Genomic DNA, 288,358 nt, shown 5'->3' on the forward strand with positions numbered 1-288,358 from the left:
AATTTCCCCACAATCACACGTTCATAAATGGTAGATCCAGGATTCAGCCAAATGTGCCTGACCCAGATGGTGGTATCCATGAGTGAGTCCTGATTGCATTGAAACTATCAAATTATGTATACTAGATAAAAAAAAAAACTCTTATCTCCTCAGCAACACTTTAATGAAGGTCTGGTCCTCATTTTCAGAAAACTGAGGATCCGACAATAAAATGCTATTCCCAGGGTTTCGCATGAGAAAGAGGATGAGCCAATTTTCAAACTTGCCAGGTCCCTGTTTTTCTTCCTGAACTCACCCTCTGTTGTGGGAGCTGTAGCAAGCAAGTCTGAGAAATGTCATTTCAACTTGAGTCCAAAGCAGAGGATCTGAACTAATAAAGAAACAGATAATGAATATTTTACATTTCTCAGACCATCCGGGTTTTGTGCAACTATTCAACCACTTGAAATCTTTACCGGAAATGACATGGGTGTGTTCTAATAAAATCTAAAAACAGACAGTGGGACATGTTTGTATTTTAGGCCCTGCCTATTAACTCCTGGTATAAAACATCTCAAGAAAAAAAATCAGACTTTCCTGCCCAGTTATAACTTTCAGTCAAGTCCTTAATTATTTTTATAGCTGATGTTATTAGAGTTGTATGTTTAGCTATTTTTAATAATAATTTTTATTTTGACCAAATGGCATTACATATCTTTCACAGTAATATTTTAGGTATATATTTACATTGAATCACCAAAGTTGTCCTCCCTCCAACTCGTTCACATCTTATATCCCATATCTCTCACCCTCACCTCTAGGGTGATCCCCTCTGTGTCTAGCTTACTACTTAGTGACCAATGTTTAGCTATTTTATTGACTTTTTCTTCTTGGTTGTGGCTTTATTCTGAGATAATAGTGCTACTATAAAATGCATGTATTTTTTATTTTTATACCCCTTTTTGAGGATTGTATTTGAGGCAAAGAACAACAGGTAAGATGCTTGACTTGAACATTGTACACCCAGGTTTGATCAACTGAGCTTTGGAGTCATCAGGCCTTAAAAATGTCATTGAGAGAGCTGTTAAATCTTTATAAAGTAAGACAAAAGAGTTCTGTAAAAAAAAAAAAGTCTTGTGTTGATGTACAACATATCTATTGTTACTCCTCTTGATGGGGCTTTAAATTATTTGTTGGCAATGACCTTTCTGATACAAACATTCAACCTCTTCCCCTGACTTCAAAAATTTCATAAGCAATGAACAATTCAATATGTCTGCAGAATAAATAAAATAGACCCTGAACTGCAAACTTTTCAAGATACATTGATGATTGGGGTGAAGAACTAATTAGGAGATAAAGACTTAAGAGTTTGTTTTGGTTTCTTGAGCAAGCTCTACTCTACATCTGTCCAATGATCTGAGCTTCCTTCAAACTAACTTTTTCAGAGCACACATAATATTTTCTGTGCCTAGTTAGCACCTCTTTTATCATTGGTGAATTGAAAGGTTATTCAATATTTTATGTAAATCAAGGTTTTTTATTTGTCATGAAACTATCACCCTGTCATTAAAATAAAGCAGGAGAGATTCTACAAAATCCAAATATAAAAATAAAGGGCTGGAGAGATGGTACAGCAGGTGAGGTGTTTATTTTTAATGAAGCATACTAGAATTAGATCCCTAGCACCTTGAACCCTGTCAGTAGTGATCCTTAAGCATAATAACCCCTGAGTACAAGGTGTGGTTTTCAAATTAAGCAAAAGCAAGCAAACAAACAAACAAAAAAAAATGAAAAAAGAGAATGAGAAGAAGATGAAAAATAAAGTACAATGTACAATGTAGGTATAAATTGGAAGTTCTATGTCTCAGAACTTTCATAATATTTGGGTATTTATCACATTAGAATTGTTTTATTATTAGCCTTTATCTTTCACATGAATCTGTGCTTTCATAAGTACAAACCTGTAATAAATAGTACACTGGGAGACCGAACAATATAAAATAATCCTCGCAGTTTTACAAGCTGAAAACTCATGATTTAGTTAGATACTCTATTGGCAGAATCAGGTGAAAGCTTTTGCTAAGTTGAAGACTGCCATCTCTTCTTGTATCCTGATATGTTTGAAAGTAAAGAGATATTTCATGTCTGTTTTTTAGTAAGCATTAACCTCTCTAACCTAATCACTCCCTCAATACTCCATGATCTAATACCTTTACATTGGGAACTAAAATTTCAATATATGAACCTTGAGAGATAATAGATACTTAGAAGTCCCTTGCTGTCTGCTTAAGTTTTTTGAATTACATGTTTTATTAAAAATCCCTTCCTTACACTGATATTTATTGCAGCACTATTTACCATAGCAAGACTCTGAAAACACCCAAGATACCCTGTAACAGATGAATGGCTAAAGAAACTGTGGTACATATACACAGTGGAATATTATGCAGCTGTCAGGAGAGATGAAGTCATGAAATTCTCCTATACATGGATGTACATGGAATCTATTATGCTGAGTGAAATAAGTCAGAGAGAGAGAGAGAGAGAGAGAAAGACGCAGAATGGTCTCACTCATTTATGGGTTTTAAGAAAAGTGAAAGACATTCTTGCAATAATAACTTTCAGACACAAAAGAGAAAAGAGCTGGAAGTTACAGCTCACCTCATGAAGTTCAAAACAAATAGGGATGAGTTTAGTTAGAGAAATAACTAAGTTTTGAACTATCCTAATAATGAGAATGTACGAGGGAAATAGAAAGCCTGTCTAGAGTACAGGTGGGGGTTGGGTGGGGAGGAGGGAGATTTGGGACATTGGTGATGGGAATGTTGCACTGGTGATGGGGGGGTGTTCTTTACATGACTGAAACCCAAACACAATCATGTATATAATAAATTTGTTTAAATAAAAAATTAAAAAAAATTTATTCCCTGAAGAGATTATCAAATTTTCTTCTTGGGAAATTACTTAGCCTTATATTGTCACAGTATATATAAAATAAGCATCATAATAAAACATCTTCTAAGGTAGCTGTAAAGCTTTAAAGTATTTTGAAAATTTCTGTGCATTTGATAGTATGTCACTATAACTCTTAATCATATCATTCAGAATTGTTGCAATGGTATAAGCAATACATCTTAATTTTTATATGTTAATAATTATAGTTTGCCATGTTGCTACAGATTATTATTTATGGTTTTAATGTACAGATTTACCACACTTTATAATCACTCAGATGCCCAAGAACTTTCTCCAATGTCCTCATGACATATTTTAACCAAAAAGCATTTTAAATTTTGTTTATAATATGCTTCCATCTGTTTTTATTCTTTATTTCTTTCATTCTTTTAGAAATGTTAGAGTATAATAAGTAGCTGTTATTTCTCTGGTGAATTTAAAAAGGAAAGTAGATTAAATTGATTACATTGGCATTTTCTAGCATTACTAATAAGAATGTATATTTACCTTTTCAGCCTCAATAAATGTTTTTAGAGACAAATTTATAATCATTCGCCATTAAAAATCTAATTTTGCATTCTTTAAGTCATGTTGTCTTTGGAACATTATTTCCACTATTTTGGAGATGAAGAAATTGAATCTCAGAGAATCAAAGACTCACAAAATACTTAATTGTGTGTATATGCATATGCATATCCAAATATAACAATATTTTTATAATAGAATTAAAATCTTGCTCCAGTCTTTTGATAAACTTCAAAGGCTGTTAACTCTCTAGTATAGTATAGTATAGTATAGTATAGTATAGTATAGTATAGTATAGTATAGTATAGTATAGTATAGTATAGTATAGTATAGCATAGCATAGCATAGCATAGCATAGCATAGCATAGTATAGTATAGTATAGTATAGTATAGTATAGTATAGTATAGTATAGTATAGTATAGTATAGTATGTCTTTAACAAGGGTCTGATGATTACAGCTGTGTATGTGTTTATGTATACACCAAAAATGTCAAAGATCTAACTATAGATCATTCATCAGTACACAGTGCCATCTGTAAGACTGTCTCGGTGAGCAATGCTCAGTTCCAGTTGAGAATTTACCATTTTTTTTAATTTTTATTTTTAATTATGAAAACAAAGATGCAAAGAAAGAGGACAAGGTAAAGTTACAGTGGAAGGACAATCACCCATAAACAGAATTCTTAGTAGTCCCATTGCTGATATCTTAACTTTGAACTTTCAGCCAAAGAACATTAAGAAAAATAAAACAGAACCCATGTACCATTACTTTGTCCCTCAAGCACCCAGATTGTAATACATAATATTTCTTAACAGCACACAAAGCTATCTAAAGCCATAAAACTTATGTAACTCCTAATACATTGAAGGCAAAGTACTTTTTTACATTTCCATGCACATGCATATTAGTTTAAGTTAACCTCAAAAATTTAAGTGGGTTGTTTTTCTTAAGAATTAGAGTCAAAGGAGCACAGTAAAAACGGTGTTAGAGTGGCAATTATTGTTTGCATAGGCCCACCAAAATATGAGGGACATGGAAAGGAAAAGGCTTGGCCTAAATGCACAGAGACCCTACCCCTGAAGTTTCCTGGCATAAGACCAACTCTAGGCTCCAAGCAAACTAGTTTGTTCAATCCAGGTCATTGTCTGTAGTGCCAATACACTTTTATTACAATCATATTTCTAATCAAAGTGTTTAAATAAAGATATTTTCAAAAAGTTATTTCTTGTTCATACTGAAATTTTCTGCAGGTGAGTGGCATCCCAAAAATCTTTGTTCTCAAGATATCCAAGGCTTTTTATGTGACTGATATATTAAGATGTTTTTTTTTCATGCAAATAGATAAAAAATATAAATTGAGGATCTTGAACACATTTTTTAAGCTCTGATGTAAAAGTGGTATCATAGATATAAGGTTTTCTAGGAAACATGTTTGCCCATTGTTCTTAGGGAAAAAGGGAGATTGATAATATCTTGCTTCCATACTTCAAATGCATGTGTTTTTAGCCTAGATTTTACTTTGTTAAAAATAGATATTAAACAAAAACTAAGTTGATATGCCACTTTAGCCTGAAAGGTGCTTCCACATATATTACATTATTTGATCCTTAAAGCTTCCTTGTGTGATCATTGTCTGTAGTGCCAATATACTTTTATTTTTCACACAGTCTCTGTTGTTGGTATCTTTTTTCTGTATTAAAGATCCAGGAATCTGCATATCCTACATTGCAGTCAGGATGTTGCAGAGCATCCTCTCATTTCACCTCACAATTAAAGGGCAATGCAGAGAACCCTGTCCTGTAAGCAGGTCGTTGTTGTCAAATCTTCCTAGTGTTAAGGGATGTCTCTTTTTAGCAGGTCGATGTCAGAGCAGTGGTAGAGTCTTCCCTGGTAGAGGATTGCTTCCAGGTGTTATTATAAAAAATACTTGGATGTTTCATAGATAGCTTCCCTGGTTCAGGGATGAATGGAGGATGCCCATTCTTCTGAGGCCTGTGCCAGGTCATTATATCAATGTTCAGGGTTTGAGTCTCATTGCACTACAAGATTTGTGTATTCCCATTTCTATTAGATAAGAACTTATTTGTATGTATAGTATTTTCCCATTTTTATGTACCTATGCAAACAAGGAACAATACCACGTGGCGTTATCGGCGCATATGGGGGCCATAAGAACAAGTCCAACAATCCCCATGACATGGTTCAATCATAAGCATTAAACTGAGGGACTCTTCCACCAAAATTCCTTATTGAACAGCTCACAAAGAGAAGACAAGATAAACAATGGGTAGAATCGCCACAGTAAAAGATTATTTAGAAAGAGTTATAGCTGTTAAAGAAAATACACATAAAATATTCAAAAGACATATGTGTCCATTTTATGTCTTTTTAAATAGTTGGGGGTTGTTAAATCCAATACACGACTTTGTTTTGTGATTAGGACTGTGTAGTACTGAACTTAAAAAGGGTAATGTGGATTACTGATGGTTTGGGGTGAGAGAGTTAAGGAGTAATAATGAGCTTTGTAGGGGTGTGTGAAAGGGCAGAATCTGTTGGGGCAGGAGGTCTGTCTTGGTGCCTAACAAATTAAAGAACTGAGGGTAAAGAGGGTTAATTAAGGGGAAGATAACAAATCCGGATTGGGAGATGAGGGAGTAGAAGGGGCTCTGGTGTGAGGAGGGGAAATATATCAGAGGGGCTATATACATTGTATAGATGAATTGTTTATGGATTAGGCTTGGCAGTCAGAGAGGACCACTGTATAGGAAGTCATATCTACATATACACTGATTTTAGAGACCTATTTGAATATGATCCTCCAAATCTAGGGAATTCCATTTTTTTCCTAGAAACAGTCAAGAATTAAGAATATTTTTGGGTGCTGTTAAAAAGTATATATGTCTGCGTGCTTTTGAAAATGAATACTAGTAAAAAAAGAACTCCTGAATGGGGTCCAGTATATATAGGGGAGGAATTTCTCTCCCTCCCCCTCCCCCCAGGGCCCAATTTACCAGGTGTGGCCCTGAAGACCAGCCTGGCATTGGGGGGATCTCAGTCCCCTGGACTAAGTGGTCAGCCCAGGGGGCCTATGGCTAGCTGACCTTCCCAGAGCCTCTAACATACCAGCTGAAGAGAAACAGAAGAACTGGCATGTAGAGTCTTCTGGGGAGAAATTTCCATTTTTAAAACTCATTAATTCCTCCCCTCTAATCCTCTATTCACTAAAATGATTTTCATAAAGGTACATCTAGTCTTCTAAGGCATAGTCAGTAAGTAGGGGTTTAAGTAAGTTGTACTTCAAGACAGAAGTCAGGCTATCTTGGTCAAGTCTTTCTTAATCTGTCTTCCAGAAAACACCTTCTACTAAATGGTATCATGGAGAATAGACAGACTAGGGAAAGAATGGGTGTGACAGTTACTTTTGATGAACCAAAATTTCTACTGCCAAATTAATGTGTCACTGATTAACAAAACATACATATTATGACCCAAAAAGTCTCTCTTTTTTTCACCATATTATCATTATTTAATTTTTGGAGCAGCCACACCCAGCAGAGAAGTATTGCTGGGGTTATCAAAGCCAATACAGCAAATGTTTAGCCTCTTAGGTGTAGGACTATCATGTATTCGGAGCCAGTAATGAAGTACTGCTCAAGCATGGCCTGACAGTGCTTCAAAGTTACCAGAGCTATAAGTGGCTATGTGTGATGGGTCATACATGCTTTGTCAGAAAATTAACTCACAATGTCATCCCGGTGCTCTAAAACTTGATCAGCTTCTTAAGCACATTTTTTATATTTTTTTAAAAAAATAGTTATTTAAGCACCATTGTTACAAAACTGCTCATAATTGAGCATTCCTCATAGACTGTCAAACACCCTTTTTATATTTGCTTTCACTTGTTTGGACAGATCCTCATTAAAGATGCCTTTTGTTTCAGTGTCTTGGCATGTTTTGCATACATTTTCCTTTATGTATCTAGTGGTTTCAGCAGATATCAAACTCTTTCATTTATTTTTATTTGATCTTTGTGCATGGTGTTAAAGAGAAATTTGATTTTACTTTTTTTCATGTATTTTACTAGTTATCTCAACACACTTGTTAAAGAGGGCTTTTTTGACCCAATTTGTATTTCTTGATCCTTATCAAAGATTAATTGATTATATACATGGTGGTTAATTTCAAAATATTCTAGTTTATTTCATCAGTCTAAAGCTCTATTTTTATTCCAATACCACACTGTTTAAATGACTACTGCTTTATAGGACAGTTTAAGGTTGCAGAAATTTATGCTTCCCAACTTCTTTTTCTCAAGGATTTCTTTAGCTGTTCATGAAAATTTACTTTTGTAAGTGAATCTCTGGAGAAATTGACCCACTTCTTTCAAGTGTTCTGTATATCCTTATAAAAATGCATTAAATCTATACCATGCTTTGGGAAATATTGCTATTTTAATAATGTCAATCTCCCCCAGTCATGAGCAGCTTATATGTCTCCATTTATTTGTCTCCCCTTGTATTTAACAGTGTTTTCATAGCTTTATTTGTATAGGACTTTCACCTCTTTAGTAAAGTTTACTCCAAGGTATTTGCTTTTCTGAGGCAACATCGGAAATAGGATTTTTTTAAGTATCTTTTCTCTTCATTTTTTAAAAGAAAAACCATGGATTGTAGTATACAATCTTAAGCTCAAACCCTGTTTTAACACACAGAACACACAACCTGAGTTCCCTAGATTCTATTCCCTGCATTTCCTAAACAGAGAAGAAAATACTCTATTTTAATCCCCTCTCTCACCCTACAAAATTGGCTAACATAAAATTCACATTCTACTTTCCCCCAATATAAATATCCCCTTCCCACCTAAAATAAAGGGAGTTATTCTCTCCAAGTGGCTAGTAGATACTTCTTTATGAGTGTTCTACATGCCCAAGATCTGATCTCACCAGTAATTTTTATATCTCAGGATCTGATTTCACCAGACACATTTATAATAGATTTAGCATGTTATTTTAAAATGTGCCACTTTACTCTACAAATCTGTTGTTTCTAGAAGCTTTGTGGCAGTCTTTAGGATTTTCTAAGTATAGAATCATATCATCTGAAACAGTGAGGGAGTGTTTTCTTCCTTTCCTATCTGGAAGCCCTTGATATATTTTTCTTGCTATTTTGATTGCTATGGCAAGTACTTCCAATACTAGATTGAATGTGGTGAGTATTTTTTTGTTTTGTTTTGTTTTTCATTTTTATTGTGAACAAAATGAATTACAAGTCTTTTACAGTAATATTTAAGGTCCATAGTGACAATGAATCAGGGGCATTCCCATCACCAGTGTTGTCCTCCTTCCTCTCCTGTTCCCAGCATGCATCTTATATCTCCTACCTTTGCATAGCAATGGAACAAGTGAAAAAATTATTATTAATATGTAACAAATTGAATTCAATGATACATGAAATTATTAAAATTATATAACACTAAAAATGAGAACTTAAAGTGTAGCACATCTGTGTCACAGATAAAATTTTAGTGATAAAATTAGTGTACTGTGATTAGAGATGTAGTTTAGAAGTAGGTCATAACCTTGGAAGTATAAGGCTTGGGTTCAATACCTGGGACTTCATAAAAAAAGCTTAACAATAAAATTATGAATATGCATCAATGATACATTTTTCTTCTGTTTCTCTGTTTTTGTGTGCTATAACTGATGGTGTTCACGATCTACACTCAGTCTTCATGGACCCCTACCAGCAATGCTTGGAAGACCATGTGTGCCAAAAATTGAACCAGCTCTAGTGAATGCAAAGCCTGTTCTCCATCCTATGATATATCTGTGTTGGCAACAGTGTATATTTCTAAGTGAAAGAAATATATCTGAGAAACCAATGTAGGATAGAATTTTCTGAAGTAAGAACTAGGATAGATATTATGAATTCTTCATTACAGGATGACCTCAGACTTGTGTTTAGTCACTCTTGTATTGGGTGCATTACAAAAAAAATTATGATATCTATATAATCATATGAGTAAACCCTAAAGGCACCAAGATTTTCAGTGCTAAAGATTTTGAAAGTCAGGGATCTTCATCTGTCATGTGAACTTATGCTCATTTTCATTTTTACTATGATCTCACCTCTACCACCTGCATTCTCAGTTTGAAAACCTGCCATTCACATTGGCACTGTTAGATACACTTATAATAGTAGCATAATTATTTTAAATCGGAGTTACAAAAGAGATAACAGCATTTTCTCAATGATATACTTATGTTTTTAACTCCTACAATTCTTATTTGGTCAATAAAATAAATTTTTCTGTTAGCTGATAGATTCTGCAATGTTATCTAAAAAATCAATTCTATACATCCTTCTGTTCAAACTTTCTGAGTGCTTCTTTGATACTTTGACATATTTATTACTTTATTTTTATAGATCACTATCATCATCACCCACACCAGTTTCAAAGAACTATTCTATCAAAGTATTAACATTTCAAATATCACTACCAAAAATATAATTAAAATATATTATTCATAAAAAGTTCTCTTCTGCATAAATTCTCACATGTAAGACTTTTCCGTTTTAGAATCGATTGCCAAACATGTAGCCCTGATTTTTGCTAATATATAGAAATGTTTTACAAATGTCTATCAATAATGTATTATAAATGTCTATTAGAATAAGAAAATATTGAATATAGGCAAGATAAGATGTCATTTTTGGTCTGCAAGAAGCAGAGAGGAAAGAGGAGGTATATCTTTAGAAAGACAAACATCATTCCTAGGGTTTTTTTTTTTACCTAAGGGATTATCTTTGGATCATATAATAGTAAAAAGAGACTTATTTTCTCTAGAACTGGTGTTGGGGACACTCATGTTATTCAGTAATTTGGAAGTGTATAGAGATATAAATTTCTAATTACATTTTTCAGATATCCCAACCTTAAGCTCATGGGCACATTTCTTCAATCATATACATAAAATTTAAAGTAGAGAACTTACTATGGCTTTGAAAAAAGAATTATTGATAATTATTATGTTTTTACCATCATATTTTGATTTTAATTATAATTTCCTTCATATTACTGAGGAAAGTCTATTTAAATACTGCCATAATACATTTATTAATTCCTCTCAAAATCATTGTCCCCTAGAACATTACTTATATTGTGTTGTTAATGATAAAATTAAAAAATCTCATAAGAATATCATACTGGATTTAGAGTGAGCCCAAATCTGATAGGTGACCAGTCAAGAACAGAGACGCACTCAGAGACACCTAGAAGTCCCTATGAAGACTGAAAATGAGAATGGAGTTATGCTGCCATAAAATAAGGTCACGAGAAATCTCTAGAGGAAGGAGTAATTCTCTCTTAACATCAATATTGTCACATACTCTTATCTTTGGACTATTTACATTTAGATTTTAGATTTTGGGCTTCCAAAAGGCTGTGATGTAGACAATTAAATATAATACTCATTAAAATAATAAATAAAATGATATCATATTAGCTTGAATAACTACCATTAATCAAATAAATTTTAAATATTAAGTATATAGGGCACTGTATATTCTTCATTTTTACTAATTTTTACTATATCTGGACATACTTCGATGATAATATTTCTTTATTTTTTGGGGGGATTGAATCTTTATTTACCAATAATATCAATTCCATAGAGACAATAAATTCAGAACAATGATTTTTACACTGCTATAAAAAATAGAACAAATAATCCCACTCTCAATGTTTAAGTTATGTTGTTATATTTTTTTTATCCAGTCCTTTGGATGAACCAAATAGTAATAACTTTGTCTAATCAACAAAGCAATGAAATTTTTTCTTACTCAAAATGTAACACGTAGGTACTCCTGAATTTCTTTCCATTCACAAGGAACTAAGATATTAGCTCAAGCCGCTTCTCTGGTTGAGCAGTGCACTTTGCTCTTTGCTAATATTTCTTATAACATTACAGGATAACAGAGATCATCATCAGCCCACTTACTATAAATACTCAGGTCCTTGATGTCATGTGACCAATAAATGATTAGCTATTGATCCTATCTGGAATATATTTTTTATGATCCATATTGATTCTAGGATTATTAATTACACCAATTGTTTTAATTTAGATCCACACATTTTAAATTTATATCTAAATATGAGAGGCTTCCATGTCTCATGACATTAAGAAATTCTGGTAAGGGAGAACAAAAAAGGGCAAATGTCATAGAGTTATTCCAGAAAAATGAGTAATCCTGGTATCTATATTATTCTCAGAGTCAAGACTAGTCAGGGGTGGTGATTATTCCATATTTGTTGCAGTATGACACTTCTGTGTACAGAGAAACTTGTATGCAAAGACTAACTGGAGCTGGTGCTGGAAATTTAGAACAGATTGTAAAGTAATCTAATCTAGAAAAATTAAGAGACTAAGAGAGTGTAGACTACCAAAAATTTACAAATGAACTGAAATACTGGTGTAGACAGGCCAGATGGAAGAAAACATTATTATCCAAAGTTAAAGAGGTTAGATAAAGTAAACAGGCAAGAAAACCAGATGGACAAATGGCTAGTGATTAATGTAGAGTGTAAATGAATGCAAAGTCACCTAATTTTAATTTTAGAGGGAAATCTCAAACATTTGTGAGCTCAGGAGGAAAAGTGATATACGGAAGTGTTTCTAAAGAGAAATAAAATATAGACAAGAGCAGACCTATGAGATTTTCTGGCCATGCTATTTAAATTTGAACTAGTTTGTATTGTTAGTAGCTAGTATTCTAATGTGCTTGTATAAATGAAAGAAATAGGTATGAAACATTTTTAAATATGAAGGATTTCCACAGATACAATATTAAGAACTACTTAGGGAAGCATAAAGTAGACAAGTGTAAATATTTAATTGTCAATTTACAAATGAAATTAACATATGTAAATCAGTCCATTTCATTTGGGACAGCTCTGATTGTCAAAAAGTAATACTTTTGAGACAAATCTGTGGTATGTGTTGTTTCACCTTAGGTTTTCAATTTTCTCCTCAAATATAAATAGCAAGTAGTCTAATGATTTTCTACAATAAAATGGCATGAGACTTTGTAGCATTAAAGGCTTTAGAAACTTGAACCATTATATATATTTCTCTGTACCCCAATCTCTTTATTTGCAAATTGATATGAAGAAAGTTCTTTTTCTATTGTCATTAAGAACATTATATCAATATGTAACTTCATTGTATATACCCTCATGCATCCTATTTTCATTCCTCTGATGTCAGTGAAAAGCTGTGTATCGAGGACTACTTAGAGATATCAATTTCAATATCTACCCAGATGTAGGCTCTTGTTTTTACATTTTGGCAAATAATTTCTAGAGAAAACAAATAATGATGCTTGGGCAAGAAAGATAGCACAGCGGTAGGGCATGCAGCCGACCTAGAACAGACAATGGTTCGAATCCCGGCATCCCATGTGGTCCCCTGTGCCTGCTAGGAGCGATTTCTGAGCACAGAGCCAGGAATAATTCCTGAGCGCCACCGGGTGTGACCCAAAAAACAAAACAAACAAAAAAAATGATGCATGATAGTTTTATTGAGAGAGTGAGGGAAGAGAGAGAGAGGCTTTAAAGAGAAAGAAATAGAGAGCAAGAGTGTGTTGTGAGAGAATGTGAGAGAGTGAGAGATAAAGAGAAAGACAGAGAGGCAACAGAGAAGCACACAGAATAAAAGAAGAGAATGTAACTACTACTCAGTCCAAAAGTCAAAGGTGGGATTCCGGTATTTATAAAATAAATGCACGTAATATCTCTTCCTTTTCTTGCAACTTGGGTCTTTTGTTGTTACTTATATTTTTAGGGAATGAAGATTTAAAATACTGTTAATGGGGGTTTCATGCGTGCAAAACCACACCGTCCAGAGTGTTTTGAGTCCAATTTCCTCAATCATTGTCTCAGTTGAGATTTGGGTGTATGTAGCAAACCCAGTTTGATAGGCCAAACTTGCCAGAATTTCTGTGTATATTAAAATGCTTTTGTAGGCCTTTGTCAAGGATTATGAACCCTAGTAATTGGCATTGAATATCTTATTTTGAACTCTATGATTTGCATTTAAAATCTTATTGTATCCTGTTGGTATTGGACCTTTGACTTTGGGGCAGGCCTATATCACCTTGAATTGGATCAAATTCATACTCTTAAATCTGGGCTGAGTCTATTTGAATTTGGATGGAATCTTGGGATTCATCTTGATTTTATTCTGTTAAGAAAATTCAAGGGCAGGGTAGCGGGGTAGGATGGAGGATTAGATAGTTGTCTTACATATGATTCCCCAAGAACCAAAAGGTGTAACTCCAGAACAGCACAGAGAAATTAAGTCCGATGCACCACAGGGTGTGACCCCCAAACCAAAAACCAACAAACAGCAACAAAGGTCTCTCAATGCTGGAACCCTATCAGATTAACTGCATGCCTCACTAATATACATAATTTCACATTCCTCTCAAATCCATGTCTATTTTAATAAAAAACATTTAAAAGAATAATCAAAATAGTGGTTTTGTTTAATGGGGAAGAGGAGAGAAAGAGAAAGAGAATAATAGAAAACTACTCACTGGATTTAACTGGAAAGGGTTGAGAAAGGCAAAAACCACACTGAGGTTTTCTGCATTGAAAAAATTGGGAAGATGATAATTTTAAGTACAATCAGACAGATGTTATTGTAAATGGGATTTTGCCAATATATGTCAAAGTATATATTAAAATTTTTCCCCCTTTTTTTTTCCTTAAAAACATAGACTAACCTCCAGGGATTTAAGAAATGTTAGACTAGGTTGACATATGCCAGCAGCAAGCTCTGAGCACTGCTGGAGATGACCCAACTGAAAAGAAATATTCTGAGACGTCTGAGCAGAGAATGTCAGTCAATGAAAACTAGCAGCATTCCCCAATCTCCACTTCATTGAAACACTGTGGAACTTAGCCCTGGTGTTTTTCTCCCATTCTTTGCATATACAATGCATAATTTATCATATGTTCTTTAGTTGTGCATGTTCTATTCCTTCATATACTGGTACGCTTCCTGAAAAACTACTAAACTAGGTATAAATTATTATGTCACCTTGGTTATGCTGCTCATAAACCCTTAGCCCCACATTTTCTATTCAGAGAGTATTCTCCAGTCTGAGCTCATATTTATCCTTCCCAACTGAAGTTGGTTTCACTCAAATGAAGTCTCCCTTTTGTTCCAGTTGTACCTGTACTTTTTGGGAGGCAAATATAGATAAATACTTATTTGTTTATATATACATTATTTGTTTATATCTATATGTTACATTTGTCAATAATTGTTTAGTTATGTAATCTGAAGTCTCATGTTACATGATTTTCCTAAATTCATCGATTGTACTCAAAATTGTAAAGATTGAGTTTTTAACTTGAACATGTTTTCCAATTTCCAATTCATAATTATAACTGTTCGTGAAATGCTTCTTAAACCTCTGTTTGCTCAAATACAATGATTTATCACTATAGGATTTTGAATGATGGGTTAATAAAGTGGTTTTTCTAAGTGAAACTTTTCAAAGTGTCAAGAAGTTTGAATAAAACTGTGGACCAAAGTCTGTCATCTCACAGCTTTACTTGTACTGAACATTCACTTTTAAACTCGTGGTTGTTATTAGTAGGTCTCAATTCTTTATGGTCTGATAGAATGATAGCCTCAGTCTCTTTCCAGATGAAATTTCTACAGACTTTACCAAAGTTAGTGATGCATTTATGAAAGAGAGCATGCGAAAGCAACAGCCAAAAATAAGAATTTAGAAAAACTGGAGAGAAAGAGAGGAAACAATTTTCAATTAATACTTGTGCCACACTGAAGAGATCAGTAATTATAGCTCAAATTACATATGATTCATAAACTACTAAGAAAACGAATCTTTGTTAACTATCTAAAAGACTATCATATTTTAATGGTATATATTTTATGCCTATTTAATATAATTTGTTTTTGTCTTAGAAACAATCTTCTGTAGATTGTTTCTAATAAAATTTCAGAATTTAACCCATTCTGAGTCTCTTGTCCTTTCATTGCAGTATATATTTTTGTAACATTTGAAATAAGATAATAGATAAATTTTGTTATAATTGCTACTGTTCTTTTGGATTATTTATTTTATAACTGATTATAAATATATTTTAACTTTATTAGTGTGATTTATGTAGGGCTTATCATGAGTCATTATTTACTATTAATCAATGCTTGGTATCATTACATATACATGTGTCATATCAAATAACACTATAATCTTATTGGTATAGGCCTAAATATATGTGAAAAGTTTAAGTCTTGCATTTTCCTTAAATATTTTCTAATTCCAAGTACTTAATTCTATTTTGAAGTATTAAGTGTGCCTATGTTTTTATCATATTTTGGTCTACAGGCATTCTTTCAGTATTTCTTTCAGTGAAAGTTTACTAAAGATAAATTACTTTATGTAAATTTTTTTGCTATTGGTGTTGTGTAGACACCATGATTTATAGTAGCAAAATATTAAATATTTTATGAGTGTAAGTGATTGCGTCATGCCCAAAACCAGAGTGTCCATTTCAGTGACTAGATTTCATCTCATTCTCTCATAGAAGACTGATCTCTAGGCAAATTCTCATTGTCTGTTTACATTTGTCAATTTTTTAATTTCATAACTATGTTTCTTTATTTTCCACATATGAGTCAAATCATTCAGCGTGTGGTCATTTTACATTTACTTTCACTCTGTGATTTTCTACACTCATTCCAAATTGTGACTAGCTTATCTTTTCATATAGTTGAATGGTATTCCACCGTGTTATTGCCCACAATGAAACTATTTTTGTTTCACTTTATTTTGTTTTATTTTGTTTGTTTGGGTTTTTTTTGTTTGTTTGTTTGTTTTTGGGTCACACCCAGCAGCACTCAGAGGATACTCCTGGCCCTATGCTCAGAAATCACTTCTGGCAGGCTCAGGGGATGCCAGGATTCGAACCACCTACCTTCTGCATGCAAGGTAAACTCCGTACCTCCATTCTATCTCTCTGGTCCCTATTTCACTTTATTTTGACATCCACATTTCTGTTATGTATTTATTCAAATCATGAATTTCCAGGATGCCGTGCTTCATTGGCCACCTGAAAGTTCCATCTTTATAAGTGGTTTTCAGATATTTGACTATTATATACCTAGGCACAACTAGCCATAATGGATAAGTAGAAACTAAAGGCAAAATATACCACTTTATATATAAAAATTAATGTATATTATATATACCACTTAATGTTAATGTAGATGCAAACTACTGAGGTGGGATGAGGGTTTAATTTGGATTGCAGAGTGAGCCAGCCTAATACATTTGGGAGCATACACAACACCTAATTCGTTGTGTAGATGTGACATATATGCAAACCTCAAGATAAGAATTTCTCCCAAAACTTTGGGTTTTCATTTCAAAGTGAAGTTACATTTAATATAAGATATATAAAAGAGTGATATCTTCAAAATGATAAGTTAGAAATTGGGACATCATTCCAGCTCTAATACCCATTAACATGACAAACCATACTCCATCACGTATTGCCAATGTCTATATATAAATCTTGGAACTTTTAATAAATAACTACAATGGGCTCTTTTTATTCTGTGTATGAGATTCTTTAAGACTGTAAGTACTCATATAGAAAACAACTGAGTATATTTTGCCAACATCTCTTATAAACCCACATTTCTGCATTGTGCTCCTTAGCTGATGAAGAAAAGTGGGGATTTTCATTATTAAACCAACTATAATCTTAACCTTGACCATGTTACTCTTTAAATGAAAGGGTCTAGCATTTTTAGTCACCCCAGATATATTTGTGAGTTTCTTTTCCTTAGTAGAGTGTAGTCTGTCCCTATGTCTTATTTTAAACTTATTTATAGTTAAAGATGTGGTTCTTTTGTAAACACACTCTTACTGTCTTAGTACAAGAAAAGGAGACCCAGGCAAGAATGAGTTTGAACCAGGAGATATTTTTTTGTATTTTTTTTGTTTTGTTTTGTTTTTCATTTGAAGAGTGAGTTCATTTATTGTGACTCCAAGAAACAATGAGCAATCCAAATAGTGAGCATCTCTACAGGGAACAGTCCTTAGAAATAGACAATATGACTATCAACACCAAGACTGGCCAGAGATTATGATGTCTGTCCTGTGTCTAGGATTTGGAACCAGGCTCCCACATTTGTAGAGGAAACTGGAAACATAGGAAGCCAGACCAGAAATCCAGTTTAAAGGGAAAATTTCAAGCTTGCAAATTAAGCACTGGGGAAATAAAGATTAATAGTTTGAAATCAACCTATGGTAGAGTAATAGTACCAGATCTTTTAAATCTGACTGTATCTATACTTTCACTGTTTAGGTTACATTTAATTATTGTAGGCAATGTTGCTTAATGTTTGAAAAACATAGATTTAGAGACTTATGGATGAATTGTTATTTTATTTACACTTACTTAAATGTAAATAAATGAAAAAGTCTGTGCTTACCCCTGAGATCACTTTCCTTATTTACTTAGTAAATTGAAATTATTGATACAAAATAGTATGCCAAGTGACAATAATTGTTTTAAAACAAAGTAGTATTCATGACTTTTTGAATGCCACTCTCTATAATGTGCTAATATTTTTGATCAGACAACATTGTAGGGAAAATTTTAGTTTTGCTGGTACTTTCCACATAAAATTAAGACTCTGGTTAGTAACTTATTGAATATTATTTAGAAAATTTTATAAACTATTGTATATAGTTTATGAGATCTGAAAACAGCAGTCAAATCCAGATGACTGTGACTCCACGTTCATATTTTTTTCTTTTACTGGAGTTACAATCCCTTTTAAATCACTTTATGTTTTTTATTTTGTTCAGACAAATGCTAGGATGTGAGACTTTTTATTCCAAGACAAGTGTGATCTATAAATTGTCATTTCCATTCTTAAACTCTTAAAAAGAGCAATTTTTTCCCAAAGTCCATAGATAAAAGGAAAGAAAGACACTAATGACCATTCTCTACCTTCTGACAACAAAATGACTTTTAGTTGGAACAGTGAGAGGGTAGTAAACCATTAATGAAAACCATTTAAAAAATTATGAGGGGATTTGGAGCCAGACCTAAAAGTGGTCAAATAATACTCCTGGTTCTACACCCAGAAATCTTTCCTGGTGGAGTTCAAAAACTGTATGAGATGCAGAATATTAAACTTGGGTGGGCTGCATGTAAGACAAGCACCCTACTTTCTGCACTCTCTTGCTCCACCAGGGCCATTTTTATTGGTGGATTGAAACAAAGCTTTTGATAGTTTTATTATACAGATATCAAATTATAGGCTCCTATAGCTGAAACATATACATCTATAGGTGAAAATCAGTGTTACTCAAACCAAAAATTAAATATATTAAAAGGAAAACAAAACCTAAAACATCAATTTTGAAAGGTAAGCTGGTTCACACCAGATAATACATAGGATATGCTCTCAATTTTGTGCTTAAGGGCCACTTCCTATGGCGCTCTACAAACCATGTGGTCTGGGATTAAACCTGGGCCATATGACTTTCTTCATGAAAAAAATATGAACTTAATTTGAGTGATTGCTCCATCCCAAAGTATCATTTATAATAATAATATTACATATTTAGAATAATGTTAGAATCTAGATTATTGTATATGTTCTTCAAATTAATCCATCTGTTCTCATATGAATATTCTTTTCCATGGATGTGAAGTTGAAATTTAGGGAAAATCCTTTGCTAAAAATTCAGTTATTTAATATGATTCATAATTTCAAATCTGGGTTTAACCAAACTTAGGAATGTGTGTGCGTCTCTATCTACCATAACACACTAAAAGTAAATGAATAGAACTTAATTGCTTTGCTAGACAAATGTTTACACTAGTGTAATTAGTAAAGATAAGGAACAATTTTACTCCCTAGAATGCTCCATTATTCCAATGCATAGTTGAAAAGGACTAATGGACTAATTTAAGATTCAGGAATGTGGTTTAGTTCTTTAAACTGATTGTCTGATGTCTTAATCCAACCCACAGTATTGCTCTACATTGCCAAATGTGATTCTCATTTTCATATATGCAATTCCCCAAACCATTACAATGCAACATGAGAATTTCAAGTAAGTGCGTGACCCGTGGCACCTCAACTATATTTATTATACCGACACAAAGAAAAGGAAACATTTATGATGTTTTTAACAGACTCTTACCTTTTAAAAATTTCATAGAAATGAATTCATCCTATAAATACACTTATGTGTGGTTACATAAAATTAAATGTTCAACAGAATCTTGAGATTATTATTTATATTTATGGATAAGAACTTCATTCCTAATCTATAATCTGAATATACTAAAATTTTTTAACATATGCTTCTGTTGATAGAAATATTTGACTATTGGGCTGGAGAGATAGCACAGCTGCTAAAGGTAGTTACTTTACATGAGGCAGATCCACGATTGATGGCTGGCACTTCTTGTGGTCCCTGGAGTCAACAGGATTGACCCCTAATCGCAGAACCAGGAGTCAAAGCCCAGAGCACTGCCAAGTATGTTCCCAAAACAAAAACAAACAAACAAAAAGTATGGCTATTAATAAAACTTCTGTGCATACTCTTACAAATGTGTTTTAGTAATTTATTTTGTCTTGAAATATAACATTTCTGAAGTGGTTTTTTTAACACTTTACACATCTTCTAACAATGTCAGAGAGTTTATAAGGCACACTAATTTGCCAATATTTTTTAGTTTAATGATTTTAGTGGGCATAAAGCAATATCTCAATGTGCTTTTTGTTTTTATTTCCCAGAAGAAAAATAAAATAGAGCTCTTTACTTGCACTCTTGAAAAAGTGAATATTTGTTTTTTAAGAAATGTGTGTTCAAATATTTTGCTTATTTTCACTGAATTATTTCAGTTTTATTTTTTATATCAACGTGTGCTTAATATAAGTTGAACTCAAGGTGTTTGCAAGATATATATATATATATATATATATATATATATATATATATGTGTGTGTGTGTTATGAATATTTTCCTTGACCCTACATTTTCTTGCAGGCCAATCTGATGAACATAAGTTCAATGGAAGTTAACGAAGCCCAATTTTTTTTTCATGTTTATAAGTAGCACTTATTATTTATGTCTGTCCATGCCAGTTTTCCTATTATATTCTATTGTTTCTTAACAAAAGCTTTCTGATTTTATATTTACACTAAGAAAATGATCTAACTTCAATGAACTATTTTGCATAGTAGGAAGTTTTATCCTAAAACAGTTCTTTTCTCAGTAAATTGCATTCATAATTGTTTGGAATTAAGTGATTCAATGTTTTTCTTAAATACCACTTATTTAGTTCCATTGATCTATTTGTCTAACATCCTACTAACACTGAACTATCTTAACTTCTGTACCTTATGAAAAAAATCTTAAGTTTAATAGCATACATTATCCAAACACTTTTTTTACAAGATCATTTTTATCTTTGAAAAACTTTATGTGATATTAATATTATGATAAAAGAATCTTCAAAAATTGTTCCAAATTAATAAAAAATATTTAACATATAAATAAGCATTATTTCCCAGACTATAAACATAAATATATCTCAATTTATGTATTACTTTGTAATAATTTTTGTATATGAGAATTGTATATGAAAATTACAGTTTATTTTACTTTTGATCATTTCTTGGGGTGAGTACTTTCAGACATCAAACATGAAAGATGTTACATTTAATATGAAGAATTAATGAATTGGAAAAATTTCTGTTTTTAAGTGCCCAATTAAAAGCCTGGGCAAAGAGAAGACCTAGAACATCCAATGTATTCGTGAATGATATATATGACTAAACTTTCATTTTTTTTCTTTTAAATATCATTATTTAAGCACCATGATGACAACCAGGTTTGTAGTTGAGTTTCAGTCATAAAAAGAACAACCCCTTTACCAATACAACATTCCCAACACCAATGCTCCCCATCTCCCTTTTCTCCCACTCCTTTTCTATTTTTGAGACAGTATTCTATTTCTCTCACTCACTACTATTGTCATGATAGTTTTCTTTGTCTTCAAATTGACAAGATCTTCTCTGCAAATATGTCTTAGATGTGACCATAGCATATTCTTACTGTTTTTGGTCTTAGGTCTCTTGTATGCTATTTATTTTATCTTCAATGACATTTACCTACAGGTGATCAACCATAGTCTAACTAAGACATGAGTTTAAGCTCAAATGCCACTTGCTTGCATAATCTTTCCCTGGCTATTTACTGTGAAAGAGGTCTTTTCAGATGTTATTTTTCATGTCCCTATTCATTTTCTTCACAAACAGCATAATTTGAAATGATATATTTGTTAATGTATTTATTTGTTCAATGAGGTTTCCAAATTAGCGTGACAGCTCTCAGAAACACAAATCAGTTCTTTAGACTCTGTTCCACAGTACAATATTTAGATGATCAATAAATATTTAATGACTTCAAATTTTTCTATTTTGTATTCTTTGTAATCATTCATTTAGTTACAGAACCATATTTTGAATAACAAAATTCACCAATTTTGTGGTATTTAAGAAAAACATTGAATCACTTAATTCCAAACAATTATGAATGCAATGTACTGAGAAAAGAACTGTTTTAGGATAAACCTTCCTACTATGCAATTTCATACTACTTAATATTCATTCAATGTCATAGAGTTAAATAAAAGAATACCCTTACATTATCATGATATGAGATGCTTTTGATGTTCTGTTGAATTTGATTTGCTAGTATTTTTTCTGAGGATTTATACACCTGTATAATCATAGACATGTTAACCTATAACTATTTTATTGTCCTCTTCTGATTTTTGTATTGGGGCTATCTGGCCACATAAAAAGAAATTTAAAAACTTTTTTCAAATTTTTTGGTGAATGTTTAAAAAATAATTGGCATTGACTCTTTAGGTGTTTACAGAATTTTCCAAGTAAGCAGTCTAGTCCTAGGTTGGGTTAATGGTTTCAATATGCAGACTGGTTATAATGTCTGTCTTAATTTATAATTTCTTCATTATAAAATATTGGCAGATTTTATGTTTCCAAGAATGTATCTAATTCTTTAATATTATACCATTTGTTGATGCAAAAATTGCTCATAGAAGTATCTTAGAGTCTTTAATTTCTAAAGGAAATCCCTTCTAGAATCTCTGCTTTTGATGAGGTTTTGAGTATTCTTTTTCATGAGTCTTGCTAAAGTTTTATGAATTTAGTTGATCTTTCCATGAAACTCATGCTTTGTTTAATTAATGTTTAAAATTTAATTATTTTTGAGATCTAATCGTTCCCAATATTGTTATGTTTAAGTTTTGGCAAATAGTTATTACAGTTGTATCACTACCCAAATGTAAAAAATATCTTTCCCACTATTCTTATATTATTTCTAGTTCACCCCATTTCTTCCACAAATAGCCCCTCCCAATTTGGTTACCACAGTTTGGTTGTCCACACATTTTTTCCTCATTGGTCATTGTCTATTCTTTTCTTTGTTTCTTTTTGAACCACATATAAGAAAGATAATTTGGTATCCAAATTTGATCCAGTTATAGATAAGATATGACAAAAGGTGAGACTTTATATTTTCTTATATATGAGTAGTATTCCATTGTATATGTACTCTATAATTTTTTATCTATCATTTATCACTGAAAATTTGGGTTGTTTCCAGATCTTGAATAAATAGTACTGTGATAAATAGAGGTGTGCAAAAATCCTGAAAAATTAAAGTTGCTTTTATTTTGTCTATGATAGTTTTCCAAGTTGCAGATACTTTTTTAGTTATTTATTTCGGTTTGGGAGCCACACCCAGCAATGCTCAGGGGTTACTCCTAGCTCTGTACTCAGTTAGCACTCCTAACAAACTTGGGCACAATATGAGATTCTGGGAATAGAACCTGGGTCGGGAGCCTTCAAGGAAAATGCCCTCCCTACCTGCTGTGCCATCACTACAGCTCCAAGAGAGTTCTTTTCTTTTTTCTTTTTAAAAGGTCTCCTGTAAGCAGAAGACATTATCACACTTTTCTTTTCGTCTTCTTCAGCAGTGCTTGTTCTGGTCTTTTTTATATAGGCCATACTCACTGTTAAGAGGTGATTTGCATCTTCCTGATAATCAATGATGATAAATACATTTCATATGGGATATCTTCGTGTCTGGAAATTTTTCATGTCTTCTTTGAGGAAGACATAAAAAAGACATTCAGTTCCACTCCTCCATTTTATGATTATGAAGTGGGGTGTGAACTTAAATTTGTATTGTTTTTATGTACCTTTGCAGAAATTTACTCTAGTTCAGTATTTTATTTTCACTGTCATTTCTTTTATGATGTAAAAACTTTCAAGCTTGATGTAGTTCCATTTATTTAATTTTCTTTGATGATAGAATCAAATAATTAAAAATCATCCTTGATAACAATAGAGTAAAACTTATGTTTTTCTTAATTCATTTTATCTATTCAGGTCTAATATCAAGATCTTTATCCTTTTGAATTGACTTTATGTGGTGTGAGAAAGTGGCCCAAATTAATATTCTTTGTGTGACTAGCCAATTTTTCCAACACCATTTGTTGATGAAGCTTTCTTTCCTCCACTTAATATACTTAGTTCACTGTCATAAATATTAATGTCTATGTATTGGAGGGTTTACTTATATGTTTTCAATTCTATACCATTGGTCAGAAAGTCTAATTTTATTCAAAAAACAGAATCAATACAATTTTATAGTATAATTTAAGATCAGGAAATGCAATTTCTTATTTTTTTCTTTACAAGTGTTTTGACTCTTGGGGGAGTTTCATGGTTCCTTAAACATTTTAGTAGTATCTGTTCTCTGTTCTTGAAGGGATGACAATTAAATTTTGATAAAGATTGAATTGAATATATATGATGCTTTGAATTGGATGAGCATTCTCAAAATGTGCTCAATTTCTTTTAGTAGACCTTTCCATGTGAGTTTCTTCCCTCTTTTATTACATTGATTCCTACTTTGATGTTTTGGAATACCAAGGTAAAGTGTGTATGTGTGTGTGTGTGTGTGTGTGTGTGTGTGTGTGTGTGTGTGTGTCTAAATTTTTCTTTAGTTAATTATTTTCAAATAAATGCAACAGATTTCATTTTTGATTTTGTAGTCTGCTACTCAAACGTATTGGTTTGTTGTTTCTAAAAATTCTGTGGAGCTTTTAGGATATTTATATATTCTTATTAAAATTTAAAAGACTATTTAGCATCATGATTTACACCTATAATAGAGTTCCAGATAGTCAGTGTTCCAACACCAATCACACTATCAGTGTTAACTTCCCTCTACAATGCTTCAGCTGTTTCCCTTCCACACTCCAGTCAGAATCCTGAAGATTTCTTTAAGATTTTCTATGTATATTATAGTGTAACTTAAAACCAGTAATATTTCAACTTATTCTTTGCAGTAAAAGTTTCTTTCTTTCTTCCCTGTTGTTTGTCTAATACTTCTAATACTTGTGTTGAATTATAATAGTCAAAGTAATATATTTGCCATCCTTGTGCTAGAGTTTAGAGGGAATACTCAATTTTCTCATTGAGTATGAGATTTGCTTATTAATCTAAAATGTGCATTCTTACTCTTCATTTTATGTACTTGAAATAAATAAGATAATGAATAAGATAATAATGAATAAGATAACCTCTTATCTTTATTCTTTTAATTTTTCTTTTAACATTAGATTAGCTCATTTATTTTTAATTTTTTATTGTAGGAATTTATTCAAGAGACAAAATTGATTAACATATTGAGGTAAACTGACATAACATAATATAATAACATAAAATAACATATAATTAATATAATATAATAATACATGTAAGTCAAAGAACATTTCTAAATAAAACACAATTTTTTAACATAATGATTTACATATCTTTCACAGTAGTATTTTAGGTACATATTCACATTGAATTGGGGGAATATCCATTACTCCCAGTGTTGTCCTCCCTTCATCCCTGTTCCCAAGCATATATCCCTTTTTTCCTCCTTTATCTCCCAGAATGCTAGTTTAACTAAAAGCATATATGTTAACACTAATATAAACTTTTTTTTTTTTTTTGCAGTTTCAGATATTTTTACTAGTGGTTTCTTAAAGGTTTGGAGTCAAAGGAGCACTGTATAAACAATGTTAGAGTGGCAATTATCGTTTGCATGGGCCCACCAAAGTATAGGGGTCATGGAAAGAAAAAACTTTTGGCTTAAGTACAAGGAGACCCTACCCCTGACGTTTCCTGACATAAGACCATTTCTAGGCTCCGGCTAAACTAGTTTGTCCAATCTGGTCATTGTCTGTAGTGCCCATACAGTTATATTTTTCACAGTCTCTGTTGTTGGTATCCTGTTTCTGTATTGAAGGTCCTGGAACCTGTATATCCTACATTGAAGTCAGGATGGTGCTGAGCGGCGTCTAATTTCAACTCAGAATTAAAGGGCAATGCAGAAAGCCCTGTCCAGCCTGAGAGTCCATCCTCTCATTTTTATTTTGAAAATATATGGTACCCCCACCCAAAATGGTCTCTTCCCAAACTAAAAGTCCATCCTCTCATGTTGTTTTAAATATATATGGTACAGTGCCCCCGCACAGTTTTTGAAATGAAGACCAATGAGAAAAAAATAACAGTTAATGTCATACATCAGTGCTGCAACAGCCCGCCATCCACCCCATGTGTCCCTCACTTAGTGTCTGGAGAGAAACGGGGAAAGCCTGAGGACCACAATAGAGTCCACCTGGGCTGACAACCAGGGAAGACCTGGAGTAGGGGAGGAAATAGGGGAGTGGCTGGAGGCCTGCCAAGCCTCCCAGCACCCCCCAAGCTAGGGAAAAATGCCTGCGGTCTTGGGTGTCCCCTAACCCCAAACCTGGGAAGAGCCAGCCTCCAGGATCAAAGCACTAGAAGCCAGCTATCTGCATGACTCCTCTCTCTGCTCCTCCTCCCTAGAGTAGGGGCGGGGAAGCCTGGAGACCCCTAATAGAGTCCACCTGGAACCCACAGCAAGCCACCTGAGGTGGCACTCAGGCCAGGCCTAGAGTCCAGGAAGAAATAGGGAAAGGCTGGAGGCCTGCCAAACCTCCCAGCACCCCCCAAGCCAGGGAAAAGACCTGTGTTCTGGGGTGTTCCCTAACCCCATACCTGGGAAGAGCCGGCCTCTAGGATCAAAGCACCAGAAGCCAGCTATCTCCCTAAAGTAGGGAGGGGGGAAACCTGGAGACCCCTAATAGAGTCCACCTGGAACCCACAGCAGGCCACCCAAGGTGGCACTCAGGCCGGGCCTAGAGTCCAGGGGGAAAAAGGGGAACGGCTGGAGGCCTGCCAAGCCACCCAGCACCCCCCAAGATTAGCTCATTTTTATAACTTTATTTTGAAGTTTGATATTTAGTCTTTTGAGATATATTTTAAGCCCCTCCCCTTTTGAGCAGAAAGAAAACCATTGGGATGTATTAGTTTAAGGTACATAGGTTCATTTCTTGATCTTGTATTTTTAACCATGAGAACTTTGGTGTACTATTTTTTTGGTAACTGGCAGCTATCAGTTCTGTGCTCGGAGATTCCTTCCGTTGGTGCTCTGTGAAAGATACCTCAGCCTTTTTTTAAAGGACTTTAACTCCTGTACTATCTCTCCAGCCCACAAAATATTTTGTTTGTTAGTTTATTTAAAGCATACTATTTATAGTAATTTGGCATAGCAACCCAAAGAGACTAGGAACATAAAAATTTAAAACTTGTTTTGTGGGGCCAGAGAGATAGCACAGTGGTAGAGCATTGGCTTTGCACGCAGCTCATCCAGAATGGATGGTGGTTCAAATCCGGCATCTCATATGGTCCCCCGAGCCAGCCAGGAGCTCTTAGTACCACCACCAGGTGTGACCCCAAACAAACCAAAAAAAAAAAAAAACTTGTTTGTGACCTGACATTACTTATACTGGATAATATTTTGCTGTATGTCTGAAATGAATGGTTGTTCTTTAACTGTTGAACAGAGCAGCAGTTGGATACTGTATCCTAAGCTTTATCCGGGCTTTATCCGGATTTATCAAGGACCTATTAAGATTCCAAACAGGTAAAATAGAAGCCAATTTTTGTATGATTTCATGAAAACAGCTACAGTATTTAGTTATGATCCATTCTCCTCTTCATGCCCTGGCACAAACCAGCAGCTAGGAACTTCCTTCTGTTAGAGTGATATTATCTGAAGGAAAGACACTATAATTAAAATATGTTATCAGCTTTGCTACCAGCTTCACGGCAGATGAATTTACTTTTACTTAGAGTGTCAAAGCTTCTTAACTGGCTTCTGGATTTCTCACACAGAGTATTTGTTTCATATGTTGTTGATTCAGTGTCTCTATTAGAGAATGGATGACACTTTATTTCTATTTCACCATCTTGCTCCAATATGCATTATTAACAAATGGAAAGCTTCATTAATGAAACATAGAAATGCTACTTTCTGGGGCCGGAGCAATGGTGCAAGCCATAATGCTAGCCTAGGACGAACTGTGGTTCGATACCCAGCATCCCACATGGTTTCCCAAGCCAGGAGTGATTTCTGAGCGCAGAGCCAGGAGTAACCCTTGAGCATCACTGGTTGTGGGCCAAAAATTAAAAAAAAATGCTACTTTCTTGGTAACTGAAAGTGTCTATTAAAGACACTAATAAAATAACTGATAAGCCAGTCAGAATTGGAGTTGACTTTTGTTGAAGATTGCATTTTAAGGAAGCATTACAAATAATTGTCACAGAGAATTTGCCTAAAAAAAAGATTGAGTAAAATAAATCATTCCTAATTCAAAGCTAGATAAAAATGTTGAGGTACCTTCAGTTTACAACAGTGTAAATGTTTTTCTGTTTTAAGAGTAAAATGTTAGCACATCACCCTCCAAAATACTGATATCCCTGAATCACTGATCTAGATTTTTCCAAAACACTCTAGACCCCTTCAAATGATTAATATTACTTCTGATATCAGTTTAAGTCATAGTTTTCATTAGACATTGTCTATTCTCTTACTTTGTACCTTTATATTACATAGCGAGATAATCCAAACTTACGTTTCTCCTCTGGCTTAGATTTTTTAGCTTAACACCTGTTAGTCCCAACCATATTGTAGCAAAAGGCAAGATTTCATATTTTTTAGCACTGAGTATATTATTGTGTATAATATATGATAGGCTCTTTGTCCACTCACCTATTGTTAAACGAGTGACTTATTTACACATTCTGACTATTGTATGTAGCATACAACTAATCTAATATGTCTACTTGTGTATGCATATATATATGTATATATTTGTAAAAAAAAGTTTTATTTGGTGGTACTGAGAAAGGAGAAGAAGAGAATAAGAAAGTGTCAGAGAGAAATGTGCTCAAGAACAGGCTTCTCCAAACAGAGAAAGCCCCAGTACATAGCCCAACATGAACACTGGAAAGTCCACATAGCAAGAGAGGAGACACTGGTGACATGCATGTGGGCACCATGTTCATGGGCCTAAGGAGCACATGCGTGTCTTCATTTTATATTTTTGACTTAGTAATTTGGGGGGGGGGTTAAGCAAGTAGAATGGAAATATAGATAATATGGTTGCTCTCTTTTTAGCTGTTATATTTTAACCCCCATACTATTTTCCATAGACACCAAATTATTTTTAACTCTCACCAAGTGTGATGACTGCTCCACTTCCGTTATATCCCCACCATAACTTGTTGCTTTCAACTATTATGATATGCGCCATAATACTCATAGATGTACAATAGTAACTGGTCGCTTTGCTTTGCATTTTCCTAATAACTGTGTGATAAGAACATTTAATGTGCCTGTTGACCACCATGTGTCTTTATTTGTGAATTAGGTGGTCAATATTTTTACCTCAATTTATTCTTAGTTCTGTGTGTTCTTTATATATCTTGGATATGTAAAGTTCTCTGTCATATGTTTGTAAATATTTTTACATTAAATAGTATGCCTTTTTATTTTGATAAGTCTCTTCAGCAGTGAAAGAGCTGTACATTTGATATAATTCAACTTTATTTTTCTTTTGTTTAGTTGTCAATTAACTGAACGCCAATATTCTGTGTTCTCTGGTTTCTTTGGAAAGTGTCTTAAGAATTTTTAATATATAAATATTTTGCTAGGTTTATATCTAGGTACTTAGTTCTTTCTCAATAAAAATAAATGAAATTATTATCTTTAACTTCTAGTTTGTTGCTTGCATATTAAGGTCTAATATTTTTGTATTTTTATCATATATCCTGTAGTTCATTATTTGTAATTTATAAATATTTTGTGCAGTTATTATATTTTTCTGTGTATATAATAAAATATGTAAATAGTGATAGAGCAAATTATTTTCCAATTTAGATGTTTTTTATTTCTTTTTCATTAAATAAATATTGTGACTAGGAAATCTAATATTATGTGGAACAATAGGCATGAGAATGGGCATATTTGTCTTGTCATTGAAATTAGAGGAAAACTTCAAGTTTTTGGTTTTGATTATGCTAGGTATAAGCTAGTTGGGAGGCTGTTTCTGTTTCAAGAAATATTAATTTAATTCCTGGTTTATCCTGAAAGTTAAACATAAAACAATATTGAATCATTTCTAAATATTTTTGTATCCATTGATATGATCATGTTATTTCCTTCTGACTTGTAATTTCAGGTGAGAACTCTGAGGTATTTTTTGCAGAATTCCACTTAAATGTATTTTTTTTCTCTTGCTACTTTTAGAATTCATTAACCTTGATTCTTGCCACTTCAACACAATATATTATGTGCAAATTTTTCCCCGATTTAACTTGTTCTTATACTATACTCATTAAAAAACATTTTGTCTTCTTTGTTGATAGTTTCATTAACTCTACCTTATATTTTAAGTGACTGATCTTATACTGGGATTTTCTTCATTCTTCTTTTGAATCTTTAAATTGCATTCAAGTTAGTTGCTATTCTTAGAATCTATTGTCTGAAATTTTCTCATACTCCCTTGTTCTTGTTAAAGTTTTCTTACATTGATTTCCTTATTTCAATACAAATCATTATCACTATCGTTTAAGGTATTAATCAGGATATTGGATAGCTCTGGTGTGCTTGCAGTTCTTCCTAGGCTTTTGTCTTCATCCATTAATACAGCTGAATCCCTTGCTTTCTTTATATGTCTAGTGCCATCCAGGTATCATTGCTGTTCAATCAAATCAAAGTGATTATTATGGGTTTACAATCACAATTCCAGACACTGACTTTGGTCCTGAGTTTGTATGGACCTTGAGAATTGTATTTAGAGTGTGTTTTAGCAGCATCAGAAAAAAAGGTCAAGTGAGCCTGGATTCATAGGGTTCAGTGTATTTAGTGGCCAGCAACAGCTATGGTGTTGAAGTCCAGCACATCTTAGTAGTAGCTGAAGATTAACATGTATTTGATAGCATCTAAGCGGACTCTCTCCATATATATATATATATATATATATATATATATATATATATATATATATATATATATATATATATATATGGATTTGTGTGCACTGTCATCTGACTTCAAATATATTGCCAGGATAAAGCAAACACTAGTAGTGTTCTGTGAATGAGGTGGCTGTGTTGACAAGCCCATGGCCCCACGATTAAGCTATTGCAACATCTGTAACCATATTTCAACCATGTTTTACATTATAGTATTTCATGGTAGCTAAAACCTGGAAATAAGAGCTAAAATTCAGAGTTCTTGGAGTACTTGCCCAAAAGTTTGACCAAGCGTTAGGAGGCTCCTCTAAGGCTTAAATATTTCCAAAGCCTATATAAACCTGTGCACCAACTTTGAGCAGGCCTGAATAGTATTCAGAATTTCACAGTCACAATCTCCATGCTAAGTTCTAGCAGTCGTGTAAGGTCACTGGGGAGTACAATATTATGAGTGCTTGAAGGGCATTTGTTCAGCAAGTTCCAAGGTTCAGAATGTCAGCAACTAGAATTCTGAGGTGGTGTTTAGTTGAGGTAAGCTATATGATAACTATGGAGAGACCCAGAGAACACCTGCGGTTCAGTCTCAAGTACCACAAAGCACTCATTAACCAAGACCAAAAGTACCTAAATGGCAAGTAGGTTTGAGGCCAGCAATGCCTATAGCAGTGCTGTTGCTATAACCACAGGCCTGTGAGTGACTGGAGCATTACAGGGGCAGGCAGTATTAACAACAAAATGGAGTCTCCTTCATGCATATGTCCTCAAGGGTTGAATGAGAATAGAGGAGACAAAAGGATCCTCATTTTTAACTGTCTCCGCTTTGGAAGGTCAATAAGGTGCTTTCTGACTGCAGAAATGTGTGATGGCTAGTAATCAGAATTGGTCTCTAGAAACAGAGTTTAGCTCATCTTAAGTGCCTTTTGCTAGCTGCTAGCATAAATATTAGCTGGAACAGGGGAGAGGAAGAAGGGAGGTTAGAATTCTCTTCACACAAAGACCTTAACATCCATTACAAAGAAAAGAGATCCAATAAAGTCTTTGCTCGAGATCATCAAAATACAAATGACACTTTTTGGTAATTCTGCATCTTGTTTCTATCCAAGAGTTACTTGCCATCTATCTGCTTGAGTGCTGTAGGGTTAGAATTGTATAATTGAGTGTCCCGAGAAGGAGTTGGCCTAACTCAATTCTATTCCTTAAAATAATGTTCTGCACCTTAAAAGTCTCTTCCAGTCTACAATTTATTAGATGCCAGGAGTTTCTTTCTCAGTCAGAATGTCTCTCTCCAATCCTTCTGGGAGCTCTCCTACACCTCTATTGTTTAGAATTGGGGCATTTCTTTGTTCATCAGAATTTGGGTCTAGAGCTCACAGTGAATGAATGGATGATGAAGGATGAAGAAAACTCAAGTTATTTTGTATTCACCCATCCTCAAACGCAATGACTACATTCTGAGAGCATAGACATATATAGAAAAGTGACAAAGAAAGGGCACTGGAGGAATCAATAGATAGTATGTTTATTAAAGAACATGTCTGGCAGGCACCTGACCTCAGTTTAATCCCCAGAACCACATGGCATCCTAAGAATCTGAATGATAATCTGGACGCTCAGAGTGTTAGTGCATGTGGCCCCGGAGTTCTTAAATACTAACAGGATGGACCTGATAACTCCTTATCCAACAAGTTTAAAAAATGCATTATAACCTGAGGCCCTAGAATTTATCCCTTTTGCTTGAGCATTACTGAGACTGGTTATTGGAGTTCCTGAGTTTTTTTTTTTTTTTAGGAAGTCTCCTTGCCACTACCACAACCCCCCCCCCATTTTTTTGAGTACCATGAATCTAGTCAAGAGATATATTACTATTTCTCTACTTAGTTCTGATATGGAAATCTGCCTGGGACCCAAGCAATTGCATAATGGTTAGGATGTTTGCCTTGGATGTGGCCAACCCGGATTCTATCTCCAGTATCCCATATGATCCCCAAGCTTGCCTGGAGCAATTTCTGGTACAGTCGAGGAGTAACCTGATTTGCTACAGAATGTAAAGCAAAAACCAAAAAGAAAGAAAAAGAGAAGGAAGGAAGGAAGGAAGGAAGGAAGGAAGGAAGGAAGGAAGGAAGGAAGGAAGGAAGGAAGAAGGCAGGAAGGATGGAAGACAGGAAAGGAAAGGAAGGAAGGAAGAAAGGAAAGGAAACGAAGGAAAAGAAAGGAAAGAAAGAAAGAAAGAAAGAAATAAAGAAAGAAAGAAAGAAAGAAAGAAAGAAAGAAAGAAAGAAAGAAAGAAAGAAAGAAAGAAAAGAGAAAGAAGAAAGAAAGAAAGAAAGAAAGAAAGAAAGAAAGAAAGAAAGAAAGAAAGAAAGAAAAGAGAGAGAGAAGAAAGAGAAAGAAAAGAGAGAAAGAGAAAGAAGAGAAAAGAGAAGAAAGAAAGAAAAGGAAAGAAAGAAAGAAAGAAGAAAGAAAGAAAGAAAGAAAGAAAGAAAGAAAGAAAGAAAGAAAGAAAGAAAGAAAGAGAAGAAGGAAGGAAGGGAAGGAAGGAAGAAGGAAGGAAGGAAAAGGGAGGGGAGGAAGGAAGAAAGGAAGGAAGGAAGGAAGGAAAGAGGGAGGGAGGGAGGAAGGAAGGAAAGAAAGAAAAAGGGGAGGGAGGGAGGAAGGAAGGAAGAAAGAAAGAAAGAAAGAAAGAAAGAAAGAAAGAAAGAAAGAAAGAAAGAAAGAAAGAAAGAAAGAAAGAAAAGAAAGAAAGAAAGAAAGAAAGAAAGAAAGAAAGGAAAGAAAGAAAGAAAGAAAGAAAGAAAAAGGGAGGAAGGAAGGAAGGAAGGAAGAAAAAGGGAGGGATGGAGGAAGGAAAGGAAGGAAGAAGAAAGGAAGAAAGAAGAAGATAGAAAGAAAGAAAGAAAGAAAGAAATAAGAAAGAAAGAAAGAAAGAAAGAAAGAAAGAAAGAAGGAAGGAAGGAAGGAAGGAAGGAAGGAAGGAAGGAAGGAAGGAAGGAAGGAAGGAAGGAAGGAGAAAGGAAGGAAGGAAGGAAGGAAGAAGGAAGGAAGGAAGGAAGAAAAGGGAGGTAAGGAAGGAAGGAAGGGAAGAAAAAGGGAAGGAGGGAGGAAGAAAGGAAGGAAGGAAGAAAAGAAAGAAAGAAAGAAAGAAAGGAAAGGAAAGAAAGAAAGAAAGAAAGAAAGAAAGAAAGGAAAGAAAGAAAGAAAGAAAGAAAGAAAGAAAGAAAGAAAGAAAGAAGGAAGAAAGAAAGGAAAGAAAGAAGGAAGGAAGGAAGAAGGAAGGAAAAGGAAGGAAGAAGAAAGAAAAAAGAAAGAAAGAAAGGAGAGAAAGAAGGAAAGAAGGAAGAAAGAATAAAGGAAAGGAAGAGAAAAAAAGAAGAAAGGAAAGAAAAAGGAAGGAAGGAAAAGACAAAGATCACTGCATCTGTCTGCTCAATTTCTGTACCATGATACAACTCCTGCTACACTTTCATACAATGATTGTTTACTATTTACTTGGTGAGCAGATGGGCAAAATACATTCACAAATAAAACATAATGATGTATCATATAATTACACAATACATTTTACGTGGAAAGCTCATTTGCAGGCATTGTTTCATGGTGTTTCTGAGACTTGATATATATATGTAGTATTAGTATGATATAAATTATAGTATATTCCATATTATATAAACTATAATATCTATAGAATTAGTGATATTCATGTGCCTGTATCTAATTTATTCTGTTAACTCACTAGAAAGACACTTAACAAGCTTTAGCTAACAAATCAGGTTGTCTTGTTTCTATCTAAGAGAACATTTGAAGGTCAATGAAAATTGTGTTTCTCTGAAACTCTCCAGTGTCTGTGCACCCAGTGGCAATGTTTTCCTTAGCATCAAAAACACCAGAAGCTGTCATGACACCCTCCCTGCTGATTACCTAGCTTACTTAAATTTGACCAGCGTACTATGATCCGGTAGGTACAAACAGCCTGGCAGAGTTGGAAAAATGATGTGATAGAGCTCTCATCCCCTTCCTGAAAGCTGTGCTCTGCTCCTCTTTTCTTGCCTCACATCATGCTGGAAAAGACTATTTATCCTTGGTCGGTTGCTATGGCAACCAATTCTCCCTGGGTCCTCTCTTTTTATTATAGAAATTGCTAAAGGAATAAAAATACATGAAAAATAATTAAGAGTTTGCATTCCATGTGTTCTCTAAAGTGTGGCAAATCTGGGAAGTGTTTCATTCAAAATCTATAAGACAGTAGCAGGGGATTACAGCAATGTGGGCAATTATATTAACACAAAAAATGTACTCTTACAATAGAATATAATTTTCTGCCTGTGTAGCAAGAGTGAGCATTCTTATGTTTTCTTATGGAAGCTTTGAGAATCAGGTGAAGAGATATTGCATTTGCTATCTTCATCCTGTTCTGATTAATAATATTACAGTATGCAAAGTTAATCAAAAGCTGTTGAATCAATAAAGGACTCTGTTCCTTGCTTGTTGATGATCAATAAGGCTCTTCCTCATTTGGGAAATTTAACTGTTATGCAGTCAAAGCTTCTTTAAGAACCTTTGGGGATAAGATAAAAATTATAACTGAATTAGGTGTCTGGACATCTATTTTGTATCTAAAAGCCAGACCCCATTCAATGAGTATGTTTTTGAAAATTACTATACTCATTTTTATGTTTTTATTTTCTCTCTTCTTTCTCACTTCAAGCTGTTACTAGTATATCATAAAGCCCCAGCTGGCAGTTTTCTTTTAGGAAAGGAACTTCAAGGCACAGAAATATACCACTTAGGTTAGACCCTATTACAGTGCTCATTACAATATTGTTAGTACTCTAGATGTGAAAATTATGTTTATCCTAAAATATTCAATGTGCAATCTAATCCTGAAAGCATCAGTTAGCAAAATTCACACACACCATTGATAAAGGGACTAAAAATTGTTGAACCTTTTCCCTTCAATGTGCTGGCCCATTTTTTAAGTGTTCTGACTCATCCCATAAGGGTCAGACTGCCACAAACAACCTATGAATAGATCTCTAATGTCTCTATATAAGTGGGTATGGTGGACTCCTCTATTTTGTTTGTTTGTCTAATCTGAATTGTATATAATCCCTGCCTATATTGTATATAGCGCCTGTTATACATTATCCCTCCTTCCCCCCACAATCACTCCCTCAACCCTGATCCATTATCTCTCCCTATTTAACCCTTTATACCCTCAGTTTTTAACTCCTCAGGATCTGGGACTTTACCACTGCTCCAGTAAGCTGACATCTGGTTCCCAAAACTAAAGGACATCCTTTCAGTCCCCCATTTATCACTCCAGTCAGAAGCTGCAACCATCACTCTCACAGACTTATTCTATATGTCCCTCTTTCTACCACGTCCCCTCAATGTGGACTCATACCTGCTACCAGATTCAGCTCCAGAGGAACCTCCAGCTTGAGGAAACTACTTGAGGACCCTGACTGCTGCAAATCATTTTTCAGACTCCACAAGGGCATGGTGTGAGATGAAAATATATCCTGGACCTTAACCTTCCCTCAGACTATCTCAAAAGACTCAATGAAGAGATCTATATTTTCTTTTGTATGTTTAATTACTTAATAGTTAAAACTCCATCCTTTTCTTTCTTTCTTTTCTGGGGGGGCCCATTTTGGTTCTGCTTAGCAGGGAGTTATGGTAGAAATTCTTGCTTGGGTCCTTGCTTCGACAGTACATATACTAAAATTGAAACAATACAGAGAAGATTAGCATGGCCCCTGCGCAAGGATGACACGCAAATTCGTGAAGTGTTTCATATTTAAAAAAAAAAAAAGAAAAGAAATTTTTGCTTGGGATAGGAACTCAGGTTAAAATCACAGATTTTTGACACAGGTCAAGATCACAGAGATTGCATATCTTGTTATTTTTTTTCCACAAATGCACAAATAATAAAATAAAATATGGCATCTTTTTTTTTCCTGCATAAGCACACTAAAATGGGGAAATCTTATCATAGAAAGAAATTCTTATCTAATAGGGGTAAGAACTCATTGATTTTATAATGCAGGGTGTCTTCTACTTTGAACAATTGTCATGGAGACTTGACTTAGACCTCATGTGATTGGACATCAACCATCCAAAACCGATCCTTGGATCCCAATCATAGAACTGACACATCTTTCCTCCTTTTTTTTTTCTATTTTCTTTTCCTTTCTTTCTTTTTTTTTAATTTTATTTATTTTATACTTCTAGAGAGGGTATTGCCTTTTTTATGCATAACCATAGAACATGAACCAATTGGTTCTGTCTCACATTTAAATTTCCCTACAAACTGAGAAAAGGAAGAAGATAAAAATGGATGAGACCCAGGGGCCAAATGGTTCCTGGAGCATAGAGTGGAAATAAAAAATGGTCAGTCCTAACTACCCATACTAATGTCAACAACAATAGAATAAAGAGCCCAAACTATATCAAGCTATACACAAAATGGTCCTGTAATGCTAGAAATCTATGGGGCTAAAGGTGGAGGTATGCGATACGTGCTAGGAACAATGGTAGAGCGAGGGCAATGGTGCTGCTGAAATGGCCCTAATTCACTCCCACTGTGTAAATGAAATACAACTGTGAAAGACTTGTAAAAAAACTAGCATAACAATGTTAATGAGTAGAGAAGTAGAATGCCTGTCTCAAGTACAGCAGGGGTGAGGGAGGAGGAAGGGGTCATTGGTGGTGGGAAGGTTGCACAGGTGAAGGAGGGTGGTCTCTTTATGACTGAAACCCAACTACAATCATGCTTTTAATTATAGTGCTTGAATAAAGATTTTATAAAAATAAATAAATAAATTAGTAATTTAAATAGTGTGGTAATCAAGAACAGAGCATCCCAACTTCCTACTAATTTCCTGTTCCTACCTACAAAGTCAGAAGTTTGGATTTGATGGTTCCAGCAATTTTAGAAGTATTGTAGCCTAATTATTTGTGAGTTCTGTACATCTTTGTCAGAGTGCCTAGAAAAGCAAAAAATAACAGAAGCTGTCTAAAAATGATAATAGTGGCTGAAAGAAAAATATCATGTTCTATTGAGAAGTTTGATACATTTTTAATGTGCACAATATCATTACATTTTCAGGATAACATCCTGATGAAATAATTACCTTTTCATTTCCATAGAAGTCAAGAAATAGAGAGATAGGCCATAGAGTTGGTGTGTAATATAACCAGTTTTCAAATACAAGTTTGAACCTAAAAAGATCATTGTGCTCTAGTTACTATAGAAATGGGAGGAAAGGTGGTAATGTTGCACTGGTGAATGAGCGTGTTCTTTATATGACTGAAACCCAACTACAAATGTGTTTGTAATCATGGTACTGAAGATATTATTTTTTAAAGTAAAATAAAAAGATTAAATAGGAGGATAAGGCATTATAGAATATCTTTAGGTATTCGTGACAAAAAGAATAATTACAACCTCACTCTAGCACAAATACATGATTTTGTTTTAGTATGGAGCTAAAAAATATTATTGATGCCCCAAAGAATTTAAGTAACATATACATGTATGTCTCAATAAAATGACATAAAATAAAACTGCAAAAAAGAGAGCAGGCAGAAGAAAAAAATTGGGGGTCCACACCCAGTGATGTTCAGGGGTTTTTCTTGGCTATGTACTCAGAAATTGCTCCTGGCTTGGAAAACCATATGGAACATCAGGGGATCAAACCACAGTCCACCTTAGGCTAGCGCCAGTAAGGCAGAAGCTTTATTGCTCTGCACCACCGCTCTGGCCCAGAAGAAATATTTTTTTGCATCATATCTGTATTCAGTAAATAAGTGCCTATGTAGATGAATCTGTGTGGGTATAAATGGAATTCAAGGGGCTCAAGTTCAAGTTCAGATCTATTGTACCTCTATTAACTTTCATAATAAGAAAACAAAGATTCTTGTCTTCTCTGAAGTGAGAGTGAAATTTCTCTAGTATAAATTTTCTCTGACCTTCATATCAAGAACAGAGGCAGGCACAAATACCTGAATAAAGGATTAAGAGTCTATTACTGATGGTATTTTATTACAAAATACTAATATTAATTCAGTCTCTAGTTTATGACAACAGAATTCTGTCTGGTATTAAAAAAATAAAACCATTTTAATACTGCTAATGAGTCATAAGTTTTATAAACATTCCATTTCCCAGAAGAGCATAGATTGCTGTATCAATGTAATTGTAGTTCTATTTCTACTTTCAAGATTGTCCAGGTTTGTTCAATTATATGAGCACTCTCTATTCTAGCAGAACTTCACATTATCATTGAAAACATATAAGGGAAAGAAAGAATCTGGGTTCCTGGGATTAGGGATGTTTCTCTGTGACTGAGCACTTTTGCTTTGCATGTTTCATGTCCTGGAATCAAACCCTAGCACAACCTAAAAACAGTAATAAAAAAAGTTTGTGCTGATAAATTTTTAAACGTTTTAGCATCAAGGCTTAAATTATATTTTTCTAAAAATATTTTGAGTGCTGAAGTGATAACACACAAGTAGGACATTTGCCTTGCATGTGGCCAATCCAGGTTCAATACCTGGCATCCCATATGGCCCTCTGAGTCTGCCAAGAGTAATTTCTGAGCTCAGAGCCATGAGTGTGGTCCAAAAAACAATTTCTTTTATAAAACTATACACAGAGGGGAACAATTGCACTGGCATTCCGGAGGGCAAATGAGGGAGATGTGGGACACATGCTGGGAAAAGGGGTGGAGGAAGGACAACCCTGGTGGTACGAATGGCCCAATTCATTGTCACTGTATACCTTAAATATTACTGTGGAAGATTTTTTATTCACTTTTTGGTCAGAATAAAATTATTATAAAAAAGATCTGAAAAAAATTAATATGCATATCATCAATCTCATTAAAACTCTGATTTCTTTGAATGAAATAGAGATAGGAGTGGAGTAGAACATACCACAATAAAGGTTCAGTAGTTCTAACAGAGAGGAATGCACAAAGAAGTGAAGGGTGGTTAATAGATTGTTTCTAGCAGGTGGAATGTTGACGGTGGTAAAAATAAAAAAAAAAAAAACCAGAATTGTCTAGTTCTCACGCACCTGGTGTTTAAATCAAACTGAAGAAAATTTAAACTGAAATGAATAAAATAGATAAGAAGATAGTGGAGATAATGAATACACCCTATATTTTTCATATTCATTCAAGTTTCCAGATTCAGATAACTGCATTTTAAGGTAGCAAAATAATCTTGTGACATAAATATGGAAGAATTAAAAATCAATTTCTCCAGTCACATAGAAGAAAATATATCAAATTACAGAAAGTGGAGGTGTTGCCATTACTCTGAAAAGGAAAAAAGACCATAAAAACAATAAACATATGAAGTTCTTGATCACTTTCAAGAAAGATTATTCTGGTACAGATTATGTAAAATAGCTACCATATAGCATACAATCAAGTCCAGACTGCCAAAGGAATCACCTATGCTTCTATGAAAAATTTAAGCTCTGATTACCCAATTGGATTAAATCATGAAAAGACATAAACTAGAAGAAATACATGACATATGTGTTCCTTTCATGTTAGCAATATATGTGACAATGTTTCTCCCTTAGGCTAATGAAAACATTAAGAAATCCTATACTTTATAAAGTAGAACATACCTGTTATTCTATCTTCAGAAAAATCTTATTTTCTTCTTTCTGAAAAAAAAAAAGAACTAAATTGTGGTCCAATATAAGACAGGAAAAAGTGAAATTTATTACAAACTAAAACAGAGTTTTCTGGTACAATACTAATATAACTTGATCAGATCGTTCTCTCCATTCACATCATCCACTTCCTCTTAATATCTCAGAAATAGTCATGACAATTTGAGTTGTCTCCTGTTTTCTAATTCAGAATACACATTGCTTCTCTGAATGCATCATGCTTTACTCTTTTTTTGATCAGGCATTTTAGGTTCATTCTTATCAATACCAGTTGTGCCTTTTCCCTCTTACCTTCCTCATCCCCACCGAGAACTTTATAAAACAACTTGGTGAAATGACCATTAGTCAAGGTCAACATTTTTCAAGTTAATCACCTGTGTGAAAATCTGACACTTATTTTTATAACTACATGACCATATAATATATTTTAACATCATTTTTTAAAATAAGAATGTGCCCAGATCTATCATTGGTTTGACAATCCAACGTGATTTTATGTTAAGGATCAATCCAGAAAAATAAATGGATCAATCCAGCATTGATGCAGGTAGGAATTAGGAATCAAATGTTATTGTTTAATTGCAGTAAATTGATTTGAAGACTATGATTTAAGTAAAGACAAGATCAAATATATTTAATATAATTATTGGAGTGATAACTTAGTGTTCAGGGAATGCAGATGCTACTCCAGGAGAACATGGTTCAACAATTCAATAATTGGTGTAGCAACAATTAACTGCTTCATTAAAGCAGGCTGGGGCACTCATGGGGAGAAAAAAGTACTCAGAAACTCAGGAACCTACATGAGTACCTAGTTATATTAAGCTCCTCCAGAAGTACAACCATAGATGCTGCTGCCACCAAATAGTACATGCAATGAATAAATTGGGGGCCTTAATGTATAAATTGCATATAATCCATCCCTGTGAGCTATATTCCCAGACCTGACTAATATTATTCCTTAGATATCTTTGTGAAGGTATCTTACCACTAATCCCAATATAATATGGAGAGCTGAACACTATATTAATAACAATTGCAGGATAATCTATAGGTTAGAAGAGAAAAACAAAAAATGCATTTTAGTAAATGGTCCATTTCATAAGCCCTTTAAACACTCATTGTCTAGGAGATTGAGAGATAGTCCAACAGTTAAGGCATTTGCCTTATATGTGGTCAGTCTGTGTTTATTACTTGGCCCCACATATGATTCTGCAAACTTGCCATGTATGATACCTGAGCACAGGATAAAGAGTAAGCCCTGAGCACTTTTAAAAAATAAAAAATATAATATATATATATATACATATATATAAAACACCTTGTTTCATGTGATGTGTAAAGGAATAAAAATTCTACACCACTCAAGAGATATCAATTCAGAGCCAACTTAATGCACTTAGGCAAGAATTCAGGAAGAAAAAAAAGGTTATAAATAGAACATCAGATAGGAGATGTTATTATATAAGAAGATGACACAGAGAGCTTTGCTGGAGGATAAAATCTTTGGGAGAAAAGAAGAGGCTGTCATGATCAATATTTTATGAAAAAAACATAATCATAAAGTTCAGTTAGACTAGGCCCTGGTAATACAAACAGCAAATGCTCTGGTTGTCACTATGGTTTATGAACAATCATGTTATTGAAGAATAGAGGAAATATGAATAGTAAAGTTTTTTTTAATTACAATCCAAAATTTCTATTTATGACCCCACCCCAATCCCACTGGTGGCAGTTATTGTATTGACTACCATTCTGTTGTATTTTGTGTGTCTGTGTATGTGTGTGTGTGTGTGTGTGTGCGCGCGCGCGCTTCGCCAAGAGGTAAATGCATCAAATCTGAGAAATCTTATTTACCTAATAGTTTTGCTATAAAACAATCTGTCAAAAGGCATTATTGAGTGCAAAACATTCAAAAAGATTCATTGTTGTAACATACTTAGCATTATAACTTCAGATACCACCAAACATATTATTATGTAACATGATTACCCCTATGTTTTTGCATTAAATAACATTTTGCCACAGTTAGCTTTTGATATTTGTTGTTTGAGGTTATAATAGCATATAGTAGCTTCTAAAGACAAAATTATATCAATTTTCACTGCAAAAATCACCTTAGTGTTATCCCAGTTGACTGCTTTACTAGAGATAAGTTTTCAAAATTTGGCATTTCTGATTCAAATCGATGATTTCCAAATCAATGCACCAGCAATATTTTATATATCTTATTAGGAAGAAACGCTTGCCTTGTATTTTTAGCAATACAAAATTCAATCCTCATATATGTACTGATATTTCCCTACTATGAAATTGTCTATATCTCTCCTTCTTTCAAAATTTTGCTTCCAAGTCTGTGTGTGGTAGAGTTCTATGGAATGGATATGTGTGTGGAGGGGGATTGAGGGCAATATGTATGCATTTTTTTTCCCCTAAACTTAGTTTTAAAGTTAGGCATCTTGGATTAATACCCAGAAACAAAGGGTAAAACATCCTAGTCCTCATCCAAGCAAGGAGGAACTTTTCTCCTTGAGATGTCTCCAAACTGCTCTGGTTAGTAACATTTCCTCAAACAGAAGGTATTTTCTTGACTTTTACTGGTGGGAGAAACTAGAAGCTGACAGCTTGATAGAAAATATTAAATGCTTTTGCTTAAAATGTATTTTCTGATACCAATGTCCATCACTTTATCAGGTCACGTGGGGAACATAAGCATTCAATAAGAACACAATCAACTAGTAATGCATATGGATAGTATCAGTATATGGCTCGTAGACAATTTAGTGAGAAGTCCACCTAGATTGACTCTTTTAGAGAAGGGTGCTGACTATTGATGAGGATGACTTACTTAAAGTGGGAATCAATAAGTGTGGGACATGATCAAATAGCAATACATCGTTTATTCTAGAGAATTTGAGACTAGAACTGAATCTTTGTGATTACTTCATTAAATTATTTTATTTTTATTTTTTCTATTTTTAAATATCTTTATTTTAGCAGCATGATTACAAACATGTTTGTAGTTGGGTTTAAGTCATAAAATGTGTATCCCCTTCACCAGTGCAACCTTCCCACCACCAATGTTCCCCATTTGTTTCCTCCCCCAACTCCTTCCTGTCTCCAGGACGGGCATTCTATTTCTCTCACTAATTAGCAATTTTTTCATAATAATTATATTTGATTACAAATATGTTTGTAGTTGGGTTTCAACTATAGAAAAGAACACTCCCGGGGCCGGGTAGGTGGCGCTGGAGGTAAGGTGTCTGCCTTGCAAGCACTAGCCAAGGAAGGACCACGGTTCGATCCCCCGGCGTCCCATATGGTCCCCCCAAGTCAGGGGCGATTTCTGAGCACATAGCCAGGAGTAACCCCTGAGCATCAAACGGGTGTGGCCCAAAAACCAAAAAAAAAAAAAAAAAAGAAAAGAAAAGAACACTCCCCTTCTACCAGTGTAGCCTTCCCACCACCAATGCCCTCCATTTGTCTTTAAGACAGGCATTCTATTTCTCAAACTCATTAGCATTATCATGACAATTCTTGGTGTAGTTATTCTCTAACTGTGCTCACAACTCTTTGTGGTAAGCTTGATATTATGGGCTGATCCTTCAAATCTTATCTCTATGGGTATTTATTGTTCCAAATGAATTTCAGGAGTGTTTGATCCACTTCTTTGAAGAATGTCATGGGTATCTTTAGAGGAATTGCACTAAATGTGTACAATATTTTGGGGAGTATTGCCATTTTAATGATATTAATTCTTCCAATTCATGAACAGGGTATGTATCTCCATTTCCTTATGTCCTCTTTTATTTCTTGAAACACTGTTTTGTAGTTTTCTTTGTATAGGTCTTTCACCTCTTTAGTTAAGTTGAATACAATGTTATTTGAGTTTGGGTGGCACTAAAATGAATGGAATTGTTTTATTATTGTCCATTTATTCTAAATCATTATTTGTGTATAAAAAGGCCATTGATTTGTGCGTGTTAATTTTGTAGACTGCTACTTTGCATATTATATGAACCTATTATTTCTAAAAGCTTTTCTGTAGTCTTTAGGGTTTTCTAAATATACATCATGTCATCTATAAACAGAGAGGTTGACTTTTTCCTTTCCTAGATATATTTGATATATTATATATATTATATTATATATATATAGCCTTTGATATATTTTGTTTGCCTAATTGCCATGGCAAGTATTTCCACTCATATGTTAAATAGCAGTGGCCAGAGGGAGAAGTCTTGTACCAGATTTTAAAGGGAAGGCTTTTCATTTGTCTCCATTGAGTATATTTGCCATGAGTTTGTGGTAAATGAGCCTTGACTATATTGAGAGTCATTCTTTCCATCCCTATCTTGTTGATAGTTTTTATTATAAAAGGATGTTGACCCTATCAAATTCTTTCTCTGCATCTATTGATATAGTCATATGTTTTTTTCTTTTTTTTTCCCTCTGGTTGATTTGGTGTACTATGTTCATTGATTTACATAGGTTTAACTATCTTTGCTTATCTGGAATGAAACCTACTTAGTCATGATATGAAGTCTTTTTTTTTTATATTTCCAGGAAAAGGATCTTTTTAATTTTTTTAAATAAAATATTTATTTAAGCATCATGATTACAAGCATGTTTGTAGTTGGGTTTCAGTCATAAAAAGAATACCACCCTTCACTAATGCAACATTCCCACTACCAATGACCCCCCTCCTTTCCCACCAGTGCCTGTATTCAAGACAGGCATTCTATTTCTCTCATTCTTTAACATTGTCATGCTAGTTGTTAGTGTATTTATTTCCCTAACAGCATGCACCACTCTTTGTGTTGAGCTTCAAATTGGGAGCTGGTCCTTCCAGCCCTTAACTCTATTGACTCTGGGCCTTATTACAATAATGTCTACCCCTTGTACCACTACTCTAGCCCCAATGTCTTTCATTTTTCTTAAAACCCATAGATGAGTGAGACTATTCTGTGTCTATATCTCTCTCCCTCTGACTTATTTCACTCAACATATTAGATTTCTTGTACATCCATGTATAGGGAAATTTCATGTCTTCATTCTCCTGATGGCTGAATAATATTCCATTTTATTCCATTGTATCACAGTTTCTTTAGTCATTCATCAGTTAAGAGGTATCTTGGTTGTTTCCAGGTTTGGCTATTTTAATAGTGCTGCAATAAATATTGGTGTGAGGAAGAGATTTTTGAATTGTATTTTTGTGTTCCTAGGGCAGTGGTTGGCAAGCCATGGCTCGCGAGCTACATGCAACTCTTTACACTTTTAATGTGGCTCTTCTGTGTGCTGGGCGGCTGCTTCAGGAGTCAGGACTCTGCTCCTAGCCTCTGTCAGTGTGAGCCCTTGTGCAGCCCTGCAGGCTCCAAGAGTGTAAGAAGAGGTTGATACCCAGTATCAACCCTAAACAAAGGTGTTCCCCCAATGTTATCCTTGCTTAAGCCTCTTCCTTTGATATGTAAAAGCCCTCTTAATATGTAGTTTTGTCTCTCTCTTTCTTGACCTGAAGCCTCCTGGTATTGGGAATTGGTTTTAATAAAGAAAGAGGTGTTCTAGTTTTTTGGGCTGGAGGCAGAGAGTACAAGGTAAAAGGCCATGGAGTCCATGATCATCCTTTCTTGACTAGCTTGGTTTATTATTTCTTTCCTGCTACCCTGCTTCTTCAGACCAGGTTGGGTGGCATTTAGAAATACACTGCCTGGAGTGATCTTAAAACACATATTTTATTTTGCACAAGAGTGAGCATCTTCCATGAAGGGATTCTGAACCCAGAGTTTTCTTTTTCATGGATTCCCATGTTCAAAGTACTCATGATTAAAGTTGTGAAATAATGCCCTTAAATACTGTTTTTTATATTGATTATGAATTTCTGCATAATATAAGTGGTAATCAGAAATTTTTAGCAAGAGTGGAAATATTTCAATATCTCCTTCTCAGACACAGCTATCCCAGAATTAGATTCTTTTTTGAACACATCCATCTTATGTCTCACTATAAAAAGTACTTGTGAAACTCCCCTGCAGAGAAATATTAAGTTCATAGATAAGCTTAGCTACCCATTCCTTGTCCAACTGGGGCTGTACAAAGTCTGAGTTCCGCTCTTACAGGAACTGCTCTACTTCTTCCCTCTTGCCAACAAGGCGAGAGAGCACCCTTCCCCTGAACAGCCACTTCACTTCTTCATGGAGAAGATGCTAGTAATGGGCTTCCAGACTCTCACCCAGAGTGGTGAATAGCCTGGATTTGATCACAATTGTAAATTTTACAAATTATCTTTACTGTGTCATCAATCACAGAGTTTAGTTCATCACGGAGTTTTTTTTGAATCCAGTCTATCATATAATGAGTGGATACAATCTACGGGTGTGCAACTTCTGTTTCTTGTGATTACACAAAAACACTGAGCCATGCGCAGTGCATCATCTATACATACATCTACACATCAGATTATTATTCTGAGTAAAATGAGTCAGAAGAAGAGGTGTAGACAAAGAATAATCATTTGTGGCATATAAGAATAATAAATGGCAACACAGTAATAATATCTAGAGAAAATAGGAATGAGGGACAGGAGGACTAGTTCATGATAGGAAGTTTGCCATAAAAAGTGGTAAGTTTAGTTAGAATAGAGAAAGGTACATTATGACATCAATAGTTGGAACTTATCACTCTGGACAAGAACTGGATGCTGAAAATGGATAAGTGACATACATGGTACCCTTTAATTAACAATATTGCAAACCACGGTGTCATAAAGGAAATTTTGCAAACCTCTGTGTCATAAAGAAAAAGAGAGATAGAGAGAAAAAGCAAAATGCCTGCCCCTGACATAGGCAGAGGAGGGTGAAGGGGAAGGAAACAAGGGAAACTGGTGGTGGGAAATTGCACTGGTGAAGGGTGGTATACATTCTATGATTGAAACGCAAGTATGAATAAATTTGTAATAAATATGCTTAAATAAAAAATTATTTAAAATGTTTCAGGTTCTCTATCATAATTCCTTTATGATAAGATATCATATGCCTTTAACAAAGTGCCATTTTTGATTTTGTGTGTAATTTAGTTTGGTTTCTTGCAGCACACATTAAAGTGTCAATAGATATTTTTCTCCTTTCAGTGAAATCACTACTTTTCTCTGGAACACTGTTCTTGCTTTTAAAGATTCTTAAAAGGTTTTTCTCTTTTACCTGTTTCATCTCCACATTGTAAGGTTTCAAATTTTCAGCACATTTTGGTTATAAAGAGGAAATGTTTTGAAACGTTTTGCTTCCTCAAGAAGGGTGTTCACTATACAGAATTAACAAACTATCAGTGGATTCAAAAACTGTGTTTCATGGTGGATGTTACTTTACATCTAAATCAGCTTAATCACAAAGTACAGGGAAAAGGAAACACAATTTTTTTGATGTTTGAAGAAGTTATTTCGTTTGAAAACAAATTATCTGTTTTTGCTCAAGAATTTGACAGAGAAACTTTGATTCACTTCCCAAGCCTGTTGAAACATCGCCAAGAAAATAATTCTGATATCGACATTACCTATTTTAAAACAGCACTTTTAAATATGAGGGAAGCTTTGCTCAAGAGGTTTCAGGATTTCAGAAACAGCAAAGCGACGTTGGCCTTTGTTAAAAAAAAAAAAAACCTCTGGATGCCACTGTAATGGAATTAAATTTTTCTCTCTCTAAAACTGACATTGGAGACTTTGAAATGCAATTGCTGGGTTTAAAAAAACAAAGAACTGTGGGGCTCGAAATTTAAATGTCTTTGTGCTAATTTAGAAAGATTGGAGAAACACAAATGTGTACTTAGTTCACAGCACAAGTGGTCTGCTTTGAAAGACCTGGAGAAGAAGATAAGTTGATTTTTAACACCTGGAATAGTATTCCTGACTCATGTAATCAACTAAAAAAGCTAGCATTTGCTGTTCTTTCCTTGTTCGGGTCTACATGTTTATGTGAACAATCATTTTCAAGCATGAATCTTATCAAGAGTAAATTGAGAAATCTTCTCATCGATGAGAACCTGGAATCGTGCCTAAATTTAAAAACAACAACATACAAACCTGACTTACTCAAACAATCCAAGGAAATGCAAGGCCAATGTTCACATTAGTGTTTTTGACTTTGTCAGTCATTGTCAGGATGTACTTTTCTCTACATTGTCAGGCAAATTTTATGGAATTTAACGTTATCAATAAATAATATCGTTCTAAAGTTTTTGTTTTATTAGTTATGTTATTTGTTTCCTCCCTACCTATGTGGGTACTTGCATGCAGAATATTCTCAATAAAAACTTATTAAAACTAAAAACAGTGTACCATTGTATGTATTTTCGGTTTTAAAAATGTGGCTCTCAAAATAAATTTTAATCGTGGTTTTGGTGAGATTTGGCTCAGTTGAAAAAAAAGGTTGGCCATCACTGTCCTAAGGTATAAACCCTAGGAGTGATATACCTGGATTATATGGAAGTTTAATTTCTAGTGTTTTGAGGAATCTCCATATTGATTTCCATAAAGGCTGGACTAGATGGCATTCCCACCAGCAGTGAAAAGAGTTCCTTTCTTCCTACATCCCTGCCAGTGCTCATTGTTTTGTTCTTTTTGATGTGTGCCAGGTCTGGAAGCAAAGTCAATGCAGAAAATTGTCCATGCCATGAAAGGGGTTAAGAATAGGTTCAGGAATTCCAACACACAAACCAGCAATTCTAACACACAGTTTTTTACTCCTAAGAGACAAGATAGGAAGGTTAGTGTAGAAAGACCAGAGATAGAATGCCTAAAATCATTTTAAGTTAGAATTTTCAATGAGTTTAAAAAATAAGGATGCAAATTAGATAGGTTTTTGAGACTGTCTTTGTTGTAGTTATATAGAAGGCAAACATTTTAGGCACTGAGCTATAAGATCAGACAGACATGGAATGACAATAAGATCTAGTTTAAATTATGCAAGATTCACAGAAGAGAAGCTGAAAAGATAGAAATTATGATTAAAGAATATTAAATTTGTCCTGAGCAATAGGAAGAATGAGGTGTGCAGAGAGCTTGAAGTCAGACACCAGCTAAAATGTTATGGCAGTGTTGTATGTAATAGGAGTGACAGATAGGATGGAGGCTATGGATAGGAATATTGCTTAGGGGAGGGTTTATGCAGCATATTCTGCCCTAGAATTTTATGACAAACTATCCATGAATATTTTAGAATTTTTAGCTTCAACCAGTATGAAAGAAACATCCCTCAAATTTTCATTGAGGTATATATAAATGATAGCAGCCTGACCTTTATTTACTTTGTTATTGTTGTTGTTGTAGTTGCTGTTTTTTGTTATTGTTGTTTTGGGCCACACCTGGCAGGGCTCAGAAATTACTCCTGGATCTGTTCTCAGAATTCACTCCTGACTGGCTCAAGGGACCATATATGATGCCGGAGATAAAAACCTGGGTTGGCCACGTATAAGGCAAATGACCTACCTGCCATGCTATTGCTCAGGCCCCCATGACTTTATTTACTTCGGAGAACAGTATTTTTCCAGTAGCCCATTTGGGAAAAAGGGCTTATAAATAAGCCATTTGCTTCTTCACTGAGCTAGGTTGTCTTGTGGGATGAGGCGCTGGCTCAGGTGAGACTGCGTGAATTGAAATTTAACATGAAGTTCTATGAAGGATAAAGAAATGACACTATTCTTTCCTCCTGAGTCAGGAAATAAAATGGAAGAGCCTGTGGTTTGGGCTCATTAAAGGATCTCTAGGGTATTCCTCAAATACGTCTTCGGAAATTTTACTATCAGCAAAGGGATTCTTTTATATTTAATTGTATATATCTTTGAGCTTAGAAAATTGCCTGTTGTAAAAGTAAATAAAGCACCAGATTCTCCTTTTTCACTGAAAATATAGGACATATTGATTTTTAAGTCAGACTGTTACTTGGAGGTATAAGGGAAGACAACAGCATTCACAGATGTAACTCTTAGATATATAGGAGTACCGACCATTTGTAGATGCATTATAGAACTAATTAGTCAATTCAATTTATGATGCAAATGTGTTTCTTTGTAATGGACCTCAGAAATTTCATGAAGAATAGGAAAATAGGTGTCATCAAAAAAATGCCAACAGCATCTGCTCACAACAAAATTTACACTATACTTTTCCCATGTAACACTCCTAAACATCTGACCAGTGCCTCCTCTCTGAGTTAATAGTTATACACCTGTATACTAATATTATGCATGTGTATATTTCTATATATATGAATATTAATGTGTTTAAAATTATGAGATAAAAACATATAACTTTCTTAATTATACACCATTTTGTGCACTGCTACAAAATTGCAAGCCATTTCAGAAAAGCAAAATTGTCTTTTGCTAATGTTATATTCTTCATGCCCAGAAGATCTGGGGCAGAGTAGGTATTGAAAAATAGTTTTGTGAGATGGAACAGATAAATTATTAGTGCTAAATAAATATTTGATTCATGTTTTCACCTTCTGCAGAGGCACACTTGGTGTTGCTCAGGACATCATATCGTGACAAGGGTTGAACCTGAGAGAAAGCATATACTATAGGCTTCTGAGGCAGCTCACCTGTCTGTCCATCAATAAATATTTGTTTCTTTCTGAGCTTCATCCAACATAGGGAACTTCGTTGCTGTGCCTCAGAAGTGACTTATTAGGGAAAATTTTTATAATCATGGTAATAGACTCCACAACAAATTTTAAAATTTCAGCCTCCAGTAATCTTTGTGTATTTTTTATAATTTTTATTCTATATTTACCCACTTCCATTATTTCTTCAATAAAGCAGCTGTTTTACCCATAAACATTTCCCCTGAGTTCTTCCATTCTCCAATTTATTCTCAGTTCTATCTACGAAGAAAAATGAGTCCTCAGTCTTTGTTATCCTGCCTGCTTTGCAAGGATTAATTTTATGTGCCAACATAAATGTGTTAAGGGATGCCCAGATAGCTGGTAAGAGGTTTTGTTTTTTGTTTTTTTGTTTTTTTATTTTTTGGCTTCTTATGCCTGTTAGAATTATCTGGAAGTGATTAGCATTTCAGTGAGTAGAGTGTGTAAATTCATATTAGTGCAGGTGTGCAACACCTATCCATTGAAGGATGAAAAGTGTAAGAGAAAAAGGGATTTTGCTCTCCTGAAAGCTGAAAGACATTTCTTCTTCTACCCTTGGCCACTGACTATTCTGGGTCTCAGACCATTAAAATGGGACTGAATCATAACACCAACTTTTCAAAATCTCCAATTTATAGATGGTATTACACCCCAACATGCTGCCATTTTCTTTTTTACCTTTCAGTGTCAATGAGAATGTCTTAGACTAATCTCACATGCAATTTTTCAAGAATTTTAGCTTCCATCAGCAGTACATGTATTCAGGGAATCAAAGAGGAACTCTAAAGGCAGGCCAATGGCAATATTTAAGGATTAATTAATATAGAATATTTAAAAAACAATAATAGCAGTTGCTCACTGTACCAGTCCAGCCTCCATTGTAACACATAACTTCTGACTATTGAAAGAAGAAATAGGAGGAAATAAGGTACTTGTCTTGCATGTAGTTGACTCGGGTTTGATCTCTGACATGCCATATAGGTCCAGGAACATCACGATGAGTGATCCTTGAGCTCAGAATTAAGAGTAATCTCTGAGCATAGCAAGAGGCACCCCCAAACAAACAAACACAAACACAAAAACAGATCTCTCTGAGCTCTGATAATCTTTTTCTATATAGCACAGACTCACTGAAACAATTTTATATTAAATTTTTGTCTTTTTCATAACTGGATAAGACTATGATTATGTTATAAGCAAGGAAGTTATGCTTCCAGAGCCTGCCTAAAATACTCAATAGCTATAGAATATTTGACAATTTATTTTTCAAGCTCTTTCTCTTATATATAATAAAATAATATTATCTTTACATTATATACTTACTAAAAATAAAATAAATTAGTACATATAATGTGCTTAGATTCGTGTGTAACATAATGACAAAATTTCGTAACTGGAAATATTCTTATCTAAATAAATAGATAATGAAATTTTGTTTGTTTTTGGCTAACATTCAGCAGAACTCAGGGATTATTTCAGGCTCTCCACTCAGGAACCATTCCTGAAGGGTTTAGAGAACCATATGGGATTCTGGGAATCGAACCCAAGTCAACATGTGCAAGGCAAACACCCTACCCATTGTGATATTGTTCTGGCACTGAGGTTTTGGGGTTTTTTATTTTTGCCTTCCTGTTTTTTTATGTAACTTCACATTTCACTGAGACAATTTGTTGTCAGAAACTTTTTTTTTTAATTTTTGGGTCACACCCAGAAACGCTCAGGGGTTACTACTGGCTTTATGCTCAGAAATTGCTCCTGGCAGGCTCAGGGGACCATATGGGATGCTGGGATTAGAACCACAGACCTTCTGCATGCAAGGCAAATGCCTTACCTCCATGCTATCTCTCCAGCCCCTGAGAAACATATTTTACAAGATATTACTTTCTTTTTTTTTGTTTTTTTTTTTTGTTTTGTTTTTGTTTTTGGGTCACACCCGGCAGTGCTCAGGGGTTACTCCTGGCTCTATGCTCAGAAATCGCTCCTGGTAGGCACGGGGGACCATATGGGATGCCGGGATCTGAACCACAGACCTTCTGCATGAAAGGCAAATGCCTTACCTCCATGCTATTTCTCCGGCCCCTACTTTCTTTTTTTAATATATATTTTATTTAAACACCTTGATTACATACATGATTGTGTTTGGGTTTCAGTGATGTAAAGAACACCACCCATCACCAGTGCAACATTCCCATCACCAATGTCCCAAATCTCCCTCCTCCCCACCCAACCCCCGCCTGTAATCTAGACAGGCTTTCCATTTCCCTCATACATTCTCATTATTAGGACAGTTCAAAATGTAGTTATTTCTCTAACTAAACTCATCACTTTTTGTGGTGAGCTTCCTGAGGTGAGATGGAACTTCCAGCTCTTTTCTCTTTTGTGTCTGAAAATTATTATTGCAAGAATGTCTTTCATTTTTCTTAAAACCCATAGATGAGTGAGACCATTCTGCGTTTTTCTCTCTCTCTCTGACTTATTTCACTCAGCATAATAGATTCCGTGTACATCCATGTATAGGAAAATTTCATGACTTCATCTCTCCTGACAGCTGCATAATATTCCATTGTGTATATGTACCACAGTTTCTTTAGCCATTCGTCTGTTGAAGGGCATCTTGGTTGTTTCCAGAGTCTTGCTATGGTAAATAGTGCTGCAATGAGTATAGGTGTAAGGAAGGGGTTTTTGTATTGTATTTTTGTGTTCCTAGGGTATATTCCTAGGAATGGTATAGCTGGATCGTATGGGAGCTCCATACAAGATATTACTTTTACCTCATTTCCTCTTTTCTCCTGACCTGTTTTGTCTTGCTTTTATAGTGTTGGTCCAATTCCTCCATTCTGCTTTTGTGAAGTGTGCCTGATTTAGTCTTTTTTTTTCCCACTCCTGTCCTCATTTATGATCCAGGGTAGCACGACAGGAAGAATTCTAGTAACGCCTTCAGGAATTCACGTCCTACCATTCAGAACCTGTCAATTATTCCTGTATTAGGTCATTTGCATAGTTGGTCTTAAAGGTACGTATATTATACCAGAGATTTTTTTTTTGCTTTTGCTTTTTGGGCCACACCCAGTGAAGCTCAGGGGTTACTTCTGGCTATGCACTCAGAAATCACTCCTGGCTTGGGAGACCATATGGGATGCTGGGGATCAAACTCAGGTTTGTTCTGGATCAGCCGCATGCAAGGCAAACTCCTTATTGCTGCGCTGTTGCTCCAGCTTCTATACCAGAGACTTCTAATCATCACATCCTCCACCTTCTCCCTTAAAAGAATGTAACTTCCTTCTGCAGTTGCAATTGCAGAAGAAAGTTATCAGAAAGATATGCATTATATGAAGCATAATAATATTCAGAAAATAAAAAAAGCACTTTTGAATCTGTAAGATGGGACATGAGAATCGATGTGCCTAGGTGATAACAAGAAAATGGGAACCTCCAACCAAGAAATTGAATTCTGCCAATATATGAATAAATTTGAAAATGGATCCTCCTCCAACATTTACATATTGATCTGGTTGAGCTAGGTGGTGTTTAGCAGAGTTCAGAATAACCAACTTGTAACTTGTGTCTTCTAGAGCTACAAGCTAATAAATAATGATTACAATTAAAAGTTTAATCAGACATATCCTTTTACAGCGATAGAAAACAAATATTTTCTCTTTATTCTTTAGAAAAATATTTGTACTTCAGAAAGATAACTTCAACCATGCTTCTTTCCCTCTACCTTAATTTACTGATACTTCTTTTGAGTGATTTTTTAAATTTAATTTTTAGTTTTTTAAAATATATTTAAGTTCCATGATTACAAATATGTGTGTGCTTGGGTTTTAGTTATAAAAAAGAACAACCCCCCCCTTCACCACTGCAACATCCCCACTATAATGCCCCCCGCCTTTCTCCTTCCACACGCTTTGCCTGCTTTTAAGTGATTGTTGAATGAGGAGAAGGAGGAAGGAAAAAGTGAGGCCTGAGACAGAGATCTCAAGACTAAACGTAAAGTTTTATTCCTTGGTGATACTTTGTCTTGTTTGTTTATAATACTAGAGAGATACTTAAAACTTATACATTGGGTGGATTAATTTGTATTGCAACTTAAAAGAGAACCAATATCTTTTGTTACCTCTGACTAGCCTTTCAATATTAGATAAAATCTGTTTGCTTACCATGCCTCATTTTTCATATCTGTGAAGTGAAGAAAGTTGCCACGTCAGATTTAATGGTCTGTTGTGAGGATTAAGAGAAAGTACATGGAACCCTTTTTTCAAAACCGGACACTTATTACAAGCTATGTAAGTGGTAATAATTAAAAGTATTCACACAAAAACTATGTATTAATCATTTGCACTACAAATGATTGCTATGCATTAGAAGAACTTTGCTAAGCAATAAGAACACAAATATGAAGAAGGAATAACCTCGAACCTGAAAACATTTCTCTGCCTAGTGCACTACAAATATCTGTGTTTATTCATGAATGCAAATGTTCACGTGTGTGTGTGTGTGTGTGTGTGTGTGTGTGTGTGTGTGTGTGTGTGTGTGTGTAGAGTTGAGAGGTTGGGGTGGTAGGTATGAATACTGCATTCCCTGAAAACCCTGAAGAACAAAGTGCTACATTCAAGCCTAAGGGCAGGGTTGGGATGCAGGCCCAGTCATCCATCTTTTTCCTCCTCAGAGGTAGGCGTCTGTTTATTCTGGGAACACTGACGAGATGACTATTAAATCATTGCAGAGTGGTAGAGCTGGGAGGTCCCAGAAAACCTTTCCCTCACACCCACCCCATTCTGGCACAAAGAGGGATGTTATGCCTCATACAGCCGACAAGCATGCCACAGGAAAAGGACTTTCCAGGCCAAGTCGTTTCCTCTGTTCTTACTCTTAGACAAGGGAAGCAAAAAAGTTACCCAATGACACAGTTTTGTTGTCTGGTGATCCCTGAGCTTCTCCAAACAAACCCATTAACTGAAAGGATAAATATTTACTCTGGATTCATCTGAATAAGCCAGAAACAAAACTGTTTTTTATCAGTCATAAAAAAACACTCCCACCTCAGCTTGGATTTAAAGCTTTTTGTCTCTAAATCTTCCTGGCCTTGAACCACTCCAACTTCCTGTGAGAGACTAGATTAGGATTTCTTCATGGCCTCAGAGTTAGCCGGGTGGTGGGAGGTGGGGTGTAGACTTAAGTACAAAGGGAAACTCTGACAGGAGGGCAATGTTTTCTTTTTCTGAGAGAAGTAAGTGTGGCCTCAGTCTGGCTCCTCACACACAGGTAACTGAAATATTTGCCCTTGGGAGAGGGGGTACAGAATGTTCTCTTAAAATACTTCAGCTGGTGAAATAAAAGATTTTAGATAAACAGCTTTGGAGGGACCCCATTTCCTAAACTATGCTTTGATCACATGACAACAGCGCCAGTGAAAACACTTTTGTTATCCTTTCCAGGGAGATGTTCGAGAAAGAATACTTGGAGGGGTCACGGAAGTGAGTGTAGGGTTGTATGATGGAGGGAGGAGGGTCTGGATGGAAGACTCAAAGGAGAGAGCAACCTAGTGTGTTTGTGCTTCTCAACTTCCAACCCTTGTTCCTTTTTTTTAACCTCCATCCCCATATTCTTTTGGAAACTAGACTCACTGGAAGAAAAAGCTCTAGTTGTCCCTAAACCCAGACCCAACTCAGGTCCAGGAATATAATAGCTACTTGGAATATGCTCCATAAATGAAAGGTTCCACTAGGAGGGTGTTCTTTGACTATCTGAGTTTCAATTTCTCTCTATTCTTGTGATCGTAGTACATACCACTTAAATTATGGAAAGGCAAATGAGCAAATTAATATGTATCTGTCATACAAATATGGGCACAAATAGGGATTCAATAAGTAGGACCACAGTTCATCCTAAATAAGTAAATGCAATAGAAAAAGTATTAGAAAATACCAATCCAAACTCTTGTATATTCTGTCTATGGTTTATACCTAAGTTTGGATAAACCTGGACCAGGTAGACATAAACCCTTCTTTTTCTTTTTATTTCTTGGCACTAAATCAATGGTCTTTTGGTATAATTATAATTCAGGATATCTAGTTTCATTACATTTCACCGTGGGGGTTCATACAGACCAAGGCAACTTTATAGCTTCTAGACTATAGATAGGAAGGGAAAGTTCTTTGACATTCTAGGTGTATCAATAAAAATATATTTCATATCCTTCATCACAGTAAAGACAGCCATACTGTATTACAATCTCAGCACCTCAGTTAATAAGGTTTTTTATTAAGTTTTCAGTACTGCTAATAAACATAAAGAAAAAAGACTAAATTAAAAATGGCTATCTTTGGGGTATATACTCATTTTCATAGATCACTTAGCTGCCAGTGTTGTAGGGTTACTCTAGGTGCAGAATGAACCCTTAAACTACCATGAAAACTAATAAAAGATTTGCTTGGTCTTAAAACTAAAGAGGTTGGTGGTAAGGTCAGAGCAATAGTACAACTGGAACATTGTCAACCATGGATTCAATCCCCAGCATCCCAAATGGTCCACTAAATATCACCAAGAGTGAATTTTGGGTGTAGAGCAAAGAGTAATACCTAAGCATCAAAGGCTGTACACCCTCCCCTACCCCCCAAAAAATACATTCAAGAGATGTTTAGTGAAGAGAAAGTCCTGGTTCTCTTTGTTAATATTGTCACTGTTTCTTAGTGATTACAGTCTTGTCTATCCCTTTGTGACTTTTGTGACCAGCACCCATATTCCTCCTAAGACTCGAGGAATTGTAATGGTTTCACTTATAGATTCACTGCATGTAACATTGCCATGTCTTCTCTCCCTACCTCTAAATGGTAACTCTTCTAAGAGATTAAAATAAATCTGACCTAGTTTCCTCAAGAGAACATTTGTATCCTCTCTCACTACTGGGCTGTTTGTTTTAATAAGCCTTGAGTTTTCATTCTCCAACCTGCTTTGAATGAAAAGGATATTATTTGCATATATTATGTTTATAATTAATTCATATAGAAAGTATACTTATTAATATATTCTATTTCATATATTTTATATTTTCCTTCATCTCTCATTTCTAACTAAAATAGGTTGTACACAGTTGTAGCAGTATTGTTTTTCAAATATATTTTAGAAAAAAAATGGATAAGGCTCTTGATACTAAGAAATTTATACTCCAAAATGTGTAATGCAGTTAATAAATAAATAAAATTTAAAAAATATATAATTAAGTGTATGTAGGTCGAGTGTTAACTGCATACTGTAATTAACGTTAAAATATCTATATAGGAATAAATTTTGCATAGAAAATTAAAACAAAAAATATGAGATTTCAGATGGCCAATGGGTAGAAGGTAGAAAAAGGGGGATGCTATTACCAAAGTTTCAAAAACAGTGACTTAAACAGTAGTCTGTAGAAGTTCAAAGGAAATATTTTCAAACACTGGAAAATAGTTTCTTTACTTTATGAAGCAGTGACAAACTATCATCCGAGTTAACTCGAGGGAAAAAAAAACACTTCTAATGAATTTACAGATATGTCTGGGGAAATTACCAGTAATAATGTTGAGGCTGCAAAATGACTTCTTGTAGCTGTATATGATAATGTATAAGTAGAGAAAAGAGCTTAAGAAAGCTACTGTAGAAACAGAATTTAGACATACCACAATTTAGAGGTGCTACTCTGTTTCTGAATTTTCAAGAAAAATTATTTTTACAGCTTTAGTTGCCAGATAATACAACTTAAGAATTGTCCAGGCCAGTAAATAGTACCATGGTTAAGAGACATGCTCCTGACCCAAATTTGATCCCTGTCATCATGTGATCTCTGATCACTATGTAGCTTTGGAGGTTCCTAAGCATCCCTGAGACAATTCCGATTGTCCCCAGCACTTCTGGGCCAGAACAGTATTGGTCTTAGGACCACTGTTCTGTTGTCTTATTTGATAGAGAATTGCAAGGAAAACCACTAGACAAAAGACAATAGTTTCTACTTCCCATGCTTTCATCTTTTAAATGAAAATACCCGTATTGATGTTTTTCTGCTGCTTTCTCACTGTTGTATGTTAAATACGTGGAGATATAGAGCTTATATTTTCAGTTATCATATCTTGACACTAATAATTTTATAGTGAAAGAATGGTACTTAGGGATTTTCCTCTGCATCTGAGCATAATGTGGACTTCAGTAGCAGGAACTTTGAGACTATTACCATGATTAAAGGATATTTCAAGATTATTTCTCACAAGTCCCTTACTTAACATACATCTTTTTAATCAGACCTTTGTGTAGTTCCTTCCTATGTTGAATTTAGGCATATGCCTTGCTTTTACCAATGGAACATTAGAAGATACAATGCAAGCAATTAGTTTTTGTGTTTTTTTCTTGCTGCTAAACATGCTGATGCTAGTATAAAAGCCCTAGTTTTCTAAATCACCTAACTCTGCTGAGTTACATATACCAAACAGTGATCTAAAAGTCCTATCTTCAACTAAGCAACTATATATCTTAAACATAGAAGTTATTCAAGGGGCCACGCAGTTCAGTGCTCAACTCTACTCAATGAACATCGTTTATGCACAATTTCATGAGAATAAGAATTGTTTTAAAATACGCACATTTCTTTAAAATGAAATAAAAAAGCAAATTCCATATAATACAGAAATTCTATGCCTGTGACTTATAAAAAGGACAAACACTAACTCAAAGAAAGTTGGCACCTCTGTCTTCATGCATATTATGCTTCACTCTAGTGAAAACATGAAATTAATCTAAATGTCTATCAGCACATGACTGAAATAAGAAACTGATATGCATTTATAAATAGTCCATAAACTATTACTCTGAATTATGTATTTAGAAACAAAAATGGATGGAACTTGAAGTAATCGCGCCAAGTAAGATAGTGAGTAAATAAATTTATTAGATAGCTTCGTTCATCTGTGAATTATGAATAATTAAACCAAATGAAGTGTTAAGGAATAATAAAACTCCTACAATTATGGAAACGGTGGTGATTACCAGAAAGAAAGGAAGACATAGAAGGAATAAGTTCTGAGATCTTTTTGTGGTGGGACGGCACTCAGATTTTGGTGGTGAGACTGGTGACTGTTTTAGATATACAACTAAATCCATGAAATCTCAAACCAAGGATAAATCAATATAAACTAAGCAGTTATTTTAAATTAATATATTTGACCAAATTAGTGCATTACAGAACAAATTTTACAATTACTCTGAGAAAAAGATACGTTAAACTAAATTACCAAATTTTAGTAGAAATTAGACAGTTATGAAATAGGAGAAAAATGAAGATGAAAAAAGACTGAGGAAGAAATATATGGTGAGTTTGAGTGTACAAATGACATGAGCAAAGATGAAAATAAAAAGTGGGCGAATTAGAAGGCATACAAAAGTCATATGATTCATGACATTTTCTGTTAGCTACTGGCGCAATAATCTATGCCATAAACCAACACCAACTCCAGAGGTTCAATACAACTATCACTCATCATACATTAGTTACCAAGTTTAAAATTGACTGCTCTATGGGGCTAGAGAGATGATGCAGCAGATAAGGTACTTTCCTTCCTAAATTCAATCCATGAGCTATGTTTGTCCCCATATCCCCGCTACAGTGATCCTTGAGCAGAAATCCAGAAATGATATCTGAGCACAAACAGGTGTGGTCCCCAAACAAAAAATAAATAAAAATAAAATAAAATAAAAATAAAATATAATACTGCCTTAAATAGCAGCTTTGTTTCAGGTTGCTAAATCTGAGCTTGATTCTTTATTCCAATCATGATTTTAACTGAGAACTTCTTCCTATATCTTTATTCTTAGGTGGAGGTCTGAGTGAGCAGCTTCACTAGATATGCTTTTCATAGTGACACAGAGATGCAAAATAACAATAAAATAATAATGTAAACCTATTCTGAAAGCACCTTTTGCTTATGGTTCAGCTTTTTTTTGTTGTTGTTGTTTTGTTTTTTGTTTTGTTTTTCGGGTCACACCCGTTTGATGCTCAGGGGTTACTCCTGACTAAGCGCTCAGAAATTGCCCCTGGCTTGGGGGGGACCTTATGGGACGCCGGGGGATCGAACCATGGTCCTTCCTTGGCTAGCGCTTGCAAGGCAGACACCTTACCTCTAGCGCCACCTCACCAGCCCCTATGGTTCAGCTTTAAGTATTCACTTGGCCAAGTCATATGTTGATCTAAGGTCAGGTATAGGAAATAATTTGATTGCTATAATATATCAAGAGTATATTCCACCAAAGTCATTGACATTGTTCATTGAATCCCTTTAAAGTGGAAAGAATCCAAATATATATTAACTGGTGACTAGAATTTTTAAAAAAAAATTATACCCATACAAAAGTATGCATCAATCATAAAAACAAACACAATAATGAGACTTACTTCAAAATGGATTACTTTCTAAGCTCAAAATCTTAGACTAAATAAAAGAATCTAGATACAGAGGAGAGCAAATTGAATGTACTTATATAAAATTCCTGAAAAATAAATCAGTTCAACAGAAACATCAAATATAAGTAAGCACAGACATATACCTGATTGCCTGTTGCTGATGATGGGAATAAATACTGCATTATAATATAATGTTGATAAAACATGTACTAAAACTAGTTTAGGTAATGATTGCACAACTGTTTTATTTCATTTTCATTGAAATGTTTACTCTTATATAAATTTTATAGTACAGAAATCAGATCTTAATACTGGCATTGAATGCATAACTAATGAAATGAATGAAATCTTGGCATTATGCTTACAACCTTAAACATCTGAAGTGACATTATAATTGGCTTTATTATAATGTGGGATCATTTGCAAAATTTTATCTTTCTACTGTTTCTTTAAGCAAATTGCTGAGGGTAATACTTTGAGTATTATACTGAATTTTAAACTTATTTATTTATTCAGCTTTCACTTAAATATGTGGTTTTTATTTTGTCCTTTGAGCTATTACATTTTAAGTTCATGTGGTTAAAAATTGGTATGCATAAAAGCAGCTGCAATTAATGAAGCATGCTCTACTTATTGACTTTTCATAGAATATGTACAACAGAAACATGCTCTTATAAAACAGGTCAAGAACTGTAAAATGTTCACTAATTGTTGGAATTTGTTCTTCTGTATTGAATACAAATGGATTTAACAATCAGAATAGCTATTCAAGGGGTAATAAAAACAGGAAGGAGGGACCCTCATTATTAGTTAATCGAGCAATTATCCCAAATCAGAGTTGGTGTTCTACATGAAAATCAGCTACGTTTGTTGAGGAGGTACAGCTGGAGAGGTGAAACAGCTGTCTACTCTATTGCAAAATTCCTTTGGTTAGAGGAACATATTAACAGTAACCCAAGAGCTACAGAATGAACTTAATTCTCTAAGTGGAAAATGCCTCTTTCTATCACAGGCCAACATCAGTTACTCACATTTCCTTTCTAGGCACATTAAGAATGTGCCTACTATGACATCAACTCATTTATGAACTATTCAAAGTTGTTTGCCTGCTAAACATTTGTACTGAAACTGCTAGTTTCTGAGGTCAAGGGTGAGTTTAGGAAATTGTTTCCTCTCTTCTATTTCTTTCAACCAAGAGGTCTTGGAATGAGTTATAAAATGAGAACAGTAATATGCAGTGTCACAATTTATAATATTGCAAATAGTTTGAGGTAGCAGGCAAATCTCACCAAATATTGAGCACCCTTCTCTAGTTTTATGAGTTGTCATATTTCTTTCCTTTTTGATCACAATTTTTATTAATAATTTTTATTTTGACCAAAGTGGATAACAAATCTTTCACTGTAGTATTTTAGGTACATAGTGACATTGAATCAGGGGCATTCCCACCACCAATGTTGTCCTCCCTCCACCTCTGTTCCCAGCATGCATCCCACATCATCCCTCCTTTGCTTTCCGCCCTCCCCAGGCTGCTAGTATAAGTGGTCCTTTCTGTGTCTAGCTCCTTGTAGATTGGGTATCAATTCTGTTGTTGTTGGCTTTGGATTTGGTGTTTAAGTTTTTATTTCTACTCAATGTTCATAAGACCGTTAGGTCTTGGTGCCCTCCATTATTTTCCCCTCCATTTGTGAGGCAGAACAAGATGGTTTCTTTACTTTTTAAAACTTCTGAAATTCCATTAAAAAGAAAAAAAAACAGAAGAAATATGTATTCCTTAAGAGTAAATGAGAAAAAAGCTTCTCTTTACCCCAATTCAACTTCCAAACATGCTCTATCTTCATCTTCTTTAAGAAGAAAATTAATTTCAAAGGTTTAAACATTTAGTTTCCAACTTTTAGATGATGTGATTTTCACCAAATGGTACTCAGGAAGGCCAGTAGTTCCTGGTCAGCAGAATCAGCATTTCAATGCAAGACTGTAGATAAGGAGCTGGTTAGGTTCTACAGTACTGGAGAATATACAGTCTACTTCAGAAAATGTCTAAGCTTCTTGTTCTCTGCTGGAAATGCACAGAGAACCATTTGGTCCTGAGCATGTCAGTCACATACGAACCTTAACTTAAGCATTTTTTCCTAAATCTAAGTTTTTACGTTTTATCTCCATATTTCTCTTGAACATGCTTAATTTGTGCACATATCTCAATAACTCTACATAGAATTCTTGGTGAACAATGAACTTCCATCGATGCATTAGTGGCATCTTTGTTCATTTCCAGCCTTTATACATCTTAAAAATTTCTACATCATATCATGCATCCTCTGTTCAAAACTACCCAATGGATCCCATCTTATACAAAATTAAAAAATGACCTACTCCCTTATTTCTAACCTTATTTTCAAAAACATTTTTTAGGCTCATTCATTTAGATTGACAGCGTCTTATTTCTAAAATTCACCAAGATTCTTTATTCTTCCTTTATAGAGCATTTCATATTTGTTTTCTCTTCCTGAAAAGTTCCGTTCCTTGTAATACAAGTGAATGATGCCACACTTCCTTGTTCAAATGTCAAAATCTCATGGAGGATTTCCCTAAGCATTCTATTTAAGCCTGTAGCCACTATTTACCCCATTATAACACACACACACACACACACACACACACACACACACACACACACACACTAAAGGTTTGAGCAATTAATAGGACATCCTGGGGAGAGGGGACTGGGAAGAAAAGAACATCCTCACTATTATCCTGGTTCCTGTAGTTAGTAACTAAAATGAATTTAAAGCCTCTAAACTATTCACTATAGAAACACTGAGATAAGAGGAAGACAGTGTTTGAGGCTGTGCTTGTTTGTAGATCCTGTGTGAGACCTTGGAAATGCTAGTTTATCTTGTTGAGTCAATATTTCCTTATTTGTAAATGAGGGCCAGAAAAGAATATTTCCCTCTAAGGCCTTTTGCTCTATCAGGTCAGATTTTATTTTTGCATTTAAAATATCTTTGAAAGTTTGCATTACCCTATAAGTACCTAGCGTACCCCCATTATAGTGTCATATCACCTATATTTTTAGCACAGTACTCTGATAAATCAATACAGCTAAGGATCACAGGGAATAAACTACTTATCTACACATTTATGTATCACTAATTTTCTTCTTCAGGGAGAATTGGAGTAGCAGAGCCCTGGAATTGTCTTTAACTCTGTGGTGAGTACTAATTTGAAACCACGGGGAGCTCTTTGAGAAACTGCAGACTTGCATCTGATAACCATTTTATGGGAATGTGCCTGGGCCCTTTAGTTGTGGTTCTCCACAAAATGCCATGTTGAGTGACATGATTCCAGCAGATGAAAGCTCAATGGGGGTCCATGCCAGAGACCTCTGACTACAGCACTTGACATTTGATGGCTTCTGTCTATTTTCTGTATAAATGAATGTCTCTGTGCCACAATCGCGTTTCAATCTTTGGCATTCCAATGAAGTTTACATATAATCACAAGGAAATGCTATATCCAAAATTATATAAAGTAGACTAAGAAATTAACTTCTAGTTTTTATAATCCAGGCAAGTTTCCCAACCTTAGTATTTATTAACTCATTTATTTATTCATCTATGTATTTATCTTTTTAAAATTTTTGCCTTATCTTTTCTTTTCTTTTTTGATATATATATTAATATATAATATATTAATATATTAACATATAATATATATTAAAATCCTTCGCCAGTGCAACATTCCCATGACCAATATCCCAAGTATCCTTCCTCCCCACCCCACACCGACCTGTATTCTAAACAGGCTTTCTACTTTTTTTTAAATTAAATTTAAAATTTAAATTTAAATTTAATTTTTAATATATTTTTTATTTAAGTAACATGATTATATTTGGGTTACAATATATTACAGAACACCCCCCCTTCACCAGTGTAACATTCCCCCCCCTTCCAGTGTCCCCCTCTCCCCTTCCCATCCCCTGCCTGTATTTGAGACAGGCATTCTACTACAATTATTTGTGTTTAAGTTCAGTAAATTGTTGTTTTTTTTTTCTTAAAGGATAAGGATTAAAAAAAATAGTAAAGGTGTGACAGTGGCAATCGCTGTTGTTTGCATAGACTCAGAAAACTATGGGGAAAAAGGAAAAAAATCCTTGGCCTGATTACAAGAAGGCCTCCCCCGAAGTTTATTGGCATAAGACCGACACTGGGCTCCAGGCATACCAGTCTGTCCAACCTGAATCATTTTCCGTGGTCCTGGTGAAACTTTTTCACACTTTAGCTGTTGTTGGTATCAGGTTCCTATATTTAAAGATTCTGGATTCTGTGCATTTCTTTTATCGAAAGCAGGCTGATTTGGAGCATCCTCTGGTTTCAGCACACCATGAGATGCAGAGTGATCTGCCCTGAAAGCAGGCTGTTGCTGTGTTGTCCAGGTGTTGAGAGCACTCTTTGGAGTAGTAAGTCAGTGCCAGAGCAATGGTAGGTCTTCCCTGGTAGAGGTTTGGATCCTGGTAATGTTATAGACAATTGTGCTTGTTTCCATACGTGGTATTCATTATTCAGGGGTGTATGGGCAATGCCCATTTTTCTGAGGCCTAAGCCAAATCATTATGCCAATGTTCAGGGTATAAGGCCTAACTGCATTACCAAATTTGTGTTCCCATCTGTATTAGATAAGAACTTGTTTGCATATGTATTATTTTCTCATTTTAATGTGCCTATGCAAAAGAGAAACAATGCCACAAGATATTATTGGTGCATTTGGGGGCCGACGAATAAAGTCCAACATTCCTCGTAACTTGGCTCAAACATGAATTCTATATAGAGATACTCTTCTACCAGTATTGTTTATATAACAGATCTCAAAGTGGGGAAAGCAAACAAACAATCCAATAAAAAAAAAACAGTGGGCAAAATTGTCACTATTAAGAGGATATTTGCAAAGAGTTATAGATGTTAAGGGAATACCTCTGAGGTCTATGTATTTATCTTTTAAGAAAATTATCATTACTTGCTAGAACCTACATAATCATGGGTTGTAATTTCCTTTTAGAAGGAACAGGGATAACACAGTAGAGCTCAGGATTACTCTGGCTTTGTGCTGAGGAACACTTCTGGTGGGACTTAGGGGACCATAGAGAGTACCAAAAATCAAACCTGGTTAGGCCACATTCAAAAGAATCCTACCCACTGTACTATCTTTCTAGCGCCACAGGTTCTCAATTTTGTATCAGTTAAACCAGGTAGATAAGTAAAGTCAGGCTAGGAAGAGAAGAGAAATAGAAAGCAAATCTATCTCTAGGATTATTAGCATGTAACATAAAATATAATATTTATAGGGCCGGAGTGATAGCATGAAGGTAGGGAGTTTGCCTTGCACGCAGAAGGACAGTTGTTCAAATCCCGGCATCCCATATGGTCCCCCTAGCCTGCCAGCAGCAATTTCTGAGTGTAGAGCTAGGAGTAATCCCTGAGCGTTGCTGGTGTGACCCCAAAATAAAAAATATATATAGATAATACTTATTAGTAATTTTTTAATGCTGAAGTGCACAAAGCTGAAGCTGTAATAATTCAAATCATAACTGTCATATCAATTCCAAGGCCTTAGGGAACTCATTTCTGTGAATTTTCATAGAAAAGTGGCTCATCTTTTGTATCTATAATATGAATACTAATATACTAAATAAATTTTTAAATGAGTACAAAACACCTTCCTAAAATATTTGTGATTTTACCTGTAGCATAATACTTTCCATAGTTTCAACCCCAAAAGTACATAAAAGCTTCATAAAAACAGGTAAGGTGTATGTGGTCTCTAATTTTTGAAAACATATTCTGTGCCAAGGGATGTACTTTCCAGACTGTGATGAACAAATAAATACATCTCCTTGGCCTTCCAGCATTTACAGGTAAAGGAAACAAGCACCAATAACTATCATAAGCTTATTCTTTCTAGACAAGGAAGCATATTTGGAGGTGAGATAATTTCCTCTTGGTTTTACAGAGTATAGAATAGTATGTGTTCTCAGTCTTAAAGAAAAATTCATTATCTGCAAGAGAAAAATACATTGTCTTTGGGAGCATATTAGTAAAAACAGTCTCTTCTTCAGTTGCTCATGAGCATGTTGATCTGTTGTAATATTTAAAGTGTCCTCAAGGCACAGGGCATTTCTTCCCTATGTATTCCTAATAAAGTGTCATGCATATTGTTTCAAAAATGCTTGGTGAATTGATTTTTCCTTTTGTTATTGCTGTCATTCTAATATCTGGGGTCAAGCCCTGCTTGTAGAGTGAGGAATCGAACACACAACATCTACTACTTGTTTTATCATTGAGTCAAATCCCCCATTCTTGGTGAATTGTTTTTAATTGAATTTGCTATTTAGCAGCTAACTTCTTAAAACAGGGGGATACATATGCAAATGTTTAGCTTAATGTGGGGGAGGGCTGCCAGAAAATTGGCAATAATGTTTTGTAAATAGAAATTGCCATCAAAATTTAGTTCCCAATTAACTACACAATGAATCTGAGGTGTTTCTGGCAGAACTTGTCCAAATTATATTTCTTGGACCAAAAGGATCCATAAATGAAAAAAATTAAGAAAGCTCTGATTTAGGTAATAAGTATTTTAGGAATTCAGAAGAGTGATCTGTTCCTTTTTGGAAGTTTCATGGAGATTTGAGCTAGACTAATGAAAATATGTCCCTGTATGTAAAATTTTTGTACAGAAGACTCTAATTAGTATAAAGAAATTAAGTAAATGTACTTTTAATGTCACTATTTTACTTTTGGACTCTATGTGACACACACACACACACACACACACACACACACACACACACACACACACACATATATATATATGTAGTTCCACGTTATTCGTTTCTTGAAACAATCTTTTCCTTCACTTTGAAAAGGTTTCAGAGGAGAAATCAATTAAATATTTTATTTCAGTCTATAGGGATGGGAAAAAAAACAAAACACATTTATCAATCAGATATGACATCAATCTTTGTCACTAGTGTTTTTCTGGGTATAGACAGATTTCCAATCAGCATCAATCCCAGCCATAAATGAATAGGTTAAAAAGTTTTATTGTCATAACTAGCCATATTCTTTCTCTTCCCTCTGTCAATCCTTGCACTTTCTTCTATTGAATGTGGTTTTATTAATTTTTTTTGTCCTACAGAAAATGTGTGAAGTCCAGTTGTGTGAACTCATTGTTTTGTGATTATTTGCTAGGGCTGAGTAGAATATTATTCTAAATTGATTTATTTCCTGAAAACTTATTACATTTCTCTATCAGTTGCTTTTTTTTACATACATTTCTAACAAAGGGAATGTAATTTAACTGACATATTTTAGCTTTTCTCCCCATTCTCTCTATCTCTCTGTCTCTGTCTCTGTCTCTCGCTCTCTTTCATGCACACATAGACTTATAAACTAAAAAAAATTCTCTTTCAAGACAAAAACAGAGACTATTTATTGTTCATTGAAATGGAAAAATCTAGTACCTTTCTTAGCCCTTATGTTAGCTGGATATTTATTTTCAGACCAATAGGTAATAGATTTTGTCTTTGGAAATTAATTCAGTCTTTTTCAATTTCTCAAAGAAGAAATACAAATGGCCAACAGGCGCATGAAAAAATATTCCACATCACTAATCATCAGGGAGATGCCAATCAAAACAATGAGGTACCATTTCACACCACAGAGACTGGCACACATCACAAAGAACGTGAACAATGTGTTGGCGGGGATGTGGGGAGAAAGGAACTCTCATTCACTGCTGGTGGGAATGCCATCTAGTCCAGCCTTTATAAAAAACAATATGAAGATTCCTCAAAAAACTGAAAATTGAGCTCCCATTTGATCCAGCTATACCACTTCTAGGGACATACCTTAGGAATTCAAACGCAATACAAAAATCCCCTCTTCACATCTATATTCATTGCAGCACTATTTACAACCAAGATACCTTGCAACAGATGAATGGCTAAAGAAACTGTGGTACATTTACGCAATGGAATACTATGCACTCATCAAGAGAGATGAAGTCATGAAATCCCCCATATACATAGATGTACATGAGAATCTATTATGCTGAGTGAAATAAGTCAGAGTGCTAAAATAATTTGGTGTATATAGAATAATAAAGATGATTATATTATATATTATATATATATATTTAATTTTTATTGTGACCAAAGTGCATTGCAAATCTTTCACTGCATCATTTATGGTACATAGTGACAATAAACGAGGGGCATTCCCACCACCAGTGCTGTTCTCCCTCCGCCCCTGTTCCCAGTGTGCATCCCATATTTCCCTCCTTTATCCCCAGAATGCTAGTGCAACTGGTCTCTACTTTACAGCTTGTTGTAGATTGAGCATCTATTCAACCGTCATTGGAGATAAAAAGAATAAGAAAAAAGGGAGAAAAAAAATTAGTGACAACTACCAAAAAATGAAAGAAGAGAGAGAAGAAAAAAGAAAAAAAAAATGGAAGAAAAAAGAAAAAAATGGACCCGGCAAATAAAAATAAAAATAAATCTCTAAATAATAACCACTAGAGTGAAAAAGAAAGAGAAAAGTGGAAGAAAAAAGAGAAGAAAAATAACAAATCAAAACAAAACAAGAAAAAGTATGGGTGCTGGAGTGGTAGGGTTTGGCATTTCCCCCACTTTTTTTTTTTTTTTTTTTGCATAGGCACAGTGAGTATTGGGGAAGAAAGGGAATTCCCGTGGCCTACGAGATTCAGAGTTTCTCCATCCTTGAAGCATACCATCATGGGATCAACCCCTGGCTCCATATATACTCATTACCCCATCCCAAAGTTTCCTCTCAGTTGTGTGTGAAAAAATCAAGCCACTGTAGCTAGTGATCTTGGTATTTGCACGGGTTATAGGTCAGGGTCTAGAATAGAGTTTCTAGGTTCTAGAGGTTCCTATCCATCGTTGTTGTGTTCAGTCTTCTGTAACACTTGCTCCCTGTTTTCGTCCCTAAGCCAAAGCTTAGGATATTATGGATCCAAAGGTTCTGCTCAGTCTCTGTTGTCCAAGTTGGACCTCTGCAATAAGACATCTTATTGTTGTTGTTGATTTTTATGTGTCCTGGGCTACTATATTACCTGATATTACATTATATTATATTACACTATTTTATACTACATTACATTATATATTAATTATATTATATTATATATTATTTTATATCTAATAACAAGGCAAAGTATTTCAAGGTACTAAAGGGAGTATACCTAAATGACCTTTATCCCTAGATTGATAAAAGAACAATAGGGAAGGAGAACAACCATGCAGGAAACAATAAGAGGCAGGAGGAAGGTAACTGGGTGAGAGGCCCTGGACAAACTTAGGTATAGAGGTGTAGTCGTGTAGCTATAAATATGGATAACAGAACCAACACAACAAAACCATGAAATATAACAGCAACAATCAAACATAAAAGTGGCCCAGTCAAGGAGGTAGACTGGAGGGGAGTAAGGAACTGGGGACACTAGTGAAAGAATGTTGACATTAGTGATAGTATTCAAACATTTATGTCTGAAACTCAACTATTAATAACTTTATCAAACAAACATTTTTAATTAGAGCTGACACATATTTCCACTCTGGGGAATATAGCTCCAAAGCACAAAATCATTAAGTCAAAAAAGGATATTTTCAATTGTGTCTATTACAGGACTATTTACTAGGATCCTATTATTAGGCTCTGAAAACAACTACAAAGTTATATTACATACAAGTGGATAAAGAACTTTAAGGACTTATGAATTACTTAATTAAAAGTATAAGTATTTATGTTTTACTATAGCATGACTAAAACTCTAGAGAGCTATTCTAAATAACATAAGCTACAAGGAAAAAGAAATAGTGTATGATTTGCTTTTGTACGTAAAGAAATAGAAAGAGGATAGAAAATGTTCAGTGAAACTAAGCCCTTGACTCTGATGACAGAACTACAGTTTCCGAGTAGTAGTGTACGTAGTCTGTGGGAATGAACCTATGGAAAGTGGTGGCAGCACAGTGGCACTTGGGTAGTGGGCGTGATGTAAAAGACAATATCCCTAAAGTACATAAACACATAGGCTATATTTTGGCAGGTTGACTCTTAGTAGCGCTCAGAAATAAATTCTGTAGCCTTATTAATGCCAACTGTGTGTTATAGCCCATTGGGCTCCTCTAACTTTTATACTCACAAACTAACATTGCCTCAAGCAATTGAAAGAAAAGGGACATTCACATTATTTTTATATCTAGTAAAATAGTTAGGGTTAATGCAAAGTTTTTTCATATGCATTATTTATGTATACAAAATGCACATGTGAATTTTTCATATGTAGAAACAAACCATCCTACAAGACTAAAATCAGTAAAAAACAATATATTTTTGTTGGTCCATTCAGATTCTTGGTTCTATTACATTACACAAGCTAATAAGGTTCCAATGTATTCTTTGTATAATTCTTCATTCTGCTATACAGACTAATAATCTTCCTATGTTTTCTTTATAAAATTTTCGAATAACTTCAATTCTAAGCATTCTGCTTACTTTATTTTCTCTTATCTTACATCTTTCTTCAGATTTCCACACACTTTTTAATTTTTTTTTTCAAAAATTGAGGTGGTCTGGAATGAAGAGAATGAAAGTTGTTTCAGTGGTTTATACATTATGCCCCCCCTCCAAAATCAACACAAGCTGGCGAGTCTGTAAGTTATAGAGTAGAAATTAGACCTGTAATTATAGTTATGGAGTTGAGGAGTTTTCAGTGTTTTTCTCTCTTGAGGTTTATCATTATAGTTTTGAAAACTAAATTCTGGATCTTCTTTTTCCAGTAATTTTACATTATAAGCACAAATTTATTTGCACAGTGTACCTAGTAATCATTAATAAGGTCAATAGGAAGATCAATCAATGTATTATTTGAATCTAATTATTAAAATATATCAATAACATGACTTATATTACCAAAGGAACCAACTGCCGTTTTAAACAAGACAGATTTTAAGACAAGAAATACTCCCATTTACCCATAACATTTATAATTTAAAAAATAATTAAAATATTTGGGGCTGGAGCAATAGTATTGTGGATACAGTGTTTGCCTTACACACAATTGACCGGGGTTCAATCCCTACATTTCTTTTTATTTAATTACTATCTTTTTTGTTTTGTTTTGTTTGTCTTTTTTTGTGTTTGTTTTTTGTTAATCCCTACATTTCATATGGTCCCTTGAGCCTTCCAGGAGTAATTCTGAGCACATAGGCAGGAATAAATCCTGTGCATTATCAGGTATGACCCCAAAACAAAACAAAACCACTAAAAGAATATTTCAGGTTTGGAGAGATAGTACAGAAACTAAGGCATTTTGCATTGCATATGGCTGACCCTGGATTGAATCCCTAGCACCTAATACATTCTCCTATCACCAGGAGTAAGCTCTTAATATCACTGAATGTGGCCCAAATTGAACCCTCCAAAATAAATTATATGAAATGAAACAAATATAAAATATACAAAAATTTGTAAATGGTGTGGTATAGGGACAATTAGCTTTTAAATGAAACATTTAAAAACTTGATTTGGGCAGCTCTGTAACTAAAATTTATTTTTCTTTTCTGGTCGAATATTTGTGACATGAAGATATAATGTAATTTATTGTTAGTCTGACTTATATAGAAGCATGTTTAATAGAAAAGTTTGACTTTATAAGTAAAATATATTTACCTAAGAATTCAGAGTGCAGTTTATAGCCACTCCTCTTTCACCAGTTCTTTTACTTACTTTGAGGTTTTCCTTTTTGAAGAGATTACGGCAAGTACAGATTAAAACTACCCTTTCATCATTAAAGAAATTTAGTAAATAATTTGGGGCTTAATATTTTATAGACTATAGAGACCGGAGTGATAGCACAGTAGTAGGGCTTTTGCCTTGCACGTACCAGAGCCAGGATGAATGTGCGTTCAGTCCCCAGTATTCCACGTGGTCCCTGAGCCAGGAGCAATTTCTGAGTGCAGAGCCAGGAGTAACCCTTTAGCGCTGCCAGGTATGGTCCCAAAACAAAACAAAACAAAAAAATCAATAGACTACCTAGGTCTTTATTATAAGTAAGAAGTGAGAAATGTGATGCGTTCTTTAGAGTAATTTATGGGATCTATCTCCTATAGTTTCATTACCCTGTCTCCTGTGTAAAATCCTCAATCTGGCATTTCTTTTTCTTGCCAAAATGTCAAGAAATCAGGTCAAGTTAAATAATCAAATTGAATCACTTCTCTTTAGAAGGATATTAGCGTGTCCAAAGCAATAGTAATGGGTAATCTAGATTTTTCACTAGCCATTAAAGAAAGGTATGAGAAGAGACAGGAGAGAGAAAAGAGAGATAGGAGAGACAGAATAGGGGGAGAAATGAAGGCTGATTCATTCAAGTGTGAATATGGACAAGTCTCAAAAGTTGAAGGGAAATTCATCAAGCTTCAGACCTCAAAGATCCATTAGTTTAGTTTTATTTAAGTTGAAAGACTTGGGAACTAGGGCCCGAGAGATAAAACAGCAGTCGGGCATTTGCCTTGCAAACAGCTGATTCAGGACTGACGGTGGTTAGAATCCCAGTACCTGATATAGCCCCCCTCCCCCATGCCAGGAGCAATTTCTGAGTGCAGAGCCAGGAGTAATTCCTGAGTGCCACTAGGTGTGACCCCCCCCCAAATAAAGGATTGACTAAACTGAGCTGAGGAAATATCAATTTTTTAGTTCAAGTCTGAAGCAAGCAGAAAAAGATGATGCAATCTAAAGGCAAACAAACTTAAAATTCTCTCATACAAGTTAAGCCTTTTTCTTCTATTCGAATAGACCTTCAACTGATTACACTAACCCAGGTTATGGAATAAAATCTGTTTTACTTAGTCTACCAACATAATGATAACCTCCTCAAACACACCATCAATGAAAGACTCGGAATTATTTTAAACCATCTATCTGAGTCTCTTCTTGTGCTGCCAAATTAAATATAAAATCAGCCATCATACAAAGGAATTCATCAGGAATATGCTTCTCAGAGTTGATGCAGAATTTTCAGTCATTCAGTTTTCATCAGACGGAGGTCTTGCTGGTTACTCTTTGTTTCATGTCTAAGATAACAGCTCACTTCATCAAAGCAAACGCAATGAAAGAGAGTATTGGAAAATGGAAATAATAATGTTTTGTTATACAGAGAAATCACAAAAATGACACCCTATAATCTTTTCCAAATTCTACTTGCTAGAAGTTGATCTCTGGGTTCAACCATGATGAATTCATGGAAACTACAAAAATGGATATACACTAGTAAAAGAGCATCTCTAGGGACTAGAATAGGTATCTGTCACAAAACTTATTGAATGCCATATTTATATGTAATTGATGACATCTTGATATAGATTGAATGTGTACTGACAGAAATATAAGCAGAACAACAATGGAGGACATGTCTAGTTACAAAATTTTACTAATCCTATAATCTTTTCAATTTATTAGTACGGATATGTATGTATGTGTTAAAATATATTGATATGTGTATTGTTTCTTACCCAATATTTAGTTCCTTTTAATTGTAATAGAATTTTAATTTCTTTTGTTCTTCCCATTTTAGTAAAAGTCATTAAGATAAACATCACATAATCCCTTCATTCCTATATGGAGTGGCATAGAAATTAGTCTGGCTATAAACTGTCCTGGTGACTGGATCAAAATGATCCATCATCTGTTCATCAAATGTAAGTCTAGGAGTTTATCTGCAAATATTAGGAAAGTCACACTTATTAAGAAAGACGCTTATTTCTATGAGTTTGAAGTTGAGAAAATACAAGCCAAAAATTTCCTATGGCCATCTTGTGACTGAGTTGGAAAAGCCTCAAGAACAATAAAGATAACATAATAATTAAATATTAATATTCAAGAAAAATGGATTCCTAAAGAATCATCTTTGGACACCTAGATCCAACTTTTCCTGAAACAATATCTTAATTTCTTTAAGATCAATATTATTTTGCTAAAACTATTTAAGCTGGTTTTTTTCTATTGCTTAATCCATTCATACTTAAAGTGTGTAACACACTATTTGTCCTTAAGAAATAAACAGACTAATGTATAAAAAGGCAATTTTTGAGAAATTAGCATAAAATCCAAGGGACAGGAAGTTGGAACATAGCTGTCCCTCTCCCTAACCCCCCCTCTTCTTGACGTCTAAAATTCTATGATTGGCTGCTTCCCAAAACACCTCTTTGAGGATTCTCCTTTGAACTTGTGTCCAGAATATACAGGGCTGGCTTATGTATCTCTCATCTGTTCATTCATCGGTATCCCCAAACTAACCACTGTGGAGGTGGGCCAGACTCATAATATTCTATCTCTCAGCAGCCTCAGGCCAGGAAGTTGGCCCATAGAAGTCTCTGTAAAAAATCATGTAGCATATAAGACCCAGAGCAGGAAGAAAAACTAATGAAAGAATATCCTCAGCTTTCACAGGAAATTATTTTCACTCAACCTTCATAACAAGTACAAGCTTTTATCCCTCATCTCTTCCCACCTCATTCTCAGCTAACTTCCCTTTAAAGGTGATAGGAGAGTAGAGGATCAATCTGTGGCAATGACAGACAGACAACTTTTTATGAAAAGATCATTAGAAACAAGTTTGGCATAGAAAGTGTTGCCAAGAGTAGCTATGGTTAGTGAGATTTTGCATTGGATAATTTTGAGTGAGGAAATTCCAAGCAGTTACCAGTAATTGCATTTAAGAAGCAGATGATGAAACACTGGAAATAAAACAAAACTCGTCTTCGAACTGTTTTTCTGAACTGTATTTTGACTATTAGGAGAGTTGAAATGTTTGACACGAATACCGTGAATAGATCTGATACTATATTTGGGTTGAAACATGTAAGCTAATATATAATATCATTGATCATATACCAATGTGATCCCAGACTAAATTCTCAAAAGGATTACTTCATTCTATTTGATTCTTCACAGCTCATGGAAGGGATAATCTGACTAAACTCTTCAGAAAGTAGATGCTTATCCATTCAAGTGATATCTAACTGCAAAGAAGATGTTTCATAGTCTGGATCCAACACAGCTATGGAAAAATAACATGTCAGGGGCATGAGCCTGTTTAGGAAGGATCAAGGCATTGTATTGAGTATAGGGACACATAATGACCACATGGTCTAAGGTTGGCACAACAGGACATTTACTGAAGTGCATAAAGCTCTAGTCTAAAACATGAAGAAATTGGTAACAGTATACACTGAGATATTTTGAGATTATTGAGACTTGATAAGCTTTCATTTTTCAATCTCTCTTTCTTCCAGTGCCTGGACATGTATTGATGAGTATACTTGTTGAATATATGAATGAATAAACGAATCACTGAGTATATGTTACTAATCGGGAAAATAATCAAAATTGTATGAACACGTGTGTTATGCAACATTTTAAGAGCACTTTAATAAAGTAAGAATTTCTCATATCTATAAGCAACTTTATTGTTTAAGATCTATGAAAATCTTTAACATTTTATATATCATTTTATCATTTAAATGTCCACACTAGGCAGGCTAGATATTCATTCATTTATCAAATCAGTCAATCAGAAATTCCCTTTGTTGAATGCATTGGGAAATTTGACATATAAAACTAACAACATTTTAAATGATATCTTTATGTAAGCACCATTATTGCAATATGTTTTTAGTTGGATTTCAGACATTAAAAAACAAGTAAGCCCCCCCTTCACCAGTGCAACATTCTCACCAGCCACCAATGCCTCCCATTTCCCTCCTCCACACCCATTGCTGGTATATAAGACAGACATTTTATTTCTCTCACTCACTACAGCTTTCATGATTGCTTTTAGTCTAATTACTTCTCTAACTTTACTCAGTAATATTTGTGGTAAGCATCATATAGTGGGCCGGTCCTTCCAGCCCTCATCTCTATCTACTCTCTTTGGGTATTTATTAACATACTTTTATTTTTCTTAAATCCCACAGATGATTGAGACTATTCTGTGTCTATTTCTCTCCCTCTGACTTGTTTCACTCAGGATAATAGTTTCCATGTCCAACCATTTGTAAAAATAATTTATGACTTAATTTTTTCTTAAAGCTTCATAGTATTCCATGTATATATGTACCAGGCAGGGGTCTCAAACTTGTGGCCCTCCATACAATATTTTGTGGCCCTGCCCTAGAGGAATCTTTTTTTGTTTTGTTTTGTTTTAGTTGTTTGGGTTACACCCCCTTAATGTTTAAGGCTTACTACTGACTTTGCACTCAAGGATCACCCCGACTTTGCCTCCTGTGGCCCCCAGGTAAATTGAGTTTGAGACCCCTAGGGCATCTGGGTTGTTTCTAGATTCTGGCTATTTCAAATAGTGCTGCAATGAATATAGGTGTGCAGAAGGCACTTTTGTATTGTGTTTTTGTGTTCCTAGGGTATATTCCTAGGAGTGGTATAGCTGTGGGTCATATAACTGGATCAAAAAATTTTCAGGTTTTTGAGGAATCTCCATATTTTTTCCATAGAAGCTGGACTAGATGGCATTCCCACTCAGCTGTGAATGAGAGTTCTTTTCTCTCCACACCCCCACCTGCACTGATTGTTCTTTTCTTTGTGATGTTATGCCAATCTCTGTGGCAAGAGATGGTCCCTCATTGATGTTTTGGTTTGCATCTCCCTGATGATTAGTGATGTGGGCATTTTTTCATGTGCCTTTTGGACATTTGCATATCTTTTTTGAAGAAGTTTCTGTTCATTTCTTCACCCTACTTTTTGATGGGGTTACATATTGTTTATAGTTAAGTTCTGTCAGTACCTTGTATATCTTACATGTTAGGCCCTTATCTGATGGGTATTGGGTGAATAGTTTCTCCCATTCTGTTGGTGGCCTCTGTATCTTTGTCACTATTTCCTTGAGGTACAGAAGCTTCTCTGCTAGATATAGTCCCATTTCTTTATCTCTGCTTTCACTTTTTTGGTCAGTGGTGTATTCTCCTTGAAGATGCCTTTAGTCTCAATTTCATGGGTGCTTTATCTACATGTTCTTTTATGTACATCTTGGTTCCGGTATGATATCACGATCTTTATTCCATTTGGATTTGACCTTTGTACATGATATTAGATAGAGGTCCAAGTTTGCTTTTTAAATATGGCTGACCAGTTGTCCCAAAGTCCCTGGTAAAGAGGCTTTCCTTGGGGCCAGAGATATAGCATGGAGGTAAAGCATTTGCCTTGCATGCAGAAGGTCAGTGGTTCAAATCCTGGCATCCCATATGGTCCCCTGAGCCTGCCAGGAGCGATTTCTGAGCGTAGAGCCAGGAGTAACCCCTGAGCACTGCGGGGTGTGACCCAAAAACAAAAACAAAAAACAGAGGATTTCCTTGCTCCATTTTGCTTCTTGCCCCCTATTTTTTAAAATAGTAATTGATTGTATGTCTGGAGAACATTCTCTGAATACTCAAGTCAATTTGATCTGAATTGTCTGTCTTTATCCCAATACCATGCTGTTTTAATGATTATTGTTTTGTAGAACAATTAAAAATTTGGGAAAGAGATGCCTCCACCTTCTTTTTCCTATAGATTTCTTTAGCTATTCATGGGTGTTTGTTGTTCTAAATGAATTTCAGAAGTGTTTTATCCATGTTTTTGAAAAAATGTCATACATATCCTTAAAGGAATTGCATTAAATTTTTACAATGCTTTGAGAATTATTGCCATTTTAATGATGTTAATACTCCCAATCCATGAGCAGGGCATGTGTCTCTATTTCCTTGTGTCCTTTTTATTATTTTATTTTTTATTATTTATTATATTTTATTTTATTATATTTTTTTTATTTTACTAACCTATGACTAACATAGGTTAAATTATCCTTAAATCCCTGGAATAAAATCTACATGGTAAAAGTTTATGATCTTCTTGATGAGGCATTGGATGCTATTTGCTAGGATTTTCTTGAGGATCTTTGCATTTGTGTTCATCAGCGATATTCATCTGTTTTTGTTTCATCTTATTGTGCACATCACTTGATTATTATGAAATGTCCATCTTTGTCCCTTATAACTATTTTAAGTCTAATTTTTTTGTTATCTGCTATTAATATGGCTACTCCAGTTTTTCTAAGAAAGTTTTTTGCTTTGGGGATTGTCCTCCAACCTTTGATTTTGAGTCTATATTTGTTCTGACTATTTAGATGTGTTTCTTGTAAGCATAAGATTGTTAAATTCAGCTTTTTGATCCATCTTGTCACTCTGTGTTCCTTATCTGGTGCATTTAGTTCATTAATGTTGAGATAGATAATTGTCATGGAATTTAATGTTATCTTTGTCTTTGGTACATCTGTCTTATTTTGAAGTAGATCTTATAGTGTGTATTTTGAAGCTGGTTTTCAATTTAGAAAATTTCTTTCTTTCTCTTTTTTTTTTAATTTTAGGCCACACCCAGTGACACTCAGGAGTTACTCCCTGCTATGTGCTCAGAAATCACTCTGGCTTGGGGGAACATATGGGATGCTGAGGGATAAAACTATGGTCCGTTCTAGGTAAGCATGTGGAAGGCAAACTCCCTACCACTTATGCCACTGCTCTGACTCCATAATTTGGAAAATTTCTGAGCCATTGTTTATCTGTAAAACTATGTATTCTCCCTTCAAACCTCAGTAAGAGTCTGGCTGGGTGAAGCATTCTAGGCGAAAGATTCATTTCATTGAGTTTTGTCATAATATCTCACCTTCTGGCCTGAGGGTTCTTTACAGGTCTGTCTTAAATCTCAAGGGTGCTCCTTTGAATGTAATTTCCCTTTTTATTGTGCTGTTTTCATTATTCCATTTATATCAATGGGATTCATCATTGTGACTCAGATTTGCTTTTGGGTGCTTTATTTCAGATCTCTTCACTCTTTGGGAATGCTGGATTTGGTTGCATTCATTCTTTAGTTCTGGGAGTTTCTCTGCAATGATGTCCTGGACTATTATTTCTTTATGGGGAAATTCTTCCCAGGTCTCTGGGATTCCAATAATTTTTATGCTGTTTCTGTTGGATTTATCGAGGATTTCTATTTTAGTCAGTTCACATTTATTTGAGGATTTTTCCATTGTCTGATCATTTACTTTAAGGCTCTTTTCTAATCTCTCTTATTGTATGGAGCTGTTATGAATCTCCTTTTTTCAACTCACTGAGTCAGTTCTCAGCTGCTGTTTGTTACTCCACTGGAGAGGCTTTCCAGTGAGGTTTAATTTCTCCTACCATGTTTTTCAGTCCTGTTATTTCAGTTTGGAGTTTTCTCATTTCTATTTTCATGTTCTCTTGTGGTTCATTCAGCCTGATCCATGGTTGTTTGAGTCTATGAAGATCCTCCATATTTCTTTTCTAAACTCCTTTTCTGAAAGGTTAAATCAATGGTTGGCACTTTTATGGTCATCAGAGCTGCCATCTTTATTCTCTATGCATTGTAGAGACCTGCATTGCTTGCCCATTGTCACGCTTGTGGAGTGATGTGTTCTGCAGGTTGTGTTAGGGTTCATTGACTAAGAGATGTGTAGAGCCACAGAGAGAAGCAGATCAGCTGAGCTTCTCTGGCTCTGTCCTTTGTGGACAGAGCAAGTTCAACTTCATTCACATGGCTTTCACAGTCTCTTCTGGCAGGGTTTGTCCCAAAACTGGCAGCTGAGTCTTGGACAGCAGATACATTGAAAAGTGAGAGGCGAGGGGCCGAAGCAGTGGCACAGAGTGGTAAGGCACCTGCCGCCTCTAGCCTAGGATGGACCACGGTTCAATCCCCTGGCATTCCATATGGTCCCCCAAGCCAGGAGCGGTTTCTGAGCACATAGCCAGGAGTAACCCTGAGCATCACAGAGTATGACCCCAAAAACAAACAAAAAATAAAATGTGAGAGGCAGGGATTAGGCTCCATTCTTAGCGGCTGCTAACTTTTAAATATGTGATTTTAAATATGTGATTGACTGCCCCATCCTATTCACAAAATAAAAAATGCAGTGGGCAATATTTTATATATAGTATATAATACATATAAATATATATAATACCTAAAGCAATGACAAATTTGAATTGAGAAATAATTATAATAAAATATAGCAAGTGTTATTGGATAAACAAGAACTCTCAGCCAGAAATGCTTTATAAATATGACAAAGTAAAGGATAATATTTTGAATAGTTAAATGTCCAGAAAGGCTTTCCAGAAAATGAAAGAAAACAGAATATCACAGGATACAAACACACAGTGGCATTTTTCAAATTACAAAAACCAACCAAACAAACAAAAAACCTTAAGAAGAAAGCTTTAAGTATTAACTTTAATTCAAGAACTATAGGAGCCCTTAAAATATTACTAGAAATGTCATAAGGCATTATATTTCTAGAACATATAAATCTGAGCAACAAGGTAGGTAGGTATCTGGGTCATATGGATAGCATTTGGAAAAGCCAATATTTTATTATATTAGAAATGAAATGACAAATACCTATTTCCTATTCACCACTTAATCATGAGAGACAATATTTGTCATGTAAAAAAACAGTTAATTATAATCACAATGAAAATTCTTGTACCTGAATATCTTTACAAGAGAAAACATACACAATAGGAAGAAAAGGAACATGATAGAAGAGCAGATACCCAACAAATTTTATCAGTCTGAATCTGTTTTACATTTCATTTCAGACACTACAAATAGTGCGAACACAATGAATCTTTGTAAATTAATGAGGGTAACAGCAGGAAAGAATCAATCAGTCATTCTTGTTTCAAAATTCTCCTAGGTAATAACCTGAAATGAACCTTGGAGTCATGATTCCAGACTAATAGCCTGCTTCAGACTCTGAACAAAACAATTAAATAATCACATTTCTTGTCGCTCAGATTCCTGAATATATTAATTAGATTAAAACACAACTTGTAAAGCTTGCTGAAAATTAAGGGGTTTTCAAGTGTGTTTTCTTTTGCTTTTATACTTTCAATGGCACATCCTGCTTGGAAAGACATCTGCCCAAGGAGGCCCTTTGCCACAACTCACAACTGAATATCCTTGTGAAACTGAATTTCACCTGGCTTCCTCCACCAATGGTATGATTCCTCATCTACTAGTTTACTGTCTATCTTTCCTTTTTGAAGAGGCCACAGTAGTGTCTGTGAAGGGTGCCCTTGCCATTCATTAATGACCAGGCCAGGTGGTTCAGTGTTCCACCCAGCAGTGTAGAGCTGAGATGCAGGCAACCATTTCTAGATCCAATAGTGCTTTGGAGACCAGGCAATGTCAGAACTTGAACAGGAACTCATAAACACTAAGGATGTGCTCTGCTACTAGAACTATCAGAACTTGTCTTTAATTTTTAAATAGCTTGCAAACCTTCTCTTACATAATCAAAGTCCATGGATAATTCTACTTGGCAGAATTTTGTGATTCCATCCTTCATCTTCCCATCCATCCATTCATCCATCCATCCATCCATCCATTCATCCAATCTTTATATATCTTCCCAATGACTTTATGAGACAAGATCAATTCCTGTGATCCTACTTATATAATGTTGAGAAAATTTTGTTTATTAGAATTAAATGAGTCCACTGCTATGAGATTATTCAAATAGTTACTAGCTCATTTAATAAAAAATTGATGTATGTACATATCTTTGATATTTGAATAAGAAAATAGCACTATTTCTTCCACAAATGACTAAAACACACATAAGACCAAGCTTCATATCAGTCAGTGCTGTGATAGAAAGATTTGTGCAGCATCATAGGAACAGAGACACTGAGTTTTCAGTAACCCAACCAAAATGTTCCTTGCAAAAGCAGAGCATGCATAACCCTGTTCTTTTAGCAATTTTTAGACATCCAAAACTTTACTTTTGTCTTTTACAGAGATACCTAAAACTGTATTCTTATGTATGTCAGGTTATTACAAAGCAATGGGACTTCTCTTATGATTTAAAATAATATTTACATTCATGTTTTGCTCTCCCTTTTCTTTTCTGTTACAATTTCCTTTGTTATGTTTATAACTTACTGGCATTCTATTATGAAATTACTTAAATATTTATGTCAGTCTTCTCTAAGCATGTCCATAGAACCAGGAAGTTGTTAGAAATGTGACTTTTCTTGGGTTCCATGCAGACATCAAAGAATCAAAATCTCTGGGGGTAGTGATCAATTATTTGGTTTTGTTTGTTTGTTTGTTTTAGTGTTTTTTGGTTTTTTTTTTTTTTTGGTTTTTCAGGTCACACCCGTTTAATGCTCAGGAGTTACTCCTGGCTAAGCACTCAGAAATTACCCCTGGCTTGGGGGAATCATATGGGACGCCAGGGGATCGAACCGCGGTCCTTCCTTGGCTAGCGCTTGCAAGGCAGACACCTTACCTCTAGCTCCACCTTGCTGGCCCCAATTATTTCTGTTTTAACGATGACCTGCAATAATTTGGATTTTAACCAAAAAGTCTGAAAACTACTGACTTATAATCTGCTATGAAGACAGCATGTTGAAACAGACACATATTTTCTTTACTGCTATGTCTCTGACATTTAGAGATCTACGTAACAGAAGAAGGATTCAATCAGCAGTGATTGAATGAATAAGCAACAGGCTAAGTATAACTCAGTTGGTGGCTGAGATAAAAATTAGTAGATACCCAATTGTCCATCTCCTAGCTCCATTTTCATCCATATCCTGGTTTGCAAAAGTTTTGAAATTTCCAATTTAAAAAGAAGTCTGGATATCTAGACAGAAAGCTCAATCATTTATATTTAAGTTGAAAAAGTATATATTTTTTGCTAGCAAAGATACTTAGAAGATTCTTTGTATTTATACAGAGACAGATATACAAATAAACACTGTCAGTCAGAAAATCAGTAATAGACCATCATTTGAGCATATTTTATGTTCTAGTTGGTTTAATAATTCTAGGAAGACATACAAGAGTTTTATAGAAATTCATATTGCCACATATTTTTGCATGAACTGAAGAAGATTTTTCAATATTTTATAAGAGCATACTTAGATCAAAGGCACATCTATTCTAATAGGAAAGAGAGGGAGGCCAACAGGGACAAAACAGGGTAAAAAGAGTTCAAGATGGAAAGAGGTAGAAATAAGCTCTGGCACTTATAAAATTATTGTTATGTTTTTTCTCAAGGGAATAGTCTTTTTTTTTACTTATTGAGCACCAGGGCAACAAGCTTACATCATTCACAGTTCCTGAAACCCAAACATGTATCCAGGGCAAGTTAAGAAGCCAACAGAAAGCTTCCCTTAGCTAGAGCACCCCATGTGGTGACCAGGTGTTCAGACAGCATGGAAGGAAGCTGATCCTTACTTGGGCATTGGACAAGTCTATGGCTAATGCTAGGGTGTAAGGAAAAGTAGAGAGGTCTGATTGAGGCTACAAGTAATTTTTCTAAAGGTTGCCAAGATACTTCACAAAAAAGTGAGGTTTGCTTTAAACAACAGTTTATGTTTCCAATCTCTCTGTGTTTGAGGAGTTTGATCTGAGCTCATAGCACAATACCAAGATAAACAAAATGATTGTTTTCTCACACTTGACTTCTGGCAGCTTTAATTGGTCTTAACATTTTATTTTCTTAAGCCATTCATTATCTTTGCTTTATATACTTGCAAAGGAATAACAAATTAGTTACATAAATGGCCAATATGTAAGATCCTTGCATTTACATCACTCATTACTTGAAGTAAAGGTAAGTGGTAATCAGTGCTGTGCTAGGTTGTGCTGAAGTAATGAATCAATCACCTTTAAGGTGACTTACAATTTAAACTATAAACCCAATTTAAGCTATAAGCCCAATAAAATTTGGTGAGACGTTGGGGAAGGGTGTGTTAAGCTTTGTTCCACACAACAAATGTAAGGATCCAGGTAGATTTTCCAACCTCTTTATATGTGCTTTCTCACTCACTGCAGAGGGAGAAGAGGAAAAAACAAACCTACCAATTAACAACCTCACTCACTCTAGAGGGTTGGAGAGGAAGTATCAAGAGCACCAATAAGCAACACACATCACTGTGCATAATTAAAGCCTATCTCTTGCACAAGACACAAGACTTACAGGGGACCAGAGACCCCCAATCAGTTAGTTTCTACCATTGAGACATAGTAGGTACTCAGTAAAAGGACTGACAAAATTAAGAAACTAGACACAAACTATGTGTGTGCTTCAATTATTTTCATGCATGAGACTGCTAGCAAATCATCATCTCATTTAGTAAGCGTCCAAGGAATTTGTGGATGTAGATATATCCAGTTTTTACCAAATAAAAAATGTATAACTTGCCCTTAGTATTTTTCCTAGTAAATTATATATGTAAGATGTGGTTAATACATGTACCAATTTCCCTCACCTCTGCATCATTTTAATATGCTAAAGTCTCAGCATGAGAGTTATTTGAAGTTATTTATGAACTGAACTAAGACATCATACCATGCATCCTCTGTTACTTGATTTCTAAGTACTCTGAAAATCCCCTGCAGGCATATGTCATTGTAGTCATTGATCATTGGCTATTCTTTGTCGAAGTTAAAGGGCAGGAAGAATATATCTTATGAATGATGGATCTCCACCAAGCCTGGTGTTTACACAAATAGAATATCAGTGAATATTGACAAATGAGTGCCAGTCTCTTCTCTTGTTTTCTTTCTTCTGTCTTGCTCCACACTCAAACATATTAATGTCACAAAAATAGTATATGCATCTGGTGCTAACCCGTCCTTCAAACTTTGTTTTTTTTTTTGGGGGGGGCACACCTGGCAGCACTCAGGAGTTACTCCTGGCTCTGAGCTCAGAAATCACAGACATGGGATACCATATGGGATGCTGTGGATCAAACTCAGTCTGTCTTGGGTCAGGAGCATGCAAGGCAAAAGCCCTACCACTATGTTATTACTTTGGCCCCTCCTTCAGGCTTTTAAAACTGAGATGCTAACTGTAATGTCTGAATATGCATTTTATTTTTTTCTTTTTAATATCTTTATTTAAACACCCTGATTACAAACATGACTGTAGTTGAGTTTCAGTCACAAACAGAACACCTCCTTCACCAGTGCATCAGGCCTTTTAACTGCTGTAGCATATGGCCTAAACTCAAGGTGGTGCTAATAATATGCCCTTAAACATCTCCAGAATAATTTGGCTTATCTTCCTGCTGAACCCGTTACTATAACCCACTTACTCCACAGCTCTTAAAATATATTCTCATAATCCTTTAAGGTGAGATTGATATGAAATCTACAGATTTTTCACTCATTTATAAGCAAAAGGGAAGGAGACATTCTAAAAAATGACCACTATAATCAAAGACAGGAAAACTGGCTTTGAGCAATTTTTATATCCCCAAAGTGTTAATATATGTCCTTAAATCTATGGCATCAAGAATTTTTTCCAGGTACCTGGATTGATAGCCAGTAAGTTTCTATGATTACTGATTCCATCCATTTCATTTTCCCTAAAGACAGTGTTCTGAGCATTTGTTCAGCTGCTCAGTTCCAAGCACTTGCCACCTGGTTTTCATGCCACACTCACTCCATTTATTCCTGAAATTTAAGATATATTACTCCTTTATAGAAATGGCAAGATTGAAATCCAGTTCATTTTATTCAAATGGCTAAAAGTAAGCATCAAATTGATAGTCTCTGGACTGTCCATATTTCAAGATCGTTCCATTATACTATCTAAACTGTAACTATGATCTTCAGAAGTTTCAGCATGGGCTCTCTGGGAGCTGTTTAAAAATGCGAATTGTGAAGGCTTTTTACCAGAGCCTGCTGAGTCAGAATCTGTGTATAACAGATACCCAGGTGATTAGTGTGCTAGTTCTACATACATGTTTCACAAGCCTTAGTTGTCCAAGAGAATCACTTGAAGAGTTTGATTATAATGCTCATTTTGGACATCCAGTTCAAACCAATTAAGCCCAAAGCTCTGTGTGGTGCCAGAACATTAAAGTGTCTTAAATGTTGCCCCTGCAATGTGTGTGAACCATTCTAGCTCATTCTAAAAATTGTGACTCTATTTTTTTGGTAAGGGAAACTTCCATTATAAGAGGCTTGGTATACTCACATAGAAGTGACTGATCTATATTATTAATAATAGGTTCTAATAATAACGGGTTCTTCTATTCCCATGAAATCAGGAAAGTAGCAGAGCTCTGAGGACTTTATTTCTGTTATACCGTACTTACAATTTTCCAATTAGCTATGCATACACGCACACCCCCACGTGCTCGTATACACACATACACACAGAAACACATCAAATGCTTTCTCGATCTTCACTCATGTTCTAGAGCTATTTAAGCATGAGGAAGAGGTGAATGGTGATAAAATAATGTTCTCTTGACTTGTCTCACAGTTAAAAAAAAATATTAGTAAATGCCAAAAGTCCCATTACTTTTAATAAGAAGTGGAAACTTGGGGGGAGAAAATGGTCACTGGTTTTAAAGTGGAATAATTAAAGCCTGTCAATTAAACCTTTAAAATCATAATGGCTTTCAATAGCAGGATAATGAGATCAAGAAAATGTCTATTTGTTTAACATCTGGTGGGCAACTGCTCTTAGAAAAAGACCAATTAGTATTGTAAAAAGTATATTAAAAACCTCCTTGAACCGAGTGAGTTGCTAAGAGGATATACTGAGGAATGGTGTTCTGCTTAGATAAAAGACGTCTTCTACTTGGAAGCAGTGAATGATACCAGGGTTGAGAATGAGGTAGGAGTGAGAAAGGGAAAAGTATATGATTTTATGTAACTATAGGAAATATTCAAAATATTATTTTAGTCCAATGCTGCATATGATTGATTTTATTTTTTAAACTGATCGAGTCTTAGTTCCATTTTTTAGTTTACGTGGAACCTCTAAAGAATGAGGCAAGGGCTAAAAACAGAACTTAAAGTGCTTAAATGTGAAAGGAGAAGACTGGACATATCTCAGAATCAGGGGATTTAGGATATTCATATAATTAATTCTAGAAAGTAAGTTTCTAGGTTTTTGGGAGGGGGCACATCCGGTGATGCTCAGGGGTTACTCCGAGCTCTGCACTCAGAAATCACTCCTGGCTTGGGGGGCCATATGGAACGCTGGGGGAACGAACCATTCATCCTAGGTCAGCCACATGCAAGGCAAATGCCCTATCGCTGTGCCCCAGCTCTGGCCCCAAGTTTCTAGGGTTTTTTTTTTTGTCTATTACATTAGGCATTTATAATGGTTTCTTTCATTTCTATGAAATATTTGGAAATGTAGGTAGCAGTTATTAATGGATTGTCATCATTCCTTGAATTATATTGTATATTTTAGATAGTTAAAATCTCAAAGAAAAGTCTTGTTAGATTTAGATTTTGTTACAGTCTGTCTAGAGCTAACGGCCTGAATAAGATTGTATTTTTTGAGGTCATCAGGACTTAATAAGCAGTATTCTGGAACTTAGGTAAAATAGGGACATTTAGAGGGAGTAGGAGACATTTTCGTTAGGGACCCATTATCAAGATCTACTGTTCAGTATATGGTATTTTAAAAGTCCAACTAAGCTGTTAATTTTTTTTATTTGTATTCCTTAACAAGCTTTGCTATATTATTATTTCCACTCATGGTCTCTGATAGGTATTGTCATGCACAGTCATATTTTGTGATTAAAGATGTCTTTTATTTAATGCTTCTAAAAATACAAAGCAACACAGAAAAGTGATGGCCAAGTTTCCATTTTATCAAGAATTTTGAATAAGTCTCACACACATAAATATAAATTGTGTCATATTATGGGTGAAATTTTGTGCTCCCAAAGATATGGTCTTGTCTGGGACTCCAGATAATGGGTTTAGTTAGTGGATGAAACGCTTGCCTTGCATGTGGTCAATCTAGATTTGATCTTATAACATCTTATCTTGTCCCCAAGTTATACCAAGTGCAATCCCTGAGCACAGAGACAGGAGTAAAAAACCCAAGCACTGCCAAGTTACACCTTCCCCTCAGAAAATAAAGATGTGTTCCAACAATAATTATAAATGTGTTCTTATTTGTAAATAGGATAAAGTAGATACAACTGTAATAAAATGAGCTCAGCCAATGGTACAGTGAATATAACACCATACTTACTTATAATGAGAAAGAAACATTTACCTACATGGACCAGAAAGTAGTTTGCATCTAACCTAGGTATACTTTTCAGGACCACCACCCTGGGTGCCCAAAACACTATCAGGGTAACCCACTTAACTTGCAGCTGTACATGGGAGCAGCAGGCATCTTTGGACCAGTGCATTTAAAAAATGCCCCCAAATCATTGTAGAGTCTCCATTTCACCCGAGTACATCATAGGAGCTTTCATTATGCCCTTCCATGTCTACAGATAAACATAAGAATAGGATCTGTGGAAGGCTAGTGAAAATATTAGATGAGATTGAAGTCATATCATTATGACCAATGATGCCCAAATTAACTATAAACTAGAAGAGACATAGAAGTATTCTTTCCTTGAATCTTCAGTGGAATAACAGCAGTACTTACCCTCTTCATTTCAATTTTGGATCACAGAAGATGTGATGAAATAGAATTCTGTTATTTTCCATGACCCGTGAAGGAGTCAGCTCTTATAGTTATGTTAAAAAATTACAAACTGGGAGAATTAGGATAGCATATGGTCAAATAAACCTAGAGGTAGGCAGGTATAATTACTTTTATTTCATAATTTTATTTCATAACTGTATTTCATAAGGAGTCCCATAATAGTCAATGTAAATTTTTATTTGTTAATTTCAACCCTGAACACTATATTCATGGTTTTGGTCCTTCTTTGATAACAAGCCAAGTGCTGTCACATAGCAGGCATTCAAATATTTGAATTAAACAAATTATATCATGAATTATTTGGATCACACATTGGGTTAGGTAGGATCTGGTACAATGTCTTCATGATGTTTCTCTGATAACTGAGGCAAAACTATGTTTATTAAAATAGGTGGATTATAAAATTAGCTCTTTTGCCTTCACCTTTGTTGGACCTCCATTTGGGTATTGATTTTTTTTTCCCCTTTATGTGTCAGAGGAGTCTGTATTCTCTTAATGTGTATTCTCTCAGGTGGGACTGATTTCTCAAAGGAGAGTTGCATTTCCGTGTGCCCCAGTTACCATATATGCCTTTGCATTCTCTAAAGTCTGTGGCTGTGTGCTGCCAGCCATTGGGATTCATCACCCTATTTGCAGACCTTTTGCTTACAAAATCCAGTGGGCCTGATGGATGGGATGGGTTTTCCCGGGGGTTCTGCCTGCCAGTGCTGCAATTTTGCAAGTCTAGCAAAAACTGGCTTTCATTTTAAGCATGTCTCAAGGATGAAGCCATTTAGAGGGGAAAGCAAATTTGCAAAGGAGAAAAGATTCTTAGAGACCAGATAATAATAGATGGGATTTTCTCTAACTCTTTTACAAAAGGTTTCTTCAGTCCAAGATTAGTAAGTATGCCGGCTTAGTGAAACTGAGTAACCATCAGCAGTTAATCATAAATAAAACATATTTTTGTTTCATTTCTTTACAATATTTCCTTTATTGTCCATTTGTTTGTTTGTAGGGGAGAAATCAGGCAGCCTCCAGGGCTTATTTCCAGTTCTGCACTTGGGATCCCTGCTGGGAGTGCTCAGTACACCATATAGTATTGGGGAATAGTTGCATACAAGGAAAGTACCCTGCCCACTGTACTATCTATCCAGCTCCATAGAAAGCTGGTCTTGAACATAACTCTGTGGCAGCTATACTATCTCTCTAGTCCCCAATGTTGCTTTTTATGGTTACTATAGAAATTTCAAGCATTAATCAATCTGTAGTTTCATAAAACAAACAGGGTCAAGCTGCAAGAAATCCTTGGGACACTAATGGAGGGAATCTGGCTGTAGGGGTGACTGTGGTATTGGAATAAACTGTACATGCCAATTGTGATTGACAGTATTGTAAACCCTTGTACCTCAATAAAAATGGTTCATAAAAAGAAAACTTAATAGGATCCGGTTATATAAAATAGTATGTGGAACATGGCTCACTACATGGACCTTGTTTTTTGTTTTGTTTTGTTTTGTTTTTTTTGGACCACACCCGGTGATGCTCAAGGGTTACTCCTGGCTCTGTGCTCAGAAATCGTGCCTGGCTTGGGGGACCAAATGGCACCGGGATAGAACTGGGATAGAACTACTACTGCTGCGTTACTGTCCAGCCCTACATGGACCTTGTATGTCTGTTATGACCAACCTATGTATATTTTTAGGGGGGACACACCCTGCAGTGCTCAGTATCACTCCTAGTTCTGTTCTGTGCTCAAAAATCGCTCCTGGGAGACTCGGGGGACTATATGAGATGATGGAAATCAAACCGGGTCTGTCCCAGGTCGGCTGTGTGCAAAACAAATGCCCTACCGCTTTGCAATCTCTCAGGCCCCAATGTATTTTTTTTTCTGGTTTTTCGGGCCACACCCGTTTGATGCTCAGGGGTTACTCCTGGCTAAGTGCTCAGAAATTGCCCCTGGCTTGGGGGACCATATGGGACGCCGGGGGAATCCAACCACGTTTCTTCCTTGGCTAGAGCTTGCAAGGCTCTTTACCTCTAGTGCCACCTCGCCGCCCCCCAATGTATTTCTTAATATTAATAAATTGTGTACAGTTGGGGAAGGTTGAAGAGTGGTGATTAAAGGTATTTTATTTAATTCAATGGCTGCTAGTTAAATACAGGAACACTATATTTACAAACTAGAGTCAATATTTAGCACCCCATTTCTGCCCTGACTTGAAAAAGAAAAGCTAAACTACACATCTTAAACTAAAGTAAGTACAGAGTGAGGATACTACTGGAGAAAACTGAGGTAGACAAGAAAAATGGTACGAACAAAACGTGTGCCAGAATATACCTCACTAGGGAACCCCTCATTTGGCGGAATTGACAGTTTTAATGTAAATGAGGTGACTTTCCCCCTCATTTTAACATTAAAATTATGTCCATGTGTGTAGACAACATGTAGTAAAACATGTGACTCATGTTAGAGCATGGTTCCACTCCTGGCATATGGCAGGAAAGAAACCACCTTTACATGCTATAATAAACTAGGAGAATGAATGAACATTACTGTTCATTGTCATATGAAACATCTCCAAGGTAAGTAGGTACATCTTTTTCCATGGTACTTTTCCTTTAGACCTAGTTTGAGCCAATATTTGTTCTGAACAGTAATGGCTACACCTAGAAATGAATATGAAACAAATGTACAGTTGATTTATAGATCTAGCTTCCTCTAGCTAGTATGATTATTGTCCCAAAAGGAATGACTCTTCAAACTTACTTAAGTTTATTTGTTATTACTAATATGAGAGCAAAATATAAAATTTCCTTATTCTTTATTAACAAATCACACTTTTCACATTATAACAATAAACTCATAACTTTTTCAGATATCAATAGAAAATTATACCAGATACCTGATTATATGTTTTTAAACTGTATTTCTTTATAGATTTGTATGTTTACCAAAATAAAAGTAAGCATTTTATTAAGAAGTGGACACAAATTTGTCTTTGTTTATCATAATAATTATTTTTCTAACCATCCTCTATTTCAAAGTGGGCACTTAGAACACACACAAAAAAATCCCCTAAGAAGAATTGAACTTCCATATATCCAGCAATACCTTTTCTTGATATCTACCCTAGAATCCAAGAACTCTAATCTAAAATACCACTCGTAGGAATATAACCTAGGAACACAAAAACACAGTACAAAAATGCCTTCCTCACACCGGTATTTACTACAGAGCTATTTACAATAGCCAGACTCTGGAAATAACCAACATGCCCTTCAACAGATGAGCAGCTAACAAAATTGTGGCACATATACATAGTGGAATATTATGCAGCCATCAAGAGAGATGAAGTCATGAAATTTTCCTATACATGGATGTGCATAGAATCTATTATGCTGAATAAAATAAGTCAGAGGGAGAGAGACACAGAATGGTTTCACTCATCTATGGGTTTTAAGAAAAACAAAAGACATTATTGTAATAATGCCCAGAGACAATAGAGATGAGGACTGGAAGGACTGGCTCTCAATATGACTAGCTCACCTCTTAGAGTTTATTTAGAGAAATGACTACACTATCATGACAATGTTAATAAATGAGAGAAGTAGAATGCCTGTCTCAAATATAGGCAGGGGGTGGAGAAGGAGGCAAATGAGGGGCATTGATGGTGGGAAGGTTGCATTGGTGAAGGGGGGTGTTCTTTTTATGGCTGAAACCTAACTACAATCATGTATGTAATCATGGTGCTCAAAGAAAAAAATTGAGAAATAATAATAATAATAATAATCTATATTTATTGTAACTCTACTCACAATAGCCAATGTCTAAAAACAACCCATGTACTTAAAAGCAGAGGCCTAGATAAAGAAAACATGGCATAAATACACAATTAAGTACTAATGCACTCTAAAAAAAATAAAATACAAAATCATGAACCTTGCTGCTTTATGGATGTATCTGGAGAGTATCAAGCTGAATGAAGTTAGACGGTGAGGAGCAAATATAAAATGATATCTTTCATGTGGAATATAAGAAATCATAGTAAAGAAATAAATGCCTAAATGCAAGAACTAGAAAACTCATCTTCAGAGGGAATTTTATGCCTGCAGTTGTGCCCACCCAGAGAACAGTTTCCTCTCCTCCCTCTAGGGCCCAGGGCCTAGGGCTTACCCCACATAGGTCTTCTCAGGTCATCCATATTTAAGAGGGGACGGGGGCATCAAGGGTCATCCAAGAAGAAAGAAGATACCAGGAGAGAGTGTGGTAGAGAGTGTTTTATGCAAGAAACCCTATCATTAACGATAATAAAATAATGAGGCTTAAAATCAAACATATTAATAGCAAAAGTTATATAGGAGTCAAAATTATATACTTCTTAAAAATTATATACTTTTTAAAAATTTACTTCAGCAAGTAGTTTTTCAATAGAGTACCTGACATAGAAGAACAATGCAGTAAGCAAAGGATAGAATTTTGTAGTTATGGAAACAGAGGAGGAGATGATATGTTAAATGAACTGAACTACAAAAAACATACTAAGTAATACATTGATATATTTTTTCTTCTGCTAGAATTTCCACTGTTTTTTATGGAGCTATATGCACTATTATTTTGCAAATCCTTCCCCAAAGAGGAACAAATTAGCTGATAGAATAGTGAGTAGTATAAAATTCAAGTTTAACAAACTTAAAATTCTACCAAATGATATAGTAGCAAGTATTCATTATACCTAAGAACTTTAAAACCATTGTAACAAGGTTTCTTACTTCATGGAACCAAAATAGGAAATACCATTCTGTGTTTATGCTTTCTGTCAACATTCAGAACCTCATTATAGGGCCTATTTACTGCAGCATTTACTCAGTGAACTCTGAATAAAAAAATCTCACAGTTTTGTAATATATACTGCTAAACATAATGATGAAATGGAAGAATTTTCTACAAACAATGGCTTAAATAAAAACCCAGGAACAAACTCAAATATAATGGAAGTGATAACCTCTATAAAGAAGAATTTAAAATAACTTCCATAACAATGTTAAATAAAGTTAGAAAATTTACAATAAACATTGTGAGGCATATTGAAAAATGAGTAAAATATTTTAAAGCTTTAAACAATAGTAATGAATTTTAAATATGTATATAACTAAGCTTAAAAAATGCAGAAACTTGAAAGTAAGTAACAAAGAAGACATAGTTGAGAGTTGATAAGTTGTAAATTTTGGCAGTGGAAAATACCCATGTATAAAAGAAAAAATTAGAAATGCAAAAATAGTGTAGAAGTTTTAAAGGTTACCTAAAAATAAATAGCATTCACATTATAGAGGTTCCCAAAATGAGACTGAAATAGTCAAAACCTCCATTTTAAGAAACAAGGTTGGGAAATATTAAATATACTATTTTAAAACAAAACAAATTCCAGCAAACACAGTCCCTCAAAATGACACCTTTCTAAGTAGTTCCTGGTTTGGGTTTTTTGACTTTGTTGTTGTTGTTTTGGTTTTGATTTTGGTTTTTTGTTTGTTTTTCGTAGTTGCTAGTTTTGAGGTTTGTTTTTTTTTTTTTTTTTTGTATTTTTGTTGTTACTGTTTTGTTGTTTTTTATTTTTGTTTTGTTTTGTTTTTCTTCTGTTTTTTTCTTTTTTTTTCTAAATTGATATTTATAACACCTAGACGAACTCCTCCATTTTCTTTGTTTTTCTTTTCTTATATCTCCGACAGAACCACATTACTGGAATCATCTTGTTCAGCTTCATAATTTGAGGGGGGGGAAATGGATTATACCACGACCAGAGAGTTGTATGAACATTTAGTAGAAATTAAAAAATGATCAGATACAAACACCAAACCCAAAGTCAACAACAACAGAATCGATACCCAATCTACAACAAGCTGTACAAGTGGGGACCAGTTACATTAGCATTATGGAGATAAAGGAGGGAGATATGGGATGCATGCTAGGAACAGGGGTGGAGGGTGGGTGGGAATGCCCCTCATTCATTGTCACTATGTGCCTTAAATATTACTGTGAAAGACTTGTAATTCATTTTGGCCCCCCAAAATTAAAAAAATACAACATTTTAAAAACTAAAGAAAAGAATAGAATTTGGCATGAATCTAAAGAAAAGTAAATTATGCATCAGGCAAATCCCATGAACAGGGCATGTGATTTTTGTTCATTATTTTGTAGCCTGCCACTTTGCTATATGAATCTATTATTTCTAGAAGTTTTTAGGTAGAGTATATGCTGTTTTAATGATTATTGCTTTGTAGTACAATTTAAAGTTTGGAAAAGCGATGTCTCCCATCTTCTTTTTCCTCATTTTTGCTATAGCTATTCATTGATGTTTGTTGTTCCAAATGAATTTCGTAAATAATTGATCAATTTCCTTGAAGAATGTCCTGGGTATCTTTAAAGGAATTGCATTAAATCTATATAGCACTTTGAGGAGTATTGTCATTTTAATGATGTTAATCTTCCCAATCTATGAAAAGGATATGTGTCTCCATTTATGTGTGTCTGGAAGACAGACCCTCAGATAAATGGAATAGATGAGTATTCAGAGAATGTTCCTCAGACATACAACCAATTAATCTTTGATAGAGGGACAAGAAATACAAAATGGAGCAAGGAAAGCCTCTTCAAGAAGTGGTGTTGCAACAACTGGTCAGCTACATGCAAAAAAGCAAACTCGAACCTCCATCTAACACCATACAGAAAAGTCAATTTCACATAGATTAAAGACCTTGATATCAAACCTGGAACTAGAAGACATATAGAAGAACATATAGGTAAAATACTCCATTACATTGAGACTATAGGCATCTTCCAGGAGAAAACAGCACTCTCCAAAACAAGTGGAAGCAGAGATAAACAAATGTGATTATATTAAACTGAGAAGCTTCTGCATCTCAAAGGAAATAGTGACTAGAATAGAAAGGCCACCACAGAATAGAAGAAACTATTAACTCAATACCCACCAGATTAAAGTCTAATATATAAATTATACAAAGTACTGACAGAACTTAATAAAAAATCATCTAACCTCAATCATCTAACAAAATATGGGGAGAAAAAGTGAACAGACAATTCCTCAAAGAATAAATAAAGATGGCCAAAAAGCACATGAAAAAATGTTCCACATCACTAATCATCTGGAAGATGCAAATCAAAACAACAATGAGGTACCATCTCAATGACACAGAGACTGGCTCACATCACAAAGATCAAAATAATCAGTGCTGGTGAAGATGTGGGGAGAAAGGAATTCTCATTCACTGCAGGTGAGAATGCCCATCTAATCCAGCCTTTATGGAAAACAATACAGATACCTCAAAAAACTGGAAATTGAGTTTCCATATGATACAGCTATACCACTTCTAGGAATATACCCTAGCAACACAAAAACACAGTACAAAAATGACTTATGCACACCTATATTCATAGCAGCACTATTTACAATAGCCAGAATCTGGGGGGAAAAAAACTGGTGCCCGACAACAGAAGAGTGGCTAAAGAAACTGTGGTACATATACGCAATGAAATATTAAGCAGCTGTCAGTAAAATGAAGTCGTGAAATTTTCCTACACTTGAATGAATATGGAAACTACTATACTGAGTGAAATGTGTCAAAGGGAGAGAAAGAGACACAGAGTAGTTTTACTCATCTGGTATTTAAGAAAAGGAAAAGATAGTATGGTAATAATACCCAGAGACAATAGAGATGTGGGCTGGAAAGACTGGCCCATGATATGAAGCTTACCATAAAGAGGTGAATGCAGTTAGAGAAATAATTCATTAAAATGACAATGGTAGTGAGTAAGAGGAATAGAATGCCTGTCTCAAATACAGGCAGGCAGGGTTTGGGGGAGGAGGGAGAAGAGGGACATTGGTTGTGGGAAGGTTGTACTGGCAAAGAGGTGTGTTTTTTTTTTTTTTTTTTTTTTTTTACAGCTGAAACCCAACTACAAACATGGTGTTTAAATAAAGATATTATTAAAAATAAAAATAGTGGTATGGAGAAAATTTGTCAACCACATGTCAAGAATAAAAATGAATTTCTTCTAATGTCATTTACAAAATAGATTCCAAATAGATAAAAAAGACTTTATTATATCTTAAAATACTTAAGTACACTCTTAGTGGCCAAATCCTCTTTCTTATACCTTGCTGTAATATTTTCGTGACAGATCTCTGTAACTCAGTAAAGATTCACCGAGTAGTAGACTTTCTCTCCAGTCTCTCATCTAATGTCATCATGAGAAAATTCATCTGTGTTGACATTTTATCACTATATGCTACTTTAACTTTTACATTCTTAACTGAAAACATCGCATCCACTCTGTTTCAGTTACATTTTCAGTTATAGTCAAGTGGATATAATCTACCATTGAGACATTTCCCATATCTGGAAACTTAAGTATTAGTATTTCAATTCCTAACTATGAATTCCCCTTCCCGAAGACTTTCCATTGTTGTATTTACTTTTTTTGTTTGTTTGGTTTTCGTTTTGGGGGCCACACCCGGCGGTGCTCAGGGGTTACTTCTGGCTATCTGCTCAGAAATAACTCCTGCCAGGCATGGGAGACCATATGGGACACTGGGATTCTGGGTCCTGGATTGGCTGCTTGCAAGGCAAACGCAGTTGTGCTATCTCTCCCGCCCCCATTATTGTATTTTTACCTTATATGTTCTTTGGTTTGATTTGGTTTTACAAGAATTAGACTTTCCCTTTGTTCCTGAAAGAATTCTGATTCCTCTTAATTTCCTTTTAGACTATGTTGTACCTACGTTAGTTGGTGCATTTATGTAACTCTGTGATGTCATGTGCTACATACCCATAAACAATCAGTATCATACAATTATGATGAAGGTATGGAAAGTCCTGTCCTTGAAACTACCACAATTTTGTATCTTTTGAAGATATTAACTAATCATACAGTGTCATCACAAAATTTCTTTGTGTATCTTTGCTCAAATTCTCCACATTTCTTACTTCTTCCACCCCCCATGAACTAAGTTTACATCACTTCCAAATTTAAATATGAAACCTAAACCTTCAATGTGATATATGGAGATACAATTATTGCAGATATTGTAGATACAGCTATTTAAACTTAGTTTAAATAAAACATATGATGAGAATGTAAAACCTATGATGAATGTAAAACCTAAGAAGATGAGAAAGAAACCAGTGTACCAAGTATGCTCTCACTTACTCTCTTCATCCTCATCTCTCATCATTGTATTTTTCTTCTCTTTATCTCATTATCTCTCATTTTCTATTATTACTTCTCCCTGACCCCTTCTTTCTCCTATATCAGTCCTTGTATAAACCTATCAGTAATCTTCAGTAAATCTGTGATTTAAGATATCTCCAACCCAAGAATATTTTTGTTTTTATTTTTGTTTTGTTTTGTTTTGTTTTGGGGGGGCACCTCTGGTGATGCTCAGGAGTTACTTCTGGATATGCACTCAGATCACTCCTGGCTTGTGGGGTCATATGGATGCTGGGGATTGAACCATGGTCCTTCCTAGGGTAGCCCGGGCAAGGCAGACAGACACCTTACCACTTGCACCACCATTCTGGCCCCATCAACCCTAAGAATCTTGAGAGATATTTTGTAGATAGTGTTTTTTAAGCCATCATGTTTATGATATTTTTATAATAGCCTAGATTGTCTAAGACATCACTCAACTAATCACCTCAAATTTCTTCTTTCTCAAGTCATCAACCCTAAGAATCTTGAGAGATATTTTGTAAATAATGTTTTTTAAGCCATCAGGCTCATGATATTTTATATTTTATTTAAACAACTTTATTACATACCTGATTGTGTTTGGGTTTCAGTCATGTAAAGAACACCACCCACCAGCAGTGCAACATTCCCATCACCAATGTCCCAAATCTCCCTCCTCCCCACCCAACCCCTACCTGTACTCTAGACAGGCTTTCTATTTCCCTCGTACATTCTCATTGTTAGGATAGTTCAAAATGTAGTTATTTCTCTAACTAAATTCATCCCTGTTTGTGGTGAGCCTCATGAGGTGAGCTGTAACTTCCAGCTCTTTTTTCTTTTGTGTCTGAAAGTTATTATTGCAAGAATGTCTTTCATTTTTCTTAAAACCCATAGATGAGTGAGACCATTCTGCGTCTTTCTCTCTCTCTCTCTCTCTCTCTCTCTGACTTATTGCACTCAGCATAACAGATTCCATGTACATCCATGTATAGGAAAATTTCATAACTTCATCTCTCTTGACAGCTGCATAATATTCCATTGTGTATATGTACCATAATTTCTTTAGCCATTCATCTGTTGAAGGGTATCTTGGCTGTTTCCAGAGTCTTGCTATGGTAAATAGTGCTGCAATGAATATAGATGTAAGGAAGGGATTTTTGTATTGTATTTTTGTGTTCCTAGGGTATATTCCCAGGAGTGGTATAGCTGGGTTGTATGGGAGCTTGATTTTCAGTTTTTGGAGGAATCTCCATATTGCTTTCCATAAAGGTTGAACTAGACGGCATTCCCACCAGCAGTGGATAAGAGTTCCTTTCTCTCCACATCCCCACCAACATTGCTTGCTCTCATTCTTTGTGATGTGTGCCAATCTCTGTGGTGTGAGGTGGTACCGCATAGTTGTTTTGATTTGCACCTCCCTGATGATTAGTGATGTGGAGCATTTTTTCATGTGTCTTTTGGCCATTTGTATTTCTTTTTTTGTCAAAGTGTCTGTCCATTTCTTCTCCCCATTTTTTTTGATGGGATTAGATGTTTCTTTTTTTCTTGTAAAGTTCTGTCAGTGCCTTGTATATTTTGGAAATTAGCCCCTTGTCTGATGGGTATTGGGTGAATAGTTTCTTCCACTCAGTGGGGGGCTCTTATATCCTGGGCGCTATTTCTTTTGAGGTGCAGAAGCTTCTCAGTTTAATATATTCCCATCTGTTAATCTCTGCTTTTTATAATAGCCTAGATTGCCTAAGACATCACTCAGCCAATCACCTCAAATTTCTTCTTTCTCAAGTCCTCTACTTTACTTACTGTTGTGTTTATTTGTGTTCTTGCTTTTAGTATACTTTTATGTCTTTTTTCAAAAATCAGAATTGGAAAACAACTTTTTACTTTCAGCCAGCTGATGCAGCTCATTCTTTGTATGCTTAAAAAAAAGTTTTTGAGGAAGAAGACTGTATGACCATGTTTGGCTGTGCTTAATACTTATGTCTGGTTCTGCAGTCAGGAATAACTCCTGGAAATATATGGAAAACCATATGGAATGCAGGAGATAGAACTGAGGTCAGAAGCATTCTTGGTAAGAGCATTACCAGCTGTACTAGTTTAATGGAGCCCAATCTCACTCTTTGTTTTCTAAGATGATAAAGAATAATATAATTGTTTATCTGCTAATTATCCTAGAATTTGCTTTCCAGACCATGCTTCTTCTCTTCTGTATGTCTCAAGTGGTATATTTCAAATAGGTATTAAACATTAAGTAATTAATTAATGTAATTAATTAAGTATCATCTTATAAGACTTATTTATTTAGTGTCTTTTATACCATACCATATGACCAACCTCTGCTGACTATCAGCTCCTTAATGCAAAATAATAAAAAAAGGAAACAAGTTTGATTAGTACAAAACTTTGTCTCATATATAAAGCGTAATCACTACTTAAGAATTTTTTGAATTTCACACCCTTTTCTTTATCATGCAAGTATGGAATAATAAGCATACATACCAACATCTGGGCCAGGATGAAAGAAACTATTATTCATCAGCCAATAGTTGCTGGAAAGATACTGTAACTGCTTTCTAGCTCTGAAGTAGAATTTTTCTATTAATTTCTGAGTCATCATGTGCAACTTTACCTCTAATCATATGGAAATTGAAAGAGCAGGATCAAAAGTCTTCCAAAGTTTTCTTTCTACCTGAGATACTGGATCATCGATATTTCTTCCCTTTAAACATTGGCTAGGGTATTTGCTGTATTTTCTAAACTGTAATAACTCATATGTAAAATTGAAAAAGATATAAAATAATATCGAGCCTTTAATAAATTCTATCTCTCCATAAAAGTGTACACTAGGATTAGAGCAGACATGAGTTAATTTTTTTGTTTTAGCTCTTCTACTAGCTTATTGAATGCCCAAGATACAATAATGAGGCTTAGAGTCGATTTTTTCTTTACGTCAAATAAAGATATTAAACAGATGAATTCTACGTCCTCTTTAACTTCTGTGATGCATTGTCTAGTTAAAGGAAAAGATTAAGACATCAATTAATTCAAGGGGAAGAAAGCACGGTGGTAAAACATTATCCCCCACAATCACTGAACTGCTTCTAGGGAAGATACAGATGTTGAGTAATTTATTCAGCCACCTCTTTTAGAATGTTTGCCTGAACTCTGTGGGAGCTGAGCCAACTCCTTGGTGCTTTTCACTCAGTGACTTGTCAGTTCCTCTTTTAATAGTAACATCGCACCCTCAATGAAGTGCTAAGGCATTTTTTTTTCCTTGCAAGATGAAAAGAGGTGGTCACAGAATTGGCTCAGCTAGGGGATTCAAACGTCCTTCTACATCTCTTTTCTTGGAGGAGCCAAATGATTCATTCAGGAAATGTATGAGTGCCCCGTGCAGAGGAAATTAGGAAGATTAGCTACTCTAACTTCCCTTCATTTTCCCCATTTTTTTAATATTTGCATCTTTGTGCTCTCAAAGTTTTATTATCCAGTTGCTCAAAATTATTTTTTCAGCCTAAGTAATATAGAGTTGATGCACTGAATGGAAGCATTTCCTCACTGGGAATATAAGATATATATATATATATATATATATATTGTTCAAATGTATAGAGGCTATAAAAGTATTCCACCCTCTTCCTTTAAAAATATCATCACTTTCCTGACATATGTTTAGTTGCTTCCTATTACTTTGAGTTTTAGGGCCAAAAATCTGAGCTATAAAAGCATACATGACCTCACATCCTTTGGTTTTTCTTTTTGTCTTTGCCTTCTTGCCTCTCAGTCACCATAACATACAAATTCTAACCTTCTTTATTGAATGTCTAAGAGATAGCACAGTGAGATGAAAAGGACATTGGACTGTGGAGGGAGGGGGTAACTAAAGTCTCCATATTGGACAAAAATTGGTTAGCTGTGCAATCATGATAAGAACTCTTAATGTTTAATTATTAAACTCATGATGTCTAATAATTATGCTCATAATTAGTCCATTTTACAGGCAAGATCACTAATTATTTAGATACTGCTTCTAAACAGAAGCCCTGGCCCCTCTATCTCTGTTTCTACTTGCTGGCAAATGCGTTGCTCACAGAAGTTATTCGGTATATTTCCTAGTGGCTAAAATTGGAACTTCATTTGGTGATGGGAATTCCCCCTGATTTTATGTAAATATGTGCCTAAAATATCATTGTCAACAATATGTAAGCCACTATGATCAAAAATAAATAAAAAAAAAGAAAAAAAACTATAAAACTCTAAAAAAAAAATTGGAACTTCATGATAATTGCTGAAAAAAATGTAAGTACACCATTAGTAGTCAGATGGAAGAAATTCCCCTATGGTAGTAAACACATAGATGTGTACGCATGTACATAATTTGCACTTGTTAATAAGTAAGCTTTCTGGTTGTGGTATATAATTATAAGAAATTTTAAGATATTTGTGTGGACTTCATATCCTCTGTAAAGGAGTCTGTAAGGAACAAAACATTAGTTATTGTGGAAATTGTAAAAAGAGATTAGGCAAAAAAGGAATCCGTGAAAATTGGCTAATCTATTACCCCAAATAGTAGCAGAGATTAAACATATCTGGAGCTTGATATGACTTCAATTATGACTTCAAAAATTAGTGTCCCAAGTTATAAGAAGATCAAAATGAATCAACCACATAATGACTAAATATTATTAAAAAATAAACCTTATTTCTTACACAACTAAAGAGTATCGACTCAGCATGTCACTTAAGCAATGGGTTATGTTTTGTTTTGTTTTGTTTCTTGGTTTTGGTTTTTGGGCCACACAAGCAGCACACAGAGTTACTACTGGCTTTGCACTCAAAAATCTCTCCTGGCAGGTTTGGAGGACCATATGGGGTGCTGGGAATTGAACCTGGGTCTATCACGGATTGATCACTTGCAAGGCAAATGCTCTAACGCTGTGCTATTGCTCCGGCTCCCCAATGCACTGGTTTAACATCAGACAAAACTGAGTCAACACTTAGTTTTGCCACTTTCTCTAATGGTGTTTTTTAGGAAAGTCACTCAATTTCTTGAGCATGAGTTCCTCACTTACTAGTGGAATACTTTGATAAGGGGAAGATATCATCATGATAATAACTACATTTTAGATCAATCACATTTAAGTAAAAGAGTTTAATGAATAGAACAGTAGAGAAAATCACGGTGGAAAAAAACAATAATTACTTGTTTATACTTCCACTTACATATGTTACTGATTGATTAGTATTTAAAATATTACCTTAGGGCCGTGGCCCTGCATCTGGGACTCTATACTCCAATAGGGAAGACCAGATGTAACCTTATAAAAAGTCAAATAGAGATTCAGAAAAAAATGTAATCGTAGATGACACCAGGCTGCAGCATATTAAGTGCTAACGGAATAGACAGAACATATCAAGCTGTGTTTTCACAACTCACTGCTGTGCCTGGCTCTCAGGGAGCCATGCTGATTTAAGTAACTGACTAGGGGTCTATAAAATGTTTAAGAGCTTTGTCCAGACCCACACAGAGAGCTTTAAAAAGTTTAAATGAACCTTATCCCAACCTCAGATTACAGTGGAACATCCATGCAAGGATTCAGTTTAGTGTCTTTAAGAGATTAAAGAGTCTCCAGGGGCATCCATACTGGTCCAGATTCGTGGTAGAGAAAAATATTCTGGCTCCATTTCAAAACTAAATAGACAGATGCTCCAAAGTCATCTTCTACTGACTTCAGTGCAGGTTGGATTGTCCAGGCATGGGGCCAATACATCTCCTTTTTAGGAGATGAGTGCTTGGACATCATCCTAACTTCCTTTAAAAGGATTGCACAGCTTGATCCTGTGCAAAAAAAAGAAACCATAAGCATTTAATTGACATCACAGAGACTGACAAAGACATGTCTGTAACAGTGATATATCCATAAAAATTATTTATTGAAAGCTACTGTAGGCCGCAAACTGTGCTAATCCCTCTTGATGTGATGTTGCTGACAGGAATGGGCAAGAGTTTTGTGAGGGAGGAAGTTTATTTCACATTTCTGAGAGGAGGTAACAGTCTCAGAGAAGGTCTAGGCCTTCACCAGGGTTGCTTGGCTATGACTTAAAGAGCGCTGTCTTTGGCTTAAGTGTTTATATTCATTTTCTTGATCATTATTATTATTATTATTTTATAAAATGATTTAAACAAGACAAAAAATGAACCGGCTAGTCACTGTTAAAAATAATACATGATTTAACTATTAGAACACATACCTCTTTTTCAAAGTCATTTTTATTTTATGATTACGGAAAGTTGATCTTGTAATTGTTATATATTATTTATATATACATATATATATGTATATCTTTACATATTCCCCCTTCTATTCAGAACTCTTTCTATTCTCTCACCCTCAATCCTGATCCATTATTTCTCCCTATTTAACCCTTTTTACCCTCATTTCTTAACTCATTAGGAACCGAGACTGGCACTGACCCCTACCCTAAGAAGCCACCAACCGGCTCCCAAAGCGAAATGACACCCTCCCAGTCCCACATCTCTCACCCCAGCAAGAAACTACAACCACCACTCCTGCAGACCCAATCTATATGACCCTTTTTTCACCCTCCCACAAATGGACTGTTGCATGCTTCCTGATTCAGTTCCAGAAGGACCCCCAGCTAGAGGACACTGCCTGATCCCTATTGCTGCAAACCATTTCTCAGACTCATTAAGACCACTGTGTGGGATGAAAATATGCCTTGGATCTCATCCCCCCCCACCCAAGACTATCTCAAAATATTTATGGAGATAACTATGTTTTTTGTATGTTTAATTCCGTAATAGTTATACCTCTTAATGTCTTTCTTTCAAAATGTAAAGGTAGCCTCCTCAATCCCCCCCTTTCTTTCTTTTTTTTTTTTGTTTGTTTTGGTTCTGCTTAATAAGTAATTCTAGTAGAAAAGTCTTGCTTTGGATAAAAGCTCAGGTCAAAACCAGGACACAGAGTTCGTTTAGTCTGCCATTTTTACCCCCAAATGCATTGACAATATATGTCATCATTCCTTTTTGCATAGGCACATTAAAATGGGGGAAATCTTATGTATAGAAACAAAGTCTAATTTATCAGGGATAAATTTATCTAATAATAGATAAATAATAGATATTATCTAATTTACCAGGGATAAGAACCCATAAATTTTATAATACAGGGGGAACTCTCACCCTGAACATTTGTCATGAGGACTAAACTTAGACTTCAAGTGATCAGACATCAGCCATCCAACCCCAAACTCCGCATCCTAACCTTAGAACTGACAGTTATGTTTTGTTTCCTAGCATTAGGAAACTTTTGTGCCATTTTAATATCTAATTAAATGTATTTCTATTCTTCCGATTTCTATGTGCAATCCAGAAATTCCAAGTTCTATGGCTGATGTGTGAAATTACCAATTTTGTCCACTGACTAAGCTGTGAATTTGTGCTGTGGATGCAGCTAGAGAATTTTGAAAGGCAGAAATTTGGCCAATCCCTCCTCTGAGATAATCTCAGTTTTCAGCACTGAGACCCAATGTACCCATATTTTTCATGGGTTAGTTATATCTCTTTCTAGAATAGAATGAGTCTATAGAGCTTGCTGACTGAGGACCTGGTGGTGATTGTGGGCATAGTTATGACTGTCAGGCCTTCTGGAAGTATGGAGCAGTGGCAGAGGATGTATCCACATTCACTTCAACAAAGTCCTCGTGATCTCAGCCTAAATATGGGAATATTTGGAGTTTGGGTTAGTTAGGCAGCTCTGCAGTGAAGTTGAGTAATTAGTAAAGTGGTAACATTAATTAGAATTTCATTAGTAAAGCGGTGTAGGTGTATCTGACAGCCACTATCATTCTTATTGATAAAAAACTAAAAACATTCTTTCAGATGAGGTGCAAGGCAAGAACATCCACTATTTCCATTTTTATTCAATATAATATTAAGTGTTTAGGTACAACAATCAGTCAAGAAAAACAGATAAAAGGTATTCAAATTAGAAACAAAGAAATCACATCACTATTTGCAGATGATCTGCTAATATCAAAAGAAACTATAAGAGAAATATAAAAGAAGAAACTAAGCCCCTAAAAATAATAAGGCAATACAGTAAAGTATGCAGCTACAAAGTCAATATAAAAAATCAGTTTAATTCCAATACACAAAAAAATGAATCAGAAAAGAAAGAAATCAAGGAGTCTATAATAGCTAACACCATACCCCCAAAACATCAATTTTCTAGGAATAAAATGTAAAGATGTGGGAGCTCTGTCCCTGATCATTTTAAGTTCCTTAAGAAAGATATATAACCTTAGGAAACAAAAATATTTTATACACGTGGATTAGAAGAATTTATATTGCTAATATAATCATCCTACCTAATCTATGATATAGATTCAATACAATACTCATCTAAATTCAGAAGTCCTTCTTCAAAGACTTGGAAAAATCAGTAAAGTTTGCATGGACTCAGAGGAGACCACAGTCAAAGTTATACTGAAAATTTTTTTTTTAAAAGTAGTCATATTAGATCACCAAGGACAAAACCTCATATATATGAGTAATTATTTTTCACAAAGGAGCTAGAACATGAAATGGTGTAAAGACAGCCTTTTCAACAAATGGGGCTAGAAATAAATGTGTAATAAATTAAAGCTCAAACTATATCTCACGCCTTACACAAAAGTCAATTCAAAGTGAATCAAAGTTTTTGATATTTAATGGGAAACTATAAAGAACAATGCAGAAGGTGTATGCAGAATGCTCCAAGATTTGGACATCTGACATCACTGATAAAGGGAACAATACAAAAAAAAAAAAAAAAAAAAAACACTTGGGATTACGTCAAGCTACAGAGGCAAACTACATGGCAAATGAAACACAGTCTAAAAATAAAAAAATAAAATAAAATACACAGCCTAGCAAATGGTAAATAATATTTACTTTCACCACATCAGATAAAATCTTGATATCCTATACATAGGATATATAATATGTATACAGTACTCACAATGATCAACAACAAAAATTTTTAAATCCTACCAAAAATTAGAAGAGGAGCCAGATATGCACTATCTGCACAGTGGTATGGTGTTGCCTTGCACGTGGCCAACACAGGACGGACCAGCATCCCTGAGCCTGCCAGGAACAATTTCTGAGCACAGTGCCAGGAATAACCTTTAAGCACCACCAGGTGTGGCCCAAAAATAAAATAAAATAAAATAAAAAATAGAAGAAGAAATGAGCAAATAATCTGAGAGGAAGACAAATCACCAGAAACAAAGAATAAGTACTCAGCATAAGATATTAGAGAAATCCAAATCAAGACAACTATGAAATATTGTTACACACCAGTGAGATTGATACATATCATAATAGTAGGAACAAATACTGGGAAAAAAAAGAGAGATTTTAACAAAACAATCCCATTCACAATTGAACCTCACAAAAGCAAGTACCTTGGAGTCAACTGAAGAGATAGATATATAACCTATCCTCCCCTCAAAAAAAAAAAAAAATTAGAAAACACTGCTTCAAGAAATAGAAAAGAACACAAGGAAATTGGAAATACAGCCCCTGCTTATGGATTGGGAGGGTTAACATCATTAAAATGGCAATCTTTCCCAAGCATTTTACAAATTTAATGCAATCCCTATAAGGACATTCAGGGCATTTTTCAAAGAAACAGATAAAAAAAAAAAACTCTTCAAATTGTACTATAAAGCATAAAGAAGTCATTAAAACACTATGGCACTAGAATAAATACAGACTCTTGGATCAATGGACTAGACTTGATTATTCTAAGACTGACCCTCAGGAATATAAGCAATTAATCTTTGATAAAAGAAAAAGAAATACAAAGTAGAGCAAGGGCGGACAGCCTCTTCAACAAAAAGTAAATAAGAATTAAGACAGGTTAAGAAACTTGGTCAACGACATGCCAAAAAATTGAACTCAGACCACTTTTTTATGGTATAGCCTTATGTGTATTTTTAATTAATTGCTTTTTTTAAGCTTCCTGGTTACAAAATTGTTCATTGTTGGGTTTCAGTCATACAGTGTCATACAACAACTTCACTTGTGCACCCTTCCCACCATAGATGTTCCCATTTGTTTCTCTCCCATCTCCCCACATCCCACCCCTGCTGTCTCTAGGATATTTTGCTTCTATCTCTCTCTTATTCTCCTCTCTCTCTGTCTCTCTGTCTCTCCCCTCCCCTCCCCTCAATATCTTTCCCTTTTGACATTGTGATCTGCACTATTGTCAATGGAGAGGGTATGCTAGTTGACTCTTCTCTTCTCTAACTGCATGGACCACTCGCTGTGTAAGTTTTCTACCCCGGATGGACCTCCTGACTCTTATCTCTATTTTCAGGGGTTACGCCTGGCTCTACACTCAGAAGTCACTCCAAGCAGGCTGGTGGGGACGACCATATGAGATGCCAGGATTCAAACCACTGACCTTCTGCATGCAAGGCAAGTGTCCTACCTCCATGCTATCTCTCCAGCCCCTATCTCTTGTTTGTCTTATATCTACAAATGAGTGAGATTATTTTATGTCTATCCCTTCCCTTCTGGCTCGTTTCCCTCAGCATAATAATTTCCATGTCCATCCATGTATAACTCAATTTTATGACTTCATTTTTCCTAATTGCTGAATGGTATTTCATCTTATAGTCTCTCTAGCCACTCATTTGTTTTTGAGCACCAGGGTTTATTCCATATTCTAACTATTGTAAATAGTACTGCACTAAACATCGGACTGCAGAGGGAATTTTTATATTGTGTTTTTGTGTTCCTGAAGTATATCACAAGGAATAATATTTCTGGGTCATATGGAAGCTCAATTTCTAGTTTTTTTTTGAGGAATGTTCATTTTGTTTTCCATAAATGCTGGATCCATTTGCATTCCTACTAGCAATGACAGAGAATCTCTTTCTCCTCACATCCATGCCAGCACTGGTTGTTCTTATTTTTGTGTGCTATGTGTTAGCCTCTGTGGTGTGAGATAATATTGAATTGTTTTTATTTGCATCTCCACACATTAATAATGTGGAGCATTTCTTCATGTTCTTTTTGGCCATGTGTACATCTTATTTTAGGAAATGTCTGTTCATTTCTTCTCCTCGTGTATTGATGGGGTTATGTTTTTTTTTCTTGCAATCAAGGCCTCGTGTACCTTGAATAGCAATATTACTACTAGAAATATACCCTAGGACCCCCAAAACACAATAAAGAAAAGACCTCTGCGTTACTGTGTTCATCAAAGCTCTATTCAAAATAGCCCAAATCTGGAAACAATCCAAAACAGAGTAATGCATAAAGAAATAGTGGTATCTCTACACAATGAAATACTATGAAAATATTAGAAAAAATAAGTCATAAATTTGCTTACACATGAATGAATATGGAGAATATTATGCCTAATAAAATGAGTCAGGGAGAGAGGGATAGATAGAACTAGAAAGATTACACTCATTTGTGGAATATAAAAAAAGCGTTAGAAAAATAACAGTATCCTGAGACAGTATAGACAAGGGCCAGGATGGCCAGTTCATGGTGGAAAGCATGCCACAAATAGTTGAACAGTGAAGTTAGGGCAGAGAAGGGTCATTGCACTATGGCAATGATAGTTGGAAATGATCACTTTGGACAAGAACGGGGTGCTAAAAGGAGATAGAGTGAGGCATGATAGTCCTTTAACAACAATATTGCAAATCACAGTGTCTAAAAGGAAAATAAAGAGAGAGAGAGTGTGTGTGTGTGTGTGTGTGTGTGTGAGAGAGAGAGAGAGAGAGAGAGAGAGAGAGAGAGAGAGAGAGAGAGAGAGAGAGAGAGAGAGAGAAGAAATGTTTGCCCCAAAGGCAAGCCTGGGGTGTGTGTAGGATGTGAAAGAAACTGAGGACATTGGTGGTAGGAAACATATATTGTTAAAGGCTGTTGTACATTGTTTGACTAAAACTTAATCACAAACAACTTAAAAATTACGTCAAGAACAACCTTGTAAACATGGTGTTTAAATAATGTAACTAATTTTAAAAAATAATAGGAACAATATGTGCTATCAAGGATATGGTGATAAAATGAACTCATCTACTGCTAGTGTGAATGTTGTCTGGTTCAATCCCAGAGGTTTGTTCATTGAACTGGAAGGAGAGGTAAAAGAATAGTCAGGAAAGGGATGACATGGCTTGTTCCTAGGTCTTAGACCAGTGGCTCTCATTAGCTTTCTCACTACCTTCTGTTTAAGTCCATTCCTATACCTAAAGCAGGAGGGGGGGTCCTCCATCAGCCTCACAAGTAGCTTCAAAAAAGGCCACTGCATTCACTATTTAAAGTTTTAAATGAAATATATATACAATTCAGAGCAGCCAAATCCACCCAAACCATGTTAAACAGAATAAACATCTTATGCATGCATAATATTCTACTCATATTGCTATTTACAGTATATTGCACCCTACCTTTTATATTTTATAATATAATGTCGTTCTTTTTGTATATCTTCCTCTCGTGTCATTATCAGGACACTGCTTTGCTTGAAAAAAATGGCAAGGATTTTCTTGCTGCAGTTCAGCAGTTAACATATGATTTAATTTGACAGGAACCCAACTTTTCTTAAACATAACCTCAGAGTTAGAGGACTTTTGCCAGTCTTTCAGGAAAATTTCCATGAATCAGTGTCTACCTAAAGTGAACTGTTTCCAGTCACAATAAATTATAAGGCCAGCAAAATATAAAAACCTAATAACTGTCTTTGATATGTATGACAGGTGCGCACGCTTTGTACACACAACGTAAGTTCATAATTGGTCTGTTCCTAGGAAGTCCAGTCACTGAATACTAGACTAATATTATTAGAAATAGGAAATCCACATGGGTTGCGTACTAGCTTTTCTTGTATCCATTTTATATTCATCTTATACCCACTCAATTATCTGCTCATTTATAAAACAAACATTTATGAAAATATTCCCACAATTCAGCTTCTAGAATAATTTTGATTGTTCTGGCTGCACTGATCCTAAGTTAAAGAGTAGATTTGTGAGATTTTTCCAATGATTGGACTGTCGACTTGATTCTGGAAAATTCTGTGTAGTCTGGCATCTGATACTTGAAACATTTCTGACTGAACATTTTTTTCACCCATTCGGCACCTCCCAGTCTCAGTTTTTCTTCATTGCTCCTAGCACAAATATGTCAAATATGTTAGGCCAGTAAGAGTAAAAAAGACATCATTATCTTTATCTTTGATAGGAGGTTCATTATTAAATATCTTTCATATCAAAAGACTTTCTATTGCTGCTTGAAAGAAGACAGTGAAACATTTTATAGACTTGATATAATGCCTATGTTAAAATATAATATTGTGAAAAACTTGATTTTGAGCTACAAAACGAGATGAGTAAGCAGTGGGGTGGAAGGTGGAGGGAAGTGGTGGATTAATGATGACATGGTAATGGTGCTGGAAAGTCTTGGCATTCTGTTGGTGACGGTGTATAATAACTTTGTACATCAAAACAATGAGTGTTAATTAACATTATTAACCCATGTTACTTAAACTATAATAAATTTAAATTGGTAAGAAAATAAATATATATTATAACAGCAACTTATTTTTTGGTTATGGTAGAAAAAAATAATGTCTCCCCCTTAAAAGATGTAACTTCCTAATACCTAGGAACTGTAGATATTTGTTGTATGACCAAAAAGGAGATTCAGGTTGCAGTTAGAATTAAGACTGTAAAATCATCTGATTTAGGGTCTTCAATAGGACCACCTGGAGGAAGGAGCATCTCTGAAAGTTGCAACGAGGCACCTAGTTGCTTGGGAGTAGCTATGAACGTTACTAAATGGAACTTACATAATCAACATGAAGCTGTGTGTATTTTATTTAATTTTTCCCATCTTGACAAAAATACACTTCAAATATGTAATAGTAGGCTCCGTGTCTTAAATAGTTATTCATAGTTAGAGTTGAATTTTGGATGCACAACATCCACCAGCAATGGTTTTCCTCCATTAAAGCTTCTAGGTTCCTTCCCATCACCTTTCCCTCCAGCCTCCTTGACAGCAACAGCCTTTAGTTTGGTTGTTGTTTGAACCTCATGTTTATAATTTCATTGGCTCGGTAGTCTAGATATAAGCATATAACACACTTAGACAACATGGAAGTTTTGGAGAGTCTTGATCCTTAACCCTGTTAACTCTCATCCATCTCTTCTTACTCACCACTTGCCTGCTCCTTTTTCTCCACACTTCTATTTAGAGTCAGCAGTAATCTGGGCATCAACCCTTTGATTCCTTTCATTCTTCCTCCTGTTATTCTTCTACAAACTCCAGATATTAAGTGTTATAACCTTGGCATGGTACATGTCCTTCTAAAATGCAATTCGGGGGCCAGCAAGGTGGCGCTAGAGGTAAGGTGTCTGCCTTGCAAGCGCTAGCCAAGGAAGGACTGCGGTTTGATCCCCTGGCGTCCCATATGGTTCCCCCCAAGCCAGAGGCAATTTCTGAGCGCTTACCAGGAGTAACCCCTGAGCATCAAACAGGTGTGGCCTGGAAAAATAATAAATAAAATGCAATTCGACGCAATTTAGGTAGAATGGAAGATACCATGTTAAGTGAACTGAATCAGAAGATGAAGGGCTTTCTTTTAAGAGGATCCAGAGGAGAATAGAATTTATTTTTCTGATTGTGTGTGTGTGTGTGTGTAAGTGAGTTAGAAGTGGTTTGGGCCACATTTGTTTGTGCTTTGGGTTTACTCCTGATTCAGTGATCAATTCATATAGGATGCTAGGGATCGAATTTAGTCAAGGCAGTATGGCGAGGCACTCCCTCATCACAATGGCTGGAGGGAGTAATTATACCATCCGTATATTTTCTCCAACCTCTGGAGATTGTGCTTTCTTGCTTCTATATTGTAGCCATTTTTCTTCTCTGTGGATACAATCAGTCTTCAAAGAGAGAAGTTGTCAAATATTTTCCACATTGTGTCTCTCTGATACTCTAAACTCTCACTTAGAAAGACAGATTTTGGGGGTCCAGAGCAGTAGTACAGAGGGTAGGGTGTTTGTCTTGCATGCTACTGGTCCTGTACAGACCTGGGTTTGATCTACAGAATCTTATATAGTCTTCTGAGCCTGTCAGGAGTAATATCTGAGTGCAGAGCCAGGAATAATCCCTGAGCACCATGGAGTGTGGCCCCAAAACAAAAACAATTTAAAAGAAAAGGACAAAGGCTATATATGTGTATTCGGTGGGTGATGGTGGGACTAGTAGCATTCAGTGTGGGTGTTGAAATTGGGGCCTAATCATGATAGCCATGAGCTCTAAAACTGAACAGATTTTTATTTCTTAATTATAAATTATTAAAAAATTAAGCATTTTATTATAGTGCTCATTTATATAAAATCCTTTATTCTATGAATATTAAGAATTAATTGAAAGGCAAGTTGATATTATTATTGTATTATTGTAATTTTTATTACAATAACCTTGTATTATTATAATTTTTATGATAATAATTTTTATACAACTTACATCAGTTCAATAATCTTTGGGGGAAAAATACTACAAAAGTGTTCAGTTAGGGCCAGAGCTACAGCTCAGCTGTAGAGCATTTGCCTTGCATGTGGCTGATCCATGCGGACCTTGGTTCAATTCCCGATGTCCCATACGGTCCCCCATGCCAGGAGTGATTTATGAATACATAGCCAGGAGTAACCACTGAGCATTAACAGTTGTGGCCCACCCCAAAAAACAAAAAAAAAATCAAACAAAAAAGTGTCCATTTGCATTCTAACTCCTATTTCTATGTATGTAAATATAGTATTTATGAATGAATGTCAATATTAGAGACTTGAATTTGCATGAATGTTCATATCCTCTCCTTGATAGATATCTGTAGTTTCTTTAATACTAGGTCTCTAGCCCTTCTTAATACCACAATATCCTCCATTAAGTAAGAAAAAGTACCTACTTCTTAGAATTATACGAATTAAATCAGTCTGAGCAGTCAGCATTATTTCTGGAATTTAGAAAAGCTCTCTTTTTGTAAGTTTATATGTCAGTATATCAGAATGAGAAAGAAATTCAGTGATATTCCATAAGAAATATTATTTTGCTTAAAGTTATCTCTGACTGTTAACATACTGATCCGACTGATCCCAACATATTGTTCCAACCATCATTGTCTTAGTTGACCCTTAGGTACCCTAAATAAAATTCCAGCTCTTTATTGCAAGCTTCCTGCCATAGAGTGGTCCTCCTATCCCTCATCTCTATTGTCTCTGGATATTATTAGCATACTGTCTTTTATTTTTCTTATGTCATACAGATGAGTGAGACTATTCTATGTATAGTCTCTCTCCCTCTGACTCATTTGACTCCATATCGATCCACGTTTAAGCAGATTTCATGACTTCATTTTTCCCAACAGCTACATAGTATTTTTTTATGTGGTTGTGGGGTATTTTTTTAAGGGAGGTATTCCAAGGCATAGTGGAGGAAATACAAGAACTCTAGTTCCCAATATTGCTATGATGGGCAGAGAAATAGTATAATGGGCAAGGTGCTTGATTAGTATGCAACCCACCCCAATTCCATCTTAGCAATGAATATGGCCTCCCAAGCACTGACAAGGTCACTCCTGAGCACAGAGCCAGGAAAAGCCACAGAGAACTACCAGGTATGGCCCCAACTACATAGTATTTTCTATTGTGTAGTTAGACCAGTTTCTTCTGCCATTCCTTGATTCTCAGACAATTGAGTTGTCTCAAATTCTGGCTATTGTAAATAATGCAGAAGCAATATTAATTTTGTTTTGTTTTGTTTTGTTTTGGGGGGACTACACTTGGCAGGGCTCAGAGATTACCCCTGACTTGCCCTCAAAAATCACTTCTGGCAAAGTCAGAGGACCATAGGGGATGTTGCAAATCAAGCTTAGGTTGGCCACATGCAAAGTAAATGCCCTACCCACTGTGCTATAGCTCCAGCCTCACAAAAAACATTATTTAAAAAAATTAGAAAAAAAATAAAAATAATAAAATACAAGTACACCGATAAGAAAATTTGTGAAAATCATTGTATTTCTCAAACAGGTCATTAAGTCATTGTCAGAAGTTGTAGTAAGCTCTTGTTGCTAGTTGATCATTACTTATTTGGTTTTTCTGAACATTAGGTGGCTTCAAATCCACATTGACATTCAAATGGGTATGTTCCTACAAAATGACACTATATAAAAATAAATAGGAGTTGTCATGCAATCCAGGAATTCCAACTGTGGCTTCTGTGGGGTGTGTTTTCAGCTGCCAGACCTGCAAAAAGTAACAGAAGATAGGAGGAAGGCACCTCAACTCACTTTAGAAAATCCTAGGCAATGTCAAATACCAGTATAACTGGAGTTTTGGTCAGACTGGTGTCTGCAGAAAACCATAGATGAGTGGAGAGGCTGGGCTATTGTTGAAAAGGCAATTGTGGGTATTGGATGCAGCTGGCATGCTTTCAGCAAGGCAGGGATTTGGCTTGTTCTCTCCTGCTGAGATTCTGTTTTCAACTGTGCCCTCTGTGTACCCAGGATTTTTTCATGACTTGGTATACATTCTCTTTTTTGAATGGAGTGAGCCTATGAATCTGGCCAAATGTAGACACGGTGATTGCATTTATATTGCACCTGTTTTAAAGAAAATTCCCCCCAAATTACAAAAATATTTCATTTTCATTAGAAGCTGCGATAATTTAGTTAAAGAAATGTAGAAAAAAGCAGTCCTTTACTTAGCTAGAAATCTGAGCTATAATTGAATTTCTATAACTAAGGAAGATAGTAGAAAAGTTAAAAAAGAGCCTTTTAACTTTAACAAGACAGCCTTCAATGGTTCCTTATCTAGATTCTATTTTTAATACAATAAATATTTTATTACATAAATGTAAATTCCACATAAATAAATTTTATAACTTTTATCCCATGAATTTTCTTGTCATTTAAGAAATGTTTATCTCATAAATACTTAGTCTACACAGTGTTATGACATATTTGTTTTTTTAAATGCATTTAATAGTATATATTCTTACAATATTTGAGAAAGCTCAACTATAATACAATTTGCTATGGTTTAAACTTGTTCTTCAGTCATCTTTGTAATTTCTTGTTAATTTATTTGTTCACTTTTCTACTTCATATGGGAAACAATTTCATAATTTTTCATAGAACATAAAATTACCTTAATATTTTCATGCTTATACTCATAAAATTAATTATTTATCAGGTTAATAAATTAAATTAAATAATTCATCTACTTATGAAATTTAAGATCCCAGTTTTTTCACATTTTTAATCTTGATTTTAATAAAAACAAAATGAAATTGGAAGATTATTTTAGACTGAACCATGTAAGTAACTCATGTATATTTTATTCAATTTTGGATTTGTGATAGAAATGTTTAAAATGATCTATGGTAGTAGACAATTGCTTAGCAAATTTGTTTAGTTTCCCCCTGAGCAAATAATTAAACTATATTTTCTAGGTGCCCTGGGGTAGAATCATGAAAATGATATCTAAGGAATATTGTAAACTTTTACATGAACCTCTTTCTTAGTTGACAATATATGGTACTTACATTTTTCTCCTTTGTTTTGGAGACATTAGAAGTTTAATACTAAAGATAGTTGATGCTACACAAGAGATTAAATTTTTATATACATGAATTACCATTTGTAAGAGTGCCTGAAACAACTGTCTTGACTCTACATCTGTCTTGACTTGAACTACTATTGCAATTAGTTATTGTGACCTCTGAATTGATTCAGTCTAATTAAGAAAGCATATTTAAGTCATAGACAAATAGCCTGGACATTTTTTTATTTTAATTCAAATAATCCAAAAATGTTTGAATCACTGTTACCATGTCAAAAGATATTACATTTTAGTGATACATTTTTATTCACAAATGTGAAAATTATTTACATAAAATGTAAGCATTCTTTTTTTTTTGCATATTTTTTTTATTTAAACACCTTGATTACATACATGATTGTGTTTGGGTTTCAGTCATAAAAGGAACACCACCCATCACCAGTGCAACATTCCCATCACCCAAGTCCCAAATCTCCCTCCTCCCCACCCAACCCCTGCCTGTACCCTAAACAGGCTCTACATTTCCCTCGTACATTCTCAATATTAGGACAGTTCAAAATGTAGTTATTTCTCTAACTAAACTCATCACTCTTTGTGGTGAGCTTCCTGAGGTGAGCTGGAACTTCCAACTCTTTTCTCTTTTGTGTCTGAAAATTATTATTACAAGGGTGTCTTTCATTTTTCTTAAAACCCATAGATGAGTGAGACCATTCTGCATTTTTCTCTCTCTCTCTGACTTATTTCACTCAGCATAATAGATTCCATGTACATCCATGTATAGGAAAATTTCATGACTTCATCTCTCCTGACAGCTGCATAATATTCCATTGTGTATATGTACCACAGTTTCTTTAGCCATTCGTCTGTTGAAGGGCATCTTGGTTGTTTCCAGAGTCTTGCTATGGTAAATAGAGCTGCAATGAATATAGGTGTAAGGAAGGGGTTTTTGTATTGTATTTTTGTGTTCCTAGGGTATATTCCTAGGAGTGGTATAGCTGGATCGTATGGGAGCTCGATTTCCAGTTTTTGGAGGAATCTCCATATCGCTTTCCATAAAGGTTGAACTAGACAGCATTCCCACCAGCAGTGGATAAGAGTTCCTTTCTCTCCACATCCCCGCCAACACTGTTTATTCTCATTCTTTGTGATGTGTGCCATTCTCTGGGGTGTGAGGTGGTATCTCATCGTTGTTTTGATTTGCATCTCCCTGATGATTAGTGATGTGGAACATTTTTTCATGTGTCTTTTGGCCATGCGTATTTCTTCTTTGTCAAAGTGTCTGTTCATTTCTTCTCCCCATTTTTTGATGGGGTTAGATGTTTTTTTCTTGTAGAGTTCTGTCAGTGCCTTGTATATTTTGGCGATTAGCCCCTTATCTGATGGGTATTGGGTGAATAGTTTCTCCCATTCAGTGGGTGGCTCTTGTATCCTGGGCACTATTTCCTTTGAGGTGCAGAAGCTTCTCAGCTTAATATATTCCCATCTGTTAATCTCTGCTTTCACTTGCTTGGAGAGTGCAGTTTCCTCCTTGAAGATGCCTGTAATGTCCTGGAGTGTTTTGCCTATGTGCTGTTCTATATATCTTATGGTTTTGGGGCTGATATCGAGGTCTTTAATCCATTTGGATTTTACCTTTGTACATGATGTTAGCTGGGGGGTCTAAGTTTAATTTTTTGCAAGTGGCTATCCAATTGTGCCAACACCACTTGTTGAAGAGGCTTTCCCTGCTCCATTTAGGATTTCCTGCTCCTTTATCAAAAATTAGATGGTTGTATCTCTGGGGAACATTTTCTGAGTATTCAAGCCTATTCCACTGATCTGAGGACCTATCCTTATTCCAATACCATGCTGTTTTGATAACTGTTGCTTTGTAGTACAGTTTAAAGTTGGGAAAAGTAATTCCTCCCATATTCTTTTTCCCAATGATTGCTTTAGCTATTCGAGGGTGTTTATTGTTCCAAATGAATTTCAAAAGTGTCTGATCCACTTCTTTGAAGAATGTCATGGGTATCTTTAGAGGGATGGCATTAAATCTGTATAATGCCTTGGGGAGTATTGACATTTTGATGATGTTAATCCTGCCAATCCATGAGCAGGGTATGCGTTTCCATTTCCGTGTGTCCTCTCTTATTTCTTGGAGCAGAGTTTTATAGTTTTCTTTGTATAGGTCCTTCACATATTTAGTCAAGTTGATTCCAAGATATTTGAGTTTGTGTGGCACTATTGTGAATGGGGTTGTTTTCTTAATGTCCATTTCATCCTTATTACTATTGGTATATAGAAAGGCCATTGATTTTTGAATCCAGATAGGAAAGGAAGAAGTCAAGCTCTCACTGTTTGCAGATGACATGATACTCTACTTAGAAAACCCTAAAGACTCTATCAAAAAGCTTCTAGAAACAATAGACTCATATAGCAAGGTGGCAGGCTACAAAATTAACACACAAAAATGTAAGCATTCTAAATTATATTGTACACTGTTGAATTATTTGATCTCTGCCAATATAATTGCAAACAATTATTGCTAATTACTGCTAGTTGAAACTGGCCCTCTTTTCACGTTATGACTTTTTTCTAAGCTATTATGCTTAAATATCAGAACTCCCATTAATTTCACTTTTTAGTTTTGCTTTTGAAGTTTTCTTCATTTTTCAAAGATTTTTAGAAGACTACATATGTTAAGATAAAATTTTTAATGTTAATGCATCATAAAAATAAAATCATTATGTGCTGATAATAGAAGTTTAATTTCTGTTCATTTTAGACTTATAACAATGACAGAAAACCCTTTAAATTGTAACATAACCAAATGAATATATATTTTTAAGGACATTTGATTATATTTTATCATGAGTATATTACCTGATTTCTTAAGATATAATTTATTTTCTTCTTTAATGTATTTATGCATCAAATAAAAGTGTAAAGTAAGTATGAACTAAGAGGTACATAGTTCAATGTTTTTTTTCTATAAAAACAGTAGTTATGTAGTTTTCCAAACAAACTTTAAGAAATATTACTTTTAAAATTTAAGTTTTTCTTTAGGTTCTGGAGAAACAGTAGAGCAGGTGGTGTGTTTCTTTTACATGCTGTCTGCTTGTGGTTCACAGTAAGTTGCCAGATTAATCCCTGATCATAAAGTTGGAATTAAACACTAAACGCTACTGAGCCTGGCCTCAAAACAGAACAAAAATAAACAAACAAATTCAATTCATCATTGTAATTTTTCTTCATCATGTACTATGCTTGCTGTTATAATATACAGATATATAGATAGATAGATAGATAGATAGTCTCATTGCTTGTAGTTGAACTACTATTTCTCTATTCATAGAATAGAATGAAACAATGAAGATTTTTATGTCCATAAATTATCCAACTATTTTTTTAGAGTTAGACTTTCTCCTTTCCCTTTATTCATTCTTTTACTATTCTCATTTCATTATCCATTTCTATGGGAAATATTTTAGATATTTTTATTGAGTTTTTGTTGTTTCAAATTAATATGTGTATAAATTAACAGAGAGCTTGAACATGTTATCTCTTATAGAATTCTATAAAAATTTTATTTTTCTATGTCCACAAAAAACTTCATATACAAATCATGGCAATTATTTTTATGATCTTCATTGATTATTAATTTCTCGAACAAAGTTAAATATTTTTGAGCTTTGGAACAAAAATAATTTTAAACCTGATTTCTCAAGGTGAAATTTTTTTCTGTTCTTTTCAAATAGTCACATCTCTGAAAGATATTGTTCAGAGTTAGTGACCCTTAGCTTCCTTTCCTTAGGCTTAGGTTGATAATATCTTAAATTATTTTTTAATCTTTGGTCAATTTTTGTTTCTTCTGATATGATATGTTTCTTCCGATAAATACGTAAACACACATTTAACTCTTTACATTTTCTGCTGTCCATGTTCTTTGTGCAAATCTATTTGAAACATTCATTATCCCTGACATCCTTTACAAGAAATGATTAGATGGACAGCTCACAAACTGTTTGGGATCCCAAAGAGGAAGCACAGTTGTGTTTAAAGCTGAACTCACCCACATAATTATATTTATGTCAACCTACAAGTGGAGAGTTTCTTAATTATTATTATTGATGACTTCTACCGAGGATTTCCTGAGAAGTCCACATATGTTCTGAATCAATTGCATTGTCTCCAGTTAGTCCCAAAATACCATGACTGAATCAAAATCAGGGAGCCTAGATAGATGCTGGATTCATGGGTAATTAATCTCCTTGAGGGGAAATAAGTATCTTACACAGTGACAAGACTGAGAAGTGGTGTTTTAAACAGCAGGAGCTTCAAGCATGTGATTTCTTCTCCTTGTAAAAGAAGCAAAGAGGAACCACCTTAGGCTGTGTGAATTTTCTGCTTCTCTGTGGGAAAGAAAGTGAATGCATTTGGCTCTTTTTACCAGAAGATACCAACATATTTGGCCCATGACCTTTATTTGCTGAGAAGAGCCACACAAAGGCCTATATGGAACAGGGATTGTCTTAGTGTAGAGGGTTCCTATACTAGAAATTTAATTTACTACCTGAAAACCAGGAAAGATTAAGTTCCCAATAAATAAGTCATGGCCTGTGCTAAAAGAACTTGCGGGGAGTTCAAAGGAATCAGGACACAGTTCCTTTTCTCATTGATTTTTTTTTTTTTGTTCCAGTTGGTGAAATATAACTTGATTTAAGTCACGGTTTATAAGAAGCATGCAGTGTCACAAATATATAGGCTACAAATAAGACACAACATATAAAAACAGAAGAAACAATAAAACAGGTCTGTATTATAAATAAGAAAGATGAAAAAAAAAAGACAGTTGCAAAATAGCATAAATGCCAATAAAATTGCATAGTAAAGAGGTATAACAACACAGAAGGTACAATATTTTGTTAGTTACTTAAAAATGAGTCTGTAAGCACAAAAAGATTGATTTTAAGACTCTGTAGAGGAGTGTTAATGGACAGAAGAGTTTTATTTTCCTAGTTGAATAGTATCAAATATTGTAGTAGAACTAGTGACCAGGTACCCTGAGAAGTAGTTACTCAGATCTTTCCCAAAGTTAGCTGTAGTCCAGATTCAGTCTTTAAAGGAAATAAGTGTTTTTGGCTTATATAGATTCATAATTTTTCTCTGAAAATAAAAAAGAAGCTTACAAAGTTTATATGATCTCTAAAAATGCAATAGTAGGCATAGTAGCAGTAGCAGCCTTCAGAGTAGTAGTAGTAGTAGTTGTTGTTGTTATTGTTGCTATAGTTGTTTAGTTACTTTCTTCTAAAGATGCTTGGAAGCTCTTTAGTGCTTAATCCTTAGGAGTCTATCAGTGGTGTTTGAATAACCATTCATCTAACCCAAGCATGTCACATATGAAACAGAGCTTACACTCTGGCCATGATTTTTCTTTATTTAAATACAAATGCATAAGAGGTAATCATAAAATCACTTTTAAATGGGTTAGTGAAATCAAGTGTTTCCAGCTAGTAATCAAAATGTTTCCATTATCTCCTTTGTTTGTTTGTTTGTTTGTTTTTGTTGGGGGCCACACCCAGAAGTGCTCAGGGCTTACTCCTGCTATTGATCAGAACCTTATAAGATACTGCAAACAAACTAGGGATACTGCAAGGCAAATGTTCTACCTGCTATAGAATAGCTTGGGATCTACTTACGCAACTTTTTAAACTGATAAGCAGAGTGAATTTTCATGCTTCATACTGTGGCTCATAAAATTTTCTCCAGATATTTTCCTCTAGTAAATGTTCACACTAACTTCGTACCATAATGTGTGAAGAGTTGTACATAAATTATCTCAAATCCATACCATAGTCTTGTCCACAAGGTCACCTTGCCAGCATTTCCATAAGGACAGGTTGGTGTGAAAAAATATAGATAGATATTTAATTTTTCTATCTACCAATTCACATAGTTTTGCAATCTTAAAAATAATTTGCTTCAGAAGTAGGAGTGCAAGTCACTAAGAATTTTATTCCTCTTTACATTTTTTAATAATAATTTAAGTACCATAATTACAAACATGTTCATAATTAGATTTCAGCAATGAAATGCATCACCCCTTAACCTGTGCAATTTTCCCTCCACTGGTGTCTTCCATTTCCCACCTCCCCCATCCCCTGCCTGTCTTAAAGAAAGGCATTGTATTTCTCTCTCTATTGTTGTCATGGTAGTTGTTAATGTAGTTATTTCTCTAACTGTACTTATCTCTCTTTGCGGTAATTTTCGCATCATGGGCTGGTCCTTCCGACCCTCATCTCTATTGTCTCTAGGTATTATTATTATTATTATTATACTGTCTTTTATTTTTCTTAAATCTCACAGATGAATATAATAGTCTCCTTATTCATTCATGTGTAGGCAAATTTTGTGACTTTATTGTCTAACAGCTGTGTAGTATTCCATTGTGTATATGTACCACAGTTTCTTTAGCAACTCATCCATTGTCAGGTATCTGGGTTTGTTCCAGATTTTGGCTATTGTAAAAAGCACTGCAATGAACATAGGAGTCCAGAGGGCATTATTATATTGTGTTTTTGTGGTCCTAGGGTATACCCCTAGTAGTGGTATTGCTGGATCATATGGAAACTCAATGTCCAGTTTTATGAGTTACTATTTTGCATATGCAAGTTTAGAGGCTATTTCTTTTCCAATGTTTCAAATTTCTTATATTTTCAATAAGGTATTAGATCTAATTATCATTAATATTTATTTTCCCATTTTTAATATATCAGTATTTAATTTAAGTTATGCAGACCGAGGCTAAAAAGCAAGCAAATACTCCCAATCTCCCCAGCTACCCAATCAAGTGAAGCCATGCCTGGCAATCAGTTAGGTGACAGATGTCAGAGCCACTCTCCCTGAAAACAGTATGTGAAACTCAGCTAAGAATTTCCATATGTTCTCACCCACAGGGAGAGGAGAAAAACAAACACAATGTAAGGAAAACTTGAGCATTTTAGCTTGGAATCTTATTGGGAGATATGTGGAAGTTTTAGATTCTTTTCAAATGAGATGGCGTGGCTGAGAGCCAGGAAGCTAAAATCTTTAACAGACATAATGTGGAGAAGACAGACTCAAGAAGGAAAAGAACTGAAGCAAAAATATTTGAAAAAAAAATAATTTGGGCCAACATCTGAGGAAAAGATGATGCATACAAAAACATTTTTGCCCTAATGGATATTTCATATAGAAAATGTAACAAATGCTGGTATTTGTTTAACATCTCTTCTTCAGAAAAGTTCAAAAATCTAGACAGTCACAGCAGACTTCAAAAGCAGTTTCAGTAAATTCTAATAAATACGGGATGGACCAATGTGTAATTCAGTCTTCTCAGAGGTATTACTGTTCAGAGGAAATGCTTTCAGCATGAATATTCTAAAGGCACTAAATGGTAGAAAGATCAGGATTTCTGCTCAGGAAGAGAAGGGTATTTCCTTTCCCTCCCATCCTATAGCCATTTTCTCTTTAAAGTCAGATGATACAAAAGAGACTTCTATGTCATGACCCAAATGATGATCATTGAAAGAGGAAACATTTGTTTAAAGACATACTGAGAGAGAATTAAGTGTTGAATCTACCTGCCATGATAGAAAGTTATTCTTTCAACATTCAGTTATTGAGGATAGAGTTGAGAGGACAAGCGGAGATCTTACACTATATGACTATGGAAATCCTTTTTGCCCATGTACATATATTGGGAATCCTATAAGCTGTTTCCTTAAAGGATCCCTGCACTATAAGAAGTCACTCCTCTGTGTTGTGCTGAAGAAGAATTTGAAGATCATAGAACTTGATTTAAACAATTCAAATCTAAGTAAGCCCCACCTTTCCTAATGGGTTCTTGATTAAAGAAAATTATTTTCTATTTTTTTATAACTAGCATTTGGGAAAAACTAGAATTGCCAGCAATTCTCTGAATTGGTCCATCTCACTTTCACCTTCATAATCTTTGTCAAATTTTTTTAATTTGTTTTTTTTTTTATTTTCATCAAAGTGGATTACAAATCTTTGTCAATTTTTTTGTGAGTTTGGTTGCAAAAGTCCTTCCTGAACTTTATTTCTACTGTCCACTCAGTCCCACTCAGGGTCTTTTGCTTACTCCCAGAAAAATAATGCTGTTAAGGCTTCCTATTCTACCACTTATTAATTAACTTTTTGAATGTGCAAACTGACATAGCAATCTGGTTGTTTGCTTGCTTGCTTGCTTTTGGGATTTTTGGGCCACACACGGTGACACTCAGGGGATACTCCTGGCTATGCACTCAGAAATCACTCCTGGCTTGGGGGAACATATGGGACATTGGAGATCGAACTTCGGTCCATCCTAGATCAGAGGCGTGCAAGGCCAATTCTATACAGCTGTGCTACAGCTACAGCCAATCATGGGTTTTTGTACATAGAACAATAATGACTAAATTATCTGTTAAGAGCAAGACTTTGTAGTGTTTATTCCTCAGCTCTAGAGTACAGAACAGCATGAGGAAAGTGCTCATTATGAGTTCACAATAGGGAAGAAAAGAATTAAGTAGAAGGAAAAAGAGGAGTAGAATATGAGGAAGATAGAAAAGAGAGAAACCTGGGAGAGGAAGCTGAGCAGAGATTGTCGAAAGCAGGAGATAAGAAGAGATAAAAAGAAACTTTAAAATAAAGAAGTATTTTTTGTAATAATAAAGTAAAATAAAGAAGTTATTAGGATGAGAAAATAATACTTAAGCATCTATGAAAACATAGCATATTAATACAAACCTCAGATGGGTAAGATAATAAGCATTTATTTTCTCACAGTTTGAGGTTTAGGACTTCTGAGGCAAATTAATTGAAGACACCTGGCTCAAAGTCTCTTTACAGTGGGTTGCTGGGGAGTTGGTGGGGGTGCAGTCATCTGAAAGATCATCATAGTTTTGCAGATCCATTGCTGGAATCAATTTTCAGGACGACTTACTCCCAGAGCCAGTCAGCGAGTGCTGACAGAATAGCAAAAGTCAGTTCTTCAGCATATAACCTCGCAACTTTTAGACTCCAGCGTCCTCACCACAGGACTGATGACTTCTGCACAAAGCAAGTGTTCCATGAGTGAGTACAGAGAGAAAAGAGTAAAATCTTTTATGAATGGCATTAGAAACCACATGTCATTTGTGTATACTTTCTTGGTGGTCATGCCCATTCTCTTGGTGGTCATTTTGGAAGACGACACAAGGCAGTACACAGAAATCATTGGAAGCCCATCTCAGAGCAATAGTCTCTATGATAGGTTGTGTTATCCTGTCTCAAAGATGACAGCGACAAGATAATCACATGATTTTAGTTCTTTTAAAACCTTGTAGACATAAAGACAGGCGTGTTTGTGTGAGTGTATGGGGGAATGGACATTCTTGATAACTAGGTGGTAATACAATGAGGTACTTGTGTTCACCAAGACCATGAAAACCAACTCTTGCAATTACATCACTTAAACTATAATAAATGTATTTTTCCTGACCTCTCTCAAATACTTTAATATTCATTTCTTTTTTTATATTAATAATTTTATTTTGATCAAAGTGGATTACAAATAATTCACAGTAGTATTTCAGGTACATAGTGACATTGAATCTGGGGCATTCCCACCACCAATGTTGTCTTCCCTCCACCCTTGTTTCCAGCCTGCATTCCATATCACCCATATTTTAAACACAAACAAGGTAGAATACTATGTTTTCAAAGTATTCTCTTTTGAGAATTAAAAGTATTTGGGACATTGGTGGTGGGAATGTTGCACTGGTAAAGGGGGATGTTCTTCACATGACTGAAACCTAATCACAATCATGTTGTAATCAAAGTGTTTAAATAAAGATATTATTTTTAAAAAGGTATTTTTTCCAAGTGTTGAATAAGTGAATTCTAAAACTCTGGTTTCCTACTGGATAGATTTAAGATTGTAAGTCATAGCACTTATATGTCTTGGGAAAATGTCAAGAAATTCCTAAAACTTAACAGGTATTATTTGTTTTATTATTTTTCATATCTCAGATGAAGAGAAAAAAATCCTTCAATTAAAGGTCCTTCTAGAGGCTTTCCTCCTTGGTTTGAGGGACAAAGGGGAAAAAGAAGGTGAAACACCACAACATTACATAAAGAACTGTCAAATAAAATATCCAGTGAGCATTCCAAAGAAAACAAACAAAACAAAACAAAAGGGTAAACACCACATAAAAGCCATGGTATTGAGATAAAAAAAAGTGGCAGAGCACATAAAGAAAGAAAAGAAGAAAATAAATAAATAATTATAAATGGAGACATCCACTTCAATAGCCAAACCACAACAAAGAAATCAACCAAAAATAGATAAATAATAATAATAATAATAATAACAATTGTTTTGTACTTTTTGCCCTTTGTTCCCCTTCCTGCACATGCACAGTAAATATTGGGGTCATTTGAAAGGAATTTCCTTTGCCTAAGAGATCCAGGGATTCTCCACCCTTGAAGTATATTGTCATGGGATTAACTATAGACTCCTTTCAGGTTCATTTACTTTCCCCTTGGTGCTTTTGTGGTGTATGGAAGACTTCTGCTCTGTCCTGGATGATAAAATCAGACCTCTGTATCTAGAGGTCTCGGTATCTGCATGAGTCAAGGAGTTGAACTTATGATGAAGTCTTTCTTTGTGGTTCTAGAGTTCTGTTCCCTCAGTGTCGTTTTAATCCATCTTCTGTGGTTGGCGGTCCTGGTCTTTGCACTGATCCTAGGAAGGGGCCCGTGATAGCATCTTTCGTTATGTTTCCAGAAGTCCCATTCTGTTGCGAATGTCTCAGACAGACCTCTGGAACTAGAGACCATGGTTGTTATGCAGGTCGTAGCTCATGCCCTAAACTAGGACATTTTTATTGGTCCCAGGATACATACAGTCCAGCAATGGTTCTGTCAGCCAGTCATCTGTAAATTGTGATCTTGGCATTTGGATAGACCAAAGAGTGACAAGTTTTCTAATTATGTCTTATCGTTAGCTGGTGAGGTAGGATAACTTGCTCTTAGGTCAAGTTGTTCCCATTTTCCTCATTGTCAGGGTATCATATTAGGGCTGGCACTTGTTGGTGTCTCAGCACTATTAAGGATGTCCCGGTTGGGATTTGTTTCCTGTGGTTGTTGTGAAGTGTGTCATTTCTATGTCTGTGATCCAGGGTTCAAGGCTGGAAGGTTAGTGTCTAATCACCTGGGGTCTAAGTTGAGTCCACGTGACATATTTTCAAGGTGGGAGATGCCCCTGTAATGCAAACAAGTATGAGTTCTTATCCCTAGTAAATAAGAGCTCGTTTTTATATGTACGATTTCCCCCTTTTTTTAGTGTGCCTTTGCAGGGAGAAATGGTGCTACATTATATTGCCGGTGCATTTGAGGGTGGAGAGAGAAGAAAACAAAAACAGGTCACACACCCAAAAAATATAAAAATAGAGATAAAAATATATGTGCTCATGTATATATATGAAAAGGAAAAAAATTTTTTTTAAAAATATGAAGTAAAAATTAATTAAAGGAACAAGGTGATGCAAGAAAGTATCTTACATTTGGGAAAAAGCAGATAAAGAGGTAGTGTAATACAGGTCTTATACTTATGATGGTAGTATAGGTTTCCCCATTGTCTTTTGAGATTTTCTTGTTTTATGTGGGTTTCCAGGCACCTTTTCATCTCTCAACCTGACCTTCTTGAGATTTGCAGCAGGGAGGACTTGGGAAGAGTTCATGCATTGGGGATACTTGTAGAGTTAAGTCTGGTTTCAAGTAACAGTCCACGTTAGGAAGGGATGGTAAGGAGGACCATGCAGCATGAGTCAGCAGGGGAGTTGTTTGCCTTTTCTTGTAGGGGGCGAGGTGTGGGTTTGACTGGTTGTCCCTTCGCTTGGGTGCTGGGTACTGTTTTGCTGGGGTAGGAGGTCATTCTTGATGCCTAATGGATTAGGAACTGAGGGTGAAAAGTTTTAATAAGGTGGGAAATCTGGATGAGATTGAGGGGTGAAGGGATAGTCAGATTTTCAAAGGGGGGAAAAGGGAAAGTATATGGAAGGGGCAGGAAAAAAATAAATTAAAAAGAAAAGGAGAGAAAAAGAAAAAAAACAGTAGTGAGAAGATTAGAGAAAAGACTGAGGGCATGCTAGTTTGCTTGAATGTGTTTGATGAGTTGGGCTTGTAGTATAAGTCTGTAAGTCACAGTTGCTGCTTCGGTGGTCTGGGTGGTCACATGCTTCAAGTCCTAAATGAAGGTATAACCTAGATATAAAGGGTATGTTAAAGAGTTTTATCGGAATATTCTCATAGTGCAAGCTGGGCATGGTATCTAGTGTGATTGAGCCCTGAGATGCCATCTTAGTTTTTCCACCCTTTGTATCCAAGAATGCCTGTGAATCGAAAGGCTGAGAGGTTATTTTAAATATAGAAAGATTAAGGCATTAAAACATATTATTATGAAATGCTTCCATTGGAGTCAGTGGTTTCTCATGGTATCCTTTACCTGTAATCCTGTATAAAATCCCTAAAGGCTTATTATGGGCCATTGTAGTAGAAGGTTGATTACTTACCTGGTATTTCTATGCTGCTGTTTATGCTGTTGCTGTTTTTTTTTTTTTTTTTTTTTTTGTATAATATGCCTACCCTCTTAAACCCTGTTATTTGATTGTTGAGTATTAGTTGTTTATAGGGTGTATGTTCTAGGTGCTTCAGAATAGTGCTTTCATTCTGTATTTATCTTTCATCTTCTGGCTTACTTCATTTAACATAATATGTTCTAGGTCCATCCCCATTGCTGCAAAGTCTGTGATTGTGTCATTTCTGACTGCCATATAGTATTCTATTGTGCATAGATACCACATCTTAATGATCCATTCATCTGTTGTTGGACATCAAGGTTGGTTTCAAGACTTGGCTATTATACGAAGTGCTGTGATAAATAGTGGGGTGCACACATACTTTGGAATGAATGTCCTTCCAACTTGGGGTTAGATACCTAGGAGAGCAATTGTTGGGTCAAATGGTAGCTCAATTCTGAACTCTTTGAGTACTCTACTGTTCTCCATAGGTGTTGGACTAGGGGGCAATCCCACCAGCAGTGGATGAGAGTGCCTTTCATGCTGTATTTCCACCAACAGAGATTGTTCCCATTATTTTTGATGTAAGCCATCCTCACTGGTGTAAGGTGGTGCCTCATTGTTGTCTTTATTTGGATTTCCCTAATGATGAGTGAAGGTGAGCATGTTTTCATGTGCTTATTGGCCATCCTTTGGTCTTCCTCAGAGAAGTGTCTATTCATTTCATCTCCCCATTTTTCTATGGATTTATTTGACTTTGGGAGGCTCAGCTTTCTGAGTGCTTTGTATATTTTGGATATCCACCCTTTATCTGAGATGTTGAGTGCAAAGATTTTTTCCCATTCAGTTAACTGTCTCTTGTCTTAAGTAGAGTTTCTTTTGCCATGCAGAAGCTTTTTAGTTTGGTGTCGTCCCATTTGTTTATGTTTGATGCTAAAGTTCTTGCCGTTGGCATTCTATCATCAAAGACTTTTTTAATATATAGGTCTTCGAGTGTTCTGCCTATTTTTCATCAATAAACTTTATAGATTCAGGTCTGGTTTCAAGGTCTTTAATCCATTTGAGTTGACTTTTGTATATGGGGTGAGGTATGGGTCAATTTTCTATATTTTACAGATGGTTTTCCAGTTGTACCCACACCACTTGTTGAAAAGACTGTCTTTGTCCCATTTCAAGTTCTTGCCCTTTTGTCAAATATCAGTTGACTGTATATCTGGGGTTTATGTATGGAAATTCTGTTCTAACCCACTGGTCTGAGGCTCTGTCCTTGTACAAGTACCATGCTGTTTTGATCACTATGGCTTTATAGTATAGCTTCAGGTTAGGTAAGGAGATGCCACCCAGCTTCCTGTTTTTTAGTATGTGTTTTTTGGTTCCAGATAAATTTTATGATCGATTGTTCTAAGTATTTAAAGATTGATGTCTGAATTTGGATGGGGATTGCGTTAAGTCTATATAGGATTTTGGGTAGGATAGTCATTTTGACTATGTTGATTCTACCCATGAGCATGGGATGTTCTTCCATTTCCCAAGATCCTCTTCAATTTCTTTTTGAAGTGTTTTGAAGTTTGCCAGGTATAAGTCCTTCACTTCCCTTGTAAGGTTGATTCCTAAGTACTTGATGTTTTTTGATACTATTTTAAGTGGAGTTGTATTCTTAATCTCTCTCTCTTCTATTTCATTTTATTGTATAGAGAAATGCTACTGTCTTTTGTGTATTGACTTTGTAACCAGCCACTATGCTGTATTTGTTTATTGTTTCTAGGAGTTTTACTGTGGACTCTTTAGGGTTTTCCATGTATATCATCATGTCATCTGCAAAAAGAGATAGTTTGAATTCCTCTTTTCCTATTTGAATTCCTTTGATTCCCTTCTTTTGTCTGATTGCTATTGCTAGGACTTCTAAGACTATGTTGAATAAGAGTGGAGAGAGTGGACATCCTTGCCTGCTTCCTGATCTCAGTGGGAATGCTTTCAGTTTTTCACCATTAAGGATAATGTTTGCTGTGGGATTTTCACAAATAGCTGTAACTAGCTTGAGGAAGGTTCCTTCCAGACCTATTTTGCTTAGTATTTTCAGCATGAATGGGTGTTGGATTTTGTCTAATGCCTTCTCTGCATCAATTGATATGATCATGTAATTTTTGTCTTTTTTATTATTGATGTGGTATATGATGTTGATTGATTTGTGTATGTTGAACCAGCCTTGCATCCCTGGAATGAAACCCAGGTGGTCATGGTGTATACTCTTTTTGATGTAGTGTTGGATTCGATTCACTAAAATTTTATTGAGTATTTTTGCATCTATGTTTATTAGTGAGATTGGTCTGTATTTTTCTTTCCCAGTAGTATCTTTGCCCTCTTTGGGAATCAGAGTGATATTAGCCTCGTAGAAGGAATTGGGAAGAATTCCTGTCTTTTCAATGCTTTGGAAGAGCCTATGAATCAGTGGAAGTAATTCTTCTTGGAATGTTTGTAAAACATTTGTAAAACATTGTAAAACCATCTGGGCCTGTGTAGCAAGTCAGCCCCTGAAGAGGTTGACTGATGGTGGGATGGAGAATGAGGCCTTTTTCTTCCAGATCGGAGCACGCATCTGCCACCCTATCTAGCCCACGGTTCTGAGGTGAAACAGCAGGTAAACAGCTCGAAGACAGTCAGGCTCGTGGAGATATTTGCTTTATTCGGATGGACAAAACTGAAGTCCAAAGACTCAGATTCAGTTCCAGCCAGCCAAAAGCCCTGGCCTTCCACAGACCTCTCTTTTTATACTCCAGAGTCAGGTACCACCCAATGGTGGGATCAGATACCAACCAATGGTGAAAGCAGAATCAGGTACTACCCTAGGGTGGGGGCAGAATGCCAGGTTAAACCCTACTGTAGGGCACAATGACCAATCAGTTTAGGGTGAGTAACATAGTAATCCCCCAAAATATTTACATACACAACAGGCCTGGACTTTTGTTCTTGGAAGTTTCTTAATTACTGTTTTAATTTCCTCCGAGGTGATTGGCCTGTATAGGTTTTCTAAATCCTTCTTTTCTAGTCTTGGAAGCTGGGATTTTTCCAAGAATCTGTCACTTTCTTCTGGGTTCTCTAGCCTGAGTATAGTTGTTCATAATATGCCCTCATGATGTGTTGGATTTATTTTGGGTTCTGTTATAATCTCTCCTCTTTCATTTGTGATCCTGTTTATTTGGGTGTTTTCCCTCTTTTTTTTGGTGAGTCTTGCCAGTGGTTTGTCTATCTTGTTTATTCTTTCAAAAAACCAACTCCCGGTCTCATTGATTTTCTGTATTGTTTTGTTAGTTTCTATTTTGTTTATTTCTGCTCTGGTTTTTATTATTTCCTGTCTTCTGGTTGTGTTTTGGGTTTCTTTGTTGCTGTTGTTCCAGCTCCTTAAGGTGGTCCTTCAAGCTGCTAATTTTGTCGTTTTCCTCTTTCCTGACATATGATTATATTGCTATGAGTTTCCCCCAGATTACTGCTTTTGCTGTGTCCCACAAGTTTTGACAAATTGTTTCTTTATTGTCGTTTGTCTCAAGGAATCTTTATTTCTTCCTTGAGTACCTCGTTGAACCTGCTATTTTTGAGCAGCATGTTGTTTAATCTCCAGGTGTTGGATTTTCTCTATTGCTTCTTTTTATAGTCAATTTTGACCTCTGTTGCATAGTGATCTGACAGAGTGCTTCTAATTATCCTTACATTTGTGACTTTATGCAGGTTAGATTTGCATCCTAAGGCATGGTCTATTCTGGAGAAGGTTCCATGTGGACTTGAGAAGAATGTGTATTCTGCTTTCTGGGGGTGGAGGGCCCTATATAAGTCTATTAGTCCTAGTTCTTCTAGTTTTTTATTAGGGCTCTTATTTCTTTGTTAGTTTCTGTCTGGTGGATCTGTCCAGTGGTGATAGTAGTGTATTAAGGTCTCCAACTATTACACATTCCTTTCATGTGTTTCTCCAGTTTTGCAAGCAGTTTCCATACATATTTTGCTGGCTCTGCATTAGGTGCATAGATATTAACCAGTGTTAGCACTTCTTGGTCTAATGTTCCCCTGATCAGTAAGTGACGCTCTTTGTCTCTGATCACTTTTTTGAGGTTGAATGCAATTTGGTCTGATGTCAGAATGGCCGTCCCTGCTTTTTTTTTATTTTCATTGGCCTGGATAATTGATTTCCATCCTTTTATTCTAAGCCTGTGCCTATCTTGTACTTGTAGGTATGTTTCTTGTAGGCAGCAAAAATCTGGTTTTTGTTTTCTAATCCAGTTCTCTATTATGTGACTTTTAATGGGAGAGTTTAGTCCATTAACATTTAAGGAGATTATTGACAGAGAGGGTTGTTGTGCAGTTGTGTTGTTTAGGGTGGTTGTCATTACAATTGGGGGTTTGGATTGTGTAATTCATCTCTGAGTAGGTCATTTAGGGTCGGTTTTGTTTGTGCAAATAATGCGAGTTTATTTTTGTTTGAGAATGATTTTAGTCTTCCTTCCCATGTGAATGAGAGTTCCGCTGGATAGTGGACTCTAGGATGAAAATTTCTTTCATTCAGTCGTTTAAATATGTGGTTCCACTGTCTTCTTGCTTGAAGTATTTCATGTGGGAGATCTGGTTTGACTCTAATGTTCCTTCCTTTGTATGTGAGGGTTTTTTCTCCCTTATTGCTTAAAGTAGGTCGCCTTTCTCTTTTTTTTTTTTTTTTGTTGCCATTTGAATTACTATGTGTCTTGGTGTTGGTTTGTTAGGGTCTACTTTGTTGGGGACTCTTTTCACCTCCTGGATTTGCTCAGGTGCATCTTTCTAGAGGGTGGGAAAGTTCTCTGCTATTATTTCCCTAACTAATTGTTCTTCCCCTTTCCCTGTTCCCTTCTGGTATACCTACAATTCTTAGATTGTTTCTTTTGTCTTTATTCATTAAATGCTGGAGTTTTGGGGGTTTTTTTTTTTTTTTTTTTTTTGGTTTTTGGGCCACACCCGTTTGACGCTCAGGGGTTACTCCTGGCTATGTGCTCAGAAATCGCCCCTGGCTTGGGGGGACCATATGGGACGCCGGGGGATCGAACCGCAGTCCGTTCCTTGGTAGTGCTTACAAGGCAGACACCTTATCTCCAGCGCCACCTTCCCGGCCCCTAAATGCTGGAGTTTTACTTCCAGTGCTTTACCTTCTATTTCTCTGTTGGCTTCTTTGTTGTCTTTTGTTTGCAGTTTAACTTTAAGTTGTTCTATATGATTCTCGAGCTGTGTGATTCTGCTCTTCTGGCTTTCTACGGTTTTATATAATTCCTTTAATTCTGTTTGCATGGAGTCTCTCATATTTTGTAACAATTCTTCTTTTAGTTTGTTGATCTGTTTGTCCATGGATTTCTTGTATTCGCTGGCTAATGTCTATTTCATCCCCTTTAACATGGCTTGCATTTCATTCCTCATGGCTAATTTCAGATCTTCTGTTGGATCTGTGCATTTTGGAAGACTTGGAAATTTATTAGGGATCCTTTCCATATCCCCTGCATTCAGGGTCTTCCTTAATCTACTCATATTCCTTTGCTTATGTTGCTGTGCCTTAGAGTACAGTGCCTTCTGAATTCACATTACTTTTGCCACCTGTGTGTTGGGGCTGGGTCCCTTCTCTGGAGTGCTGTTCCTGGTGGGTATGTTGCTGAGGCTTGGCCCCTCCCCTGTCCTCCAGTCAAGCCTGGTCGATCACCTCCCTTTCCTGTGAGACAGTGTAATTCCGCTCCTGGCCATAGTGGCAGAGGGCACCGTTGAGCCTAGGTGAGTCACCTCCCTCACCTGGAATTCAGCCTGTACTTCCTTCTTGGCCCTCTAGTCACTGCTCCTTCTGGCTCTCTTTCCCCCGGGCTGCCTATGCCATATTGGCTAGTTGGTGGAAGTTTTCAAGCTCCCTCTGGCCTCTCTCTCAGGACTCAGGGTCCTCCTGGGATACTTGTTATGGTGACCCTCCAATGGCCCACTAGTGACTTTCCCGGTACCTCCTTCCCAACCTCACCGCCTCTCCTGCACTGCTTGCTGCTCCCTGCTTCTTGGCCCACTCGTGTGCTTCCAGCACCTCCTTCCCAATCTCATCGCCTTTCCACCACTGGAAATTCTATCATCTCTGTTTTTACATGGCTGCCCTCTTTTTTGTTCTGATCTTTACTCACTTACCTTTTATTATTTATTTGTTTATTTTACAATAATTTCATTTTGTTGTTGTAGTTTGTTTTTAGTTTGTAGACTACACTCAGCTGTGCTTAGGACTTATGCTTGACTCTGCTCAGAGTGACGTAGCCCAGGAATGTTGGCAGTACTGAGGATTGGCCCAGGTTATCTGTATGCAAGGCACTTACCCCTGTACTGACACTCTGTCCTCTATTTTATTCCTTTTTTTTAACCTGAGTATCAGTTCCCTCTACCACTGTGAAAAGGTATCTTCACACATTCACTTCCTTTGTAACCTCAGTTCATTATTTGGTGGGTGATATATCAAAGTCTGTTTCGTTGAGGATTACCTTATTCCTTTTGTTATTTCTTTATACTTCGTATTATGCAAAAATCATGTAGTATTTTCTTTTTATTCTCACTCCACCCAACTCCATTGATGTTTCAGTAAACTGCAAAACTTTATCTTTTTTGTTCATAGTTGAGAAGTAGTCCTATTTGTATCTATACCACAGTCCCTTTTTTGTTTTCTTGCATTTTTGTTTTGGAACATAACCATCTGTGTTTAAGACATACTCCTTGCTCTGCACTAGGGAGCACACCTGGCAGAGTTAAGGGATACAAAGTGAGAGTTATTGCTGGCTGGAGAGATAGCATGGAGGTAGGGCTTTTGCTTTCCATGCAGAAGGACAGTCAGTGGTTCAAATCCTGGCATCCCATATGGTCCCCTGAGCCTGCCTGGAGCGATTTCTAATACCAATTCCCCATCAGAGTGTCTATTTCTCTCCTCCAATGGTTGTCTCAGAATCTCCCTCTCAACTGATCCTGACATCTACCCAACCTGGAAATTTCAGTTTTGTAGAACAGTCATTCAGGAATAGAGCCCTGTAAATAATGGGCATCATATTGTACAGTACCAAGTATAGATCTCAGGGTTCATGCATACAATGCATGTCTTATAGTTCATCGAACTAACTCCAAGCTCTTAATTGCTATAAATTAAAGCCTGCCATGACCCTCAAAGACCTGCATGATCAAGTGCTGTCTGTCTCTGCAGCCTCCCTATATATCAACGTTGGTATATTTTAGAATTCCCTAAATTTCCCAAGCTGGTCTCAAAGCTTTCAGCATGTTTTTTTTTCCTGACTGGATAAAGATCTCTGTATACACTTTTTTTCCTTTGCTAGTTTCATATGTTTAACTCTCTTTGTCTAAGTGAAGTTTGACATCACCTTCCACCCCAGATTAGATTAAACTCCTATGATTTCCATTATTTGTTGGGGAGTCGAGTGGTTTGGACCATTCATCAAATTGTGCTCAGGATTTAGTCCTGAATCTTTGCCCAATAATCACTTCTGGACATACTCAAAGTATCATATGTGAAATCAAACAGGCTGGAAATCAAACAGAAATCATCCATGGGGCTGGAGGGTAGCACATTGGGGAGATTATATGTGGCCAACTGGATTTAGATCCTTGGCATTTCATATCCCTGGTCTCCCAAACCTACCAGGAGTGATTCCTGAGCACAGAGCTAGGAGAAACCCCTGAGTACCACTAGATCTGACCAAAAAACAAAACAAAACAAAACAAAAACCATCCAAGTGCCATGCAAGCAACCTTATTTCCTGTACTATCTCTCTGGGTCATTGTGATTGTCACTCTTACTAGAAGTTTAAGGTTAATTTTGTCATGTATAGAAACAATTTAATTTTTTAATATGACTTGGTCATTGTCTTTCTTATGAAAGCTAGAACCATAAATTAACTCATAAATTGAGTAATTTGACTCAGAATATGCACTTAAATTTAAAAACAGTTAAATAAAATAAATATTATTTTATGCTTGCTCAATGGCACTACAGCATTTCAATATTTAGGTCTTCCAAATATTTCATTTCATTCTTTTCTTCTCCTACCTGATAAATGCTAAACTATTCTTTTTCATGTCCATCTACCTACAGCAGAGAGGTTCCTTTAAAGGAAAGAAGCAAACAAACCAAAATAAAGCACAAGGTTACATAATATCAAATAATGGGCTTTTAAAATATTTTTATTAAAAGCATTTTGGTTTACAAAATTATTTATAGTTGAGTTTTAGACATACAATATTTCAATACTGATTCTACCACCACCAATGTCAAACTCTCTCCCGCAATGTTACCAGAGTCCATTCCATGCTTCCTTTCTCACCTGTAAAGGATCTCATCATTTCTGGATGTGGTATAAATTGAGGTGAGGAACCAAAAAATATTATTGCTTTTATTGTTTCAAAATTTTTGAAGAAGAGAAGTCCTATTCTTAAACTATCCTAAAGCTTGAAAGTTTACAAACCTGAAACTATTCTGCCACCGAAATTAATTCAATTACATCTAGTTCTTCTTCTTGTTTGTTTATATAAAAATGACTAAAATGCAACCAATATTTTAAAAGCAATGTAGTACATAATTTATTGAATCTGTTCAGTTACAAGAGTCATAAGGGATATATTATAAATATTAACAACAATTCCTCATTATGTTGATTAGCATTTTCCACATGGTGGGCATTTCATCTTGAATTCTAAAGGCAAAATAGAAAATAGGGAATATAAATTAAATGTTGTCTATCCAATGGGTTGGGATAGAAAGGGGGAAAGGACTAGATCAAATGATGAGGTTAAAAGAAGCAACAGAAAACATGTTACCTGGAGCTGACAGGTACACATCTGAAAACTGCATATAAACACCTAGAAAATAATTATGTTGAAGAGAGTTTAGTCATTGTTTAATGCTTAGTTGAAAAAAAAAAGGCAATTTAATGTATAAATGCTGTAGAATTAAAAGCTCTGTTCTGATTTTTTTTTCTAGAAAAAGTATTTGTGTGTTTTGGGGTTCTTTGCTCAAGGCCTTTGTGTTCAGGAATTGCGACCCCCGATGGGGACCCCTGGTGGAGCTCAGGAAATCATATGCAGTGACCAAGATGGAACCACTGTTGTCCATATTTAAGCCATGTAACTTACATGCTGTACTATCTATCCAGCCTCAAGGAAAGATATTCTTAAATGCAAGCATAAAATAATTCTTAAATGCAATTTTGCAAGGTTGGTTCAAGGAGTTGAGAGTATGACAGGCCATTTGAGTGAGTGAGTTGGCCACTTGAGTTACAGTATGTGTGAGTAGCCCTTTGCCATAACGGTGTAAAAGCTGTGGGTTTCCTACAGGATAATGCTCTTTATCAGCGATTTCAATCACATTCTGTCAGGGCCAGAAGAAATGCATAAGCATCTTGATCTCCTTTTCGTTTGTTTGACTCTTTCCTGTTGCTTATGAATTTTTAGAGAAGTGTTTGTGCTCAAGCAGTCTTTTTTTTTTTATGATCATACTGGGGATAGTTGATTTCATTTTGTATTTGTTTTGCTTTTTAGTATCATTTGCAATTTGTAGAACTGTGATATGTTTGATGTGTTTTAATGCACTGAAGTAATATTTTTTTTATTTCCAAATGTTTCATCGTAGATCAATGAAAGCTTCTTTAAATCATCTCCTATGTTCTTTTGATGTGGTATCATTAGTCTTTGTGTGCCTCCTTACTTGGGCAAACAATATCCCAGATTTGTCTGGTTCTTTACCTCAGACTGCAATCAGCTGTTTTTCCAAGGATCCCTGGTTTCTTGTAGTCAGAAAGAGATGTAGCAGAATACAATATATTATTTTTATAAGTACTTTAAATATAGCTGTTTGAATAGAATTTACTGGAAAATAAAGCAAAACTTTGCCGTAAAAACATTGAAATATAGTCATCTAGATCATTTGCAAATCTCTTGATTCTATCTTCATAATGTAATTAAATCTGAAATGGGAACTCACTGTTTTGTTTTGCTGGAAATAATCTTTTAGGACCTACATACTTGGTTATAGGAGCTTTATCTAGTAGTTGGAAAAAATGTTAGTAAATAAACTTTTTTACTTCTGCTTGCCCTCCCTCTCAGATATTTGAAAATATAAAAATAATTTTAATTTAGGAACCAAAGGAGTTAAATTTATCTAGCAAAATTATAGTTGCTTTACAAAGATATACAACATATACAAACCATTTATTATAATATAGTTCATAAGGCATAGCATTATTCCAAATAACAAACATTATATATAACACACAATTTTAATAATTTTACATTTGTTTATTATGTTATAAAACATAGCAGATGTTTTTGCATGCCAAGGATACACCCATATTTTTGCCTTTCAACTAAACAGTGTGCCATTATCCTTAATTTTATACTTTTATTTCTATGACATTTCAAAATATTAGTAATATATATGAATTTATTTTATGTATTTAAGCTGTATTTACATTGCATTATATGGTACATAAGAATTATTTTCGGGTGTCTGGAGAGATAGTACAGCATGTAGGGCACTTGCCTTGCACTCAGCTGAGCTACATTCATTATTGGCACCTTATAATGTCACCCAAGCTTGCCAGTAGTGATCTCTTATAGCAGAGTTACAAGTAAACTTTGAAATATCTGGGTGTGGCCCCAAAACCAAACCCAAACAAACAATGATAAATCATTATCATTTTGTTTTTGCATTTACTTTTAGGTAAGAATTACTCTCTAAAGATAGCCCACTTATACTTGTAATCCTTTTAACATGTGTTAATTACCATTTTGTATTCCATCCTACAAAAATTCCATTGTGTATAATTATGATATTCATAGTCTCACATTGAGTTATTATTTTTCCAAGGATATCAGTTGTTGGACCATATACAGAGGTGCTCATGGGTTATTCCTGGCTCTGTACTCAAGGAATTACTGCTGGCAGGCACAGGGATGCTGGGAATCAAACCTGGGTAGTTCATGTACAAAGCATGCACCCTAGCTGCTATACGTTGTTCTGTCCTAAGAAGATGACTTTTGACTCAGATGTATGGGCCCAATTGTCAGAGATAGGGCCAGTGTTTAAATGCTGCCTTTCTACAACAGTTCAAAATATTAGTGGCATATATTTTTTACCTTTTTATTTATTTAGGTACTGCAATGTATAATACTGTGAATTATGGTTAAATTTGTGCATAATTCCACCACACTGTGCATCATCAAATTACTTACCTCCCTCTCCCAATATTCCCAATGTCTCTCCCTTTTATCAACTTCAAACAGTCCTGTCTTACAGTTCTTCCATTGTCTTATCTTTGGCTGGTTGTTACCTTGATGTATATATTAGTGACTTTTTAAGTATATATTTAGGTGCATTATATGAGAGAGATTATTCTGTATCTATCCCTTTTTCTTGGACTATATAAATTGCATTGAACAAATCATATTTTAGTATTACAATGGCTTCTCTCTCACATCATACTTTGGGTAGATATTTCCTCTTGTTCAGGGACTCTAAGGGGTTGCTTCTGATGACTTTTGACTCAGATGTATGGGCCCAATTGTTCAGAGATAGGGCCAGTGTTTCAATGCTGCCTTTCTACAACATTTCAAAATATTAGTGGCATATATTTGAATTAATTTTGTATATTTTAAGACACATTTACATTGCACTATATTGTATTTAGACTTCTTTTGGGGGGACTGGAGAGATGGTACAGTATGTAGAGCACTTGCCTTGTACTCAGCTAAACCACATTCATTCTTGACACTCTTCTATGATAACTCATGGCTTTAAAATTCTACTGTGTTAACTGAGATTTCTAATTACTTGTGAAGTCGAAGACACTTCATATGTTGCAAACATATTTTACACAAATTTTATCATTTGTGAATATCTAGTTCACATACTTTTCACACGTTGTCATCTGTTTTTATTTTATGTATATGTTAATGTTCACTTTTCATACAATACATCTTTTTGCTTATAAGTCTTTCAATTAATTACATTGGCAAAAAACCGAATGATACCACAAAGGTCATTCTTATACCTAGAAAACTCCATAAAGAACTGTAAATTGTTCTTATGATTTCTAATGGCACTTTATATATTTTCTTATGTTTTATTTTGACAGATTCTTTTAATTTATGGCAGTTTTTGTGTTTTCCTCTCTGATTTATATTTTGTGACTTGATTTATTGAATAGTCAAAAAAACAAATAAAAAAAACCAATGCAACATACTTCCTATGTTTTCCTTTCTCCTCTATAATTTTTTCATGTACTCTTTGCTATTACCCAGCTGAGGTGTTATTATTAATTCTCTACAATTTATATTTACTATTTCTAATTTACAAACAAATGTCCCTAGACTCTAAAGTAGCACTTTAGACATTTTTTATATTGTTTTGTTATATACATTGTTATTTAATTCTACTTTAGTATGTGGCAAGGCTTTTCCTCCACTGGAAAAGGAAAAAAATTGTGTTTGTTTGTTTTTTAATGAAAGCAGTTTTGTTTCAAATCCTAAGATTACTTGGACCCTAGGTCTGTTCTTTGTCAATTAAAGCAATTATCCTTCTTCAGTGCTTAAAAACTTTAGAACAGTAGTTTCTTTGAATTGAATAGGCAGATAATATATTGGAAAAACCCCTATGTAGTCTTGGAGATTTGGGACAGTGGTGATAGAAATGTTGCACTGGTGGTGGTGGGGGGTGTTCTTTACATGACTTAAACACAACCACAATCATGTTTGTAAACAAGGTATTTAAATAAAGATATTATTTAAAAAAAAACAAGTCTTGGGTTGAAGAAGTAGAGAGATACTATAGAAGGTAGAGTTTTTGCTTTGCAAACAGCCAATCTGGGTTCAATCCTTGATCCTCAGCTTTCTGTGTCTCCCACTCGGGAGTCATCCCTGTGTGCAGAGCCATAAGTAAACGCTGAGCACTGACAGGTTTTTCCAGCCCTAAAAAATAAAATGAGAATCTTGGTGTATGCATCATTACCAGTATCAGTAGCCAACTGTTAAATGTGCTACCAAATTTCCTCTGAATTATCAAATAAATTTAGTGTTAATTTTGCAAAGGTCCACCCATTAGATGAAACCACACTGTATTAAATTTTTATTTTTGTCTGTTTTATATACTTTATGATCACCTTCTCTCTATTCAGAATTCTTCTCATTATTTGCTTATATATATCTTTCCAATTGAACATGAGCTTTTACTTTTTTATTTGTTATACTTCCTATATATTAAGTGAATGATGCAAACATCAAGACATAGCAGTTAAATAAACATTGATAAATGAGTTATGCTAGTAATAGTTTTTATAGATGTGAAAAATGTCTATAGTTAAATGACTTACTCAATGTTTACACTAGCAAGTAAGAAATTTTATACAAAAGTAAAAACAAAAGTATGTTTAAAAACTCAAACTAATGTTCTAGTATACCAAGTTATCGCTATCCTTTGTGTGCATGTTATAACTAAGGGAATCCTGTATTACTAGCTATGAATATTCATAATAATATCTAGTTATTCAAGTATTAAGTATTTGAATTTGAAGGAGGTATTTTAACTTCACAGTACTCAACTTTATCTGATAGAGCACATTACAACAATTATGTGTGCTCACCTTACTTAAAATAATATTTGTATAGTATTTACCAAACAGAAAATATATTCTTATATGTACATGCATATGTAAGTGGCCACATATATATTATATATGTGTACATAACCTGGAATTCCCTAATATGGCACCAGACAGTTATTTTTTTTTTACTTTTTTAGTTTGAGGAGGAACTGAAAATAAACATTAGTTGGTGGCAGATTTCTTTAGCTTTATTCAACTCCTATAGTAGCCTACTCCAGTGTTTATCTAAAATATGGGTAACATTTCCAAAAGTTTCTGGATGGATATTCATTCTGAGAAGAAACTTTTCCAAAACTCATCTCCAATATTTATTCTCATGTTTCAGAGTACTTTTGGCAGAAATGGTAAATTTCCTGTGGTTCAAACACTTCTATAGAGGGCTCTGGCTAATCTATATTATGGTCTAAATAAAAATAACATATGCAATCATTGGCTTAAAAGGCTTACTCTTAGTGTTATAACAACAATTCTTCTTGTTTTATTTTTTTTATGTAACCATTTGGAAATATTCGTTGGTGTCAAATATCTATAGTTTGGAAATTTGGCCTAAAGGTAGAGATGGTGGCTGAAGTAGGCCATTTGTTTTTCTTTCATGTGAGACTGGAACAGTGGGAATGGTTGTTATCCTATTTCTTAAAGAAAAAGCTGTAGCACATTCCAATTTAATGTGGAATAAAGCCCCTTTCTCTGACTTCTATGTCATAATACATATTCATTTCAAAGGATTTTTTCCTGACCACCCACTTTAAAGTAGTTGCCAACTGCAGCAGTCACTTTCTGTAAAGGGCCAGCTAGTATTTTTGGCTTTGTGGGTCATTTGGTCTCTCTTATGACTACTGAGCTGTGCCTTTGTAGTGAGAAAGCAGCAATAGACAACATGTCAACAATGAGTGTGGCTACAGTCCAGTAAATCTTTATTTATGGAAACAGAAATTTGAATTTTCTGTATGTTTCATGTGTCACAAAATACTATTCTACTTTTGATATTTTGCAAAAATTAAAAAAATGTGAAGCCATTCATAGCTTGCAGACTAGACAAAAAACAGGCAGTGAACTATATTTAGTCAGAGAGCTATAGAGTTTGAGACTGCACATTCTACAAAAATTGCTTTATTAACTGTTGTAACATCACAATTATTTACAAGTATTCGGTTAGGCACTGGAAGGTTACTCACAGATGCAACATGAGGACTTAGTAGTGTTACTTCTATTCAGGGCTACCTACCACAACATGACAACATGATGTTCATCCATAACAAATTAAAGGTGCTCTGATTCTTTAATTTTTATAATTTTTATTTTGACCAACGTGGATTACATATCTTTCACAGTAATATTTTAGATACATATTAACTTTGAATCAGGGCATTCCCATCACCAGAGTTGTCCTCCCTCCACCCCTGTTCTCAGCATGCATTCCATATGCCCCTGCCTTTCCCCCCCCCCCCCCCGGACTGCTAGTGGTCCCCTCTGTGTCTAGCTTGTTGTAGATTGGATATCGATTCTTTTGTCGTTGACTTTGTATTTGGTGTTAATGTCCGATCATTTTTTTATTACTAAGGGTGCTCTGATTCTGTAAAGCTAAGTATCATGTCAAGTTTAAGAAGCACAAGGGTAGGCTCAGGTGGTAAAGCATTGATGTCTTGCAAGCGCTAGTAGGATGGACCAGCAAAACCAGGTGTGGCTGAAAATCGAAGAAAGAAGAAGGAGGAGGAGGAGGAGAACGAGGAGGAGGAGGAGGAGGAAGAATTGCATGATTGAAATAATCACGAATTTCTTTGTGGAATAAAAAAAACCAACTGTGTTATGAACAAAGTTTTAATTCTGGTGTTTAAAGTAATTTAAAAAGAAAAAAAAAAGTAAAGTGGGACTGGAGAGATAGCATGGAGATAAGGAGATTGCCTTGAATATAGAAGGACAATGTGCATCCCATATGGCCCCACGCTCCTGCCAGGAGCGATTTCTGAGCATAGAGCCAGAAGTAAGTCCTGAGTGCTGCCGGGTGTGACCCCCCCCCCAAAAAAAAAAAAACACAAATGTAAAGCAAAATATCTATCTTATCCATGCCCAGTTGTAGGTAAGGAAAAAGCTGTAAGAAAATATGGGAAAATCGAGCTCCCATATGACTCAGCTATACTACTCCTCGGAATATACCCTAGGAACACAAAAATACAATACAAAAACCCCTTTCTTACACCTATATTCATTGCAGCACTATTTACCATAGCAAGACTCTGGAAACAACCAAGATGCCCTTCAACAGACGAATGGCTAAAGAAACTGTGGTACATATACACAATGGAATATTATGCAGCTGTCAGGAGAGATGAAGTTATGAAATTTTCCTATACATGAATGTACGTGGAATCTATTATGCTGAGTGAAATAAGTCAGAGAGAGAGAGAAAGACGCAGAATGGTCTCACTCATCTATGGGTTTTAAGAAAAATGAAAGACAGTCTTGCAATAACAACTTTCAGACACGAACAGAAAAGAGCTGGAAGTAACAGCTCACCTCATGAAGCTCACCACAAACAGGGATGAGTTTAGTTAGAGAAATAACTATGTTTTGAACTATCCTAATAATGAGAATGTACCAGGGAAATAGAAAGCCTGTCTAGAGTACAGGCGGGGGTTGGGTGGGGAGGAGGGAGATTTGGGACATTGGTGATGGGAATGTTGCACTGGTGATGGGTGGTGTTCTTTACATGACTGAAACCCAAACACTAACATGTATGTAATCAAGGTGTTTAAATAAAAAAAAAAAAGAAAAGAGGACCTTGCAGTAGTGATAAATACTGTTGAGGGTAGGACTTCTATGAAGTCTTCATAGAGCAGCGAGACATCTACTAGCATCTCTGAGTTCATACATTATAAGTAGAAATGGTGTCCTCATAACATTATCTTTCCCTCCATATATTAGAATACTTTTATAAACAATTCAGTGTGGAATTTCAAAAAAAAATGTAAAGCAAAATATCTATCTTATCCATGCCCAGTTGTAGGAAAGGAAAAAGCTGGAAGAAAATATGGGAATTACTAGCAATGCGGACATGGGAGATATTTCTTAAAAATTCTACTGTCTGGGGCCCGGAGAGATAGCACAGCGGCGTTTGCCTTGCAAGCAGCCGATCCAGGACCAAAGGTGGTTGGTTCGAATCCCGGTGTCCCATATGGTCCCCCGTGCCTGCCAGGAGCTATTTCTGAGCAGACAGCCAGGAGTAACCCCTGAGCACCGCCGGGTGTGACCCAAAAACCAAAACAAAATAAAAAATTCTACTGTCTGTAACCATCTCTATACAGGCAGCTGAAAGTCATTTTTTGGAGGGGTTTGTTTTGGTTTTGTTTTTTTGGGTCACATCCTGTGACTCTCAGGTGTTTCTCCTGGCTATGTGCTCAGAAATCGCTCCTGGCTTGGGGGACCATATGGGACACAGAGAGAATTCCTAGTTCAGCCATGTGCAACGCAAATGCCCTATGGCTCCGGCTCTGAAGTCTGGAGACTTAGAGTTTCTAAATTACTGTTTTATTTTATCTTACAGAAGTTCTCTCAAATCAAAATATTGAAGATATGTCTACGTTACTATCTCTAAAGTAAAAGATAGTGTAGGTGTTAGGTTGTATCTAATTTTAAACTTTAACTCATAGGTATAGTTATGTAATTCTTGAAAAAAACAGAAGCACATTAAGGAAATAAAGTGGTCATGCTATCTGGATTTGATATTGAGAGCATTTACTAATAACTGAAAAAAACTTCATGACTCGGTGATATATAAAATGTTCTTTGCTATAAAATATTTGCTTTATTAATGTTGTAAAAGGAGAATATAATTAGAAACTAACAATGTGGCACTTAAATACTATCATTTGTTTTCTTGTTTTCTTTTTTTTTTTTTTGACCTCAAGGAATTATAATGGCCTCATATATTGAGGGTTAATTATATTGAACTATTTTAACCAAATATAATTTTTGATAAGTAATTTGAATAAGAGTTGAACAGTCAACTCTTATTGATGAGTTGGCACTACATACTATGGCACTATGTAACTTGGATAATATTCAGATCTAATTTAAGCTTCTTTCTGTAACATAAGCTCTTTTTCCAGTTCTATACTGATTTTGAAGCAGAAGGGTTTTGTACCTTTACATTTTTTTTCCCTTATAAGATCTGAGTGTTTTGGTGTTGTTTTTAAATTTTAATTTATGGTCAGCATCTTTATATAATGTTTGAACATAAAATAGAATAATTTCTAAAATTAAAACATAATAATATCATCTGATGTATTTATATTGTTTCTATATTAGCACATTATAGAACTGAATCTTTTCTTCAAAATCAGGGACAATATTCTATGAAGAACATAGATACCATAAAATATTAATATATATTCAATTTAGTTTTATGATATATAAGTTTCTATATGTAAAGTAATCATCTTTTTTTTTTTTTGGGACACACCCGGCTGTGCTCAGGGTTTACTCCTGGCTGTCTGCTCAGAAATAGCTCCTGGCAGGCACGGGGGACCATATGGGACACTGGGATTCGAACCAACCACCTTTGGTCCTGGGTCGGCTGCTTGCAAGGCAAACGACGCTGTGCTATCTCTCCAGGTTCTAAAGTAATCATCTTATTATGAAAAACATATTGAGGGGCCCAGAGCTCAGAGTATAGCAGATAGGGTATTTGCCTTTTATATGTCTGACTCCAGTCAGGAGTGAATTCTGAGTGCAGAGCCAGGAGTAATGCCTGAGCACTGCTGAGTGTGGCCCCAAAACACAAGCGAACAAACAAAAAATCATGTTAAATTACTTAAATGATAAGTATTTTCTAATTTTAGATATTATCATATATAATACTATTAATGATAGGGTATTTTACATACAATCAATGTTCCAACACCACACCCTCCACTGGAATGACATTTTCCAATTTTACCTACTCATCCCCGACCCTAAAGTCTCCCCAATCCTTTACTACATAATTTCATATCTAGATAAGCTCTCAGGCTCCATTGTCTTTGTTATTGACTCCTAAGGTTCTTCATATTTCACACATGAGAGGGAACTTGGTATGTCTGTACCTCTCCTGATTTACTTCATTAAGCTGAAATCTCCAGAACCATTCATATAGAAATGTGTTGCATTATTTCATTTTTTGCTTATATCCAAGGTGTATTTCAAAAGTTTCTTTATCTTGTCAGCCAATTCCTGCGCATCTGGCTTGATTCTAGATTTTGCTTAGTTTTAATAGTGCTGCAATGAGCATTGAAGCACAAATATCTCTTCTGAATATAATTTTGGATTCCTTAGTGTATATGGAGTGTTTGGGTCATATGTAAGTTTATGGGTTTTTTATTTTTTTTAGATATGTATTCTTATTATTTTCCCAAAAGGTTGAACCAGTTAACGCTCCCATCAACAATGTTTGCAGGTTCTTTTTCCTTTATGGAGTCATGCCAACACTCATCATTAGTAGTTTTCATGTTTTTTTTTTGGTCTGGTTGCCTTGTTGGTTGGATTTTGTTATGGGGCCACAATTAACTTTGCTTAGAGCTTGTTCCTGACTCTGAATTCTGGAGAAACTCAGGAAATCATCTCATGTCAGGGCCGAAACTGGGTTAGTTGTATGCAAGAAAAAATACCCTACCCACTGTTCTATTGGTCTGGTCCTGTTTTTATTCTTTTTTATGTCTACCAGTATAATTTTCCTGGTAATTTTTCTATAGTAATGAGGGGCAAAGAGTGAAAGAAGTAAAAAAATCTACAAACTTCTACCTGCCAGGAGTAATCACTAAGGGAAGAGCCAGGAATAAACTCTTATAGCAACCAGGTGTGTCCCCCAAATAACAAATAAATAAACCCTTTCAGTAATACAATATATTAATTTATAAATAAAGTAATATACATCATGGAACATATATTTAATAATGTATATATATTTAAAATTATTAATTGTTTATTTTAAATTATTATAAGAAAATAATGTCATTTGGGAAACTATAGACATTAACGAAGCTTATGATTGTCATTTTCAGTATATACCTACATTAATTCAGTATGTTGTGCACCTTAAACAGATACATTATATGTCAATTTTAACTCATAAATAGCAAAATTATCATTATCTGTAATAAATTAAATGTATTCATATTTAAAACAGAAAGTACCTTAAACAGAAAACTTTCAATAATATGATTAACAAAATATGACGTTGAATTTTTTTATAAAGCAATAATATAGAAAAAGTGTTTTTAAACTTTGGAGGTTTGAAGAACAGGATATTCCATGTGTTAATGTTTGTTAATATTGGATAAGTTATTAATTCTTTTTCGTTTTTCCGTATTACAAAAGTAGGATAGTGTAAATACCTATATTCTAAGAATAAAGTTAAAGTATTTGTTAGTTATTCAGGTTTCCTCTACTGTGAGGAGCCGGGAGAGTTGAACTCCCCCAGTGTTGCTATGCATTGCCTGCTTGCCTTCATGCCTGCCTGATTGTGAAGAATGGGAACCGAAACCAGAAAGTCTGCAAAGGACAGGCCAACAGGATATACGCAGCTCTAAAAAAATATGTCAGGGACAAACAGTTCTTGCCAGTTCTCACTGTGATCAAGAAATCATGGCCATGAAAAAGGAAATAGTGTCATACAGGTTTATGAGTACCAGTAACAAAACCTTTTACATCAGTAGCATAAAGAACAACATGTTACTTAAGAATTTAACTGTTGGTCTCTGGTAATCTGTAACTGTCATCTGAAAATGTGTATGTGACATCCGTGATTTGTGGTTTTTTCACTCAGCCCCACTAACTTCACCCGGCTCTACTGAGGACTGTGTGCAAAAGACTGATCTGGCGAAATATGATTGGTGATAGCCATGCCTTGCCCTACCCCCGCTTCCCCATCGCTAAAAAGTATATAATCACATCCTGCCTGAAATAAAGTTGCTCTTGATTTCTCTCTTGATTTCATGAGTCATTACTAACTTTTGCCTCCACAGGTACTCAGAAGAGCACGAACCCTATCACGTTGTGTGACTCTCCTTAGGTTTCCTCACTGCTGGTCAGTGTAGGATAAGGCCCCCAAAATAGGGGTCCCCTTTGGGGAGCCGCATTCTGGCGCCCAAACGTGGTTTTCCTGCTCTTCTCCCTCGTCGCCGGTCGTTCCCGGGAATTCTCCGCGTCTCCCTTTTCTTTCCGTGAAGGGTGAGTTTCCCTTGCGCAGACGCGTTCAGAATTTCATGCATGCATCTCTCAGGGTGACTTCTTAGTCTCCCTCCCAGGCGACCCCCGCCTTTTGGCCTCTCGTGTGTGTCCCCCCACTCTTCTTATCGGTCGACGGACGTTCCCGGGATCCCACGCCCCCATTCTTCTTCGGGTAAGCCCCCCCTCGGCATGTAAGCCCCCCTCGGCGTGTGGATTTTCCTCCGTGCATGCACCCCTTCGTGGCTGTCACATTCCTGTGACTCCCACCCCTTCGTGGCTGTCACATTCCTGTGACTCCCACCCCTTCGTGGCTGTCACATTCCTGTGACTCCCACCCCTTAGTCGACCCACCGTCCGATATTCCTTGATATTCGGACCACCTCTCTATCATGGGTTCCTCCCTCTGTACCGAAGCCAAATTTATTCATGAAATCCAGGCAGAACTCTCTTCTCGCAATATTCATGTCCATAAGGCTTATCTTTGTAAATTTTTCACTATCCTCCACCGTGCCTCTCCATAGTTCGTTCTTACTGCCCCTCGCATAGCCCCCTCTACCTGGGCTACCCAGAGCCTGAGTTCCAGCAGCTCCCCCACACGCGACAACAAACTGTTGCTGCTTTCCCCCACCCTCCTGGCCAGGCTGCCACTTCAGCAATCAGCGAGCAGGGTGGAACCCCCCCCCTTCCCTTAGGGTAGTATTGCAGCCTTAAAATGTTTTTCTAAGATAAAGACCACAGTTGGTAGAATTAAAAGAATTCAGAAACTGTTCATGTGAAATATATAGTAAAAATTGTCAGAATTTTGTTGTGTCTCATAAGAGGCCTCAAATAATTGTAAAGTTTGTGAATTAAATTATGCAGCATAAGTGTGCCTTTTCTAAAAGCATTTGTATAATTAAGTTTTGTGCATTTGGTGTTGTAATTATTAAAACATTGGAAATTAGAAAACCTTCTAAATTCAGGTCTGTAAGGGTTAAAAAATTTTCTAGGGAGAAAAAGCAACATGGAGATAACAGCAATACACTCCCTGTTTTCATGCCTCTCAGAAATTTTAGAGCAAGGTCATAATTCTGTCACTTGTAATAACAAATTATCAGTAAAAGAAAAACCTTTTGGTGTTTTAAAATTTAAACAGACAAACAAGTATTAGAATTTCAGTTTTTTATATTTCTATTAAAATTTTTATTTTAATTTTTAAGGTATTTTAAAAAATTATGTGGAAAATAATGTCATTAGCCTTTTTAAATAATATAGTTAATATTATTGCACAGCTATCACCCAGGTGTGCTTCATAATACCCTTAGTTTTAATTTTGTGCTACAGCAATGGTTCTTTACCTTTGCATTGAAATAACTATCCTTTTAAGTGTATTCAGAAAGTCAGCACATTATACAAAACTGTATATTTGTGTCAAAGTGAACAAATAATATTAATAAAAAATATATATTTCATTTTATCAGTAATATTATAAAACTAAATTTTATAAGAAAATTAACAAAAATATCAAATATAACTTTGGTCTTAAGTTCTAGGTGTGTAAATGCATCAAAAGTCTTTAACTATATCTTATAATGTCTAAACATTTTGTTAATTTGGTATATAATATTATTTTACAAATTATTCACTTAAAGTCTTCAAGGTAAAAACAGTTGTTTATTTCTTTTTTAATCATAAAAATTTTAACACTTTATTGCAGCTGTCTTACTGTTCTACTGTGAAACTAATTTAAAGAAAACCCATTCATTTACAGCAAATGATATCATACTTCAGAATGAAGACTCCTTCTACAGTGCTCATTTTACTTAAAAATTTTTTAACTGCTTACTAACCATTTTGTTTAATATTTTAAACTTCAAATTATAATTGTTTTAAAAAATGTTTTGTGCTAAATCTAAACCTTAAAATTTATTTTCAGCAAAGTTCCACTCCAGCTACATTAAGTTTTTCTAAAAAAAAAAAAAAAAAAAAAAAAAAAAAAAAAAAAAAAGTTTTGGATCGATCCTTTTGTCTGTTTATGTGTGTGTTGTAATGAATGAAAGTGGCCACAATGTTGTGTTTAGTGTTGTTTTGTTTTGTCTATTTATTTGTTATTTCTACATTTCATGATAAATACAATTTTTAAAGCCTTATCCATTTTTAAAATTTCAATTAATTTTTTTTTTCACCTTGGTTCAGTCTAGTCATCTAAAAAACTGTAACATCCTGCTAAAAATCATGTGTTAAGCTAGCTTTGTCCTTCTAACAACATAGCAGAAAGTTTAAAAAAAATTATTTAGGTTCAGTTTAAAAGTTTTAAAAAAAAATTGGCAATTGTTACTTATAAAATTTTTGAATGCTAAAGTCTCACAGAAGTCAGAAGGCATTCCGTGGTATTCAAAAATAACTTGTGTAAAATAAATTGTTGTGTCTTCTGCCTGTAAACCAATGTCACCCTATCTTACCCACATGCCTTCCCCCAACTCTATTCTTACACCTATCACCTTTTTTCAGCCTACTCTCCCCTCTGGTCCAGTTTCCTCCTCACAGCTTATTCTTAATATAATTAATGCCTCCGCCTCCACCATTACTAACCCTGCATATGAACAATGTTGTATTTGCTATTCCTCCCAGTCTCCATTTTATAAAGCAGTAACTGTTTTTGGTGCTCCTATCCCTCTACAGAATCAGCCCTCCATCGCATGGAACCTTGACCCTGGCCAAGGCATAACTCTGGGTCAAGTTATGGGTGTTGGCCTTTGCATTCTGGGACCCCAAATGCTCCCTCACCTTCAATTGATTAATGTTTGTAATCAAACCTATGTTGTTAATCATAACGACTCCTATGTTTTGTCCCCCAATGGTACTTATTTTCCTGCTCTACTGGTTTGACCCCTGTCTTGGTTCCTGAAATTTTTCTTGCCCACAAAAACTACTGTGTGCTGGTTTTGCTGTTGCCTCGCCTCTCTGTTCACCCAATGGAAGATCTTCCCCTCTTCACCATTAACTCCTCCTTGCTACGCCATAAACGAGAACCTGTTTCTGCTGTGACCATTGCTGTGCTGCTCGGACTTAGTGCTGCCGGCGCTGGTACTGGTATCTACTCCATAGTCCGCTCATCTGAGTCCTTCTACCAGCTTCAGCACGCTGTAAATGCGAACATTAGAAAACTTAAGCAAGGACTTAAACATCTTAAGAAAACTGTTGCCTCTTTGGCTTAAATGGTCCTCCAGAACCGCCGTGGGCTTAACCTTGCCTTTCTAAAAGAAGGGGGGATGTGCGCCGCCTTAAAAGAAGAATGCTGTATATTTAAAGATGAAACTGGTCTGGTTAGAGATAGCATTAAAAGAGTTGAGGAAAGTCTTGAGGAGAGACGTAGGGAGCTTGATCAGAGTGAGAGCTGGTATAAGAACTGGTTTTCTACAACCCCATGGTTGACTACTTTACTCCCAGCTTTTCTGGGACCCTTTCTCGGCCTTATGCTGCTATTATCCTTTGGTCCATGGGCCTTCCGCCGCATCACCAGCTTCGTGAAATCGCAGATTGATGAGGCTACAAAGAAGCATCCCACCGATTTGTATCAACAACTTGCAACTGAAGAGGCTCCCTCCCCACCTCCTGCTTTGCTACAGTTTGAAGTCTTTAAAACTAAGCAAGAAGCGTCCTTCGCTAGGCTCTCGCTGTGCTAAAGCTTGGAGAAACTTCAATGAATGCTGTCCCTACAATCGCTGAGCATCACAAGGGCAGCTCATCTTTCTTGCTTAGCGAAGAAAAAAGGGGGAGATGTGAGGAGCCGGGAGAGTTGAACTCCCCCAGTGTTGCTATGCATTGCCTGCTTGCCTTCATGCCTGCCTGATTGTGAAGAATGGGAACCGAAACCAGAAAGTCTGCAAAGGACAGGCCAACAGGATATACGCAGCTCTAAAAAAATATGTCAGGGACAAACAGTTCTTGCCAGTTCTCACTGTGATCAAGAAATCATGGCCATGAAAAAGGAAATAGTGTCATACAGGTTTATGAGTACCAGTAACAAAACCTTTTACATCAGTAGCATAAAGAACAACATGTTACTTAAGAATTTAACTGTTGGTCTCTGGTAATCTGTAACTGTCATCTGAAAATGTGTATGTGACATCCGTGATTTGTGGTTTTTTCACTCAGCCCCACTAACTTCACCCGGCTCTACTGAGGACTGTGTGCAAAAGACTGATCTGGCGAAATATGATTGGTGATAGCCATGCCTTGCCCTACCCCCGCTTCCCCATCGCTAAAAAGTATATAATCACATCCTGCCTGAAATAAAGTTGCTCTTGATTTCTCTCTTGATTTCATGAGTCATTACTAACTTTTGCCTCCACAGGTACTCAGAAGAGCACGAACCCTATCACGTTGTGCGACTCTCCTTAGGTTTCCTCACTGCTGGTCAGTGTAGGATAAGGCCCCCAAAATAGGGGTCCCCTTTGGGGAGCCGCACTCTACAAGCCAACTCTTCTCCCATTTCCACTCTGTTCTATACACTGATAGATAAATGCCTGAGAACCATATTAATTGTATGATTATGACTTGGTCTCTAGATTATAGTTTTGTTTTATCAATGGGAAGAAGGAGAAGAGAGAATTTAAAATAATCAAGATCTTAATGTATTCCTAATAAGGCAATACAGGTAATAAAGACCCCCTTTCTTTGTGGAAAAAAACTATCACCTCACAGAGTTACACAAGTATGGGGAATTCTTTTTTTTTTTTAAGATTTTTTTTTTTTTTTTTTTTTTGGTTTTTGGACCACACCCGGCGGTGCTCAGGGGTTACTCCTGGCTGTCTGCTCAGAAATAGCTCCTGGCAGGCATGGGGGACCATATGGGACACCAGGATTGGAACCAACCACCTTAGGTTCTGGATCGGCTGCTTGCAAGGCAAGCACCGCTGTGCTATCTCTCTGGGCCCAAGTATGGGAATTCTACAGTGCACAAGATGACTCCTTTTATTATGATAAGGACAACACTTTTATTAACTCTAGGGCACTACACTATTCCTCATGATTTTTTATACCAGTATCATTAAAAATAGTCTCTTTATTAAAATCTCAAATAGTCCTAAATTCCTTTTGGGATCCTGCCTTAATCCAAACAGACCTAATCCAAACCTAATCCACACAAAGAGAAAGTACTTGAAAACAAAAATAATGACCTTCTTTGGAATTATATTAACACAATGACTCTTAGTCACTACAGTGATATCAACTAGTGGTGTCAATAAGGTATATCTCACTTTATGAAATTTTTATCTCATATTTTTTTATAAATCCGGAAAATCCAGGCCCGGAGAGATAGCACAGCGGTGTTTGCCTTGCAAGCAGCCAATCCATCACCAAAGGTGGTTGGTTCGAATCCCGGTGTCCCATATGGTCTCTGTGCCTGCCAGGAGCTATTTCTGAGCAGATAGCCAGGAGTAACCCCTGAGAACTGCCGGGTGTGGCCCAAAAACAAAAAAGAAAATCTGGAAAATCCATGTCAAAGCCTAATATTTTAAATAATCTTAAAAATAAAATTAATGCCTCCTGCTTTGATTAACTGGAACTTAAACGACAGCTATACTATTTGTTTGGACTTTACTTGTGGCTGGTAGCATTCACACCACCTTATTCTTATTATTAGTTTCTTCTAGTTTGTTTTTTTATGTTTTCTCTTTGAACACTGTGGATATTTTCTTAGAGAGATAAGAGACAAAAGTGATGATTCAACTGACAGACTGAGGGGGTGTATGTTGGTGGTATGAAGATATATGTCATATTTAAGAAAGTAGAATAGAACCAGAGAATTAGCACAGTGAATTGCCTTTCACACAGTCAACTCAGGTTCAACCTTTGGCACCACATACTACCCCTGGAGCATGACGATGAGCAAAAATGATCCCTAAGCACAGGGACAGAAATACAGCACAGGTGAGACTGTCCCACACACTCTATAAAATGAATAGTGGAAAATTGACAGAGCCAAGAAGACCCACTGGGATGCCAAGGTCAGCCTACAATTCTTCTGAGTGGCTATAATCATAAATACAATGTATGTTTCCAAGGTTCTGCATATTTGCCCAGTCCTCTCAGTTTCTCCGGACAATTGAGGGGGGTGGAAATAAGTTGGACAATATTAATTAATGTAGTCATATCCTATGCCTAAGCATAGATTTATTTTCTGTAAATCGTTGATACCTCCATAAAATAATTAAAAAAAAAACAGTCAGAGGCAGACAGAGAAAAATGTCAGATAACTCAGACTCTTTATGATGGAATGAATATAATGATCAATCATGGCATCTAGGCTGGTCAGGAGGAAGTGAGGACACCGGGTTGTGTCCCAGAGATCAATAAATAAATGAATATAGCAATAATAAATACAAATGGGAGAAAAAGGATTGGGGTAATAGAAATGTATAGTTAGATAGAAACATAAAAATAGATGGATATATGATAGCTAGATTAGATATATAGATAATGGGTAATACATGCAATATATAATATATTTAGGACCATACATGTCTCCTGGTGAGTGCTTGAAATGCTAAAATTATACTTCCTCTCCCTACATAGAATGTGATTTAAAAAAAAATAAAACTTTACATTGATCTATGGCTCAAGTCACAGAATAGATGATAGTCACATATGATTTCTTGAATTCCATCTCCAGCATTAAGTGTTTCTCAAGCTTTCTTGGCCAGACAACTGAACTGCTGGTCCACACAACAGAACAGAGCATCACTGCGAGTCACACCAGGCCAACTTCAGCACAAATGTTGATGGCTCTAAATAAAATTAAATAAAATTGATTTCTGGATTCAATTAAATATCTAGTATATGAAGTAATTAATAATATTTTGGAGTGGCCAGACAAACATGCTGTCATGTAAACTGACCAAAAATTTTCACAGCATCTTTAAGGGCAAGACACACAAACAAGAGACAAATCAGAGAAGGCTTTATGTGTGGTATTCCTTAAAGACCTGGTAACTTTTGGATACTCATAAAGAAAAGGGAGGGCAAGGAGGCAACTACTTTCTGAAGTTCATCAGCCAGTGTAGAGGTGGGAATTCTGCTGTTCTGAAGAGAAGACTGAAATTTCCCTCAAAGACTCATTCATAGAAAAATTTTATGCCAGTCTGTAGAGGGAGATGGTTTGGAAGATGGGCTCTTTTAAGTTGTACTTAATAGGTTTTGTCTTCAAGGGGGGAAAAAAGTGCCTGGTGTATATTTCAAGCAGTGAAAATTAATATAGAGTGAGAACAAACTTTAGACTCAATTTTCTGCTTTCTTGAGCATTCTTATTTGATCTAAAATTTTTCACATGTGTGTTTTTTGTTTTTTTATCCAAAAATATTCTGTTCCATTATAGCATGTATATTTAAAGACTTCTCTCATTTATTGACACACACCTCTCTACAACATGAAATCTTTCAGGGAAGAGGTTATTCTAAATAAATTCTGCAAAAGCTTTTTTTATATTCTGACCATACCACGGGAACTCAGCTTATGCTTTCCAAGCATTTGAACCATTATAGCCTCAAAACTCATGGTCTATAATTATTTTGTTCTAGAGCTGGTTACTGCAGATAAAAATGCTAAATTATTTATTTTAAAAAATATATTTGGACTATTTGGTAGATATGTTAAATTGCTCTTCAAAAAGATTATTCCTATTAAGCACTCACCAGCAGTGTGTAATGAATGCTTCATCCTGTTGACTATTCCCCTCCCCCCCATAGAATATGACCAAATGAATCATTTGGGTTAGAAGATAATACACGCGATACCTGGAGGTTGTTTACCTGAGGATCCCAAGAGCCAGAGCCATAGAAAATAAGTCAGGGGACAGTTCCTCAATTCACAGAGATCCAGACTCAACCTGCTGGCAGAGCTGGACATTGGACTTGGGTGTAAATAGTGGTGTTTGAAACCAACCAAAAATCCCAAGAAGAGGAAATTTTAGGAAACAGGATGGCAAGTTAAAGAAATACCATTTCCGGGGCCGGAGAGGTGGCTCATCCATGCAGGGGTCTCAAACTCACAGCCTGCAGGCTGCAAACAGCCCTCAGTACAACATTTTGTGGCCCTGTCCTAGAGGAATCATTTTTTGTTTTGTTTTGTTTTAGTTGTTTGGGTCACACCCCCAATGTTCAAGACTTACTACGGACTTTGCACTCAAGGGGACCCCGACTTTGCCTCCTGCGGCCCCCAGGTAGCACTTGCCAAGGAAGGACCGCTGTTCGATCCTCATCGTCCCATATGGTCCCCACAAGCCAGGGGCGATTTCTGAGCGCTTAGCCAGGAATAACCCCTGAGCATCAAACGGGTGTGGCCCCCAAAAAACAAAAAACAAAACAAAACAAAAAAAGAAATACCATTTCCTTCGCCTCTCCTAATGTCAAATACAAAGGAAAAAATCTAGAATTTAAAACCAATGAGATTATAGAATGCATTTTTTTTCACATGGCAAGACTTTTATCATTATCTTAGTTTTGTTTTTTTAACTTTTTAAATATCTTCATTATTTAAATGTCTTCATTATTTATTTTCTTTTTTTAAGTAATATCTTTATTTAAGCACCATGATTACAAACATTTTTGTAGTTGAGTTTCAGTTATAAAAAAGAACACCCCCTCATCACCAGTGCAACCTTCCCACCACCAATGCCCCTAATTCTTTCCCCCTCACCCCATGCCTGTATTCAAGACAGGAATTTTCTATTTCTCTCACTACCATTCTAATGATAGTTGTTAGTGTAGGTATTTCTCTAACTGCACTCAACACTCTTTGTGGTAAGCTTCATATTTTCGGCTGGTCCTTCTTGCCCTCATCACTATTGTCTTCTTTTTTTGTTTTGTTTTGTTTTCTGGGGGGGCCACACCCATTTGATGCTCAGAGGTTACTCCTGGCTATGTGCTCAGAAATTGCCCCTGGCTTGGGGGGGGACCATATGGGATGCCGGGGGATCGAACCGCGGTCCTTCGTTGGCTAGCACTTGCAAGGCAGACACCTCTAGCGCCACTTCACTGGTTCCATCTCTATTGTCTTCTTGTACATTCTCTTCCAATAGCTTTTTTTTTGTTTGTTTCAGTTTTTTGTATTGGGGCCACACCCAGTGATGCTCAGGAGTTACTCCTGGCTATGCATTCAGAAATTGCTCCTGACTTCAGGGACCATATGAAACATCAAGGATTAAACCCGGTTTAGTCCTGGGTCAGCCATGTGGAAGGCAAAGGCACTATCACTGTGCTATTGCTCTGGCCCCATTTTCTTCCAATATTTTGTTTCTCATTTCTTTATTAACTTCTTTGCTATCGTTGTTGTTGTTGTTGTTGGCTTGTATTTTGTCTTCCAGGCTATTCTCTATGTGTGCAATTCTGCTACTGTGGGTTAATAGCATATTTTTGTTCCCTTAATTCCATTTGTTTGGACTCTCATCTATAGGGTTTGTGTGCTTTGGAGGACTTGCAACTATGCTAAGATTTCTGTCCATATCCCAAGCTGCTGGTATCTTCCTTAGTTTCCCCATTGTCCTTTGCATTGGGAGAGCAGGAGTGTGGGAATTTCAGGGTTTTAACAAAAGTGGTCTGTTTAATTGTATAAGAGGTGTTTGGAGGTATATCTGTTTTTTATTTTATTTTTTTATTTTTACTTTTATTTTATTATTGTTGTTTATTTATTTATTTATTCTAGGTAAGCAATGTTGCCAAATTATGAAAGAAATGCTGTACACTAGTTTGCTGGATTGTTCTTCTGGTTTGGTGGCTGTATATTTTCTAAGGGAGATAAACATTAGGCCCCTTCTTTCTAGAACCGTCTGGTACAAGCTGAAGTGGCTGTGAGGTTTGTGGGCATAGAATTGATGGCCTTTCTCTCCTGAATGGGCACCTGGCTTTTGTGATGGCAGCTGAGAGGTCTGGAGGCAGAAGGGTAGGGGTAGGACTGTTTAACAAGTGCAAAATTTCCGTGGTGACTCAGGGGTCCCTGCTCCCCACCCTCTGAGCTAGGGTCTGTGAGGATGGGGTACGGGGGTTTGGGACTATGCTCTTTTCTGTGTGGGTATGTGGCTTTTGTGATGGAGGGTGGGAGATCTAGAGTCAGAGGGTGGGAATAGGCTGTTTTTCACTTGAGGAATTTATGAGGTGACCTGGGTGGTCCCTTTCACCCCACCCCTGCTGAGTTAGGGTTCACAAGGATGGGATAACGGGGTTTGGGGTTGTTCTCACCTGCCGTTTTTTCTCTTCTCTTTTTCTTTTCTCTTCTCTTTTCTTTTCTTTTCTTTTTTTTCTTCTCTTTGGTTTTTTGGCCACACCAGAGGCTCTCAGGAGCTACTCCTGGCTCTGCGTTCATAGTTACTCCTGGTTTGGGGGACCAAATAGGATGCAGAGGATCAAACCTGGGTCCTTCCTGGATCAGCAGTGTACAAGGCATTACCCTACTGCTGTACTATTGCTCTGGCCCCTCACCGACCTTTCTTTTCTGATAGGGGTGGAGTTTTTGTTATGCTGGCTGGAGGTCCTTGGCTCAAAGGCTGGGGAGGGGCTGTTATGCGTGCATCAAATTTCCCAGGTGACCCAGAGGTCCTTGTGCCCCACTCAGCAGAACTAAGGTCCATGAGAATGGGTTGTTGGGGGGATTGTGGCTGTTCTCACCAGCTTTTCTTTTCTGATAGATGCAGGGCTTTGATACTGGTGGCTGGGAGGTCCGGAGGCAGAAGTAATATTGTTCAAGAAATCATGTGGGGACTTTTATATTTGTTAAAAAAAACTATATATTTGTTTAAAAATAGGTTTGCATTTAGTAAGTAATTTATGTTTGTCATTAATTTTGCACTTATTGACCACTTATGGCATTCTGGGCTATATGCATATATTATAGATACAAGAAAATTTTCAATTTGTTGTGCAGTTGTAAAGGCTTAACACATAAGATCAAGACTAGTCCAGTTAGAGAAATAACTACATGGACAACTATCATGACAATGGTAGTGAGTGAGGGAAATAGAATGCCTGTCTCGAATAGATATTGTTTTCTGTTTCTTGCAGTGTCATATTCTGTTTAGTTTTACTTTTCTTTAAGAGGACATTAACTTCTATTTTATACTGTGGAAGTCACGTTTTAGTCAAGTTAATAATTATAAAATTTAACCAAGAAAGTCTAGAGGTGGGTTTTAAAAATTGTAATAAATTTTGTTACAACAATAAGATATTATATACACAGGTAAGAAGGCAATACAAAGCAATCATTTTCAAATAAGTGTTTTAAGACAAGGCTATTAAATTATTGGCACCAGCTTTACTGTCTCAGCTACTGAAACCTTCATAATATCCTTAACCTTCATAGTTCTTTGAAAACTTGAAGGAAAGCAAATATTTCATAAAAGGATTTGGGTTGAGAAAATCCTTTCTACTTTCCAAATCAAAACAATTTTTTGAAGTTTGAAATTTTCAAACCAACATTTAAGAAGTCCGACTTTATACAGTTTCTAAACCCAGTGTGTGTTTATTTATTTTTTTCTGAGTAACTGGCTTGTTAGAGCATTAAATGGCTTTTATAACAAGCCAAGTCTCCTTTTGTTCTCACTAATATTTTGATAACAAGTTAACAGTAAATTTTCTAGGAAGAGATTTCTAGGAAACAAATATCCAAATAAATTAAAGGAAAAAAATTGCTCCACTGAAAGCTGTAAAATACGGTGTCTTGGCAAAATCAACAATAGCAACAAGAAAATAACAATTTATTGTCTTTAATGTTTTTTATAAAAAGGGCACATTACATGGCAATTCTTCCACAACCAGAATATGCTCTTTTCAATATCTATCTTACATGCAAATCTTTTTTTTTCTCTTTATTTGGATATCTTGATTACATAAATGATTGTGATAAGGTTTCAGTCCTATAAAGATCACCCCTCTTCACCAGTGCAACATTCCCGCCACCAAAGTCCCAAATCTCCCTCCATCCCACCCCACCCCCACCTGTACTCCAGACAGGCTTTCCAGTTCCCTCATTCATTCACTTGATTTTGGTAGTTCTCAGTGTAGTTATTTCTATAACTGTGCTCACCACTCTTGTGATGAGCTTCATGGAGTGAGCTGGTGTTCCAGCTCTCCTCTAATTGTCTCTGAGGATTGTTACAAAAATGACTTTTATTTTTCTTAAGACCCATAGATGAGTGAGACTATTCTGCGTCTCTCTCTCTCCCTCTGACTTATTTCACTGAGCATGATAGATTCCATGTACATCCATGTATAGGAAAATTTCATGACTTCATCTCTCCTGACGGCTGCATAATATTCCATTGTGTATATGTACCACAATTTCTTTAGCCATTCGTCTATTGAAGGGCATCTTGGTTGTTTCCAGAGCCTGGCTATTGTGAATAGTGCTGCAATAAATATAGGTGTGAGGAAGGGGTTTTTGTATTGTATTCTTGTGCTCCTAGGGTATATCCCTAGGAGTGGAATAGCTGGGTCGAATGGGAGCTCAATTTCCAGTTTTTGAAGAAACCTCCATATCGCTTTCCATAGAGGCTGTACTAGACGGCATTCCCACCAGCAGTGGATAAGAGTTCCTTTCTCTCCACATCCCCGCCAGCACTGATTGTTCTCATTCTTTGTGATGTGCGCCAATCTCTGTGGTGTGAGGTGGTATCTCATCGTTGTTTTGATTTGCATCTCTCTGATGATTAGTGACGAGGAGCATTTTTTCATGTGTCTTTTGGCCATTTGTATTTCTTTTTTATCAAAGTGTCTGTTCATTTCTTCTCCCCATTTTTTGATAGGATTAGATGTTTTTTTTTTTTGTAAAGTTCTGTCAGTGCCCTGTATATTTTGGATATTAGCCCCTTATCTGAAGGATGTTGGGTGAATAGTTTCTCCCACTCAGTGGGTGACTCTTGTATCCTGGGCACTATTTCTTTTGAGGTGCAGAAGCTTTTCAGTTTAATGTATTCCCATCTGTTAATCTCTGCTTCCACTTGTTTGGAAAGTGCAGTTTCCTCCTTGAAGATACCTTTAGTCTCAATGTCATGGAGTGTTTTACCGACATGTTGTTCTATATACCTTATGGTATCTGGTCTGATATCGAGGTCTTTAATCCATTTGGATTTTACCTTCGTACATGATGTTAACTGGGGGTCTATGTTCGCTTTTTTGCAAGTCGCTAACCAGTTCTGCCAGCACCACTTGTTGAAGAGATTTTCTCTGCTCCACTTAGGATTTCTTGCTCCTTTGTCAAAAATTAGGTAATTGTATGCCTGGGGAATGTTCTCTGAGAACTCAAGCCTATTCCACTGATCTGAGGGTCTGTCTTTATTCCAATACCATGCTGTTTTAATAACTATTGCTTTGTAGTACAGTTTAAAGTTGGGGAAAGTAATGCCTCCCATTTTCCTTTTCCCTAGGAGTGCTTTAGCTATTCGAGGATGTTTATTGTTCCAGATGAACTTCATAAGTGTTTGATCCACTTCTTTGAAGAATGTCATGGGTATTTTTAAGGGGATCGCATTAAATCTGTATAATGCTTTGGGGAGTATTGCCATTTTAATGATGTTAATCCTGCCAAGCCATGAGCAGGGTAAGTGTTTCCATTTCCGTGTGTCCTCTCTTATTTCTTGGAGCAGGGCTTTATAGTTTTCTTTGTATAGGTCCTTCACGTCTTTGGTCAAGTTGACTCCAAGATATTTGAGTTTGTGTGGCACTATTGTGAATGGGATTGCTTTCCTGACTTTCATCTCCTCCCTATTATTATTGGTGTATAAAAAGGCCATTGATTTCTGTAGGTTGATTTTGTAGCCTGCCACCTTGCTATATGAATCTATTATTTCTAGAAGCTTTTTGGTAGAGTCTTTAGGGTTTTCTAAGTAGAGTATCATATCATCTGCAAACAATGAGAGTTTGACTTCTTCCTTTCCTATCTGAATTACCTTGATATCTTTTTCTTGCCTGATCGCTATAGCAAGAACTTCCAGTACTATGTTGAAGAGGAGTGGTGAGAGAGGACAGCCTTATCTTGTACCCGAATTTAGAGGAAAGGCTTTTAGTTTTTCTCCATTGAGGATAATATTTGCCATTGGCTTGTGGTAGATGGCTTCAACTAGATTGAGAAAGGTTCCTTCCATTCCCATCTTGCTGAGAGTTTTGATCAAGAATGGGTGTTGGACCTTATCAAATGCTTTCTCTGCATCTATTGATATGATCATGTGATTTTTATTTTTCTTGTTGTTGATGTTGTGTATGATGTTAATAGATTTACGGATGTTAAACCATCCTTGCATTCCTGGGATGAAGCCTACTTGGTCGTAGTGTATGATCTTCTTGATGATGCATTGGATCCTATTTGCCAGGATTTTGTTGAAGATCTTTGCATCAGCATTCATCAGGGATATTGGTCTGTAATTTTCTTTTTTGGCAGCATCTCTGTCTGGTTTTGGTATCAAGGTAATGTTGGCTTCATAAAAGCTGTTTGGGAGAGTTCCCTTTTTTTCAATTTCATGGAAGAGTCTGGCTAGGATTGGTAGTAGCTCCTCTTGAAAGATTTAAAAAAATTCATTAGGAAAACCATCTGGGCCTGGGCTTTTCTTTTTTGGTAGATGTTTGATTACAGTTTCAATTTCCTCAGTAGTGATGGGGGTGTTTAGATATGCTACATCCTCCTTACTTAAATGTGGAAGGTTATAAGTGTCCAAGAATTTTTCCATTTCTTCTAGGTTCTCATGTTTTGTAGCATAAAGTTTCTCAAAGTAGCCTCTGATTATCCTTTGGATCTCTGCAATTTCTGTTGTGATCTCCCCCTTTTCATTTCTAATACGGGTTATCAGATTTCTCTCTCTCTCTTTCTTTGTGAGTTTTGCCAATGGTCTATCAATCTTGTTTATTTTTTCAAAGAACCAGCTTCTGCTTTCGTTGATCTTTCGGATTGCTTTTTGGTTTTCCACTTCATTGAGTTCCGCTTTCAGCTTTATTATTTCCTTCTATCTCCCTATTTTTGGTTCATTCTGTTGGTCATTTTCTAATTGTTTAAGCTGCGCCATTAAGTTATTCAGGTATGCTCCTTCTTCCTTCCTGATGTGTGCTTGTAGAGCTATAAATTTTCCTCTCAGGACTGCTTTTGCTGTGTCCCATAGATTCTGGCAGTTTGTGTCTTCATTATCATTTGTTTCCAGGAAAGTTTTGATTTCCTTTTTGATTTCATCTCGGACCCACTGGTTGTTCAGTAGCAGGGTGTTTAATTTCCAATTGTTAAAGTTTTTCTTCTGTGTGGCTTTGTAGTTCACATCTAATTTCAGAGCCTTGTGGTCAGCAAAGGTAGCCTGCAAGATTTCTATCCTCTTGATTTTATGGAGGTATGTTTTATGTGTCAGCATGTAGTCTATTCTGGAGAATGACCCATGTACATTGGAAAAGAATGTGTATCCAGGTTTTTTGGGATGGAGTGTCCTGTATATATCTACTAGTCCTCTTTCTTCCATAACACTTTTCAGGGCTAGTATGTTTTTGTTGGGTTTCAGTCTGGTTGACCTATCAAGTGTTGATAGGGCTTTGTTGAAGTCTCCCACAATGATTGTGTTATTATTGATTTCTTCTTTCAGATTTGTCAGTAATTGTATTAGATAATTTGCTGGTCTCTCATTGGGTGCATATATGTTTAATAGTCTGATTTCTTCCTGTTGCACATATCCCTTGATTAGTACATAGTGTCCATCTTTGTCCCTTACCACTTTTCTGAGTATAAAGTTGGTGTCATCTGATATTAATATGGCCACCCCAGCTTTTTTCAGGGTGTTGTTTGCTTGGATAATTTTCTTCCAACCTTTGATTTTGAGTCTATGTTTGTTCTGACTATTCAGATGTGTTTCTTGTAGGCAGCAGAAGGTTGGATTCATCTTTTTGACCCATTTTGCCACTCTGTGTCTTTTAATTGGTGAATTTAGTCCATTGACATTGAGGGAGATGATTGTCATAGGATTTAATGTCATCTTTGTAGATAAGTTTGCTGTGTTTGTTGGTCTCTCTTGTCTTAGAGTAGACCTGTCAGTTTTTCCTTTAAGGCTGGTTTATCTTCTGTGAAGTTTCTGAGCTGTTGTTTATCCGTGAAGCTGTGTACTCTTCCTCCAAACCTGAATGTGAGTCGGGCTGGGTGCAGTATTCTTGGGGAGGCATTCATTTCATTCAATCTTGTCACAGTATCCAACCACTGTCTTCTGGCCTTGAGAGTTTCTTGTGACATGTCTGCTGTAAGTCTTAGGGATGCTCCTTTGAATGTAATTTCCCTTTTTGATCTTGCTGCTTTCAGTATTCTATCCCTATCTATGGGATTTGTCATTGTAACGAGGATGTGTCTTGGGGTGTTTTTCTTTGGGTCTCTTTTAGCTGGTATTCTTCGGGCATGCAGTATTTGATTGCATGTAGGCTTTAACTCTGGGAGTATCTCTTTGATGATGTCTTTGACAGTTGATTCTTCTTGGAGATCTCCTTCCTGGGTTTCTGGGACTCCAATGATTCTTATGTTGTTTCTGTTGAGTTTATCAAAGACTTCTATTTTCATCTCTTTGCATGCCTTGAGTACATTTTCCATTGCCTGTTCGTTTGTCTTAATGTTCTTTTCCAATTTCTTCTGTTGTGTTGAGCTTTTCTGCATCTCATCTTCCAGTACTCCGATTCTCTCCTCAGCTGCTGATACCCTGTTGGCGAGGCTATCCATTGTGGTTTTCAGTTGAGCAACCGTATTTTTCAGATCTGTTATTTCAGTTTGGAGTTTTCTGATTTCTGTTTTTGTGTTCTCTTCAGATCGATCTATGCTCTTTTTGAGGTCTACAAACATATTCCATATTTCTACTCTAAACTCCTTATCTGAAAGGTTAATCAGGTGGTTGTAATTTATTAGATCAACCGAGCTTTCGTCTTCATTCTCTATGGATGGTGTTTGCCTGCGAGTTTTCCCCATTGTCACGCTTGTAGTGTGGTTTTTCCTGCGTGTTGTGGTGGGGTTCATTGATTAGGAAGAGTTCGCGGCTGCAAAGGGAAGCGAAGCGGCTGAGCGCTTCTGTTGCCTCTAGTTGCAAGTCCTCAGAGTGAACAAAGGCAGGGCAAGGTAGAGCGATCCCGCAGCCCCAGAATGCAGCTGCTCACCAGCTTCAAAATGCAGTTTTTTAGGGGTGCACTCCCTAGGCCCCTGAGGAAACCTTCGGAAGTTCAGAAGCACAGTTTCAGGCAGACAGAGATAGGAGTTTTCCCCGAAGTCCTCAGAGTAAACAAAGGCAGGGCAGGGCAAAGCGATTCCGCGGCCCCACAATGCAGGCACTCACCAGCTTCAGAATGCAGTGTTTTTGGGGGTGTGCTCCCTAGGCCCCTGAGGAAACCTTCGGAAGTTCAGAAGCACAGTTTCAGGCAGACAGAGATAGGAGTTTTCCCCGAAGTCCTCAGAGTGAACAAAGGCAGGGCAGGGCAAAGCAATTCCGCGGCCCCACAATGCAGGCACTCACCAGCTTCAGAATGCAGTGTTTTTGGGGGTGCGCTCCCTAGGCCCCTGAGGAAACCTTTGGAAGTTCAGAAGCACAGTTTCAGGCAGACAGAGATAGGAGTTTTCCCCGAAGTCCTCAGAGTGAACAAAGGCAGGGCTTACATGCAAATCTTGAAAAGAACATATGTTCTTTCCATTTACCTTCTTTTTCATTTCTCCCAGCCCACAATGTTTACTTAATACAGTTTAGTGTGATGTCAATTTGTTGAAAATAGACTGTGGATAAGAGTTCTATTTGTGGAGTGATTATATTTTAGTAGCAGAGATGATAGTAAACAAAAAGTTAATGAATAATGAGATTACTGATAAATGATAATGATTTGAGAGGGGACATAGTCATGAGCTTAGAGAGATGAGGTAGACTATTTATAACAGGGGTCTCAAACTCAATTTACCTGGGGGCTGCAGGAGGCAAAGTTGGGGTGAGGCAGGGCCTCATAAGGGTTTTCACGAAAAAAAAAGTCCTCAAACATCATTATTAACAGTTTTAATTATTTCTTCTGAATATGAATAGAACATTGAGTGAAGATCATGAACAGTTCTTCTGAACATGGCATCTTTTGCCTATTCCTTACTGCCAGAGACTTGACAGTGCTTCTTCTCACAAATCTGAACCACATTTGACTTTAGAGAGGGAGCAGTTGAAACCCTCAGTATGGCTTAAAGATGATCAGCATTAAGTCTAGACCTGTACTTTAACTTATTGAAATTCAATGTGGAGAATACCTTTTCACACAAATATGTGCTCCCAAAAAGACACATGGTACGCTTGAACATTTGGGAAAGCTCAGGGAAGCTGGGGGGCAGTTCTCTCAAAAATTGCCCATGCATGTCTGCTTTTCCACTAATCTCCCTGAACTTGGCTTTGAGATCAAAGTTGCATTGCAGGTCAGTGAGCTCCATTTGAAGCACAGGAGGGGCATCTTGCACATCAAGGTGCAAAGTATTCACCATTATTCACTTACTGAATATTCACAATAAAAAATTGCATTAGTAAGAAAAAATCGCAAAGTATCCCGTTAAACATTTGTATACCCTGAATGAAACTGCTCAGGGTATGCGAATGTTTAATGCGATTTTTTTCTTACTAATGCGATTTTTATTGCGATTATTTGGTAAGCGAATAAGTGTGAATACTGCAATATTTGAAGGTCAGCTGAGGGCCACAAAATGTTGTACGGAGGGCCACAAAGGGCCCGTGGGCCGCAAGTTTGAGACCCCAGCTGTGCTGAGATCAGAGCAGACATCAGACTAGAATAAGAATGGATCAGTTGTTAGGCGATTAGGGGAGAAATATTCCAGAAAAAGTTAATATGATGGAAACACATTAAATTAGAAAAGAATAATTCTTTATTAAAAAATAAATTTGAGACAATTTTTATTGCAACAGTAGACACCTAGGGCCAGAAAAACATGAAATAGACAGATACATCATTTAGGGACCAATTATATATATCCATATATCTTATATATGTAGCATGTATATATGTATATATATATAGATCTCAATATACATATATATTATATATTTGTATGTATGTATGTATATATAGTTCTCAGAATATATGAGACTCTTGAAAGATATTAAACATCATATGATCAATAATTTACAAAATTATAGCTTTTACTTTTTAGAGAATGGAAGGCTTATGACTATGTAGAGAGGTAATAATATATGAAAGATTCTTGGCAAGTATATTTACATACATTTTAGAACCAGTCTCACTGCTCTGGGTAAATATGGTTTTGAATGTGGTTGTTTTTTCAAGTTTGGCTTGTTTATTCTTCTCCCATATCAGCTAAGGCCACTCATTTGCTACAGATTCTATTTTTGAGATGGTCAGCCCACATATATTAAATTGGGTTTGAATATTCCCTAGGAGTTTATCTGTACTTGAAATTCATTATCCTATAATTTTCTTTCTTTAAAACTTTTGAAATGCCTTATGATTGTTTTCTAATAGATCTAGGTGAAGTATAGCACTATCAACTATAGCAGACTTCAAATAGCATTTATTCTATCATCTTCTATTGCTCTTGGTCAATTGTCCAGTACAAAAGCTCTCAGACACATATGTCTATTTAAGTTTAATTAAATTAAAAGTTAGATTCAGTTCTAAAATTACCATCACTGCATTTAAAGCACCCAATGTGGTCAATTACAACTGCATTAGACAACACATATATATATATTTCCTGCCTCACATAAGGCTCTATTAGACTGCCCTCATCTGGGAACTCTTAAAGATCTACTCAAATTCACATAAATCAACCTAGACTCCATAACTCAATAGAAGAAGTGTCAGGTTACAGTTTGAAAATGGGAGATATTATTTTGCCATATTTGGGAAATAGAATTTGCTGCATCAATCCATTAAAATTATTTAAATGATGGGGGAAACTATATCAACTGGTAACATGTACTATAACTTAAATAATGTAGATCTTGTGTCCTAGAAGTTTTACTCCTGTTTATCAAAATAGAAATGTTGTATCACATAAAATAGAAGAGCTCTTATTTTTCATAATAGCTCAAAGTTAGAAAACATCTGAAATTTCCACCAGTATAAATATTCAAATAATAAATTTAATCTTGGTGTGGAGGAACTGTGTGTTCTGTTAAAGTTGAGAACTTTTTAAACCATTAGTTTTATATTAACTATACAGTGGAAGCAATTCTATTTGTGGCATTGTTTAATATAAACAGAAATAATAACAATAATAAATATAAAATTATTTAATAAGAAATTGTATATACAAAGGCATCTATGACATGGTTTGCACTGAAATATTCTTCATAAGCATCAGTGTCTTGTTATCCATGAAGTCTTGATACATGCATATTAAGTTTGTAAATAAATTCAAATAATAATCTGATTCATCCATTTAAATTTCTGAGTTGACTCTACAGTTCTTAGAAAAGAATCCTCAGCTATCTCAGAAATACTGTCTCTGAAGGCAATATTAATTTATGAATGAGTAAATGGATAAATAGATGAATCTTATTTCTCCTTGTCTATATGTAGAAATCGAACGCAAATTGATGTTCTGTTTGGTAGTTTAAAAATACCACAACTTCGCATAAAATTCCTTCTTAATTATTGAATCCACACTTGGCAAGATAATATAGGGATCTTCACAAAGAAGAAGAGAGGAAGAGTGGCGGTGGATCTAATAGCATTCAATTGCCCACGTCTGGTTTGAAAATTGCAGCTGGAAATCTCTTGAGAAAAAGACACCCACATAAAATTCCAGTGCTTCAGGTTTCAGTGAGGTTTCAGCAAGGGACAGAGACCACAAGTATGACCTTTCGGTTGGTATTTGGGAACCTGCACTTTAGTTCCAAACCAAGATCAGGAAGCTTGGTGCTTGCTAAGCAAGTAAAGGAAATAGTCTTGAAAGTACTCCAGCTTGAGGCTATTGTGGGGATAGTTCTTTTGACTTGTAAATGTCTTTCATTGTTGCTAATGATGCCAAATCCCTGGAAAGGAAATATTCTCTCTTCATTGGTATGTAGCAGAAAAATTCCAAACGACTATAGTGTTGTTCAATGAAACTAAACATAACTGACGAAGAATAAGGTTTATTCTATATTAATAATGTTTTTGTTTGGATTGGGAACTCAGAGGTCAATAATACATCAAAGATGAGCAATAAGACCATTGTAAGTTTAAAATGTGCGGTTCAAAATTGAAAGGCTTGGAGTTCATAAAAATTTAAGAAAAAGTGCTATTATTTTTATTATATTTTATCTATAAATATAAGTAATGTAATGTAATATATATGTTATATAATATTTATATACTTTATAATACATAAGTTTGGGATAGGAATGCTGGCTACAAGACATGGTGCCTAAGGGCTATTTCTGACTCTGCTCAGAAATGATTCCTGATACCGCATGGTTAGACATATGCTGTGCTAACAGTTGGACATATTTCTGCAGGAATCACAGCAAGCACCTTAACCTCTGTACTGTCTCTAATCCTAACTTGTGTTTCTTTTATTTCAGTTAACCACTTAATTTTTTATGGAAATTTGTACTAAACTCCTCACTGTCATTCATGTTTCTCAATAAGAGAGTTCATTGCAAAGGCTCAAAAAATGACAAATATGAAAGGTCGAATTCAAAATTTTTACTGATTCTTTTCAACTCCTGCATTTTGAATTATAAAATATAAAGCTTGAAGGGTTATTCAGGGTAGAAAAAGTCATCTATCCTCTCTTCTAAAACTATTTTTTTTTTTTTGGTTTGTGCATGTGTGTGTATGTGTGTGAGTGTGACCTGAGAAAAGATGAAAATAAATCAATACCTCATTTTCATTTGCAATATTATTTCTATTTAGATGAGATAGAGATTGAAAATTTCTGCTTGGGCCAAAGAGACAAGACTGCCAATAAATTAACCCAGATTTGATTCCCAGCAGTACATATGGTCCTCTGAGCCATCCCAAGAGACCATTAAGCAAGGAGTAAGCCCTCAGCATAGCCAGGTGTGCACCTCCAAAACAAAATATTCTCATTATTTTTATATTTATATTTCCATAACTCTAGGGTATAGGGGAAAATTATACATCTTCAAAATCTTTGTATGCACATAGTATAATTCTACTTAAATATTTATTTCATAAGCACTTCCACTTCCAAAGTGAGTCATTTCTGGTCTTCTCTCTCAACCTTCGATTCTTACACTCTAATGTCTATCCAAATGATCTTATGCATATATATATATATATATATATATATATATATATATATATATATATATATATATATATATATATATATGTATGTATGTATGTATATTTGGTGTGGTTTCTATTTTATATATGATTTTATAATAGAACTCAAGCAGGAGAGAATCTAAAGTTCTAGAGTACATTGAATGTTGGAGAAATGACCAGCACTGGATGGTTTCCAACACAGGGAATCATTTCTGAGATTGATCTAGGATTTGCTCCAGGCCGCCATATGTGGTCCCAAAAGTGTATTTTTTAATAAAGAACTCTAATATATATATACATATATATATATAATTTTGTGCGTGTCTTCCTACTTAATCTATATTTAGCTTATAATTGATTGATTGATTGGCTGATTCTAGCTTTCAAAAGCTTGCTTGCTTGCTTGCTTGCTTTGAGAACAGTAAAAAGTGACTGGCCTAAAAGTCTAATTGACTGAAATGATCAGTTTTACCACAGTTCACTACACTCACTCAGAAAGCTGTTCTGAGTGGCAATCTGAAATAACTGTCCTTTGAAATTGGCCTTTTCTAAGTATTCTCTACAATTACAGTTGGGCCATAAATAAAACAGGTTAAACTAAGGCAGCTGAGAAATTATAGAGGTGAAAAATTACAAGGATATGATCTTTCCATTCAGGCATGTAAAGATTTAATCTTCCAGATTAAAAACCCAGAACCTAGTGATTATGTCAAGATAATAGCTGGAGGATGCCTTGGAACAGGGTTCCCAGGGTGTTTTCAGGGCCTGGGTCTGTGGCCTACGGAGGCAGGTGTTTCACAGGGGGGAGCACGGAAAAGCTTTTTTCCCATCAGCAAGCCAGCTGTGCGCTTATCTGTGGCATCTTGCTTTCAAGGAACTGTTCCCCCTGTCTGCTGCTGAAAGGAAGAGATGGGCATCCCACGAGGGAACTGCCCTGTATATTGACAGGAGAAAAAGAGAACCCATGAGAGAAAGTAGATTTAAAGTCTTAGTTCTAAACAAGAAATATTTCACAATAAGATAGGCATAGAAGAAATGTTAATTTTCTAAGAAGCAAGAACATTTTTCTGAACCGTTGGCTTCTCAGAATACTGAGAATATCACCATAAAATGACCAAAAAAATAGCAAACATTATTGAATTCTTTATATATATTATATTCATTATATAAATAGTGAATATTCATCTTTCACTATAACTCTATATATGTCTTTTGTTTCCCCTAGAGCTTTTGAGCCACACCAACTGTTCTCAGGCTTACTCCTGGCTGTGCCGTAGGAAGTGCTAGAGATAAAGTGGGTTGGTGCATGCCACCCTAATCACTGAACTATGAGTCTTCTGTAATGTCTCTTAATCCTATTCCTAGCTGGTAAATGCCTGTTATCACTCCATTGATTTCTTTCTCTCTCTCTCCCTTCCTCCCTTCCTTCCTCCCTTCCTCCCTCCCTCCCTCCCTCCTCCCTCCCTCCCTCTCTTTCTTTCTTTCTTTTTCTTTCTTTTTCTTTCTTTTTCTTTCTTTCTTTCTTTTCTTTCTTTCTTCTTCTTTCTTTCTTTTTTCTCTCTTCTTTTCTTTCTTTCTTTCTCTTTTCTTTCTTTCTTTCTTTCTTTCTTTCTTTCTTTTTTCTTTCTTTCTTCTTTCTTTCTTTCTTTCTTTCTTTCTTTCTTTCTTTTCTTTCTTCTTTCTCTTTCTTCTTTTTCTTTCTTTCTTTCTTTCTTTCTTTTTCTTTCTTTCTTTCTTTTCTTTCTTTCTTTTCTTTCTTTCTTTCTTCTTTCTTTCTTTCTTTCTTTCTTTCTTCTTTCTTTCTTTCTTTTATCTTTCTTTTTTCTTTCTTTCTTTCTTTCTTTCTTTCTTTTTTCTTTCTTTCTTTCTTTCTTTCTTTCTTTCTTTCTTTCTTTCTTTCTTTCTTTTTCTTTCTTTCTTTCTTATTGCTTCTCTCTCTTTCTCAATCTCTCTTCCATTTCTGCTCTTTTATTGGGAGATATTGTTTTATATGACTGTAGTATATAGTAGTACAGTTTCCCACATCTTTCCCACATGCCATCACACTGCAGCCAAGATGCCAAAAGTATCAATATCCCACTTCCATGGTTCATAGTATTTGTCCTCCCCCATTTTTATCTCCTCTCTCATTTTTATCTCCTCTGTTAAACTTAATATTGTGGTCTAGGTCCACAGTTTTATTTTCATTTGCTTTGTTTGTTTGTCTGCTTTAATTTTTCTATTAACCAATTGCAAATGAGAATATTTGTCTTGTGTTTTCTGGTATAGTTTCCTTAGCATGATCCATGCCATTCTATTCAGAGTGTTGCAAAAGGCAAGATTTTATCTTTTCTTCTCTGATAATTGAGTAGTACTGTTTCTTTTTTATTTAAAGAAAATGTATCACATAGTTGACATAACCGATCATAATACACTTGTTTCAGGCTGACAGAAAGCAAAGTTATTAAGAAATAGAAAGCAACTAGAGAATTAAAAAAATAAAATGGAAAAAGAAGGGGGGGGAGAGTTCATTAGCAGTTATATTTGTGAAAATTGTTATATCACCAATAAAGTCATTAATACAATAGCCAATGATTTAGTATGCTTCCTTTTTGTTTTTTCTTTAGAGATTGGGGATACACTAAAAAATAAAAATAAATAAAAAACAAAAAGAAATGTGTGTGTGTGTGTGTGTGTGTGTGTGTGTGTCTGTGGCAGTTTGCATAGGCACAGAAATATATGGAAGGAATTGAAAAGAAAGACTTTCAGCCTAAAAAACAGGAGATTTTAAACCCCAAAGTATTTTGGCATAAGACTAACTCAAGGCTCTAGGCACACTCGGTTGTACAATCCCCTAGTCAATCTTGGGGGATCAGCTCTTCAGCATCACAGTTATTACTGTCAGGTTTCCGTAGTTATAGATCCTGGTTTCTGTACAGGTCCTAGTGACTGTGTTTCTTTAACATATTTTTTTTGTCAAATGACCTAATATTGGATGCTTAATGAACACAGATTTCCATGTATCCTTTGCAATACATGTTTTTAAAATAATGCCTCTGGATAGATATCGAGGAGTAAAATTTTATCATATAGAGTATTAATATAATATGTGAGAAGATTCTCTTTTCAGTCTCACTTTATTAGGTCATTTTAAGCACATTTCTCAAGCTTACTATTGCTCCCTTCTAATCTAGTATTTCTATTGTAGCTTGAATGTGTTTTCTGAGACAGAGTCTATTTATTCTGACATAAAATTTATCTACATATAAAATTCTCCAGCAGTCACATATTTGTCTCAAAGCCTCTTCCCAGAACCTTGGAGGCATTTATGGGATGACTTCTACACATATCACCCAATTACATACTCACAGACTATGTACGACAGTAACAGAATGACACACACATCATTCATTCTTTGACCATGATAAGGTGTGCTTTAAAGAAGCCAGTGAGAGCCTTTAATGTAAATAATCATAATCACATACTTCTTACATGACAACTCTAGGGCCCATAGGCACCTGTCCTAATAGAAAGTCAAGCAGAATTGAAATGGTCTTACCCATCAGATAAAGGGCTAATAACTAAGATATAAAAGGACAGAACTTAACATCAACAACAAAAAAAACTAGACTCATCAACAAATGGCAAGTAATATGAACAGACACTTTCTCAAAGAAGAAATACAAGTGGCCAAAGGGCACATGAATAAAATGCTTCACATCACCAATCATCAGGGAGCTGCACATCAAGACAACAATGAAGTACTATCTCACACCACAGAGACACACACAGCACACACAGTAAATACACAGCACACACAGCAAAGAACATGAACAATCAATGCTGGCAGAGATGTGGAGAGAAACTCTCATTCCCTGCTGGTGATAATGCCGTCTAGTCCAGCTTTATGGAAAACAATATGGAGACTCCTCAAAAAACTGGAAATTGAGCTCCCATATGATCCAGTAATACCACTCCTAGGAATATAACCTAGGAACAAAAAAATAACACAATACAAAAATGCCATTCTCACACCTATTTTCATTGCAGCACAATTTAAAATAGCCAGACTCTGGAAACAACCAAGATGCCCTTCAACAGATGAATGGTTAAAGAAACTTTGGTACATAAACACAATGGAGTACTAGGCAACATTCAAGAAAAATGAAGTCATGAAATTTTCCTATGCGTGGATGGACATGGAACTTTTATGCTGAGTGAAATGAATCAAAGAAAGAGAGACAGACGCAGAATAGTCTCACTCGTCTGTGGGATTGAAGAAAAATAAAAGACAGTATTGTAATAATAATATCCAAAAAAACAATAGAGATGAGGACTGAAAGGACTGGCTCATGATATGAAGCTTACTACAAAGAGTGGTGAGTGTAATAAGAGAAATAACTACATTAACAACTATCATGACAATGGTAGTGGGTGAGGGAAATAGAATATCAGTTTCGAATACAGGTAGGGAGTGGGGGAGTACGAAGATGGGAGGCATTGTGGTGGAAAGGTTTAATGGTGACGGGGTGTGTTCTTTTTTATAACTGAAATCAAACCACAAACATATTTGGAATCATGATGCTTAAATAAAGGTCTAATTGAAATAATTAAAAAAAATTTAAATGTCATTTATGACCCAGCTGTAAGTTTCTTAGCATTACTTCTTTAGTATGCTATTATTCATAAAGACATGGTCAGTTTTGGGAGAATAGAACAGCAGTATCACCTCTTAATCAGGGTTAGAAAGGGGAGTTTCTGGAAGCACATCAGAGACTAGAAACCATTTTTGTAAAGTAAAGGGAGCATAAATAACTATTTTAAGACATTTATGAAGAGAAGGATAGAAAGATAAGAAAGAAAACAAAGCAGGATCAAAGTTAGTTTACTCTGACCTAGCCTTGTAGATACACCACTGGCAGATGGAATAGTTTGGAAACAAACCCACACTTAAAAATTTGCACTTTTAACCACCTTCATAATGATCAGGGGTCACCAAAATACAGCCTGCAAACCAAATACTGCCTGTTTTCGCAAGTCTATAGGTAAAAATAGAGCTTAATTTCTGAAATAACTAAAAAAGATAAAATAATATCTTGTAGCCAATGAAAACTTTATGTCAGCATCTACAAATAAAATATCGTTGAATACAAGCATGCTTCTTCATGCCTATATTTCCTGTGGACACCTTAGTGCTATGCTGGCAAATATGAGTAGTTACAAAAATAACATGGCCCACAAAGCCTAAACTATTTGCTAGCCTACTCTTTTTTTTTTTTTTTAGTATCTAATTTTCTTTTCTTTTTTTTTATTTTGATCATAGTGGCTCACATATCTTTCACAGTAGTATTTTAGGTACATATTAACATTGAACCAGCGGAAGACCTACCACCAAATTTGATCTCCACCTTCCCCGTTCCCTTTCTGCAACCCATATCCCCCACCATCACCCCTTGAGCTTCTAGAGTAGGAGGTCCCCTCTTTGTCTAGCTTACTATCAGTGATCATACATCTGTTTGGTCCTGGTGCCTTCCCTTGATTCTCCCTCTATTTGAGAGGCTAAGCTAGATAAATCGAGTTAGGTGGTTTTGTTTGAGGGAAAGAAAAGCAATAGAATGGGGTAAAGAATAAGAAAAAAACATTAAAAAATTAAAATATGCTGAAAATGGATGGGGTCCTTCTAGTGGCTATCAACCTCGGTTTGAGAAAGGACATGAAAAAGGTATTTGAAATACCATAACAATACAAAAATAAATGTCTCTGATAGTACTTGGAGGACCATATATACAGCTGAGGATTGAGGTCATATCTAAGCAAAGAAAGTTTCCTACTTACTCTACAACCTCCCCCAGCCCTTCAGTGAATATACTTATGAATAAATAGATATATTGCCATTTATTTTCCCTACCAACATTGAAGGAACTTTGTCTTTAGAATAATCTGAGCTAATATATCTTGCTTTCTAAAGAAGACAGTGATTTAGGGAGATTAGATTGTCAACAGAGTCTATAGTTGTATTTCAGAGAAAAAAAAATCACTTATTTTTCAAAGCTGGCAGGAGAAGAACTGAAGAATAAGAAAGTTGTATAGGTTCAGGAAGTGTGAGCACAATCCTGATTTGGTAAGGCTTGAGTATTCTTGTAAAAAGGGTTGCAGACAAGGGGTGGATTTGAGCTAGATCTTCTGAGTAAGATCTTCCTTCGACCCAGAAATTTGTACTTTTTAAGTTTCACACAGATGAAGACTGCAATTCAAGTGAAAAGGACCCATGCCAGTAATTTTAATCGTACAGGAAGAAATAATGTTTGTGAGGAATCCTAGTATATCTTCTTTAGCTTTGAAATTCTGGAGTCAATTTCCATCTCCAGTCCTGCTTTTTTCCTTATTAGTAAGTTTCCATTATATCCAGTCATTACTGTTTTCACTATCAAGCTCATCATGCAAACCTTCATCATTGCTTAGCAAAACGACCACAAAAGATTTTTCTTATTTACTTCATTTACTCTTCAGGCTTCCTGCAAAATAAACTTAGAAAGGGTAATTATGGTTGTGATTAAAATCTGCCAATGGTTTTTAACTGCTCACCAAATAAGGTTTAAATATATTGAGTATAAAAACAAGCACTTGTTATATTGCTTATAAGACATGCTTTCAAGCTTATTTCAATCACTCTGGCTAAAGCCATCTTGGACAATTCTGAAGCAAGTCCTATGTTTTCTCTTTTCTCGAAAGAACCACACTTTTCCATGAAAATTTCAGCATCTCTTCAAAATTCAACTCGAACAGTTTTATTTCCTTAAAATTGTTTTCAAGTTTCCCCTGAGTGAGTTAAAAGTTGTTCTGTCCACTGTTTTCTCTCTGTATATCACTTCTTTGCAGACAGTTTTCCTGGTTATCTCTCTATTCCTGTCTCACTCTCCTCTCTTTCTCTCTCTCTTCCTCTCTCTTCCCTCTTTCTTCTTCTCTTTTTCTCTCTTTCTCTTTTTTCTATCTCCTCTCTTCTCTCTACCTCTCTACTCTTTCTCTTTAATATAGCACATGACCACAACTTTCATAAGTGAATGTCTTATTTTTGTTACTCAGTCATATTGTTCAATGTTTCAATTCAGACCAGCAACACCTCTTACTATTTTCTGATTGTTCAAACCTTCAATATTTCTCTTGGAACAAAGTAGATAAGAATTAAATTTTTATTAAATGTAAAAAAGAAGAAATAAAAGAAGGAAGCAAAAGAGGATTGTATGGAGGATTTCCTTACAGTAAGTCATGAGTAATCATGAAAATGGTTTCAGTGTCTTCAGAGTCTAAGCTAAATGATCTACCCTATCAAGTAAGGGAATTGATTCTGGACATAATGACAGCCAAAGGCCACTGGAGTGAATCAGATGGATTCTAGAGAGGATATTCATCAAAACTCCTTGGTCCACAGTAAAATTGCTTGATCTTTTCTTTTACAAAGTCAGATTGCTTAGTCTTCCCCTCAATTTTTATAAAACTGTGGGGAAAGTGGCTGTTCTTCAGATAGTATTCTTCTGCCAAACAATATTATTCCGATTTACATTCATCTTACATTTAGATGACCACCTATCGCTTAGGTATAATAAACCTTTTATATTGTTAAGAATAATGGGGCCGGAGTGGTGGCGCAAGTGGTAAGGTGTCTGCCTTGCCTGTGCTAGCCTAGAATGAACCTCAGTTCAATCCCCTGGCATCCCAAGCCAGGAGCAATTTTGGAGTGCATATCCAGGAGTAACCCCTGAGCATCACCGGGTGTGGCCTCCCCACAAAAAAGAATAGTATTAAATACATAAAAAATAATCAATTTAAAAAATCACAAGAAAGAACAAATCACAAACAAGGCTGAGATAATGACACCGGGTTATAACTTAAATATTATTCATGTCATTTGAGAGCATGAGCCCAGATCCTTGAGGGGAACAAAGATTTTCTTAGGGAAAATCCTGATGTTCCTTCAGAAAAGTCACTACAATTGAAGAGACAGCAAAGAGAGATATAACAATGAAACAGAGAATATTGTGTACAATTAGAAATTGTATAGAAAAAGGAGCTTGTGCCTACAGATATTTTTATGCATGTAATCCATAAAAATTGACATGATTTCATAATGGTAGCTGAGGAACTTGAAAAAATAATTATTTTATGAAGATGAGTGGGGGGAAGAGAATTTTTAGCAGTGTTTCATTAAGCCTTTACTACAAAAGCTCAACTATGAAATAGCAAAACTCCATACCCGCTGTAAAAATGGCAAATCTTGGTAAAGAAATGATCAGTGTTGTGGTGGATAATAATGAAGACTCTGTCAAGTTAAACACAACACAGTTCTATCATTGTTGTCCTAATTAAAAGGAAGAGTGGATTGGAAAATGCAAGTTGTATGCAAAACACCAAATTGTTATGTTGGTTGTGAAATCCTGGTTTCTGTTAGAATGTACTAGCTTTAAATTATTTCCTTTAAATGCACCAAGAACAAAATGTAACTAGTTAATTTTTGTGTTTCTTTTTATAAAACATATTTAAAATAATTATCCTTATAAAACCCACCAGTTGGTTTGTCACCATTTTTTAAAGATAGATAAGTATATACTGTCTGAATACCACTCCAAATTATTCTCTCTCCATCATTTATATATACTTAGGGCATAAACAAACAAAATATTGTCACTCTTTTTTTTTAAGATACTCACTAGTTTCTTGGTTATTTTAAAAAGTGTCCTGTGACAAAGAGATTCATTGAAAAATGAATTCAAAAGTATATATACACAGCATTATTCATTGTCACACTTAGTACAATAGCTAAGCTATGCAATCAGCCTAGATGTGCAACAGATAAGTAGATTATAAAAATTATATATGTGCTTATAATGAAATATTATGTAGCTGCAAGAAACTATAAAATATACAAGTTTCTGCAACCTGGGAAGAACAAAAGAATATCAATTTGAGTGAGGTAAGCTAGAAGAAGAAGAACAATCATAGGATGTTCTCACTTGTCTATAGTATATAGAATAACAGGATGAGGAATGCAATGTAATAAATAGGGATGCCTAAAAAAATCCTTGACTTCAGAGTATGGATGGAAAAAAATGGGGGGGGGGGTGAGATAGGAAAGAGAAGTGATGGGGAAACAAGGGTCAAAAACCCTAAGTGACAATGCAGGGTTTAGTTTGGCTATTTATCCAGACCACAGGCTGTCTCAACAATGCTGAAAACATAAGATCCAAACTTCAGCCACCAATCTTTAAAGTGTGTCTGTCAAGATGTCAGGCTGGGAGAAACAGGAGGGGAAGAGAACATGGTAACACTGTTGGCGGGAAGTTGACAATTGTAGAGGGATTGGTGCTAGAACAATTTATGACCAAGACTTAGCAAACAATAACTTTGTAAATCCTGGTTCTTTAGTTAAATAATTTCAGTAATTAATAAAATTAAGTCCTGCAGGCAATGGCAGGAAGCAAAATATATAAGAAAGCAAAATATAATAAAAGTGTGCCTAAAACATGTGCATGTGAAATACTGCCAAAATGAAATTTATAATAGAGTTATTCTAGAATACTGTTTAAGACTATTAATTAAATAAAAATATAGTTATTCTATCACTCAGAGAAGAGACAAAGAGAGACTTATTCAGTATTAATTCTACAATATTATTTTTCAACCTCCAATAATACTTTTAAAGGTTTTTATTCCCCATATTCAATAAATTGGTTCAAACATATCACTTTGCGCAGTGTTATTGGTTAAGGTTACTGTAATAAAATGCAGTAAGCAACTGTAAATAAAAATAAAGGTCATGGAAAGCTGTAGATTTCGCTAAATAGCTTCAATCCTAACCTCCAGATTTGTATACAACTATTTTGAAGTTATGATTCATGTAATATTTGCAGGGTTTCCATGCCATTCCCTCAGTGGTCCTGAAGCAATACAATTTCTAGAGTGGTTGAAACAAATATATAGAAAAGTCCAGAATCAAATACCTTCATGTTGAAACTTGGAGCAACTGGGGCTGACATTAAGGTTCTGAGGGCCAGGATTATTCACAAGGGTTCTTTGGTGATATATAGCGATTCTCACAGATGATAAGGAGAAAGTTACAAGATGTGGAATGTGGATGAAGGCTTTATGGGAAAAAATGGATTACAAAACTTAGGAGAGTTTGAGTGGAGAAGTAAAACCTATCTTTAAGTTTTTTAATTATTACTTTATAGTTTAAATCACATGCTTATAATAGCTGTAGCATTTATGGTATAAAGGTAAAAAGCTGGGTGGGCTCTTTGGTTATGGTAAGACTGTTAATAGCATCCAAGTCAGAGGGTTTCAAGACCTCATGTCCAGGATGAACTATTCTTTTGTCCATTATAGATTTCTTTTTTCATAAATTCAGCGACTTATACTCAGTCATTCCCATATTACTTTTCAAAATTATGCCTTTCCCCTTCATTTGCTAAAGAAGTTAATAGTTACATGTCCTTTAAATAAGTGTTGGGATATTTATTTTTTAACAGAAACCTGTACAAAGAGGCAAATATAATTTATTTGAAAAGAAAAGTGATACATGAAATGGTGGTACAAAGATCAGAATATTCAAATTTTGTCATCTTTAAGGTGTCTGATTGGTGTTGGGTAAGACGACATCTCTTTTTTTTTTTTTTTTTTTTGGTTTTTGGGCCACACCCGGTGACGCTCAGGGGTTACTCCTGGCCATGCGCTCAGAAGTCGCTCCTGGCTTGGGGGACCATATGGGACGCCAGGGGATCGAACCGTGGTCCGTCCTAGGCTAGCACAGGCAAGGCAGGCACCTTACCTCTAGCGCCACCGCCCGGCCAAGGCGACATCTCTTAGTCTATTTAGAACCATAAGGGAAAGTTAAGAATGAGACAGATATAGAATAAGCTCCCTTATTTGAGGGATATAAGAAGAATAAAAGATAGTATGGTGATAATATCCTGAGACAATAGAGATGAGGTGCAGGAGGACCTGGAATTGATCATTCTGGACAAGAACTGGATGCTAAAAGGGGATAAAATGATATCAATGATACACCTTCATTAATAATAATGCAAAACACAATGACAAAAAGAAAAAGAGAGAGAGAGAGAAGTCAAATATTTGCCCAAGAGGCTGGCAGGGTAGTGGGAGGGAAATTGGGGATGTTGGTGGCAGGAAAAGTGCACCAGTAAAGGGAGCTGTACATTCTATGACAGAAAACTCAATCCTGTTTAATTCTGTAACCACAGTGTTTAAATAAAGCAATCGTTAAAAAAAAAGTGAAGCAGATATTCATGATATACATTTAATGCAATTTGAATAGAAACAGTTCTCACAAATTGATCAGGACTCCTTACAGAGTATCTCTTCTGACTTTTAATTGATAATAAATAATTAAATTTACACACATACACTAATTGATTTGCTTCAGTTGAATTTAATACCAAAGTTCTGAAAAAAAATCAATACAGTTAAACCTTGATGGATTAACATGTAAAAATGCTATCCAATGAAGCAGGCAAACCTTTCTTTCTACAGGTGGCAAGTGGAATAAAGCTGTGACCCTGAAATAAGTCATTGAAAGAAAGTTTTCTTAGAACTTTTGCTCAATTCTAAGTGTTGAGGAATTGAAAAGGTGGAGCAAGTTGATTTGTCTCGATTTTCATCAGAATGCACTCAGATTTAAAGGAGAAAACAAATTTTTTGAAAAACATTTGATCAATGGCTAGACACAGTTCTTAAATTTATGAAACATACATAAAGTGATCTTTAAGTCATACTGCAACTGAGTAAGCACATATAGATGAGGAGGTAATAGGCTCAAAATTATGCATTTTACTCTAGCTACCAAGAAGTTTCCATTTAATAAGAAATACCAACAAGGAGATAATACTTGACTCTACTATCATGCTCCCTACCCCTGTAGGAACCAGACACTGAAAAGAATGAAAATGGGGCAACTTATGCTACTTCCAGTCTCTGTACTTTCATCTACTATAAAAGGAATGAGAAACCTTTGGTAAGCTATTACTTGCTCTAGACCAGGTTCAGGTTAGACAAACTCTAGAAGAATATAAGTTAGTTGCCAGGAACAGACAGATGTCTAGATAAGGAAAGTGGTATCTGATACAAGAGGAACAAAATCAGAGATGACTTCACAGAAGAGAGATCAGCGGAGTAGCTGGAGTCCATCCTCTTACCTCAACTCAAACTTCCCATTGTCAAGTATTATATATAAATAAATTCATGAAACCTGGATGGCTTGACCCCATCTCTGTATGATAAAAAGTCTTTTCTTTACAGCATATAAATATTCATGTCCATGGGATTATCCAAAAGGCACTTGAGGAAGTGTGTAAGAATCTTGGTAGGGACATTATTTGTTTGGAGCAAAGGAATAATTTTGTTTTGTTTTGTTTCTGGGGGGCCATAAGCGATGATGCCCAGGGATTACTTCTGGCTACATGCTCTGAAATCGCCTCTGGCTGGGGGAAACCACATGGGAAGCCAGGGATTGAACCGAGGTCTGTCCTGCAATGGCCGAGTGCAAGGCAAGGGCCCTACTACTGTTATTAACACTCCAGCCCCAGGAATAATATTTAAACTCTGATTTTAATATCAATCTTTTATTTAAGTGCTGTCAGCACATGATCTGGCAAGTTTAATAGAAAAAAAAAAAAACCTCACCTTTCAATAGCCAAATATATTTGGATCTCTTTAAGCTACACGCTGACCTGTTCCTGCCCTCAAAGCATAAGCATTCTAGCAGTGAAATTTAGTGACTTTTTCTTGTCATTTGGTACCCCAACAGAGCCTAGGAATGATTCCTGTGCCACCTGCTAGAAAATCTCTCAGCATTCATTATGCATAGAGAGGGAAAACCTCAGCTGAGAAGGAAAGGATTAGGGCATTCACTTTGGAGATATGTGAAAGCCACAAGAAACTCTTAAGTGTTTGAAGATCATTCAGAGAGGGTAATGTGATAAAGCATGTGTGTCAGACTGTGTTCCTGTAAGGAGGAAAAAATGGAAGAGAGGCTTTAGAGAGGTTTTCTTTATTGAGCCAGTTTATGAGGAAGGATAGTCAGCCAATACACTGTCCCGTTCTTGCTCTTACTTACATCTGTTTCCTTCCTTCTGCAATCTGTCAGTAGAACAGTTAATGCAAAGATACGAACTAACAATAGAACAATAGACCTACGTTGGTCCCCTGTGATGCTTCTCCCTGAGTTACCAAGTAAGGGAGGGAGAAGGGTGGAGGCGGGGAGCACAACAAGCAACATATCAGATGAAGTTGTTCATGAAATTGTGGGCTATTAGCAAGCTCAGTCTCTGAAATTATAGGTTAACCACCTCAATCCAAGGAAACTAATCCCAGAATGGGAACATGTTTAGATTCATACATGCATAAAAGAACCTCCTGGTTCAAGTCTGTTTACACATAGGTGTAATTTTACATTGATTGAGCAATTTCTTAATTTTAAATAAACCTTTGACAGTCACTAAGGTTTTCAATTGTACAAAATAATGGTCATTTTCTTAACATCAGTATTTTGCCAGATTCTTTACTTACTTTACTTAACCTAATCTCACAACAAACTTGAAAGTTAGGTATGTGAAATTTCTGTTATAGGTGAAAAAAAATTAAAGCTTCTAGAACTATAGAAACTTCCCCAAGCCAGACACCTTACAAATGAAGCCAAAATTCAATTCATCTTATTTTTTGTTTAACTTTTCAAACCTATGTTAAATGTAAAGGTAGAAATGAGAAGCTATAGATACAAAAAAAAAAAAAAAAACATGCTTTTACTGGATAAAACTTTCATTTTTCTCTCTATATACTAAGATAAAGCTGGCATTGCACATGATGTGGATTTAAGAAAAATTTAAAGGTTTCTAAGTTCCCCTTGGATATTAAGTTGTGCTATATTCAATATTGTCAGCTTGCATATATTTAAAAATATTTTGTGCTTTCATTATTTTAAGAAAGCTTACAAATGCATGGCACACTTGCAAACCAAATAATAAAAATATATGATTTGAAAAGTAAGATAGTAGAAATAACTTTAAAAAAAAGGAAATATGGCAAATGTTGTCAATACACTGTTGGCAAACATAACCTTCTTCATGCATATTTCCTACTCGTCATATTCTACTTCTTTAACTGGAACATCTGAATGAAGAAAATGAACTTTTCAAACTTTCTTGTCCATGTGACCAAATTATCCTCTGGAAAAGCTGCAGTAATTTCTCCAGGGCCTAGACTTTCAACTCATTCCCCACTTAATTTTTATTTGGATCACTAATGATTTTAAACATTCTTATAATTATTTATTTTCATGTATTTATGCCTTTCTCCAAACTTATTTGTCGAAGACTTTGTATAATCAGAGCAGTATTTATGTTACTCACATTACTATCTCCCACTGGGTAATACAATATATAAAATGTTTCTTCCAATTATTTACAGTTTTTCTCTTTAATTTTATGTCCAATACCAATATTTGAAATCTGTTTGCCCTTAGAACTCATAATTTTAGCATTTTTGCTTAAATATCTTATATATTACATTTTGTTTGGAGTATATGACATTTTTGACCTTTACTCTAAGCTAAATAATATTAAAACTTATTAATTATGGTTATCCTTTAAAAAACTTGTTTTCACCTATCATTTGTCCTAGTCCCCTTTTAGATTTTATGGTATAAATTGATATAAAATAGAAATATGATATGCATTTATAAAATTATCAGTTCTCAGGTAAATAATAAAAAATAAACTAGTTAATTATAATTCTGGAAATTGTAAAATTTTAATAAAGGTCAGATAGGTAGGGCAATTTGAAAAAGAATGGAAAATAAACTGAATTTAAGAGAAAGAGTAAAATGTCTTTAGGTGGAGAGAAATAAAAATGGGCAACAATTGTTGGTCAAAAACCATTACATGGATAACAGCAAACAAAGGAACAATATGAGAAAAATCTGTGTAGTGAGATGCAATTAACCAAGGAACTACTTGAGCTAATGATGAGTAGTTAATATGTTTTTTGTTCTTGTTTTTGGGGCCACACCTGTTTGATGCTCAGGGATTACTCCTGGCTAAGTGCTCAGAAATTGCCCCTGGCTTGAGGGGGACCATATGGAATGCGGGGGGATCAAACCGTGGTCTTTCCTTGGCTAGCGCTTGCAAGGCAGGCACCTTACCTCTAGTGCCACCTCACCAGCCCCATGTTTTTGTACATTTATATTTATAATAGATTTTAACTTTAATAAAGTTAGACTAGATTTACCAAATACACTTAAGAAGGACAAAATATATATAATAAATATACACATAAGCACACATACATACACAATTTTAATTTGGTTCTAGAAATTTCTATAATTAATTACTATTATAATTTGCATATTCATTCATTCATTCATTTTGTAGTTTTTCTGACTATAGCCAATTTTTAACATTCTTCATTGAACAAAAGTTTTTTTTTATCCTTTAGTGTGCCAGGAAATAAAGGTGAGCAACCTAGATCCCTTCTCTGAAAAAATGCTCAGAGTAGAAAAGAGATAAAACCTAGACCTGGAAATAATGAACACTGTTATTATGGAATACTAACCTAGGTTATGAGAACATAAAAAGGTAACCAATAGAGTAATAGTACCCAGGGTTTTGCACAAGTTACATGGTATCAGTTTTGTTGGAGCTCTGAAATTTTAGTAATGGTTATTTAAGTTGAGAAGGTGTGGGATTTGAGATGTCCTTTTAAAATAGGTCCAGCATTTCTGAAAAACAATATGGACATTCCTAAAAAATTCTAGAATTTGAGATTTTATTGACCCCACAACTCTAATTATAAGACTATACCACAAGAATCCAAAAATAAAATGGAAAAAAAACACATTTACAACCTTATATTCCTTGAAGCACTATCCACAATAGTCACAATCTGGAAATAACCCAAGTGTCCAAGAATAGATGATTGGAGAAAAAAAAGATGGTATTTAGATACACAATGGACCATTACTCAATCATAAGAAAAAATAAAGTTATACAATTTACTGCTACATAGAAGGATATGGAGTCTATCATGCAGAATGAAATTATTCAAGGGGAGAGAGACTGACACATAATGATTTCTTTTATATGTGGAACAAAAAGAAATATAATGATAAAATAATGAATGTCCAAAGACAATGATCAAAGATATTCAGTAGGAAACAAGCATCTTGAACAAAGACAAGACAAATATTGTGGAGGAGAGCACTCAACCAGATTTTAAAAGATGGTAGAGCATTCTGTATAAAACCCTATCAACAACAGTACTGTAAACCAAGTGCAAAAACTCACTTTTTTTTTTAAAAGGGCACCTCTTGTAGATGTACTCTTGTAGTGAGAAAGCACCATTGGAAGGAAGTAGAAACGGTGTGAAATATTACATGCCTAAAACTCAATCATGAATAAATTTATAATTTTGTGGTGATTAAATTAAAAAAATAAATAAAATATCAATAAGGATCCAATATATGTTCAGAAAGCTCATTAGGGGATAATTTCCTTAGTAGTTAGAACTCATAGTGTGTTTATTTCTATATGTAGAGGTAGACTCCTTTATCCCCTCTCCACCCCTTTTCTTGCTTAGTTTGGTTCCGCTTAGTACAAAAGTCTATTAGAAAAGTCTTGCTTGGTATAAGAGTTCAGGTCAAAAGCAGGACAAAAATTTTGTAGAGCTTGTCTTTTTTACCCCCAAATGCACCAATGTTATACGGTATCATTCATTTTTGCATAGGCACATTAAAATGGGAAAATCTTTTGTATAGAAAGAAGTTCTTATCTATATAAGATATATATTTATATATAAAATTATATACATATACGTTTTATAATACAAGGTGCCTTCCACCTTGTCCTGGACAATTTGAACATTTGTCCTGGAGAATCAACTTAGACCTCATGTAATATGACATCATCATCCAACCCTGAACTCGGAATCCCACCCTGTAGTCGGTCTCATGGCAGTATGCTTCAAGAGTAAAGAGACACCCTGTATCTCTTAAGCCAAGGACATTTCTTTTCTAATATCCCCAATACTTACTGTGCTTACGCAAAAAAAAAAATCTTGTCATATAAGCACCCCTCTATTTTATTTTTATTTTTTATTCTTTTAATTTTGTTTATATTTATAGCTGTTAGAAAGAAGCTCACACAAGTTCTATGTTTAACAGAACCATATGACATGAATCATTGTGTTCTGCCTAATATTTATATATCTTTCTACAAATTGAGGGAAAAAAAGTGGATGGTACCAGGGGTAAAGTAGTCTCATGAGAATTGATTGAAAATAAAAAATGATCAGACCTAAATACTGAACTAAATTTAATGACAGTAGGATCAAGAGACCCAAACTACAACAAGCTACATAGAAAAGGGACCTGTTATAGTAGCAGTCCAGGGGGCTAAAGGTGTAAGTATGGAATATGTGCTGGGAACAGTGGTGGAGAGAGATCATCACGGGTGGGGGGAATTATTCTAATTCACTATCACTATATAAAATTATTTTAAAAAAGAAAATTTCTGTCATATTTAAATCATTTTTGAATCAATGAAAAAAATCTAACTTTGAATTAGAATATTTAGACATGCAAACATGAATTGTTTAAGTATAAACTAATAATTAACAAAAAGGAAAAATAAAATATTGCATATGTACAAAATGCATAAAAATTTATAGTAACTATGTTCAATGAAGAATTAAAGAATTAAATACTACCTTGGTATATAAAAACAATTGATTATTTGCAAAATTGGGTGTATAGATATGATATATATATATCATAGCAAAGTTGTAAAGTCAAAAATCTTATAATCAAATAGAATAGACTTCCATGCAAGATTAATATGACAAGTTTTTCACAGGTTTAGTCACCTGGCAAAGACTCATCAGATCCACATGAGAGGCCGAATTAAGAAAATATCATTTTGAAAAATATACAATATATATCTTAAAATATTTCACACACATCAATGCATAACAAAATGCATATTAAATAATAGTTGAGCAAGTTTTATGGGGCAACAATATAATTGAAAACAGCATTAGGAATGGTCATGATGCTCAGTAGTAAATTTAAGGTCCACTATTCACAGCTTTGAGACATTGAACAAAGAAATTTACAGATGTATAGCTATATTTTGCAATCTGTTTCCCTAATGGGGCTATTGAGAATGTCTAATGACATATTGCCTATAAAAGCAGCTTGATTTCATTTAAGTGTTCGAATATATGGGTTCATGGAGATAAAGAATTCCATCATATTCAGAAACCAGCAACTATCATTTTTGTTCTTTTTGACAGTTATTTTAGCTAAAACTTGCAAGTATGACCAATAACTTTTTCGTTTTTTACATTTGTCATTTGGGACCCTATCAAAAGTTTTATGCCTTATTGTTTTACATGTATAGTTTTATTCCTATTGTTTCCATAGAAACTGCTACAAAAAATAATGAAGATTGGTTTAAGTCAGTCAGACTTCACGTTAAAAGTTTGGTGACAACTGGCAACAAACAAAAAATTCTGAGACACTACGAAGAAAGTTATTTAGAGCTTCTATTAAAAATTATGCAAAAGAAATCTATGCAGATTCTCATTATTTATTCTAAGACATACAGAGAAGAAATATTGGGGGGAAATGATGTGTTAGATTCACACATAAATCAACCTTGCTGCCTCAATATTTTTACTATAAATTGGGAATGAAGATCGATTTTTGGGGTGTTCAAAATTAAATAAAATAACCTATGTGAGCATCTGGTACTGCATCTGGCACTTTCCTTTTAGAGGACAATATTTGGTCTCTACTCTGTATGCTGAAAACAGTGTTGGAGTGCTAGATTGGCAGTCCAAGTGCGCCTAAGGGAAGATTTAATATTGCTTTTCACAAGAGACCCAGCCCTAAAATCTTCAAGGGAAGTTATTGCATCTGGTTCCAGAAGTAGAGCTGACATGTTTGACAAGGCCTTAAATGCAGCTATCCCTGGGGTGCTATAACTGAGATAAGATGGAACAGGTGGCAGTACCTGGCATCTCATTCACTTAGAGATTGGATATAACATGGATTACCATGGAATTCTTTTTTTTAGAGAGATCTCTATGAATCTTAGCTGGTTCTATAGACTTTGATAACTATATTATCAATTACACAGCTGAAGAATAACAGGAATGAATATATATATGTATGCTTATTCATATATATATATATATATTATTCAGCAAATTTTATCAGATGACCCCCCCAAAGATAATAATGCAATGTTAGTAACTATCAGTTTGCTATCAGTTGTTTCATGCTCAGCTATACAAATCCATGCTCAAGTCACAAATCACATTCTATTTTACTTCTGGACTCATGCATCCTTAAAATGTCTACAACTCCAGATTCCCTAAAAACTTCTGCCCTTTCATATTGTCCTGTCCTGGTTCTTATAGATTCTTCATAGATTCTTTATAGAAAAAGAGATATTTATTATAAGTTACTGGATCATGAATTTATGAAGTCTAAGATGCCTCTTTCCATCTGCAAGTTCAGTAGAGCCAATATGTGGTTGAAATTTCAGAGAACCAAGTAACTAATGATATTGATTTTTGACTAGATTTAAGATTAAGGAACTGGGCAGGAAACGATGAATGTCCCAGATCAATGACCAGACAAAAGTGAATTCAGTCTTTCTTCATATTTTGGTACTATTCAGGCTCTCAAAAGACAAGAGAAACAGAGGTCCCTCCAGCCTGCCAAAAGTGATTCTTGAGATTCCTGAGTACAGTCAGGACTAATACCTGGGCACCAATGGTATGGTCCAAAAAACAAAGAAATATATATATATATATATATATATATATATATATATATATATATATATATATATGATAAATAACTCAAAGTTATCTACAAATGTAGCCTATAGTATTTTAGAGTCATTTGATTTAATATAGTTTTCCAGTTCAAATGCCCAATCTTAAGTAAATAGCTGTGCAGATTTATATCAGAGATAAAGCTTAAACAGCTACCCGGGTATCCCTTGGCGCAATCAGGACATGTGACCTTAAACTCATAGTTTACAAAAATTCAGAACAGAAATTTGTAATAAGTTATATAAATTTGTCTAGATGGTTTTCTATCTCTTTTTCTCCACAAAAGATAAACAAAATGTTATCACTTTGAGTTAATTTAATAAAGCCTTTTAAAAATTATATAAACTAGAAAACATTATTTTAACAAGTACTTATTAAGCACCAGATCTATAAAGTAAGGAAAGAAAGATGAGAGCAACTCCCTTCTCATATAAATAACATCGTATTGCATGTTTGTACAAATTAATATATAATAACGTTTAAAGAATGTAGTTTAGCTACACAATAATAATTATTGAGCTATAAACAATAATAGAAAATTGTACTTTATTTATTTTTAATTACTTTATTTAGTACTGTGGTTATAAAATTTTTCATTGTTGGGTTTCATTCATAGAAGTCACACTTCTATGGGGTTCACAAGTGCACCCCTCTGCCACCAATCTCTCCTTTTCTTCCCATTTTTCCACTCCACTGCCTGACTCTAGAGCAAATTTCTGTTCTAAAGCTTTGTTAACTATGAATTTAAGAATACATGTCAACTGATTGTGCCAAGGGATACATACAGTCACTACTTTTGATAGCAAACTTACTACCTTGGGTTGAACCTCCTGATGCTTATCTCTACTGTCTATGGGTATTATTACCATACCTTTTCTTGTTTTTGTTATATCCCACAAATGAGTGAGAATATTCTATATCTATCTCCATCAGACTCCTCTCACTCTTATAATAATCTCCATTTCATCCATGTGTAGTCAAATTTTATGACTTCATTTTTCTAATGGCTACAGAGTATTCCAATGTGTAGATATATTAGTTTCTGTGGCCACTCATTTGTTGTCAGGCATCTGGGCTGTTTCCAGATTCTGGCTATTGTAAATAGCACTGCAATGAACATAGGCATGCAGAGGGCATTTTTGTATTGTTTTTGTATTCCTGGTATGTGTGTGTGGTATTGCTGGATCATATGGGAGCTCATTTTCTAGTTTTTTAAGGAATGTTCATATTGTTTTCCCAAAAAGTCAGGGCCAATCTATATTCCCATTTAGTAAAAGAAACATAAACAACAAGTCATAACAAACATCCTAGACAAGGCTATTTCATTACTTCCATAAATAAAATTCATAAAAATTGAATAATATTCCTAATTAGCCAGTCTCAAAAAGTAGAATATAATGGTTATATCTGGAAGCTACAAAATATTTAGTCATCAATAAGATAAAGAAGCAAAAGAGTACAGATGTAATGATAGACATTTATAGATAAATAGATAATTGTATTCATTACAATTATGATTGTTCCAGATTATTTTAAGGTACATCTGATGCATGATGTCATTTAATGTTGCTAACAATCTATTCTACTCCCATAAGTATCCAACAGTCTTTATCTAAAAAGACATGACAAATGGGGATATTTGTTCTCATGGGCACAACTCTCAAAAATGCTAAACAGAGAAAAAGAACTGTCATGGAAAACATTAGTAAATAGATAATTGCACTGAGATACCAGGCAAGTGCATAGAAAAGTTCAGGCAGGCAGTTCTAGATGCCAGTGTCAGGTAAGATGTCAAAGAATGATCTTAATCAGGGGTCTCAAACTCGCAGTCCACAGGCCATTTGTGGCCCTCCATAAATCATTTTGTGGCCCGCAGCCAGCCTTCAAATATCGCAGTATTCACGATTATTCGCTTACCAAATAATCGCAATAAAAATCACATTAGTAAGAAAAAAATCGCATTAAACATTCACATACCCCGAGCAGTTCTGTTCAGGGTATGCAAATATTTAATGAGATTTTTTCTTACTAATGCAATTTTTATTGTGAATATTTGGTAAGCGAATAACTGCGAATACTTTGCACATAGCACAGACGTCAGTTCCGCTGCTCCTGCCCACTGTTTACCAGAGGCCTAAGGGAGAGAAGTTTATTATAGAATTAGATTTTGTCATACCTTCATCATGACTTCATCAAAGCTTGCAGTGAAGAGAAAGATTGATGGTGAGCACAGACAATTTTAGGAAAAGTGGGAGACGCAGTATTTCTTTGTTGAGCACAGGGGCATCCCCACATGTCTTATTTGCTCAGAGAAAGTTGCAGTGCACAAAGAATACAACTTGAAACTCCATTTTCAACTAAACATGCTGAGGAATGGGCAAGGCATCAAGGAAATGAGAGAGCCAAGCGGGTTGTCAGTCTTAAATCATGTCTAATGAGGCAACAAGATTTCTTCAAGAATTCAACCAAAGAGAATGTTGCATCAGTCGAAGCTAGTTACATGGTTAATGAGATGATTGCTAAGGCAGGGAAACCATTCACAGAAGGACAGTTTGTTAAAAAAAATGCATGTTACAGGTTGCAAGTATTATCTGTCTGGAAAAGAAAGGTCAGTTTAGCAAAATTAGCCTTTCTGCCAACACTGTGGCAGAGTGCATTTCTGACATGTCAAGTGACATTTATCATCAACTGTGTGAGAAAGCCAAATGTTTTGATGCATACTCAGTTGTTCTTGACGAGGGCACAGATATAACAGACACTGCATAGCTCACAATTTATGTCCGTAGTGTTGATTGCAATTTTGAATTGACAAAGCTGCTCACAATAATTCCAATGCATGGCCAGACCACCACTAATGAGATAATTGAGAATGCAGGTTTGCCATGGAAGAGGTTTGTTGGAATAATAACTGATGGAGCGCTATCCATGACAGGGAGGAAAAATGGACTGGTGGCACTTGTTCAAAAAAAAAACTTGAAGAGGAGGGTGTAGAGAAGGCCATTGCTCTTCACTGCATTATCCATCAGCAGGCCCTTTGCAATAAATGCCTGCTGTGTGACAATGTGATATCTGTTGTTGTGAAATTCATCAACCAAATCAGATCCAAGGGCTTAAAGCACAGGAGGTTCCGTGCATTATTATTTTTAAAGGAAATGGAGTCAGAATATGGAGATGTGCTCTATTTCACCGAGGTGTATTGGCTCAGCAGGGGAAATGTCCTGAAAAGATTTGTTGAGTTGAGAGGAGTGAAAGCCTTCATGGAGAAGGATGGGAATGCTGTTTCTGAGTTAAGTGGTCACAAATGGCTCATGGACTTAGCTTTTCTTGTTGACATCACACATAAGCTGAATGTACTAAACAAGATGTTACAAGGCTCGGGGCAGCTTATCAGTGCCGCCTATGACAACGTGAGAGCATTCTCCACAAAACTTGTGTTATGGAAATCCCAGCTCTCTCAGAAAAACCTTTGCCATTTCCCAGCATGCAAGAAACTTGTGGATGCAGGCATACCATTCAGTGGTGAGAAATATGTTGATGCTAATTTTAGGCTAGAGAAGGAATTTGATCACAGATTTGCAGATTTCAAAAAGCACAGAGCCACTTTCCAAATTTTTGTGGACCCCTTTTCCTTTGATGTGCAAGATGCCCCTCCTGGGCAATGCAACTCTGATCTCAAAGCCAAGTTCAGGGAAATTAGTGGAAAAGCAGACATGCATGGGCAATTTTTGAGAGAACTGCCCCCCAGCTTCCCTGAGCTTTCCTGAATGTTCAAGTGCACCATGTGCCTTTTTGGGAGCACATATTTGTGTGAAAAGTTATTCTCCACATTGAATTTCAATAAGTCAAATTACAGGTCTAGACTTAATGATGATCATCTTCAGGCCATACTGAGGTTCTCACCTGCTTCCTCTCTAAAGCCAAATGTGGTTCATATTTGGGAGAAGCACTGTCAAGCCTCGGCAGCAAGGAATAGGCAAAGGATGCCATGTTCAAAAGAACTATTCATGATCTTCACTCAATGTTCTATTCATGTTCAGAAGAAATAATTAAAACTGTTATGATGACATTTGAGGACTTTTTTTTGTGAAATCCCTTATGCGGCCCTGCCTCAACCCGACTTTGCTTCCTGTGGCCCCAGGTAAATTGAATGAGACCCCTGATCTTAATTTTATTTGATACAGGGGCTGGAGAGATAGCACAGTGGTGGAACATTTGCCTTGCATAGGGCTCACCCAGGAGGGACATTGTTCTATTCCAGGCCTTACAGATGGTCCCCCAGCCTACCAGGGATAGGTGATTTTTAAGTGCGGAGCCATGAATGGGATGTTTGCCAATTGTGGTCAGTTATCCTGCAGAGTATGAACCTAGTCTAAATCATCCACTGATTACAATTTTATATAGACATATGAGAAATTCCCCTACTCTGACAAATAAAATTAGGCAAGGTTGTGTGCATGATTAAAATAAAAATCACCTCCATGTTTAGAAAGTAGTCAGATCTAAATCACCATAAAATCTATGAAGTAAAATTTTATCTATGTGCAAGTGATTGTGATGATCAAGTCAGGGCTGCTGTTTCATTTTCTCCTTCATGTGTGCATTCGCAGGAAGTCACTCTCATAATCACTCACCCAAAGAATGAAAGGCTACTTAGATTTATGCCGTTTCTGTGGAATACAGGGTCAATAAATGTTGCCCATTATAATAGGTTGCTTCATGAGGGTTGCTAATAAGGGTTGCTTCATGAAAGTAAAATAACCTTTCCTAGAGTTAAGAACATTTTCTACAAAACTTTTAAAGTTAGTATATATTCAAGTTGGAATTAAAGTGTTTGGCAACAGATTATATGGCTGAAAATATTCTATCACACATCCAAACAACTGTTTGTTTCCTGCTCTGTTGATCACCTTAAACAAGAAATATGGCCACTCTGACTTTGGTTTTCTTCTCCATAAAAAAAATGAGTTCTGAAGTCAGGCACATAGTACAGAGAATCAAGCAATTGCCTTGCATATGATTCTCTCCCCTGCATCCCATATGTTCCCCTGAGCAGTACCAGAAATATTTCCTGAGTAGAGAGTCTGAGGTAGGCCCTAAGCATCACTGGTTGTGCCCCCCACCACTAAAGATGAGTTCTATTATCTCTTGTGACTTTAGTTTTTTGTAAGTTTTCAATAGAATCTGTATAAGGCAGATGAGGTTATATTTAGACACAGCCACACAGGTCCTATCTGGGCAAAAGAACAGGTCACATATTAAAGGCTATAGTAAAAAATTCACAAAAGGTTCTTTATCCAAGTCAGTACCAATGGAATCTGGGGGGTGGGGGCGGGAAATTACAAGCTCAATCAATTTCAACACATCAAGAGGACTTTTATGTGTTAATAATATTAATATTTGCGCGTCTCAGGTCTAATTTTTCTGCCAAAATAGAACACATTTGTATCTCCATACTATTCATTAATTTATTTAAAATTAAAATGTTCTTTCCTTCTTAATTAATAATTTTTATTTTGACCAAAGTGGATTACAAATCACTCACTGTAGTATTTAAGGTATATAGTGACATTGAATCAGGGGCATTCCCACCACCAATGTTGTCCTCCCTCCACCCCTGTTCCCAGCATGCATCCCATATCCTCCTTCATTGTCCCCCAAACTGCTAGTATGAGTAATACCCTCTGTGTCTAGCATGTTGTAGATTGGGTGTCAATTCTGTTGTATTTGGCTTTGGATTTGGTGTTTAAGTCTGGTCATTTTTTATTTCTACTCAATGTTCATATGACTGTTTGGTGTCAGTGCCTTCCATTATTTCCCCCTCAATTTCTGAGGCAGAACAAGATGGATCAAGTTATATGGTTCTGTTTGAAGGTAAGAAAAGGTAAAAAGAAAAGACAAGAAAAAGATGGGGGGAGGGCAAAAATTCAAGCAAGCAAAAAACAGGAGTCCTAGAGACTATAGAAGTCAGTTTAAGTGGCTCCCTGTGTGTGACACCAGGCGGGGAAAATCCGCGAAAGTACACCGGCCCAGTGGGGCTCAGCTGTGAAAGACTGTGAGTGTGACCGGTCTATGTCTGTCTACTGTCCTCTTGCGTGAAACTCTTGCGAGTGGGGCAAAAAGAGCCTCCAGAAACCTCGCTCGCCCAGACGCCATTTTCAGGGAGGGACTTCAGAGCATAAAAGCCGGCTATCCTTTGCAAAAGCTGGCTCCCTGTGTGTGACACCAGGCGGGGAAAATCCGCGAAAGTACACCGGCCCAGTGGGGCTCAGCTGTGAAAGACTGTGAGTGTGACCTGTCTATGTCTGTCTACTGTCCTCTTGCGTGAAACTCTTGCGAGTGGGGCAAAAAGAGCCTCCAGAAACCTCGCTCGCCCAGACGCCATTTTCAGGGAGGGACTTCAGAGCATAAAAACCGGCTATCCTTTGCAAAAGCTGGCTCCCTGTGTGTGACACCAGGCGGGGAAAATCCGCGAAAGTACACCGGCCCAGTGGGGCTCAGCTGTGAAAGACTGTGAGTGTGACCTGTCTATGTCTGTCTACTGTCCTCTTGTGTGAAACTCTTGCGAGTGGGGCAAAAAGAGCCTCCAGAAACCTCGCTCGCCCAGACGCCATTTTCAGGGAGGGACTTCAGAGCATAAAAACCGGCTATCCTTTGCAAAAGCTGGCTCCCTGTGTGTGACACCAGGCGGGGAAAATCCGCGAAAGTACACCGGCCCAGTGGGGCTCAGCTGTGAAAGACTGTGAGTGTGACCTGTCTATGTCTGTCTACTGTCCTCTTGCGTGAAACTCTTGCGAGTGGGGCAAAAAGAGGCTCAGAGGAGCACGGCCGCTCCGCTTCGCTACGCGGCCGTGCACTCTTTCTAAGGAAAGAACTCCATTGCAACAAGAAGGAAAAATCACACTAAGAACGGCGCTATATCACAGAAGCAAACATTTCTCTCTGGACTGTCTTCTCTGTTACATGCTCGGGCCTAAGATTTGACCCAGTGTGAGGCTTCATCCACGGAGGACTCCCCTCCCTTAGAGGCAAGTCAGCCCATCCAGAAAGGGAGGAGCCAGAGGAGTGTGCTGCCTACATCATATAGACAATGAATACCACTACAACACGTAGAAAAACCCACAATACAAATGTGACAATGGGGAAACAGCGCAGGCCAGCATCAGACATAGAGAATGAAGATGACAATTCTGAGGACCAGATAATGACTGAACAACTAATCAACCTCTCAGATAAGGACTTTAGACTAGCAATATGGAAGGTGCTCAACAGACTCCAAGAAACCATGGATCGAGTTGAACAGAACACTAATAAGAACCAAGAAAATATGAAGGCAGAAATGACAAAACTCCAAACTGAAATAACATGTCAACTAACAGGCCTGAAAAACTCAGTAAACGAAGTGAATGACAAAATGGATAAGCTCTGGGACAGGGTATCAGAAGCTGAGAATAGACTTGGTGCTGTGGAAGATGAGATACATAACAATTCCATACAGCAGGAGAGATTGGACAAAAAACTTAAAGCAAATGAGCAGACAATGGAAAAATTAGTCAAAGAATGGGAACAGACGAAAATAGAAGTCTATGATAAGATCAACAGAAACAACTTAAGAATCATTGGAGTCCCAGAGACCCAGGAAGAAAATTTCCAGGAAGAATCAATGGTCAAGAACATCATTAAAGAGAAACTCCCAGAGCTAAAGAATATATGTGATCAAATCCTGCATGCCCGAAGAGTACCAACCAAAAGAGACCCCAGAAAAACCACCCCAAGACACATCCTAGTCACAATGACAAATCCCACAGATAGAGACAGAATTCTGAAAACAGCAAGATCAAAAGGGGAAATCATGTTCAAGCAAGCTTCCCTGAGATTTACAGCAGACCTGTCACCAGAAACGCTCAATGCCAGAAAGCAGTGGTGGGATATTGTGACAAGACTGAATGAAATGAATGCTTCACCCAGAATACTATACCCAGCAAAACTCACTTTCCGGTTTGATGGAAGAATACATGGTTTCACAGACAAAAAACAGCTCAGAAACTTCACAGACACAAAACCAGTCTTAAGAGAAAAAACTGAAAGACCTAATCTAAGACAAGACTACCCAAAAGACACACCAAATTTTGAAATAAAGATGGCGTTAAATCCCAGGACAATTCTTTCTCTCAACGTCAATGGACTAAATGCACCAGTTAAGAGACACAGAGTGGCTAAATGGATCAAAAAACTCAATCCAACCTTCTGCTGCCTACAAGAAACGCACCTGAATAGTCAGAACAAACATAGACTCAAAATAAAAGGCTGGAGAAAAGTTATCCAAGCAAACAACACCCATAAAAAAGCTGGAGTGGCCATACTAATATCAGATAATGCAAACTTTATACTCAGGAAGGTTGTAAGGGACAAAGACGGACATTTTATATTAATCAAGGGGTACGTAGAGCAGGAAGAATTCACTCTCCTAAACATATATGCACCGAATGAGGGGCCAGCAAAATATTTAATACAACTGCTGACAAATCTGAAAAATAATATCAACAACAACACAATAATTGTGGGGGACCTAAACACGGCTTTGTCAACACTGGACAGGTCAACCAGACTGAAACCCAACAAGAATATACTAGACCTGAGGAGAGAAATGGAAGAAAGAGGCCTAGTGGATATATATAGGACACTCCATCCCCAGAAACCTGGATACACATTCTTCTCCAATGTACATGGGACATTCTCCAGGATAGACTACATGCTGGCACATAAAACATACCTCCATAAGATCAAGAGGATAGAAATTTTGCAGACTACCTTTGCTGACCACAAGGCTCTGAAATTATTTGTGAACTCCAAAGGGACTCAGAAGAAACACTTTAACACCTGGAAGTTAAACAGCCTCATGCTCAATAACCAGTGGGTCCGAGATGAAATCAAGGAGGAAATAAAAAGGTTCCTGGAAACAAATGACAATAAAGACACAAACTCTCAGAACTTATGGGACACAGCAAAAGCAGTACTGAGAGGAAAATTTATAGCTTTGCAAGCACACATCAGGAAGGAAGAAGGAGCTTACCTGAGTAGCTTAATGACACAGCTAATAGAACTAGAAAATGCTCAACAAAAGGACCCAAGAACAGGAAGACAGAAGGAAATAACAAAGCTGAGAGCAGAAATCAACGAAGTGGAAACTCAAAAAACAATCCGAAAGATCAACGAAAGCAGAAGTTGGTTCTTTGAAAAAATAAACAAGATTGATAGACCACTGGCAAACCTAACAAAGAAAGAGAGAGAGAGAAACTTGATAACTCGTATCAGGAATGAAAAAGGAGAGATCACTACTGATATGACAGAGATTCAAAGGGTAATCAGAAACTACTTTGAAAAACTCTACGCCACTAAAAATGAGAACCTGGAAGAAATGGATAAATTCTTGGACTCTTATAATCTTCCACGGTTGAAGGAAGAGGATGTAGCATATCTAAACACCCCCATCACCATTGATGAAATTAAAACAGTAATCAAATGTCTGCCGAAAAACAAAAGCCCAGGTCCAGATGGATTCACTAATGAATTCTATCAAACTTTCCAAGAGGAACTACTGCCAATCTTGGCAAGACTCTTTCATGAAATTGAACAAACAGAAACACTTCCAAATAGCTTTTATGAAGCCAACATCACCTTGATACCTAAACCAGACAGAGACGCTACCAAAAAAGAAAATTACAGACCAATATCACTGATGAATGCAGATGCAAAGATCCTCAACAAAATCCTGGCAAATAGGATTCAATGCCTCATTAAGAAGATCATCCACTACGATCAAGTAGGTTTCATCCCAGGAATGCAAGGCTGGTTTAACATCCGTAAATCTATCAACATAATACACAACATCAATAACAAGAAAAATAAAAACCACATGATCATATCAATAGATGCAGAGAAAGCATTTGATAAGGTCCAACACCCATTCTTGATCAAAACTCTCAGCAAGATGGGAATGGAGGGAACCTTTCTCAATATAGTGAAGGCCATCTACCACAAGCCAGTGGCAAATATTATCCTCAATGGAGAAAAACTGAAAGCCTTCCCTCTAAATTCTGGCACAAGACAAGGCTGTCCTCTCTCACCACTCCTATTCAACATAGCACTGGAAGTACTTGCTATAGCGATTAGGCAAGAAAAGGATATCAAGGGAATCCAGATAGGAAAGGAAGATGTCAAGCTCTCACTGTTTGCAGATGACATGATACTCTACTTAGAAAACCCTAAAGACTCTATCAAAAAGCTTCTAGAAACAATAGACTCATATAGCAAGGTGGCAGGCTACAAAATTAACACACAAAAATCAATGGCCTTTCTATACACCAACAGTAATAAAGAAGAAATGGACATTAAGAAAACAACCCCATTCACAATAGTACCACACAAACTCAAATATCTTGGAATCAACTTGACTAAATATGTGAAGGACCTATACAAAGAAAACTATAAAACTCTGCTCCAAGAAATAAGAGAGGACACACGGAAATGGAAACACATACCCTGCTCATGGATTGGCAGGATTAACATCATCAAAATGTCAATACTCCCCAAGGCATTATACAGATTTAATGCCATCCCTCTAAAGATACCCATGACATTCTTCAAAGAAGTGGATCAGACACTTTTGAAATTCATTTGGAACAATAAACACCCTCGAATAGCTAAAGCAATCATTGGGAAAAAGAATATGGGAGGAATTACTTTTCCCAACTTTAAACTGTACTACAAAGCAACAGTTATCAAAACAGCATGGTATTGGAATAAGGATAGGTCCTCAGATCAGTGGAATAGGCTTGAATACTCAGAAAATGTTCCCCAGAGATACAACCATCTAATTTTTGATAAAGGAGCAGGAAATCCTAAATGGAGCAGGGAAAGCCTCTTCAACAAGTGGTGTTGGCACAATTGGATAGCCACTTGCAAAAAATTAAACTTAGACCCCCAGCTAACATCATGTACAAAGGTAAAATCCAAATGGATTAAAGACCTCGATATCAGCCCCAAAACCATAAGATATATAGAACAGCACATAGGCAAAACACTACAGGACATTACAGGCATCTTCAAGGAGGAAACTGCACTCTCCAAGCAAGTGAAAGCAGAGATTAACAGATGGGAATATATTAAGCTGAGAAGCTTCTGCACCTCAAAGGAAATAGTGCCCAGGATACAAGAGCCACCCACTGAGTGGGAGAAACTATTCACCCAATACCCATCAGATAAGGGGCTAATCTCCAAAATATACAAGGCACTGACAGAACTTTACAAGAAAAAAACATCTAACCCCATCAAAAAATGGGGAGAAGAAATGAACAGACACTTTGACAAAGAAGAAATACGCATGGCCAAAAGACACATGAAAAAATGTTCCACATCACTAATCATCAGGGAGATGCAAATCAAAACAACGATGAGATACCACCTCACACCCCAGAGAATGGCACACATCACAAAGAATGAGAATAAACAGTGTTGGCGGGGATGTGGAGAGAAAGGAACTCTTATCCACTGCTGGTGGGAATGCTGTCTAGTTCAACCTTTATGGAAAGCGATATGGAGATTCCTCCAAAAACTGGAAATCGAGCTCCCATACGATCCAGCTATACCACTCCTAGGAATATACCCTAGGAACACAAAAATACAATACAAAAACCCCTTCCTTACACCTATATTCATTGCAGCTCTATTTACCATAGCAAGACTCTGGAAACAACCAAGATGCCCTTCAACAGATGAATGGCTAAAGAAACTGTGGTACATATACACAATGGAATATTATGCAGCTGTCAGGAGAGATGAAGTCATGAAATTTTCCTATACATGGATGTACATGGAATCTATTATGCTGAGTGAAATAAGTCAGAGAGAGAGAGAAAAACGCAGAATGGTCTCACTCATCTATGGGTTTTAAGAAAAATGAAAGACACCCTTGTAATAATAATTTTCAGACACAAAAGAGAAAAGAGCTGGAAGTTCCAGCTCACCTCAGGAAGCTCACCACAAAGAGTGATGAGTTTAGTTAGAGAAATAACTACATTTTGAACTGTCCTAATATTGAGAATGTATGAGGGAAATGTAGAGCCTGTTTAGGGTACAGGCGGGGGTTGGATGGGGAGGAGGGTGATTTGGGACTTGGGTGATGGGAATGTTGCACTGGTGATGGGTGGTGTTCCTTTTATGACTGAAACCCAAACACAATCATGTATGTAATCAAGGTGTTTAAATAAAAAAAAAATTTAAAAAAAAAAAAAAAAAAAAAAAAGAAGTCAGTTTAAGAAAGAGAAAAACGATGGAAAACATAAAAATAATACAAAAAAATCACCCCCCCAAAGAAAACAAAAACAAAAACAAAAACAAACAAAAAATCTGAGAAGCACCACAGCAATAAAGAAAACAACCAAATACTAACCATGGTCCTGAAATAATGTAATAGTGATTTGAAATAGTGCAAATGTTTTAGAGTCACAATGTTGCCATATCAGTTTTCAAAATGTCAATAGCTCTCTACCACAGTCTGTTGAATCCTTTCAGATCGACCTGTCCACCCTCCATACACAAAAAAATCCTGATAACTAAAAACTGTAAACAGAATCTATTTTGTTGGGCAAAGTTATTCCTTCCTTTGTTTCTTTAGATGCTTCATATCATATATGAATATCCTGTATGTTTCTTTTGACTTACTTGATTTACCAGAATGTTTCCTACTTTCATCCATATTGTTGTAAAAAGAATACTTATAAATGAGTGTTATTCCACAGTGATAGTAGATCACAGATCTAGTCAGCATAGAATAGTTTTATCAAATAAATTTTTGATTTCGGGCCACACCTGGATGTGCTCAGGGGTTACTTCTGGCTCTGTGCTCAGAAATCCCCCCTGGCAGCCCCTGGGGACCATATGGGTGGCTAGGAATTGAACCACCATTTCCTGGGTTGGTTGCATGCAAGGCAACTATCTCTGTGCCCCACTATCTCTGTGCTATCTCTCCAGCCCCATAGTTTCATTAAATTTAAAGTTATTTAAGGCTGTGTAATACAGTCACTCTCTTCCCCTTCTAACAACTGGCAACTAGTAACTGATAACTAAACCAAATATTGTGCTTTTGTCTTTTTTACCACTATAGATTTTCTTTCTTTTTTGAAAAAAATTTATAAAATAGTACAGTGAGTATATATTAAAATATATTGAATAACTATTTGAAACTACTATATTTAATTCAATTGTTTGGAATTTATTCAATTATATCTGTTACTGTCTTGTTCTTTTTGTTTTGTTTTTGTTTGTATGTTTGGGGGCTGCACTGGGCAATGTTCATGGATTACTCCTTATTCTGCACTCAGGAATTACTCCTGCCATGCTCAGGGGACCATATGGGAGGTTGGGATTGAACCCAGGTTGGCTACTAGCAAAGCAAATACCCTAACCCCTGTGCCCTTTTCTTATTCTTTTTAAATTATTTGATTAAAATCAATATGGATAATAATGTGTTAATCTATTTATCCACAGAAGAAAAAGTTATTTATACTTTTATCCAATTATTAATATAGTTTGTATAAATATCCATGTGTAGTTTTTTGTGTGAACAGTAATTTTCATTTCACTGGTGATAAAAATATAGAGATGGGTCATAGATTGCTAGATTAAACTTTATAATAAATTATCAAACTGGTTTCTGTCATACCTACATCATTCACATGTATCTTGGAGTTAATGCATACACAAAATGAGCACAAATTATTTTAACTGTCTCCAAGTATAACTTGGTTTAGTTCTACTTTATTCCTCACATATTCCACCCTATTGCTCAAGCCAAACTAAGGAATTTGCAAACACCAGAAACCACCATGGTCAGTATTACCTTTTCTCTCCCTGAGTAAACAATTTTCCAGGAAAACTTAGTATTTTTAAAGCAGAGTTAAGTTTGAAAACCTTTCAGTCTTTCTTCATCTTCACTTAACTAGACATATCTACTACCATCAGGTTTTGCCTATGTTTTGAGGCTAGAGACCAGTTGGTACTTGGGATGTGACAAGTCAGGAAATGTATACAAGGTGAATAGAACTAAATGATGTGGGCTGACTTAAACATGCTTTAAATATTAAAGAGCATCAACTGTTCATTCAGCTGATAATTAAATAATAGCATACACCAGGGGCAACTGCATTCTTCTAAAATTCCCTGTGGAGAGAAAGATATATTTTATTAATCTTTGTATCACATGAGCCAACATGTGGTTGCACAATAAATATTTATTGGAATGATTTGACTTGGTTCGTGGAAACTATTTTACACCAATGTTTGTTATTTGATCCAAATGTAGGCTTTTTAAATAAAAAACACTTTATAGGACAATAAATGTTTTGTTTTTATTTCAAAAGATCTAGTCCAACAAAAACTATGTCTCCTCATCATAGTAGAGGTTTTCTGAAACGTAAAATAAAACATATTTTAATTTTAAATTTCATGAAGCAAGCATACTTTTACCAAAGAAGTACATTTTCTTTGGCATGTGATATTTACTTTAAAAATTGACTACAATATGAAAGTACTGTGTTGTATTGTCTAGATAAAAAGACACAGTGGTAATTTAGTCGTTGTTTGCAGATATCCAGTCACTTTAATAAATGTTTTTAAAGCTGTTGTTTGACCAATGCATCGATTATTCAATACTCACAGAATGCCACTCACAGGGTGATGGGACTGCAAAAATGTATAACTCGTCATTGGTTATTTGTTGTTTAGAATCATTTATTGTTTAGAACAATAAACTAGCATTTCCAAAAGGAAGGAATAAGATGGTCCAAGAAAAATGAGTCTAGTGATACTAAATTAAAACATTTCTCAGACATTTGAAGGTCACCATTATTTTCATGTTTTAAAATAATTTTTTTTAAATTCTTGAAAATTTACAATAAAAGATATTGCATTCTAACAATTCTCTAGTCTTCTGAAATATTGTTCAACTGAAATTAAACATAAGCAAGAACTTTAAAGCAATACAGTTTTGAACATTTTATATTGCAAATAAAATGAGAAGTTTTACATATTAGGCATCTCATTATCCCTTATTTTAACTATAACTAAACTAGTATCTAATAGGCTAATATACAAATGATAATAAAATAATAACAATAGCTATATCAATATGGAACTCACAATCTTGACCTGGCAATACGAATATGTGATTACACTCTGGGAATACAAAAGGAAAAGTATTAGCATTGATTGAAACTTGTAAGTTAGGAGTGACTTCATAGAGGGAAAAACATGCCAATAATTTTTTAATTAAATATTTGGTATTTATCACACAGCTAAGGGACTAGAAGAAATTTTTATTAGAAATTCAAGGTATTAACTCACTCTGCTCTCAAAAGAGATGTAAATCAAGCCATGAAAACTTACGGGTACTCCAGCCACACAGCTGAAGGCTGGCAACTCAAGAAAAGAGCTGAGACCCTGTCCTAACTAGGATACGCTGGCTTCAACTATCACCCACAATCACTGCTTTGCCAATGATTCTGCTTCATTATTCCTCTACATCTCTATGCATAGACACCAATCTAAATAAAACTCCACGTATGCCAATAATTGGGCTGTTATTACTAAGTCTATTTTTGCCTTCTCCTATTTCTCAAAACCCTGGCAGCCAAAACCATTTCCCATAAAGGCTGTAATATCAGAAATAGTGCTTGGAATTTCTGGACAACTCTATTTTTGAGAAAACACCAATATAGATGCCAATGTTATTATGAAGCCACCTAATGTTCAGAAACCAATTAAGAAGCATCAGCAAGCAACAAGAGCTTATTACACCTTCTGAAAATGACTTAATGACTTCATTGTAGGTACAATCATTTGCAAAAAATGGTTTCTTACTATATTCTTCTTTGTTTCCTCTTCCTTCTTCATCTTATTGCTTTCTCTTATCTTTTTATTCTTTTTAAATAATTTTACTCCCACTTACCTGGAAACAAAAGGATTATGATCAGCTATATCAACAATTTGATGTATCACTTTAAATAAAGTAAATTAAAATATAAAAAATGAAATAAAGGTATCAGAAATAACACAGAATTTTTAAGTAACCAGACATTTAATTAAGTATGCAGATGTATTATCTCTCCAAGGTATAGAACATTTTTTCCATAAGTATTTATGAAACGTTAAAAGGTTCCTGCATCACAGTAGGTGATCAACAAATGAGCAGAAGACAATGGCATTGTAAATGATTGAGGTTTGAAATAAGAAAATAAGATAGATTTCTGATATAGGCTCTAATGGCAATAGTTGCAGGGAATCTTTCAATACTGAAAAGTGTGATAGAAAAGACATTAGATAAAATTTTTAGCTCTTTGCAAACATTACATATTCATTGTTTAGGCTAATATCTGACACAAGTAAGGACTCAATAAAAACATTCTACAAGACCAAAAGCCTTTCCTCTCAAAATGTGTTAAGTTCTTTTGATATATTTTTTTCTGAGGATAAAAACAAAGGGAAGAAAAGAAGACTCAAATTGTTTAATTTTCTCATTCCACAATTTTTACTTTTATTATGCTTTCTAATTCTGAAGAAAATTTAAAGATAAATAAACCAGTAAATAAAAACAACTAATTTTAGGCAAGAACCTCAAGAATGCACAATCAGGAAAACATAGCCTCTTAAATAATTGGTACTTAAGAAACTGCATATGAATATGCAAAAAATAAAACAGGCTCTTAATTTAGACCACTCACAAAATATTCACAATTAATATTCACAAGTAATAGTAAAATAAATACTAAAACCTAGGATTAAAAACTATAAAATGGGCTGGGGCAGTGGCGCAAGTGGTAAGGCATCTGCCTTGCAAGTGCTATCCTAGGATTGACCGCGACTCAATCCCCCAGAGTCCCATATGTTTCCCCAAGCCAGGAGCGATTTCTGAGCACATATTCAGGAGTAACCCCTGAACATCACCGGGTGTGGCTGAAAAACCAAAACTAAATACATTTTAAAAAATAAATAAAAACTATAAAACATGTAAAAGAAAATATAGGAGAAAACATTTCGCCATTGATCTTGGCAGTTATTTTGTCCATCTGGCATCAAGGCATAGACAACAATAGCAGCAATTAATCAAATGGGAATTGATTTTTTTTTGGTAACCCGGCAGCACTCAAGGGTTATTCATAGTTCTATGCTCAGAAGTCACTCCTGGCAGGCTAGGGGGACCATATGGGATGCTGGGTTTCAAACCACTATCCTTCCGCACACAAGGCAAATACCCTATCTCTATGCTATCTCTTTGGCCCTGGGAATTGATTAACTAAAATTGATTAACTAAAAGAATTTGCATATAGCAAAGGAACTTATCCACAAATTGGGAAGATAATTCATGAAGTAAAAGAAAATATAATCAAAGATTTTTAATAAAATAGTAGCAACCAAAATATACAAGAATGTATATAAACCAACAACTACAAAACAAGTTACTCAGTGTAAAAATGGGCAAAGAATCTAAACATACATTCTTCCAAAATACACACTTTAGGAACAAGTATATTAAAAAGTAATGAACTTCATTAATTATGATTTAATGAAAATAAAAATTACAAAAGGGCATAATTTCATAAAAGCATAATTTCTATTATCAAAAAAGTCAAATAAATGTCTATAAGTATGTAGATAAAAGTCAACAAGCACTACTAATGAAACATAAATGGAAAGAGTTACTCTGAAAAACAGTGGCAATACTTGAAAACTACTAATAAAGTATAAAATTATAGAAATTCATGAATATATATGGCATACATATAAAACAGTGTATTCAGCATAAAAAATAACTTCTGTATGAAAAACAATATGGATGAACCAGGAGTAAATCATACTAGATAAGTAAAACAAATTGTGTAGAAGGTAAATTGGAGACAGAGGGAAACATGTGTAAAATTTTCGTTAATCCTAATAAGATTAATATCTGAGAAACTAAAGTACAATGTGATGGTTACCACTGATAATTTTCTATTTGAAACTTGCTGAGTTTTCACACACAAAATATAAATATGTAATGTGATCAATGTGTTAACTAACTTGATAGGGAGAACCTCTTCATAGTGTTTTCATATATCAAATCATTACATTATCCATTTAAAACCTACTATCTTTTAATCATACATATTTCAAAAAATCCGGAAGAAGTTACGAAGTAGAAATAATTGTGAATTCTTGGTGTGTATTTCATAGAGGAGAGAATGGTCCTCATTAATCTTTAGTGATATTTGCTCCAGAATTTCCAAGGCACTGATTAAAAGGGCCAGGGTTGAAAGAGAGTCCATTAATATTAGGTCTTGGCATTTTGGCTAAAACCAAGTGTAGCATTTAGATTAGGTGTTTTGTTAACCAGGAATCTTATTAGCCAAACTGTTAAATGCAATCATCCTTAAAAATAACAATAATGTATGCATTCATGCAACAAAATGGCAAAAACATGAACTGAGGGCTGTTTTCCCTAAGAAATAGTTCATTCTGCCTATGTAAAAACTTGCTACAAACTGCATTTTTATAAAAACATACTGTTTACCTTTTGTGTATATATTTTCCTGAGAAATGTGAAAAAAAAATAGAGAGCATTAAAATCTCCAGCACTAGTCTTAGTTTCAATACATTATTTAGTAATTTATTTTTGCTTCTTCAATTTTATTTTATTATTTATTAATTAATATCTTTATTTAAGCATTACCAAAAAGTTTGTAGTTGGGTTAAAGTTGTTAAAAAGAACACCCTTCTTCACAAGTACAACATTCCCACCACCAATGCCCCATCTTCCTCCTCCCCATCCTTCTGCTGTATTTGAAACAGGCATTCTATTTCTCTCACTCATTAATATTGTAATGGTAATTGTCAGTGTAGGTATTTCTCTAACTGTATTGATAACTCTTTGTGGGAAGCTTCATACCATTGTCTTGTTCTTTCCAGCCGCCATCTATTGTCTCTGTGTATTATTACAATAATGTCTTATTTTTTTTCGCAAATCTCACAGATGTGTGAGACTATTCTGTGTCTATCTCTCTTCTCTGACTTATTCCAGTCAGCATAATAGTTTTCATGTTTATGCATGTATAGGAAAATTTGATGACTTCATCTCTCCTGACAACTGCATAGTATTCCATTAGGCATATGTACCACAGTTTCTTTAGCCACTCATCTGTTGTTGATTATCTGGGTTATTTCCAGATTAGTGCTGCAATGAAGATAGGTGAGTAGAAGTCATTTTGTATTGTGATTTTGTGTTCCTAAGGAATGGTATAGCTGGATCATATGGGAGCTCAATTTCCAGTATTTTTGAGGAATATCCATATTGTTTATCAGAAATGCTGGTCTAGATGGCATTTCTATCAGCAGTGAATGAGAGTTCCTTTCTCCCCACATATCTGACAGCACTGATTGTTCTTATTCTTTGTAATGTGTGCCAGTATCTGTGGTGAGTGATGGTATGGATTGTTGTTTTGCTTTGAATCTCCCTAATGGTAAATGATGTGGGCCATTTTTTCATGTGTTATTTGCCATTTGCATTTCTTCTTTAGGAATTGTCTGTTTATTTCTTCTCCCCCCTTTTTTGATGGGGTTAGATGGTTTTTAATTGTTAAGTTCTGTGAGTGCCTTGTCCATCTTAGATATTAGAAAATTATCTGATGGGTACTGGGTGAATAGTGTCTCCCATTCTGTGGGTGGCCATTATATCCAAGTCACTATTTCCTTTGAGGTGCAGAAGCTTCTCCACTTAATATAGTCTCATCTGTTTATTTCCATTTCCACTTGCTTGTACAGTGATGTTTCCATTTTGAAGATACCTTTGGTCTGAATATTATAGAGTTTTATTTATATGTCCTATATACCATAAGGTTCTGCGACTGATATCAAGGTCTTTATTTGATCCATCTAGATTTGACCTTTGTGCATTGTGTTAGATGGAGGTATGAGTTCTATTGATTGCATTTGCCTGACCAATAAACCCAACTCTTTGAAGAGGCTTTCTTTGTTCCACTTTGCGTTTCTTTCTATTTATCAAAGATTAATTAATTGTATATCTGGGAAACATTCTCTGAATACTTTAGTATATTCCACTGAATTGAAGATCTATCTTTATTCCAATACCGCGCTTTTTTAATGACAATTGCTTTGTATTACAATTTAGTTAGGGAAAGTCAGGATGCCTCCCATCTTCTTTTCCCTTAGGATTTCTTTAGCTATTTATGAATTTTTATTGTTCCAAATAAATTTCAGGAATGTTTTATCTACTTCTTTGAAGAATGTCAATGGTATCCTTAGAGGAATTGTATTAAATCTATATAATGATTTGGGGAATATTGACATTTTAATAATGTTAATCCTCCCAATTTATAAACAGGGTGTGTGTCTCTATTTTCTTGTGCCTTCAAGGTATTTCAGGTTGTGTGGCCCTTATGTAAACAGGATTGTTTTTTTTTAAATGTCCATTTCTTCTCTATCATTAGCTGTGTATAAGAATGCCATTGGTTTTTGTGTGTGTGTTAATTTTGTAGCCTGCTACTTTGCTAAATCTATTATTCCTAGAAGGTTTTAGTAGAGTCTTTAGGGTTTTCTAAATATAGTAGTATGTCATCCTCAAATAGTGAGAGTTTGACTTCTCCTTTTCCTATCTGGGTGCCCTTGATATCTTTTTATTTTTTTGCCTACTTGCTATAGCAAGTACTTCCAGTACTACATTGAACAGACATGGTGGGAGGGGGCACCTTGCCTTCTACTGAATTTTAGAGGAAAGGCTTGTAGTTTACTTCCATTAAGAATAATATTTGCCAATGGTTTGTGGTAGATGGCCTTGACAATACTGAGAAAAGTTTCTTCCATTCACATCTTGTTGAGAGATTTTATCAAGAATGGGTGCTGTACCTTATTGAATACTTTCTCTGAATTTATTGATGATTATATTGTTTTTAGTTTTCCTTTTGTTGATATGGTGTATTATGTTGATTGATATATGCATTTTAAATCATCATTGCATTCCTGAAATGAAACCTACTTGGTCATGGTGTATAAACTTCTTGATGATTTCCAGAATTTTGCCAGTATTTTGTTGAGAATCTTTGCATCTCTGTTCATCAGGGATATTGGTCTGTAATATTTTTTTCTTTTCTTTGCCGCATCTCAGTCTTGTTTTGGTAATCATAACCATTATCTGGGGGTGCTTCTGTTTCTTCATTTTCCAGAAAAGTATTGAAAAACTTGGTAATAGTTTCTTTTGAAAGGTTTAAAGAATTCACTAGTCAATGCATCTAGGCCTTGGCTTTTGTTTTGGGGAAGACTTTTGATTACCATTTTAATTTCCTCAATATAAATGCCCCTGTTTATATATGCTAGATCATTCTGATTCAACTGTGGATTTTATCCATTTCTTTATCCATTTCTTTCAGGTTCTAATGTTTTATGGCATAGAGTTTCTCAAACAAGTCTCTGATTACCTTTTGAATCTCTGTAGTATCTGTAGTGATCTCCATCTTTTCATTTGTAATCTGGTTAATTAAGTTTTTGTCTCTCCTTTCTTTCTGAGTTTTGTTCTTGGTTTATTAATCTTGTTTTTGTTTTTGTTTTATTTCAAAGAAACAACTTTTGCTTTCTTGGGTCTTTCAGATTTTTATTTTTAGTTTTACTTTATTGATTTCTGCTCTCAGCTTTATTTATTTCCTTCTGCCTAGCTATTTTTGGTTCATTTTGTTGATCCTTTTCTAATTTTATAAGCTGTGTCATTAAGCTATTTATGTAGGCATCTTTTCCTTCCTGATGTGTGTTTGCAAAGCTATAAATTTTCTTCTTCTTACTGCTTTTGCTAAGTCCCACACATTCTGGTAATTTTTTTCTTGATCGTCATTTGTCCAGGAACCTTTTGATTTCTTCGTTGATTTCATCTCTGGCCCACTAGTTTTCAGTAGTGACCTGTTTAATTTTCAGGTTTTAAAGTTTTTCTTCTGTGTCCCTTTGTAGTTTACTTCCAATTTCAGTGCATTGTGATCTAAAAAGGTAGTTAGGTTTTTGTTTTGTTTTTGGGTCCCATCTGGCAGCACTTTGGGGTTACTCCTGACTCTACGCTCAGAAATGACTCCAGGCAGACTCAGGGAGCCAAATGGGATGCTGGAATTTGAACCACCATCCTTTTCCATGCAAGGCAAACACACTACATCCATGCTATCTCTCCAGTCCCTGAAAAGGTAGTCTTCACGATTTCTATCCTCTTGATTTTGTGGATGTATGTTTTATGGGCCAGCATGTGGTCTATCCTGGAAAATGACCCACGTGCAAAGGAGAAGAATGTGTATCCAGTTTTATGGGGATGGATCACCCAATATATATAAACTTGTCCACTTTCTTCTATTTCTCTTTCCAGAGCTAGTATATTCTTGTTGGGTTTCAGACTGTTTCACCTATCAAGAGGTGACAGGATGGTGTTGAGGTATCCCAACTGTCAACAATTGTATTAAATAATCTTTCTGGTCCCTTATTGGGTATGTATATGTTTAAGAGTGTTATTTCTTCCTGTTATACATATCCCTTTAACATTACAAAATGTCCATCTTTGTCTCTTATCACTTTTCTAGGTCTAAAGTTTGGGTCATCTGATATTAATATGGCCACTCCAGCTTTTTTAACTGAGTTGTTTGCTTGGATTTTTGTCCTCCAACCCCTCATTTTAAGTCTATGTTTGTTCTACTATTCATATGTGTTTATTTAACAAGTAAAATGCTAAATTCAGCTTTTTGTCCATTTTGCCACTCTGTTTCTCTTAAATAGTACATTTAAGATATTGATATTGAGAGATAATTCTCATGGGATTTAGTGTCATTTTTGTGTGTGGGTTATTTTGTCTTTTGGTCTGTCTTCTCTTAAAAGTAGACCTTTCAGTTTTTCTTTTAAGGATTGTTTTAAGTCTGTGAAGTTTCTGAGTTGCTGTTTATTCATGAAGTTATTTATACTCCTTCAAATCTAAAAGTGAGTCTGATTGAATTCTAGGCAAGAGATTTATTTCATTGAGTTTTTTACTGTGTCCCACCACTGCCTTTTGACCTTGAGGGTTTCTTGTGACAGGTCTGCTGTAAATCTTAAGGATGCTCCTTTGAATGTAATTTCCCTTTTTGATCTTGCTGCTTTCATATCCTATCCCTATTTGTGGGATTTGTCATTATGAATAGGATGTGCCTTAGGGTGCTTTTTGGGGGGGTCTCTTTTAACTGCCACTCTTCAGGCATGCAGGATTTGGTTACATGCATTCTTTAGCTCTGGGAATATTTCTGCAATGATTTCATTGACTTGATATTTTTCTCGGGGTTTTCTTCCTTGGTCTCTAGGACTCCAATGAGTTTTATGTTGTTCCTATTAAGTTTATCAAAGATTTCTATTAACATATTCTCGTTCTTTGAAGATTTTTTCATTGTCTGATCATTTGTTTTAAGACTCTTTTCCATTCTCTTCTGTTTTATAAAGTTTTTCTGCATCTCATTTTCTAGCTCACTGATTCTGTCCTCAACTGCTGTTACTCTATTGGAGACACTTTCTAGCGAGGTTTACATTTTGCCTACCATGTTTTTCAGTCCTGCTATTTCAGTTTGGAGTTTTATGATTTCTGTTTTTATATCCTCTTTATTCTTATTTGTGGTTCATTCAGCTCGATCTATGTTTTCTTTTAGTGTTATGAATATCTAACATATTTCTTCTCTAAACTCCTTATCTGAGAGGCTAAAACTGTAGCTTCCATCTTCATTTTATATGAATGTTGTTGGCCTGCATTATTTCCCCCATTGTCTCACTTGGAGTTTGATGTTTTCTGTGTATTGCTCTAGGGTTCACAGACTAGGAGCATTGCGTGGCTACAGAGAGAAGCAGTGTAGCCAGTCATCTCTGGTTCTACACTTCTTGGGTGGTGACAGCTCACCTCCAATCAGCAGATGCTTTGGACTCATTTGATGTTTTAAATTACGGCAAATTAAGAGGTCAATACATTTGAACAGAGGGTAGGACTTGAAGGTCATGAAGGTTCATCTGGTTCAATCCTTGTCATCCCATATGATCCCCTAAGCACCACAGGAGTAGTTTCTGAACTCTAAGCTAGGAGTAGTCCCTTTGCATTGCTCCCCCCCAAAAAAACCATGTGAAATTAATAGGAAATTGAGCACCATAATTCCCACAAGTAGACTTGCAAAAGACTTAGTAGATTCCCGAAATGTATTTCAATATCTATGATTAAGCTTTAATGCAGGGGGGAAAATGCTCTATTTACTGAGAAAAATGCTGTAGGACCCAATAATCCTTGTATGAATATTTTTAAAGTGTTCCTGAGGGCAGGGATGTTGTTCAGAAAGAGCCTGTTTAACATTTATGAGGCCCTAGGTATGATCCCAGAATGTTAAAAAATAATAACAATTTATAAAAGAAATAAATATAAAAATATTTCTACATCAACACAAATTTGTTTTCTTATGAATGTTTTTCATTACAAAATGTAGTTCTGCACAGTGTTCAGTTCTAGAGAAGTTGAAAGGTGGTTGCTACATAACTTCCCCACTCCCATAGCTTCTTTTCATCAGATAAGCCTTTCCAGCAACTATTAGAATATTCTCCACTGTGGCAGGAGTCTGTGGAACTCTTCAATTCTACCCAAGTGCAGATTTTTCTTCAGAGCAATATCCAGTCCTCATGGATTTTCTCACAAGGACTCAGCCCAATCTCCTTTCATGCTCTGCCTCACTTTATACTCATTTCTTGCCTTAAAATTTTAGTGCTCTCTTTCTCTTCCTCTCTTCTCTCCCTCCTTCCTCTCTCTTTCTATCTCTCTTTCCACTCCCTGTCTTCCCTCCATCTTCTTCTTCATTATTTCTCTTCCTCTCTCTCATTCTCTTTCCATCCTTCTCTCCTTTACACACACACACACACACACACACACACACACACACACATTACAGATAAAATAGAGAAACAAAAACCTTTTATTTAAAAGAATTTAGAGAGATGTGAGCATATTCAAAAGAGAACACAGTTTTCTCTAAGGTGGAAAAGAGAGCAATATGGCTTTGGAAAGATTATATAAAATTTATCTACATTTTTCTCTGCCTGAAATTCTCAGCATGTATAAAAGTTACTCTGGGAACTTGAGTGATAGCACAGCTGGTAGGGCTTTTCTTCACTTGTGGTTGACCTGGGTTCAGTCTTTGGCATTCCAAATGAAACCCTGAGCCCTCTAAGAGTGATATTTTAAAAATAATTTTTATTTTGACCACAGTGGATTTCAAATCTTTCACAGTAATATTTTAGGTACATAGTGACGTTGAGTCAGGGGCATTCCCACCACCAATGTTCATCCTTGTTCCCAGCATGCATCCCATATTCCCCTTTTTTGCCCCCTGGGCTGCTAGTATAAGTGGACCCTCTGTGTCTAGCTTGTAGATTGGGTATTGATTCTGTTGTCCTTGGTTTTGGATTTGGTGTTTAAGTCTGATCATTTTTTATTTCATTTTTATTCAATGTTTTTTATTTTATTTTATTTTATTTTTATTCAATGTTCATATAACTTTTTGGTCTTTGTATCCTCCATTATTTCTCCTCCAATTTGTGAGGCAGAACAAGATGGTTCAAGTTATGTGGTTCTGTTATAAGAATCAAAAAAGCAAAATTATATGAGAAGAGTCCTTCTAGAGACTATAAATATCAATTTAAGAGAAGATAAGGAAAAAGGGAAGAAAAACATAACAAGAATATAAAAAAATTAAACAAACAAAAACCCTGAAAAGCATCACAGTAATAAGCACCACAGCAATAAAGACAAAAACCAAACAATAACCATAGTCCCCAGATTAAAAAAATGAAGCATAAAAAAAAGAAGAAACAAGCAACAACATTAACAAAAAAAAATTTATTTGTGCTTTTATTTTTGTACATTGGTGATGGAAATTCCCCTGATTTAATGTCAATATGTACCTAAAATATTACTGTGAAAGATTTGTAATCCATTGTGGTCAAAATAAAAAATTGTTTAAAAAAACAAATAAAATATGATATTCATAGTTTATAAAATAAAATAGTAGCCTACTAATAAAAAACATCACTCATAAGGCCAAGGGATTTTCCTTTCTAATCTCCCTCCACCCTTGTTTCTAACATGCATCCCATATCCTCCCTCCTTTGCCCCTTGGGCTGCTAGTATAAGTGGTCCCCTCTGTGTCTGGCTTATTGTAGATTGTTGTCCTTGGCTTTGGATTTGGTGTTTAAGTCTGAACATTTTTTATTTCTACTCAATGTTCATACAACTGTTTGGTCTTGGGATCCTCCATTATTTTCCCCTCAATTTGTGAGGCAGAACAAGATAAGAGTGGTTTTGAGTGCAGAGCCAGGAGAAATCCCTGAGCTGGGTGTGGTCCAAAAACAAACAAAAAGTGACTTTGGGCATTACCTGAGGCAATTCCTTGGACCTTTCATATTCTTATAAAGACCATTAGATTTTTCCCATAAAGTCATCTTTTTTAAAGGAGTCTATCTTTCTCTGTGAAAGGTTACAAAATCTGGATGATATCTAGGCTCAAGAATGTCCAAAGAACCCATGATTTGCAAGTTAAAAGGATGGATGTGCTTATCTTGCTTTTGAGCTACTTCAGGGCTGGACAATTTCTTCTTCAATTTTATTATTTCCCCAAACTTCATTTATCTGTTTGCAATAATGTGTGGACTCAGGGATTTTGATAGCTTTTGGTATTTGAGCTCTAAAAAGACAAAATCTCTTGTCCTTTTCAAGGACAAAATATTTTATGTAGTTTGTATTGGTGACATTAAAATTACCTTGTGATATGAGTTTCTTCAGCACTTTCTGGAATTCTTCTCTTCTTGCTCCAGTTTCATTTCTCTTTGAGCCTTAGTCTCAATTCTGCCTATAGCTCAGGGCTTTTAGAGAGACTGCCTCAATACTGAAATGAATTGACTCACTTTTAAGAATGGTTTTATGCATTGAGATCCAGAAACAATAACCAGAATCTACGACAATCTATATTTTAACCAGTCTCCCTTTATGCAAATAAAAAACAACAACAAAGCAAAACAAACAAATGATCATAAGAAGGAAATAAAGATGAAAGCAAAAATTATTTTAAGAAAGAGATGACTTTAGGAAAAATAACATAAAAGATTAAAATCTGAAAATAGGAATCTCTGGACAAGAGTGAAGTCTCAAACTGCTTTAAGTTTCTCATACATCATGTTGGAGATATTTGATTAACATGTTTCCTTTATTTTATCCTTTCTACAAACTGTTTTTTTTTCTTTTTCTGAGATGAATCCAAGATTGCATATTCTGGGGTTTTAGAGATAGTATGTTTTAGTATGCTTACCTTGCACACAGCTGTCTCTAAGCATTTCTAGGAGTGACCAATGAGCACAGAGCAAAGAGTAAGCCTTATGCACCAGTCAGAATCTAAAATAAGGTAGCAATTCTACACATTTCAAATTTGTGTGATTGGGCATGTAAGACTAGCTGAATCTAATATTGTTACATCACAATGTCCTATATGGGAGATTATAATTGACTCTTATGGAGGTTGTGTGTCCATTTTTTGTTTCTCTAAGCCATATTAAAGGGACACACTAGCGCAAATGCTCCTATCACAAAATCCTGGTGATCAAAATTCACACCTGTCTAAGGATGGTATTTATCATAAATGTAAGTATAATTTACTGTCAAAGCAAAGATGCCAGACAAAATATGCACTATCATGAAGGGAATGCCTACGCTACTTTGTGATTCTTTATGTTTGCTTGCTTCATTGGGTCTTTAACATTCCTCTTCCTTGTCCCTATATGTCAATAATACCCCCAAGAGTGTTACTATTCCCTGGAGATTAGCAAAACTTTTTTTATCACAAGAATGAAGAAGGTTTTCAGAAGGAGAATGTAAAATTATCAGAAAACAACTTAATATAAGCAGGGCAACCTAACATACCCTGATTTTAATGGAGAATGTTCTGAAAGATATGAACTGTGTTTTAAGATGACTCTTCTGTTTTAAGAGTCAAATTGTCTTCAAGTATACTTTTACTTATGACATAGCATCTATGATCATTTTAAAGGAAAAAAAAAAACACTGCAAATTCCAGCCTTCTGGTCAGAATACTTACTGTTTAGCAAACATAATTGTTTTTAGAATTGTTGCTGAGATGAATGTTTCTCCTACTCAAAGCTACTCATTTCTTGCCAGATTACTTTGAAAAATCATTATCTATAAACTGAATTTTCATTTAGATTAGGGTAATAATTCTAAAGGACTAGAAAGTACATATTTCACACGCTAGACACCCTTATCCCATTCAGTCTCTGATATTGGATGGTCCCTCTCAAGCGCCGATCCCCTGAACTCTACTGTTTATGATTCCCAAAAAAAGTTCATTAAGAAAAGTGTATATTTCACAAAACTTTTTAAAATATTAGGAGTAGTTTGAAATCTTGATAGTAACAGGCTCAGAATAGTCTTTCTCAAATGCAGACTATAAAGAAACTTAGGGAAGTATAAGATGCCCCAAAACAATACAAATTTCTAGAGAATTGGTTTTCAGTAGGGAGTTTGCCACTGAGATAGGGTGGATGAGAGACAAGTTAGGATGGGGAACACTGCAGGAAATGTGCCTACCGTACAGGCAAGCAAGGTAGAGGGAGGAAAACTGGGGACCTGACTGGAGGGTAGTGAACATGGGAGAAAGGATGGGTGTAACATGGCATGGGAACATTGTACACTTGAAAATCACAAATGTGTTTGTAACTTTGTCTTTCATGGTAACTCAAAATCTTATTATTTTAAAATTATAGTACCTGAAAAAAAAATCTAAAATGGTATCTACAACCTGAAACTGCATGCCCAAAAACATGATTTTCTACTCAGCTCATCTCTAGTTGGCAGAATTCACAGGTCAGGATACTAGAAATATCAACCCTCTACTTCTCACTCTGGCAGTTTGAATATTTGAGTAATTGATCTGAACACTGCATCTCACTTCTCTCATTTTTTTAGACAAAGAGAACAAGACATACGTCTTACTTTCCCTAAGATAACACACATAAAATTCTTAGCTGAATCCTTATTCAAACACATATGTAATTTGTTCTCTTCTCTATTTATCCAGTCACTTCACTTTCTGGCACTGTGCCCGTTCTCTGTTAGTTACTATCCAACTAATCTGAAACTTGCATGTTAATTTTAATTATGTGTCTATATACAGACATCTAGGACATACTAGGAAACATTAGAGAAAAAAAGACATAATTAATTTTTTATTGGTTTGACCTACTTATATATCTGGCTTCTTTAGTCAGTAATCAAACAATGATAGTACTTTAAAACAATAATTATGTTATATAAAATATTATGCATTAAATTTGACCCATCTTCCCTATCTATCCTTTATTTTCACCAAACTAAAGAACACCAGTGCCTGGTCATAATCTTATGTCTATTGACAGAATAAAATCTAGTAATGTGATATAGAAGCTCAATTTCTTTGACTATTAGTGCTTTTCATAAGTGTTTTTCTACATTTTAATTTTTAATAGGTGTCTTAGAACTTTTTAATATTTGAGTTACTAGCTCATATTATGTAGTTATCTTTATTTGTAAAACCATTATTGTTTTGCATTAATATCTGCCTCTCAAATATTTTACAAATTTCAGTTGTCTTTTCAGTTTATTATTGATTTCCTTTGTAGGAAATAGAATGTCAAAATTCTTAGACATTCTATACTGAAAAAAATATTAGGTATCCAGAAAAATTAGGTATGTAGTTTTAAACTGCATGCTTTTTAAATTTTCTATTTGATCTTCAGAAAAATATCATAGTTAAACAACTATCACAAATGGCTGTAAAGTGACTTAGGACAGTAGACTATATTGCAAGAAACAGAAGTGAACAAACTTTTTTTAATAAAAAATATTTAAGCCAAATTAAGTCCAGAAGCAGATAATCAGTACCAAAGTGTAGAATTAATGATGAGCAGGAGTTACTATTCAAAATTATGTGCCATTTCTCCAAAAATGTTGCTCATCGTCTTTGAAATGAAGAGCAAGATCCAGATGTGGAGAAGTAGGGAGGGGCCATTTTGTGAGAAGTGGAACAAATTGGAAGGCTTAATCAGAGCAGCAATGGATGCTGAAAGAAATACACTCGTGGTCTTGAACTGCTAGCCCAGAATATTTTTTATTTTACTCTTTCAAAGATGGACCAGTTTGAATTTCATGTCTCTTCTTTCTAAACAATCTGTTCAGGGTCATGCTAAACTAACACAGCCAGCGATAATCCATGAAGCTATATTAGAACACAGTACATCCATGTCTGGCACTTCTGTTATTTTACAAGCATCTTAACATATCTCCTTAAATTTTTATAATCATATTTTGTGATAGGGACCATTATTCATATTTCACAAATGAGAAAATTGAGACAGAGACATTAACTACTTTACTCCATGTTAAATCAGTACTAGATGCTGGGATAAAAATTGAATTCCTGGTGACTACTGAGTGAGTCTTTTTAGTTTTTATCATGATGGATTGTGGCTGAAGGTTCCCTAACAAAGCCAGGCCCTTTACAGTTAAAACATATCTCTTATGGTCTAATTATGTGTATCAACTCTCTAAAATACAGGATTATTTTTTATTTGGAACGTCTAAGCATGTTGCAGCCAGAATAGTTATCTCACAGATTGCTGTGGGAAGTCCCAGGACTAAAATAAGCTATAGCCCTTTGAGCTGATCTAAAAATAAAAGTCAACCTTCTTGAGGGACTTGATCTCCCACTGTAACTGTTACTTCATTAGTGGAAAAGACTGCATTAGCCTTTCCCTGACCTCCTTTACAAAGAAGGAAATGTCTCTCTGTACCAAGACTCTCAAGTCTAAGAGAGCCTAAGAGTTATATGGTCCAACCGCTGCATCAAGGTGATAAAGAGTGATTCTATCATTTGATATTGTATAAAATTCACTCTTGAAGACTCTTGGAATCAATCCAAACAAATAAGAAAAAACCGCTGAGGAGTCTTAACATGGTAGGTGTCATGATTCCAGATCAAATACACCAATTTTTAGTAGCTGATAAAATAAAATTTAAATTAAAGTTTTGGAAACATAGGCTACATTTGTAATAATTCAACAGAAGAATGAGGCCTCAAACTGGAGCTAGCAACAAACACTCAAAATAAAATGGAGAGACTAATTCAAAGAAATAAATGGGAGTCAATGATAGGGACAAAGATCAACAAATCAATATCATAATAGCCAAACAATAATGATAATGGCTAACATTTATTGAATGTCTATAAGGTTTTAGATTATAATTCAATATCAAGTATAATGGCATTTATACTAGCAACAAAACCTAGGTAGTTATGTTTTCTTTCCTATATAAGTAAGAAGGAACAGAAGTATTCAGGCAGTAAGCTTGCCAAGCTTTTTTTACAGCTAGCATAAACAAAACCAAGATCTGATTTTACATCTGTTTCATTTCACTTCCCTTGCTAGTATACCAGACAAGCAATGAATAGTAAGAATGAAAACAGAAAAGAAAAAGGCGATGTGGCTGGAGCAATAGTGCTGTGGTAGGGCATTTGCCTTGCACTTGGCTGACTCAGGACAGACCTTGGTTTGATCCCTGGTATCCCATATGGTCCCCCAAGCCAGAACCGATTTCTGAGCATATAGCCAAGAGTAACCCCTGAGTGTCATAGGGTGTGCCTCCAACCACCCCCCCAAAAAGAAAGAAATAAAAGACTTATTTTATGTAAAAATATTGTTTGATTTTGATTTTTACTTCCAGAAGATATGTCTTTGGGAATTTAGAGCTCTCTGGAAGGAGTGAGAAACTAATAGTAAATGACAGAGAAGAAATTAAGGGATGATGCATAATTTAGAAGAGAATGCAAATGATGAGTGGAATATGAAGTAGTTCTAGAGAAAGTAGAAGAGAAAGTAGAAAAGTTGTCCTGTACTCAAAGAAGATTATGTAAGGAAAAAAGTGTTATTGTTTTTTTACATAAGAAGTTAGCATTCAGAGCATAAAAAAAGATCTGATACGTATCGAGTACAAAATAGGTATAGTACTTTTCAAATAAATGAACTGAGTAACTCAATTCTATCAATTTAGGAAGTAAGTAGTTTTACTATTATCCTGCTAGAAATTAGAACATTGGGACATAAAGTAATTATAGAACTCAATCACTGTCTTTAAGTTAGGGAGTAAAAGACTAGAACATTTATTAACCCCAGTACCAGCACTCATATTCCATTTTCATTTCTGGAATAATTTAATTGCAGCACAAATTATAAAGAAAGACTTCACAAATCATTAACATAAAATACAGACAACTTTCACAAATTGACGTATTGACGTAATCATCATTCGGCTTAAAGAAACATTGCCAACCAACCATCCAAAAATTCCTTTTTCAACCACTTTGTACCATCACTCATTCTTTCACTGAGATATGACAATGACATGACTTGTAACTCTGTATATCAATTGTCAAAGTCTTTAAAATGTATAAAAATTGAATTCTATTGTTTATGTGCCATGTACCCTGTTTTCTGTACTACCTATTGTTTTGCAAGATATGTACATTTAAAGTGAGTGCAATAACACAGCAGGTAGGGTTCTTCCTTTGCATGCAGTCAACTCAAATCTGATCCCTGTATCCCATATGAACCCCTGAGCCCTTTAGGAGTTACTTCGGAGTACAGAGCCTTGCGTTACGCTGGGCAATTCCAGGTATGCCTCCCAAACAGATATATCCATTTACTGCTTTCGCTATATTATTAACGTTTGGTTTCTGCAATTTTAGTTCATGAATGAAAAAAAATGAATTCATTTATGTATGTTTGGCTATACTGAGCAGTACTTAGAGCGTATTCCTGGCTCTGAGTTTAGGGATCATTCTTAGCAGGCTCAGAAGACTATCTGAGGTGCCAGGGATTGAACCCATGTCATTTACATACAAAGCAAATGCCCTACCCACTATATGTTCATACCAGGCTTAAGTGCTATTGGTTCACTTTTGCAAATATGTAAATTTTACTTGATGCAATCTATTATGGCTTATGACTATGAAAGACAATGCCATTTTTATTAGATATATACTTTTCCACCATCAAAATACAGTTAGAAGAACATTTAGCACTTAGTTCTTCAAGACCCTTTATCTATCTTATGGGTAATGAACATTTATTTGAGTTGCTTCCAAATTGAATAGGCTACAAATTTTCATGACAAATAACACTTTTCCCTATGGTTTGATCTACTTATGTACATTATTCATGTTTTACATATAGCTAAGAGTAGAACTTCTATATTATATGATATATATGTACGCATTCACCTAATGCAAACTTATTATTTGGGGGAGTTTTCTGGGGCTACATCGAGATGTCCTGAGGATTTATACATGAGTTTAAGATCATGCCAGGACTTAGGACTGCATAAGGTGCTGGGGATTTTGTAATTAGATTAATCACATGCAAGGCAAGACCTTGTCTACTGTAATTTTTCTCTGACCCTAAAATAATATTCTACATGTTACTTTAATGGTTGCATGTATTTGCAAATAATATATCTGATGATATATAGTTTATATATAATTCTTACAATGCAAAAATATGTACATTTTCTAAAAGCAACCTAAAATCATTTAAAAACAGCATATACATGTTACATAAATGAACAGTTATCACTTGTCAAATTTATAATGCTAAAAATCATCAGTAATAGAAATTAAAATTAAATTCATAATAAAATTAAGCCTATCTATCTACCTAATAGTTATAATTAAAAGGCCAATAAATAATTATTGTAAAGAAAATGTTGAAATTTAAAAAAAATCTCATATTCTACTTGTTTCTTTTACATGCATGTACTTATAAAAATTTTACAGGGTAAATTTTATAGTATATAAAATTTAACTTCATAAACCTGCCAGAAATATGTTTAATGATCCAGCAATTCAATTTGTTCTATTTTTGTTTTGGAGAAACATTCATAAGTGTTCATAGCTTACTCTTGACTCTTTGCTGAGAAATTACTCCTGGTGGTCTTGGAAGACGCCAGGGATCAAACCTGTGTCATTCACTTGCAAGATAAACACCTATCCCACTCTACTATCACTCTGGCCTTAAGCACCTAATCAACAGAAGTAAACATCTACAAATTCAAAAAGATTGAGAAAAAATTTTCATAGCAGTACTAATCACAATAGCACCCAAATTAAGCCATGAGATATCCATACATTGGTGTATGAGTAAGCAAAATGGAACATGATAATATTAGAATATTGTTTAGCTATGAAAAGCAACAAACTATTTTCTAAAACACAAATATACCTCAAGATCATTATATAAGTGGAAAAATCTACATACGTATAAAATTAAACTTAGTACCTTTATATTAAATCCGATAAAATTAAAAACTGGAAATGTGTGACTTGAAAATAGATTAAAGACTGCCTAAAATGGTATTAAAGGGGAATTTGGGTGAGTAGATGTAAATATTATCATAACATAAAACTCAAAATCATAACAGAACACTAATATAAAATGATATCAAACTCAGAACTAATCAATAACTTCATAAAATATAATAAAAGTTTGCATTTAAATGCATAAACTCCATAGTTAATGAATATGCCTCAATACAACAAAGCACAACAAAAGAAAAAGAAATCTTTCCACAATCTGAGTCCTCAAAATCAGGTACTTAATAAATATAAGATGGTGAATAAATATTCTAAACATGTCAAAGTCGGTAGTTTTTACAGAATTGCTATGTAGTTTATTACTCTCCTTCATTAAATAGAAATACAGGAGTTTTTAAGTTCACAAATTTGTTTTGCCACATATTTTGTTTGATGTCTGTTCATTTATGTGTATTCCATTATTTTTAAGACTATGAATATCCTTGATTCCTCACATGCTGACTGATAAAAAGTGCATTTCAATAAATGTTAGTTAAAGAATAAATGTACTAAATTAATAATGCATTAACAGAGAAGAAAAACATTGATTTTAGTTTTTTATATTTCTATGGCTTGTCATAAATTAAATGACTTCATCATTTTGACTTTGCAGCTGCTATCTGGAGTAAAAGAAAACACTCTCTATAGAGAAATAGAGTCATACATGCAAGCACAGATATGTTTTAGAAGTAAAGATCATACTATACTTTTAAAACTTCATGAAATTTTCATATACATGGATGTACACGGAATCTATTATGCCGAGTGAAATAAGTCAGAGAGAGAGAGAAGAACGCAGAATGGTCTCACTCATCTATGGGTTTTAAGAAAAATAAAAGACATTCTTGCAATAATAATTTTCAGACACAAAAGAGAAAAGAGCTGGAAGTTACAGCTTACCTCAGGAAGCTCACCACAAAGAGTGATGAGTTTAGTTAGAGAAATAACTACATTTTGAACTGTCCTAATAATGAGAATGTATGAGGGAAATGGAGAGCCTGTTTAGAGTACAGGCGGGGTCGGGTGGGGAGGAGGGAGATTTGGGACATTGGTGATGGGAATGTTGCACTGGTGATGGGTGGTGTTCTTTACATGACTAAAACCCAAACACAACTATGTATGTAATCAAGGTGTTTAAATAAAATATATAAAAAAATCCAAAAAACTTCATAAAGCTAAAAAGTAGAGTGCAAATTTAAGCTCATGTTAAATGTTTGGGTGAAAGTTAATACCTACTTTGGGAAAATATAAAATATAGAGCAATTCTATAGAATCATCCCATCTGTTTATTTGACCATTAATGCAGCTGAGAGATACATCATGCATAAATGCATAAATGTGGTTCTTCATGTTTCTATTATGACTTATTATGACTTAATGTGAAATAGTCTTATTCTAAAAGACACATACACAAATTCACAGACCCAGGATTATGAATTATTGGATATGTTACTTGCATTAACATACAAACTATTTATTCATAAATGTTACCTTAATTACATATCAATATGTATATATATCCATGAAAACAAGTTGAACAAGTCAAACAATTTTATTCACTGGTAGGTAATGCAGTGTCTTCAATATTTCTGGAAGTATGAAACCCTTGGTTATTTATCTGCTAAAAATATCACAAGTGCTATGGTCCTTTCAGTATAAAGATAACTGCCACCAGTCATAGCAAAATAAAATGAAAAGGAATAAAAAGCAAAGAGAATTTTAAGAAGTGAAGCATAGACCTGAACAAGTAAAATTAGGGAAGGATATCAACAAGATGAATTGCCCAAGTCTTGCTGACCATGAACATATTCTGATGGAGATAAATAGGTATATTTTAAACCTTCCAAATGTACAATCAAGCAGACAGAAGCCTAAGACCATACTTGGTTTTCCCTCACAAGCTTATAGATGAGATGAAGAAAAATTCTGGCATAAGGGGACTCAAATTAAAGTAACAGTTCAAAAGTTTTACTTATGTCCTGAAAATACTTTTCCTAATCTCACCTTTCATTTCATATAAAAAGCCATGACCACAAAGCATTTATTATTTACTTCTAGGTTATAAAGCTTATATGATTTGAAGTTTGACTTCAAACATATTCTACTAGGATCGATGTAAAGGCTTGCCAAATCAAAGTACCTGTGTTTAAATCTCCCAATTTCATTCCCAGGTATAAAATACTAGACAAGCATCTTACCATTCACCATTGTTTCTTCACCTATGACATGAGAAATATAATGTGATTTATACTATGGAAGTTGGAGAGTATTAAATGAGTAATAGGTATAGGAAGTTAAACATTTCCTGACAAATACTAAATGTTTAGAAGATTTTGGCTGCTCCTATTACAATAACCATTAGAAGCACTTTTAAACTTAGTGCTTTAGCCCTTAGATTCAAAGCTTCTCAGTCATATACTAAGTCTAGATACCCAGAGAATCTTTATAAATTAACATCTGTGTCCTTATTTATCTATGTGTCTAGTGGTCATGGATCATGGTAGTGTTAATTAAGGATCTACCTCCCTCCCTTCCTCTCAAATTTACAGATGTTAACTGTATGGAGAGAAGAAAGGATGAGGTTAATAAAACAGCCTATGCAATTACGTAAAATAATAAATAAACCTTTAAACAGTCCTCTATTTTTCTGGATATGTAATAAAAAGAAATTGGTGAATAATCAATGATTAAAAGAAAATATTGTATCTTTCTTGGGAATAACAAAATGTTCTAGTTCTGAGCATTCCAATGTATTAGCCACTAGCCATGGTCCAAACTGAGATATGATACACAAGAAGTAAAATATCTCACTGAAATATTTATATTGATTAAAAGTTGAAATAACAAAATTTAGGTATATCTGGCAAGACACAAAATTAAATGTGCTTATGTTTTTTTTTATATTTTTATCATAACTCCTCGATAATTCAAATCCATTCACTTGACTTTTCCAGATATGACTGCTATGAGATAGAGCAACTCTGGCTAGTTCTTCCATTTATTCATGGTTATATGTGACTATAATTCTTCTGTTTTACCTTATGGCATTTTGAATTGAGAAAATGGGTAGTTTAGAGTTAACGTTTCCTACTTTCTTGTACATTCTTCATATAATTAGGCATAGTCTCTTTTGCCTTTTTAATGCCTTGCTTTGCACAGGCCAGTCTATTTCTTTAAGCAAAAATCTTAGCAAAAGAATTTACTGATAATTCATTGATTCGATTAGAAAACATGGATTGTTTAACTCTAATATAATTACTGTGAAATAGACCTGGCAAAGCAAATATGACTAAAATCAAATTTTTCCCCTCATGTTGGTAAAAACAGACCCCAATATGATTATCATCTTGTGAAAAAGCTTTTAAATAGACAGGTTTAAGATCCCAGGAAAGAACAAAAATGAAACAAGGACAAATGCTCTCCAAATGCAGGTTGGAGTGAGGAGAGTGAGAAGGACAGATATGATCCAGATGACTTGATCTGAATATTTGCTGCCTACAAATAGTAGTCAAAGTCATAAAATACTAGTCAAATATAAATTGGAAAAGAGATATAGAGAGGACATCACTGAGGTGATCTAGTCTTTTCTTTATGTTGATTCATAGACCACTGGCGAAGATAGTTATATACATGAATACAAATTTCACTAAAAAGCAAATCAGTGAGATGAGATAATACAGAGCCACAGGCCACACCTAAATATCTATACCCATTGATGTGATCAGAAAAAAATGACCACTCAGATGATTTTTAAATTTTTCCTGGTAAGAGCTATTGAAGGGAGGAATTGGGGCAAGGATTCTCCCAGTTGGTGCTCATAAGGTTCAAGTACTTCCAGGCAATTGGTAATTCTTGGCCAATTGGATTAAAAATTTAATGGTAGGGCATAGGATGTGTTATGTTCTTGTGCTAGGGATACAACCTCCTTGGCTAAGGTTTTCCAGGACTTCACTCAAATTGTTTGGGGACTATATAGTGCTGGTAATTGATCCAATTGGGCCCAAGGAAGGCATGAATCTTAATACCTGTACTGCCTATCCCTCGCTCAAATAATCTAGAACTATAAGTAGGAGATATTTTGATGATAAGACTGAGTTGTATCAGATCAGCATAGGTGAGTGTGTTGATACCCAAAAGGAACAGAAAAACTAACATAACAATTTTATAGGCCCATCAAAAGGAAAATATTCTCATTGTTTCTGTTTCCCATTTGCTATTTCTCATTCATCAACAAATTGTACCTTCTCCTTTCTGTTCTGAAGATTTTATTTCTTAATCTCACTGTTTCTTAAGAGCTCTCCTTTTCCCTTCCAACTGGGGAAAGGGCACATAATAATGGTTGGCATTATTTACTAAACTCTAAATTTTTTGTTTGTTTTTTCTGCCACACCCGTTTGATGTTCTGGGGTTACTCCTGGCTAAGCGCTCAGAAATTGCCCCTGGCTTGTGGGGATCATATGAGACGCCGGGGGATCGAACCACGGTCCTTCCTTAGCTAGTGCTTGCAAGGCAGACACCTTACCTCTAGGGCCACCTCGCTGGCCCCAGTTTATCTATATAAACAATGTTTATAAAAAAATAAAGAGCAGAAAGAACAGGGGCTGGAACGATAGCATAGCAGTAGGGCATTTGGCTTGCATGTGGCTGACCCAGGACTGACCTCGGTTTGTTACCCCAGGGTCCTATATGGTACCCCAGCTAAGATTGATTATTGAGTCCATAGCCAGGAGTAACCCCTGAGCATCACCAGTGTGGAACCAAAACAAAAACAAACAAACAAAAACAAAAACAAAAAAGATCAGGAAGAACAGTGAAGGGCATTGAGAACAAGCATCTGCCATGTGGTTGATTCGTCAATGTTCTTGAAGATTTTTAAAGATTACTGGGGAGACAGCAGAACCATAGTACAGAAATGCCATTACCTTTTTCTAGCTTGTTCTATCAAATGAAACAAATCCTATTTCTCACATACAGTCCTGTTACAAATCTATATATTTTTTATTTTTGGGCCACATTCGACTGTGCTCAGGAGTTACTCCTGGCTATCTGCTCAGAAATAGCTCTTGGCAGGCATGGGGACCATATGGGAAGCCGGGATTCGAGCCAACCACCTTAGGTCCTGGGTCAGCTGCTTGCAAGGTAAACACCGCTATGCTATCTCTCCAGCCCCAATTTTTCAAAGATAGTATAGCCTGACTTTAAATCATGACTATTCCTTCAAAAATGTGAAAGGGAAGAAGTCAAATATTTTATAAAAATAGTTTTGGAGGTAGAGAGATAATGAACCAGGACTCATGTTTCTCAGGTGAAGGTCCTAGCACCACGGGGGCCCTCGAAGCAACTGCAATGTATAATGCTCATGGTCATGAGAACTGCTGAGAACTCCCACCCTGGAAAGAAGTATGCTCATTTTCTTCACAATGCTTTCAAAGTTCAGTGAGCACTTTTTTAAGTCTTGCTACCAAACTGGTGTTAGAGGTAAAGACTGACACAATAATAAAAGTGTCAGATTTATATCACAGCAACATTCTGAATCAGTTGCCTTCCCACAGAAGAAAAAAATGATAATTATTTAAATAATTAGCTTGACAGTTGACATATTTTAGATAGATGATAGAAAGATAGATAGACAGACAGACAGATAGACAGACAGAAAGATAGATAGATGATAGATAGATGATAGATAGATAGATAGAGATAAATAGATAGATAGATAGATAGATAGATAGATAGATAGATAGATAGATAGATAGATAGATAGATAGATAGATAGAGTTCAGAGTGAGAGTTTGGGACATGTTTTAATCAGGTAGCTAATTAGTGCCCCAGGTTTTTCTGCTCTCAAAGTTATTATTTTTTGAAGGGTCAGAGTGATGGTGTAAGTGATAAGGTGTCTGCCTTGCAGGAGCTAGCCTCGGACAAACATCGGTTTGATTCCCCAGTGTTCCCCCAAGCCCAGAGAGATTTCTGAGCATATAGTCGGGAGTAACTCCTGAGTGTTACCGATTGTGGCCTAAAAACAAAAGCAAAACAAACAAACAAACAAACAGCTATTATTTTTTTGTAATAGAGTTTCCAAGTTCTAATACAGTCACTGGGCTTGTCGAATTTAGTTAACAAGCATTGTGAATAGCGCTGTTAAAATATAGGTGTACAGAAGTCATTTTTGTATTGAGTTTTTGTATTCCTAGAGTATATCCACAGAGTGGTGAGTGTAGTTAGAGAAACAAGTACATTAACAACTATCATGACAATGATAGTGAGTGAGAGAAATACTAAATAAAATATATGTCAATGTAGAGAAAAATTTATCAGTTGTCTTTATAAGAAATGTCCAGGACTGTATAATTCAGTAAATAATTGGTTCACATGAAAATAAAAAAACAGATTCTAAAACATCACATAGTAGTTACAAAATTATAAACTATGAGGCAAAATATGAAACCCAAGTGGATTTAAGACTCATATGTAAAATCTCTACTGTTAAAGCTTTTGTAAGACAGAATAATTTCGGGGCCGGCGAGGTGGCGCTAGAGGTAAGGTGTCTGCCTTGCAAGCACTAGCCAAGGAAAGATCGTGACCGCGGTTCGATCCCCTGGCGTCCCATATGGTCCCCCCAAGCCAGGGGCAATTTCTGAGCACTTATCCAGGAGTAACCCCTGAGCATCAAATGGGTGTGGCCCGAAAAACCAAAAAAAAAAAAAAAAGACAGAATAATTTCAATATGAAATCAAGAAAAGAAGTTATGAACAAGGTAAAAAGTATAAACTATAGGGCCAGAGTGGTAACACAGCAGTAGGGCATTTGCCTTGCAATCGGCTGACCCTGGTAAATCCCCTGCATTTCATATGGTCCCCTGAACCTGCCAAGCTTCTACACTTCAAAGGAAATAGTGACTATGATACAAAGGTCAACCATGAATGGGAGAAACTATTCATCCCATACCATTCATATAAAAGGCTAATATCTAAGATATACAAAGTACTCACAGAACTACCTGGTCAAAAAATGGGGAAAAAATGAACAGACATTTCCTCAAAGAAGAAATACAGATGACTAACTGTCACATGAAATAAATGTTCCACATTACTAATCATCTGGGATATGCAAATCAAAACAACAATGAAATATAAAGTCACACCACATAGACTGGCATCACAAAGAACAAGAACCACCAGTGCTGGCAGGGATGTAGCATTACCCTGCTGGTGGGAATGCCATTTATCCCAGCCTTTCTCGAAAACAATATGAATTTTCCTCAGAAAAACCTGTAAAAGAGCCTCCATATTATCCAGCAATATCACTCCTAGAAATATACCTGAGGAACACAAAAATATAATACATAAATGCCCTCTGCACTTCTATGTTCATTGTAGCACTATTTACACTAGCCAGAATCTGGAAACAATCCAGATGCCTGACAGAAAAATGGCTGAAGGAACACTGATACATGCGCATAATGGAATACTATGCAGCTGTTAGAAAAAGTGAAGACATAAAATTTGCCTATACGTGGATATAGAACGAATACTATTATCCTGAGTGAAATGAGTCAGAGGGAGAAAGATAGATACAGATCAGAGTCACACTTCTGTGGGATTTATAAAAAAAAAGACAGTGTGGGAATAATAAAGATAGATACAATAATAATTGAGATGTGGGCCAGAAGGACCAGCCTATGATATAAAGCTTACCACAAAGAGTGCTGAACACAGTTAAAGAAATAACTACACAAACAACCACCATAACAATCATAGTGGGTGAGATTATAGAATGCCTGTCCTGAAGACAGAGTGACAGTGGTAGAGGAAAGAAATTGGAAACATCGGTGGCAGGAAAGTTACACTGGTAAAAGGTGGGTACATACAAATGATGAAACCCAACTATGAACATTTCTGGAACCACTATGTTTAAATAAAGAAATAATTAAAAAATAACTAAAAATGATAATGCTCCAATGAACATTGGTGTCTATACAGTTTTGAATGACTTTTTGTGTCTTGAAGATAGCTACCGTGCAATAGATATGTTGGTTATATGAAAATTCTATTCTTCATTTTTGAGGTCTTGATCTATGATTCCATAGAAGTTGAACAGGAAACATTGCCAACAGTGGTGGTTCATGAGAATTTCTTTATTCCTCATATCCACACTAACACAGGTTGATCCTATTCCATTTGGATAGATGTTATTCTGACTGATTTAAATGAAAGCTCATTATCATTTTATTTTTGATTTCTCTGAGAAGTGACAATGAAACCATCTTAACTTGCCTTTCTGGCCATATAGTATGTCTTCTGAAAAGGATCTTTATTTCCTCTTTGTATTTTTATGCAGTTATTGAATTTTTGTTTTGTTTTATTTGGGAGTCACACCCGGTGATGCTCAGGGTTACTCCTGGCTATGCACTTAGAAATTACTCCTGGCTTGGGGACCATATGGGATGCCAGGGGATCGAACTACTGCCCGTCCTAGGTTAGCACTGGCAAGGAAGACACTTTACTGCTTCTGCCACCACTCCGGCCCCAATTGGAGTTCACTTTTGTGAGAGCTTTGTATATTTGGATACTAACACTTTAGTGACTGTATTTGCACAAATATTTTCTCATATTCAATAGTATGTCTTTCAGTTTTAGCACATGCAGAACTTTTGAAATTTGATGTCCCACTTGTTTATTTTTCTTCACTATAAAATAATTAGCCAAAAGAAACATTCAAAGACAAATACACATTCCCACCTTTATTTATTTATTTTTGGATTTTGGACCACACCTAGTGGTGTTCAGGGGTTTCTCAGGGCTATGTGCTCAGAAATAGCCCCTGATTTGGGGGACCAGATGGGATGCTGGGAGATTGAATCGAAGTCCATCCTGGATCGGCAGTGTGCAAGGCAAATGCCCTACCGCTGCATTATCACTCCTATCCCACATTCCCACCTTTTATCCAACTTCACAAAGGATGAAATTTCAATGCAGGAAGAAATTTTTCAAAGTCTCAAAAGTACTAATGTTCTAGCTGAGGCCATAATATAAAAGTTTTTCATCACTCTAAGGTACATCACATGACTAGAAAAAAATCATTTGAAGTCTTTATTAAGAAATACTCTTTTGAACATTCAGTTATTAGGTGACAGAACTCTACAGAATTCATGTTTTCATCCACTGTTAAACAGCAAAATCCCGTTTTAAGTATAGCAAAATCCTTAAGAACAGGATAACCAAAGGTGACTAAGTTTTAAAACAGGCAAAGCAAGAATAACAATCCAATTCTATTCTCAAGTAAAGTATGATTTTAATCTTGTGTAAGTAAGAAATAGGCATTTATATTTTAACATTTCCTGTAATATCTGAGATGAAAATACACTCTAATATTTTATTGATTGATATTCCAATTTAACTGAGTGTCCTCTGATTAGTTAGCAAAGCCATTGGGTGCCTCAGTTTCAACCTGAGCTGAGATTTGTTTGCTGAGTGACAATGAGAAGATTTTTAACCTCTTTATTTTAACTGCATAGGCATATAATTTATAATATCATTTATGCTGCTTTATGCTTATGTATCTTAAATATAATATTAACAGAATCTACTTCACAAAAATTTGCCTATAGAAAACTGAAAAAGGGGCCAGAGTAGTGGCACAGAGGTAGGGCTTTTGCCTGGCACGATTCCCCAGCATTCCATATGGTCTCCCAAGCCAGGAGCAATTTCTAAGCGCAGTGCCAAGAATAACCCCTGAGCATCATCGGGTGTGGCCCCCAAACAAACAAACAACAACAACAACAAAAAAAAAAAGATAAAAAGGTATAATGTATTCAGGACAATATCCAAGTCTTAATGTATGTCCAATAAATTATTCTTATTGGTACAATAATTAGAAAACACCAGATAAATTGTGAGAGATTTTAAGTTACACGAATCTCTGAGTAAGTTCTTTGAGTAGAATTGCATTTCTCTTTTGAATTTGGGGCCCCCATCTGGAGGTGTGCAGGTGCTGCTCTCTACTGTATTTGGAGACCAAAAAGTAATGGGATGCAAACTCTGGCTTCTTGCACGGGAAATATGCGCTCTAACCTTCTGACATATGTGAATGTCTCAGACAAAGGTTCTATAAGTAATTTCTAAATATTAAAAATATAGAATAGATACAGTTTAATATGACTGGCAATTTGTCCTGTGTTTTAAGAACACTTTCAAATGAAAGATTTAAAAAAAAAACATAATAGTTTCCATTGATAAATTCTCACAATGACATGTGAGGTGACTTTAAAGTAGTTCAAGAAAATATTAGCCAAATGGCATGTTGGCTTCTCTCCCATAGCTTTAAACTGCAGGAGTGAAAATCAAGCCCCCTATTTCTGAGTGCAGTAATTATGTCGGCCTCAATCCCAGGGGATTAATTCAACTCACAATAGATTAAGGTACCCACCTTTCATTTCCAGGGACAGACTGTATCAGCACACTGATTTCAATTAGAGTAGTGAATCTCTATTGACTTATGTGAGGCACAAGGAGACATAGCAGACAGATAACAAACTGGATTACAACATTAATCTTATAGTCATGGCATCGGAAAGATTTTTAAATGCATTACCTCTCTCCCATAGGGATAACAGAGAAGATTTTTTTTTGACCCTCCTATTGCAAGCAGTTTAATCTTCATACGAGTTGATGGGTTGATAAATAAATTGAGAGTGAAGTCAAGATTTCTGCACTTCCTGAGTAGTATTTAGTTTCTGGCTTGACTTTAGAACTGTAGTTCTCAGTCATCATACCTCCCAATGTTGGGCCTGACAAAACTGTGAGGTGAAAAGGTCTCAGTTTAAGTAGCCTGAATGCTTCTCTAGAAATCATCAATGAAAAAGTTAAATTGACAAGTAGATTATGTGAACAAAGTGGAAACATTGCTATGCTAACAGGTAACCGATTCAGACATTAATAACTGTGATGACAGTCGAATCAGGAATATTTAGAATAGCATGCCTGCTCCCAATCGAGATTTTTGTTTTTGACTTACACTGACTTTTCCTTTCTTATTTTAAATTCTTGTTCTTTGTATGATTAAACTTGTTAGTCATAGGGGCCGGAGGGGTGGCGCAGAGCATAAGGCGTCTGCCTTGTGTGTGCTAGAGGACGAACTGTGGTTCAATCCCCCAGCATCCCATATGGTCCCCCAAGCCAGGCGCAATTTCTGAGAGCATAAGCCAGGAGTAACCCCTGAGCGTCACTGGGTGTGTCACAAAAAACAAAGGAAAATATAAATAAATAAAAATAAATGTTTTAGTCATAGTCTGCCTAGACTGAATAATCCAATAATATGCAACTTCTTCTGAATGATACTAAAATGTACAAAATTCAATAACAAGAGATTTACAACACAATATTGCCTAAATTTTAGGTTCTTGGATTCAAGTGGAATCTCATCTCTAAAGTATATCCTTCTATAGTCCATCCTACCTAACTGGGAACAAATATCAACATGTAGAGAACCTAAACATCAAATAAAATTCACAAGCCTTTATCCCCATCAGAAATCATAAACAACATATTGAATGAGTAGTCTATGGCATGGGTAAAATTCGCAAATCTTATATTTGGTAAGTTATTATAACCCAGAATATAAATGAAATCTAATAATTTATTATCATTAACAGAAAATAAAAAGATAAAAACCTGGCAGTCTGTAAGATAACTCAATGGACTGATGTTAGTGCCTGTTACATGTGAGGTCTGTTTTGAGTTTGATCCTTGATACCTTAGGTCTCCTACGAACTACAGATGTTAGCCCTGGTGACCCACCCCCAAGGCCTATTGATGTGGTTGTGGTAGCCTTCAGTGCTGCTGGGAGAGAGCAGCATAAATCACCCAGTATAAGCACCAAAACAATCAACTCTGCATAGCCAGGCCAAATATTGCCAGATTTCTGAGGACCATTAAAGAGCTGCCCCATCTGCACTATCATCAGTTAAAGAGAAGGACTAATGTAACTTCAAAATGCTCAAAGGGCTTGTAGAACTATTTCTCCAAAGTAGAAAGACAGCTAATCATTAACTATATTAATATACGTCCACTATTTTTAATTATTGGGGAAATACAAGTCAAAACAAAAATAATATATCACTGGACTTATATTAAGGTGGCAAAGAATCTGAAAATTAACAAATACAGTTAGAAATGTGAAGAAATTGGAAGGCTTGGTGGGTATATAAGCTGGTATGGCAGTGTTTGAAGCAAGTGGATGTTTTTTTAAAAATATTATATGATCTAGTAATTCCATTTAAGTGTGTATGATCAAAATACCTGGAAGCAAAGTTTCAAGGAGAATTTATACCCACATTTATATGCATGCATAATAGCATTGCTCACAGTAGTCAAAAGGCAGTAATAATACAGCAAATAAGGCAATTTGCTTGCACACAGCTGACTCAAAATCAATTTCTGATACCCCATATGGTGGTATCACACCATTGGAGTGCTCCCTAAACACAGAGCCAAGAAGGGTGTTTCCCCTTTCTAGCCCCCAATAAGTGGAAATTATCTATCGATAAGTAGATTGTCTATCAATAGGTAAATTAATAAAAAATGTACGACACATGCAACTGAATCTTATCAAGGAATTAAAAGATAGAAAATGCTGACATGTTAGAAAACACATGAAATTTAAGGACACTATGCTACATCAACTATGTCAATCACCAATAGAAAAATATTGAATAATTCAATACATATGAGATACCTAAAGTATTTAAAGACAGAGAAAGGAAGGAAGTAGGTGACTTGTGAAAGGGAAAAAAGGAGAGGCTTCCATTTCCTAAAATGGAAAGAGCTCTGGCAATTGGAAGCACCAAAATATGAATGTCTGCAACATTATTTTTATTTTTTCTAAGAATTTTTGTACCACACACTTAACAATAGTGAAGATGAGAAATAGTACAGGATTAAGAGGCATGCTTTGCATACAATGGACCACAATTCAATTTCGGGTTCAAGAAGGACCTCAGTGGCAGAGCAGTAGCTTCATGAGCATGAGATTCTAGAACCACAAATAAATTCAAATTTAAAATAAAATATGTATTATTTTCTCAATGATCTAAAGCCCTGCCTAAGCATATGCATTATGTATATACTTGCATTAAAAACATCATTCTATTTATAATGTGTTTACCTATTCCATAAGCTGGGGCCTCCTTCAGGGCAAAGAATGTGGTATGTATAGCATTGAGATTACTGGACAAATTAATAAATAACTAAAAGTGCAAGACAAGGAGTTACCTTTTACATTCAAGTCTGAGATTTTGTGGAAATAGGATTTTATTTTATTTATTTTTTGTTTTTTCAGCCACACCCTGTGACACTTAGGGGTTACTCCTGGCTATGAGCTCAGAAATCGCTCCTGACTTGGGGGACCATATGGGTCTCTGGGGGATCTAACCGCCATCTGTTCTAGGCTAGCACCAGCAAGGCAGATGCCTTACCACTCCATGCCACTGCTCCAGCCTCTGAAATAGAAAATTTTTCAGTGTAAAACTGTGACAGCATCCAAAATACTCTATTAAAAATTCTTTTAGGGGCTGGAGAGATAGCACAGGGGTAAGGCATTTGCCTTGCATGCAGAAGAACAGTGGTTTGAATCCCGGCATCCTATATGGACCCTGAAAATGCCAGGAGAAACATCTGAGCATAGAACCAGGAGGAACTCCTGAGTGCTGCCAGGTGTGACCCAAAAACAAAACAAACCAACAAAAAAATTCCTTTAAATTCCCTAATGGTTGCCAAAATAATACTTAGAGTAAAATTTTTCAAAAGTTATGGGCTTATTCAGAGAAGCAGGAAAGAAAATAACCTCTTCACTCTATTCAGAAGCAATTCTCATTAATATTTTAGACATTTCTTTTTCAAAATTGTGCTAAACATTTTTCTTAACTTATGTTAAGAGATCATGTAATTTTTCTTACAATAATTGAGGTAATGTAATTGCTCAATGTAATGCAAACTTACCTTCTTTATTTAATACCGTATTTTAATTATTTTCTATAATTAACAAGTGTTATATTAATTGTTAATAAACTTATTCTAATCCTACATATGAATATATATTTTGATTTACATAATCACTTTAGTAATACTGGATTTTTAGGTGGTTTCCAGTTTCTGCTCTCATAAATAATGCACATATTTGTTCATAAATATTTATTTCTATTCTGTTATTTTCTGATAATGCATTCCTGGAAATAGAAATTGTGGGTCAAATGGTGTTACAGTGTGAAGGCTTTTGAGAAATAAAACCCATATAATTAGTAGTTAGTTGCAAGTAATTTATGCTATCACTAGCTCTTTGAGAAGTCTATGTATAACATTTTGTAAGGATTAGATTAGCAACATTATTATATTTTATCTTTATCTTATATATCCTACTATATATCATAATTATCTTTTATCTTTTCCTTTAAACTCTATAAAGTCTTTTATTAGGTCCAGCTGTTTTTCTGAAAATCCTCCTCCAATTTTTTCTTTTCTTTCTATTTCAAATAGCTAATCGCAACCAAGTTCTCTGTGATTTCACACATATAAATCTTCTAGTCACTCGGAGCCAAGAGCCTTCGGTATACTGCTTGATATGGGGAGAATGGCATCACTATATATTCAAAGTACAGACTACAATAACATTAAAAACATGAACTTCAAACTACAACCACAAAATTTAGCAACTTGGTGGGGGGTAGTCAGGAGCATGAGAACACTGGATTCATATATCAATAACTTTGTAAAAGTTATTTGTAATAAGGAGAAAGATGGAAGAAAGAAAGAAGAAAGAAAGAAAGAAAGAAAGAAAGAGAAGAAAGAAAGAAAGAAAGAAAGAAAGAAAGAAAGAAAGAAAGAAAGAGAAAGAAAGAAAGAAAGAAAGAAAGAAAGAAAGAAAGAAAGAAAGAAAGAAAGAAAGAGGAAGAAAGAAAGAGAGAAAAACAGAAAAACTGAAAGAAAGGAGAGAAAGAGAAAAAGAAAGAAAAAAGAAACAGTCATATGTTTAAAACTTTGCATTTGCTCACTTAAGTTTACTCCCATTATATTAATGCTGATAATAATCTCAGATTTAACTCCAATATCTTCTGAATTCCTTTGTCTACATAGTCAAGCTCAAGTTTAATTGTTCTTCCATCCCAATAAATGATGTTTGTCTTAGGACAAGAAGCATCCATATATCAAACATCTGATAAGCATTATAATATGCCAAGTTAGCAGTGCACTAAACATCAGTGCTACAAAGAAAACAAGACAGGACACCCATCTTTAAAGAACAAACAATTAGTGGAAGAGAACAATTAAACAAACAATGACAATGCAGATGCTTTGGTAGAAACAATAATAGAAGAATGGAAAATTGCTAGAAAGGAAGGAAGGGCAACTTATGCCCAACATTTAAGTACAAATCTTATGATTCCATAAGAATTTAATGAGATAATACTGTTTGCATGCTTGTGATTTCCCCAAATGCCTTAGCTGAAACCCTATTCAAATGTGGGATGGCATTTCTGGGATTTTATTTTCTCACAAGATGGGATTTGATGAATGAAAGTAGTGTCTTTATAAGAAAAGACAAGAGATTGATATCTTGTTCTTTCTTGTTGTTGTAGAACAAAGCAAGAAAATGGTTTTCTGTGGACTAGAAGAAGTCTCTTGCCAAGAATTCAACAGTCATTGTTGTTGTTTTAGCCACTCGGTTGATGGTACTGTTTTAGACAACATCCACTGAAGACACTGTTCCAGCAAAGAAGTAGAAACAGATACCATAGTAGACAGAGGAAAAAGTGTAGAGATAAATGCTAGCCTGAGAGAAAATATTATGGGGTCCTGAGTTCTGAACAAAGAGAGACACCGTTATAAAGGTCACATAGCAGGCTTCTCTTAGGTTCTGAACAAAGAGGAATGCCATTTGGAAGGACCACTTGGTGTAAGCCACATGTTAGGTTTCCTCAAACCTATTTCCATTAACACTGTCCCAAGCTATCTGGCCATATCTGCTAGCCTATTAATGGAAGGACACAGGTAGCAGTAGGAAGGTACCCATAGATAACAGCCAATCATTTTAAAGATCATCAAAAAGCTAGAACCTCCCTCTATTTCTTCCCTATATAATCCTATTCATGACTGTGGGTAGGGTTCATCTCCTTCTAGAGATCACCTTAACCAGTGAGTTTGGGAGCTGTTGGTAGATACATTAGAGTCTTATTCAGTTTTATTCCAGTTGTGTGATCTCGTCCTTCAACTTTGGACCTTAACAATAGGTCTAAAGAAACGAATTTGCAAATGATTTATGGGCAAAAGGCATTGTGTTAAGAACTAAGGAAAATTAAAGTTTGAAATTAAGTAATAACATGCCAAAATTGGTTAATCAATGTAACAAATCTACAGTAACATAAATATTAACAATAAATAATATTAGATAGATGAAACTGAACTCCATTACCACAAGATGTACCAAAAATGTACAACTATATTAGCAATTATTGTATATGTAAAACTTTTCTAAAAGGAAATACATTTTAAACTTATATGTGTATATATTTAACCTTAATTTAGCATACATACAAAATATAAAACCAAAGTGGATTAAAGAGTCAATTAATTATTGACTATTGCTATTAAAACTTTTGTAAGAAAACAAAATAATTCCTATGTGAAATCTGGAAAGGAAATTATGAACAAGATAAAAAGTGTAAACTATAGGGCTTGAGTGGTAGCACAGTGGTAGGGCATTTGCCTTGCATGTGGCTGATTGAGAATGGACCCAGGTTCGATCCCTAGCATCCCATATAGTCCTCCAAGCCGGGAGTGATTTCTGAGTACAGAGCCAGGAGTAACATCTGCGTGCTGCCAGGTGAGGCCCCAAAACCAAAAAAATAGGAATAAATTATAAAAGCAAATATTTATAAAATGGACTACTACAGATTTAAACATTTCAGTGAGAAATTATCCTAAGGAAATATTAATACAATATAGACACTGAGAGAAAATAATTAAAACATATGAAGTAAAGGATTAATATTCAAAAATGTAAAGAATGCTTCTAAATCCATTTGTAAACAACAGTACCTTTTAATAAATTAGGTTAACGAGTTAGCTTAATAAATAAGGGATTATATTATTCAATAGTATTAGGCAATACTGTTGATAATTTAAAATAATACTAATATTATATTCCTCAGGAAAAAAAACCGTGTTATAAAAGTTGTTCTATGATAGTGTTTTCCTTTTAAATAAATTCTATAGCATATTTTTTAAAAGCATGAAAAGGAAAAAATAATACAAAACAGAGAAGGGATTGGAGCGATACAAGAGGTGAAGTACTTGACTTGCAGAGAGCAGACCTACAGTCAGTTTCCCAGAACCTTGCATGAGTCCTCCATATCTCAGAGCCAGGAAAATCAATGCTTTTGTCAAAATCAGGAGTAAATCCTGAGAACTGCTTGCGGTGACCCCAAAAGCAAACAGATAAACAAACAAACAAAAAAAACCCAAAGCTAATATTTAGTCATTAATTTTAATTTTAATTTTACTTGATTACCATGTCCATTTATTGGTCAAATGCTAGTCTGGATGTTGCTATGAATGTATTTGCCATCTATTATCATTAACTAAAGCACCCTCCAAATCAGTTAAAGTTTAAGTGTAAAGTGCCATATTTCCTTAGGACAAAGGAATCCTCTCTATTTTTAGCCTTTAAATTTAGTACTGCTTTAATAATTAAGTCTTGAATCTCCAGCCTGTCATTTTGCCCTATGGAATGCAATTTTTTATTTTCCATAATCATAGGAGGCAGATACATGGACATATATAAAACATCCACACACATATTCACATACATACATAAACAGGGGTCATGTATATGAAATAAACAGTTAAAACTACCACATATCATTACAACTAGTTCATTGGATATAATAAAACAGAGAGACTGATTTTAATTTACTTTGTCACTGGCCTTAAGCTACTATAAGCATTACTGGACAGGACCCTTCTTGTTGCAAGGTGATTATAATAGACCTAAGGTTTATTAAGGACCCACTGCAGAGAACTCTTTGGAAGTCTTTCAGTTCCAAAGAAGACTGGACCCACACTGAGAGAAGCTTCAACAGAAATAAAGTCCAGAAAAGAAATATCAAAGAGACGATCAACTACTCCAAAATACTTCCCTAACAATCACCCTAGCTTGGATAGAAAGCCCCATCTGGAGCAGGTTGGTAAAGTCCTGTATGTAAAAGGCATCTAGGAACAAAAGGAGATGTGTATATGTGTGCTGCTAGGCTATGTACATAGTGCCAAATATTACCATGTTGCCATATCTTCCTTCTTAAGATGTGCACTTTCCCACTGAAGGTGTACGTAGGCTCTCTGACTTCAAAGAAGCCTACTCTCTCGAGCACGTCACCCCTCTTCTTCCCCTTCCTCAGAAGCTCCATGGAGGAAGGTTGACACTGGTGGTGGGAAGGATTTGGACTCATTATATATCTGAAATTCAACTATGAAGGACTATGGACATCACACTTGTTTCAATAACAAAATGAAATAAACCTTTCTATAGCTAGTTTCCTCCTCCAGTAATTCTTTTCTGAGATTAAGGCAACAGATAGATGATAGATAGATAGATAGATAGATAGATAGATAGATAGATAGATAGATAGATAGATAGATAGATAGATAGATAGATAAATAGATAGATAGATAGATAGATAGATTGATTGATTGATTGATTGATAGATGATAGATAGAGATATATTTATATAGCATATATGTGATAGTATATATTTATGTATGTATATATATGGTAAATCCAAAATGGTGTATGTTGCTAAGTCAGACATTATAAATTAGGCATTGAATCTAGAAAAACCCCATAGGTTCAACAGAGGATATTCCTAAAAAAAAGTGTTTATTGTAGTATAGTTTATACCAGAGGGGAATAAAGGGGCATAGGAAGAAACTTCAAAGTCATTCAACTCAGAAACATTTAAATTTTGGTTATATAAATAAAAAATAGTTATTTTAATAGGTACAGTATATTCCTACAGAGCAGTGAAAGACAAAAGAAAATACACATTTCACAGATAATTATAAAGTGTGCATGTGTTTTTTTTTATCATGGGTACATATTTTAGTATGTTTGATATTTGTAAGAATTGCAGTTTATTTTGGTTTGGTTTGGTTTGATTTCATTTGTGAACCCCAATTTTATTCCTGGCTCTGAGCTCAGGAATCACTCCTGGTTGTGTTTAGTGAACCATATGTGTTCTGGAGATCAGCTCAGATCAGATAAATATAAAACAAAACAAGTGCCCTACCCTCTATCTCTCTGAACCAATAAATATTTTTAAAATAAAAAATTTAAAGAATATGCAAGACTTCTTTGTCCTGCCTTTAATGCAGGACAAAGAATAAAGAAAAAGAAAAATAACACTAATAATATCAACCCTCTAAAGCAGTCCCAAAATGTTAAGGTGTGGTCATAATAGGGTAGGGAGTATATTGCTGTTTATTACATTTTGTTGCAATTTTTGACTGCTTGAATTTTTAAAAATCAGTATGAGTATATTTAGCAATCCATATAAAAATGTGACTTAAGGGAAGTGCTGTGTTCATCAAGAAAAAAAAAACACACAAATACAGCCAGCCTATAAGCAATACTTACAAAGAAAAGTAGGTTAAAGAAAAGTGAAAAGTAACTCCTGGTTTTCTGGTTTGAGTTAATCTGTAGAAAATTCAGTTTTTTTTTGTATTTTTTATATAATTTTTTATTTTGAATTATGAGAACAAAAGATGCAAAGAAAGAGGATAAGGTAAAGTTACAGTGGGAGGACAATCACCCATAACATAATTATCAGAAGAAGTCCCCTTGCTGATATCTTAACTTTGAACTTTCACCAAAGAAAGTTAAGATAAAACAGAATCCATGTGCAATTACTTTGTCCCTCAAGTCTCCAGATTGTAGCACATTATAATATTTCTTAACAGCACACAAGGCAATCTAAAGCCATCAAACTTACGTAGCTCCTTAAACATTAGAGGCATAGTATTTTTTACATTTCCATGTACATGCATATTAGCTTAAGTTAACCTCAAATTTTAAGTGGTGCGTTTTAAGGATTAGAGTCAAAGGAGCACAGTAAAACGGTGTTAGAGTGGCAATTGTTGTTTGCATAGGCCCCACCAAAATATGAGACACATGGAAAGAAATAACCTTGGCCTAAATACAAAGAGATCCTACCCCTGAAGTTTCCTGGCATAAGACCAGCTCTAGGCCTCAGGAAAGTTATCGTTCGCCAGCCAAGACATTGTCCATAGCGCCAACAACACTTATCACACAGTCTATGTTGTTGGTCTCATGTTTCTGTATTAAAGATTCTGGAATCTGCATGTCCTACATTGAAGTCATGATGTGGAGTGCCTTCTCGTTTCACCTCACCATGAAAGGGCAATGCAGGAAGCCCTGTCCTTTAAGCAGGTTGTTGTTGTTAAGTCTTCTCATTGTTAAGGGAAGTCTCTTTTGAGCAGGACGATGTCTGAGCAGTGGTAGGGTCTTTCCGTGGTAAGAGGATTGCTTCCAGGTGATGTTATAGACAAACCTCACCATAAAGGGGCAATACAGCAAGCCCTGCCCAGTGAGCAGGTCTTTGTTCTTGTTGTCTTCTCAATGTTAAGGGGTGTCTCTTTTGAGTAGATCGATGTCAGGGCAGCTGTAGGGTCGTCCCTGGTACAGGAATGCCTCCGGGTGATGTTATATACAACCTTGGATGTTTTGTAAATGTCTTCTGTAGATCAAGGGGTAAATGGAGAATGCCCATTTTTCTGAGGCCTGTGCCAGGTCTTTATGTCAATGTTCAGGGTGTAAGGTCTCATTGCACTACAAGATTTGTGTGTTCCCATTTCTATTAGATAAGAACTTATTGGTATGTATAGTATTTTCCCATGTTAGTGTGCCTACGCAAACAAGATATAAAGCCACGTGGTGCTATCAGATATATGGGGGCATAAGAACATTTCCAACAAGACCCATGACTTGGTTCAAACATAAGTATTAAACTGAGGGATTCTTTCACACCAAATTCCATATTGAGCAGTTCACAAAGAGAAGATAAAGAACATGGGGGGGGGGGAATCATCACTGTATAAGAAAGTATTTAGCAAAAGTTATAGCCGTCAAAGAAAACACCCATAAAATGTTGAAAAGATATGTGTCCTTTTTATGCCTTTTAAAATAGTTGGGTGGGTGTTAACTCTAGGGCACCACTTTGGTCTGTGACTTAGGACTCAACAGTACTTAAGTTAGAAAGGGTAAAAAAGGAGTAATGATGATAGGAGTTAAAGAAGTTAAAGAGAAATATGAACTTATGAAGGGGTATGCAAAAGGGCAGAGTACAAAATGCACATTCTGCATACATAAAAACATAATTCAATGATAGTGAGTACTATTAATGTTTCTTGTGAGAGTACTATTAATGTTTCTTGTGAGAGTATGATTAATGTTTCTTGTGAGAGTACTATTAATGTTTCTTGTGCGCACGGGGGCGATATCCCCCGCGCGATTTTGAAAATGTAGACTGGACAGAGATTACCACTGTCAGCCAAACCTCCTCCTGCTAGACTCCTGGCTCCCAGGAAGGAGAGATCCTTCAAGAAGCTGGGAGACCAGAAGTTCAGAGCCCCACCCAGACCCTCCCTAAGGAGCCACATGGATAGTGGGGGAAGGCCTAGGGTACCTTCAAGCTCCACCAAGGGACCCAACTCACCGGCTTGCCCAGGCGTCTGGCCCGGGGAAGCCCTGGAGATCTGGAGCAAGGCGGTAGAGGGGTGCTGGGGTTACCCAAGTCCCACACCCCCACTAGGCCTGGCCAAGCAGGCCTCCGGCATGGCGGGGGCCTGCCAAACCTCCTCCTGCTAGACTCCTCGAAAATTCAGTTTATATGTAAAGGACTAAGGAAGAGCACATGTACAGTTAAGAGAGACTTCAATTGTGATGGTGATAATAAGAAATATGTTATCAAGAGTCTAATTATTTTATTATTAGAAATAAAATAATTGGAGACCTGACCCACAAAATTTTTATATCAAAATGACATTTGCTATGCTAGAGATTTGGAGTACATTAGGGCCTAGATATTCAATCACAGTCCAAGTAAACTATAAAAGTGCAGATAGGAGAAGCTTCGCACATAATCTAATTACAGTTATTGTAAGACAAAAGATTCCAAGTGAATCTTATTTTGAACTTTAACAACACCCTGGAGAAAATAGATATTATATTCAAGTGGCAGAATATGAAGTCCCTTTAAAAAAATCAATAGATTCTCTAGAGAGGAAAGCAGTAAATGACTACTTTTTTAAAAATTTTTCCAGGAGTTTAACCACTCTTCAGGCACAGTCTATAAAAGATGACCTGGTTTGAAAAGGAAAATAAGTCAACGGTACCATAAATCAACAGCATTTTTCGTGCTTAAAATGTCTGAGATATTTGCCATTTACTATTGGAAGTCCCTTCAGAACTAATCTTGATCCTATATACAGAGCCCTGGTAAGAAAGCTGGCCTCACTGGCCTGTTCAGACATTCTCTCTTTTCTCTTTCTTTTTCTTTTTCCTTTTTTTCTTTTTCTTTCTCTCTCTCTCTCTCTTCTTCTTTCTTTCTTTCTTCTTTCTTTCTTTCTTTCTTTCTTTCTTTTCTTCTTTCTTTCTTTCTTTCTTTCTTTCTTTCTTTCTTTCTTTCTTTCTTCTCTTCTCTCTCTTTCTTTCTTCTCTCTCTCTTTCTTTCTTCTTTTCTTTGTTCTCCTTCCTTCCTTCTTCCTTCCTTCCTTCCTTCCTTCCTTCCTTCCTTCCTTCCTTCCTTCCTTCCTTCCTTCCTTTCTTCTTCCTTCCTTCCTTCCTCCCTCCCTCCCTTTCCTTCCTTCCATCCTTCTTTCATTCTTTCCGTCCTTCCTTCCTTGTTTCCTCCCTTCCTTCCTTTCCTTCCTTCCTCCCTCCCTCCCTCCCTCCTTCCCTCCCTCCCTCCCTCCCTCCCTCCTCCCTCCCTCCTTCCCTCCCTCCCTCCCTCCCTCCTTCCTTCCTTCCTTCCTCCTTCCTTCCTTCCTTCCTTCCTTCCTCCTCCCTTCCTCCCGCCCTCCTCCCTCCTTCCCTTCCCCTCCCTCCCTCCCCTCCCTCCCTCCCTCCCTCCCTCCCTCCCTCCCTCCCTCCCTCCCTCCTTCCTTCCTTCCTTCCTTCCTTCCTTCCTTCTGCATGCAAGTCAAACACCCTGCCTCCATGCTATCTCTCTGGTCCATGTTCAGACAATTTTTACACACACAAAAAAAGTGAAAACTAGCCCACTATCTTATATACAGGTGGAGACAAATCTACGTGGAGGTATAAACCATTCTACAGCTTTAATGGTTTTATTGGTTGTGCTTAACACAGAGTATAAAAATCTAGCAACTCTAGGGCCTGGAGTAATAGCAAAGCGATAGGGCTTTTGTCTTGCATGAAGCTGACTCAGGACAGACCTTGGTTTGATCCTCAGCATCCCATATAGTCCCCCAAACCAGGAGATATTTCTGAGCTTAGAACCAGGAAAAACACCTGAGTGTGGCTCAAAAATAAAAACAAAAAATCTACTAAGTCCAATTTACGAGTCATCAACCAAATAAGCACTATTTGATGTCAGCAAAATCACCTATACTTGCTGAACTAAATAACAATATTTAGTTTTATTTATTAAGAAAGGCCTATGTCTTCATTAGAGTCTTCGATGTAAACCCTTTAACAATATTCATAAATAAGTTGAAGAAATTCAAATGTAAAATTAATTATGTAAGTAAAGTTGTTACAGTCATTATAGATATGTCTCTTATTTTAAGCCTAAAATGTTATACTAATATATCAAATATTAAAAATTATATTACCTTGAGGGTGTTTTTTTTTTTTTAGGTTTTTGGGCCACACCCGGCTTTGCTCAGGGGTGACTCCTGGCTCTCTGCTCAGAAATAGCTCCTGGCAGGCACGGGGGACCATATGGGACACTGGGATTCGAACCAACCACCTTTAGTCCTGGACCGGCTGCTTGCAAGGCAAACACCGCTGTGCTATCTCTCCAGGCCCCCTTGAGGGTGTTCTAAAGGGTCAATATGTGTTTTGAGATTATGTGACATTTTCCATAATACTAATCTCTAGCACTATAGGAACGTGACTCACAGACTTATCAATATTGACTTCAGTTTATCATTCATACCTCTTGATATTCTTGTTTCTCTCTTTAATTTATTATTACAAAAATCATATTACAATACTTCCTGGAAATACTCTAATTTTCATTCTGTTTTATTTTTGAAGGGCCACGTCCATAGTGCTGGGGCTAGGTTCAGGATCTCCTCTCAAGTGGAGCCCAGGGGACTATGTGGGCTTCTGGAGTTTAAACACTGTTTACTTATTTCTCCAACAACTTTTCATTGACCATTTTGAACAGTAGTGTTCGATCCATTTTTACTTGAACTCATTTATTTTGACTGTGTTGATGATTCAGGAGCCAGAAAATTGTTCTTAAAATAATCACATTTCTAAGGAAAAATTACTTTATCACACTTAAAAGCAGGAAAGTCCTCTCCCAAAGTTTTTCTATACCCTACTCTGTCAGATGAAGAGAGAAGATGGCATGCAACAGTCCACATTCCAAAATGCTTTACGCAGCTTCTCTTCTGAAGACCTAAACTGTCATATATTTTTATTGACCATAAGCCATGTTGTTGCCGCATTCCCCCTTAACTTGGGCACAAAATAAAAATAGTTACCAAAATAAAAAAACAGGAAAACCCAAAAACCCTCTGTAGAGTACTAAGATGTGTATAAGCTTCACAGCTGTTAATATGCTTCTATTGCTGACCCAAAGAGAAACTTGGAATGACTGCAAAATCTAAATATTCATGACACAAACTCATCAAGCCCTGAACAAGAAGAACATATGTGAATAATTAACAGGACAGTGATTTGTAATATTATGGTAGTGAATAACCTGGCTCCTGATGAGAGAATAACTGAAGCTGTTTCTTTCCTTTTCGAAGGCAACAAAAATTGAAGGTTGTAAATTGAATGTTTGTAAGTGTTTTTATGATCAAGTTTGGAAGTTGGATCATCAAGAGACACTTTTTTCCTAAACTATCTTAACACTCATTCTAGACACTATATTTAACATGGTGTATTCTAAATAGTTTTTAAAGAATCTCACAAAAATACTGGTATGTTGCTTTTCACTAATCACAAACTATTGCCTGTCTTGTTCAATTTTTATAGCAGAACTGATAAAGCAGAATATTGACACTATGTTTGAAATATAAAGCTCCTTTTTCAGTTTAGTGCTGTACTCTGTTTCATGACTGAAAAGCAGTAAGCAAGGAGAAACAAGAAAGGAGAAGAGAAGACTGTCTTCTTCACAGTGATTTTCCCTTAGACAAAAATTCTACTTATTTTTTCCTCCTTACACCTTATATCATGTGCATCCTATAAAAATATGAACCAAACTCTTCCTAAAAGGAAAGAGACAGTTGTGGGTGTTTGTTTTTGTTTCTGTTTTATGTGAAAATGACACTTAAAAAACTTTTTGGAGGCTATCTGTTTTGAATGTTCAAGACATGATTAACCTAACAACCTACTATTTACATTTGTCACATATTACATTTGGTAACATGTACATTTGTTTACCAAATGACAAAGGTGAAAATATAATGGCTTTGGGAACGAGTTTATCCACTGGTGCTCAAGGCCTGAAGGTCACTACTACAATTCTGGGTCAGTTGGACTAGCAGGTCATTATAAGGGCTTAAGTGTGGTGCTGCAAGGGTCCTTGGTGTTTGACTACCAGATATCCTTGGGGTTCAAGGGTCATGTAGAGGCAGGAATAAAAACAGGGTTGACTACATGCCCCTGAACTATCTTTGCAGGGGCTTTATTGGCAATATTATTCATGATAAATAAAAGAAAATCAACATGTTTACTATATATACATATATATTGACTTATTTATATAAACAGACTGAATAAGTCTTACACAAGAATAACAGAATGGAATACTATGAAGCAATAAAAGAAAACATTTGCTCTAAACAATGTTCTTTAAAATGCATGCATAATAATGAATGAGTGAAATAAGCCAACTACAAAAGAGCACACACTGTAATACTTTATTATATGATATTCAAGAATAGGTAATATTAAAACACGAGATAGAATCCAGGATATTGGTTGTCTGATTTGGTATGGGAGATGTAGTTATGGAACTTTGGAAAGAAAATGAAGATCAAATATTACAAGCACATATGCATGTATATTTGCTTGTGAATATATCTGTGAAAATTCACTGACTTGTGCATTTAAGGTTTATGTATGTATTTGCATCTCAAAAACATTTTACTGAAACAATTATCATTTTCCATCCAATAACTGACAATTTCTGAAATTATGTATATAGAGGAGTTTCTATTCTACTTTTCCTTCACTTTAGAAGCCCATCTACTTTGGGTTGTCCACATTTTTTAATAAGGGAGTTCCTCTTAGGAAAGCATGTATTCTCACCACAATAAAATATTTTGAAACAAAAATTTAAACACAACTTAACAAAAACATTTTAACAAAGAATCATTCCTATTATACATGCAAATTCAGGACAGATGTGGTCAGAGGGATAACCCAACTCTATTCGCTACAAGGAAAGCAAAATTGAATAAACATTTATAAAATGTTGTAATGATTTTTACACTTGGCAACAAGTACAGACGGGCAACCAAAAGACATAAACAACAGAGGTAATATACAGTTGACTAGAATTCCTTGAGTTTCAATGAAAATCTGACTCAAATTTGGTATCTAAGAGCACTGTTATCGAGAAATGAATGAGGAAGCGTATTGGAGTGAATATCCTTTTATTCTACGTTTATTTTATTTTATTTCACACCTCTCAGTTTAGTATAATTATAATGCTTATGCATGTTGAGCTGCTCTCCTCCTGTCGAAGACAAAGATCTTGTTGATTAAAACAGTCATAATCCAACATCCAACATCTCAATACTTTTCTTGAATAGGGAACTAATTAACATTCTTAGTGTTTCTTATAGTGATGCTTTAGATTTATTGTGGTATATTTTATTTTAGTAAATGGGAAGGTATCCTATTTTATACCATCCTACCTTGGTGGAAAAAGTCTATAGACTTTCTCTGTTACAAAATAGATGAAACTAAAACTAACGACTTCTTGCCTTATCATATGTGTTTGTCCTTTCTGAAATCTTGGAGTTAGTAGAATTGATATGATTCCTGATTTTAATATTATTATTTTTCTTAAGTATCTATTGATAATATACCCTAAGAGCTATTGATTTTTACTTCAGTTAATTACTGTAACTGGTTTTTTTTCTCTCTTTGATATTGAAACCAAGGAGAAACATATTCTGGTAACCAGTTACAACTTTCAATATTTCTCCCTATACAGACACCATTCTCTATCCAACCAGGCCATTTTGTCACATTAATTCTCCCAAAATAGACTTCAGAATTTGGGTGACAATAGATATATACTGAAAGCCCTCTGTATAAACAATGCTTAAAAAGTTGAGCCATATTTCTTGGCCTGTCATCATTCTTTCTTTTTGTTTTGGTATTCTGGTAATCCAACCAACCTGGAATAATCTGATCAGATTCTGTGATCACACAATCTGTTTGGACTGGCATAATTATTTAGTGAAATAGGTGTAACGCAAAAGGTTACATAAGGACACTCAAGAGAAGTTTGTTGCCTTTATCTTCCCAAATTAAAACCATAAAACACTTTAAAAGTGGGGGCCGGGCGGTGGCGCTGGAGGTAAGGTGCCTGCCTTACCTGCGCTAGCCTAGGAGACGGACCGCGGTTCGATCCCCCGGCGTCCCATATGGTCCCCCAAGCCAGGAGCGACTTCTGAGCGCATAGCCAGGAGTAACCCCTGAGCGTTACCGGGTGTGGCCCAAAAACCAAAAAAAAAAAAAAAAAAAAAAAACACTTTAAAAGTGTGATTAAATTAACCAAAACCATAGTTCGTAAAAAGTAGAATGTTGTGAGTAATTAGGACTCAGTTTAATTTTAAAATTTTTAAACATATACAGAAATTATGGTTTTCAGTTTTAAAATAACAATGAATGTATCAGGGGCCAGAGCAGTGGCACAAGCAATAGGGCATCTGCCTTGCATGCACTAGCCTACGACAGACTGTGTTTCAATCCCTCAGCATCCCAATAGCACCCCAAGCCAGGAGCAATTTCTGAGTGTATAGCCAGGAGTAACCCTTAATCGTCCTTGGATGTGGCCCAAAACCAAAAAAAAAAAAAATGAATGGAACATAAAAAATTTACAACCTTTTCTCATCTATTTACTTATGCTTCTGCCTCAGAAAGATCAGTCAGAAAAACTACTGTCTACTATTTCAACAGACCTATGACAAGATAAATGAAAAGGGATTTTCTGTGTTTCAGTCATTTTAGGAGAAATTCCTACTGACTATTTTAGACTTGAGCTTCAGTCATATATACCAATGTACTTCTCTTGTATATCTACAAACTGCATATGTATGTATATAGAGATGTCCTTTCTTATACTAGTGTCTATCTGCGCACTTTCTATCATAATTCAGGACCACCACAGAACATTGTTTATAATTCCTCTAATTTTTTATATACTACTTACATTTCTTTTAATTTTTTTATTTTGATCATAGTGACCTTCAGATCTTTCACATTAGTATGTTAGGTACATATTAACATCGAATCAGGGGAATAGTCACCACCAAATTTGTCCTCCCCCCTTCCCCGTTCCCTTTCTGCAACCCATATCCCCCACCATCACTCCCCGGGCTTCTAGAGTAGGTGGTCCCCTCTTTGTCTGGCTTACTATCAGTGATCATACATCTGTTTGATCCTGGTACCCTCCCTTGTTTTTCCCTCTATTTGCGAGGCTATGCTAGATAAATCGAGTTATGTGGTTTTGTTTGAGGGGGAAAAAAAGCAATAGAATGGGGTAAAGAATAAGAAAAAAATTAAAAAATGAAAATATGCTGAAAATGGGCTGAGTCCTAGTGGCTATCAACCTCAGTTTGAGGGAGGTCACGAAAAAGGTAATTGAAATACCATAACAATACAATAATAAATGTCAAATTAAATATCCAGTGAGCCCTACAGCAATAAAGAGAAGCACCACACAATAGCCTCGGTTCTGAAATCAAATCATACTGGAGTGCAAAAAGAAAGAGAAAGATAAGATAAAATAATATAAAATAAAAGGGAGACATCAACTTTAATATCTACACAAAAATGAGGACGTCAAAAAAACAATCAATATATATATATATATATATATATATATATATATATATATATATGTGGAAAATGTTTATTTTGTGCTTTTTTTCCCTTTTTTTCTTTTTCCCCCTGCATAGGCAAAGTAACTATTGGGGATATTATAGAGGGAATTCCCTTGGCCTAGGAGATACAGGGTTTCTCCATCCTTGAAGTATACTGTCATGGGTTTAGCTATAGACTCCTTGCATAATCATTTATTCTCCCTTCGGTGTTTTCGTGGTGTATGGAAGATTTTTGCTTCGTCATGGATGGTAAAATCAGACCTCTGTATCTAGAGATCTTGGTGACTATGCATCTCAAGGAATGGAGCTTATGATGAAGTCTTTCTTTGTGGTTCTAGCAGTTCTGCTTCTTCAGTGTCATTTTAAGTCATCTTCTGTAGTTGGTGTCCTTGGTCATTATGTTGCTCCTAGTATGGAGCCTGGAATAGAGTCTTTCGTTATGTTTCTGGAAGACCCGTTCACTGCAGTTGTCTGAGTCAGACCTCTGGAATTGGAGATCTTGTTTGTTGAACAGATTGTAGACCAAAAGCTAGGTTAGAGCTTTTTATTGTTCTTGTTGTTGGTCCTGGGATGCGTACTGTCTAGTCCTGGTTGTAACAACCAGTTACTTGTATTTAGCAATCTTGGTTTTTGCACAGATCAAAGGGTGACATGTCTTCTGATTTTGTCTTATCATTGGCTGGTGAGGAAGGACAACTTGCTCTTAGATCTAGTTGTTCCCATTTCCTCGTTGTCAGATTATCAATTTAGAACTGGTGTATGTTGGCATCAGAGCAGCATTATGAGTGCCCTGGAGGGGACTTGGTTCCTGGAGCTGTTGTGGAGAACTCTGTCATTTCTATGTCTGGGATCCAGGAGTCAAGGCTGGACGGTTGCTGCCTATTTCCCTGGAGTCTATGTTGGTTCCACATGACATACATTCAGGGTGGGAGATGTCCCTGTGTTGTAAAAAAGTATAAGTTCTTATCCCTAGTAGATAAGAGCTTGTTTTTACACGTAAAATTTCTGCTATTTTTAATATGCCTTTGCAGAAAGAAGTGGTGCTATATTATATTGCTGGTGGATTTGGGGGTGGAGAGAGAAGAAAACAGACCCATGACAAAAACTAAAAATATATATGCTCAGACATATCTAAAGAAAAAAGAATTTTTAAAAAGAAAAAAAAAGATTAAGTAAAAGACATAATTAAAAGAATAAAGTGGGGCCGGGAAGGATAGCATGGAGGCAAGGTGTCTGTCCTTGCTGCAGAAGGACGGTGGCTCACATCCCGGCATCCCTCATGGTCCCCCATACCCACCAGGGGCAACCTCCAGGCACAGAGCCAGGAGTACACTTCGACCGCCACCAGCTGTGACCCAAAAGAAGCAAAAAAAAAAAAAAAAAAAAAACCAAGTCAAATCAAAAAACAAAAACTAGAACAAAACAAATAAAATAAATAAAAAAAAACGAACAAGGGGGGAATAAAACAAATAAAAAGGGAGAAAGTGATACAGGAGATTACATTTGGGGAGAAACAGTATAAGAGGTAGTGTTATGTAGGTCTATACTAATAATGATAGAATAGGCTTCCCCCTTGTCTTTTGAGATTTCCTCGTGAGTTGTGGGCTCCAGGCAGGAGGTCTTGGGTGAATTCTTGCAATGGGAGTTCGATATTAAGCCACAGTCCACAATAGGGAGAGGTGATTAGGAGGGCCACACTGCATGAGGCAGTCGGGGTATTGGTTGTATATTCTTGCCAGAAATGAGGTGTGAGTTTGAGTGGGTGTCTTTTCACTTGGGTATTGGGTACTGGTTCGTTGATGTAGGAGGTTGGTCTTGATGCCTAATGGGTTAAGAACTGAGGGTGAAGAGTTATAACATGGTGGGGATATCGGGAATTAGATTACGGGGTGAAGGGATAGTCAGGTTTCTGAGAGGGGGGATAATACATGGAAGGGGTTATAGAGGGTATAGGTATGGGTTGTTTGTGGTTTAGGTTTGCCTCTTAAGGAGGATTCCTATCTCTGTGTGCTCCTGCCCCCATATAAACATATAGAAGTTAGCTTAGGTATATATTAATGTAGAGAGGTGGGGAGGGCAAGAGATACGCTGAGTAGAGAAAGATAGGTAGGTATAGTACTTGTAAGGAAAGGAAACTAATAGATCAACTTTTGAATATGTATAGGCTTCGTGTCTCGAGTACTAACTATTGTATTAGTGAGGTCTATTTATATAGGTGTTTATCCTTTGCAGTATTGTCCACAACACCCTATATATTAGCTTTTTTTCCTTTCCTATAGAGGAGGTAACCGTGTGGTTTTCATTTGACATGGATTGAATTGATGGTAATGAGGAGAAGAAGGTGGAAGAAGAAGAGGGAGACAAGAAAAGAGAAAAGGGAAAACAAAACAGAACAAAACAAACCAACAATTAAACAACAACAACAACAAAAATATGAAGTAATGAGAAGAGAGGGTAAAAGAGCAAGGGCATGTTAGTTTGCTTGTATGTGTTCGATGCTTAGGCCCTGTAGTAAAAATCTGTAGGTCTCGGTTGTTACTTCGGTGGTCTGGCTGGTCATGCACTTCAGGTCCTAAAAGAAGGCATAATCTAGAGATAAAGGGTATGGAAAAGATTTTTATCCTGACATCTTCATGATGCAAGCTGAATATGGTGCGTCGTGTGACTCAGCACCTAGGTACCACTGTAGGATGTTCACACTTTGTATCCAGGAATCCCTATGGGCAGAAAAACTGAGAGGTTATTTTAAATGTGGTAAGGTTAAGGCATTCAACCATAATGCTTTGAAATGTTTCCATTGGAGTCAATAGTTTCCCATCATAATCTTTCCCTGTAATCCTGTATAATTACCCTAGTAAATTATTATGAGCCTTTTTAGTAAAAAGATAATTACATACCTGTTCTCTCTATGCTGCTGTTTCTGCTGTTGCTGGTTCCTTTATGATATAGTGTGTAGTTGGGGTTTGTGTTGTTTTTCTTCCCTTTCTTTTGGGCTCTACATCCCAGTATATGGTGATTATTACAGTGTTTGAGGTTTCTATCCTGTTATACCCTGTTATGTAATTGTGGGGTTTTGGTTATATATCTGGTGCCTATTCTAGGTACTTCAGAATAGTGCTATCATTCTGGGTTTATCTTTCGTGTTCTGGCTTGCTTCGTTTAACATAATATTTTCCAGGTCCATCCACGTTGCTGTAAAGTCTGTGTATCATTTCTGACTGCCATGTAGTATTCCATTGTGTATAGATACCACATCTTAACGATCCACTCATCCCTTGAGATGCCACCCAGCTTCTTATTTTTAAATATATGTGTTTTGGGTATCCTGGGTCTTTTGTGGTTCCAGATGAATTTTATGATTGATTGTTCTAATTCTTTAAAGAATGATGTCTGAATTTGGATCGGGATTGCATAAAATCTATATATGTGGAAGTCAGCGGAGCTCCACCCCCTCCAGGCCTCTGCCAGAAGCTCCTCCCATCTGTAGTTCCTAGACCGTCCCAGGGGCACCGAGACGCAGTGGAGCAGGGGCGGAGACATAGGAAGGTCCCTACCTTCAGAAGACACCTGAAGCCTCAGGGATGTGATGGAGAGGGACAGAGTCGGGAAAAGGAAGCATTGGAGATGCGATAGGTGGATGGAGGTGGGGGAAGGTCCCCTCACTACTTACATATTTTAACAATATTAAATTTTGTTTTTATTGTTTATAGACTTTATATGTGAGTTTATCATATTAACATAGTCCTAACTGTTTTACATAGTAAAGATTTTATTCAATATTATTTTTAAAATTACTTATGTTGATATATGTAATATAGTATTTAGATAATTAGTATTCAGATAAATGCATTTATTATAATATTTTGATGAATTAATATAGTATGTACATTTGTACACATATAGAAATATACAGTGGATTTCCTATATTTTACTGTTATCTACATGCTACTGACAATATTTTATGAAGAGCCCATATATCCATATATAAATTTTCTCTAAGGCTTGTGCCTCAGAGGAGAATTACTAAATCTATGTTAAGTATATTTCTACTGTTACTATTACTAAAACTGAAATTTGGATCTCTGGTTCCTCACCTTTTTCTGTTATTGCAGATCCCAGAGAGAGGTGATGATTAATGCTTCCTGCTTCTTCTACCTAAGGTAATCTTTTTTTCCCCTCTTTCAGCCTCATAAATGTTTAATCATTTTCTAAGACTCTGCTCAGCATGTATCTCCTTTGTAAGCTTCTTTGAACCACAAAGCAAGCTGAGCAAATTCTTTTGAGCTCTCAGAGACAGTACTTCTATTTGAAATTTGCTGCTTTCTAAAAGCTTACATCAACTATCCTAAAATCTATCTTCATATATCCACTATGGTTGTAATCTCCAGATGAGAAACCAAAGAGAATGATCAAATTAAAAAAAATCACAGCATAGGAACATTCTGTTTTTTTAGCCAAATGCAAAATTATCCCAAATGTCAATAAATAGTTTACCCAACAGTAGTTCACCCAACAGTAACTTATTTGTCATGGACATTAACCATACATATAGTAAACTCTAATATTTAGAAAAGTTGATTATTTGTAGATGTTGGTATAAGAAATCCATTTTATTAACTATAAACACAGCTAACACAGTCTCAACCCACATTTCCTTTGACATCTTTTTGAACAATATAACATATCAAACTACTATAATAAGAGAAACCTATATGTACCATTATATACTTCTGAAACTTTATTTTCTTTATGGGCCAAATCAGGGATGCTCAGGGGTTACTCCTGTCTATGTGCTCAAAATTGCTCCTGGCTTGGGGGACTTTATGGGACACTGGGGGATCAAACCGAGGTCTGTTCTGGGTCAACCATATGCAAGGCAAACGCCCTACCACTGCATCATTGCGCCAGTCCCCGACAACACTTTTGAAACTTTTTTATATATTATGCTAGAAAAATTGTGATATATTTGCACACATTTATAATTTTTTATATTTTATTTAAACACCTTGATTACATGCATGATTGTGTTTGGGTTTCAGTCATGTAAAGAACACCACCCATCACCAGTGCAACATTCCCATCACCAATGTCCCAAATCTCCCTCCTCCCCACTCAACCCCCGCCTGTACTCTAGATAGGCTTTCTATTTCCCTCAAACATTCTCATTATTAGGACAGTTCAAAATGTAGTTATTTCTCTAACTAAACTCATCCCTGTTTGTGGTGAGCTTCATGAGGTGAGCTGTAACTTCCAGCTTTCTCTTTTATGTCTGAAAATTATTATTGCAAGAATGACTTTCATTTTTAAACCCATAGATAAGTGAGATCATTCTGTGTTTCTCTCTCTCTCTATGACTTATTTCACTCAGCATAATAGATTCCATGTACCTCCATGTATAGGAAAATTTCATGACTTCATCTCTCCTGACAGCTGCATAATATTCCATTGTGTATATGTACCACAGTTTCTTTAGCCATTCGCCTGTTGAAGGGCATCTTGGTTGTTTCCAGAGTCTTGCTATGGTAAATAGTGCTGCAAAGAATATAGGTCTAAGGAAGGGATTTTTGTATTGTATTTTTGTGTTCCTAGGGTATATTCCTAAAAGTGGTATAGCTGGATCACATGGGAGCTTGATTTCCAGTTTTTGGAGGAATCTCCATATTGATTTTCATAAAGGTTGAACTAGACGGCATTCCCATCAGCAGTGGATAAGAGTTCCTTTCTCTCCACAGTTTCGCCAACACTGTTCTCATTCTTTGTGATGTGTGCCAATTTCTGTGGCGTGAGGTGCTACCTCATAGGTGTTTTGATTTGTATCTTCCTGATGATTAGTGATATGGAGCATTTTTTCATGTGTCTTTTGGCCATTTGTATTTCTTCTTGTCAAATTGTCTGTCCATTTCTTCTCCCCATTTTTTGATGGGATTAGATGTTTTTTTCTTGTAAAGTTCTGTCAGTGCCTGGTATATTTTGGAGATTAGCCCCTTATCTGATGGGTGTTGGATGAATAATTTCTCCCACTCAGTAGGTGGCTCTTGTATCCTGGGCAATATTTCCTTTGAGGTGTAGAAGCGTCTCAGCTTAATATATTCCCATCTGTTAATCTCTGCTTTCACTTGCTTGGAGAGTGCAGTTTCCTCCTTGAATATGCCTTACCCCCCTCACACAAGACAAGGCTGTCCTCTCTCACCGCTAGTATTTAACATAGCATTAGAAGTACTTGCTATAGCGATTTGGCAAGAAAAAGATATCAAGGAAACCCAGATAGGAAAGGAAGAAGTCAAGCTCTCGCTGTTTGCAGATGACATGATACTCTACTTAGAAAACCCTAAAGACTCTACCAAAAAGCTTCTAGAAACAATAGACTCATATAACAGAGTGGCAGGCTACAAAATTAACACACAAAAATCAATGGCCTTTCTATACACCAATAGTAATAAGGAAGAAATGGACATTAAGAAAACAACCCCATTCACAATAGTGCCACACAAACTCAAATATCTTGGAATCAACTTGACTAAAAATGTGAAGGACCTATACAAAGAAAACTATAAAACTCTGCTCCAAGAAGTAAGAGAGGACACGCAGAAATGGAAACACATACCCTGCTCATGGATTTGCAGGATTAACATAATCAAAATGGCAATACTCCCCAAAGCATTGTACAGATTTAATGTGATCCCTCTAAAGATACCCATGACATTCTTCAAAGAAGTGTGTCAGGCACTTTTGAAATTCATTTGGAACAATAAACACCCTCGAATAGCTAAAGCAATCATTGGGAAAAAGAATATGGGAGGAATTACTTTCCCCAACTTTAAACTGTACTACAAAGCAATAGTTATCAAAACAGCATGGTATTGGAATAAAGACAGGCTCTCAGATCAGTGGAATAGGCTTGAATACTCAGAAAATGTTCCCCAGACATACAATCACCTAATTTTTGATAAAGGAGCAAGAAATCCTAAATGGAGCAAAGAAATCTTCTTCAACAAATGGTTTTGGCACAAATTTTGAAACTTTTGAAGATAAAAAAGCTGAACTTCCCTGCGGTCACCCAAATAGTGCCCATGATTTGCTAGGAGCAACTCATTGTGATACTCATCTACTACCAAGCCACCAATCACTAAGTTCTTGAGATAGGATGTTGTTTGGATCCTTATGTGTCACAGACTACCAGAGTCATCAAGGTCATGCTTAAAATTCTCTGTGCTATATCCAGGGGTTCTGGGTATGAGAGGGCTCCAAGACTACAGTAAGCAATGTTCTGGTAGTCATATTGTGCCTGGGATATAACAAAACCAGGTAAACATAAGTCAAACTCAACTGACAATAATCAAAATTACAACTGTCTGCAATTTTTTCCCTCTTCCTCCAAGAACTCCCCTATTTTTCCACTTAGGAGAGATGGTCAGCAAGTAAAGACAAAGAAATGATAAAGAGAAAGAATAAGCTAATTCTATTTTGTGTTCTCAAAGATAGATTGAACTGCTTAGGTTGTTTCAACTTAGTGTCTTTGAAAAATTTCTTACCTTGAATAAAGTCTAAAATATTATTAGTATGTTATCATATCCATTATCATAAGACATTTCAACTAATATTTTAATTAAATGACTTTATGTTACATAATTGTGCCATAAAAATAATTCAAACTGCAAAGATTTTTAGTCAAGAACCTGGACAAGTAGCTCTGGATAACTTAATAGTAGAGTTAAATTCAAAATTAAACTTCAGTACATTCCATAAATTCTGATTTAAGTGTCCTACTTATAAATATGAACATGTAATAGGCACTTTATTTTTCATTTATAAAATTTGTATTTATCATTTTAATGATGAATTCTCATTTAATTTATCAATATTAATATTGTTTACAATAGTAGAGAATTTTCAGAATGCATTTAATACTCTGTATGTAAGATCCTCTGTATCCATCACAATAGTTTCTAAATCAAGTCTACATACAAGTATTGGCATGTTCAAATGTCCAACAATTGAATTTAATTTGAAGCTGCAGAGATAGTACAGTGAGTTACACATTTGCATTGCATATGGCCACCCAGGTTTGATCCATAGCATTTCATCTGTTATCTCAAAAAAACACCAGTAATAATTTCTGAATGCAGAGGCAAAAATAGCCCCTAGAGCATCTCTAGGGTGGCCCCCAAACAAAACAAAATTTAAAAAGTTTTATTTAATTTATTTCTAACGCATCTCTAGGGTGGCCCCCAAACAAAACAAAATAAAAAAGCTTTATTTAATTCATTTCTAGACATCAAAATTTGCATATTACTACACTCACTTTTCATGAATGGGCAACTAGGTTACTTCATAATCTATGAGTCATTCATCTGAAGAAGCCTATTTCTCAACAAACAAGAGAATCCATGTGGCCTTAAAAGCTATTTTTCCTTCTGCTACATACATCATGGTGTCACATAACATTAGAGAAATATAGTGAAAATAAAAATGTACAATATTACAGCTTATTATTTTTATGACAGAACACGTTGCTATTTTTACTAGATATGGAACAAATCATATAATATTGCCACTATAATTATGCTACTGTCAGAGGGTTGAAGAAGTGCTCAGGTGACCAGGTAATGCCCAGCCAAGCTAGACAGATGGTTTAATGCTTGGACCCAGGAATGCAGAGTATTCAAGCCGGGCAGTGTCAAGGACCACCATGCTACTCTGACAGTGATCAAAGTGGACTCCAGACTCACACATAGTAATGCCTAGGAGGCCATATAATGACAGGGTTTGAAATATAATCCCAGAACCTGCTTTCATAGCTGGCCTATCTCTCTTGTTCTAAATCTTATTATTTAAGGGGCTTAAGAAAGTGAGGGAAACACCCAGAGATGTCAACTATATTCCAGGTTTATACTCAGGAATCATTCATGGAGGTGCACACAATATAGATCAATATAGGGATCAAACTCTGAGGTATCATATACAAAACAAATATCCTTCCAACTACATTATTTATGTAGCTTCCTTAATGTAATTTTAAACACACATTCTATATCATTTCAATGTCAAATCCAAAAGAAAATCTGTATCAACCAATGCACATATTGAACAGCAATGTGCTAATTTTAAATCATTTAAAACATCCTAAAAAATTATCTTCACCCTAAAGAAAAATACAATTTAGGAGCCAGAGTCGTGGCAGAGCAGTAGGGTGTTTGCCTTGTGTGTAGCTGACTTGAGATGGACCTCAGTTCAATACCCATATGGCCCCTCAAACAAGGAGCGATTTCTGAGCACAGAACCAGAAGTAACACCTGAGCATCACCTGGTGTGGCCAAAACCACCAATATGTGTGTGTGTATGTACATATATATATGTGTATATATGTACAATTTAGTAACATCTCCATTTTATAGTTTATATAGTTTATAGTTTATAGTCTCTTCTATTTAATTTTTCCTTCTATCCCTTTGGATCTGTGGTTTACTACAAGAAGGAGTTCTTTATTCTCCATAATGCTAATAAGACAACATGCTCCAATTTTTCAGCCTCTCTCACCCAACAATCTTCACCACAATCAACATGCTGGGAGGATGCACAGCCTTTGACTAGTGGCTGTTCCTATATTTTATTACTCAGATGAGATCATAGATGGGCATTTGTATTTGGAGTACAAGAACAACTACAAATTATAAAATCAATTATATCATATTTGAAGTAAGGAGAAATTTTCAGTATTGAGGATGGAGTGCATCATCCTTATATGCCGTCCCTTATTCCAGACCCTACAAGTTGGAAAGCAAATCCAAGTATTTTTTCACATAGGACATTTTCTGTTACCTTAAAAAGATGATTTCCTAAAAAAAAATAAAAAATAAAAATGATTTCCTGAGGAGAGTCGATATCCCTAAGTGAAAACTCTAGGAAACCTATAATCAGTTTCTCTCTCTAATTGAGAACTTTCTTAGGATTTTAGAAGAAGCACGAAAATGATTTACTGATTTAGGAACTGGGTGGAGTAGACCACAAATGGACAAATCAAATACATCTGGAATGAACTAGTTGAGAGAAAAATGGGGTGCGGGGTGGGGAGGGCTTTCAAATGAAACAAAGTACAGATGATTTGGCCAAATTTAAACCAAGCCAAACATTCACATTAAACATTACACTTGGGTCTGGTTCAATAGCGGGAGCCGGCAAGAGGCAGCGTCAGCCAACATTGCATCAGACGCATATTGTGTATAGAGGAAATGAGTTTAGTCAAGCCAGCTGTGACTTCAAAGGGGCTGCTCTCTGAGAGAACAGTGGGAAAGGGTTCCCTCTTCAGTGAAGACTGCAAAGTTCAGCCAAAGCTAGTCCAAAGGGAATGGACTTCAGGAAAAGGAAAATTATTTTCAGTGTACAATAGAGGATTTTGTACAGAGAGCCTTCCATGAAATGGCAAAGGAGGGGGAGGAGGAATAGAGATGAAGATTTTTTTTTGATGCTTGTTTGGGGGTTGGAGTCCTATGTGCATACTTAATGAAAAGTTTGTGTGTGAAAGGTTGTTTTGCCTTTTTTTTGCTTCCTCAGACACCTCCTTGAATGAATCATGTTTCCAAAAGTGTAGGAGGAGAGAGCAAAGAATTCCTCCCCCAGTGACTCACATAGCTTCATCTCCTCATTATTCTTCTAAAAAACCACACATTTATTTCTAATTATTTACTCAGCACAAATTTATTAAGGAACAAACAATGGATTAGACCCTGGGAATACAAAGAAAAAAAAGGAGAAAGTCCTTGTTCTAGGCATACATAAATTGATAGTGAACTTAACGTAAGAATTATGCTATTCAGAGTTAAGTTCTATCAAAAACAAACAAACAAACACTGATTCCCAAAATTTGAACAGTAGCATCAGCTACACCTGGAACCTGTTAGAAGTGCAAATGCCTTTTTTGCAAGTAGTTGACCAGTTATCCCACTCAACACCACTTTTTGAAGAGGATTTCCTTGTTCCACTTAGTATTTCTTGCCCCCTCATCAACAATTGATTGATTATTTGTATAAGTAGAGGTCAATCTCAGAATATTCAAATCTATTCCGTTGATCTGAGGGTCTGCTTTAGTCTATAACCATGTTTTATAAGGACTACTGCTTTGTAGTATGGTTTAAAGTTAAGGAAAGTGGGGCCAGAGAAGTGGCACAGAAGTAGGGTGTTTGCCTTGCACGTGGCTAAAATGGACGGATCTGGTTCAGTCTCCTGGCATTCCATATGGTCCTCCAAACCAAGAGTGATTTCTGAGTGCATATCCAGGAGTAATCTTGAGTGTCACTGGATATAGCTCAAGAAACCAAAAAATTGAGGAAAGTTATATTTCCTATCTTCTTTTCCCCAAGTATTACTTTAGCTATTTGTGGACATTTATTGTTACAAATGAATTTTAGGAGTGTTTGATCCACTTCTTTGAAAACTGTCATAGATATCCTTGTAGGGATGATATTAAATTTCATTAATGCTTTGGGAATTATTTTAATCATTTTAATTATATTAATCCTCCCAATCTTTGAGCACTGTATATGTTTCCATGTCTTTATGTCCTCTTTTATTTCATGAAGAAGTGTTTTGTAGTTTTATTTGATTAAATTTTTCACCTCTTTGGTTAAATTGCCCTGAGGTATTTAATTTTACGAGGCACAATTGTGAATACAATTATTTTTTAAAGTCTTTTTCATTATTTGTAGATAGAAAAGCCATAGATTTTTGTGGGTTAATTTTGTAGCTGGCCACTTTACTATACAACTCTATTATTTCTACAAACTTTTTGGTAGAATATTTAGAATTTTCTAAATATAATATCATATTTTCTGCAAATAGTCAGATCTTGACTTTTTTCTATCTTATCTGGATATGCTTGACATATTTTTCTTTCCAGATTGCTATGGCTAGTACTTCTAGTACAATATTGAATAGAAGTGGTAAAACAGGGCAAAGTTGTCCTGGGCCATATTTAAATAAATTTTTTTTAATTTTTATCCTTTGAGTATATTTCCAGAAGCTTGTGGTAAATGGCCTTGACTATATTAATAAAAGTTCCCTCAATTTCTATCTTATTTAGAGTTTTTATAGTGCATGGGGTATGGATCTTGTCAAATGATTTCTTTGCATAATATGATCATTAGACCTCTCATTAATATTATGTAAAAGGAACAATTCAAAATGGCTTAATAATGTTGACATTAGAAATGAAATCATGAAGTACATAGAGAAAAATGTAGGCAAAAGATTCCATGACATTGAAATAAAAGACATCTTCAAAGATGAAACACCATTGGCTAAGCAAGTGGAAGCAAAGACAAACAAATGGAACCACATTAAAATGATAAGCTTCTGCATGCCAAAGAAAATGGTAGACAAATATAGAAAGGCTACACACAGAAGGGGAGAAACTATTTTCCAAATTTCCAACTGATACAGAGTTAATATCTAAGATACTCAAGGGGATGATTAAACTTAGCAAGAGAAAAACATCTAAGCATCATCCCAAAATGAGAAGAAATGAATAGATATTTCCTCAAAAAATATAGTGCTGGCTAAAAGGCACATAAAATGCCCCATATTACTAATCATCAGGGAGAAGCAATCAAAAACAACAATGAGGTACCATCATATACCACAGAGACTGGAAAATTACAAAGAACAATAACCAGTGCTGGCCTGGATGTGAGGAGGAAGGGGCTCTCATTTACTGCTGGTGGGAATGCCATCTGTTCCAGAATTTCTGGAAAATAATATGAATATTTCTAAAAAAAAAAAAAAAGGAAATTGAGCTCCCCTATGATCCATCAATACCACTTCCAGGGATATAGCTTAGGAACACAAAAAGACAATACAAAAATGCCCTCTGCACTATTACAGTACCCAGAATCTGACCATATTCCAGGAGCCTGACAGAGTAGTGGCTAAAGAAACTGTGGTATAACTACACAATGGAATACTCTGTGGCCATTAGAAAAGTGAAGTCATGAAGTTTGCTCACACATGGATGGACACAGAGTTTACTATGATGAGTGAAATGAGTCAGAGGGAGAGGGATAGACATAGACTAACTCACTCATTTGTGGGATATAATAAAAATAAAAGGCTATATGGAACTATTATCCAGAGATAATAATGATGAGGAAAAGGAGTACCAGTTCATGGTGGGATGTCTTTCATAAATGAGTACTAGACTTGTCACTTTATACCATTTCAGCAATCGGTTCTTGTTCAAAGTTACAAGTTCTAACTGTCATTGTCATAGTGGACCTTTCTCTACTCTAACTACATTCTTTGTGGCAAGTATCCTACGAAAAATGAAGTCATGAAATTTGAAAAAGACATCCTCACACTCACTACCGTTGTCATGGTAGTTGTTAGTGTAGCAATTTCTCTATTTCCACTCACCATTCTTTGTGGTAAACTACATATCCTGGGTCAGTCCTTCCAGCCCTCTTCTCTATTGACTTTGGGTATTATTACAATACTGTCTTTTATTTTTCTTAAGTCCCACAGATAAGTGAGACTATTCTGTATCTATCTCTAGCCCTCTGATTTATTTCACTCAGCATAAATTTTCTATGTCCATTCATGTATATGAAAATTTTATGACTTCATTTTTCCCGATGGCTGCATAGTATTTATTGTGTATATGTAACATCTTTTGTTTTGTTCTATTTTATTAATAATTTTTATTTTGACCAATGTGGATCACAAATTATTCACAGTAGTATTTTAGGTACATAGTGACATTGAATCAGGGGCATTCCCACCACCATTTTTTTTAGCCACTCATCTGTTGTCTGGCATCTGGAGTTTTTCCAGATTCTGGCTAATGTAAATAATGCTACAATGAACATAGCCATGCATTCTTTTATTGTGTTTTTGTGTTTTCTAAGGTATATTTCTAGGTGTGGTATAGTTAGATCATATGGGAGTTTAATTTCTAGATTTTTTTTATGAATTTGCATATCGTTTTCCATAGGCTGAACTAGATGGCAATCCCACCATCAGTGAATGAGAGTTCCTTTCTCCCAAATCCCTGCCAGCACTGATTGTTCTTATGTTTTGTGATGTGTGCCAGTCTCTGTGGCATGAGATGATACCTCATTGTTGTTTCATTTGAATCTTCCTGATGATTAGTGATGTGAAGCATTTTTATGTTCCCTTTGGTCATTTGTATTTCTTCTTTGAGGAAGTGCCTATTCATTTCTTCTCATTTTTTGATGAGATTAGATTTTTTTTCTTATTAAGTGCATTGTATAACTTAGATATTTGCCCCATATCTGATGGGTTATGGATAAATAGTGTATCACATTCTGTGGGTGTCCTTTGTACTCTATCCGCCATTTCCTTTGAGGTACAGAAGCTTTTCAGATTAACATTTGTTTATCTCCACTTGTTTATCTTCACTTCTACTTGTTTGGACAGTGATGCTTCCTTCTTGAAGATGCATTTAGTCTCAATATCATGGAGTGTTTTACCTACATGCTTTTCTATATACCTTATGGTTCCGGGTCTGATATCAGGTCTTCAATCCATTTGGATATGACCTTTGTGCAAGGTGTTAGAGGTTTGAGTTTGTTTTCTTTTTTGTATGTGGCTGAGCAGTTGTCCCATCATCATTTTTTGAAAAGACTTTCTTTGCTCTATTTTGCTTGCTATTCTTCTTTCTTCTTTATTAAAGATTAATGTATTGTACATCTGGGATCATTCTTTGAATACTCAAGTCTATTCCTTTGATCTGAGGGTCTGTCTTTTTTTTTTAATACCCTACTGTTTTAATGACTATTGCTTTGTAATACAATTTAAAGTTTGTAAAAGCGATATTTCCCATCTTCTTTTCCTAAAGGTTGTTTTAGCTATTCATAGGTGTTTATTTTTCCAAATAAATTTCAGTAGAGTTTTATCCAGTTCTTTGAATAATGTCATGTATATCCTTAGAGGATTTTCATAAAATCTGTGCAATGTTTTTTGGGAGTATTGCTATTTTAATTTTAATCAATATAATCAGTTTAATCTTCAATCAATTTGATCTTTCCAATCCATGAACAAGGTATATGTCTCCATTTTCTGTGTCCTCTTTTATTTCTTGAATTATTGTTTTGTAGGTATTCTTGTATAGGTTCTTCGCCTCTTTAGTTAATTTGACTCCAAGGTATTTGAGATTGTATGGCACTAATATGAATAGGATTGTATTTCTTTTTTTAGTTTTTGGGTCAAACCCGGTGATGCTCAGGGGTTACTCCTGGCTATGCACTCAGAAATCACTGGCTTGGGGAAGCATATGGGACGCCAGTGGATCGAACCGAGGTTCATCCTAGGTCAGCTGCTTGCAAGGCAAAGCCTTATCACTGTGCCACTGTTATGGCCCCTAAACTACATATTTTGGTGGTCACACCCATTGATTCTCAGGGACTACTCGTTACTCCTGGCTATGCACTCAGAAATTGCTCCTGGCTTGGGGATTATATGGAACACCAGGGGATCAAACTGTGGTCTGTCCTAGATTAGCACATGCAAGGCAAATGCCCTACCACTTGTGCCATCACTTCAGGGGGACTGTATTTTAATGTCCATTTCTTCTCTTTCATTATTAGTGTATAAGAAGGCCATTAATTTTGCATTAATTTTGTAGCCTGCCACTTTACTATATAAGTCTATTGTTTCTAGAAGCTTTTTAATAGTCTTGAGGTTTTTTAAATATAGAAACATGCCATCTGCAAACAGTGAGAGCTTAAATTCTTCCTTTTCCTATCTGGATGCCCTTGATATCTTTTTCTTGTCTAATTGCTATGGCAAGTACTACCACTACTATGTTAAATAGAAATGGCAAGATTGGGCAGCCTTGTTTTGTACCAGATTTTAGAGGAAAGGCTTTTAGTTTATCTCCATTGAGAACAATATTTGCCATTGACTTGTGGCCTTAAATATATTGAAAAAAGTTTCTTCTATTCACATTGTGTTGAGAATTTTTATCATGAATAGATGTTGGACCTTATCAAATGCTTTCTCTGCATTTATTGATATGATCATATGTTTTTCTTTTTTTGTTGTTGATCTGTTTGCTGTTTTGTTGATTGACTTATTTATGTTACACCAAACTTGCGTTCTTGGAATATCATCTACTTAATATTGGTATATGACCTTTTTGATGAGGTGTTGGATTCTATTTACTAGGAACTCTGTGTTTGGAACTACTCCCAGTTTTGTTTTTGGGTGACTCATGGTTGGTTCTGTGTGTGTGTGGCTCAAACCCATGTCACCCTGCATCATGCTCACTTAGTTTCTTGAGCTAGCCTCTATTCTCCAGGCTAGATTTAGAACAGTGTGCTCTTTAGCAAGATTAATTCATAAGATTAATCCCTCATTTTTTTATACTGCCTTTCTCATCTCTGTAGCTTGCATTATCATAAGGTCATTAAGTAAATGTGGGGGTAATAAAAATTTGTCAATTGTAAAATATCTCTATATTTATGACCAAAATTAATTTAAAATCACTACATAATAATTCTGAGACATTAGTAGTAGCAACCATGTAATGACCTGTTGCATTAGAAGTAGCTTTTGGTACTAGTGGAGTGTTTCACCTACTTTTTCTCCATCTCCCAGAGTGATGATGAGAGCCTTTAGAAGGACTCCGCCCATTTTCGGGGTATTAGACTCTTACCCCAGTTTATTGCTTTTTTCTCCTTCAAACAAAACCACGCAACTTGAACTAGCTAGTCCTGACTCCAGATAGAGGGGGAAATAAGGGAGGCATCAGGACCAAACAGGTGCAAGACTACTAAGTAGTGGGTTAGATACAGAGGGGACCACATATTCTAGCCGCCCTGGGGTGGGGGAAAAGGAAAAGGGAGGTAGGATAGAAACGGAGGCGTAGGGATGACAATTTGGCGATGGGAATCCCCCCTGATTTTATGTAAATATGTACCTAAAATATTATTGTCAACAATATGTAAGCCATTATGATCAAAATAAAAATTTATATTAAAAAAAAAAGAAGTAGCATTTCAGGGGAAAAATGCTCTTGAGTGGAAAAAGTTTAATTACTACTATGTAGGCTTATATTGTGTCATCTTGAGTAGGCAGATGAGGTTATTATTTTCTATTTTCTTTCTTTTATTTCCTTACTTTCAGAATCAATTCAATATTTTAATGATGAGGGCATTGAAAATTTAAATAATTTCAAGCTTAGAATTTTACAAGGAATACATATTTATGAGGTATATATGACAAATACACAGCACATATACATTTTTTATACCTCTCATTGGTTGGAGGGAAAACATATATGTTACCACTGTCCAAAATTCATTTGATAATTGGATTGTCTCCATGATATCCCTGCCAAGAGATTGTTTTTATGCTTAACTAAATTCAGTCTCAGGATGCAGTTTGCTTCCTTTAAGACAGCGCTGTTAAAAAGAGCTCCCATCTTCTGGGCTGCAGTCAACTGTCATTTAAATTCCATTTGTTAGCTATAGTCCTGTCCCTTGGTAACCTTTAGAAATGAATGTGACATGTTCAAATATTTGAAGTCAATAATTATGTATGTTGTATATAAGATAGGTTAAACTCACAGACTTGAGAACCAGACTGTTTGCATTCAAATTCTTGTTTCTGTCATTTATGAGCTCTATGACCTAGAGAGAGATATTTACTATCAGTATATGTGTTTCCTTATATATACAATAGTGGTTCATAGGGGCCCTTGTAAGGAGAATACAAATTAATGTATATACATTAATGACACAGTGACTTCTCTAAAATTTTAGTTATTACAAACCAATCTTCACCTGAAGATTCCCTAGATCTTTGATCTAGGGAATAGTCACTTCTTATATAAGCATATTACCTCCTTGACTTCAATCATTGTCTATGTGTTTATGAAAATGGTCTCAATCTTACTTCTGACCACAGAGATAAAAGTAAGTGACAAGTAAGTCTCCATGAATTTTACCTTTGACTATAATTTGGGTTAAGATAATGCAGATCACTTTTTAAAATGTCATTATGGACCACAGTTTGATACCCTCGTGTCCCATATGGTCCCCCAAGCCAGGATCTATTTCTGAGTGCATAGGCAGTAGTAGCCCCTGAGCATCACCAAAACAAAAATGCCATGAGAAATCCTCCTCTTGTTTGTTTTCTTAGTTCATCAGCTGGTTAATTGCATGGCCCTGATAGAGGATGCTAAAAAAAACTTCTATGCTCATGGAGTCAAAACTTGAAAGATGTGTAGATGTCCAAGTCAAAGTTTAAAAAGAACTACTTAAATGGGACATCGTTATTGAGCATTTTGTGTAAACAAAATATTTATTATATTAAACCATTGTGACTTTATCATCTACCAAAGCTAGTATAAGTGGCTCCTTAATTGAAATCTTTCTGTTAAGGCTACTGAAATTTTGTGCTATACACTTGTTTTTAATAAGCCTACTAAATGAACATTTAATTAGGGCAAGGTTATTGAAGGCTTGTGGGATTAGATCTATTTGCATTACAATGTCAGTGCTGCCAAGTATCACAGATAAGTTACATAAATTACTTGAAACTGAATATACTTAAGAATTGTTAGAAATTAAATAAGTAGGTATATACAAATAGGAGAATCAATGATTCATAGTAAATATTCCAAAATGTGCTAAGTAGTATATTTTTTTAAATTATATAATCCCAATTTTATTCTAAATGTTAACTGGTGGTCCCACCTATCCACTAGCTAGTAAAACAAATTATATATATATATATATCTATATATATATCTATATATATATATATATATATATATATATATATATATATATGTGTGTGTGTGTGTGTGTGTGTGTGTGTTTATGTACATGCATATATAGAATATATATAACATATAGAATCATTTCTTCAACATTTCATCTGGAACAAATTACTACTAACTGACTTGACTGATTGCATTTCCCAAATATTTCTCTGATCTATTTCTTTATATATTGCATCTTCCCATCTAAGCTAAAGCCACTAGCATATGTGAGTCTATAATTGTTGTATCCTTACTTGTCTTTTCAAATATATGTCTTTGTTTATATTTTTATTTTTAATTAACATAGGAAAACACGAATGCAGTCTCCCAATTACCAAAACCTATGCGGTCAAATTGATCACTTTTGGGATCAGCACATCTGGAGTGTAATGGATAAGCCTCGTCCTGAAAAAAATCACATTACTGGTCATGATATCTCCCCTGAAAGGTAAGTATATATGCTTATCAATAAAATTAAGTTTTTTTTTTACTGGAAATGTACTTTTTTTTGGAAATGTACTTTTAAAATTAAAACCTGATCTGAGCATTACAAAAATATTTATAATTACCTTTCACTGTTCTTTGGCAAGATAAAATTTCTGAGCCACCATTTTAGTCTCTTCTGATAACTCATCATATAACATTCTATTGAATTAGGTCATGAAAAATTTTATTTACTTCATAAAAGAATCACATTGTTCCACCTTTGAAGTTTTCAAATGTTGATTACTGTTCTGAGAACAAACTTTCTGCCTACCCATGATCTTTCTAATGTATTCCTCTCATTCTTAACATTTCTTTTTTATAACTTTATTTAAACATCTTGATTACAAATATTATAGTGATTAGGTTTCAATCATGTAAAGAACACCCCCCTTCACCAGTGTAATATTCCCACCACCAATGTCCCAAATCTCCCTCCATCCCACCCCAGCCCCACCTGTACTCTAGACAGGCTTTCCAGTTCCCTCATTCATTCACATGGTTATGGTAGTTCTCAGTGTAGTTATTTCTATAACTACACTCACCACTCTTTGTGGTGAGCTTCATGAAGTGAGCTGGAAGTTCCAGCCCTCATCTCATTGTCTCTGAGGATTGTTGCAAAAATGACTTTTATTTTTTTTAAAGTCCATGGATGAGTGAGACTATTCTGTGTCTCTCTCACATTTTTTGATTTATTTCACTCAGCATGATAGATTCCATGTACATTTATGTATAGGAAAATTTTATGACTTCACCTCTCCGGACGTCTGCATAATATTTCATTGTGTATATGTACCACAGTTTCTTTAGCCATTCATCTGCTGAAGGGCATCTTGGTTGCTTCCAGAGCCTGGCTATTGTGAATAGTGCTGCAATAAATATAGGTGTGAGAAAGGGGTTTTTGTATTGTATTCTTGTATTCCTAGGGTATATTTCTAGGAGTGGAATAGCTGGATCATATGGGAGCTCAATTTCCAGTTTTTGGAGGAATCTTCATATAACTTTTAATAGAGGTTGGACTAGACAGCATTCACACCAGCAGTGAATAAAAGTTCCTTTTTTGCCACATCCCCTCCAGCACTGATTGTTCTTGTTCTTTGTAATGTGTGCCAATCTCTGTGGTGTGAGATGGTATCTCATTGTTGTTTTGATTTGCATCTCCCTGATGATTAGTGATGAGGGGCATTTTTTCATGTGTCTTTTGGCCATTTGTATTTCTTATTTGTCAAAGTGTCTGTTCATTTCTTCTCCCCATTTTTTGATGGGATTAGATGTTTTTTTTTGTAAAGTTCTGTCAATTCCCTGTATATATTGGAGATTAGCCCCTTCTGATAGGTATTAGGTGAATAGTTTCTCCCACACGGTGGGTGGTTCTTGTATCTTGGGCATTATTTCTTTTGAAGTGCAGAAGCTTCTCAGCTTAATGTATTCCCATCTGTTGATCTCTGATTCCACTTGTTTGGAAAGTGCAGTTTCCTCTTTGAAGATGCCTTTAGTTTCAATGTCATGGAGTGTTTTACCAACGTGTTGTTCTATATACCTTATGGTATAAGGTCTGATATCAAGGTCTTTAATCCATTTGGATTTTACCTTCAGACATGATGTTAACTGGGGGTCTATGTTCGCTTTTTTGCAAGTGGCTAACCAGTTCTGCCAGCACCACTAGTTGAAGAGCTTTTCCATGCTCCACTTAGGATTTCTTGCTCCCTTGTCAAAAATTAGGTGATTTTATGTCTGGGCAACATTCTCTGAGAACTCAAGCCTACTCCACTAATCTGAGGGTCTGTCTTTATTCCAATACCATGCTGTTTTGATAACTATTGCTTTGTAGTACAGTTTAAAGTTGGGGAAAGTAATGCCTCCCATATTCCTTTTTGCTAGCTATTCGAGGGTATTTATTGTTCCAGATGAACTTCATAAGTGTTTAATCCACTTCTTTGAAGAATGTCATGGGTGTCTTTAGAGGGATCGAATTAAATCTGTATAATGCTTTGGGGAATATTGCCATTTTAATTATGTTAATCCTGCCAATCCATGAGCATGGTATGTGTTTCCATTTCCGTGTGATATGATAGACTATTGGAAAAATTAACAAAGAAAGAGAGAGAAACCTGATAACCCATATTAGAAATGAAAAGGGGAGATTACGACAGATATTTTAGAGATCCAAAGGGTAATCAGAGACTACGTTGAGAAACTTTATGCTACTAAACATGAGAACCTAGAAGAAATGGATATATTCCTGGACACTTATAACCTTCCATGGTTAAGTAAGGAGGATGTAGCATATCTAAACACCCCCATCACTACTGAGGAAATTGAAACTGTAATCAAATATCTGCCTAAAAAGAAAGGCCCAGGCCCAGATGGATTTACTAATGAATTCTTTCAAACCTTTCAAGAGGGGCTATTAACAGTCCTAGCTAGGCTCTTCCATGAAATTGAAAAAACGGGAACACTCCCAAACAGCTTTTATGAAGCCAACATCACCTTGATACCAAAACCAGACAGAGATGCTGCCAAAAAAGAAAATTGCATACCAAATTCCCAATGAATGCAGATGCAAAGATCTTCAACAAAATCCTGGCAAATAGGATCCAATGCATCATCAAGAAGATCATACACTATGACCAAGTAGGTTTCATCCCAGGAATGCAAGGATTGTTTAACATCTGTAAATCTATCAACATAATACAAAATATCAACAACAAGAAAAATAAAAATCACATGATCATATCAATAGACACAGAGAAAGCATTTGATAAGGTCCAACACCCATTCTTGATCAAAACTCTCAGCAAGATGGGAATGGAAGAAACCTTTCTCAATCTAGTTAGAGCCATCTACCACAAGCCAATGGCAAATGTTAACCTCAATGTAGAAAAATGAAAAGCCTTTTCTCTACAAGACTAGGCCATCTTCTCTCACCACTCCTATTCAACACAGAACTGGGAGTACTTGATATATTGATCAGGAAAGAAAAAGATATCAAGGAAATTCAGATAGGAAAAGAAGAAGTCAAGCTCTCACTGTTTGCAGATGACATGATACTCTACTTAGAAAACCCTAAAGACTCTACCAAAAAGCTTCTAGAAACAATAGATTCATATAGCAATGTGGCAGGCTACAAAATTAACACACAGAAGTCAATGGCCTTTTTATACACCAATAATGATAGGGAAGAGATGGACATCAAGAAGGCAATCCCATTCATATTAGTGCCATACAAACTCAAATATCTTGGAGTCAACTTGACCAAAGACGTTAAGGACCTATACAAAGAAAACTATAAAGCCCTGCTCCAAGAAATAAGAGAGGACATTCTTAACATTTCAATGTAAGAACTACAGTACCAGAAGGCAAACCTAGAAATCTCTACTCATAGTACTTAAAGATATACCCACATAGCACTTATGTATTTACACATTATACTCAAATCCTTGCTCTCTTCTGTAAAACAAGGTTCTTACAGCCAGCCAGAAAACTTTATGAGGGCAGGATATTATATTTGTAAGTCTCTGCCTGCTCTATTGAGTTATATGAGGGAAGGGGTTGATGAAAATCATTTAAAATATAAATATTAATTCAGTATGACTTTGTGTTTAAGTATCATGACAATTTGCAAAATTGGCTATAAGAAAAAAAATCATATAATTAAGTAAAATTTGCTCAATGCATATTTAGAAAACCTTATTTGAACTCTTTAAGTACCAAATTCTTAAAGTACCAAATTGGTATTTTTTTTAATCACCAAGTTCAGTATTTAAGAGATGTAAATACTTCTTTTCAATATTATAAAAGAATAAAGGCTTTATTGTTTTTTATTTGGGGAAACCACATCCAGCAATGCTCAGGGGTTTGTCATGGCTTTGCACCAAGGAGTTACTCTTACTGATGCTCAGGGCATCATATGGAATGCTGGCTATTGAAAGCAGGCTGCCCACATTCAAGGAAAGCATCCTCTCCACTGTGTTGCAAGTCAGCCCCTGAAGAGGTTGACTAATGGAGGGATGGAGGATGAGGCCTTTCTCTTCCAGCTCGGAGCACGCGTCTGCCACCCTGTCCAGCCAACGGTTCTGAGGTGAAACGGCGGGTAAACAGCTCGCAGACAGTCAGGCTCGTGGAAATATTCGCTTTATTCGGAGGACAAGACTGAAGTCCAAAGACTCAGCTTCAGTTCCAGCCCCAAAAGCCCTGGCCTTCCACAGACTCTTGTTTTTATCCACCAGAATCGGGTACCACCCAATGGTGGGATCAGATACAAACCAATGGTGGAAGCAGAATCAGGTACTACCCTAGGGTGGGGGCAGAATGCCAGGTCACACCCTAGGGTAGGGCACAATCACCAATCAGTTTAGGGTGAGTAACATAGTAATCCCCCAAAATATTTACATACACAACACCACTGTATATCAATTTGGGGTCCATACATGCTTTCTTAAGAAAAATATTATGTTGTTGGATATCTAAGTTGGTTTCAAATCTTAGGTATTGTACCAAATGCTGCAATGAATAATTTTGTGTGTATGTCCTTTTTAGTGAATGTTTCGCTGTCCTGAGCATAGATTCCCAAAAGTGGAGTGGCGAGTTGAATTCCCAGCACTGAATATGGTATCCTGACTACCACTATAGGTCTTTTTGTATTTTTCCCCAGAACAGGCCATGAACACTATGGAGTGTCTTCCAGCAACCACCCCACCACTTTAAAAATAGCGATTGGGAGTTCAGGATTAAACTGAATTTCAATACTAAGTGTAGAAGCATCTTGAGTTGTAGTAGATTATGTGTGTCATAGTTAAACCTCCTAAGCATCTCCTGTGTCTTAGAGTAATTATTGTTACATTTTCTAAAAAAGTTAAAAAGAGAAAGAAAAGGGCCCGAGAGATAGCACAGCTGCATTTGCCTTGCAAGCAGCAGATCCAGGACCAAAGGTGGTTGGTTCGAATCCCGGTGTCCCATATGGTCCCCCGTGCCTGCCAGGAGCTATTTCTGAGAAGACAGCCAGGAGTAACCCCTGTGAATCACCAGGTGTGGCCCATAAACCAAAAAAGAAAAAAAAAAGAGAGAGAAAGAAAAAAGCTAAAATAAGTAGCCCAATGTAGCAATATTTATCATTTTTTCTATCCCTAGTAAAGGGGGTGGGAATTTTATATGCTTCTGGCAATAACTTTCTATCATTTCCAGTGCATATGAGTTTTCTTTTGCTTCTTTGGTGTCATGACCACTAGTTCTAGCACTTTCCCTGGTTCTAATAAAACTCAGTGATGGGTTTTGGATTACGCTCATCCCAAGAGAAGTCTTGTCAGTCCTCGAGTGGCCTTTGTTGTACACAGCCGCTTGCGATGAATTTGGGGGCAAAGGTCTCTGGTTACACCCACCACCAAATCAGACTCAGATACAGGACACAAGGAACATATTATAGGGTGGAATCCATCATCCATCCCCACAGGATGAGAGCAATAGCTTTGCAGTTATTCCTAGCCTTTATGATTGGTGATTCTAGAATCCATTGTATCTTATATAACATAGCAGAAACAACTAAAATTCCTTAGTAATGCAGACCTGAACATAAAAGAGCATCATGGAATGTTTTCGCCATGAGAAGAGGTTGAACATGTTTAAATACAAAAACATATAAATCCCTCTAATTATGATTTCCTCTTTAATAGTTCCAGCCAGTGCCTTATTATTATTCACCTCATGTATGAATAAAGGAATGCTTAGATCACAGTATTCATCAAGGGAAGGAAATGCTGTTTATTCTACAAAACATTTTGAATAGTCATCTTTCTGTCTGTGAGGCCATACTGTATTGAGCTTTCTTAATTTCGAAATACAGAGCTCTTGGCATTTGAAGAGTTGTAGGAGATGCACAGAATCAGTGAAATCAGACCACATTATAGTCCAGAACTTCCTTACCAAAGAAACCATTCCAGCCCCTGCTTACTTCATATAGTGTAAAGACTACAAATACTGGTTTTCTTTTGTCATCTGAAAGTAGAGCACTAATAAAATAATTTTTTCATAAGACAAAATGGAATGAAAGGAAGAAGAATTGCCATTACCTTAAAAGGGAAAACATATGAATCTTCAAAACTTAAAAAATATATTTCAAATAGCACAGAAAATGTAACACTAACAAATAGTGTAGTCAGAAATAAAGTGATAAATTTTATCAATTTATAAAAGAGGCATTCCTAGAATATGTCACTTTGTTTCGGCTATACACCGTGACAATATGGAACTTTATGATGATTCTACTTTCAAGTATTTGTCATAAGAATGAAAATACTGTATGTGTTTTGTTTTTAGTTAGCAAAAATTATACGTTTTGTGTAAATATCAATGCAGCAGAGAGTGCACAGTCAAAAAGTAAAGGGAGTCCTAAAATGAATTATGAGAGGAACAGAGAAGGTTCTGGTCCTAAAATAATGCCATCTAATAATGTATTTAGTCTCAAAAAGTTCTTAGCCATAATTTATCATTTCAAAATGAAAATTAATTAGTTTGCCTTGCATAAGAATAAGGTTACCTAGCTAGAGAGTAGAATGGGTAGAGCTCTTGCTTGGCACACAGCCAAAATGGTTCAATCTCTGGCACCACATATGATCACCTGAATCCTTTTACTATTTTGTGAAAAGTCAGGAGTAAGCTAGGAGCACCACTGGGTGTTGCCTCAAAACAAAATAAGCAAAAAAGATCAATGTTATTTTAGAACATTCATGCAATAATACAGATTCTGGTTCTCAATAATGTATGATATTTGCTATAAATTTGGGAGGCAAGGACTCACTTAGGTCATGAACACTTCCTAAAAATTTGATCAAAATAATTAGGTGACTTGTTCACTGTGAAATTTGGGGACAAATTTACAGGAACTAGTATTCAAGCTAATTGAAGAATTGGGAACCTACTTAAAAACAGTTCAAGCTTTCTTGCTTTTTGTCTAGAATCATTCAGCAATCTGCCTCTTTTTTGAAAGAAATACAAATATCTTGAAAATCTTATGTTTCAAATTTATCCAGTAATGTTAGCAAAATATATTTGTAACCCAGTGCTTTATGGTAAAAATAGAACTAAGTCACATATTTTCAATAGGCTGACATAATTTTATATACAATGACTGTGAGTATAACTTGTAAATTATTTGAAAGCACAAAAATCTAATCACAATGGAAGAATATTCATGGAATGGATCGTAATGCAGGCATTAAGTTGTTAAGAAAGTTCTTCTCTTGGGGCCAAGTGGTGGCGCAAGTGGTAGCGCATCTGTCTTATACTCACTAACCTAGGACGAACCTGGGTTTGATCCCCGGCTTCTCATATGGCCCCCAAGCCAGGAATGAGTTTTGAGCACATAGCTAGGAGTAACCCCTGAGCATCACAGGGTCTGGCTCAAAAAACAAAAAAAGCAAAAAAAGGAAGAAAGTTTTTCTTGATATGAGAATAGATTCACATTATAATCTTAAGGCAAGATTAAAAATTCCATGCACAATATTGTATTAAATCAGTCCTATTTGTTTCTCCTGAGGACAAGTTCCAGAGATTAAAGCAAAACACAAATGTCCCTTTTCTTTTAACTATGAATTTATTCTTGTGCAATTGTCTTCTAGAAGAAATTAATTAACTTTCTTGGTCATTGATGATTTTTAGTTATAGCCTGTAATCACCAGTCAGCCTTGAATACATTTTAATAATTAAGTACATAGATGAGTATATAACAGTACTCACTAATGTAGTCTAATATTTTCCTTCTAAGATAACTCTGGGTCATCCTTCATGCTCTGGAGCTTTCTGTGAGGGTTCTGAAATATGCTTATGTTCTCTCTTCTACTTTCATGTTTTTCTTTTCCTATTTAAGTTTGTTTTCTCAGAGTTAAAGTATATTTATTTACATACATGGTAATCCTTGTGCGCTGGAATGGCATATTACCATTAATGAAGACTTCTTGAAAAGATGACCCAATTTTATCAAATGTTTTGTATCAACTATCACCTTTCTTCTTCAAGTTTCAGCTGTTGATTTTAGGGTCCTACTCTGTAACTGAGACATTTAGAACTTCAATCAGTCGACTTTTGTGGAAACATTATTTTTTTATCTTATTGTTTGCTTTTGGGTCATACATGGTAGTGTCTAGAGGTTATTTCTTACTTTTACTCAGTAATAACTCCTTGAGGTATCAGGAAACCATATGGAATGCCAGGGATAAAATTAGGGGTGGCCCAATGCAAGGCAAACACCATGTCTTCTGTACTGTCACTCCAAGTTTTTTATGTAGAAACACTTTTAGAAAAGTTCAAATCTATGATATGTAATGTAGTTGTAAAGTAGAAGTACTGATTTAATAGAACATATGGTATATAATGCTAGCTTTTGTCATACAACACTATCAAACATCATCAGCAAATACATTGTGAAAAATCCATGCCATAAACTAATAATATATCAAAATGTCCAGAGTATTATCCTTGATCTCATGACATTGACAATCTAAGTGGAGAAAGGCATGTTCAATGTTTATTGCAATGTTTGTTAGGATAAAGCAACAGCCATCATTAAACTCAAAATTAAATAATCAAAAATATGAATCTAATACTTTTATTTCTTCAATAATTTTTCTGGAAATGTTCTAGAAATGCTCACTATTCCCCCAAAATGTTTGTAAATGTATAGAATTCAAATATACCAATTGTTCTCCTGTGTCCCTTCAGTCATGGCTGGCAATAAAGACACAATAATAATGTGTCCATTATTTTCATGAATAAAATAAATAGCAACTTTTAGGTGGGTGCTGGCCCTTTAAGCAATTTTAAGGAAGCTAGATTGTATTGGTATGGAATTTGTGTGAATCTATTAAATTTATTTTCAGTTATGTTTTTTACCTTTGACACTTATATAACTGAATGTATCTTTTCTTTTTAAAAAATCAAATCTGTATTTAAGCACCGTGATTACAAATGTGTTTGTAGTTGGGTTTCATCAATGCCCCCCATCATGATCCTTCCCCATACCTAGGCTATATTTGAGAGAGGCATTCTGTTTCTCTCACTCACTTACCATTGTCATGATAGTTGTTAGTGTAGTTATTTCTCTAACTCCACTCACCACTCTTTGTGGTAAACTTCATATCATGGGTGGGTTCTTCCAGCCCTCATCTCTATTGACTCTAGGTATTATTAATATACCCTTATATTTTTCTTAAATTCCAAAGATATGTGAGACAATTCTGTGTCTGTCTCTCTCCCTCTGATTTATTTTACTTGGCATAACAGTTTTCATGTTCATCATGTATAGTATAATTTCATAACTTCATTTTTCCTGACAGCTGCATGGTATTCATTATGCACCACAATTTCTTTATGCACCACAATTTCTTTAGCCACTCATCTGTTTGTTGAGCATCAAGGTTGTTTCTATATTCTGGCTAATGTAAATAATGCTGCAATGGACATAGATTGTATAAGGAGTGAGGTATGTGTCAATTTTTAATTTGTTACATTTGGTTTTTCAGTTGTAAAACACCATTTGTTGAAGAGACTTTCCTTGTTCCATTTCAAGTTCTTGGCTCTTTTGTCAAATATTAGTTGGCTGTATTTCTGAAGGTTTATGTATGAGAATTCTGTTCTGATCCACTAGTCTGAGGTCCTGTCTTTGTTCCAGTACAATGCTGTTTTGATTAATATGTCTTTATAGTATAGTTTTAGGTTAGGTAAAGAGATGCCACCCAGCCTCTTGTTTGGCTATCCTAGATCTTTTGTGGTTCCATATGAATTTTGTGATTGATTGTTCTAATTCTTTAAAGAACGATGTTTGAATTTGGATAGGGATTACATTAAGTCTATATAGTAGTTTGGGTAGGATAGTCATTTTGACTATGTTAATTCTTCCTACCCATGTGCATGGGATGTTCTTCAATTTCTTTAGATCCTCTTCAATTTCTTCCTGAAGTGTTTTGAAGTTTCCCTGGAATAGCTCCTTCACTTCCCTTGTAAGGTTGATTCCTAGGTAGCTGATATTTTTTGAAACTATTTTAAATGGAATTGTATTTTTAATCTCTCTCTCTCCTCAACTTCATTATTTGTATAGAGAAATGCTATTGTCTTTTGTGTATCGACTTTGTAGCTAGCCAATTTATTGTATTGGTTAATTGTTTCTAGGAGATTTAATGTGAACTCTTTAGGTTTTTGATGTATATCATATTTAAACTATAGAGATAGTTTGAGTTCCTCTTTCCCAATTTGGATTCCTTTGATTCCCTTCTCTTGTCGGATTGCTATTGCTAGGACTTGTAATGTTATATTGAATAAGAGTGAAGCGAGTGGCCAGCTGTGCCTAGTTACTGACCTTAGTGGAAATGCTTCAAGTTTTTCACAATTAAGGATAATTTTGGCTGTGGGCTTTTCATAAATAGCTGTAACTATCTTGAGGAAGTTTCATCGTAAGCCTATATTGCTGAGTGTCTTCAACATGAAAGGGTGTTAGATTTTGTCAAATGCCTTCTATGCATCAATTGATATGATCATGTGGTTTTTTGCCTTTATTGTTGCTGATGTGATGTATGATGTTGACTGATTTGCATATGTTGAACCAACCTTGCATTTCTGGGATGAAGCCCACTTGGTCATGATGAATGATCTTTTTGATGAAGTGCCAGATTCGGTTTGCTAAGATTTTGTTGAGTACATTTGCATCTATGTTCATTAGTGAGATTGGTCTGTAGTTTTCTTTCTTGGTGGTGTCTTTGCCATCATTGGGAATGAGTGTGATATTAGCCTCATAAAAGGAGTTGGGGATATTACCTTTGTCATTTGGTCTCATTGATTTATTTGTATTGTTTTTTTTAGTTTCTATGTTATTTATTTCTGCTCTGGTTTTTATTATTTCTTGCCTTTTGGTTGTGGTTGGATTTCTTTGCTGCTGTTGTTCCAATTATTTGAGGTGATCCTTTAAGCTGTTGATTTTGTCATTTTCCTCTTTCTTGACATAAGCCGGTATTGCTATGAGTTTCCCCCTAATTACTGCTTTTGCTGTGTCCCACAAATTTTGACAAGTTGTCTCTTCGTTATCGTTTGTCTCAAGGAATCTTTTTATTTCTTCCTTGAGTTGCTCTTTGATCCAGCTGTTGTTGAGCAGCATGTTGTTTAAACTCCAGGTATTAGTTTTTCTCCATTGCTGCTTCTTGCAGTCAATTTTGACCTCTGTTGCATAGGGATCTGATAGGGTGCTTCTAATGATCCTTACATTTGTGGTCTTATATAGGT

The 288,358-nt window shown here is 35.5% G+C and overlaps 2 non-coding genes across 2 annotated transcripts; both read left to right on the top strand.

The window, feature by feature from the left end:
* The first annotated feature begins 36,729 nt into the window (after positions 1–36,729).
* LOC125997657 (U6 spliceosomal RNA) lies at positions 36,730–36,836 on the top strand. The gene has a single exon (XR_007491696.1). It is a non-coding gene; the product is annotated as a U6 spliceosomal RNA (small nuclear RNA).
* A 116,185-nt stretch (positions 36,837–153,021) lies between these two features.
* Positions 153,022–153,148, top strand: LOC125997761 (small nucleolar RNA SNORA22). Its single transcript, XR_007491781.1, has one exon. It is a non-coding gene; the product is annotated as a small nucleolar RNA SNORA22 (small nucleolar RNA).
* Positions 153,149–288,358: the final 135,210 nt, after the last annotated feature.

Source organism: Suncus etruscus, chromosome 19 (assembly GCF_024139225.1).
Source record: "Suncus etruscus isolate mSunEtr1 chromosome 19, mSunEtr1.pri.cur, whole genome shotgun sequence".
Classification (NCBI taxonomy): Eukaryota; Metazoa; Chordata; class Mammalia; order Eulipotyphla; family Soricidae; genus Suncus; species Suncus etruscus.